Here is a 287,297-nt window from a genome sequence, read left to right on the forward strand (position 1 = left end):
CACTGGAATCTTATGGATTACTTTTATGCTGCCTTTATATGCTTTTTGGAGCTTTAAAGTAAATCTTTCATTGTATCTTTTTTTTCTTTTCTCTAGGCAATGACAGTGGATGATGATGGTGATACATTCTCTCTAATATGACAGAATTTTCATTTTTGAGTGAACTAACCCTTTAACCGTTCCTCTCAGTGGACATGTGGTGCTTATTGCTGCCACCTGGCTGAATTGAAAGAAGACTTCACAGCAAACAACAGATAATGAGATTTGGCAGCAGAGTGTGTTTTGCAAAATTAAAATGATATAAGAGTATAACAACACAACAGCAAGTCAGTGACGGAGAGAGAGAGAGAGAGAGAGAGAGAGAGAGGGACAACAGGTGCAGAGTTAAAATTGGCAATAAAAAACAGAATTCTTCACTCCAGGGCGTGGAGTGAGACAGGGCTGCAGTTTGAGTCCAACTCTGTTCAACTTTTACATTAAAGAGTTAGCAGTACTACTGGAACAATCGGCAATGCCCAGTCTTCCTCTAAAGTTATATTTAGAAATTACATTTCTTCTCTATGCAGATGATATGGTGCTGCTGCCAGCTACTGCATAAGGGCTACAGCAGCACCTGGACCTGCTGGAGAACTACTGTCAGAACTGGGCCCTGACAGTCAATTTGAAAAAAAATACTAAAATTATGATCTTCCAGAAAAAAGCCAGATTACAGGAAACCAGATACACATTCACTCTGGGAAACACTGCAATAGAACACACCCTACACTACGACTACCTTGGTCTAAAAATCAGTGCTTCGGGGGTTTTGGTCTGGCAGTGAATACACTAAAAGAGAAAGCTAGAAGAGCATTCTATGCTATTAAGGGCAAATTTACCCAAATAGGCATTCCTGTAACAATTTGGTGTAAAATCTTTGATAGTATTATTATGCCTAATGCTCTGTTGGATGTGAGGTTTGGGGTCCACACTGTCTGGCAGATTACTTTAGATGGGGCAAACAACCCATAGAATCCCTGCATGCAGAATTTTGTAGAAACATTCTAAGAGTTCAGAAAAACACCTACTAATGCATGCCGGGCCGAACTAGGCAGATACCCCTAATTATACATACTGAAAAATGATCCCTCAAATTTTGGACACATCTAAATTCAAGTTCCCCTAACATGCTGCAACATGAAGCCCTTAAAACCCAAGAATTGAGGCCTAAAACCAGTACCCTTTATCAGCTGGCTCTGAAACTCACAAACCCACTAACAACTAACAAACACCAGTTTCAGACCAGCACTGCTGAACAAAACCAAATCAGAACAAACCAAATCATAAAAGAAAGCAAAAATTAATATTTGGACCACTGGGAAAATGAAAGTAAAACCAAAGCAATTTGGAATGTTAAACAGAACGTATAATCTAGCAGAATATCTCCACACTGTTGGAGATCCAAAACAGAGACGGATCCTCACCAAATACAGGCTCAGCGATCACAGTCTGGACATAGAAAAAGGCAGACACAGACAAACATGGCTTCCAAAGGAAGAACGAGTCTGTGCTCACTGTGACACTGGTGAGGTCGAGACAGAGACACACTTTCTCCTTCAGTCTGAGAAATGTACAGAGGTGAGAGAGAAGTACCTGGACAAACTCTCAAACCTCATGCCACAGTTTTCCAGTTCAGCAGAAACAAATGCAGGTGTTACTGGGGGAGGACAGTCATGCATCAGTTGCAGCAAAATTAATTTTTGAAGTGCACACCCTCAGAAACCAATTATTTAATGTACTTGATTCACAGGAGTTTTTTTTTTTTTTTTTTTTTTTTATGTTCATAATGTCTTGTTAAATGCTTATTTTATTTTATATTGTATTGTGTATATTGTTATTATAGTTTTTATTTTATTTTATTCATTACCTGGCACCTTATTTTTAATTCTAGATGGGAGAAGAAACAAAATCACTAGAATCGTTTCACCATTACATGTGAAACATCAGACTCGCAATATGCTTAAAATATCAACAGTATTCTTTAATTGTATAACAATATATAATAATATGCCATTTCTGTACTTGAAACATGCTCTTATGAACTATCCGGACAGGCCTTTCCTTCTTACTTTCAAGAGTGCTATACTGTATCAAATAATATTTGAAGGCTAATTTAACAGTGATGATTATGTAGCACCACTAGATGGCAAAATTGGCCTGTTTGACTGTTGGGAAGACCTTGAGCTAGTGCTGCCTGTGGTTTTAACAAAGAAGCTTTTGAGGAGGTTTCTGAGCTTTTGGCAAACATTTCTGCGATCTAAAAAGTAATGTGATCAGCCTTTGCTGCTACTGTAGACTGTCAGGGATTTCTCATTAAGGAGGAGGGAGTGAAACAGAGACACGTTCCAAGGAATGAAGTAGGGAGCTCTGTAGAAAATTTGGATGAAATCCGCAAAGTACTTACTTTTTTAATCATATGTGTTCTGGATATGGCTGTTTGTCTGTTCAGTATGTTAACTGTATGTCTGTGCTAAAATACAATATGTCTTTGTGAGTGCTTGGCTTTCAGTCAGAAATAGTCTCTGATTAGAGTGACTGGGAGAGAGACCGCTCAGTTATCTCAGTTTCAGTCATCTCTCTGCTCCTGACCTCTTATATTCTCATCTTTCTCTCTCTGTAGTCCATTGCAGTGATCATTATTCTTCATCAACCTTTCTGTTCTTTTCTCTGACTTTCTGTTCCAGCCTTACAAAAGCAGAGTCCACAAATCTCATTCTTCACAGCCATGACTCTCAGTGCACAGAATGAGAGGCCCAGCTGGGCTTCACATTGAAATGTAATAAAAGTTGAGAACATTTGTAAGGTGCACCTTTGAGGGGTGCCTGGATCACTGCCTTTCTGTTTTCTTGCTCTCCCAGGAGAGTTACTCTATATTTTCATGTGGGAAGAGTACACCTGTTCAGGAATGTGGAGAAAGGGGGCCAGTATTAAAGGGTGTTGACAAGCTGGAAACTTCCAGCACTGTACGTAGCCAAGAGAAACACAGAAAGTCTATCTGTGTCTCAAACATCAGCCATTTCTCTGGCTCCATCTAACTTGTTTGCATTATCAAAACATTTAAACTCTATTTTTTTATTTTTTTTTATTTGTTTACCTAGTTTGATGCACAAAAGACTTGGTTGAAGTGTCAATATACTTCACATTTCTGACACTGGACAGCAAATATATGTTGGGATTATTCTTGAAAAGGTGAAAAGTTAAGAGGTAAGAGGTTGGGCTATGGTATAATAATATTTAAAGGAATGTTCTGGGTTCAATACAAGTTAGGCTTAATCAACAGCATTTTTGGCCTAATGTTTATTACGACAAAAAAAATTTGTTTATAAAAAAAGAAGAAGAAAAAGATGCATATCAAAAAGTGAATGGGGCCAAACCATAATCATCAAAATACACACTGTTTCAAAAGTATAGCCACAAGACATAAACAGTATACATGTAAACATGATTTTAGTGTGATAAAATCACTTACTAACCTTATTTGTGTAAAGTTATAGGTCTGTCTAATAAAAGGTAGACCTTTGTTGTCATGACGACATAATGCCGGTAAACGCTAGTAAATCCCCAATTTTATCATACTAAAATCATGTTAACAAATATAATGTTTACGATTTTTGGCTATATTTTTTAAATAGTGTGTATTTCAACGTTAATGGATTGGCCCCATTCACTTCCATTGTAAGTGTCTTTTTACTGTAACAATTTTTGCATTTTTTTTAATAAGCGAGAAACGAGTTGGCATTTCTTTTTGGTGATAATCAACATTATGCCTTAAATTCTGTCGATTGAGCTTAACTAATGACTAAGAAAGCTGGTACATGCCTTTAAATTAAGATACATGATCCATTGAACATCACTGTTGTATATTCCCAATATTGACACTTGTTAATATTCCTCCTAGTTTTGGATGGCCTGTACTAAAATGTAAACACAAAGCCTATGTTTGGGATTAATATAGAAAACAAAGACAAGGATTATAATATAAAATGCATAATTATACTGGCTAAATTTGTGAAGACCCAACCTTTTGTTTTCCAATATTTTTTGAATGAAGTAGCCTACATTTGTTTTTGTTTTTAGTTCAATTAGATGTATGAAGAAGAATGACATTTTTTTTTTTTTTTTTTTTTTTACTTTATTAGATATAGCCTTGGAATGACCTAACTTTGGTTTACAAAAATAATGTATTTTATTTTATTTATTTTTTCACTCTTTTTTCCCCCTTCTCTCTCTCTCTCTCTCTCTCTCTCTCTCTCTCTCTCTCTCATTATTTTGTCTCCATTACCATTATGCGGATGTCTGCTCAGCTTAATTGAGATGGTTATCGTAATGTTTTGGTGCCTTGTTTGTTTTATTTGACGCTTTTTCTTAATAATAATAATAATAATAATAATAATAATAAAAATCCTTCAAGTTAACTGGTTTTGTTAGGAATTGTTAGGCTGAGGTTTTTTTAATTTTTATTTTTTATTTATTTTTTGGCATTTCGATTCACGTTTAAAAGGAACGAGGAAAAAAAGACATAAAAATGTGACAGAAGAAAGTCACAGGCGGCACACGTTTAACTATCATTCTCTGCCATGTAAGTACCAGCAGCACATGCTTTTCAAAGAATGGAATGAAAACGGAAACTAGAATATAGAAGAAAAGAAAAGAAAACTCTCACTCGTCTTTCACTTTTTTCTTCACTTCCTTACTACTCCCCCCCCATTTATTTCGCAGAAAACATGAAGGAAAAGAGGAGCATATTCCAGTGGGGACCAAAGAAAAGTGAACGTTTCTCATGAGCTGGCATCATTACCGAGCGGATGGAAGGACAGGAAGGAAAATATCAATTCAACTCCATGCCTTGATAAACGCTTCGATGAATAAACAATAGCGAAAATCATAAACTACTACGCGCAGATCGACGTCGCGCGCTCGTGAATGTGTGACAGTCGGGTTCGCGTGCGTTGAGCCTGCCGGGACTCGAGGCTTTCGGTCGGGTTCTGGTTCTGTCTCATTTAGGGATCCACCGGCCACTGAAGGTCAGAGACTTGAAGCCGAGAAGTAGAGGCGTCGCCACCCGTCGATTCAGCAGTCATGGCCGGGGCGAAACCGGGAGTACACGCGCTACAACTCAAACCGGTGTCAGTCCATGAGGTGCTTAAAAAGGGGAGCAAGTTTGTCAAATGGGACGAGGTAAGAAAATACCATCCTTGCGTCTTTCTGGAACACTTGTTTGTGATGTTTATTTGGCATGATAAGTCGGCTTGTGTTACATGTTGAAGTGATTTACATAGTGACACCCGTAAGATTAGAGTTAAACACTTCGAGGAGATTTTGGAGGTTGCTGAGTTATTGTTTTGTAAATTCTTCAGTGTCCCATGTTTTGGTTTGCGTTTGTTTTCATCTTTGGTCTATTTCTTCTTAGTTCCGTTTTAATGATTCATCAAAATCGAAGAACTTTCAATTTGTTCTACTCTCAGCTTACACTCATATAAGTCATCGTTGTCTATCAAACACCTGCAACGTTGTCGACTCTGCAACGTTTATGAAAAACAATGAAAATATGACCAATATTTATTTTATGAAAAATAACTATACTAATAATGATAATGGAAAAAAAAATATATTATTGTGCAAAATAAAACATTTTGATAACGTTCTTTATACATTCTTTTTAGGTTGTCACACCTCCCTGCATTGTTCTGGGAAGGTTCATTTATATGGAGTTATATATATGCCACAATTTGTGCGCTCAAAATTTCATCTTGCACAGAAAAGTGATTTTGCACGTGCAAGATGATATTTTGAGTGCAAAAAAAAAATGTCTGCATGCACAGGATGATATTTTGAGCACACAGTTCTTTTGCACGCTGAACTCAGTTTTGTAAAGCAATGTATCTTCTTGCAAAGATAAATTGATTTTGAGCAAACGAAAATCAATTTTGCACTTGAATAAAGTTTATTTGAATGTGAATTTGCTCAGACTTCTTAAATTTTGCTTTCTCCTCCTACCCATTCAGCGTGCAAAATACTTTTTTGTGCGCTCCAAATATAATTTTGTGTGTGCAGAATTGTGGCACAAATATAACTCCATAAATGTATGTTTATGAACTATTATACCTAAAAATAACTTTCCTAGAACGTTTGGAGTTGGTTCCCTCCAAAAAATAACCAAATGGGAATCATGCACTGACATTAGGGGAACATTCTGTGTTGGCTGGGTAAGTAATCTACTTAAAACATTTTTTTGTTAAAAATTATATCTGCAAACTGTGTAACAAGTGTGTGTCCCATGTGATGTCCCAGTGTAATGCCAACATAAACCCACATGTTTACAAGAAACCAACATCTCCTGAATTCTGCCGTGGATCATGTTTCAGTGTTTCTCACATTAGATAGCAATTACAGTTGTAATTATGTTGAAGGATTGAGGGGGAGAACATTTTCACCTCTTTTCCATTATTTGCTCGAATCACAGGGCACTGCTTTAGCCGATCCCCACTGCTCTTAACTGGAGCTTAAAGAGTTAACAACTCCTGATAAGAGCAGGATTGACGTGGGGTTCACACTTCCACACTTGTTTTTCTTTAACAAGTTCATAATAAGCTGAGGTTATTGCTGCTTCAAGGACAACAGCGGGCAGTCACGTGCACTTCATCTTTATCAGCACACTTGCTAGTGATTGGTTAATGTTGTGTCTATACTGTACACCTACGTATATACACATAATGGCAAAAGGTCCCTGGCAGTTTATTAATTCTTTCCTTTAACAAGTTATTTTATTGAGTTTACTTGCATGCAGACATATAAATTGTAGTGTACTATAGGTTCGGTTTGAATAATTTAGCTTTTAGTCTTTTCTATAATTTTGTGATTTATTTTAATGTTGTACTGCACCCAGAACCGCTGAGCTCAGCTTGAGCCATGCGGCAAAAATAGGCTCAATGCCGAAACTGTCCGCTCACTGTCGCATCTGGGACACTTCTTTGTTGCGTCACCTCGCGACTCATGCTTGCAGCGGGAATGGTGTAATCTGTTAATATGGGTGCCAAAACGAAAACGCGCCGCTCACAAAGGATGTGTGAACCCGGAATGAGGAAGAAGAAAGTGGGCCTGTGTGACTTGACATTTTGAGAGTCATTAATAATTAACTTAAGCAGCCCATAAATGCTGAGTGGTTTTTGTCATTAGGTCTACGTAGACCTATACAAGATGTGTGTGTGTGTGTGTGAGAGAGGCTGTCACAAACCTTCAGTATTATAGAATGGCTTTTGATTGTTGTGCGTAGAAAACAGCATTTCATTTTGAGGGTGTGTATGCATTGGCTGTGCCTTTGTGTTCAGAGGCATCCATAAATAATGAACCAGCTGTATTTCTCATTAATGGGATCTATAAGTAACACCTACAGTTAAGTTAATAATAATAGCACATCAGCCTCCATCAAGAACTTGGAGAAAAGCAGTGTTATATATTACCTCTATACCTCCAAGATGAAAGATGTAAGTCACAAAGTGTTTCTGATGTCATAATGCTCCTTAACAAACAGACGTGGATAAAAGCTTTCGAGCTGTGCAAGCAAACTTACAATACATATAATTATGTAATGTCAGGGCTTGCCAGTGAACTAGCTGTGATGATTTTATGGCTTTCTTGTCTGGTGTTTTTAAGTCTCATGGTTTTAATGTTGTGAATATGCATTTGTGTCCCTGATGGCGTGTGCTGAGGAAATGAAACAGCAAAAAAGGCCACAGTTCTCATCCATATGCTGCTGAATGTCAGACATCAATGTGCAAGAGGTCGATTCAAGAGCCATTGGACTCCTCTCTCTTCATCTCCCTCTTTATCACCCTTCTGTTCATGTAGTGTTAATCTCTCCTCCTCTGTAAAGGAAACTTGTTTGTACAAAAATTGTGGCTACTGATGTGTTGCATGATCTATACCACATTATTGAATTCTCAGAATGAACCCTTGTGACCCATGTAATGACTGTTAAATATAATGCTCTAGTGCACCTTTGAACATGCATTTGGGCCAGTTTCCAAAACTCAGCTTGTCCGGGATCAAAAGCAGACTTGGTTAGAATCCCGACTGATCATGGAATGGACTGCTAAACTAAACTTAACCCCCTTACATCAAGACCGCTACCTCTCTGGCAAGTTACCTGCAGCAGCTATATACGATTGCCATTTGTAGCACGGAGGAGGGCAGGGCCAGGCCGGAATGATGCACGCCCATACCCCATTCAGGGGATAAAGGCGACCGGAGATAGCAGTTCGAGAGAGAGAGAGAGAGCTACAGGCAGCTGTCCTGCATGTTTGTTTGTTATTTGGCTTTTGCATTAAATTCACTATTAAATTATGAGTTACACCTTCAAGCCGGTTCTCGCCTCCTCCTTTCCCTTTTAACCCCTTTACATTGGTGCCGAACCCCGGGAGGGAGGAGGGACGCCCGTTGTAGAGTCCTTGACACTGCCATCCACCCAGGGCAGCACCGCTGCCATCCGCCGGGGGACGGAGTAGCCTGACTGCCCAGACGCAGGGAACGGCCGCCGTCCGCGAGGTGAGGAGGGACTGGACTCCCCGACCGCCTGGAGCGGTAGGGCCGCTGCCAGGGGTGGAGAAGTGACCCCACGGGCCGCCAGAAACGTGGAGGTGGCGTTCTGTCTGCTGGGGGTCGGAGGTTTGGCTCAAGTCTGCCCCGGGAGGACCACGTGATGGCGCATCAGAGAACCGGTGAGTGAGTTTCTTTTTCTCTCTCTCCTCTCTCTCTCTCTCGGGGTGGGGGGTGGGGTGAGCCCTTCCATCTCCGCCTCTTTGTACCTGGGAGGGTGACAAGGCGAGGGAAAAAACAACAACAAAAAAACGAGAGGGAAAGGCCAACACAGAGCGACAGCGGGAGAGAGAGAGAGGAGAGAGAGAGAAAAAAAACTTACTCGGCCACTCTTCCACCCTCTAGTGAACGACAGATGCACCTCCCCGGGTGGATCGGAGGCAGTCCTCCAGCCCCTGGCGGACGGAAAGCCCTGCCGTGTTTTCGGTGGACGGTAGGGGTCTCTCCCGCCCCTGGCAGCGGTTCTCCTGCTCCAAGTGGTCGGCCAGGAGCACCTCCCCGCTCGTGGTCGGCGGTCCTCTTTTGACCCTGTCGTGTTTTAGCGGCCGGTAGGGGATTCCTCCGCCCCTGGCAGCGGCCCTGACCGCTCTAGGCGGTCGGCTAGGAGCCCCCCCTCCCCTCGCATCAGTGGCCGTTCCTCCGCTCTCAGGCAGCCGGGCTCCTCCGTCCCCGGCAGATGGCCGCGGCTGCTCCATTGGGGTGGATGGAAGTGGCAAGATCTCTACTACAGTGCATCCCTCCTCCTTCTCAGGTTTCAGCACCAGCGTAACAAAGTTCAATGGAAAGGAGGAGGCGAGAACTGGCTTGACAATATAAATAATCTTTTAATAAAACAAAAAGACACAACATAAACACATGCAGGGCAGCTGCTCGTAACTCTCTCTCTCTTGAACTGCTGCCTCTGGTCGCCTTTTATCCTTCTTGAGTGCTTGATTAGCCTGATTAGGGGCCTGGCGTGCAGCATCATGACCCGGCCCCGCCCTCCTCCCTGCCACACCACTCCTGAGTGCTTAATCATGTTCTGTACACACAGAGTTCAATTATTTACAGAAGTGAAAACCATGTCATACAACCATATTCAATCCTAAAAAATTCAGGCATTTGACGGTAGTGTGTACAGAACTAAACTGAAGAACTAATTCTTAAAGGAATAGTTAACCCAAAAATGAAAATTCTTTTATCATTTACTCACCCTTATCCCATCCCAGATGTGTATGACTTTTTTTTTTTCTTCAGCAGAACACAAACAAAGATTTTTAGAAGAATTTTTCAGCTCTGTAGGTCCTGTAAAAGTAACCCATATGACTCCAGTGGTTTAATCGATGTCTTCTGAAGCGACCCAAACAGTTTTAGGTGAGAACAGACCAAAATGTAACTCCTCATGTTCACACATGACCTCTAACCTGAAAAATGCAGTACATTTTCTAGAAAAGGCTGTATGTGTGAAAGGGATCAATGGATCATGTAAAAGAACTGGTGAATATTTTTTTTTTTTTTTTTTTTTTTTTAAACGGTTGAACCGTTCGCAGAAAGAATCCGACTTCCCATCACTACTAAAGCTAGCGGCCACACATCTCAAGCATTTGAAATGTCACTTCTGTGAATGCTTCCGTGTTGTAAAAAAAAAGTATTTCATTTGGGACGATAATAATCTTTGGATATTCATACACCACATGGCTGAGAGTGAAAGTGAGCATATTTTGCGACCATTTTTCCTACCATTTGCGATTAAAGTTTGCAAGAGGTTGCACTGGTGCGACTACAAAATTGGCCAACTCTCTGATTATGCACTGTAGTTTGTCGTTGCATATGCGAAATATCAAACGGCAAACGTTCCAAAAGCAAAATGAAACCACTCTACCTGGATCTGTCACCGTGGCTCAGTGAACAGATCAGCACAGAGCACGTGTTTACAAGTAGACCGGTCTCGAGCTCTCAGACGCGCAGATCATCATAAACAGCGCTGCAAGAATCGTGGGCTGGGTCGTGGATTCGTCATTGATTATTTGTTACAAACCTCTATGAAAACCTCTAATGTGTCTGTGATTAAACAAGTTTATAAAAGGCTTTGTTTGTCTTCAGAAGACTGTATTTTAATCAATAAGTTCCTGATGAAAGGAAACAGTGAAAGAATGTCTAACTCATTCCCGCAGTCAGATCATTTTAATTTAGCCCAACAAAAAAGGTGTTAATTTTTACAGATTCCTTTTGTAATATCAGTTTACTGTCAAGTGGACATTTCAATGTGAGAAAATGTGCATTTCTATTGGAAATGTACTTATTTTTAATATTATTAATTCGTCCATCTAATTTTTGTTTTATAGATCCCCCTGCTGACTGTGATAGATTACCGCATACTGCTTGAATGTTCGTTCAGTTCACTGCTTAAGTGACCATTTGGTAGAGGCTTCTACTGGGTCTTACTGTCATCGTTTTATACAGTGCCTGGCCTACAACAAACAAGAAAGGAACTTAGAAATTTCTAGAAGTGAGGGGGACATGCCCCACCTTGTTATAATGGTTGCTCCACCCCTGGTTAAGGGAATTATTTGAGGCCATGGCAAGGATCATAGAATCATACCCAAGATGCAATTCACTGACAGATATTCAATGTGTGTGTGTGTGTGTGTGTGTGTGTGTGTGTGTGTGTGTGTGTGTGTGTGTAGAGAGAGAGAGAGAGAGAGAGAGGCTGTCTCTCTTGGATGACTGCTGTTCACATTGGAATATAAATGTTGTTCTCCAACCCCAGTAAAGACAGTTTAGAATGAACATGCCTGCTGTCTAAACAAACCCATCTGAAAGAGGATTCACTATAATATTAATCTCTTTCTCTCTCTGAGGGAATTCCAAAGCAAGTGTTAGGGTTGTGATTAACTGTGTGAACCACAAGAAACTATGCAAGTATTTCTCTCAATGGGGCAGAAAAACAGCAGCGATTTGGAAGAGCAGGTGACCGTGAGAGAAAGAGACTGGCTGGTGTAGGAGGATAATTTGAATTGGGAAACAGGGAGGGTGAACTGTGCATGAGCGGAGAGAGCTTTCACACATCGGGGCCAAACAAGGAGATAGCATGGAGGAAAGTACAGAAAAGTGATGCCAAGAACTCTGAAGCATAGAGAAATTAGCAACTACATAGACCGAGAGAAGAATGAGAGAAGAAGAAACCCCACTAGAAAGAAAACTGATGAACACCACAGTCTTCTTTGCTGATGGCCCACTTGCTGTTTTCTCTCTCATCTTTTTCCAATTTTGTCTTTCCTCCCTTGTCTCCTCTTTCATTTTGTTCTCATGCTAACCGCTCTGTTTACCAGACATGCAATGTGTGCGTGTTTGTGTGTGGTGTTGTAAATCTGGAATACTCAAAACTCTTATGGCCATGAGTAATGTGTCTCTGGGTTGGGGTTGCATGGTATATTGGTATAATCAAAATATTGCAATACCAAAAAATTTAAAACGGTTTAAAACTTGTTGTTCATTTCAGTACCATATTAAAGTATGCTGCCATTAGCAAAATGTAATATAATGTGAGAGTTTTGAAATGAAATCAATAGGGCTGCCCCCGATCAAAGATTTTTCTAGTCGACTAGTAGTCCTTCATTTAAGCCATTAGTCGACTAGTTGCACATTTATGATATTAATTTCATTACTTAAATATATACTGGGGGGGGGGGGCGGCATCGGAAAATGGTTTGAGTTCCAGGACTGAGAAAGAATATTATTTGTAACATTGCTAACATTTTTCTACATTACAGAGAAATACTAAACCATAATAATGAGCCTTTAAAATATAAATTAAGCGCTCAAGTGCACACATAAAGCTTGCCGAAGAATGCGATGAATGGACCAGCCGTGTTAACTATGTCCGTGACGGACTGACTTAGCCACTTCCTGTAGAGTTTTTTTTTTTTTTCTGCGACCAACCGACTAATTAAAATTTGGTTGACCAAGCCTCTTCTCATCGACTAACGTTTGGTCGACTGTTAGGGGGCATCCCTAGAAATCAAAGACCATTTGAAAATAATAATAAAAAAAAAGTCTCTATGGCAAGTGTAATCATTAAACAACAGAAGGATGTCATTTAATGAAATAATATACAGTCACATGTGCACCACAGAACGAATGAGAGGCTCCATCCTGCTCTGTCATCTCCTACACACACACACACACACACAAAAGCAGGCACGCACACAAATGCAACACACACTACTAATGCTTGAATTTCATGCAGTGTGTCCAATAGTATCCATCTGCAGAGCCGCAGAGCAGTGTGTTTAGTGTATAATTGGGTGTGAACTCTCAAATGACTTTTCACCATTGCAGCACGGAGATTTCAGCTTAATTATAACAAACCCTTCAAAAACAGTAAGAACTTCAAAGGATATTCAAAATAAAAGTCCAACTGAAATAAGAGCTCTATTCAACCGGATGCATGAAATTGAAGACATTACGGCAGAAAAATATTACTACTGTATAAAATTTAATATTCAAAGTAGTCGCAATAATAATCAATAATAATAATAATATAATATAAAATGGTGTTATTAGTAGTATTATTACCTGTAAGCAATATCACAAAAGCAAGTGTACTGATTAGTTTAGTTTATAGTTTATTTATAAACTATATATATAATGTATGTATATATCATTTGATTAGATGTCATTGATTAAACACAATTTGATCATAACATTTAATTAAAACATTTAACATGGAATTAAGAAAAATTAAAAAAGAAAAGGCATAATTTATCTATAAGACTTTATGTAGTTCTTTCAGTCAAGTAATTTTCTGTTTCATTTCATAAAAAATCTGAGTTTTTTTTTATTTGTTGCCTGAGTATCGAGTTAGTATTGATACCGAGGTACCAGGGCTGTATCGTACCGAAGCCAAAATTTTGGTCTCGGAGCAACCCTACTCAGGGTAAATATTATCGTTTGGACTATACTGAGTGGGAGAAAAGTGTGTTTTGCGTGTTTGTGTTTTAAGGATCTTCATTTGACTTCGAGGAAGGAGGGACTTGAGCTGGTTTAGTCATGTCTGGTGTGCATGTGTACATAAGAGCACAGCACATCCTGTTGAGCAAATTACACCACAATATAATATTAGTCTTGATTAGAGTGCTGTTTTTGTTTCTTAGATTGCCAAATCGAGCCAGTGTGTGTTTGTATAGAGGCTCATGCCCCATGATCACGCCTAGACAAAATCTTTGAAACCTTTATGAGTTTTCTATTGTTTTTTATTTTTTATTTTTTTAAATCTGTGGAATTCTGGGAATGTATTTAAATATGGCAAAATGTTAAACAGAGCTGAAAGTTTTGCATTCTTAAGGCTCTGATACACGCATCGTGAAGTTCTTCGTTCAGAGCTAGAAAAAAGGTTAAAACAGCTGAGCAGCAGTACAGCATGTCATTTTCAAACCACTGGGGCAGTAAAAGAAGCTATTTTAACCACTCAGTGCTAATTTAAAATAATGTATATATGCAGTAGATAATGTGTAATTTGTCATGTTTGCATTCTGAATTAATTATGCTAATGCTAACACTAACACATTATACATGGCCATATTATTCATCAGTTATAGACTTTTGTAGACTTAATCTAAAAAAAATCACATGACATGGACAGTGTCTTAACTACAGATGTAGTTAGATATGCACCAGCTTGCTACTTTAAAGCCGAAAGTATACTTTGGTTTTGGTGAGAACGCTAAGCGGCATCTTCGTACAGTCGAACATTAGCCTTTCAAAGTACAGTATGCACACTAAAACTGCTATGAGATGCTGGACTATTTCTCTTCAGGAGTTTAGACACAAAGATATCTTTATATTCCTTCAGACTTAAGTTATACAAATGCAGGTACCTCCTCAAACTTGTGCTCTAGATGTACACATCCAATGTTGTTGTTTCTACTTCCGTCTCCAGATGTTTAGTGGCAATTGCTGCATCTTCTAGCGCTTCTTCATGACAACAAACTGTGAGTGTTGCTGCCCTGTGGACCCACTGATTAGTGCAAATAATTCCAGGCGCATGCATATTCTGCACGTTCAGAGTACATGCAGTTAGAAAAATCAGGCCGCACGCGTTCAGTGCTCAAGCAATCTGCTGATGATGAAATTTGCTTCACGCGTCCTGTATACAGACGGCTAGCATTTGCATCTGACCAAAGTGTACTGTGGGCTTTAGGATTTCCAACTGGGACATCTTGTATTTTGGCCAAAAGTACACCAATTGTCCCAGATTTTAGCAGGAACATGCTTGAACTTGCCAAACATAGTGAGTAAAAAAAAAAAAAAAAAAACCTTGATGGTATTCAAAAAGTGGTAATCAACCTTACAACAATGCTAAATTTCACATTTCAGACATGTTTTTGACTAGTATTATTATTATAAAACAATTCTTTAGGCTCTTAATGGTTTAAGTCTTCTCTGTAGACAACATTTGAATATCTGAAAGCAAAGCCAGTTTGTTTTCTAATATCTAACGTCATTCGAATGGAATTTTATTAAGGGTGATGATGTGTAGTTCAAAAAATCAGCATGACAGATGACACATTGTTGGTGCATGACACGTTGTCTTAGCTGGTTTCCTTGTCAGTGTTGATTAGAATGTCAGGCTCGCTTCGTTTGAGATGTTTGATTTCCTCCATAGCGCTTTAAGGTAAAAAACTCGGTAGAATTTAAATGGGTCACGCAAGTTTTGAAGTTTGTGCCATGATAGAGAGAAACAGGGTTGAGTAGCGTAAGTGTCTGTGGAGCCCAATCTGGAAGTCTGCTAGACTCGTGCGCGCTTTCATGCTTCAGGGATAGCGCGCGCGCAAATCACGTGAAACACAGCTGCGTGTGTCTGATGAGAAGCATATTCAGAATGAAAGATTAATGTAATTGAATTTGCTTCGGTGGCCCATAATTTAGCTTGGGTGGCTGCTGAAAAATGGTCAGTACCTGAAAAACCCTGTTTCTTCAATTGTCTCAGTCTCACATAAAGCCGCTTTACCTTCCTCCTCCATTTCACAGACAAAATGTATATCATGTACGTGTTACGTGAATAGAGTGAAGTGCACATTTCATGGCCCTATGATTTCTGTGATGTGGAAAACACGGATGGAATCGCAGAATCCTGTCATAAAAACGGAATTGACTATTAAACGTGGAATGTCATGGAATTTGAAATATTTGGGATGAAATGAATGTATAAATGCACAATTAATCAAATTAAATGTGTGATATGTCCTAGTGTGAGGATTAAATCACAAAAAGCTGAGATTTAATTAAACATATAGCCTATACGTTCTTGCTGAGCTGAATGCTTCAACCCTAAGTTTATGTGTGAAGCAGCTGCTAATAGCCCACAATAACCGCATCATTAACATCATGCACGCTCTGTGTTTATTAATGACAAAGAGCAGATCATGTTATTCAATGTGAAGTGTAGCACATGCAAACTATACACCGATCAGCCACAACATTAAAACCACCTGCCTATTGTGTAGGTCCCCCTCGTGCTTCCAAAACAGTGCCAACCCACATCTCAGAATAGCATTCTGAGATGCTATTCTTCTCAATGCATTAATTGTACAGAGTGGTTATCTGAGTTACCTTAGACTTTGTTAGTTCGAACCAGTCTGGCCATTCTCTGTTGACCTCTCTCATCAAGGCGTTTCCATCCGCAGAACTGCCCCTCACTGGATGTTTTTTTGTTTTTGGCACTATTCTGAGTAAATTCTAGAGACTGTTGTGTGTGAAAATCCCAAGAAATCAGCAGTTACAAAAATATTTAAAACCAGCCCATTTGGCACCAACATGGAAATTGACATGGGACAGAAATGGATTACTTCTGTGTAGTAAAATGTAATATTCAATTTAGTAGTAGTAGTAGTAGTAATAATAATATTTACATTATATTTAAGCAGTGTCTCACAAGCAAGAGTTTCATTACTGCTTTCATAAAATCTGTGATGCTCTCTGTTCAGCACTATATTTGACCATGTTTTTGGGAAAAGAAAAAAAGACCAAAGTCCAATGTTTTGTTTTAGAATGTGCTTTGAGTATCTGTATAGAAGCTCTTCATTTGAAAAAAAAGAATGCAATGGTATGCTGAAAAGTAATTGTTCTGTTCCCATTTTATTAAAATTCAATTAATTAATTTAATTCATTTTTTTAAATGATAAAATGTAAACTTTAAAACCCAAAATTAAGGGAAAATAAAATAGAACTCATGGAATTTGGGAAAAAATAAATAGAGCCCTAACATTTCTTGCATGTGGTGGCTGTTTTGTGTAACCGTGATACAGAAGATAATCCAAAATGTATGCCGGTTACCAAAATTCAACCGGTTTATACCGGTATATTGCTCACCCCTAGCCTAGCCTAGTCACGATACCTCAAATCATGTAGCTTGTTGAGGAGAGGTGTGAGATCACCTTTCTAAGCGATCTGACCAGTGATTTTTCACCAGTCAGAAAAATCCCATAGACTTGCATTGAATGCCTGGGTAACACTCAAAACATCCTGGCATTATGGTGGTGTATTTTGCGTGAGCAAGCACCATTCTTATTTTCTACAGAAAATGTGCAAAAATAGTTTCATATTGGTTTTCACTTTCCCCGTTTTTCTCCTTATGTTTTCCATTCTGCTTTTTGTTTGTCCTCCCGCCAAACATTTCACATCACCTCTCCTTTATTTCTTCATTCCTCACTTCTATGCAATGCTTGTCACACAAAAGCCCACACACCCCGATCTCCATTACAACATATGTGCATATACACACAAATAGAATGGAAGGGCTTGATGTGGTTTGCAACATGCAAAACTCGACTTGCCACACATCAGTATGTCATTTTGGGATTTAGGAAACATACAGCAACAAAGCCATAATACAATAAAATACATGCATTTGTGAGCTTTTTGATTGTACATGCTGTCAAAATGAGAGCCATCTATGAAAGCTTTCCTGAAAAGGGTTGTGTGGGCAATGCTCATCCAGGTGGCCTCAAGCAGCTGTACTGTGCATTTGTTTACTCTTACTACACTGATAATGGAGTCTCACTTTTAGGGCTGCAACTAACGATTATTTTGATAATCGACTAATCTAATGATTATTAGAATGATTATTTGGCGATTATTGCAACGATTAATCATTAGCTCTTAACCAACTATTCAGCTTGTGCCCTGACTTAAAAGGTTGTATTAAACGTGCTTGCTAACAATAAAGAGGACAAAATCATCTTTTAAAAATACCTCTAAATGACATTCACTGAATTAAAGGGGGAAAAAAACTTTTTATTAAGTTTAATTCAGTAAAATATTCACTGCAAAAAATCTTATTGTTATCAAGTGTTTTTGTCTTGTTTTCTATTTAAATTGTCTAAAAATCCTTAAAACAAGATACATTTACTTGAAGCAACATATGAGAGATTTAGTCTTGCTTTAAGAGAATATTTCTTTAATATAAGTGGATTTTGTATATGTGTATTTTTTCACTTGGTTATACTTCTGCGAATGCAGTAAAGACAAAATACACTTGTATTCAAGATCTGTTCTCTAAAAACAAGTCTAAATATCTTATATGCTGTTTCTCAGGTGAATGCATCTTTTTTAAAGGATTTTTAGATATTTTAAAATATTGTGTATTTTTAATATTATATTCAGCATTCTCAGATTTTTTTCTTCTGCAGTATAGCTGCTAATGTAAATGTACGTTGTTTTAAAGGAGTTTTAGATATTTATATTGGAAAACAAGCCAAAAAACAAAACAAAAACAAAAACGTATTTTGTTGCCGTGTATGCGAAGACTGCCCTCTCTCACCTTTTTTTAACTTCAATCCATCTTTAACTCACAAAAAAAAAAAAAAAAAAAAAAAACCTCATTAATAAAGCTGCGTATTGCCAATTTTCTTCACGATCAGAAATGCTGCACAGCGACACATATATTACGCTTCAATAAGTCACGAGACATCACGTTATAATCTAGCTGCAGCAAGCTTGTGTGCTTGAGGGACGAGCGTCCCCGCAACACTTTGTGCAACTCATAAAAGAGGCGCTGACCGCACAGAGAAATGCCAGTTTTGGAGTTTGTAGTTATTTACATGACCTGCTTCCTTATTTGAACTTTGATAAAGCTATAGCGTATTAAATATAACTGCTAATGCTGGGTGTTCCTTTTAAAGATGCTCGACATGCAAGTTTTGCTTAAGGGCTTCGCTTATTCCACAACTAGAGTGCTTCTGTATTTACTTATTTGGTATTTTTGTAAAATTCCCTCATACCTTGCCATCTACACCTGAAGCTGTGAAAGTTAAGAGTGCATCTGGATTGTTAGCTGTGTAATTCTTCCTCTCCTCAGTTAGGCGCAAGTTGCAGTGCTGCTCTCACGCGTCATCATTAGAGTTTCATATGATCTCATGTTACGTTAAATGGGATCAAATGACTATTCGACAACGGAAATGTTTGTCGACAATTTTTTTTATTGTCGACGTTGTCGATAACGTTGACTAATCATTTCGGCCCTACTCACCTTGCTGAGAAACAAGCCTCGGCACACTTTCAGTGAGGGGAAGACAGAGAGATGAAGGAAAACATGAGGGACAGAAGCGTTATTGCACTTAAACAGAACATGTGTCATAGTCGATGACCTGCAGTTCACATATGGGTGTGTTTGACCTCTGCTTATCCCCTCTAGGCCTTCCTTTCTTTCTATTTGCTCTCTCATTCAGGAAGGAGACATTTGTGTGTGTGTTTGTGTAATTAAAATAATTTGCTCTTATGAAAGGTTGCTATAAATCAGTCTTACATTAATGGAGCATCAGAAAATATCTCTTTCCCTCCTTCCATCTTTAATTCTTTGCATCTTTGTTATTCACGACCAACTCTCAGTTGTTTCCACTTTTTCAGTAGTTCTGTTTATCCCTTTTTTTTTTTTACTTGTATGCATGTGTGTCCATGCTCTGCTCATATGGTGAATCCAAAGGTGCAGTTTGGATATAAAAAGCTGCATGTTGTCAAAGGGCCACGAATACTGTAAGGAATAGTTCAACCAAAAATAAAAATTATGTCATCATTTACTCAACTTCATGTTGTTCCGAACGCGCAAGGTCGAACACAAAAGGAGAATTTGCCATTGTCTTGACAGCTCTCTAGAGTTTTTAGTGACCACAGCTGTCAATCTCCAAAAAAAGACCACAATACTGACCAGAAATGTTCCAAAAATTATCACAAAAGTAGTTCAAATGACGCCTGTGCTATATTCCAAGTCTTCTGAAGTGTTTTTTTGGGGTTTTTTTTTTGTTTTTGTTTTGTTTTTGTTTGTAATTCTGGTATAGAATTCTGGTGTGAAGATTATCAGTGGATAATTACTTCAATTTGGGTCTTTTGCTCAGGCAAAGCTATAAGGACTAGTTTTATTATTTTTTCACTCCTTTTTAGAGCTTAACAGTTTCAGATGTGATCGTTGTATGGCAAAAACTGCATAACTATTCTTCAGAAATGTCTACTTTGTTGCTCCCCTGAAAAAATTAAATAAAAATAACAGTGCATGTGGAATAAGATGAGAGTGAGTTAATAATGACAGATTTTTCATTTTTGGATTAACCACTACCACTTTATTAATATGATTATCCAGATTTTTACTATAAAACCTTCATGTCCCTATGTCATTCTTCTTTCACATTTCTTGCATTCCTGGACTGTGGTGTTTAGGTCAGTTGTGTGTATGTGCATGTGTGTGTGTATTGTGTAAGTATAAAAGCATGTAAATACTGGAAGCCAAATACACCCAAGATCCAGGAGAGCTGGCTACTCACCCATTGAAATAGCTGACATTGTTGATGCATTAGCTGTTTGTGCCTCTGTCTGTGAGAATGCACACTCTGTAGTCTTGTGCTGGCCATTTGTGTGCTGGCCACAGGCTTCAGTTCACTTTAATGGTTTCCTTTAAAGGCCTCAATCATGCACAAATGTCAAACATGCACAGGGAGGACCAGAAATTTTTTAGCTTTTTTTGTAGCCAGTGAAGCTGTAATTTTGTTCCATAGTAATCTACCTGTGTGTCCATTTCCGAACATGAAGAGTGGAATGGAATCCAGAGTATTTTACATTTTGTGAGTGTGTTTTTACTTCGCTATACTTTGGGGACAAAATTGTTCCCAGAAATTGGCTAAATCTGGCAAAATCCTCCATTTGAGGACTTCCAGGGACATCCTCAATGGTAAAGATAAATCACAAAGTAAATAATTAGGACTGTTGATGTAATGCATTAATTAAGTATGATTAATTATTGAAAAATAACGCAATTGATGATGTCCCTGGACCGTAAAAAAGATTATTCCTACCATCTGAGCTATTTTCAGTGGTGGGCAGTAAGCGAAACTCCAGCTGTGTATAGACAATGCACCACTGTACAGACAACAAAACCATTCAGGCTTGCTTGACACTAGCGACGGCACAAGATGAGAATGCGTTCTTGCATTCAAATACAGCTGGATGGAGCACAATTCTGAATGCAAGGATATTGTGACGTGTTTTTCTGAGTTTCAGCCTATGTTTAACTTGACACAGCAACCTTAAAATGCTGTGGGATATTATGTGTTATGTGTTATGGCAGGATGCAACCAAAGTGAGACGCTCCTTAGAAAAGCCCTTATAATAAATCCATCTCGGACAAATTGACAAATTCAGTTGCAAAATGGATTGCTGTGGACTGTATAGGCCAATTATAAGCTTATGGAAATAAACAATAAATTGGCTTCTAAAGCCACTTTTTGAATTGTCTTATCAATGCTTTATTCATCTGCCACAGTAATGTAATGTATTTTAATTATCTGAATTATTATATTGATAATATATACACCGATCAGCCACAACATTAAAACCACCTGCCTAAAATTGTGTAGGTCCCCCTCGTGCCGCCAAAACAGCGCCAATCTGCATCTCAGAATAGCATTCTGAGATGATATTCTTCTCACCACAATTATACAGATCGGTTATCTGAGTTACCATAGACTTTGTCAGTTTGAACCAGTCTAGCCATTCTCTGTTGACCTCTCTCATCAACAAGGCATTTCCGTCCACAGAACTGCCCCTCAGTGGATGTTTTTGGCACCATTTGGAGTAAATTCTAAAGACTGTCGTGTGTGAAAATCCCAAGAGATCAGCAGTTACAGAAATACTCAAACAAGCCCATCTGGCACCAACAATCATGCCACAGTCCAAATCAATGAGATCAAATTTTTTCCCCATTCTGATGGTTGATGTGAACATTAACTGAAGCTGCTGACCCATATCTGCATGATTTTATACACTGCACTGCTGCCACACAATTGGCTGATTAGATAATCGCATGGATGATTGTTGGTGCTTGATGGGCTGGTTTGAGTATTTCTGTAACTGCTGATCTCCTGGGATTTTCACACACAACAGTCTCTAGAATTTACTCTGAATGGTGCCAAAAACAAAAAAGACCCAGTCAGCGGCAGTTCTGTGGATGGAAACGCCTTGTTGATGAGAGAGGTCAACAGAGAATGGCCAGACTGTTTTGAACTGAAAGTATTTTAATTTAAACAGTATAAGCGATTAATTCAATTAATTAATCAGCATATCATGTAATTAATTCAATTAAAAATGTTAATCAGTTGACAGCCCTGTGTGTGTGTGTATATGTGTGTGTGTGTGTGTGTGTGTGTGTGTGTGTGTGTGTGTGTGTGTGTGTGTGTGTGTATGTGTATATATATATATATATATATATATATATATATATATATATATATAATATATACACACACACACACACACAAACACAGTTGGAGTCAGAAATTTACATACACCTTAGCCAAATACATTTAAACTCACTTTTTCACAATTTCTGACATTTAATCGTTGAAAATATTCCCTGTCTTAGGTCAGTTAGGATCACTATTTTAAGAATGTGAAATGTCAGGATAATAGTAGAGAGAATGATTTATTTCAACTTTTATTTATTTCATCACATTCCCAGTGGGTAAGAAGTTTACATATACTTTGTTAGTATTTGGTATCATTGCCTTTAAATTGTTTAACTTGGTCAAATGTTTTGGGTAGCCTTCCAAAAGCTTCTCACAATAAGTTGCTGGAATTTTGGCCCATTCCTCCAGACAGAACTGGTGTAACTGAATCAGGTTTGTAGGCCTCCTTGCTTGCACATGCTTTTTCAGTTCTGCCCACAAATTTTCTATCGGATTGAGGTCAGGGCTTTGTGATGGCCACTCCAACACCTTGACTTTGTTGTCCTTAAGCCATTTGCCACAACTTTGGAGGTATGCTTTGGAGGGTCATTGTCCATTTGGAAGACCCATTTGCAACTGAGCTTTAACTTCCTGGCTGATGTCTTGATATGTTGCTTCAATATATCTACATCATTTTCCTTCCTCATGATGCCATATATTTTGTTAAGTGCACCAGTCCCTCATGCAGCAAAGCACCCCCACAACATGATGCTGCCACCCCCATACTTCACGGTTGGGATGGTGTTCTTTGGCTTGCATGCCTCACCCTTTTTCCTCCAAACATATCAATGGTCATTATGGCCAAACAGTTCACTATTTGTTTCATAAGACCAGAGGACATTTCTCCAAAAAGTAAGATCTTTGTCCCTATATGCACTTGCAAAGTGTAGTCTGGCTTTTTTACGGCGGTTTTGGAGCACCTTGCTGAGCAGCCTTTCAGGTTATGTCGATATAGGACTTGTTTTACTGTGGATATAGATACTTGTCTACCTGTTTCCTTCAGCATCTTCACAAGGTCCTTTGCTATTGTTCTGGGATTGATATACACTTTTCGCACCAAACTATGTTCATCTCTAGGAGACTATGTGCATCTCCTTCCTGAGCGGTATGATGGCTGCGTGGTCCCATGGTGTTTATATTTGCATACTATTGATTGTACAGATGAACGTGGTACCTTCAGGCATTTGGAAATTGCTCCCAAAGAAGGAACCAGATTGTGGAGGTCTGCAATTTTTTTTCTTGTGTTCTTGACTGATTTCTTTTGATTTTCCCATGATGTCAAGCAAAGAGGCATTGAGTTTGAAGGTAGGCCTTAAAATACATCCACAGGTACACCTCCAATTCAGTACACCTCCTATCAGAAGCTAATTGTCTAATTGTCTAAAGGCTTGACATTATTTTCTGGAATTTTCCAAGCTGCTTAAAGGCACAGTTAACTTAGTGTATGTAAAATTCTGACCCACTGGAATTGTGATAGTCAATTAAAAGTGAAACAATCTGTCTGTAAACAGCTGTTGGAAAAATACGTGTCATGCACAACCTAAGTGTATGTAAACTTATGACTTCAGCTGTGTGTGTGTGTGTGTGTATATATATATATATATATATATATATTTGTGCTCAAAAGTTTGCATACCCTGGCAGAAATTGTGAAATTTTGGCATTGATTTTGAAAATATGACTGTTCATGCAAAAAAACTGTCTTTTATTTAAGGATCGTGATCATATGAAGCCATTTATTATCACATAGTTCTTTGGCTCCTTTTTAAATCATAATGATAACAGAAATCACATAAAAATGGCCCTGATCAAAAGTTTACATACCCTTGAATGTTTGGCCTTGTTACAGACACACAAGGTGACACACGCAGGTTTAAATGGCAATTAAAGGTTAATTTCCCACACCTGTGGCTTTTTAAATTGCAATTAGTGTCTGTGTATAAATAGTCAGTGAGTTTGTTAGCTCTCACGTGGATGCACTGACAAGCTAGATACTGAGCCATGGGGAGCAGAAAAGAACTGTCAAAAGACTGAGTAACAAGGTAATGGAAATTTATAAAGATGGAAAAGGATATAAAAAGATATCCAAAGCCTTGAAAATGCCAGTCAGTACTGTTCAATCACTTATTAAGAAGTGGAAAATTCGGGGATCTCTTGATACCAAGCCAAAGTCAGGTAGACTGAGAAAGATTTCAGCCCCAACTGCCAGAAGAATTGTTCGGGATACAAAGAAAAACCCACAGGTAACCTCAGGAGAAATACAGGCTGCTCTGGAAAAAGACGGTGTGGTTGTTTCAAAGAGCACAATACGACGATACTTGAATAAAAAATTAGCTGCATGGTCGAGTTGCCAGAAAGAAGCCTTTACTGCGCCAGTGCCACAAAAAAGCCCGGTTACAATATGTCTGACAACACCTTGACACGCCTCACAGCTTCTGGCACACTGTAATTTGGAGTGACGAAACCAAAATAGAGCTTTATGGTCACAACCATAAGCGCTATGTTTGGAGAGGGGTCAACAAGGCCTATAGTGAAAAGAATACCATCCCCACTGTGAAGCATGGTGGTGGCTCACTGATGTTTTGGGGGTGTGTGAGCTCTAAAGGCACAGGGAATCTTGTGAAAATTGATGGCAAGATGAATGCAGCATGTTATCAGAAAAAACTGGCAGACAATTTGCATTCTTCTGCATGAAAGCTGCGCTTGGGACGCACTTGGACTTTCCAGCACGACAATGACCCTAAGCACAAGGCCAAGTTGACCCTCCAGTGGTTACAGCAGAAAAAGGTGAAGGTTCTGGTGTGGCCATCACAGTCTCCTGACCTTAATATCATCGAGCCACTCTGGGGAGATCTCAAACATGCGGTTCATGCAAGACGACCGAAGACTTTGCTTGACCTGGAGGCATTTTGCCAGAACAAATGGGCAGCTATACCACCTGCAAGAATTTGGGGCCGCATAGACAACTATTACAAAAGACTGCATGCTGTCATTGATGCTAAGGAATCAGAATCAGAATGAGCTTTATAGCCAAGTATGCTTACACATACAAGGAATTTGTCTTGGTGACAGGAGCTTCCAGTGTACAACAATACAAAAACAGACTGGAAAAAGATTACTAAACACAGGACAAACAAACAAAAACAACAAAAGAACTGAGGAGCTCAACACCGAGGCAGCCATCCATGGCGCCATCATGATGATCAATCAGGGGGCAATACACAATATTAAGAACTAAGGGTATGCAGACTTTTGAACAGGGGTCATTTCATTTTTTGTTTTATGATTGTGCCATTCTGTTATAACCTACAGTTGAATATGAATCCCATAAGAAATAAAAGAAATGTGTTTTGCCTGCTCACTCACGTTTTCTTTAAATATGGTACATATATTACCAATTCTCCAAGGATATGCAAACTTCTGAGCACAACTGTATACAATATATATATTGTCTATTGTGTATTCTTTATATGCTTTATTTTATTTTCAATATTTATTTATTTTTTATTACATTTTTAAATATTTTTTAAAAGTCTTGTTGCTGTTTTGTATTGTTGTGTACTGGAAGCTCCTGTCGCCAAGACAAATTCCTTGTATGTGTAAGCATACTTGGCAATAAAGCTCATTCTGATTCTGATTAATATGGTCCAGTTAGCTCCTGCTGGCAGATGCCGCGGCTACAGCATTGTGTGGGCAAAACACATCTTTCTCCATTGACAGCCATTCAAAAGTAGTATTTAGTATCTGTGTATTCTGACAAAAAAAAATAAATTATATTATAGAAGATGTTTTACGAGTGACAGGTTTTTTTTTGTGTTTTTTTTTTTTTTTTGTAAGACTTGTAAAAGCATGAAATTGACTTATTTTTCCTTCTCTGCTGCCTTTTACGTCACAGCTCATGTACTGGAAAGATTGTCGCTTGTCAAGGGCATGGGAGTAATTAGTCTCATAGCATTTACAGCTCAGGTAATTGGCTCAATAATACCTATGAGCAAAGATGGCAGCTAGTTGGTCATGTACTTCCACGGGGTTCTACGCCAGCCAAACAATTGCCATTGAAATAAATGAAACTGCTAACGAATAGCTACATCCAGGTATTATAGACCCCCTTAAGGCCCCATGCATACTTTCTACGAAATCACAGAACGAACTAGTATCACGTCATTTAGAACAAAATCTGGCCAAGGTGTTTTTGAGTTGGTTTCGTTGGTTGTTGCTCGCCAGGGCAAACTTTCAGGAAAACTTTGTACCGGCTGCTAAACACCTTCCTGCTGCAATTGGTCCACTTCATTGGTAGGTGTGACCTGGAGCTCCATCTACTTTGAGGTTGACAGCAAAGTCCCATTCAGTCAGTTAAGATCAGTCAACATGAACTAGGGCTGGGATGATTCATCGACGTAATCAATGCCATCGATTCCAGAAATACGTCGATTTGCATAACAAGCGTCGGCGCGTCGCAATGGAGTAATTAAAATGGCAGTGCCCGGTTTAAGCATGGATTCCCCCGAAGAACAAGCTGCAGCTAAAAAAACTCGCCCACGGTCATCTAAAGCATGGGAGTATTTTAGCCAGAGACCCAACAATGTGGTGCTGTGTAAGCTATGCAAATTGAAAATGGCTTATCACAGCAGTACAACCGCCATGAACGAACACTTGAAGCAAAAGCATCCCGGAGCACTTTGTCAAGACGGCAGCAAGGCAGCACCATAAGTCCTGTTTACTTTTTGTCCCCACCCAAGCATGACATATTAGTATTACAACACGTGTTTCTGATAGTAGTAGTCACTTAAAATTGATTTTCTACATGTTTCCTCATCGCCCCATGTTAAAAGTAATTTCTGCACTGCTGCTAATGTAGGGTGACGATACGTCCTCTTTTTCCCGGACATGTCCTCTCTTTCGGACCTTAAAGCATCCGGCCGGGATTTCAAAATTTGCGAAAATGTCCGGGATTCGGCTTTAGTTGCATTATGATGTGCATCTGGTCTAATACTTCATTGTGTGTGCACGCATATTTGCATCACTTTAACCCCTCTTTGTAAGTCCCGCCTTCTCGCACACCAATTGGTCAATTATAAGAGGCTTGCAGCAACTATTGGCCAAATTCCTGCCTGTCAATTTCTCCGCGAACGCGCAAAGCACTGTTGTGTTCGGCATCAAACAATTGCTTGACAGTAGCAGCAAATGCCAGCTAAGTGGAAACAATGCCTTAGTGCAAATTTACAGAAGATTTGCACAAAATTCCCATGCTTTCATCCAGGTCGAGATCCGTGGGAAGCAGAATGTATGACATGTAAAGCTGGCACTTATGTGTCAGTTGCTAATAAAGGTGCAAGTGATTTAGAAGCACACATTAGCTCTGCGAAGCAAAAGACGGACTACGGACTACTTTATGCGACCAGGTAATATTGTTATCACATTGTTCATTTTCCATGGCCACTCAAAATAATACTAATAGTTAATGAAGGTACACTTATGACATCAAATATTTTATTTTAGTACATGGACATTCAAAAGAATGTTGGAAATTTGTATTTATTTATATATATTTATGTTATGCTAATAGAGTGTCTTTTTCACTGTATTAAAGTTTGCATTCATAGTAACACTGTTTTGAACACTATTACCCCCCCTGGCGAAAAAAAAAAAAAAGGTGTCCTCTTTTTGGAAAACCAAAATCCTCTTTCCTCCTGAAACTGACTTGAATTTTACGTTTGTTTCATTTTTGTTGTTGGATTGCTAAATGTAGATTGCACTTTCCTTTTACTTGAATTGAACAAGTTCTTACTTTTATTTTGGAGAGATTTTATGTTGGACTGTAAAATGGAGATTACCAGTTAAGACAGGGCTATTTTTGTTGCAGAATAATGCCCTGCAGTGCACACTTTGTTTCTTGTACATTTGTTTGTGTTTAAGAGAAGATGATTTAATAAAATATTGAGACAAGTTTTTTATTTATTTTGGATTAATTGTTATATTAATCAAGTAATAATTATAAAAAATCTTTAGAATAATCTGCAAATTAGTTGTTAGATTAATCGACTAATCGGAAAAAACAATCGTTAGATTAATAGATAAAAAAATAATCGTTAGGTGCAGCCCTAACATGAACATACCAGCGTGTAGAGTTATTAGCGAGCTGGTGCAAATATACCATTTGATCGGCACGATTGTTCACTTAGAGAAATTTGCCAAGAACATGTCCTGCAGGTTTTTTTTTTTTTTTTTTATTAGTCTACAAAGGAATCAAATTTACTCATTCTCTTAAGTGCCCATTCACTCTTATTTTTTTAAAATTCTGCTTCACTCATGTGCCATCTGCAGCCGAAAGCCATTCACACATCTACCCAAAGAAAGATCCTTTTTGTCTGTATTCTGCCCATTAACACTGTTTTATACACCCATCTTTGCTGTAGTATCAGTGTCATTATAAATTAGTATAATCGGCACATATCATGGCCGAGGATAGCGTGTTAGCGCATTAGCGCCATGATTGCAAAAGGTAAACATTACAAATTACAAATTTTGTAGTGCATACATATACAGGTGCATCTCAATAAATTAGAATGTCGTGAAAAAGTTCATTTATTTCAATAATTCAACTCAAATTGTGAAACTCGTGTATTAAATAAATTCAATGCACACAGACTGAAGTAGTTTAAGTCTTTGGTTCTTTTAATTGTGATGATTTTGGCTCACATTTAACAAAAACCCACCAATTCACTATCTCAAAAAATTAGAATATGGTGACATGCCAATCAGCTAATCAACTCAAAACACCTGCAAAGGTTTCCTGAGCCTTCAAAATGGTCTCTCAGTTTGGTTCACTAGGCTACACAATCATGGGGAAGACTGCTGATCTGACAGTTGTCCAGAAGACAATCATTGACACCCTTCACAAGGAGGGTAAGCCACAAACATTCATTGCCAAAGAAGCTGGCTGTTCACAGAGTGCTGTATCCAAGCATGTTAACAGAAAGTTGAGTGGAAGGAAAAAGTGTGGAAGAAAAAGATGCACAACCAACCGAGAGAACCGCAGCCTTATGAGGATTGTCAAGCAAAATCGATTCAAGAGTTTGGGTGAACTTCACAAGGAATGGACTGAGGCTGGGGTCAAGGCATCAAGAGCCACCACACACAGACACGTCAAGGAATTTGGCTACAGTTGTCATATTCCTCTTGATAAGCCACTCCTGAACCACAGACAACGTCAGAGGCGTCTTACCTGGGCTAAGGAGAAGAAGAACTGGACTGTTGCCCAGTGGTCCAAAGTCCTCTTTTCAGATGAGAGCAAGTTTTGTATTTCATTTGGAAACCAAGGTCCTAGAGTCTGGAGGAAGGGTGGAGAAGCTCATAGCCCAAGTTGCTTGAAGTCCAGTGTTAAGTTTCCACAGTCTGTGATGATTTGGGGTGCAATGTCATCTGCTGGTGTTGGTCCATTGTGTTTTTTGAAAACCAAAGTCACTGCACCCGTTTACCAAGAAATTTTGGAGCACTTCAGGCTTCCTTCTGCTGACCAGCTTTTTAAAGATGCTGATTTCATTTTCCAGCAGGATTTGGCACCTGTCCACACTGCCAAAAGCACCAAAAGTTGGTTAAATGACCATGGTGTTGGTGTGCTTGACTGGCCAGCAAACTCACCAGACCTGAACCCCATAGAGAATCTGTGGGGTATTGTCAAGACGAAAATGAGAAACAAGAGACCAAAAAATGCAGATGAGCTGAAGGCCACTGTCAAAGAAACCTGGGCTTCCATACCACCTCAGCAGTGCCACAAACTGATCACCTCCATGCCACGCCAAATTGAGGCAGTAATTAAAGCAAAAGGAGCCCCTACCAAGTATTGAGTACATATACAGTAAATGAACATACTTTCCAGAAGGCTAACAATTCACTAAAAATGTTTTTTTTATTGGTCTTATGATGTATTCTAATTTTTTGAGATAGTGAATTGGTGGGTTTTTGTTAAATGTGAGCCAAAATCATCACAATTAAAAGAACCAAAGACTTAAACTACTTCAGTCTGTGTGCATTGAATTTATTTAATACACGAGTTTCACAATTTGAGTTGAATTACTGAAATAAATGAACTTTTCCACGACATTCTAATTTATTGAGATGCACCTGTATATTACTTTAAATCATCATTGAGTAGTTAATACAGCTTCTTTTACTGATCTTGTTTGAATTCTACTCGTAGAAAGAGGCATGAAGTCACTGATAACGCATTTTATTGTCATATATCTTGATGTTTTACATGCAGTCTTAAGCATCATTATTTATTTGCTCCTCTAAATGCCGCCTCAGCTGCAGGTGCCTGAATGTTTGCAAACAGTATGTCTCAGCTATTCTTTTTTATTATTATTATTATTTGTTTTGGATATTATCTCTTTTTCTCCCCAATTTTGGCATGCACAATTCCCAGTGTTCTCTAGTTCCTCGTGGAGGTGCAGTTACTTGTCTTAACCCGGGTGGCGTAGGACTAATCTCAGTTGTCTCCGCTTCTGAGACAGTCACTTAGCACGCATGGAGGCTCACGCTATTCACAGCGGCATCCACACACAACTCACCATGTGCCTCACCTATGATTCACCATATTGCGACCACGAGGAAAGTAATCCATGTGACTACCCACCCTAGCAACTGGGCCAATTAGTTGCTTAGGAAGCCTGGCTGGAGTCACTGAGCACACCCTGGGTTCCAACTCGTGACTCCAGGGGTAGTAGTCAGCATGCTTAGTTAATTCAAACATCTTTTTGGCTCTGAGCAAAGAAGCACTTCACCGTGATTGTGCCAGGGGTCTTTTATCCAGTTAACAAAACAAACAAACCAAAAATTCCCAGTGGATAAAAATAATAATAATAAAAAAAACTCAGGAAAATATGGTTTGTGAGAATTAGATGGCTCCTAGAATCTTATGTCAGCACAATTTATTAAATAGACTTTTTTTACTTTGTTTACATTCATGTCAAACTAAATATGATGTATACCCTGACTGAGGTCTATTACTCTTTCTTCCTTAGTCTCTCCCTCGCTCACTATCTCTTTGTTGTCCTTTCTGTTTTGTTTTTTTTCGACTTTTCCTTTTATAATGTAATCAGCCCACCTGAAGTCGTTGAGTAGTCTATGCACACAGAGGCTTTGCACAGGAAACAGTGCTTTAAATAGTTTATTTAGCAGCCGTAGCGCAACACTAAGATGTTTTGTTTATACAAACATTAAAAGCAGTCAGCATGCAAATGCATTTGATTGTGTTTGGAGACAATTGTTGTGTGTGTGTGTGTGTGTGTGTGTGTGTGTGTGCGCGTCTGTGTGTGTGTGTGTGTTTCCCAGCACTGGGTGGAGTTTTTCAGAGAAGTTATAAAGAAAATCTCTGCTCCCAGATTAATATAATCATATGCAAACACTCCAAAAGACTGTGTCTATAGATCATAGATCATTTCTCCACTGCTAAAACATACAGATGAGATTAAATCTTAACTGATTGTCCAAACATATCAGATTAAGTGCCCTGAAGTAGGTGAACATGAATTAGACCAGTGTGTGTTTGGAATATTGCGTTTCGAATATAAGCATGCTAAGCTGTTGTCACATAACCTCACTACGTTACATTCAGTGGTGATTGCTTTAAATTTTTTACATTTTATGAATTAAAATGACATTTTTATGAAATTGCATTTAATCTCTCTACAATTCAAATAATTACTGTCCCAGTTCAATATTTTATGTAACAAAAGTGTGAAATAGCATACAACACTTTTGCAATGTTCGTTCCGTTGATATTATCTGCATGACTATGTCCGTTGGAGTTAGCGGATGCATGGCCCATAGAACCGGCTTCAATGGGAGTCAAAGGCAGATACGCATTCCATTGAGTTCAGTTGAGCTAAACATCGATGTTCATTGGACAAGAGGCTCTAAACGCATCATTTTGGGTCCCAGAAAAAGATGAAGATGAAAAAGATGCGAGTACACTTTTTCGACCAACATATGTGCTTTCCCTCTTTTGAAAAGCACCAGCCACCACTGGTTACATTTTATATTTAATTCAGCAAGTGGCATCCAGTTGTCTTAGAAATAAATTGAGTTATGCATTTTTAGTCAAATTTTGTGTAAAGTCTTTCACTTTTGGCAGTTAGGTCAAATAATGATGATTCAAGATGATGTTAAAAATCACCAGCCCGTTAGCATGTACACCAATACGCTGACTACTCCCAAAAATCAGCTTTTTTTAAAAATCTAACAAAGCAAGAAATCTGAGTTGACATGAAATATAAAATAATTGTGTTCTTCGCTTATGATGTTGAAAACCGTAAAGAAGCATGTGCAGAAAACGTGCACACATTGGATAAGAAGATAAGATCGCACATTAAGGTGTTTACATGCATCACAAAATCGGTGTAATTGGCAAAAATCTACCTGTGTCGATTGGTTTATTCTTACGCCGTTTATGACCATACACCGATAAAGGAACAGCATTTAATGCATTTACATGAACGCGCGTGGTCAGTAGGGATGCACTGGTACCACTTTTTCTCTTCCGATACCGGTAATCTCAGTACCGGCTGATCCCGATCCGATACCAGTGTTGTTTTTTGCATAATCAGTTTGGAATATCTTTATTGTGTGGAACTAATTGGGTGTGCTCTTTAATATGTAAAGAAACACAAACCTCTAACTACACATTATTTCAGTATAAATGTATAGCTTATTAAGAAAAACTTTATTGTTAACTAGTATACTGGATAATGTAGCAGCAAAATTAACAGTAATTCCAGTATAAGTCATCAGTAGAAAAGAAGCCTTTTTAAAAATTTCAACTTGTATCTGACTTTAAAGGATTAAGATCTCTTTTTTTTGTTCAATTTAGTTGTAAGATAGCAGTCCACTTTTCATTCACACAGTTATTTTTTGGAACCCATTCAACTTAAATATTGTTATAATTTGTAAACAAATGATAATAATAATAATAATATATCTCAAACATGCACCTTCATCTTTAAAACTATGTGGCTTTTATTTTAACATTCTGAACTCTCCAGAAAGTCCTGTCTGTATCTGTTTGTAGGCAAGTTCACAGTAGTTTAATTCGCTTCTTATTCAATTTCTGGTAAAATGCTCCTCCGGTGCCATTCTAAATGAATATTATAAGTGAACCGAACTATTGAGCATCTACATCTGCGATGTTGTTCGTGAGTAGCGCTCAAATATTGCGCACCGCGTGAAGGCTAAAAATAGCTGTGAGTGCTAGCGGCTTGTGTGTGTGTGTGTGTGTGTGAGTGTGTGTCAACAGAGCAGCGCCATTCACTAACGCGCTGGCACTGCACGTGCATACTATATATTTACTTATTTTAAACAGCCTTTGGCGATTCACAGAGCTATCACATGTCTTCAAGTGGCTTTGAATAAAATGCAATTTAGTCATATGAACTACTTTAATGGTGTTTTTATGGTTCTTTTATGTCATTTTTGGAGCTTGACAGTAATGAACATGACTAACACACAGTATCAGATTTGGATCGGGCTTGTCGGTCCGATACCTGATCCATCTAAAACTTCAGTATCGGAGCCGATACCAATCCAGGTATCGGATTGGTGTATCCCTAGTTGTCAGCTTATTAAGCATAATCAGTGTAAGAATGTGCATGTAAACGTGCTACATCAAGTGCATTGCAGAATAGAGTATTGCATAGAGTATGCTCTGGTTGTGTACTGCACATTTTGGCAAAAGATGTTGGACATTCATGCATAAAGAACATGTGCATACTCTGCATAGTACGCATACTGTGTATTTCAAACATGGTACAAGTAGTATGCATGCCCAATCATATGCATCAAATCTTCCAGAAATCAAATCCTCACATCTTCTGTGGCTTATCTGCTGAGGACAAATGCATTATCCTCTCCTCTAATGTCGCTCGCTCTTTCTCTCTGTGGTTCTTGAGGTTTTAGTTCCAGTCATTACATTAATTTCTAAATTACACTGTTCCTCAGGTCCATCAACCCATTCTGAGCACTTCTCATTTTTCTGACTTTTTCAGATCCTTATGTCAAGGTTTTGTCTTACATTCTGCTTATTACTGGATTTGTGTTCATCATTGATGTCTTTAGTAGTGGCATGGCTTATGCTCTAACTTGGTTACCATGGTATCAGTGTAATTAAAGGGATAGTTCACCCAAAAATGAAAATTATCATTTACTCACCCTCATGATATCCCAGGTGTGTGTGACTTTCTTTCTTCAGCAGAACACATTTGAAGAAAAATTGAAAAATATCTTAGCTTTGTAGTTCCTAAAAATACAAGTGAATGGAGAGTTCTCTTTTGAAGCTCCAAAAATAACAGTCAGCATAAATCATCCATACGACACCAGCTGTTAAATGAATGTCTTCTAAAGCGACACGATCGCTTTTGGTGCAAAAAGATAAATATTTAAGTACTTTTTTTTTTTTTTAACTCTAAATCATGCTTCCGGTCAGAAGCAGTACGCATGTGACTTAATCACATTGGCATTTGAAATCGCGTGAGAACTGAGGCACGTGAGTCACAGACGGAAGAGCAGCTGTGTTTACAAGTGAGGAGGAACGACGTACAGTAGCTTGGTAGGTTTTGGTTTAGATCTATATTTATCCCTTTATTTACTCACAATGGTGTGTTTCTGTGCTCATCCTGGATGTCTCAACCGAGTGGAGCACGTGAGATTACGTCGGTATCATGGGAACGCGAATACGTCATACGAGAGACCACTTGGACTCCACCCGCTCGTGAAGCCTAACGGAACCGATGGTTTATAGTTAAAAAGTACATAATATTGATCTTTTTCACACCAAAAGTGATCATATCGCTTTAGAAGACATTAATTTAACTGCTGGAGTCGTATTGATGTTTATGCTGACTGTCTGTGATTTTTGGAGCTTCAAAAGAGAAATCTCCATTCACCTGAATTTTAAGGACCTACTGAGCTAAGATATTTTTCTATTTTTCTTCAAATGTGTTCTGGTGAAGAAAGAAAGTCAACATACCTGGGATATCATGAAAGTGGGTAAATAATGAATTTAAATTTTTGGGTGAACTATCCGTTTCACCTACATTCAAGTCAGTAGCAATTTATTGTAAGTAGTAAATTTTCCTCAAACAGTGTCATTGTTGCCCAATTAATACTCTTCAGTAACATTCATGTCAGTTGCAAATGTTATTCATTCATTCATATCATTAAGTGAATGACGTTCTTTTAAAACTCTTAACACTCTGCTTCCAAATCTTGTACAGATGTTGTTCATAAAACTGTGTGAAAGTCTTGAATGCACCCTGACTCTTCTTTATAATTTGTGTGTTTAGGAGCCCAATAGCACACCCAGCCTTGTCACCCTCAAGGTGGACCCATATGGATTCTTCCTCTATTGGTCTGGAGGGACCAACATGGTCAGTGCTCTATTTTTCTCTTACTTTGCAATGTCATTTCATTCCATTCCACATAGGAATAAAATCCCTTCAGATTAAAGATTGCACTGTTCATGGAAATCTCAAATTCAGCTTAATAGGGGGTCAGTGTACACAAATAAGATGTAGTGGCTGGTTAAGTGTTTAGTAAAGCGGTGGATTCATTGTGTCTCTTTGCCTCTCAGTCACACTCAAAAGAAAGACAAAAATAGACAAAAATTATTTTTACTTTTTTGATAACTTCTTTGTAGCTGCACTATCAATACTGTCTCTCTTTACTCCAGCCATAAGGGCCACTGGTTTATCATGTGAGTGCTCACGAATCAAATCAAATTTTAGCCAGTGAAATTCAATCAAGGCATCCTCCCAACCCCTCTCTCTCTCTCTCTCTCTCTCTCTCTCTCTCTCTCTCTCTCTCTCTCTCTCTCTCTCTCTAGTTATTAGATATGTTGTTTTCTCTCTTTTTTAATGTTCTCTGATCAGTGTGGTATGTGTGGTATGGGGACTCAGCTCAGGCTGGTTCCAGTAAATTTAGAAAAGGGGACTTTCTGTGTTTGGCACATACAGCTCTGTGTGTGTGAATCTCACATAAAAGTTGACAAGACGAATTGGTTATTTGTCTATCTGCACACTTCATTTCACAGTTTCGGCAAGTGCAAGGTGTGTTGACTTATCTAACATTGTTGTAATGAGTAATTTTTTATTTGGCATAATATTTGTTGGCATATTTGAGACGATAATGCTGTTACCTGTGCATGTGCATGGGAGTGTGTTGCGATACAGTATTAGGACACTAGGCCAGCCTTCGCCGGAGGACAGGCAGTAACCCTGTTTGGCGTAGGGAATATTGGCCCTAGGGAGCCCATCCTCTCCAGTTAATAGTAAAGAGGCCATCTCATCTCGTCTCTCCAGTAACTTGTGCATTCAGGCACATTTTATATTTAATGTGGCTATTATTATATTTAATGTTGCAATTATCAAACACACTCCATTTCTTCTCCTTCTAAGTACTGAAAGGTTGTTAAAAGTCAACCACACTTCCATGAATCCAGTTTATGTCATTCTGTTCCCTTTTTTGTGGGCAAGTTAGATAATGTAAGAGAACAGGCTTGCACGTGCATTTGCACATGCGCAGCTGAGCTTTATCGTTATTTTAACAGGCACAGAAAGAAGTGAAACTTTGGGTGGAATTTGCAGGGACATATTCACACTTGTGGTAGAACAGGTTTTGTGCTCAGGAAAACACACCCTTATATTATTCCCAAATGTGTTTTCTGCTTTAGTGGCTCAAATACACACACACACACACACACACACACACACACACACACACACACACACACACACACAAATGTATGTCCTTGTACTTCCCATTGAATAGGGCAGGTTTGCATTTGTGTTGGTCACAATCTTCTGTTATTCTGTATACCACACTATGTTTGTGTGTGTATCAGCATGTGTGGCCTATTTTCATAGCAAATAAAGTACCTGGTTATTAGATCCCACATATTGCCTTCAGCACTATCGCCGTGAAATGAATAGCAGTACACTTCTTGGCTTGGTGGCCATTTGTACATTCAACATCATTATGTGCCAAAGATCTTATTATTCTATTATCAAATTGTCTTGCTGTATACATTCAAAAACATCAAGCTTTTTTAGTGAAAGTCACACAGTTAGGAGAATTTACTAAATGAGTATATGTATAGCAGCATTAAACAGAGATGTGTAGTACATTATGTTGATTTAATTAAATCATGAAGGTTGAAAATGTCATATGGAAAGAGTTCATTAGGTCACTGTAATTCCTCCCCATGGCAAAGTCTTTTCACAGGATAAAAGGAAAAAGGAAAATCTGTTTCTGTGTAAAAGTGCCTGTTGTTTTTCCTTATATCTTACCTAACACATTGTAGTTGTGTGCTTGTGTGTATGTTTATGAGTATGCAAGTTGAAATACAGGTCTTCCGCAACAAAGAAGACATGTTGCAGTGTTTCTTCTATATAAAATGGAAATGTAATAGTTTACATCGATTTTCTTTTTAATCAAAACAGCTGAAATGAAAGTGCACAAGGTCAAAGTTAAAGACTCAACATTAATATAAAAGATAAGTAGTAGACATTCTAATACAAAACAAAAACAAAAGAAAGAACATTATTATAAACCAGTCAGATCTGTTTGCAAGTGTCCATTCTTGACCTTCGCTCCATTCACTCCCATTCAGATGCATTCAAAAGCGTGCGACCGAAAACGCATTCTGTTGTGGATGAGTTTGGTAGTTTGGTAAACTCTGACCTGTGAATCAAAATGACAAAAAAAAACCTGTGACCAATAGAAGATCGAAACGTCACACACTGACCACTTATCTCAGTACAAAAAATTCATATTTCAAAGCTGCGTGTTTTTATTGTAGAATGTATGGTATTTTTATTTATTTTTTTACATTTTTAATATAATATTATTTGCTATTTGTGATTAATTATTTGTTAAAACCAGAAGCCCTCGCATGTGACATCATATCCTGGCCATTGCAGTGTCCATATGCTCAAAACCTAGTGTGTCCGCGACTTAAAAATTAACAGCTGAGGAAGAGGACAAAGTTGGCTTTTGTCCAAGTTGCATCCTAGTTATGTGAGTTACTGTTCAGGTAAGAAGCACATGTAGTGCTGTATCACTGACCATTCTCTGGGCTAGTTTATGTGATACTATAGCCCCATTTACACTTTACATTAACATGTGTTTTTGGTGATCAGATCACTAATGGATAGCTCTTGATCACATTAAATGACAGGTTTAAATACACTCAAGATGCATTGAAACCACATTCGGATTTGGTCTGGGATGAATTCTGACCACATTCAGTAAAGTTGTTAATGCAAATGCGTTTTCGTTATCCAGATACAACTACGCATTGAATTGAAAAAAAGTGTCTCTTGCTTTCCTGGATTTTTGTCCCAACAAGTCACTAATTTTTATTTTTTTATTTTCTAGTTTCAGCTGTTAGGTTCACTGGCTTAAGAATTAAGTATTATTAGTGTCCTTTTAGCTGCTGTCTCTGGTATCCTTTGTAGTTCCCAGCTTGATTACATTGCAGAAAAGTAAAGGGTTTTTTTTTTTCTTCTTTTTTTTCTTTTTTTGCCATTGCAAGTTGATTTGCAGATGCTTCTATTGTAGAATATCTTTCAGGAAATCAGGTTACAGTGTATCTGGTTGCCAACAACTTCACACGCTTGCTGCTGCTCCCTGTCCTCTTCTCATTGCAAGCAGGTTCTCAAGGTAACTAGCTAGCCAAGCTGGATAAAATGTCCAAATGGAAATATGTTTTTAATGATTATACTATGTCTAAATTCACAAATAAACAATTCACACAGAAAAAGTGTTTGGTATTTATGTTATTTCCATTTAATTCTGCTCATAATTTAAGGAAAGACACTGAAAATCACTATTAACATGAATAGGAGAAATAAAAATAAATAAAAATACCTGTACCTGTTTTTGCCAACTTTATGATCTGGTCCCAGCCCACTTTTCATCATCATTTTTTGGAACCCAATAATAAGTTATTTCTTTATTAAAGGAATTATTATGGAATATATATATATATATATATATATTATAATATTAACAACAACTATTATTATTATAATTATTATTATAATATATAACAGCACCATTTTTATGTAATATTTTCTTAACCTAGTTGTGGCATAGCAATGTGAACCTTTATTTTGGCAAAAACTTTTATTTTGGCGGTAAACTTAAGGGAGACATTTCTATTTTGTAGTAGAGTTGACAATGGCCTTTTAATGCAGAGAAATGCTCACCAACTCTTCTGTCCACAAAAACCCGGTGTGATGAGGTTACTTTAAATTTGGATTGTATAGCGGCCAAGTGTATTTGAAGGTACACAAATGTGCAATTTGTGAATCTAGAGCACTGTAAATTTAACATTTACCTCAATAGCCTCATGTGTGCTTTGAGTATTTGTAACGCTACAGAGAACAGCGCTTCGCACATACAGAAAGCACAGCGAGCAGCACGTGCAGACTATTTATTTATTTAATTAAATCGCTGCTTTTGTGGTTTGATATTCGCACTATGTCATATCGCAGTTTTGATTTGATTTCTATCAGTAGTTCAGCCCTAGTTCCCAAGATGGCTGCCAAGTGGACTGACACAGAGATTTCTTAGCAGAGATGGGCCACTTGTATTAAAATGAAAGGGAGAAATTGGAATGCCCAGCCAAGGAGCTCGTGCCCAACTGTCAATGGATGTAGAAAGAATGTTCCACCTTACAGGTTAAAGAGCCAATCACTTTTTAGATACAGACATCGCCTGTCAATCAACTCGAGAATGCACATGCACATTAGCAAAAAAAAAAAAAACTGGTAAAATTGCTTTTTTCAGCGTAATCTGAGGTAAAGAAGCACAATTTATGATACCAGTGTCATTTGATTTTGACTGAGCTACCCAGGCCCCCATAACTGTGAATCTTTATTTTTGGTGTATTGCAATTTTAAACTGCGATTAATATATTGCCATTTCTTTTAAAAACATTTTTTATAATTGTTACTCATTCCTCTTCATAGGACTTCAGAGAACTGTTACCATAACACAAAATGCATTGTTAAATATAAATGTGATTTGAAATATTTTGAATGTGAACCATTTATTCGTGAACATAAGCAATACTGACCTTCAAAAATATATATATATATATATATACACACAGTATATATATATATATATATATATATATATATATATATATTTTTTTTTTTTTTTTTTTTTTTTTTACATTGTATGTGGACATTGAGTGTGGAATGGATTTTTTACTGGTAAGAACTTTGAATTTCTGTCCGTAGGTTAGTTCAAATTAGGTTTTCTATATATGCTTCTCAGTAGATTAAATGCTCCTCCAGTGCCATTCTCAATTGCATGTTTTAAGCACTGAACTATTAAGTATCTGCATCTGAGATGAAGTTCAGTGGAGCACTCAAATTGTGAATCACGAGCCGCGCCTGTGCTGTGTGCGTGTCAACAACAGAGCAGCGCTCATTCACTGAAGGGCACTGCGCATGCAGACTGTATATTTACTCATTAAACATGCTTTTGTGATTCACAAAACAATTGTATTGCTTCAAGAGACTTTGAATATACTGCACAAGTCATGTGGACTGCTTTAATGGTACTTTTATGCTTATTTAATGTCATATTGGAGCTTGACAGTAACGGCCTGTCCATGACACACAATAACGGAGCACTGGAAAATGCTATTTTTTTTCTTCTTTTTTTTTTGTGCCCTAATGACCAAAACAGCGATCAATTGAACTTTAATATCAGCATAAACAATGCTTTTTCTGGATGTTTGAGACCTATTTGGATATGCCAATTTGGACATGAAAATAACAAACCAAAATGCTGCTAAATTCTGGATTTGAAAGAGGATTGCATAGTCTCGAACGCACCCATGCTGCCAACAACTTTTCCATGTTGTGGGTTATGTCAAAGGAGTTCTGTCTCAGCGGTAAAGCATAATAACTGCACCATCTAAGAAACTGTAGTACTAGACCGATTTGGTTAATTGAAAGTTGTTGTTTTTTCCCCATGACCATAAAATGAATGTTAAAAAATGTAATGAACAATGTATCCTTTTTACTTGCCAACAAATATTGTGAAGAAAAATATCGCTATACTTTAACATATATAGATTTTTTCCCCCACCTCTATTTACAATAGTTATAGTTTTGAGTGGGTAGCCTTTAACATAATTACAGAATTAATTGAATTAGGACTAAAGTGAGGTGATTAAATCAGTGTATAGTCATGATAGATAAACATAATTAGTGTTAGTGTAGCAATTACATATTGACTTAATGACCTTACCTTACAAAATTGCCCCACAAAAGGAAGCTTTACATGAAGTGTGTAAAATAATGCCATTTTGAAGAATCAATGATAGATTAGGATTAGCATTGGAAAGCTTCATCAGTCGAGCATCTGGTCAGGCTTTTAGTAAATTTGTGATTCACTAAAGGATGTGGGTTTGTGTACATTGGTATTGCTGTCCCTAATGACAAATTGTGGTGTGTGTGATTGGATGGATAATGTCCCTCTTGCTTTTGCCATTCTTCAGTTAGCAAAATGTGTTTGTAATAATACAGGATGAGGGTTCCATCTGCACCAAAGCTAATGCATGATGATGGGACTTTGAGACTGCATTAGCCTCTTTGCTCTGGTTTATATTAGCCCACAGGCTCATTCTGGTTTCTGTCGCTCTTTTTCTCATGTGCCTGCTTTCACTCCTCATCCATCTTTCTCTTTGCCTCTCTTCCTCTTTCATAATCTTCTCCACTTTCTCTCTGCATTCCATTTTCTCTTTCCTCAGCGCTGTCATTCTCTGTCACGGACAGCTGGTTGTCATCACCAAGAAAAGAAAGGCGTCAGTACATCCATTAATTGCAAAATGGAGGGATGACACTAACTCTCTCTCTCAATAGTATCTCTCTTTTCACTTCTTCTTTCTCTCCCCCACTCACTTTCTGCAGGCGTGGGAAAGCAGACAGGAAATCGTTCAGACTGTGAGGGTAGTTTTGGAGCACATGCCCTGTACCCTCCATCAACAGCATGCCCTCCAAAAAATCTCTCTTTTGATTGCTAGCTTGATCGCTCTGTCCTGCTTTCACTCATTCGTTCTCTCTCTTCCTCTTCCTAGCTCTCTCACTCTCTCCTTCAGTGGTGAACAAATGGCTTGGAGTGATGATATGTCTATATAAACTTTCACAAAGAACTCTCTTTTTTTCACTCTTGTCCGTTTTGACCCCTTTATCAACTATCGCTCTCATTTTGTTTAGACGAGTAGTGGAAAGTCACAAATTGAAATAGACATAACTTACCTTGACAATTGGGTAGTTGATGGGAAATTTCAAGCACTTTCAAGCACTTTTCTCCTGCTGTGTAACATGCTGTAATTAATCTAAAACTAAAGTTTTTTACCAATTCTTTTAGATTAATTATGTTTGCAGTTTTTATGACCTCATATTAAGTGGGAGAATGCATGAAATATTCGTAAAAGGCAAAAGGGTGATGTGGTGATAAAAATTCTACCATCATTTACTCTTTCTCATGTTGATACAAACCAGTATGTCCTTCCTTTTTCCGTGGGACACAAAATGATATGTTAGGCAGAATGATAACCTCAGTCACCTTTCATTTTCCTTGTATAGAAAAGAAGATGCAATGAAAGTGATTGGTGACTAAGACTAACCCTCAGCTTAACATCTATTTTTGTGTTCCTCAGAAGAAAGAAAGTCGAACGGGTTTGGAACAGCATGAGGATGAGTGAAAGATTACAGAATTTTCATTTTTGGGTGAACTATTCCTTTAAAAGCAATGATGAACTTATGCATGTGTACATTTTAACTTTAAATCTTGATGTTGAGAAAAAAAAAAATCCATGAACATTTTGTCAACTCCCCACAAAATTTGAAATAGAAACAGGGACAGTGAAAGACAAATAGTCGAATAGAAAGACTAAAAGGATTGCTGTTATTTTAAAGCTCTGTGGTTCCAAACAACCCTGAGACACAGCATTAAAATATGACCTGTGGACAGAGTAAAGATAAAAACAAGTTTTTAAAATACCTCAGAAAAAATAAAGCCCATTTAATAAAAAACCAAACCACATGAAAAAGAGAGAGTAGGAGAGATAATGGAAGAATGATATCAGTCAGAGAGAGCACCTCAGGGCTGTACGGTCACGTTAGGTCTGTGCTAACTCTAATCTCTCCATTTCATTAAGTATTAATCTCCAGTTGCTCCCAGCCTGTGTTTATTATGACGTTCTGTCCATAGTTCAGTCATACGGTAGAGTGTTTGGTCAATATTGCTGATTATTAGCGTTTTTGTTGAAAAGTAACATGGCTTAAAGAGATTATCCAGATGATAAATAACTCATTCTGCTATTATACAGTTACCCCAAAAAGTATTTGCACATTAAGCCACACACAATATATGGATTTCAATGTATAGATAACACAGTATGCCAAGTGGCATCTGCAATCAAATGATGCAAGACAAACCTCATTTTCGAAGCCATTTCTGCCATGACTTGTAACCCACTGGTGTCAAGATAATTCTTAATGGATGTATGAAGTAATTTTCCTCAAGTTCACACAGGTGCCCTAGCACAATAACCACAGGTGTAGTTTGTCACATTAATATAGACAAGTTTGATAACTAGAAAGTTTCAAAATACTATCGTATTTTGTCTTAAACTTTTTTTTTTTTTTTTTTTTAAAAGCCTAACAAACTTTTTATTTGGTGTGTGAAATGTTTTGCTTGAAAAGTATGCTTGTGCTGTCTTTCTTTAAATTAAATGCCAATTGACCCTTCGCTAAGCCCTGCTTTAAAAGTGCTTCTGACCAATCCTGTTTTAGCAACTGTTGCCCTGCCGCCATTACTCTGACATGCGTTTGCTCTTTTCCAGTGTCAGCCTATGGGAGTAATGTGCGTTTGAGTACTTTTAAGCTGAATTTTATCAAAATAATCCAAAAAATTTAAAGAACATTGTTGCCGGGTCATTTGTAATAGTAGCACAAGTTACTCAGAGAGGATACATGCAGTGTTTGTTTTTTTAAATCTTGAAATAAATCTGGAGAAGAGCATGCTATGGATTAAACTGTGTCAGCCCTCATTCCCAAATGAACAAATAACATCTGCAACAACACCTACATTTACTCAAAGGTAAATTAAAGCTAATAACTGAATATTAATTAATTTATGTATTGAGAGTTCCCCAGCCACTGGGAGTTGCATCAGGAAGGGCATCCGGCGTAAAACCTGTTCCAAGTCAAAAAAGCTGATCACGGATGGTCCGCTGTGGTGACCTCTAACGGGAGCAGTCGAAAGAAGAATTAATTTGTTTTGATTCAAGTCATTGTAAAAGATATAGTAAATAAACAGTTCACAGCATCAAAATTAGTGTGTTACGAGATGTTATAAACAGCTCTGTTCACTCACGCTAATGTTATTAGAAGTTTTTATCTTTTCTAGTGACTGTATTAATCGTTTGCCTCAATTCTGATTCACAGACTCCACAGTTTTTAATTAAATTACTGTGTAATTTAACAATTTCTTTTACAAAAAAACTTCAGATAAATATGCATTACAATGTCACTCTTCATACCAGCCCACATAAAATATTAACCATTCTGTTTATGACCACGTTGTTCATGGCAGTCTCACATTAATTCCAATGTGGAGTTCTGCAGAACTTGTCAGAGCAAGCAGCTGTAACCAAGGGGGGGGCAGAGCTCAGCGAACGGTCAATTGGTTTGATGATTTTTATCTACAATCCCAATTCTGAAAAAGTTTGGACAGTATGAAAAATGCTAATAAATTATATTCACCCTTTGCTATATTGGAAGCAATACAGCTAAACAGTATATAATGTTTTACCTTGTGAATTAATTATTATTATTATTATATATATATTTTTTTATGTACAGTAATTTCAATTCAGATGATTGCAACATGCACCAAAAAAGTTGAGACAGGGGCAGTTTAAGACTAATAACAATTAGATGAGTTAAAATAACAAGACAATGTGAAACAGGAAATGTTAAACAGGTGAGGCAATAGTGTCATAGTATATAAGGAGCCTCCAGAAACTGCCTAGTCCTTCAAGAGCAAGGATCATTCGAGACTTGTCAATTTGCCAACAGATGCTTCAGCAAATAATCCAGCACTTTGAGAACAATGTTGACCAAAGACAAATTGGAAGGCTTTTAGCCATTTAACCCTTTACAGTGCACAATATTGTTCAAAGATTCAAGGAATCTGGTCAAATCTCGTGTGTAAAGGGCAAGACGATAACCACTTCTGAATGCGTGTGATATCTGATCCCTCAGACATCACTGTCTTAAAAAACGTCATTCATCTGTAATGGATATCATGAACATGGGCTTGGGATAACTTTAGTAAACCTTTGTTAGTCAACACCACTCACTGCTGTATCCACAGATGCAAGTTATGAAGCGCTGCCGACTTCTCTGGGCTCGGTCTCATCTTAGATGGAAAGTAGAACAGTGGAACCGTGTTTTTTGGTCCGATGAGTCCACATTTCAAATAGTTTTTGAAAAACAAAGCTGTCGTGTTCTCCAGGCCAAAGAGGAAAAGGACCATCCAAGCTGTTATCAGCATCAGGAAAAAAAAGCCGGTGTCTGTATGGGCCAGGGGTGTGTCAGTGCCCATGGCATGGGTAACTCGCACATCTGTGAGGGCACCATTAATGCAGACAGATATGTACAAATTTTGGCGCAGCATATACTGTCATCCAGCACCGTCTTTTCCAGGGACATCACAGAAATTTTCAGCAGGACAACTTCAAACCACATACTGGCCGAATAAGCAGAGAGTGCGGGTGCTTGATTAGCCTGCCTACAGTCCTGACCATCTCCAATTGAGAATGTGTGGCGCATTATTAAGCACACCATACGGCAACGAAGACCCCATACAGTTGTGTAGCTGAAGACCTGCATAATGGATGAACTGGGGAAAATTCCACTTTTTAAACTTAACAAACTTGTGTCTTCAGTGCCTAAATGCTTAATAAGTGTTATTAGAAGAAATGGTGATGTTTCACAGTGGTACACACTTGATTGTCCCAACTTTTTTGGAGCATGTTGCAATCATCTGATTTGATATGACTGTACATAAAAAATAAAATAAAAAATAAAAATAAACAAATGAAACTCACAAGATAAAACATCATATAATGTTTAGTTGTAGTGCTTTCAATATAGCAAAGGGTGAATATAATTTACAAATCAATAATTTTTGTTTTTATTAGCATTTTATTTCATACTGTCCCAACTTTTTTGGAATTGAGCTTGTAATGACATTCATACATTTTGTAAGTGTGGCTTAAAGCCCAAAAAATACTTTGTTTTTTGCGATACTGGACTATTTTTCTTCAGGCGTTTTGAGCCATTAAGATCTTTTATCTTTTATCAGACTCAAGTTATACAAATGCAGTTATCTCCTGACCTCCTCACACATGTGCTCTTGATGTGCACAATCCATTGTTGTAGTTTCTTCTATTATTCACTGGCGTTTACTTTGTCTTCTTGCTCTGCTTCATGAAAGCAGTGGCCCAACAGTGAGTGTTGCCACCTTCTGGACCCTCTAACTAGTGCAAACAATTCCAGGCACATGCGCAGACTATGCGTACAGAGTACTTGTGGTTAGAAAAATCGGGCTGCATGTGTACAGTGCACGAGCACTCTGCTGATAAGAACATTTACGACACTCGCCCTGTACTGTATGCATACACTTGTGTTCAATTAAAAACCAAAGTATACCTTGGGCTTAAGTGTCCATGTACTGTTTTTGGGCCAGAAATGAAACCAATCCCTCTGAAATCTACACACTTTGACAGGAAGTGTGTTTTCTGAGTTGATAACTTAACAGTTTCCTCTTAGTCTGCTCCACAAGTAGGCTGTTATTCATGACATGTCTAATTTTCCTTTAATAGATATCTCTGGACACATGCCTGAAACACAAGTCCATACAGATTCTGTTTTTAACGCTCTGTGGTCAGGTGTTCAGTAGCTCATGTTTTTGTGTCTTATTATGTATGTATATACTGTATTTACATGATATTAAACTAACTGTGCTGCTCTGCTGAAAGTCAATTATCACCCTTATGTGGCTAAGGAATGACAAGAATCACAAACTCTTGACCCAGACCAATTTGATTATCTGTATAGAAGAAAGCAAAATGGAGAGAAGAAAGAGGCGAGAGAAAGTGAGAGGGGAGGGGGAAGATAGCTGGGGAGACAGGCAGGCGACAAGGTTAACAAAGCCATCCTGTGTTGAAACGGTGCGGTGAGGGTGAGTGATGGAGAAAGGGTCAGAGGAGAGGGTGGAATAGAGTTCAGAAATACATGATCTCTCCTCATCTCACTAGACTCGTGACCTTTTTGTTACAATGTTTGATTTTTCTCTGTCACCTTTCAGGGTGTCTCTCTGCTTAGGTGCCTGATTCTCTGCAACCTCTAATCTACTCTCGCAGAGCCCGACTTTTGACTATCGGCATAAAGTCTGGTCCACTTTGGAGCAAATTCTGGCCAAGGATCCACCCACTTAGACAGGAAGTACAAGTTACTGTTGTACTGACATGTAAAGTAAAAAATATCAACTTTGATATCAGAATTTCCATCCAGAAGTAATGAGTACAGATTCTTTCAAAGACACAACACAAATAAAATGGAATAATCTACAGTTCTGCTTGTGGATATCTAGTCCACTTGTTACAAAGTGCCTCAAACAAAACATTTTTCAAAGATTTGATGCCACTAACTTGGGAAACTTTGGCAAATCTGGTGATTAGTTCTTCCACAATAAGCACTTAATGCATCAACCTGGGACCGGATAAAATGACTTAATTTCCTGGCAGGCAGGTGCACCTTAAATCTTTTCCATAAAGCCAGCCAATCAGATTGGAATTGCTGGAATTTTGAGCTAACTCTTGCCTGTTTTCAAGCCTGATCTCATGAAAATTACGTGAAGTGGCAACATTCTAGCCAATTGAAATGACATTGTTCATTACACATATTGTGGCAGTTTTGAGGTGAAATGCCCACAGTGGCGCTAAAAGCGAATTAAGTTTTCTCCCAAACAGGATTCTTTGGTTAATGCTGTATTAAATAAGTGAGTTTTAAATAAGCAGCGACGACGTCCCTACCCTAATCTCTACCCCTAAACCTAACCGATAGTGTCATAAAAGCAAATGTGAGATGAAAAGCGCAATTGGTGGTGCTTCTACGACACTTTCGGCTCACATGTTAACTTGCTTGTTTTGCTTGACATGTACCTGGGTCTTTTTCGCACTGCTACTATAAAGCTCAATCAGTAGAGTTACTGTGAAACCTAATCATGGTAAAATAAGCTCGTAAATGTAGTTCGTCATGTAATGTAAACTTTAAAATGTATCGTCTTTCAAATCATGCGCTATAGTAAAATTGTTTTTATGCCATAAGATTACATTGTGTGAGGAACAGAGTTAAAAATATGTGTTTATGAACTGTTAATCCGTTTTACTCTTGATTTGTGTACAAGTGAATCAAAATCATTGTTGTAGCACCTATAGTTTTCATTTCACCAGGAAACTGTTGCAATACGTAGAACTGGGCACATAAAACTGTTTTTGCTTATAGTAACGTGATTCAGTGAGACCACGTTGCTTTTTTCAGATTGTCTGTGAATGGATTTTGAGTGATCCGTGGTCATGCTGTCTTAGAATACCCCTAATCTGTATCCCTCTCTCTTACAGTACCTGTCATCCATTTTCCTTCGGTTTCTCTATATAATCCACCTGACAGCTCATATGCATATGTCAGCTCATGTTTGTGGATGTTTAAGTGTGTGCTGATTGGATTTAGTTTTATTGCTCATTGCTTTTTGTGGATTGGTTAAATTTATTGCCGGATTGTTTATTTCTGTAGGGGCACAAGTATTATCCCTCCCTGTATTACTGTTTACAAAAATACATATTTCTCACTTTGCACAGTCAGACACAGTCTCTTTCTCTCACTGTCTGTATGATTCATTTTCTCTCTTTCTCTCTCTCTCTATATCGTTTTTTTCCCTAAGTATTCTGGGATCAGCCCAAATATCAGTGACCTTGAGGGAGAGAGAATCAGACTGTAAGGAAGGAGGTGGGGAAAAAGAAAGAAAGAAGTGATTGGGTGTATGTGGAATAAGGTGTGTCGTTCTCATGAGTATCAGATATCAACAATGCAATTTTGATGTGATTTTTACCTTCCTTAAAGCTTTTGCACGTACTTTTCATTCACATACACATACGCAACACCCATATGCAAGCCGCATGGTGCCAGACACGACAGGAAATGACTGTTGCCAAGGCTACACATGGAAGTTACAGCATGATATGTTCACTGAAACTCACAGCATAGTGGTCACTGGCCCTACCACACAAAAAAGAACAAAACAAACAATGCATTTTATTTTTAGCTATGTATTTTAGTATTTATATGTTCCAGGATTAATATATTTCATTAAAAGTTAGTTTTCTTTACTAAAAACTAGCTGTGCGGTATAACAACGGCATGTAAACCATACAATTATAATTGGTTTGCAATTTTCAAACCATTCTTACTGATGCCTTTTAAATTTATGACAAGTTATTCTTGTACTTTTGACGAAACTCATCTGTTAGCTATCTAGATAATGTTACCTTGGTGATTAATTTAAATCAGCACAATTCACAACAACGTTCAATGCATCACAGAAATCCAAATGTTTACATTTGCAAAGCATAAAAACACACTTGAGTCAATGGGGCAAGTGGAAGTAAATAAATAACAAAGAATATTTTTAAAAGATCTTTTATTCCATTGTCTGTTATTTTATTAAGTAAATTGATTGGGTATTATAACACTTATTTAAAAAAAAAATTCCTTCCTTTTTGATGATGTGCAATGGTTAGCCACTTATCAGTACTGATGTATTTTATTTTATTGTAATAGTTCACGAAAGGTACATATTATGTATGTCTGTATGTTTAACTTTTCTTGTGTACTTGTCTTTGTGTGTTATTCTTGCTGGTTTGGGGCCAAAGACAAATTTCCATGAAAATGGACAATAAAGTTTAATTCAGTTCAACTCTATATATGCTTATATTAATTTATCAGCAATGGAACCTTTATTTCTTGCTTTGGACTCTCTGCTAGGTGATTAATTAGTGCCATAATTAAAGTTTGACTGCTCTTTTTGAAACACACAGCCCAGTCTTAAGGCCTCTCTGGGGTGCAGGGGCAGGAAACAGTCCCTGAGGTTTTGTGGCTGACTCAATATAGTGGGAGAGGCAGTATGCCATGAGACATGATATCTGTCATGCATATGGCCTCAGCAGTCACTCACTATCTCCCTTCTTGAATCACCATTTGACATATGAAAAAAAGCTTTTTATCTAACCTATAAACACACACAGGTAAGTAAAGACAGTAAATTGGGGTCAGGGTGTGGTGGCTCGCTATTATGTTCTACAGTTTTGCATTGTAATAGGTTGAATGACTTTACCCTGGAGGTTTATCATGTGAGTGCTCATGAATCAAATTTTAGCCAGTGAAATTCAATCAAGGCATCCTCCCAACCTTTCTCTCTCTCTCTCTCTCTCTCTCTCTCTCTCTCTCTCTCTCTCTCTCTCTCATCCTCTCTTTCTCTCTCGTCCTCTCTCTCTCTCTCTCATCCTCTCTTTCTCTCTCGTCCTCTCTCTCGCACTCTCTCACTTGCTCTCTCGCAATGCTCATTTTTAAAATGGCACCTCTCGTGAGCTGCTGTTGTTAGCATCATCCTAATTGTTTTAATATTTTGAAAGTTACTGGAATTATAGAAGACCATGCTGGCTCTTAAAATGATTCAGTACTTCCATCTAGATTCTACATACAGTAGCACATCTTTTTGTGTACACCTGAGATCTGCTTTTTTTATTATTATTATTTCACCCATTTTCAGTTCAGTGTTTTTTTGTTATGACTGTTTACACACAGTATTGCCAAAGCAATAAATACAAATAAAAATTATAAAAGTGGAAAAAGAGGTGGCTCTGTGACACTATCAATACATTTCTCTGTTTGTTTAAAGATGGAAAACAAGGGGGGTGTTTGGAAATGTTTGGAAAAATTTAGCCTGGTCTTTACATTACAACATTTTTGCAAAACTGAAATTACATGCTTCATTACACGTTTGGTTGTAGTTTTCAAGTGAAATGTCCAGCAGGGGGTGCCAAAACTGAGTGAAATTAGGTTGTAACCAGACAAGGTTTTTAAGGTGAATTTTAGATGGAGGTTTTAATAAGTCAAATATACAGGTGCATCTCAATAAATTAGAATGTCATGGAAAAGTTCATTTATTTCAGTAATTCAACTCAAATTGTGAAACTCGTGTATTAAATAAATTCAATACACACAGACTGAAGTAGTTTAAGTCTTTGGTTCTTTTAATTGTGATGATTTTGGCTCACATTTAACAAAAACCCACCAATTCACTATCTCAAAAAATTAGAATATGGTGACATGCCAATCAGCTAATCAACTCAAAACACCTGCAAAGGTTTCCTGAGCCTTCAAAATGGTCTCTCAGTTTGGTTCACTAGGCTACACAATCATGGGGAAGACTGACAGTTGTCCAGAAGACAATCATTGACACCCTTCACAAGGAGGGTAAGCCACAAACATTCATTGCCAAAGAAGCTGGCTGTTCACAGAGTGCTGTATCCAAGCATGTTAACAGAAAGTTGAGTGGAAGGAAAAAGTGTGGAAGAAAAAGATGCACAACCAACCGAGAGAACCGCAGCCTTATGATTGTCAAGCAAAATCGATTCAAGAATTTGGGTGAACTTCACAAGGAATGGACTGAGGCTGGGGTCAAGGCATCAAGAGCCACCACACACAGACGTGTCAAGGAATTTGGCTACAGTTGTCGTATTCCTCTTGTTAAGCCACTCCTGAACCACAGACAATGTCAAAGGCGTCTTACCTGGGCTAAGGAGAAGAAGAACTGGACTGTTGCCCAGTGGTCCAAAGTCCTCTTTTCAGATGAGAGCAAGTTTTGTATTTCATTTGGAAACCAAGGTCCTAGAGTCTGGAGGAAGGGTGGAGTAGCTCATAGCCCAAGTTGCTTGAAGTCCAGTGTTAAGTTTCCACAGTCTGTGATGATTTGGGGTGCAATGTCATCTGCTGGTGTTGGTCCATTGTGTTTTTTGAAAACCAAAGTCACTGCACCCGTTTACCAAGAAATTTTGGAGCACTTCATGCTTCCTTCTGCTGACCAACTTTTTAAAGATGCTGATTTCATTTTCCAGCAGGATTTGGCACCTGCCCACACTGCCAAAAGCACCAAAAGTTGGTTAAATGACCATGGTGTTGGTGTGTTTGACTGGCCTGCAAACTCACCAGACCTGAACCCCATAGAGAATCTATGGGGTATTGTCAAGAGGAAAATGAGAAACAAGAGACCAAAAAATGCAGATGAGCTGAAGGCCACTGTCAAAGAAACCTGGGCTTCCATACCACCTCAGCAGTGCCACAAACTGATCACCTCCATGCCACACCGAATTGAGGCAGTAATTAAAGCAAAAGGAGCCCCTACCAAGTATTGAGTACATATACAGTAAATGAACATACTTTCCAGAAGGCCAACAATTCACTAAAAATGTTTTTTTTATTGGTCTTATGATGTATTCTAGTTTTTTGAGGTAGTGAATTGGTGGGTTTTTGTTAAATGTGAGCCAAAATCATCACAATTAAAAGAACCAAAGACTTAAACTACTTCAGTCTGTGTGCATTGAATTTATTTAATACACGAGTTTCACAATTTGAGTTGAATTACTGAAATAAATGAACTTTTCCACGACATTCTAATTTATTGAGATGCACCTGTACCTCCCTAACCTAAAACTTTAGCCTTGACCTAACCAATAGTGTCTGAAAAGGTAAATGAGAGTTTAACAAAACAGACATCCTTACCCTTAACCAACACCTCACCCTAACCGATAGTGTTTTAAAATGCAAATAAAAAAAGAAAAAAAAGAAAACACACATTAACTGAAGCAACCACGTAATTTTGTGTCATTTCAATGCCACTTTAACTTTCGTGCATCTTTGGCTGGACTCGTACTGCGGTCATCGAGTCCAAAGTCCAACGCTTTAACAGGAGAGCTACAAGCAATCTAATAATATAGGAATAAGTGTGTATATGTAGGTGGGTCTGTAATACAAGTTTTAAAATGTTTCATGTTTCAAATCATGCGTTAAAGTAAACGTGTTAATTGTTATAAGTGTTATAAGATCAAAATCAGCAATTGTACTCGGGATTTGTGTGACAGTGATTAAACCACACTGTTGTTGTAGCGCCTCAAGTGTTAATTTCACCAGGAAACTGCAACAAAACGTAGAAATCGGCACATACAAGTCAGTTTGAAAAAAATTTCATTCTATGAGACCAGGTTGAAAAAAATCATTATTTTTGCAAATTCGTTTGGTGTTGTTATTGGCACGTGATTACACATGTCACTTTTAAGAACATTCTATTGTATAGATTTAGACTGAAAACTAATTAAGGTGATAAAAGCAGTGATTGATTTCTGAGTGGGTGCAGTTCATATTAGAGGTCGACCAATAGTGGATTTTGCAGATACCAATAACTAAGGTGGTGGAAAAGGCTGATAACCGATTAATCGGCCGATAGTTTTTAACTCTAACACTGTGTGTATCAAATATGATGCACAACGTTTGATGGCTTCTGTTTCACTCTCTGTTCAAGCTGAAAAGCCAAAAAATGTATGGTATGTAAATGCCACATGTTTATGGCACCATCTAGTAGTTATTTGTGAAGAAAAGTGGTTTCAGTGTTTATAACGATCCATTTAAAATGGCGGCGAACTTGCTTGAAAAGTGACTCTTATGTTGGGATAAATGTCAGCTTATTTAAATAAAGTAAAAGTAACAGTAATGATTATATTTTTACTGATATTTTAAAATGAATATTTGCTGAATATAAGCAACTTGTGCTTGGTTAAAATTTTGCATATTATTTTATTGAAAAAGGCAGTTGAAATTACATGAATCAAATATGATACAACAGGCTTTTGAGGTATATCTCTCAATCACCTTTACATTTTGACATTTTTTGACATTTTATTTATTTACTTCGGCGTTCATGCAACTCAAATTGTACATACAACAAAGAAACATTATCTTCATGCCATTAATGCCCACTATAAAAATAAAAAAATTACAGAGCTTTGAAATTCTGACATATACTTTTTATAAAATACTGTATATTTAAAGTGTGAACTAATATTTCTGTGTATTTTCATATATGCAGCCTGCTTTGTCATTATAAAGATCACATTATTTTTACATGACAGTTTACAAGAGTCCAAAATGACTGAAATCCCAGATGTAGGTTATTGTTCATCCTAAATCCCAATAAAAATCTGAATAAAATGGGAATTTTACCTATAAACAAGCCCAAAACACACTGGGGACTCTAAATTTCAAATCAAATCATATCAATTTATTGTCACTCATCCATATACACAAGTGCAACAGTGGGTGAAAGCCTTGGGTGCAGTTCCAAGCAACATAGCAGTATGACAATTACAATTAACATCTGATTTACACAACACAGTTTACACCTAATAATATACAATATACAGTATACACAAAATAAGAAGACTGTATACATGTAATCAGTGGAAATAAATATTAAGTGTTGTGTTGACATTCAGCTATCAGCAACTATCAGCATAGATTTTTGCCAATAATGGATAGTTTCAGAAAGTAACTACCGGCACCAATTATTGGAAAAAACGATACATCTTCTACCTCTAGTTCATATAAATTACTGTATATTATTATTGTCACCTGTTGTCTTGGTGATATAATTGACAAGGGCAATCCAAGTGTTTGGACTAAAGTCAGCTGTATGAGAGTGTAATGTACATAATCCAAACAGATTAAGTGAATTATTTAAGTGTTAGTTCTGCACTCTACGTCCGTGGGATTGCTGGGTAATGAATAGAGAGCACGGATGTTTAATTTGGAGTGAAGACGCTACCACCAATGCAAAAAACACTTACGTCTGTTTTTCTCTGTAAGAACTTTATAAATGACATAATAGTACATACAATGACAGTGTGGGCTAAATATTAAACTTTGGGTCAACAGTCTTTGCTCACCAGGAATGAGGGTAATGTATGTATTGTAGGAACAGTAATGCACACTTGCATACACCCTTGCGCTCTCATGCTTGCTTAATTTTTAGACAGATATTTCACAAGTCTGAGCCTGTAGCAGTTTGTCGCATGCAACCTATTGATACCATCAATGTTGACATACTTTGCAGTTGTTCTTTGGTAAAAAACTAAAAAAACAAAAGAACATTGTGCGTTCTTTTGAATGGGTATATGTCACAGGTTTTTTTTAATAATTATTTCATGGTGTTAACTTATGGTATGTGGGGATTCTGAGGTTTCTCTATATTTCTCATATTACTTGTATTGTATTATATTTAAAGTCACACCCACAGCATAGAAAAAGGGCTAAAACAAGGTTGACAGGTTTTCTTTTTTCACGCTTTTTTATATCATGTCAAGTCAAACAAAATAATTTTAACATGGATTTAATGAAATACTTTGGAGGATATGTTTAGTAGAGTGTCATCAGGAAGACTTTTAGAATATTTATCTTTTTTTCTGTATGTGTCATGCCCTCGTCAGCCTCTGCTCCTTCAAACTCCTCTCACTCTCAAACCATCACTCAGAACTAGGGATGTCCCGATACCACTTTTTCACTACCGATGCCGCAGCTTTGGCTATTTGCCGATACCGATATCAGTCCGATATTTTGTTTTATTCTTGAACTAATAATAATAATAATAAAAATAAAATATAAAGAAGAACTTTGCTCAATTAGCCACCTAAAAACATAACCATGAGGGGCAGATTCTTCTTTAGGAAGATTAGTTTTTCAGCGGTCTCCGACGTCAGCCTGATCCTTCTTTCATCAATAACATTTGAGGCTGTGCTAATGAGCCTCTCTTTCTCTACCCTTGTGCAGGGAGCACAGATAAACTTAGCTGCCATGGCTGCCAGGAAGGGCAATCGAGGTTGGTTTAATTTCCAGTAAAGCAAGGGATTGTCCGACCGTGGAATATTTGCCTCACTTAGGTAGGTCTCCACTTGAATTTGTGCACTTGTGGTTATCTTAGGAACAGGTAATACTTGGCTCTCCTCCAGGTTTTCATCAAAGATGCTGCCAAGGCTGCTGGTACTTGTGCCTAAAGCCTCCATCTGTGGAGTTTTGTCTGCTGGCTTGGAGGCTGTAGTTTCAGATGTAGTCTTCAACACTTCCTCCATCTTTCCTACCTCTGCCATTAATGCTTCTTTTCCAAGTCTCAAAGTGTCTGCATTTGTGAAGTACCTGGTATGATAAAATATATCAAATATTAATAGTCTAGTATTTCCTTAATATCAAGTTATTTGTCTGCTCGGAAGACTTATACTTGACGTGATTTGTGAAAATAATGAAATGGTAGTGCAAATTCCATACAGAGGTATGAGGGATTTGTTTCTCTCTCTCACACTCACACTCACACGCACACACAGTTGAATCAGATAGGGCTAAATAAAGTTAACAGAAATTCCCTTACCTGTCTTTGTAACGTGGATCCAGCAGAGTAGCAACCGAGTATAATGGCTCAGATTCCACGTCATTAAAACGTCTGTTGATTTCGTACTTTTCATTGTCTTAATCCTCTGATCAGCCTCATTTTCTCGACTGAGAACACGTTTCAGGATGGGGATGACATCAGCTACAGATGCGGAGGAGGCACTCACCTCCCTTGTCATTTCCTCAAAAGGGGCCAGAACCGTGGAAGCCTTCTCCAATAGCCCCCACTGGTTTGCTGTCAGTGTGGCTGGCAGGTCGTATTCAGCTGTATATGCAGATAGTGTCCGTTTTTGCGCAGTGAGTCTTCCAATCATGTACTGGGTGCTGTTCCATCTAGTTTGGACGTCCTGCTGCAGACGCATAGGCTGCATATTTAGCTCTACTTGGATGTCTTCTGACCGTGAATAGGCAAGGGGTGAGTGTTTATAGTGGCCTACAATTTTTCTCACATTGGCCAATGCGACACTTATACTGCACTGCGACAACAGTCCCTCTTGTACAATTACCTGCAGTGTGCGCGTGAAGCATCCCAAACTCACCACGCCAAGTTGATCCATGGCCTTCTTCGTGTTTTTTTGCATTGTCCCTTAAAACTACATGGACTTTGTTTTTATTAATCTTCCATTCACGCAGAATCTCCTCAATGGCTGCCGTAATAGAATCCCCTGTGTGCGAGCCACGAAACTCTCGGGCATGCAACACAGCTTTTTTCAAGGTTAAATCAGAGTCTATCCATTGCGCAGTCAGACTCAACAAGGACATTGGAATCACGTCTGAGCTCCAGATGTCTGTTGTGAGACTAACCGCACCTACATTCTCCAAGAGTTTGTAGAGGAAATCACAAACTTCGTTGTGCATATGAGGGATGACATTTTCCGTTATATAATGGCGACTGGGCAAAGTGTAGCGAGGCTCGAGATGCTCAATTAAGCATCGAAACCCCACATTTTCTACCACCGAAAGGGGTTGGTCGTCCAGGACAATAAACTGAACTAGTTTCTCCTTTATCAATTTCGCCTTGTTGCTGCATGGGGGGAGTTTCTCTCAGTTTTATTGATTCCAGCAATGTCTGCTGTTGGGGCGTTTTGCTCTTCTTTGCAGCCATTGCTTGCAGAAATTCCTGGAGTTGTCCGTGTGGTGTTTTTCCAAATGCTTAATTAAGTTTGTGGTGTTAAACCGACCAACAGCACTGCCACCCCTCAAAATGTTTGCATTGCAAATTTTGCATTCGACCCATGGACTTTTTTCCTCTTTAAGGTTAAAATACTTCCACACCGCTGACATGACTATTCTGTAAGTTAACTAACTATCATACTTGTGCGACTATAATTGGCTACTACTGTTATCATGTGATAACTGGATGTCGCAGCAGGGGAGATGCTAATATACAAGCATTTAGGTGATGGTTTAAGCTAGATTTTTCCATGGTTTGTGTTGGATAGGTATCAGATCATATTTTTTTCTCCCCTCCGATCTAGCGTTCTGGGCCAGTATCGGCCCGATACCGATGACATGGATCGGTTCGGAACATTCCTACTCAGAACACTATAAAGTCTCACCACTTTCCTTCAGTCCTTGTCTAGTCTCGTTTGGACTCACTTCTAGTGTGTTCAGCTCATCCTTGAATCCTCTGATCGTGAGTTATTTACCAGTTGGTTATCGATTATCTCTCTTCTTAGCATCCTGATTTTATCTGTGGTTTTCCCTTGTGTTTCTCTGTTTACTTCTGAGTTGTGCAATAAACTTCATCTGGGTTCTACACCTTGTCTCGGCTTCCTAACAGTATGAAGATTGTTTGTATTTGTTGATTTTTGTTTTTGTTTTGTTTTGTTTTTTTGTTTTTTATTCATTTTCTCTCTTTATTTGCATTTTTTAATTGATTGATTCCACCTTGTACTTGTCATGAAAAAAATCCTTTGGTACTTTAAATATGGCATTAAACAATATAAAACAATAACACAATTAGCATGGTTTAGTAAAAGAGTATTGTCTTTTTTTTTCTTAGAGGCAAAAAACTATATTTCCAATATTTAGAGGACTGAGAGAGGGTGCTATTCAATTCATAGGCACTCTGATTGGCTGAAACAAGTTCTGCTCAAGCTTTAATGGCTCAAGAGTTGGGAATGAAAAGCATGCATCTATCCCAGTATCCGAAAATGATTAGGGCATGGACACACTATTTATAACCTTTCAGACTTAATGACTCATCAAAACAAAGAATTACCACATCATATTTGGGCTCGCTATATATGTTACAGCACTAAAGATGGAGTTCAATATATGTGCAAGGTGCTTATCATGATCTGTTTGTTGTAGGTAGGAGAGATTGAGGTGGAATCACACCTGCATACAAGCTGATATAAGGACGGTCAATCTGTTTTGTTTTTTTTTGTGCTTATTTTGGTAATTTTATTTTAGTCATGTCATATAGATTTGTTTGCTTTTTTTGTTCCAAAGCAAAATAAAAAAAAAGCATAACCCCAAAAAAATAAAAAAAACAACCATAAACATAAAGTATCCCAGGATCTCCTCAGAGAGACAGTATTACATGATGACGAAATAGCTGTAGGGAGAAGACAATGTGTGTGTGGGTCTATCCTGCTGGGCCTGTTTGGACTGGAACCAGTTCCTAGCAGACTTCGACCAGCAACCCATTAACCTCGTACACTCTCTGGGGAACATTCAATTCAGCAACTTCATCTGCACTGTTACACACAGTGGTGGGGAGAAGAGGGGCAAGAGTACAGAACAGGAAAAGATGATAAAGAATGAGAGAGAGAGAGGAGAGAGCTTTTGGCTATAGAGCAAGTATTTACAGTCCTGATCTGCTGTGTTTATTGTTGAAGTTTGCAAGCACAGTTTGTTGTCCAACCACTGCCCTAGCTCATTTACTCAGCTATTCTCTTTACAAGCTCGTGATCACGTTTAACTCTCCTTTCTGAACACATGAAGCAGAAAATGTGAGAGATGTTTATCAGAAAAGTGATTCCTGGAGTCGTGGTCTTAGTTAGGCAAGTGTTGAGTGAATCCATCACAAAGTCGTAAAGTAAGAGCTTGCGCTATACTTATGGCTGTGACAGGATCCTTTACTTTGTCATTGTGTGTGTGTGTGTGTGTGTGTGTGTGTCAGAGATTCTCTGGATCTCTAAAGTGTTATTTCATCACAGATTCTCTTAAGTGAAAACAGGGACACATCCTGCTTTAAGTGATTTACTGACATTGTTCAAGTCTGATTTGCTGCATAATTTTAATAAGGAATTAGGGCTATATGATACTTTCTTTTCATCCTCCATGGAAAGACCTTTTATCTTTCAGCTATGTTCTTATTAGTGTAGTTTGCCAAATCAAACATCACTATTACTATTACTCATACGTAGGGTTATAGATTTGTAAGTATTAAAATTTGCCATGTAACTTGTCCTGCACTGTTTATGTTACAGACATGAATACATGAGGTTTGTTGAGGAGAGGCATGCTTTTTTTTTTTTTTTTTTTTTTTTTTTTAAGAAATTGGATTTAGAATTTCTTGGCCTAATCGATGATAAACGGGCAAAACAAAAAACTAAAAAAACCTAGTTGTGCATTGGAGAAACCTGGGCCATATCTAGTAGGGAGCAGAATATCAGACTTGGTCAGGCCAGTAAGCAACTAGTGCCCGACTGATATATCGGTCGGCTGATATTAGCCTTTCACCGATATATTGGTATCGGCGTATATGTTTACCGATATGTATAATATTGAAAGATATTATACATAAAACAATGCTTTAGAATTGGTGTCATAGCATAGTTTGTCCAGCAGAGCGCGCTCCGACTCCATTGTTTACAGAGCTGAACTGACAGTGGCTCTGCAGACAGGGCGAAGTTCAGAGGTGTCTTCACGGTAAGTTGTTAACTAGTTTGTGAAATACATACTGGAAACGTAATAAAAAATGACCCCATCATTTTCCCTTTTCAATATAACTAATATAACGTTAACCTTGTCCCTGACAACCATGTCACTCATGTCTGTTTGCTGTTAGCCAGCTATAGTTTGTCAGTAATGTAGCAGATTGAAAGGTAAACATCAGAGCATCTTTTTACTGCTCAGCAGACAATGGTGCGGTGGTGGACTGTGTCTGTTGAGTGTGGATTTCACGCTATGTTATTACATAGTTGGTGAGACACAATGCTGGAGAGTAAAATAAACAACATCGGTCTTTTACTCTCCGTGACAACAAGCTTATAGCTAACTAGCTAATCAGGCAGCTATTTTCATTGTTGTCAGCTGAGTGGAAGCTAATGTGTAAACATGTATTCACCTAAATGTTTTGTTCAGGATTCACAGTTTGGTACCCCCTTCAACCAAACAAATCCAGTTGTGTCATTTATAAAATGTCATATTTAAAAGTCTGGTTTTCCACCATTGAAAGTTTCCCCTGAACTTGCATAGCAGAATACGGTGTAACACTGCTGCCGCTGTTTATCTTGACTCGGCAGTATTAATATAGTCAGCATTTGACTGAATCTAAACAGTAATACTCATGTTTATTTAGCTATTTATTTTATTTGTATTTATTCTTTATTTTAATGGTCAGCATTTGACTGATATTAAACAGTACTGATGTTTATTTAGCTATTTTATTTTTATTTATTCTTTGTTTTATTGGTCAGCATTTGACTGACACTAAACAGTAATACTGATGTTTATTTAGCTATATATTTTATTTTTATTTATTCTTTATTTAAATGGTCAGCATTTGACTGGTACTAAGTACTGATGTTTATTTAGCTATTTGTTTTATTTTTATTCTTTTTTAATGGTCAGCAATTTAATTATACTAAACATACAGTACTGATGTTTATTTAGCTATTTATTATATTTGTATTTATTTATTTAAATGGTCAGCATTTGACTGGTACTAAACAGTACTGATGTTTATTTAGCTATTTATTTTATTTTGTCTATTCTTTATTTTAATGGTCAGCAATTGACTGCTTCTAAACACAGTACTGATGTTTATTTAGCTATTTATTGTATTTTTATTTATTCTTTATTTTCTCAGTGTTCATTTCTAGAATTTGTTGACAATGTATATTTGTTAAAATATAAAAATATTTAAGAAAGCAGCCTTCTGAGTACCTTTGCAAAGTCATATCGGTGCATAATCTGTGAACAATCAACATAGAAAATTTCTGTTTTCATTCCAGCTCAAAAATTGAATATATCGGCCACTATATCGGTAATCAGTGAATTTTCCCCCTCTAAAATCGGTATCGGTCTCAAAAATCCCATATTGGTCGGGCTCCATAAGCAACCTCCCAGAACACCCTAAAAACCACATAGCAACCTGTTAAAATGACTTGGCCTTGTATCACTCAAATATCGAGGCAGCAAGTTTTGTATGTGTGAGCAGCAGACATTTTACAAGTCTCTGATGCAAGTCAAAAGTCTTTCAAGGCCTAATCTAAGTCGACGAGTCTATGGACACCTCCAAGTCTATAAATTGATGTCCAAGTCAAGTATCAAGTCAGTTGTTTTCGAGTATAAGTTAAGTCTTAAGGCATTCTTTGTGCAACTTGAAAATTCTCTTATCATTTACTCACCCTCATGCCATTCCAGATGTGTATGACTTTTTCTTCTGCTGAACACAAACTTTTTAGATGAATATCTCAGCTCTGTAGGTCCATACAATGCAAGTGAAAGGTGACCAGAACTTTGAAGCACCAAAAAGGGCATAAAGGCAGCATGAAAGTAATCCAAACGACTCCAGTGGTTAAATCAATTTCTTCTGAAGCGATATGATATGGGTGAGAAACATATCAATATTTAAGTCCTTTTTGTACTGTAAATTATTCTCCTCTCTACCCAGTAGATTGCAATATGCACAAAGAATATGAATCGCCAAAAACAAATGACGAATTTGAAAGTAAAGGGGAGATGATAGTAAAAAAAGGATTTAATTTTTGATTTCACCCACACCTATTATATCACTTCTGAATACATGGATTTAACCAATTTTGTCATATGGATTACTTTTATGCTGCCTTTATATGCTTTTTGGACCTTCAAAGTTCTGGCCACCATTTACTTGTAATTTATGGACCTACAGAGCTGGAATATTCTTCTAAAAATCTTTGTGTTCTGCAGAAGAAAGAAAGTCATGCACATCTGGGATGTCATGAGGGTGAGTAAATGATGAGAGAATTTTCATTTTTCAGTGAACTATTCCTTTAAGGGTGACTTGATTCAGAGTCTCAGACTTGAGCTTCCATCTATTGCAAGCACCACTCACATTTTCTTCAGAAAATATACAAATCTGGTACTTCTGCATATTCTTTATCTTTATACATGCCACTTTTCATCTCTTTGCTTATTTTTTCTATTGAACAGGAAGTGGAAATCCTGGACATCAGCCATATCAGGGACACCAGGACAGGGAAGTTTGCCAAGATGCCTAAGGTACATTTTAACACTATTTTATAGTGTCCATGTTACACATGTTAATATTATTGATTACTGTAGTAATAATAACAATATTTAAGTACAAGCAGCTCTAGAAAATAATTACACAGCAAAAACATGTAGTTGATTAGTATTATTAATCAGTAATTACCTATGCAAATACACACCAGCATGAGCTCTAAAATAAAGTGTAACTAATTTCTGTGTGTGCGTCTTTGTAAGAGGGTGCCAGTTTGAAAGTTATGTTTGTATATATGACTGATCATATATCAGGATTATGTGTGTGGATGGTAAGGTTTTGGCTCTGTTTTGTAGGACCAGCGTATGCGAGATCTTTTGGGGTTGGGCAAAGGAGAAGGGAACGTGGAGTCCAAGCTGCTAACTGTCGTCTATGGCAACGACCTGGTCAACATCTCCTTCCTCAACTTCCAAGCTGTGCAGGATGGCTATGCCAAGGTAACCACGACGACCTGTCCCTGTCACCTAGAGACAGTGTCTGAGCTTTCTCTCTCTCTCTCTTTCTTTCTCATTCTCTCTGTCCTGCTTTTTCACTTTCAACCTTTTCAAGTGTCACTCTCAGTCATGTGTATAAGATAACTCTCTCTTTTTCTGTTTTTATATTCTCTCTTATTCAATAACTTTGCACAAATGAAGTTGATTTATTTAGTAGGTTTATCATATTTGCATAATATATGCATGAGTTCATTAATGCAAGGCTTGTTTTGTGTTATGTATGGGTTTCCAGGTATGGACTGATGAGGTGTTTAAACTTGCCACAAACATACTTTCCCAGAATTCTTCCCGCAACACCTTCTTATTCAAAGCGTGAGTACTTTGTGTGTGTGTGTGTGTGTGTGTGTGTGTTTCTGAAACTGTTGTGTGATGGAAAGTGACAGTGGTGTACAAAGCATAAACAAAGTTTCAGTCAACTTCATCTGTTACTTGACCTCTGCTTAATGGGACACATTTTCGAGCCAAGTCTGGACCAGTTTTTTATATATAACTTTGTGTTTGTATCATGTTAGGGTTTATAAATAAGGGTGAAAAAAAAAAAAAAAAAACTGTTTGGATCTGGTTTGGTCTTAAAGAATAGTTTAACCAAAAAGTAATATACTTACTAGTATTTACTCGCCTTCATATTGTTCCAAAACCACATGCTATTTTTTTCTCTTTCGTGGAACACTCAAGCACAACTTTTTGAGAACATTTATATAGCTTTTTCCATACAATGAAAGTGCATAGTGACCATGTCTGTCAAGCTCCAAAAAAGGACAGAGAAGCAGCAATAGTATTTTTGTGTAAGGAACAGACTGAAATTTATTATTCACTGACTACCTTCCTATCTAGCCCATGTTCACGTCCAGATTTAAAAATGTCGTGTCTATGTCAGTGATGCCAAAATGGCATTGGTTCTTGCGTGAGTAGTAACAGAACGTGCAATAAAAAAATTTGAGTTCTGGATAGGAACGTAGGCTAAACACGTGCTTTGGTGTACAAGAACATTATAAGTGAATAATGGCTTAAGTTTAAATAAGTCTGTTTTTCACACAGAAATATCCTATGGCTTCAGAAGACTTGGAATATGAATTGTATGGACTACTACTTTTATGATATTTTTATCATATGGTATTTTTGTGTTTTTGTCCTTTTTGAAGCTTGATGAACATGGTCGATTTGAAATCATTATACTGAAAAAGCTGTGTACGATTTTTCAAAAATAAACAGAAGGCTTGGAACAATACAAGGTTGAGTAAATGATTATAAAATGTTCCTTAAAAATTTGATTGTACCATTGTACATTGAACCAGACAGTGTTTAGTTGTCAACTTAAAGAAATAGTTCACCCCAAAAATGAAATAAATAATTTACTCACCCTCGTGCCATTCCAGATTTTTATGTTTCTTTCTTCTACAGAACAAAAACAAAGATTTGTAGAAAAATATCTCCGCTCTGTTGGTCCATTCAATGCAAGTGAATGGTGACCAAACCTTTGAAGCTACATAAAACCAATCCATAAGACTCCAGTTGTTTAAGATGTTTGGGTGAGAAAAGACCAAAATATAACTCCACACTGTAAACCTTAGCATCGTCAGTCTCATTGGCTATCATGATTTCAAGCTCTATTACACTTTCTTGCGCAATCTACAGTAGTGCTCTGCACATGCTTCAAGTGTATTGAAGCTTGAAATCATGCTCATGCCTAGAGACTGCAATGATGTACTGTGAAAAAGGAGTTACAATTTGATATGTTCTCACCCAAAACTGATTAGATCGCTTAAGAGAACATGGACTGAACCACTGAAGTCTTATGGATTACTTTTATTCTGCCTTTATGTGCTTTTTGGAGCTTCAAAGTTCTGGTCACAATTCTTGCATTGTATGGACCAACAGAGCTGAAATATTCTTCTCAAAATCTTCAGTTGTGTTCTGCAGATGAAAGAAAGTCATACACATCTGGGATGGCACGAGGGTGAATAATGAGATTTTTCTGGGGGGGTGGGTGAACTATACTTTTAATGACCTCTAAAATAAAACACTCCTTATTTGCTGATTCAGTGACGTATGGCAACTGTTGGAGAGTCATGTTAAAAGAATCTGTAGGTGCAGAAAATGTAATTGATAAAGTACAGTAAAATTCCATTACAGTTATCAGTGCAAATAATCAGAGCGGTGTAGAGTTATGAATGAAAGATTAGAGATAAACAAGAACAGTCTTGATACAGTGATCTTTCTCTCACTGTCTTTCCTGTCCTTTTTTATTCCAGTTACACAAAGCTGAATCTGCAGATAAATCAGGACGGGAAAATCCCTGTGAAGAAGTGAGTGTAAACAACCCGGCTCACTCAGACACAGTTATGTTTCCAGTTCTTCAGGGCTGTCACTGCTTATGTACCACTTATTCTTTCATCACTCCTTGTTATCACTTTTTCTCTGACTTTCTCTTTCACTTCTTGCAGTATCCTGAAAATGTTCTCGGATAAGAAGCGCGTGGAGACGGCACTGGAGCACTGTGGTCTCGTCAATAACAGGGTAATTATTCTTGCACCAATCACTCATTATTTCACGATAAACCATCACAGATTTACCCTTTACTCTCTGTCTGCAGAGCTTTCATGTGACAAATCTCTTTAAAAAAAAATAAAAAATACTTTGTTGTTGTCATCCAAGTAACCCACACTTCCTAAGAACTCATCCATTATCCTCAAATGTCTCTTTCTTTATCTCACTGGTCTTCTCTTTAATCCTATCTTTCTCTTGTTCCTTCTATTTTTGTCATCTCACGTGTCCTATGTTGTATAATCCTTTCTTTTTCTTTGCCACATTATGTTGATCTGTGATCAGTCACTTTTTTCCTTTTATGGTTCAGTTTAGAGTTCGTACACAGAGGAGCTGCTCTTAGATCAGCACTCTGAGATTGTGTCCGCTGGAACCTGTTCACTGTCATACACTGCCCTCTGCTGGTTGAATGATGAATTGAGACACTTCAATGAGCCGTGTTCTACACCAGGGTTGGGGAACTTTTTTTTAATTAAGTGCTATTCTATTCCCTTTCTTGTCAATCACTGTGCCAGATCAGTAACAAATGTTTTGAGAGCAAAAAGCAGACCAAACTGCATTAGTGTCTTGAGCATGTATAGCGCTGCGCTACCCAATTCAACCACATAGCACTGCCCACTACATAGGGCAGAATGAATCAGTTTGCTTGCGCAACCCCCCAGACTGGATCAGATTACAGTGCTGCCCAAATTCAGCTGTGCTACGATTTTAGATACTGTCCAGTGGCCACGTGGATATGGGTCCGCACAGCAGTTTCGTTCCTCTTTTGGAGCGTTGGGCTTCCCATACAACTCATAGGATTACTGCAAGATGTAGTTTGGGGCATTTCTAAAATAAGCAACTAAATAAAATTAAACACATAAAATATGAATCTTTCTAATATACTGTAAGTTACTGAATAGACGCTGATGTGTAAACGTGGGTGAACATGGTTCTGACTTTTGACATGTATACAGTGATGAGTTTTGAACATTTATTACTGAAGATTTTATAACCTGTTGCTTAGTTTCCATAAATGATCTGGATGGACTGGACAGGGAGCTTTGTGTTGTAAATCTACATTGTGCATTGAACTTTTTATTTCATAATAGCATGACATATCCTGGTTTCCATGATATATTCTCTTTGAAATGCCCTTCAGAATTTCACTAAGAATTATGAAATTTTCTTTGGCTTGTATTTGCCTTTATTTTCATGTAGTATTTAGTAACAACTACAAAATATTATTGTTATCAGTCACCTATGTAAGACCTAAAAGTCTAAAACTGAAAAATTTTATTAATTTATTCAGTGTTCCTGCTCATTTCATCTCTTGTAGCAGGCATTTGTGTTTTTTCTTTTCTTTTACCTTTTACCCCCAGTCTCCATCATTCTGACTTTTCCTCTTTGTCTGTCACTCTTACTGTCAGTCAATCTGGGATTCAGATTCTGATCTGAACCTGTTTTTCTTAACAATGTATTTTTATTCCACAGGCTGATGGTATAAAGCCAGATGACTTCACCTGGGACAGGTTTCAGAACTTCCTCAACAAGCTGAGTCCCAGACCAGAGGTGGAGCGCATTTTTGTGGAGCTGTGAGTGAACAGAGACCAAAAGCAACCCCACAGACATGTCTTAACCAATATTTATTTAAGAAATATGTTGGTGTTTTGCACAGTGCTGTTGACAATGTATGGTTCACTGTGTGTGTGTGGGTGTGTGTGTGTGTGTGTGTGTAGTGGCTCTAAAGGCAAGCCCTTCCTATCTCTGGATCAGTTGATGGACTTTATAAACCGCAGACAGAGAGATTCACGGCTAAACGAGGTACTTTACCCACCGCTCAAAAGAGAACAGGTTCGCCAACTCATGGAGAAATATGAGACCAATGCCAGCCAGCTTGAGAGAGGTACACACACAAACACATGTTTGCTCCAGCCTGATCTCATGAAATTTACGTGAGCATTGCAACGTTTTTGCAAAAAATAAATTATATGCTTCATTACACGTTTGGCTGCAGTTTCCCTGTGAAATGTCCATCGGGGGGCGCCAAAACCGAGCGAAATTAGGTTGTATTTAGACAAGGTTTTTAAGGTGTTTAGATGGAGGTTTTAACGAGTAAAACGTTCCTCCCTAACCTAAAATTTTACCAAAAACCTAACCAATAGTGTCCTAAAAGATAAATCAGAGTTTGACAAAACAGACATCGCTAAACCAATACCTAACGCTAACCGATAGTGCCCTAAAAGCAAATGCAAAATGAAAAGCACATTTTCTGAAGCAGCCATGCCATTTCGTGTCACTTCTTTGGCACTTTCACTTTTGTGCATCTTTGGCTGGACCCAAACTGCAGTCGATGAGTCCAAAGTCCAACACTCTATCAGGTGAGCTACCAAGGAAGCTATTCATATTGGAATTAGTTTGTAAATGTAGGTGGGTCTGCAATACAAGCATTAAAATGTATCGTTTTTCAAATCATGCGTTAGTGTAAAAGTGTTTCGATATCATAACCTAGCGGGGAGTGAGTAATAGAGCGAAAAAAAGTGTTTATAAAGTCAGAATCAGCAATTGTACTTGTGAATTGTGTGACGATGAATAAAGCGCACAGTTGTTGTAGCGCCTCCAGTATTCATTTGACCAGGAAACTGCAGTGAAATGTAGAAAGCGGCATGTAAAAGTCAGTTTGTAAAAATTTATATAGAGTGACATTCATTCTATGAGGCTAGGTTGCAGGCTGGTTTGCTCAGTTATCTAAATGGGGACATACCATAGACTTCTGTTCTTTTTATAAAAAACTAACTATAACTACTATAACCCACACCTTAAACCTAACCCTAACAGAACATTTTTATTAGAATTAAAAAATAAATAAATCATTATTTAATTGATGTATGGATCATTTTCCAAACGAGAACATCCCAAAAGGGAGGTTTTGTCCAATCTGGCTCACTTTTGAGTACAGAATTGTCCCCGGACTATAGCTATACACACACACAAACACACTGCATGACACAAAAACATGTCCAAAATTATGTGGATACCCCCTTCTGATTACTGGGTTTGACTATTTCAGTGACACCCATTACTAATCGGTGCTTAAAATCAAGCATACGGCCAAACAATGTGCTTTGACAAACATTTTTAGTAGAATGGGGCATTAAAATGCTACTGTGTACAAAGCAAGGGCCATAAAGAAATGATTTACTGAGTCTGGTGGGAAAGAACTTGTCTGACCTCCACAATGCCAAGACCGTAACCCAGTTGAACATCTTTGGGATGAATTGGAACACCAACTCTGAGCCAACCGCCAACATCAGATGCTTTTGTGCCTGAATGGGAGCAAATCACTGCCGCCATGCTCTAGTGGAAAGCCATCCCAGAAGAGTTGAAGCTGACATAGCAGCAAAGGAAGGACCAGCTCTCTATTAATGCCTGTGGTTTTGAAATTAAATGCTCAGCAAGCACATATGGGTGTGTTGTTTAGGTGTCCACATACTTTTGGCCTTGTAGTGTGTTTAAATTTATGATAATGATAGTGGTTTGTGTATGTGTCAATGTGTGAGCAGATCAGATCTCCCTGATGGGCTTCACAAAGTATCTTGGTGGAGAGGAGAACTCTGTGGTTCCTCCTGAGAGGTTGGACATCATCGATGACATGACTCAACCCCTGTCGCACTATTTCATAAACTCTTCACACAACACCTACCTCACAGGTATACACAAACGCACTCTCACGGACACAGATATGCTTATAAACACACAAACTTAAGTGTTTGTCTGATCTCTCCTCCTGCAGTGGGGCAGTTGACAGGTCTGTCGTCAGTAGAGATGTATCGGCAGGTGTTGCTGACAGGGTGCCGCTGTATAGAGCTGGACTGCTGGAAGGGCCGCCTACCTGAAGAAGAGCCTATCATCACGCACGGTTTCACCATGACAACTGAGATTCCATTCAAGGTGCTCTTATGGCTACCATTCCTCCACTGACCCATTGATTCTCTCTTTTTATCTATCTGTCAAATATACAGTGGGTTCAAAAGTTTAAGACAAACTTTAAATGCAGTTTGCATTTAAATACAATTTATAATGAAACAATTTGTATGAAATGAACAAATGGAAATAAACACATTTTTGCTAGTGGTGAGTGTGTGTACAATTTTTGTAGTATCAGTTTAAAATGTTTTCTATCTCTTTCTTTAGGAAGTGATTGAGGCCATTGCTGAAAGTGCATTCAAGACGTCTCCCTATCCCCTTATCCTGTCCTTTGAGAATCATGTGGACTCGTAAGTATTAGGCACAATCGTGTGCGTGTATGAAGCATACATCTGTCTGAGACTGCTGTCTGTATCTATATCTCTCTCTCCTGTGTCATTATGTTCTGCTCAGAGCAAAGCAGCAGGCTAAGATGGCAGAGTACTGCCGCTCTATGTTTGGGGACGCGCTGCTCATCGAACCCCTGGAGAAATATCCGGTGAGTCAGAGGTCATAAGTCTCGCATGTCATAACCAACCACTATGCAACAAGTAATTTGCCTGTCCATACTAGAAGCGAAAATGTCATGTGGCACCACACATTAGCAGCTAATCGGAGCATACTTGATATTTAATATACAGTTATATGAAGCAGGATTTTTGAGCAATAAGATTTCACTGCGGAGGTGCTAAACAGGAATGCTAGACATAGAAAACAGGCGACAGACAAAATGTCCTCCTTTTCATGGTCATGGAAGAGACAACTTTATCATTTGATGCTGTATTGTGTCATGCCTAGTTAAGACACGGTGTCCGCCGATCCTAGAACAGTGGTGACTGTTAATGTGTTTGGTTTTGATTCGTCATTTCTTTAAAACTGTTGGGATCAGATAGTAAACTTTAAAAGCATGTTGTTTTTACAGCTAGTTCCTGGTCAACAACTGCCAAGCCCCCAGGAGCTTTTGGGGAAGATCCTAATCAAGAACAAGAAGAAACATGAGCACAAGGCATCTAATGGAGGGAGCATCCGACGCAAAGATGGCACAGATGACCAGTCCTCGCCTTTGAATGGTGTGTGTTTATAAACACACACAGTCCCACCCATGTTCTGATCCAGTCTAGCAAAAAAAAAAAAAAGAATGTGAAAGAGTAAAATTGTTCACTCTGAACTTGAAAATTCTCAGGCTTTTTTCAAATCAAAGTCATCATATTCATTTCATTCAAAAATAATTTTTAGTTCATCATTTATAGAACTGTTCAGTCGTGACATCAACTTGTAGGCAAACACTGAAGGCTTATTATACATGTGTTCTCTCTGGAATTTCTTATGGATTTTTATAATGGAGTTTTTCAATTTATAAGTAAAATAAGATCTGTGGTTAACATTGTTTAAAAATGTTTTGTTCTACAACATAAATTACACACAGTCATACCTCAAATAAGAATTTTGAAGCCGTCGTATTTAAAAAAAATGTATATTGCTTACAAGATGCTAAATAAGGACTAGAACTTCCACAAGCATGTGAGTGCACGTACCTAAAGAATCGGAAAACGGTTGTAGTCCTAATTAGCACCTTGTTAGCAACATACTTTTTAAAATACACGCCGGCATCAAAATTAACTTTTGGGGTAGGAATTTTTGTAATTTATGTTTTAGAATAAAACGTCCAAGTTTCTTAAAGTAATTTTTACTGCAGACCTTATTTTACTCATAAAGCCAAAACTGCATTTATAAAAACTTCCAGAGAGAACCCATGGCTCGAAAATGCTAATTCTCTTCCAGGTTTTTGGACTACAACCTTGAACAGCTCTGTTCTCATGCCCCATTTTAACTCTCATATCTGCATATTTAGTTAAAAGTGCATTCAGTAATTTTTCGATTTTTGTAGTGCTGGCTGTTTTTTAGTGGTCTTACACTAAATTCTGACACCACCTGCTGTGGATGTAGAATCATGCAAGAACAAAACTTTTTGACACTGTAAGAATGCCCTATTCGCAGACAGTCATGATTAATTTATTTATTAGTGTGTCTGATTTTCAGTTGGATTTGTTTATCTGTAAAACCTTTTTAAACCTTAAATGCATGGGTACAGTATTTCACCAAACAGTATCACATACTCCGGTCTTTATATAGCCGACACGTATATCTATCACAAATGGTTCTACAAAATGCTTAGATAGTGTAACATTTTCAAAGCATTTTCAAGACAATTAGAAAATAATGGAATAGAATATATTCTGTTATAGTTTTACGTTTTAGTTGTCATTTATCAAAGAGATGATGTAACAAATCAGGACAAATCTAGAACAGGATTCTTTACTTTCACACTGAAATTTCATGAGTCGCAACTGGCTGTCAAATACATATTGAGCTACACGCAGGGGTTAAATTGGTATTTCGGAGGTTGAGGGACCCTTAAAACGGGTGATGTCATCTTATAGATTAGAACATGCTAAACTTGTATCTAACTATGTTACAATTTAAAAGTAAGTGCACGTTCTTAACAGGGGAATCAAACACCTTCTACACAACTACCTATTACTCAAATTGTTATTCTGATAATATTATTTGTAATGAAAACATTTGCATTAAATTATAAAAGAGTTTAGAAGCATTTCTACTAGTGAATCCCTCTGTATATTTTCTAGAAGAAAAAAACTCAAAACAAAACACATAATAACAATAAATGCTAAATCAACAAAAATGGAGTACACACATAAATATAGCCACAAATAACATTGAAACCTTTTACAGTGTGTTGGTTGTCAAGTAGTCTTTATTTTCCCTTTTTTTGAACAAGTATACTCACTAGTTAGAGACGGAATGTGTCAAATGGATCAAACAAAAATCACATCGGCGAAAACAACAAATGGAATGGATTGACAATCAAGCATTTTCTTATTCTTTTTGGAATTGAAGGTGCCGGGACACCCTTCCGGAACGTTCCGGCCCAATTTAACCCCTGGCAACACATAAAACATAACATACACAAGTATTTTCTCAGGCTCTAATCGAGTCTAAATAGAAACACAACTTGCATAATTTCAGTAGTACACCTGAAAGACAATAGCCATATCATACTGTTCATGTGTTAAACTTGCTATAGTTTACTTCGATGTTGTTTCTTCATCAAATAGCAATGTCAAATGCAAATCAAGTCAATCACTGAAACATCAGCACTACTTTGAGTAAGAAATTGCATGTATAATAAGTATGTGTACATGACACGCATATGGAAAACTGATAATTCACCATTACCACAGAAAATCAACATGATATAGCAGCCATTTGTATGAATGTAGTAGTCATTTGTCTTGTAATAATCAAAAAAATAGATATGCTGTTATAGTAAACATATCAATTTTAGCATTTTTTTTGTGGTACACTATTCACAAGAGAAAGGATGAGGAATATTAACAACATGATTACACGGGAAGTCGGCATGCTGTTTCCGAAAGTTCCGGTACCCTAGGATCGGCAACAGTATGCCGACTCACTGACATGCCCTATCACCCATCGGACATATTTGCAGCGGCTCCACAACAGTTAACTTTCCCTCGTGGCACAGCTGGTAGCGCATTGTATCAGTTACACGGGAGACCACAGTTCAATCCCCATTCAAATGAGGAGGTAATCACGTTTATATAAACAATCACAAGCGTGATAAGGAGGTTGGCATTTTTGTCCCTAACATTGCATTATGTCTCTACTAATGGTTAGGGTTAGATTTTGGTTTTGGTTGGGGGGTAGATTAAATAAAATAAGCATTTTTCTTCACTGTTTTACACCCTGTACAGCTGAAAACAGTTCTTTTAACAACTGGCTTCAGGCGACTTCTCCTGGATATACAGTAAATGGATGTCACACTTGTTTATATGCTCTAAAACACTTACCGCTTTAGCCTCTGGGGGCAGTGTTTTACAAATTCGGTCAGTGTGTAACGATTTTGGCTAAAGAAAAATCAGCACACACTTGCTGATTTTTTAGTGAGATCAGGCTGATACTAAAGAGGTGTGGGCATTACTCCAGGAAATCGATGAGGTACAGAGGGTGGAATGAGGTCCCGGATCACTAAAGATTTGAGATATGCGTTTAAGGGTTGAGGAAAAAAATACTGAGTGCACCTTTAACAAGGTAGATAATGTCTGTGTTAGCCTTCTGAATTTATTGAACAGCCCACGTCTAAGGCCTCGTCCACACTAACAGCTCTTCGTTTAAAAATGCATTGATTTTACTACATTTATGACACTTATTCACACTGGAGCTGCGTTTCCTTCCGCCAGAATAGAGACTTTCGAAAACGCTCTTCATAATCACATACTTTAAAAAACGATGACATTAGAAAACGAAAAACAGAGTTTTTAACTAAAACTGATTAATGTGGACATGCCTAAAACAACATATATCAAGTCAACTTTTAACTCCTTTTGTGGTTATGAATTAGTTTCATGTACACGCAATCCATTTTGTTTTGTTTTTTCATTTCATTTCATTGCATTGCTTATTTAATTTCACATTTAAACCCATTCATTATAAGATTTGTGTTTAGATTGTCCATTGTCTGATGGGGAGATGGGCCAGGTCATATCCAATGGGGGTGAGAAGTTTGCAGAGAGGATGGCCAAAGACCTTGATATCCGCAAATCTATTGGTGGGTTTGTGCCTAGTTGACACAAGGTCCAACCAATCAGGGTGAAGACTGATGTCAATTAGGTAGCAGTATGGAAGGTTATGGTGAATGCATTTACGGGATATATTTAATTGTGTGTGTCTTTCTGTGTGTGTTTTATTTTGTATTACTTTATAGATCGAGGAGATGGAGAGAGTGATGAAGAGGAGGAAGAGGAACCCATTCCAGATCCAAAGAAACACAACAACACTGATGAGGTAATTATTGTGATATGTCAATCTGTCCTTCCACAATCTCTCTCCCATCTAACCTGTCAGTTTAACCCTTAATGTCAAAGAGAGTGTACAGAATGGTCATGAAACACTAAATTACGACGCTAAAACTTTAACACAATATGTAAACAAATGCACGAAAAGATCCCTTTAGGAATGACTTCTCCGGATAGAGTAAGTCATTCATGAAAGCATTTGATGTGTCTCTTTCAGGGTACTGCGTACAGTGAGGTGAATGCCACAGAGGAGATGTCCACATTAGTCAACTACATAGAACCAGTCAAATTCAAATCCTTTGAGGTGGCATCCAGTGAGTATGATACTGTGATCGTGTGTGTGTGTGCGCACAAGTCATTAATTGCTTAATTAATGACTTAATTTAGGCTTCTTATGTGCATAATGGATTATATTAATGGCTTCTTTAGGCTTAAAGTGTAATTCTGCAATGCTAAAGATTGTTGTTCAGCACAGCGCGAAGTGCCTGCAATCCTTTCAGCCACTACTATATTTACAGTATAGCACAGCCTAAAATTCCTTATTGATTTTTTAAATTGGTTATAAATTACTATTTAATTATAATGTTAAGGATACATTATTTTATTGAGCAAATTCGTTTAGTGGCATCCTTCCATTGCAGTCACTGACATATAAACCTACTTAGTGCTAAGTTTGGCCTCTATAGATGCTGTGCAGTGATATACAAATTAGCTAGGTTAATAGATGTTTGGCGCCATGGCTGTTTGTATATCAACATAATATAAAGTGGATTCCTCTTTCTTTCTGTTTTCAGAGAGGAATAAATATTTTGAGATGTCATCTTTTGTGGAGACCAAGGGCATGGACACTTTAAAGAACTCTCCCAGCGAGTTTGTAGAGTATCCTTTACCAGTCTCAGTCTCAAAGATGTAGCCAAAATGTTATGTTTCAGATGTTTGTGTACTTGTGTGTGTGTGTTTATGTTGTTCTTCCTGAGCAAAATGTGTGCATTCAGATACAATAAAAAGCAGATGAGTCGTATCTACCCCAAAGGGACTCGTGTTGACTCTAGTAACTACATGCCACAACTCTTCTGGAACGTGGGCTGCCAGATGGTGGCGCTAAACTTCCAGACTCTTGGTCAGATATTGAGACACTTATTTCCATATATACAGTGGCCTTAAAAGGTATTTAGACATTGTTGGACACTTGGATACATTCAGACATTTTTAATCCACACTTAAATATGTCTTAAATAATATCAGTTGCACATTTCTGTGCTTTTACTAACTGGTCTCAAGGTGCTTTTTAGTGGATGTATGATGTCAGTTCTCCTCGAGTTCACATATGTGTCAGGTATAGTTCATAATATTAACTATGGACATATTCCACTAACTTTGACAACCAGAAATGTCCAAATGCTTAATTTTAAACAATAAAGTGAATACTGTTGTAAAATGTTTTACTTCAAAAGTGTGTATGTGTTGTCTTTCATTACAATAAATTCCACTCCCTTAGGTTTTTTCTTTTATAATGCACTGACGTTCATACAATTTTTAATTGTGACTTGAGTGTCCAAATACTTCTTGGGGCCAATGTGTTTAGGTGAAATATATTCTTCTTTTCCTCTTAAGTGTTTATATTCAAATAATTTTTTTTCTCAAAAGTCACCACTTTTAAAGCAGCCTTACACCGTTGTTTGTCTCTGTCTCATAGACTTGCCGATGCAGCTGAACATGGGCGTGTTTGAATATAATGGCCACTGTGGTTACCTGTTAAAGCCAGAGTTCATGAGACGCACTGACAAACACTTTGACCCCTTCACTATGAACATTGTGGATGGCATCGTAGCCAACACAGTCAAGATCAAGGTGTTACGTGGTTCCATGTAGCATACTGTTTGAAGTTATAATTATCTTTAGTTATTTTGCTTTGAAATTGCAAATGTAATACATAAGATCAGCTCACTTATGTACATCAATCTCACCTTTCCCTCGCATACACAGATCATCTCGGGTCAGTTTTTGAACGATAAGAAGGTCGGTGTTTATGTGGAGGTGGACATGTTTGGGCTTCCTGCAGACACTAAAAGGAAATATCGAACTAAAACCTCGAATAATAACTCTCTGGACCCAGTCTGGGATGAAGATAGCTTTGTGTTCAACAAGGTAACAAATGAAAGGAAAAGTACATTCACAAATTCATGTTTTTTCATCCTCACCCCCCATTTTGTCAACCAAACTGTAATGACTTTCTTCTTGGAACATAAAAAGAGAACTTAAGCAAAATGTGTACACTGTTTTTTTGTTTTTTTTTCATCCAGTGATAGTAAATGGAGACAGGGGCTTTCGAGTTGACAAAAAAGCACCTTATAAATGGACAGTGCGCTATTCCAAGTCTTCAAAAGCCATGTGATAGATTAGCTTTGTGGAAGGAACACACTAATATCTGAAACCATTGTTCGCTGAAAATATTCTGTTAATTACTATCTCCCAAGGTGGTGTTGCCTACCCTGGCATCTCTGAGAATAGCCGTCTATGAGGAAAACGGGAAGTTTATTGGACATCGCATCTTGCCAGTATCGGCATTGCGCCCAGGTTTGTACAAATGTGGTGGAGAACACAGTTCTTCTTGCTAGTCTGATATTGCACTGAAAATTTATTGGCTTACATTGTACTTTTTTTTATTTCAGGGTACCACTACATCAGTCTGAAAAATGAGCTGAATCAGCCACTCATGTTGTCCTCCCTGCTCGTGTACACTGAGGCGCAGGACTACATCCCCAACGAGCACCAAGGTAGGAGAGACATCTATGGGACTACACAAGCTATGATTACCAAGGAGAAACATGCTGTTATGTTTCTACCCTACTACATATTAGTAATTACTAACAGGAGGTTCTGTAGAGAGATGTTGGACATGAAGGCCACATACACACTTCACAGTTTTGTGAATGACAGTCACTTTTATTTGCAGGAGGGAAGCCCCTAAATTATTGTTCTGTGTGTATGAAATAAAGGAGTCACTCCTGAATCCACAGTGGTTGCTTTGGTCTATTTTTGGCATCTCTTGGCCATCAACTGTGGCATCTTGTTTTGTCTTGTCTAATAGTTAGTCACTGTGTTAAATTGTTAACTACTAATTATTCAGTTTGATTCTATAATCTGTAAATACTACATGAATTAAATGAAAGTTCAGCTGTCATTACGTGAATTGTTTGCTGCAGTGTGGCATTAGAGAAATCTTTTGTAAGAATGTAGCAGACAGTTTTATCAAAAAAGACTTGGAGTACAATTACACAGTACACAATCCCCCTGAAGCAACTTGCTCCAAGTGCACAATGGTGATGTCTCAGGGGTCACCCACACTACAAAAAATAGTTTTTTTTGTCTTGTTTTCCAGTAAAATATCTAAACATTCTTAAAACAAGATAAATTTACTTGAGAAGCAAAATGACATAAGAAATGTTTTCTTGTTTTCAGAAAAATCTAACAAAATTTAGTAACGTTTATGCTTAGAACAAAAAAAAGTACTGGGGTAAGGAAAACAAACAAACCTTTATTTAAAGGTAAAACAAGTTTATTTTTCGTACCCAACTGGAAAATAATTTTTACTTTCTTTTTTTAGCTTAAACCCCATAAAATGTTGTTACATTTCTCTGTTCTCTTTGTTGAAAGACTTAATATCTTATGTCATTCTACTTCTCAAGTAAATTTTTCTTGTTTTAAGGATATTTAGATATTTTTACTGGAAAATAAGACAATAAAACTAACCAAATAAATCAATTAAATCTGCAATGGAGTGCGAGATTTGAACCAACAACCTTTCAGTTACCAGCCCCAGATTTTTACCCACTACACCACAGCGTTTCAGTGCCACTCTTTGGAGCAGAGGCTTACTTGAATGTTGTTCTTTTCTTTTTCTCTTGTATGTCTTGTATTTGTGTAGAGTACGCTGAGGCTCTGACAAACCCCATCAAACATCTCTCTCTGCTGGCCCAGAGAGAAAGGCAACTTTTAGCACTTATGGAGGACCCCACAGAGGTGTGTGTGTGTGTGTGAAACTTTAGTATAGTTCTATTTAGCAAATCTAATGCAATTAAACATTATAATAGTTAATGTATACTGCATATAGTGACTGGAGTATGTCCCTGGCTCCTTTGGACTGAACCTGCAACTATATGGTCCAAATACTTAACCATTAACCCACCATCCCATGAAGTAAAATGTTGTTAAGTTAATATGAAAACTGAGCCTATTTACTTTTCTTAATACACATTCCTGGTCTTATTGTACCCTGGTGTTGATTGAACAGAAATTCTTGCCCCCAACTCGTGCCATTGGTTGAGTCAATGTTGTTTAGCTGGACGAACCGCTCAGAACAAACAGAGGAATATTGCAGCACCACAGAGACATGGTTTTGAGAAAATTAACATGCGTATAGCTTACTTATAGTTGTCTCTGCATATTAGGCTAGGATAGGAGAAAGTGTTGTAACACTGAAAAAGTTATACACTTCAGCTTTAATGCTGTATTTTAATGCCAGTTAACGTAAACGTAATAAACTGCAATAACAGCAAATAACTATAGAAAAAGCAGCCTTGAAATGTATATAATCATTCAGTATAATTTTTCACTTGGAAATAAGTCACATTATGGGGAAAAAACTGGGTTGAGGTTGCCATTTCAAATGGGCTTGAGAGCCTTTATTCGATTATATGACTACATACTACGAATGTTTGTATCTGCAGGGTGGCCCTTCAAAACAAGAGGAAGGAGACAAGATTGACTCTAGCTGCATGACCTCTGTTGACCCCATCTGCCCTATGCCTTCTCCAACACTTCCTCCGGTCGTCAATGAGGTCATGAGCACCCCTGCATCAGGTTCAGTGAAAACCCTATATACAAATATCTCAAAGAAATTGCCTGCTATTTATGTGCTGTCATCCTCTCTGTCTTTCTCTGTCTCTTTCTCCCATGTTCCAGCCATGTCAGTTCTGCATTGATGTCTATTCATGAATATGCATGTTCTCTCCATTAAGTGACCTGTATGTCCGTATGTAATATTTTAGGCCCTAAAGAAGATCTAGTCAACAATATTCTTAAAGGTAAGACCCACTAACCATCATCTAACCATCGTACCCTCATCTTTGTCCATCATGCTGTCCCAACATTGAGAGCTTAGAGGTGTTGTAGGTCATAAAAAAAACTGTGCGTGTTTTGCAGTAATTGAACCTCAGTCTATTGAAGAGCTTAAGCAGCACAATTCCTACCTGAAGCTGTTGAAGAAGCAATGCAAGGAACTCAAGGAGCTGCGAAAGAAACATCTCAAAAAGGTAAACTACATTTTATAGTGCAGCGTCACTGTATTTATGCAAGAGTTCACCCAAAAATGAAATTCTGTCATTATTTACTCATCCTTGTGTCATTCCAAACCAGAATGCTGTTAGTTTTTCTCGTAAAACATGAATTGTTTTTAAGATTTTTTTTTTCTGTGTAATGACCATTCTAAATGACCACAGGGTGTCAAGCTCCAAAAGGACAGAAAAGCACTATGAGAGCACCATGAAAGTACTCTATGCAATTTGTGCACTTTAAGACTTCTGAAGCCATGCGATAGCTTTGTGTGATGAGCAGACCGAAATTTAAGTTATTATTCACTGGTCACTAATCTTCACTCATCATCGATGTGATTTTAAAATGGTGTGTCAAGTTTCAAACAGGCCAACGAGTCTCAAGTCACATTCCATCGCACTTCGTCTAGCAGTTTTTGAATGCAGGAATGCCTCTTATGTAAACATGTAAATATCAATATCGATTCTTAAATCCCAAGATGTATCTTTTACTCTATGCGCAGCATTCTACAATGAGTAAATCACTTGCATATGAGACCAGATTTCGCGCTGTGCGACAAAAAATGTCTGTGATGTTAAGCCACTGGCCATTGAATTATGTCTCTTTTAACATCCTTTCTGTTCTTTACAACCAGTTGTAACAACAACAAAACATAAACATTTAATCTAATCACAAATAGCATGGATGAGGTAAAGAATCCATTCAAGTTCTCTTTCGTTAATATACACTCATTTACAGATGCTCTTTACATAACTTCCAGTTTTCTTAAAGAGACTGTACAGATTTTTAGCACATGTTCTACAAATCTCAAATAAATGTAAATACTTGTAAATAGTATAAATTATGCATTAAACAAACATGTAGCAAAATATAATATATGCAATATAATATTATGTTTATTTATTGAATACATGGATTTTTTTACATTTTTAAAAAGCTAAAATGTGACACAAATGATGATAAACAAAAAATATAATTTGTACAATTTATATTTTCCTATTGTACCTAGTTAGAAGGTCCCCTGTATAATTAGCAGCATTAAATGGGAGAGAATTTCTTTCATATGTAAGCAGTACAGGCATTATAACAGAAATATACCCAAATCAATCGGAATCGAATTGAAATCAAAATCGAATCAAATCAGGAAATCTGTATCAATACCCAGCCCTATTTGGAATAACATGAGGGTGGGTAAATAATGACAAAATGTTAATTTTGGCGTGAACTATTCCTTTAATAATGTGTTTACCAATGGTTAAATTATTTGTCTGTGGATGCGTATGTTTCAGGTGTGGGCACTCAGTAAAGACCAAAAGACTCGTTGTAATCAGCTGAACTCTGACCTCCAGAAAAGACGGTGTCAGCTGGAGAAACGGGTGCGCTCCAGTCTGAAGAAGAGGTGAGCAAATCTAGAGCCAGTGGACCTTAATGAACTGTGGCCAGGTTTACATTGTGCTAGAGTGCCAACTATTTGTTGTAATTCAGAGTAGAGTGAAAGAGGGCAATGGTCAGGAATGTTCAGTTATCATGCAAAACTTTATATTAAGGATTCAGACCCTCCAAGTGTCAGCAGGGGTCAGAAACCTTAGATAAGCCAATATTATCAGCCTGTATTATTAGCCTAAATTATCATTCTCTGTGGCTGAAAAGCTGATCAACACTTTTCTCACATTGATTATTGCAATGCACTCCTTGCTGCGGTCACTAAATCCACACTAAATAAATTGCAGTATGTGCAAAATTCATCCAGATCACATTACTCCTATCTTGGAATCCTTGCGCTGGTTCCCTGTCAGGTTTCGTGTTGATTTTAAAATTTTCAAGCTTACCTACAAGGCTTTGCATGGTTTGGCTTCTCAGTATTTGACTGAGCTTTTGACCCTTTGCACCCCTAAACGTGATCTCTGCTCCTTCAAATCTGGTCTTTTAGTTGTCCCTGTCCCAGACTTGTCTACGCTCTAAGGGTGACGGGGCATTTTCTTCTTATGCTCAAAATTTTAGAACTTGCTTCCACCTGAATTTAGAGAAGCTCATACTTTATATTTAAATCTTAAAACATATTTTATAATGACAGCTTTTACTTTTTTGTTTTGTTTTCTGTTTTGTTATTAACTGTGTTTTCATATGCATGTTTAAATATCTCTATTTTATTTTTTTATTTTTTTTTGTATTATATGCATGTCTTTTTTTTTTTATGTAAAGCACCTTGAGAAGCTACCTTTAAATGCACTAAATAAAAAACGTAGTTTATTATTATTAGTAGTAGTAGTTATAACCTCAAGGGAAAGCCAAACACTTTGTAGGGCTTAAAGGGAGCAACTAATGTGCTACCTACTTCCACAGCCCATTGATAAATTGAGTAATGGTGGATCAAAGAAATAAACAGTTCTGACTGTACTGTGGGAGGCGCTGTGCAGTTCAGTTGGGTTGCACAGTCCCAATTTAGGGCTCTTATAAAAGACCTTTAGTGTTGGGGCCTGGGTAGCTCAGTGGTAAAATACGCTGGCTACCACCCCTGGGGTTCGCTACTTCGCTAGTTTGAATCCCAGGGCGTGCTGAGTGACTCCAGCCAGGTCTCCTAAGCAACCAAATTGCTAGGGAGGGTAGAGTCACATGGGGTAACCTCCTCGTGGTCGCTATAATGTGGTTTGTTCTCGGTGGGGCGCATGGTGAATTGAGCGCGGATGCCGCGGTGGATGGCGCGAAGCCTCCACATGCGCTGTGTCTCTGTGGCAATGCGCTCAACAAGCCACGTGATAAGATGCGTGGGTTGACTGTCTCAGACGCGGAGGCAACTGGGATTCGTCCTCCGCCACCCAGACTGAGGCAAATCACTATGCGACCACGAGGACTTAGAGCGCATTGGGAATTGGGCATTCCAAATTGGGAGAAAAAGGGGAAAAATCCCCTCAAAAAAAAGACCTTTACTGTTTCTGTGATCCTTGAAAGTTGTGTATTGTCACTTTTAGTTACTATAAATGTTATGGATTACTTTTAAATGTATTTCGTTTAAACTAATTTTAAATTATGTCTTTTGCTGCCTCATGGCCAGTTCACTCTTGTAAAAGGAACTTTTAATCTCAACTGGTTTTAACTTGGTTAAATAAAGGTACAGTAAATACCTAATGAATTACAAACCAAATAGCTAACTAACAAATGGCACAGTGATTACCTAGACAAATTAGAAATGGCACTTCTTGTCAAAAAGGTTGCAGATCTCTGGTTTTAGGAACATTTACATTTATTCATCTGGCTGATGCTTTTATCCAAAGCAACTTACAAAAGAGGAATAATACATCATAAGGGATTCATCTTAAGGAGACAGCGGTACGAAAATTGCTGCATTACAAAGTTTCACTAGCATCAGAATTGTAACAAGGAACATTGTAGATTGATGATCACTTTACATAATTTCCATGGGATTTTTTTTCTTTTTTTTATTTGAGTGTTTGTGTGTGCAGTGGATCAGAAGAGCATGCACAGAGGGAACTGAATGAGCTGGATCAGGAACTACAGAAACACATGCAGAAGTTCAGACAAGAACAGATGCAAGAACTTCTCGATCTCAGACAGATACAACATCAGACAGAGACAGAGACTAAACACTGCCACCTTAAAGAGGTAATACACACGACAATAGCCCAAAGACACAACAATTACAGCTACACACATTTGTAAATGTTGTTTATTCTTAGTCACTCTGTTCTTCTGTCTCAGGCCAATCAGAAGCTGAGAGAAATCACCCAAGAATGCCAAGCAGCCCAGATCAAGAAACTCAAGGAAGTGTGTGAAAAGTAAGATATTACTGTTTTGTGCATGAATGTTTGTATTTTGTGTGCTCTGACACATGCTGAAATGCCACATTTCTATTTGCAGAGAGAAGAAAGAATTGCAGAAGATTCTGGAGAGGAAGAGGCTGAACAGCATTATCGAGGCCAAGAAAGCAGAAAAAGAAAAGTCAGAAACGTCAGTAATGCTTTACTCCCTCTTAAAACATCCTCAATTACTTTTGGTGTTTCTGTACTGGCATTGTCAATTTGTAGTTTAGTCTGCATGGTATGTTGATAGGAATTAATCACGACCTCAGTTCAAATAATCTGGCATCATTTTTCTAAAATGTCTTACTACCAAAGAGAAGAGAACCGTTGCATACACATCAGGGGCCTCAATTGTAAAATGTACGTACAATCAGATTTGATCCTAAATTCCATGGATTTTATCCTACGTCAAAAATATGGATCAAATCAGGATTTATAAATGCAGAAACTGACGTGAACGTGTTCTTATGCGTATGTCAACTAACAAGCAAGCGAACAAAAGTTTTTTGTGCTCATGCTCTGGTGTGCCAGTGCGCACTGACATTTTTTATTTTATTTTAGGTGATGCAAATACGTATGGTGGCGCAAAGCTGGCATGTACTTACAATTTTTGTAAAAACAACATCTTTTCTCGTAATAACGAGATATTGTGTCAAATAAAATTACATCTTTTCTCGTAATTACAGAATTAAGTTTTCTCTTATTACGATTATAAATGGCAGTTCATATGGTAATTTACCACATTGTGCACTTGTCTACAGTTACAGCTCTGCTCAGTAGACTATATATATATATATATATATATATATATATATATATATATATATATATATATATATATACATACACACACTGGCGGCCAAAAGTTTGGAATAATGTACAGATTTTGCTGTTTTGGAAGGGAATTGGTACTTTAATTCACCAAAGTGGCATTCAACTGATCACAAAGTATAGTCAGGACATTACTGATGTAAAAAAACAGCACCATCACTATTTGAAAAAAGTCATTTTTGATCAAATCTGAACAAGCCCCATTCCCAGCTGCCATCACTCCAACACCTTATCCTTGAGTAATCATGCTAAATTGCTAATTTGGTACTAGAAAATCACTTGCCATTAAATCAAACACAGTTGAAAGCTATTTGGTTTGTTAAATGAAGCTTAACATTGTCTTTGTGTTTGTTTTTGAGTTGCCACAGTATGCAATAGACTGGCATGTCTCAAGGTAAATATTAGGTCAAAAATGGCAAGATTTCATACAAAGGTGTACACTAAAGTCTTCAAAGACAAAGGACAACTGGCTCTAACAAGGGCAGAAAGAGATGTGGAAGGCCCAGATGTACAACTAAACAAGAGGATAAGTACATCAGAGTCTCTAGTTTGAGAAATAGATGCCTCACATGTCCACAGCTGACAGTTTCATTGAATTCTACCCGCTCAACACCAGTTTCATGTACAACAGTAAAGAGAAGTCTCAGGGGTCCAGGACTTATGGGAAGAATTGCAAAGAAAAAGCCACTTTTGAAACAGAAAAACAAAAAGAAAAGGTTAGAGTGGGTAAAGAAACACAGACATTGGACAACAGATAATTGGAAAAGTGTGTTATGGATCTTAACCCCATTGAGCTTTTGTGGGATCAGCTAGACTGTAAGGTGCATGAGAAGTGCCCGACAAGACAGTCACATCTATGGCAAGTGCAACAGGAAGTGTGGGGTGAAATGTCTCCTGAGTATCTGGACAAACTGACAGCTAGAATGCCAAGGATCTGCAAAGCTGTCATTGCTGCACATGGAGGATTTTTTGATGAGAACTCTTTGAAGTAGTAATTTTTTTCAAATTGTAATAGTATTTTTTCATGTTATTAATGTCCTGACTATACATTGTGATCAGTTGAATGCCACTTTGTTGAATAAAAGTACCAATTTCTTTCCTTAAGTGCAAAATCTGTACATTATTTCAAACTTTTAGCCACCAGTGTATATATAAATAATGATAAATAAATTCAGCATATGGTAACCATGGCACAGTTATTTGAAATGATTTATCTTTATTTTCTTTAAGCTATAAATCATTTTTTAATATGTGGAAGTAAACAATAACATAAAACAGAAATGGTATGACTGTGGCTTTTGTGAACTAGTTATTGTGCTGTAATTCTCGAAAAATTCTCACTCAAAAAAAATATTTTAAGATTTACGCATTTAAATGTTTATGACAAAATTCAATAAAATTGAATTAAGTAATCTTTAATAAATAAATAAATCTTAAAAATAGGCTAAAATATTTTTTAAGGGATGTAAGTTTATTTAGATTCAGCAAATCCATCGAAATATGATGTACATTAGATTTACTTAAACAGTTTTGAATGAAAGTTTTATTCATTATTCAAGTTGAAAATAAAATGTCAACCAAAAATGACATTTTATTTTATTATTACCATTACAATGCCTCTGTTTTGTCAGGCATTAAAACAAATAAAACTACAGAGGCATGTATAATTTTTATATTTGTTGTTTAAATAAAAAAAAATTACGTGTGGGATTTATTTACCGCTGTGTAGCCTACACTGTACTCTAAGCACAGGTGGGCTTGGACATAAAAAGTGCTATGTAGCCTAAGTTAATTGTCAGATGATCAAAACATTTGAAAGGAGATGATGTTTTTATGATATATCTCATTATTACAAGAAAAGATGTTGTTTTTACGCATAATTGAGTGAAAAAAATAAGTGCGTGGCAGCATTGCACCACTGTAAATACGAGTCGATAACTGACAGAATTAATTAATAAATGAGTGAGCAAGTTACATGAACAAGATTAGAAGAGTCTGATTGTGGTCATATTCAGACAATGTATGCGTAATGTAAATGCTTTATTTATACATCTGCTGTAACAGAATATTTATTCATAGCTCCATCTGCATGTTTCCATCTTAAGTCAATTTGGAGACCTGAGATAAGTCTAATATACAGTACAGTACGGTTTGTAATATGTTAAGCACATATTTTGTGCGTATGGACGTTTATAGATGTTCAGTGAAACATTTAGGAAAGTGTTGTACGTTCACATTTAAGATCATTCAACGAACGTCTTTATAAATGAGGCCAGTGGTTTGCTTCCCTAAACTGCTATTGCTCTGTCATGTAACAGATGCTAATTTAAAGCAACTTACAGTGATCTCATTTCAGGCACAGTCCCTGTAGCAGTCTGGGGTTAAGTGCCTTGCTCAAGTGCAATTGTTTAAGAGATCGCAGTACTTCTTTATTTCACATTTTGACACTCCATAAGATCAAACCTGCCACTCTTCTGTTACCAGTTCTTAACCATGTGGCTTCTACTACATTATCATCTGTTCAGGATAAGAGTGCAGCCTGTAAATAAATGTAAAGGCCAAGGCTTTTATGCGAAAATGCAAAAGAGCAGTTTACTGAACTTGGCTTTAGAGGCTAAATGGATTAGAACGAATGAGCGTTGCCTACCTTAAAGTTTTTGAATTCTGTTAAACTTTTAGGTTAGCCTAGAAATTATCTGCAATGTCTTTGTTTCTTTTTGTTCTGTTATTGAAATTGTGTCTAGTCAAACAGAAGGGTAGAGACGGAGATAAATGAGACTAATAATAAATGTGGAACTCAGGCTGATCATGCCATGAATGTCTGCACCTCATCTAACCTCGACAGTAATGTACCAGGAATTTAACCACCTCCTTTTTCTTTCAGGGAGCTGAATGAGATCAATAGAAAACATATCTATGAGTCTGTCAACTTAATCCGTCAGGTGAGTAGATTTGAAAACTACTGTACGTTAGAATTATTTAGCATCGTTTGGATTTATACCTGAATAGCTTTTATTATATGAGCTGCTCTGTGTTCAAGTCACAACAGTAAATAAAATGAATTAAGTCAGGCTTTACACCTTGCCCTGTCCATACATGACATGAAAGTAGCATCAGTAGATTTGTATTTGCTCACTGAAAGCGCATTACTGCTCAACGCTACAAAATCTTGTCCAATTAGAACTTTTTTGATGTTTAAAATACATTTACTGTATGTGGAGCATGGTTTTGGACCAGTTAGATTTCACTGTGGGAGGGCTACCCATTGCATCAAGTGCCTGACAAAATGTTGCTTGTTGCAGTCAAGGCTGGTTTGGACAAAAAGTCAGATTATCACTTGCTGCCTAAATGCGCCACATGTGGTTAGGACTTGGTGTTGCTTTGCCACATCTTTATCATACAAACTCCGTAGACATTCAAGGTTTCTTTTTTTTCTTCTTCTTGTGAACTCCATTGATTCATTCTGTCTCTTATGTAGCTGGAAGTGTCTCAGGGGAAACGTCAGGAGAAGTTGAAAGCCCTTCACAAGGACATCCTTCAGAAAATAGATGAGGAAGTTCCTCTGGTCAGTCATGCACACATCTATTCATCCTAAATTCTCACATGCTAGGCCCTGTTCACTTCACTTAACCTCTTTTCTTTCTCTAAGTGTTTAGAGGCAAATCAATAAGGTAATGACCCATTCAAAATTTTCCTCACAAAAATTGCTATTGTTCCTACAATAAAACCGTGGTAACATTGATATTGGCCACCACCACTTTCATCAAGAAAAAAGTTCAACAACATGACTGAAAGATTCTGAAAGGTTGATCCCGTGTAATATGCTAAAAATGAATCCCAATAATAGTAAAAATTTAAAAAGCTAGTATTTTAGAAGCAAGACATTTTTTGCATACATAGAAGAACTTAATTCTATTAATTGTGCAATAAATAACTGTTAAATTGTTATGTTATATGGCAAAATCATATGGAATTCAGTGTTTCGGGGAATCTATTTTTCCCGAAACACATGAGCCCTCCTTCATTTATAAGATTGAATGGGTTTTTTCACATTAATTTACAGCTCACTCTGCTGAATCATTCATTCTGAATGGTGCTCTGATTCATTGTGTCTCTGCAGAATCAGGCCCGCCTGACACGGGACTGTGAGGCGGAGCTAAAGCGCCTGCCAGATGAGATCTCTCAGTACCTGCAGGGGGAGCTAGAGAGCAAAGGCTCCCATAAAGACACCCTCATGGGTCCGGCCAATAACGACAGCTCTGGCTCCAGCCCACCTTCTAACTGCAGCACGCCCTCTTACTCCTCCCCCAATCACATCTGGAACAACCTCAGCAATAGCAACACCTCATTGCTGGACTCCCCCAGTTCAAACACTCCTGTCAAGTCAGAGACGGACACTACAGGAGTGTCCTAGTGATACTACAGTTTTGTTTGTTTGTTTTTCCTATCAGTCTCTCCGATCCATTTATTTCCTCAGTGGATTCTAAGAATAGATATAGTATTACTAAGATGTATGCATTTTTTGAGGGCAGTTTTTTTCTTGATTTTTTTATCCTGCATTCACTTCTCACTTTGTCTGAATTCAGATTTGACATCTTTTTACTTTCTTTTTTAACCAAAGTCCTGTTTTAATCCAGAAATACAGTGGATTTTTATCTTAGCTTTAAAAATGTGGGCTCTCTTACATACTTATGTCTGTACGTAAGACACCTGTGGAAAAGGGTGGGTGGGGTACAGCTTTTATTAGGTTCTCTATTTATTTTTGTTGTATATTGTGCACTGTGCAGTTTTATGTGTAGTACTGCGAGATGTCCCGAAGGTGGCAGTAGCGAATAGGTGAGTTCTGAGGCTGTGATGCCGAAGCTAGACTAATGCTTAATCTGAATGGTTCGTGTTTACATAATGTTGCACAGATGGACTTTTGCTTAGCCAATACCCAATAACACGATTTCAGTAGTAAACCAATTTCTTATAATGCACCTCCATAACAAGCAAAACACTGAGATGTTGCATGTTCCTGAAGAGAGTAAATCAATTATCTCATTTTGAGTGTGTTGTGTATAAATGTTTAAGTGCCTCACTTCTTGATTTACTTCACTTGAACTCTCTCTCCCAGATTATGCTTTCTAAAATCCTGTAATCCCACTCTCGCACTCTGCCTCCACTGTATCTGCCTCTGTGTTGTTTGGTTTAATCTGATCTGATCCAGACACAGAAATTCTGTGTAATTGGCAGTGATCCCACATGTCACACTCTCTCAAACCCACTGATATCCAGGAAACATTTCAGACACTTTTTTTTCTTTTTCCGCCCCATTTTTTTTTTTTTCAGATAAACCCCTTTGAATGCACTCGCATGGGTTTGGGTGCACCTTTCAGAGATCCTACAGCACAAACTGTGACTGAGATACTACAAACCCCCTCTGGCTTTATCAAGTCAGGTCTATTAAGAGTCATAACATGTTGCATAACGTACAGCCATGCTGAGCATATGAAATGGGGTTTTTTTTATGCGAGATTGAAACAAGACTTTCAAAGCTTAGCTCCGATCACCACAATCCAGGGCTTTTTTAATCCATTAGAATGGATGATGGTTGGATTTTGCTTTCTCATACTGTAATCTGGTCTGCTGTCTCTCTCCATTTCCTGTTTGGTTTAATACAGTTTTTCATTTATCTGTCATTGGCCTCCCATGTCCCTTCTCACCTTTTCCCCACCTTTCTCTCTTAAAGGGTTAGTTCACCAAGATATTAAAATTCTGTCAGTTACTCATAATAATAAAATTAGGAATATAAGCACATGACTGAGGCTAACATTCTGCCTTCCACCTTTTATTGTGTTCCATGGAAGAAAAGGTCTGATGGGGTTGGACTGAAATTCCAATAGGTTTGGAACAAAATGAGGGTGAGTAAATGATGATATAATTTTAATTTTTGGGTGAACTATCCCTTTTAAACACAGGTACACACTCTCAGGGCTTTGTGGGACAAAATGAAAAGTAGGACTTTGACACACATATGTGTAATACAGTGCTCTCTGTGCCAGCTGCGCTTTATGCCCTGACTTGCACACCAGAGCAACTCTCAGCTTGCTATCCTTGTCCCGCGTGCATCAATTGCACTATAATGACTATCAACCGATACATTTGCTGAGTGATTGGCTGCAGTATTGTCCTCTTAGACAAATATGCAACGTAGATGTGACTTTCACTCTCCCTGATTGGATGAAAGTAGAAAGGACTTTTCCTAGATGTATAATTTTACATAATTGCGAGAAACTGTGTGTGTGATCATATCCCTGGCTGTGTGAATGGATACTGCACATTAGAGTTTAGAATTCCAGAAGGGCACAAGCAAAAGAGCTGTATTGAGATGGAATACACTATCTTTCAAGGAGACAAGAGTTTGTGTGCAAGAGTGAATGTAAGTGATTTAACCCATATTCTTTATAATGTGTTTGCATTTTAAGTCAATAGTATTATATACCCATAAACAGGGATAAATGGTATGTGCATGTAAGCATATTCTCTCCGATTTCATTATATTTGGTGAGAGATTACCGTTGTACATAAGGACAAATATCAATCTACCAGGAAATATTAGTGTTTGTATTTCAGTATAAACCGCATAACAGTTCTTATGGATCATCATATAATTCATTACTCTTTAGAGATAAACGATGTCTGCTACTTGACTAAAGGAGAAGGGTGAAGTCTGTCTTTGTTTGCTTTTATATCAGTTTATAGAGGGGAACGTTATTAGACATTTACTATCAAGTGTCACTACAACATGCGCACACTACCAATCCTTTAGTCTGTCCTCTGCTGTCCATCATTTTATTTGTTGGTTAAATGAGGTGCAGGTGTTTTTATAGAGAAACACCCCAAAACTTATGGCCGGTAATTTTATTTAAGACACTATTTTTAAAATTAAACACAGTGTTGCATGATTATTGAGTGTGCCTATGTACAGGGTTGGGAGGGTTACTTTTGAAATGTATTCCACTACAGATTACAGAATACATGCTGTAAAATGTAATTTGTAACGTATTCCGTTAGATTACTCAATGTCAGTAATGTATTCTAAATACTTTGGATTACTTCTTCAGCACTGGTAGATTTTTTCACTTATTTTGACTATAAAAACTCTGCCAGTACATTAAGACAAAATACACGTTAAAAATACATTCTCTGAAAAACCTAAATATAATATGCAGTGTTGTTTCTAAAACAAGATAAATCAAATTGATCTTGTTTAAAGGATTTTTAGATATTTTTACAGGAAAACAATACAAAAATTATCAAGAATACAATTTTTGCCCTAATATCAAAGGTCTTACTAGAAAAAAAGAAATTATGATCCAACGTGAATTTTCTTCATAAAAAAATATGATCGTGCCTGGTAACGTGCATGTAAAAAGGCTAGAAATAGCATTTTAGCTTAGCGTAAAGTCTATTTCTTCTGCTCCAAACTTCAAACTTACTTCTCTGTCTGCTCGTATGAATGTAACACATCATAAGAAAGTGTTTCACCGCTGTTCAAATGCACTTTGGATCACATAATTTATATGTATAAATGTTTTCCATCTGAAAGGACTAAATATTAAATGAAACAAATGACAATAAAATGCAAAGTAATCTCTTCAGTAATCAAAATACTTTTTGAATGTAACTGTATTCTAATTACCAATGATTTAAATTGTAACTGCAGTGGAGTACAGTTACTTATATTTTGTATTTTAAATACGTATTCCCGTTACATGTATTCCGTTACTTCCCAACCCTGCCTGTGTAATATCATTTTTGTATTCTTAATAGGATACTGAAAGAAGGATGTTTTTTTTTTTTTTCTTGTTTTGTTTAAAATCTAAAGTGATGGTTTTGACCTTAATCTGACAAAAGACAAAACCATTTAAAACCCTAATTTCTTAGCATTCCTTCCTTGAAACCCACTTTATTTTTTTTTATTATTATTTTTTTTAATGGGACACAATTTAGATTGTTGCTTTGATTTTTCTGATATTTAGCACAAAGAAATGTAAGTCATGTCTTTTTAAATTCAGTTCTGCATGATTGGTAAAGTCTGGAGTTTTCTAAAGCAGACATTTGCATGTAAATTCCAATCTATAATCGGACATCCTCAGGGGAGATCAGGGCTGTGTGTATTAAATCACAGCACTTGAATCAGCTTTTGACTTGTTTATCCTAATGATAGTGATTTTATGAAGAGCAAGACTGGTCCATGATGCATATGGGGCCCAAAATCAATACCTAATTTAGTGATAATATGTAATGCTTGTGTTTATACCGAAACCTATGAGACTTTAAGGGAGAATACATGCTTACCCAAGGGCTAAATCTGCTCTGCCTCAGTTACAGCTTTAACCAAGTACATATCTCATAGTTTCATAATTTAATGTATTCTCTCTCTCACTCTTTGCATCTGTCTCTTTAGCACCTTCCTACTGAAACACTCTTGTTAACACTGTATGTAGATAATGTACTGATCTGCCTTGTTAAAGGGAAAATTATTACTCTGGATGTAATTTTTATTGCCTCTATAAATAATATAACTGTACATTCAATAAATATAGAACATTGTCAAAAATGCCTTGTTTATGCTTCCCTTTTTTCAGTTCTCCTTTTATACGTTTTTGGATTTCGAAATAGTTTTGCACTTTCTCTTAAGGACAGAATTATGTGACTGTACTGAGGGTTTTTGAGACGTGTACATTTTCAAATCATTTATGACAGACAACTCTAAGGCAACAATACATTTAAGGTTCTAAATCATTCAGAAAACTTGCTTCGGATGTGTTTTAAATTAGACCGCTGCAAACTGCATTCCTATATAAAAAAAATTCTAACAAATTATCAGACCAGTGGCCATATGTGTAAAATTTTTGTTGTGTGTCAAAATTCTGAGAATGACATTCTCAAGAATCTTTCACTCTTATTCCTAGACTTAAGAATAACTGTGATTCATAAAGTGATGTGGTTCATAAGTTTTAAGATTTGGTCTCGGCTCCTAAATTGTGCTGGAGAGGTCTCCTTACCTAGATAGGAGTAGCATGATGACTGTTCCGCAGAGACGACACACTCTACAACAAAGATACAGTGTGGTAGGCTTATGACAGTGGAAATTTGGCAAATATGTTTCGTAGTTAAGCAAAATGAAATCCATCAGAGTGTGTATGTGTGTGTATATACAGGTGCATCTCAATAAATTAGAATGTCGTGGAAAAGTTCATTTATTTCAGTAATTCAACTCAAATTGTGAAACTCGTGTATTAAATAAATTCAATGCACACAGACTGAAGTAGTTTAAGTCTTTGGTTCTTATAATTGTGATGATTTTGGCTCACATTTAACAAAAACCCACCAATTCACTGTCTCAAAAAATTAGAATACATCATAAGACCAATAAAAAAAACACTTTTAGTGAATTGTTGGCCTTCTGGAAAGTATGTTCATTTACTGTATATGTACTCAATACTTGGTAGGGGCTCCTTTTGCTTTAATTACTGCCTCAATTCAGCGTGGCATGGAGGTGATCAGTTTGTGGCACTGCTGAGGTGGTATGGAAGCCCAGGTTTCTTTGACAGTGGCCTTCAGCTCATCTGCATTTTTTGGTCTCTTGTTTCTCATTTTCCTCTTGACAATACCCCATAGATTCTCTATGGGGTTCAGGTCTGGTGAGTTTGCTGGCCAGTCAAGCACACCAACACCATGGTCATTTAACCAACTTTTGGTGCTTTTGGCAGTGTGGGCAGGTGCCAAATCCTGCTGGAAAATGAAATCAGCATCTTTAAAAAGCTGGTCAGCAGAAGGAAGCATGAAGTGCTCCAAAATCTCTTGGTAAACGGGTGCAGTGACTTTGGTTTTCAAACAACACAATGGACCAACACCAGCAGATGACATTGCACCCCAAATCATCACAGACTGTGGAAACTTAACACTGGACTTAAAGCAACTTGGGCTATGAGCTTCTCCACCCTTCCTCCAGACTCTAGGACCTTGGTTTCCAAATGAAATACAAAACTTGCTCTCATCTGAAAAGAGGACTTTGGACCACTGGGCAACAGTCCAGTTCTTCTTCTCCTTAGCCCAGGTAAGACGCCTCTGACGTTGTCTGTGGTTCAGGAGTGGCTTAACAAGAGGAATACAACAACTGTAGTGTCTGTGTGTGGTGGCTCTTGATGCCTTGACCCCAGCCTCAGTCCATTCCTTGTGAAGTTCACCCAAATTCTTGAATCGATTTTGCTTGACAATCATAAGGTTGAGGTTCTCTTGGTTGGTTGTGCATCTTTTTCTTCCACATTTTTTCCTTCCACTCAACTCTCTGTTAACATGCTTGGATACAGCACTCTGTGAACAGCCAGCTTCTTTGGCAATGAATGTTTGAGGCTTACCCTCCTTGTGAAGGGTGTCAATGATTGTCTTCTGGACAACTGTCAGATCAGCAGTCTTCCCCATGATTGTGTAGCCTAGTGAACCAAACTGAGAGACCATTTTGAAGGCTCAGGAAACCTTTGCAGGTGTTTTGAGTTGATTAGCTGATTGGCATGTCACCATATTCTAATTTTTTGAGATAGTGAATTGGTGGGTTTTTGTTAAATGTGAGCCAAAATCATCACAATTAAAAGAACCAAAGACTTAAACTACTTCAGTCTGTGTGCATTGAATTTATTTAATACACGAGTTTCACAATTTGAGTTGAATTACTGAAATAAATGAACTTTTCCACGACATTCTAATTTATTGAGATGCACCTGTATATATATATATATATATGTATGTGTGTATATATAAAATTTCAGCACATTTTTTCATTTATGAATACACTGAAACTAGTTGTGAATTAAGCATTTGAAAAATTTGATGGGTTAGTTGCGATACCTTTTTAAAATGTTTATGTCATAAAATGTTTAATGCATTGTTTTTAATGTGGATTGACGGCAGAAGGCATGCTGTGGATAATTTGTGGGTCATGCTTAAGGATTTAAGCTTTCGTGGGTTTAGGAACTACTTTTAGTGTTAAAATGCTTCATGAAATACTCTTAGATGAAAATGTTATGAGTCCTAAAATTAGGAGTGACATGCCCCTAATTTTTAGCCCATTGTATATAAAGGGGCCTACGTTTGTTCCTGGGAGGCAGCAGATGCCCTAACCCCGCCCCCACCCTAATCCTAACCAAATGGAGCCTGTACAGGTGCATCTCAATAAATTAGAATGTCGTGGAAAAGTTCATTTATTTCAGTAATTCAACTCAAATTGTGAAACTCGTGTATTAAATAAATTCAATGCACACAGACTGAAGTAGTTTAAGTCTTTGGTTCTTTTAATTGTGATGATTTTGGCTCACATTTAACAAAAACCCACCAATTCACTATCTCAAAAAATTAGAATATGGTGACATGCCAATCAGCTAATCACCTCAAAACACCTGCAAAGGTTTCCTGAGCCTTCAAAATGGTCTCTTAGTTTGGTTCACTAGGCTACACAATCATGGGGAAGACTGCTGATCTGACAGATCAATAATTGACACCCTTCACAAGGAGGGTAAGCCACAAACATTCATTGCCAAAGAAGCTGGCTGTTCACAGAGTGCTGTATCCAAGCATGTTAACAGAAAGTTGAGTGCAAGGAAAACGTGTGGAAGAAAAAGATGCACAACCAACCGAGCCTTATGAGGATTGTCAAACAAAATCGATTCAAGACTTTGGGTGAACTTCACAAGGAATGGACTGAGGCTGGGGTCAAGGCATCAAGAGCCACCACACACAGACGTGTCAAGGAATTTGGCTACAGTTGTTGTATTCCTCTTGTTAAGCCACTCCTGAACCACAGACAACGTCAGAGGCATCTTACCTGGGCTAAGGAGAAGAAGAACTGGACTGCTGCCCAGTGGTCCAAAGTCCTCTTTTCAGATGAGAGCAAGTTTTGTATTTCATTTGGAAACCAAGGTCCTAGAGTCTGGAGGAAGGGTGGAGAAGCTCATAGCCCAAGTTGCTTGAAGTCCAGTGTTAAGTTTCCACAGTCTGTGATGATTTGGGGTGCAATGTCATCTGCTGGTGTTGGTCCATTGTGTTTTTTGAAAACCAAAGTCACTGCACCCGTTTACCAAGAAATTTTGGAGCACTTCATGCTTCCTTCTGCTGACCAGCTTTTTAAAGATGCTGATTTCATTTTCCAGCAGGATTTGGCACCTGCCCACACTGCCAAAAGCACCAAAAGTTGGTTAAATGACCATGGTGTTGGTGTGCTTGACTGGCCAGCAAACTCACCAGACCTGAACCCCACAGAGAATCTATGGGGTATTGTCAAGAGGAAAATGAGAAACAAGAGACCAAAAAATGCAGATGAGCTGAAGGCCACTGTCAAAGAAACCTGGGCTTCCATACCACCTCGGCAGTGCCACAAACTGATCACCTCCATGCCACGCCGAATTGAGGCAGTAATTAAAGCAAAAGGAGCCCCTACCAAGTATTGAGTACATATACAGTAAATGAACATACTTTCCAGAAGGCCAACAATTCACTAAAAATGTTTTTTTTATTGGTCTTATGATGTATTCTAATTTTTTGAGATAGTGAATTGGTGGGTTTTTGTTAAATATGAGCCAAAATCATCACAATTAAAAGAACCAAAGACTTAAACTACTTCAGTCTGTGTGGATTGAATTTATTTAATACACGAGTTTCACAATTTGAGTTGAATTACTGAAATAAATGAACTTTTCCACGACATTCTAATTTATTGAGATGCACCTGTAAGGCTGAGAATCCACCCAGTAACAAACTGAAGCACTTTTCTCCCATCACATAATTTGTTGCTCCTATATTTCTGCATTAGGAGCTACTTTCAGCTTTAAGATTTTTTGTGGATACTCAGGTGTCCCATATGATTAGCTCACAATTCTGGTTTCATGTGTCAGTCTATTGCTCCAGGAACAGGACATCCTGCCAGGGGCATAGATTCCAGATGGGATGGGGGGGAGGTAACCTCCCCAATAATCAAAACAAGCAAGTACAACACAATTATAAATTGTCCATATATTAAGAGCAAAGCACCTGTATACAGAAAAAATCCTTCAGCTGTATGCATTTTGTTGTGTATGTGTATTATAAGCATGAGACATCCTTTAAAATTAACATTCAGCATTGCTTGAACAGTGATTACTTAAAAAAAAAAAAAAAAAAAAAAACAAGTATCTATTTATATAGCATTCCTTTGAAGAGCTCTGTTAGTTGTGTTCTAATATTTTCTTTCGAAAGGCATCTGTGAAATAAGAGTTTATGAAAAAGCTTTATTTCTAACTTTAGAATTGGTTAAGAAAACCTTCAAGCTTAAAAAAAATAAAAATAAATCACTGGTGTAAAAAATCCTCAACAATCTTGGTTAGTAGTCTATACATTTATTTGATTACATGTTAGTTGATGTAATGAAGTTCCTGCTGTTCTTCGTTGGGTTATTACTAAGTAGTATTACATGGAAATGTGAACAAATAAACATTTGACATCCATAAAAAATGGGATTTGAATAAAACCAAAAAGTAATACAATAGGACAAAGCAAATACATATGTTTAGTAATCTTCTATTTCCATTAGTTGACATTGTGATGCAACTATCCAACTCACTCCATATCTGAGGCATAAAAACTTGCAAACATGCATTCATGATATTTTCCGGGCTCTCAAGGGCCTTACCATCCTATCTTTAATTACATTTACAAGTAATTTCCCATTCATTCACTTTTCATTTCTGAACCATTTATTCTTTCTCTCTCTTATCTCCTTACTTTGTATTTCAAGCACAAAGCTTGCCTCCATCTTTCTGTCCCCAGTGAGCGTCTGCTTCCTCCTCTTACTTTCTGCTCTCGTTATGTCGAGGGAAGAGTTGGCGCCCGACTGTCATGCTTGACATCTATCAACTCCCTCAAGTGTACAGAGAAATATATACATCTTATTCTCTTGCTCACTTATAGCACCTTGTACATCCAATGTGCTCGTCTGTTATCAGACCTTTATTTAACCAGGAGGAAGTGGCACTGAGATTAAAATCTCTTTTACAGGTGTAGATAAGAAAGCAATTATTACAGATAAATAATTAAAAACGTTTACAAATGAAAAGATCTCCCATTCAGGAAGAACATACAGTATATCAATAGTAGCAAGTCTAGATACACAGAACATCAGAGGCAGCAGCATACCTAAAGGCTTGTTTCCCTAGTTCAATTTTGAGCCAGTGGAAAAAAATTAAAAATAATAATAATTCTGAGAACTGAGAGAATATATCCTAACTCTTTTCTGTTGAATGAAGTGGCAAAGGTATGACAGTAAAAGACCAAGGATTGATTTACAAATGATCAACTCCCAGTGCATAAGTCTACATGTAGACAGTGAGGGCCAGGCAACTCTATTATACAAAACACAATGATGAGTAGTGGTTTATAATTTGTTATAAATCTTAATGCATGGTAAACTGTCTAAAGAGGGTAAAAGATAGGATGGTGCAGAATAATATAAAACATCCCCATTGTCAAACACTGGCAGAAAAGTGGCAGAGACAAGCTTCTTTTTTGCTTTAAAAGAAAAACCAGATGTATTTCTAAAATAAAACCCTAATTTTACCTTACATTTTTTTTATCTGGTTAATATGAAAAGACAATGTTTCATCATGATTGATACCAAGATACTTATAATCTGATACAAACTCAACCATATCACCCTGCAGTGTTCGGAGTGGTGCAAGATTTATTGTTGATTTCTTAGAATAAGAGAATACCATAAGCATAATGGTCTAAAACTTGTTTTAAATGCTAACAAAACCAACCAACCCGATCTCGAACAAAATAGTTGAGCAGTGTTGAAAGCTGACTGTAAATGATGTTTAGGAGCACTACATAAGATCAAGGCAATTAATATGAATAGTAAATAGGAGTGGTCCCAGAACAGATCCCTGGGGAACAAGAGCTTTGAAAGAACACAAATTGGTCTATTGTTAGTATAGTGGGATCACCTCCATTCAGCATGGGAACAACAAAAGTTGATTTACAAATCTGAGGAATTTAATTTGTGCATTTGAAAGATTAAAAAGATAAATTATGGAGTGTGAAAAAAAACCTGCTGCTTATTTTAGAAATAAAGGTTCGTATGAACCTTAGAAATGGCAATCCTTCTCAAACAGTTATTATTTGAATGCTGATTTAAGGAGCTGTAAGCAACAAAGTGCTTATTAAAACAATCAAGCTTCTGAACCTTGAGGTTTTTTCTTTCTTTCTTTTTTTAATGCAGGGAGGGGGTCAGAGGTCTTTTTGTTACCAGATAAAGAATTCATATTTTCCCAAAATTGTATTGGATTGTTGAATTTTTTTGTTTGGTTTCAGTAATATAATAATATAATTATTGTGCACTTTCAGCATCTGGAATGAGAAAAATCTTTAAACAATGCATCACCCCAAACAGTATTTGGACACTTAAGACACACTTAAAGGAATATTTGGAGTTCAGTACAATTTAAACTCAATCGACAGCATTACATCATCATGGCAACAAAGTTGTACAATTGGATATAACTTTACACAGAAAAGTTTAGTAAGTGATTTGATCACACTAAAATCATGTTAACACACATTGTTTGTCTTGAGATTATACTTTTGAAACAGTGAGCATTTTAACATTTAAGTGCCTCACTATAACACAAATTTGAGCTTTTTCTTTTTTCTTTTTTTCTTTCTTTTTTAAGAAAAAGAGGGAGAAATCTAAACAATTTTTTTGTGATAATCAACATTATGCCACAAATGCTGTCAGCTGACCTTAACTTGTGTTGAACCTTTAATATTCCTTTAAAAATGCATAAATGCCAAAGAAGGATAGGACAAGTGCAAGCAAGCACAAGCAAAACAATAAAACATTTAGCTTGGTTTCGAATTATGCAAAATGTTCAAAATTAAGACAAATGTATTTGGACACTTTCTGGTTGTCAAATGTCAAGGGAACATGTTCATAGGTCATTACACCTGTTGGTACTCTGTGTGAACTTGAGGAGAATTGACTTTATCCACTCGCTAAGAATCACCTAGATACCAATTGGATGCAATAATGGCTCAGAAAAGTAAAGTCTGTGAAAATGTCTAGCATCATTTGTTAGCAGACAGAACTTTTTGACATATTAAAGTTTGACATATTGTTATCTAAAGCAATGACATTCAAACAAGTTTCCAAATACTTTTCTGGGCCAATGTTTAACAGGAAACGAAGCCTTTCCTGGCATTAAAAAGTTTTTTGACAGAAGTACATATGAAGTTTTTACACACATAAAATGGTCAAAGCAATATACTGTAGAAGACAAACCAATTCAAGTATGAAGTGTTTAATGGTAATAATAATAGAAAAAATTAATAAATATTAAAAATACATATTCCTGGACAATTTCTGTAACACTTTACAATAAGGTTCCATTCGTAGTGTTATTTAATGCATTAGGTATCATGAACTAACAATTAACAATACTTTTTTTTTTTTTTTTTTTTTACAGCATTTATAAATCTTTGTTGATGTTAGTTAATAAAAATACAATTGTTCATTGATAGTTCATGTTAGTTCATAGTGCATTAACTAATGTTAACAAATACTACTTTTGATTTTAAAAATGTATTAGTATATCTTTTAATTAACATTAACTAAGATTAATAAATGCTGTAAAAGTATTCTTCATTGTTAGTTCATGTTAACTAATGTTGAAAACTAATGTTAACAAATGGAACCTTATTGTAAAGTGTTACTACATTTTCTAAAAATGACATTTTAGCAAGGGTAAGATAATGTTTCATGCAAACATAATGTCACCAAATTAAAGAAAGACATGAACTGAAGTTAAAATAGTAGGAATCCAACTGAAAGCTGCCATATAACAGAATATGGAAAGCACTTGGTGATTCACTCATTGTGAAATACAAAGACAATTAACAATGAAACCATCAATCCATTGAATCCATGAAGAAACATTCCAAAGAGTGGATAATCTAAGTAGAGTACAGGGGTGAACACAAGGACTACACAGAACAGGGTCAAATCATGGTCGACAAATACCGATACAGGATGACATGGTGACCACTTCCTTTAGGGCACTTCATAATAACTCTTAGTATTTATGTTCTGTACACAGGAACAACAAAGGTTTACTAGCATAATGCATGCAAGTCCAAACAGACAAACACATGGAAACATTCTAGAAGCATCAATGTTATCATTGCCTAATTTCTTTCTCTAAAACACAGGGTCAGAAAATGGGTTAGCAGGCATATCGGAGAGAAGCATTGTTTCTGGTCAAAGGCTTGTCTGCACAACTATAAGGTTTTTGCTGTCAATATATATATAAATATACACACACTTAAGCCACACTTAAAACTGTGTGAATGTCATGGTGTTAGGTAACAACATATCAAACCGAGTGGCATCTGCAAGCATACTTTTTGGGGCCAGTGTACATATCAGTAGCCTGTTGTTCTTTGCATTGGTTAGTGACACTCCAACACAAAAACACAAAAAGTCAATGACACACACAATGGCGTTCAAATAATTCAATCTCAAGACCAGCAAAAAGAACAGTATACACACACAACACAAATTCACACAGCTTTTTTCTCTCTTTAACCTTAAAAATGCTATAAACCACATACAAATAACCTTTATTTGCAATTTCACCTATGAAGTATGTGTAAATGATTGTGTACTGTGTATTGGTACAACAGTCATGGTGGACGTGTTTACATTCCAAAGCTCTCGCTTGCTCTTTCTTTCTCTGGCCAGGCTGATTAATCCAATTATGCAAGTTTTTTTTTAGTGTGACATTCTGGGATTGCACTTCAATTCATTGAGCTTCAAGAGCAGTCAGCCACCGAGAGCAAAGCAGTGACCCTATAAACCGATTATGTGCACACTCAACTGTTCAGTTGTATTACAGTCTGATGTGGAATTCATTATTGATGATATTTATGTCTTGATTCATGACATCATGGGCTGGTTTGATTGTTAATTATCATTTCGAAATCAACAATATGACCATAACTGATATCAATATGATTCTTATCTTTATTGTAACCACTTAACAATGGAGTACAATCTGCTTTGGGCAATTCTTTTTAATTCACTGCACAAGCAAAACCTCCATCAAAGTTAGGTTAGTATAAGAGGTTGGTATAAGATGGATGTGCTGTTTAAAGCCTATAATAGACTTGCATGTGAGGATGTAACACACATACAGCAACACCCCCCCCACATACACACACACATATGTACCCGTCATCCTACCCAGACAACATAATGACTCTCTGGGTGGGTCACTTAGCATCAAGATAATAGTAAAAATGCTCTGGGTTCACATTTTCTTTTCAAGAATGGGGAGAGACTTCTGAGAGTTAAATATCTACACAGCTGCTAAATCTGTCTCAGTCATTCTTTTTCAGTGTCCTCCGTCATTCAGCATGCCAGAGCCGATGACTCCCACCCTCCCCCTGTCTTCCTGCATGTCTCACAGCATAATTACACTGCAGTCACAGACAGACGATAGGGAAAACTGAAAAAAAAAACAAAAAAAAAAAACACACACACACACACACACACACACACACATATATATATATATAATAACTGTGCATCTTTGTTTAACAAACAGACATCATCATAGAACAACAAATCTGATCAATAAAAATACATGGAATTTGTTTCTCCCTGCTGAAAACTGTAGATGAATTAGGCTGATTTGTCCTTTGATGTCAAGAAGTGTGACTTGTCAAATGACAATACAAATATATATACAGACAGCACTACAACACTGGTTTGTTATTTAAAGAGTACATTATTTAAAGAGTTTGTTATTTAAAGAGTACATTTATTCTTGGCTGAGTGGTCTCACACACATCATATGCACATTTAAAATGTAAGTTTGAAATAGTAATATTCAGCACCTTCACTGTTGTCATTATTATTATTTTACAGTTGTATGTCTGACTTCTCTGTGATAATTCCAGTCCTTTTTTTCCCCACACTTTTTAGAGTTTTTATTCCTGTTTTCTGTTTGACTTTCAAAAAACAGCTGTGTTCCTTCATTATAAATTATTAGTTATGAATTCGACATGCTTTTCAGAGCATCTGTCAGGTTCATTTTTAGTCCTGAAACATGCTTTTGTTTTTCCACAAGCAATAGTGAATCCATCCTGTTTCTATAGTCCGTGTTTGTTTGGTCATTCTGTTCAATTAAATATCGTTATAAATATTATCATTACACATACATGAGAGCAATAATGACACATAACATTTAAGTTCAAAAAAGTAAACCCCTTCATTCAGTAACCGAAGGCTCGGATTGGCTCAAACAGGAGTATGAAAAAGATGGGAGTCATTGGTTACTGGTCTGGATAAATTTAAGACACCACTGAGATACGGGTACAAGTGTAAGGCAAGAGGGACAAGAAATGACAAGATACTGCTTTGAAACTAATTTAAAAGGGAAAATTCCCCCAAAAATGACAATTCTGTCATATTTTACTCAACCTCATGTTGTTCCAAACTCGTATGACTTTTTTTTTTTCATCAAACAACAGGAGTAATTTAAATCATTATTAAAGTTCATGGGTAAAGTAGCCATCTTTTCAATTAATTGGTGGATCCAGTTCACAAAAAAATTGTCTGAATGATTAATTCACTAAATCTCGAGATAACAGCTCACTGGAACATTATCAGTGAATAAATACTTACATTTCACTCTGTTCCTTAAACAAAGCTATAGTATGGCTTCATATGAGTTTGAATATAGTGCACAAGTCATATGGACCACTTTAATTTTACTTTCCATGGACACTTTTCACGCGGAACGCGGAAGTAAACGATTGCAGGGTAAACCTTGATAGTGTGGAATGGTAGTGAATGGGGAGACCACGGCAAATGTAATTTTTGCTTATCTATTTGCTCCAACATCAAAAGAAAAATGGCACTATTGCATTTCCACAACTTTCCAAATGAAAAAAAAAAAAAAAAGAGAGCGATGGAAATTTTCTGTCGCTCTCTAAGCAGCTGTATTTGAATCCTTATCGCACCTGTGGTGACTCGCTTTTTAAAAACAAATTCCAGGGTAAAATTATACAAAGTACAATATTATAACAATGATATATTGCACTAAATTATTCAAAAGATTGATTGCTAGATTATGCCACTAAATAAGGCTGAAACACGTCATCACAGGTTTGTGAAAAGTGTCCATTGTACTTTTATGTGAATTAAGCTTGAGTTGCAATGTCATGGAAGAGAGTGACCAATGTCCTGTGTTCCAAGCAAGAAAAAAAGTCATACAGGTACAAGTTTGGAACAACAAGAGTGTAAGTAATTAATAAAAGAATCTTCATTTTTAAGTTAACTATCCCTAGAAGACAATGGAAAATTACAAAATCTAACTTGCGTATCTGACTTATTAAAAGGTAACAGGATAAATATCTAATAAATGCTATTAAAAATAGCTCCTTCACTGGCCACTTTCAAATTCCTCTAAGCTGAGATATTACGATGCCACTTTATTTATTCTGTTCTGTTTCTCAGAATCCAGTAATGTGGCAGTATGCTTCAAGTGAGGCCAGCAGGATGTAGATCAGCCATAGGGAAATAAAGAGTATGGATGTCAATATCTTGCAAGTCCGTGGACCGCCGAGTTCTCCTCCTGCGGCTGAGGGGCGCCGGCGATACAACAGCACGCTGACACACACCACAGCCAAGGCAGTGAAGAGTGTGACAGAGAAGGCCAGAGAGCCTGGATCAACACGGAACGGTTGGCCCTTAGTGCGCCAGTATACAGCAGCTATGGTCCACGCCACACCAATGCCCAGAAAAACATTAACAGCGTTGCTGCCCGTCACATTGCCAATGGAGGCATCAGCATATTGGTCTTGGATGGCAGCAACCTTACTGGCAAAAGTGTCTGTACAAAACAGAGAGACAGATATAAAATGTGGGAGAGAAAAGGCAGATGGTTTTAATAAAAACATTTACACCATTAAATTATGATTTTAATAATTACGTACATGAATGAAAACTCATGATCTGCAAGATCGAGTGATTATAACACAAACCAGAGAGTGACAGACAAAGAAATGGATAGATAGATAGATAGATAGATAGATATTGTAAACTGATTGAGAGGAGGTCAAGAAAAGGGAAAAGGGCAAACAAAAAACAAACATGTGAGAGGAACTGAGAGAAAAAGAAAGAGGAAAAGGAAGAGAAAGAAGGAAGAGAGAAAAATTAGGACAGGGTGCAGGTGAGTGCATGGAGAGAAAGGAAGAAAAAACATGAGTTACAAACATACAAACACTAATAAAACCAGCTGCATGGCCTGAAGATGAAATAATGTCCTTCTACTCTAATAAATACCAACCACACACAAACACACAAAGCCAATTTCATTCACCCCGTCTATAATGATGAAAAGTTTACAAGTTTAAACATTTTATTGATGCTGAGTGACATCAATATACACTGGCGGCCAAAAGTTTGGAATAATGTACAGATTAATAATGTACAGATTTTGCTGTTTCGGAAGGAAATTGGTACTTTAATTCACCAAAGTGGCATTCAACTGATCACAAAGTATAGTCAGGACATTACTGATGTAAAAAACACTATTTGAAAAAAAGTAATTTTTGTATCAAATCTAGACAGGCCCCATTTCCAGCAGCCATCACTCCAACACCTCCTTGAGTAATCATGCTAAATTGCTAATTTGGTACTAGAAAATCACTTGCCATTAAATCAAACACAGTTGAAAGCTATTTGGTTTGTTAAATGAAGCTTAACATTGTCTTTGTGTTTGTTTTTGAGTTGTCACAGTATGCAATAGACTGGCAAGTCTTAAGGTCAATATTAGGTCAAAAATGGCAAAAAAAGAAACAGATTTCTCTAGAAACTCATCAGTCAATCATTGTTTTGAGGAATGAAGGCTATACAATGCTTGAAATTGCCAAAAAACTGAAGATTTCAAACAAAGGTGTACACTACAGTCTTCAAAGACAAAGGACAGCTGGCTCTAACAAGGACAGAAAGAGATGTGGAAGGCCAGATGTACAACTAAACAAGAGGATACGTACATCAGAGTCTCTAGTTTGAGAAATAGACACCTCACATGCCCTCAGTTGACAGCTTCATTGAATTCTACTCGCTCAACACCAGTTTCACGAACAACAGTAAAGAGAAACCTCAGGGGTGCAGGCCTTATGAGAAAAATTGCAAAGAAAAAGACACTTTTGAAACAGAAAAACAAAAAGAAAATGTTAGAGTGGGCAAAGAAACACAGACATTGGACAACAGATAATTGATAAACCCCATTGAGCTTTTGTGGGATCAGCTAGACTGTAATGTACATAAGAAGTGCCCAACAAAACAGCCACATCTATGGCAAGTGCTACAGGAAGTGTGGGGTGAAATGTCACCTGAGTATCTGGACAAACTGACAGCTAGAATGCCAAGGATCTGCAAAGCTGTCATTGTTGCACATGGAGGATTTTTTGATGAGAACTCTTTGAAGTAGTATAAGAAGTTCTGAACATTTTTTTCAATTGTAATAGTAATTTTTCACATTATCAATGTCCTGACTATACATTGTGATCAGTTGAATGCCATTTTGGTGATTAAAAGTACCAATTTCTTTCCATAAGAGCAAAATCTGTACATTATTCCAAACTTTTGGCCGCCAGTGTACAAGCTTGACATGTAGAACATGTACAAATATTAAAACTCAAGTTCTGTTCAGTCATTTTTGACTGAGAAATAATAGTCTTTTAAAGCATCTTACTATATATCTAAATGCTTAACTTGTGATAATATCTAGAATGTAGGTTACAGCACTGAGTTTCAGAGACCAAGCATCAATACTGGTGTGACAAGTATCGCCTATAGGTGGCCTTAGTGTTCCCTATGAAATTAACCCTAATGCATGATACATATCAGCCTTTTCATAATAATAATAATAATAATAATAATAATATAGGTGTATTTTGAGCTCATTGAGGTCTAAATCCATAAAGATGCAAAAAAATTGTGATAGTAACTATTCAAGAAGTTAATTAAGAGGCATGACACAAAATGTGTCAAAAAATGTGTTATTATATTTATTGAAAAAAGGTGTTACACAAAGACGGTTCTGGTCATTACACTATTACACTTGTGCTCGTAACTGGTCCAGCATAATTTGTGCAATGGAAATGAATGATGGCTGTGTATAATTGTGGGGTCCATTCACATCAGTGATTCACCAACTCACTTGAGCCCCCGCACAACCATAAAAAGAGACTTTTTACCAGAAGTCAGTCTTCTAATTAATTACTGCTGTCTGTCGCTATATTTTGAGTTGGTTATATCAAATATGGTGTTTTCTTGTTTTATTAGTTTACAGTATATTTAGAATGTTCACTTTAAACAAGCAACACTCATTTCTTCAGAAAATTGAAAAATCTTTAATTTACTTTAATTGAGGCTTAATTTAATATTTCATAAATTCATTTAATTCATGAATTTATTAATTTGCTCTAAACTTTCTTTAAGTTTTCTAATGCCTTTAAGGATAGGACCAGTCAAGAATGACCGGAAAGCATTAGGGAAGGAGAGGGGGAGTGGGATCGGGACATGACAAAGGCTGTACCTGAACCGTGTCTCTGTGAGCCAACAGTTCTTTATGTGTCATTAGCATGTGTGCTACCCACTATGCCAGATCTCTGAGCCAGTTTATTTGAATTATCTGAAATCTGGTGACAAGCAATTGCATTTAGGCACATTTTTCTTTGACACTAACCTGGGACAGAAGTCCCCAAGGCAACAAACACCACAGCGGTGACTGAATCCTTCAGGCCAATAGTGCACCCAAAGTGACAAGCGAGATCGCCCGTGACCGCCGTCAACACACCAATCAGACAGATAGACACAATGAAGCAGGCCCATCCGTTCCAGTACTCTGTGGGTGGGACGAAGGCAAAAAGAACCTTCCAGAAGACTGTGAGGAAGTGCATAATGTAATCGAAGCAGGACGGAAGACGCTCCTCACCACTCTCCTCTTCGTCATCATCACCTGAGAGGTCAAAGATGAAGATAAGTTGTGACTTATAGAATGACAACTTGCTGATAATGCGGCTTAGCATACATGAGAACCCTTGAGATTAATATCCTTGAGTTTCAAATGAACATGGCAAAACACACTATATGGTATAGACTGCATGTTGTAGAAAGTGATAGATCAATTAATATAAAATCTATTTTGGCAGAAGCTAAAAAGCCATTAATGCATATCTGAGACAGAGCACACAAATTCATTTCAGAGCGCCAAAGTCAGGTTCTGGAAATAAAAATCTCATTCATTTTTTCATAAAAGAAATAGATTTTTAACAACATAGAAACGTTTCATGAAAGACCTACCGTGAGCTCTGAGGTTGTTACGCGATTATATACAGTATGCTTTTGTATAAGCCACAAATCAGTGTGATTTCAACTTACAACGAAGCTTCCAGTTTTTAACGATTGCTTACACACTACAATTAAAAATAACACAGTTAGTGAAACCTGCCACTCAAGTAGCAAAACCTCAGCCCAGATCTGCACAACTATAAGCACATTCTCAGCCTCACACTACTGTAGAGAAGTGTGTTTAGTGTTTTGCAAAACACTAAACACACTTCTCTACATTAGACACATAAATCTAACATGATGTCACTTCTTTGCCATTTCAAGGCACTAACTTTCAAAACACCACACCTATGAACCATTTGATCAAACATGGCCGTCAGGTGTACAGACACTTAGGTGCTTAATTGTAAACTCACCAATCAGGTGTAAGCACTATAAAAAGGCAACAGATGAGTTTACCTGTCTTCAACCAAATGGAAGGCAACATTGCAGTAAGAGGAAGAGGAAGAGGGAGAGGGAGAAACATCATTGGCCACAGAGCTATTTTGAATGTCCCGGGCCAAAGTGGTGGTAACATCACAATGTGTGCTGTGTGCAGTACTGGTCTTGTGTGCTGTGTTTGGTCAATACATTCATGTACTTTACTCTAACAATATCTCAAAAAATCAATCCCAGACTATATCATTAGAAAAGCAGAAATGTTAAAAGTGTTTTAGCACAGCAGTGTGAAACTGGTTCAAACAGAATCAGATCACATGAAAAATGTTTTTATAACTTTTTGTATAGTTTTGAATGAAGTGTTTCATTTTGCAAAAGATCTGAGGTGTTCTGCTACTTGTGTGTATGGTTGTGTGAATTAAGAGTAGTGTTTTGACAAAATGAGCCCTGTTTTAAAAACTGTAATAGCTAATTTCCAGTAAAGAACTATACTACCCATAATCCTGAAGACAGACAACAAATCAGATAAGTTGCTTTTACTATGGAAATGGAGGTAAGAGCAATCAGCAGTGATCGCCCACTCCCATGAAGCATTGCAAATAACGTAACTGAGTTCAGCTGTAAGTGATACAGTATATACAGTATATCCCAAGAAATTTGTTTGTGCTTCAATGGTGCTTGTTTAACAAAACCAGAGTAACTTATTTTTGCAGATAATGTTATTACTAGGGTTGTCAATTGATTACAATTTGTAATAAAATTATTTACATGATATGCCGATTAATTAATTGAATTAATCACAATTAATCGCATATTTAAATATTTGCTGTGAAAGACCATCAAATAACAATGATTCAATATGTAATTATTAAATTTATTTATATTTAAATAATTCCACATACATATTATAAATAGTATAATTAGCACATTAAATGGTTAAAAAAAATTCCATGATTGTAGCAGATGAGTAAAGCTACTGATATGACATTATAAAAATTGGCTCTAGAAGGCAATATATTGTTTAAATCCATATTATTGATCATATTATTTATTGGCCTACAGTCCATTTCATTTTGCAAATGAATTTGTCAATCTGTTACCAGTTTTATTATCAGGGCTTTTCTTAGGACGAGTCAATGTGCACATGCGTACATGCCATTTCACAAACACAGCATTTTTATGTCTATGTGTCAAGTTAACCAGAGTTTAACACTTAATAAAACACGTCCAGCTGTGTTTGAACACAAAAACACATCCTCAACTTGTGCTCTTGCTACTGTCAAGAAGCCTGCGTGTGGTTTATTCTCTGTACAGCTGCGCAACGTGTTGCCTGTACTGTACATCTGGAGTTTTGCTTACTGCCCCCTGCTGAAAACAGGTGGTACTTTAAGCTTGCATTGCTCAGATGGAAGGAATATTCCTTATTACGGTCCAGGGAAAAGATTAATTGCATACATTTTTTTTAACACGTTAATTTTCTATAATTAATCACACTGAATTAATGCGTTAAATCAACAGCCCTAGTTATTACATCATCACACTCTATATTTTGGACACTGGACAATGCCTATGTTGCCGGATGAAGTCTGCAATCTGTTCATACTACTCATCTGCATACCTAAAGAACATACTTTATTACTGGCGGATAAGTGCGTCCTTCATCAAATGCAATACATACTCTGACAGTACGTGATTTCGGATGCAGCAACAGTCTCATTTACCTTTGGTTTTTTGACGAATTTCCAATAATTTTTAGCTTCAAATCAAAGTTTGTAATGTTGGGATACTTCTGGGAGCTGGTTGGATTAGCTCAAGGCTTAAAACTCTTTATAGAAGAATATTTAGAATTTTAAGAAATGTAAAAAATAAATGAGAAAAATACTTCTGAAACCAAGGCCACTAAAAAAATGGGTGGTCAGTACTGTGCTCTATAATGGATATCGTTGTGGATAGGATGTAAAGTATGAACAAACAGGAAGTAGCATACCTGCGCTCACAGTAACAGCACTAACAAACTGCTCTCTCCAGCTACTGCTGCCCACAACCAGAGCCAGATTAGTCTTCTTAATGAGCTTATCCACAGTACTCTACACACATAGACAGACACAAAAACACATTTAACAAAGTTTTGTAATTATAATGCATAAAATCCATTATAATCAATATGTGATTATTTGTATGAACTTATCTTGTATTTAAGAAACAAGGTACATGAAACTGTGCTATATTCTCAATATAGTCACAGCTAAAGGGTGTTGTTAGGCACAACAAGCTGCACAGTGATATACATCACACCATAGCTGTCACTATATTGTATATTTTAGCATTGTATTAACTAATCAGCATCCAGGACTGGGATGTAATAGTTTCAAGATACTAAATTACAAAAGCAACCATAATAATTAAAAAATTATTTCTGACAGAATGGTGGACAGGATGGCATAGTGAAATTGCAGTAGGGAACATTGCTATAACTGAATGCACCTTAACAATGCACCTTAATACCATGAGACAGTAATAGCATGTTATTGTTTGTGACAGTTATCATACCAAGAAAATCTCATACCGTTAACCCCAACCAGGACTATCCATTTTATTAAGCCACACTGATAACTTGAGGTAAATAAGTTTTACCTTAAACTCATAGGACTCTTCAATCACCACCTCTAGCCTGGTATGTTCTCCCAGACTGGGACATCCCATCTTAGCCACTTCCTCTTCCTCAGCCCCAACCTCAGGTCTGTTCTCATTAGAGTCTCCTAAAGTACACAATGATACAGATGAACAGTGAGAGAAAAAAAATAGATTATTCAAAACATATTCATAAAAGTCCTAAAGTGTCCCAGAGTGAAAAAAAGAGTAACTAACGGTGACTGATGACTGCAAAAGAAATTGCTCAATGGAGAGATTCTAAAACTGACAAGCAGGAAATTCCATATATCTTATCAGTGTCATTGTGCTAATTAAATTGTAAAATTGCCGGAGGAGGCTGCATAAAAAATGTAGGGAATAATGATAGCCTCCAGTCACACTGCTAACAATTATTTTCTATTTTCAAACGTCACATGCTGCAGGTATTAGTGGCTAATAAATATATGTACCAAGGTGCACACTATCTACAAAGCCAGATAGATAGATAGATAAAATAATTTTCACTTCATTAAAATCATGTCTTTAAACGGAAAATAACATTTCATAATAATTGCTCAACCGAAACCCTCAGTTCATCCAGTTCTGTTTTTTTATTCTGCTTTTTCCTTTCTTTTATCGGTTACCATTCATCTTTCACCAGTTTGTTCATACCCTCCTCATTTAATGACCTCTACAGTTGCTTTATGTGTGGCTTCAGATGCACTGCTCATTTACAAGCTTTAATTTTTGTTTAATAACTGAGAATGTGCAGCCGAGTATGACACAAAAATACAGTTGCTGGTGTAAATATGAGGGGGACACAGAATTGCTTCCTTAGGTGCACTTCAGTGGCTAATTAGAAAACAGTTTCTTATTATTCTATGAATACAATAAGCAAAAGTGTGAATTCGTGAGAACACGTGACCTGTGAGCACGATTGTAGCTTTGTTCTGTAGCTCTGCTGACCCTACTCATATTCAACGAATTATCAATGTTAATTAAATAATTTTTGGGCATATCTTTAACTCTTCAGTATTTTGCAATTACATTATGGCTTCATGTCAAGGGAAATCCTCTGGCAGGCAGGCGCAACATGAACAAACACATGAAATGGACAAGATGGAGGAGTCTCTCACCGCCATGATTGCTTCAGCGATGGAGAAGCACAGTTTAAAACTTTGCAAGACAGATTAGACAACATTCAGATGGAGCTATCCGGCTGTTCAAATGCGATAAGAGAATTTTGTGACAGATATTCAATCCTGACCAGCCGAGTCAGTCAGACGGAGAAAAACAATGAAAAATGTTCTGTTTAACTTGCGGTCTACAAGGAGAAACTAGCTGATTTGGAAGACAAGAGCCGCAGGGATAATATTCGCATCATGAACCTACACGAAGGTGTTGAATCCTCTAATCTCTTGACCTACATCTCAATGTCTTTGCCACTATGGTTTCCTTCGTTGACTGACATAAACCCAGAGATTATGAGAGCTCCCCGCGTTGGACCTCCCAACAACACAGGCAGGCCTTGAACGGTCATCATGAAGATGCTGCGTTTTACTGACCGTGATCGAATTCTCAGGGCAGCTAGGAAATCTCCACTTAAGGTCAACGAGAAAGACATCAGATTTACCGCGGATTACAGTATCGTTACCATTAACCGTCGCCACGCCTTCATGGAGGTCACCAGCAAATCACAGAAAATGGGCTATAAGACCTTTTTGAACTACCCGGCACAACGTAAACTGACTCGAGGCAAACTAGCCTATCTGGCAAACTATTGCTGTATTTGTTATTAATAGATTATTTATGGCTGGGGCAAAGGTGGTTCTATCGTGTCTGACGACTTACTCGGGGCCAGGTTGTCCAACAGTTGGTTATTGGTTCACCCATGTGTTTTTTTTGGGGGGGGGATGTTCTTTTCGTCCATGTGTTTTCATATTTTTGTGGTTGGGTGTCCGTGGGGGTTGTGGCAACCATGGTGGGTGGGTATTTCTCCTTCTGTAACATTATGTGTCTTTTGAAGGTTCAGTTAATTGTTTTTTAGCTTTTTCGATGGTATGGACCCGTGTTGGTCAATAATTTTGGAGAAAGAATGGCAATGGAAACTCTTCATATTATAAGCTGGAATGTGAATGGACTGAATGGTCCCATTAAGCGTGCTGCCTGTGCCTACCTGGTACTTATTCAAGAGTCACATTTAAGGAACCAGACGTCCAGAGGTTCTCTAACAAATATTAATACATGGCTACATCAACTTCATTAGACAGTAAATCTCTGGGTTCACTTGTCGTGTTGAAACAAAGACTTTCTTTTAACATCTTGGAAAGGTATAACTCTGAGGAAGATAGAGTGTCATACATAACAGCATATATAGCGGGTCAGAATTTTGCTTTTATTTTGATTTACGCTCAGTCTCGGTTTGATCTCAGTTGAAAAATGTTCCTGCTTTAACAATAACTTTATTACGAATCCAAGATTGTTTCCTTATCATCGGTGCTGACATGAATGCTGTAGTTGATGTATCCCTCGATTGATCCTGTTTGAAAAACCATCCATCACAGTCTTTATCTACTACTGCTCTGTGTAAATTTATGTCTGATTTTAGCTTAATTGATGTATATCACATACCATCCTAATATGAGACAGTACACATTCTATTCCTACAGACATAAAAGTTATTCCAGACTGGATTATATTCTCATATCTTCTGCTTCATATTCAGAAATACACAGTGTTGAAATAATTCCATGTCCTCTATCTGATCACAGTGTAGACTCAGCTAAACTCTATCTTGTGTCTGCTCCAACTAAGGCTGCATGCTGGCATTTTAACAACACACTGTTACAAAATAAAGATTTTTGTGCAACGTTTAGAGAGAAATTAAGGTGGTTTATAGAGGTGAATGTCGGTTCGGTGGATGATCCTCATTTTCTCTGGGATGCTATAAAGGGTTTGTGGTGAGCAGGGCGGGGCTGAGCAGCTTCTGGGCAGAGCGAGGCCGGGAAGATAAGTGGTGAATGAGTTCCACCTGTGCGCCACACCGGTCTCGCGTTCCAGTGAGGGAGTAAACACGTAGACATTTATTGCTGCACTTCTCAGTTGCATACAAGAACACACTGCTTCATGCTGATATGTCAAACACACACACACAGCTCCGTTTGTCTCTCTCTCCCCATCTACTGCTGCCTCCTCTCCTTAAATACTCCCACCACCCCTCACTGGAATGCAAGACCTGTCCAACAAGAGTTAATACTGACATAAGCAGAACTCAATTTCTTGTTACGGCGTAGAGCAGAGTTTTTGATGCACAAAACTAGGAGAACTTATTATTTCAATTGGCTAAACCAAGTCATCTCCTAGCTCTTAGGTTGAAGAATAGTGAAAAATATTCAAATATTATGGCAATTCAAACTCCTGATGGCTTGATAAGTGAATCCAAGCATTAATAAAGAATTTAGGTCTTTTTATCAGAAATTATATAAATCAGATTTAGTCTTTAATGAGTAGGCATGTAATAACTTTCTTCAGGATCTCACTCTTCCATATTTCTCTGATGAAGAGGCAGCATCTCTGAATGCTCCAATTTCATTAGAGGAATTAAAGGTAGCTCTTATAGCCATGAAGAAGTGGAAGTCCCCGAGATGGGATGGAATTCTTCCAGAGCTATACCTTACTTTTTGGGAAGAACTGGGACAGCCGTTGTTAATATGATCAGTTACTCTATTTGTGAGGGTTCTTTTAATAATAATGCTAATATGGCCATTATTACCCTGCTACCTAAGCCTGACAAAGACTTAACTCATTGTGGGAATCATAGACCATTGTCTCTTTTAAATAGTGATGTCAAATTATATGCTAAAGTTCTAGCCTCCCATTTAGACATTTTTATGACTAAGCTGGTGCACAATGATCAGACCGGTTTTACTAAATCTTGCTTGGCAGCTGATAATGTACATCGGATACTACATATCATTCACGCTGTTAGTGGAAACGGTTCGCCGTGCGGTACATTGTCTTTAGATGCTGAAAAGGCCTTTGACAGGCTTGAGTGGTAATACCACTGGACAGTTTTGGAACGCTTTGGGCTAGGTAGAGAGTATATTAATATAATAAAAGTTTTATTTGCTAATCCTTCTGCAGTGGTCATGACAGGATGTACTTGCCCACCACAGTTTACAATTTCGCGTGGGACTCGTCAGGGGTGCCCTCTTTCTCCACTTTTGTTTGCCCTTTCCCTTGAGTTGCTTGATAAGAAAATCCGCCAACACACCATGGTGAGACCCACGACTTTTTGTAACACCTCACATCGGATATCTATATATATGCAAATTATATTATATGTCAGTGATACAGCTTATTCAATTCCACATGTTCTTTCAACATTTAATTAATTTAGTTCACTCTCTGGTTATAAGATTAACTGGACTAAATCGGTACTGATGCATTTAAATAACTCATCTTCTTAGTCTACTCTTCCTACATGCATTCTGATAGTATCTAGTTTTAGATATCTGGGAGTGGAGATTTTTCCATCACTACACACAATAGGTTTAAGACATTTTCAAAGAATATTTAATCGCGTAGATATGGATCTGACTCGTTGATCTGCACTACCATTATCCTTACAAGCCCGGATTTCTGTCATTAAAATGTATGTTTTACCTTGCATTAATTTTATCTCCTCTATGATACCACTTCTGTCACCCATGGATTACTGGACTAAATTTCAAGCATTGGCTTCTAAATTCATATGGAATGGCAAACCTCCTCGTGTAAAATCTACAACTATGCAGCGCAACAAAGATGCTGGTGGCCTCGCATTACCAAACTTTACATTTTATCATTGGCCGTTTATTTTGCAATCTCTCACAGTATGGTTCAATCCTGGATCTCTCGCTTCTTGGCAACCAGTTGAACTCAATCTGGCGCTACCTCATAGATTACAATATTTAATATACCATAATATTCCTTTAAAGAGTGCAAAGAGGCATTTGGGCCCAATAATATCATATCTTCTCATATCTGGTGCACTGCATCAAAGTTCTCTCACAATGATTTTAAATGGCATACTCACTCTCCATTATTCCACAATTATAGACTTCTCACGAATAACCAACCCTTTGTTTTTTCTGAGTAGATCGATAGAGGTATTCATGTTTTAGCTGACATATGGTGGAAGGATGGTTTACGGATGTTTAATGACTTGCGTACAGAATATGCCAGGGACCTCTTTTTTCTTTTATTTGCATTTGAGATCCGCCATGCGAGCTCAGTGGGGTACTACTATCCCTTCTCTCACATTGCACACAGTGCTAACAGAAAAAGGATGTACAAAGGGTATGGTATCATCTCTATATTTGTTGATTTTGGAAACCTCCTAAACAACTACCAATATTGGACATCTGGCATAGAGATATATGTGGTGCAAGCACAGAAGCCAATAATGGCGATAATTGCTGGGATGCAATATGGGTTAACCTTAGACATCTTTCAAAAAACCCTAACCTACAATGAATCCCTTACAAATTGGTTCACAGGATGTATCTCACCCCCAGGAAATGTTATTTAATGAAACTATCCCCTTCTCTTAATTGTAATTTATGTTCTGTGGGCTCCATAGACACTTATAAGCACATGTTCTGGGACTTGCCAAGTAAATAAGTTTTGGGTACAGGTATCTGCGACTTTAAAGGACATTTTTGAGACTGGTATACCATGCTGTCCTAAACTTTTGCTGCTAAATGACGATTCAACGTACAGTTTTTCATTGCTTCAGAAAAGACTGTTATTCTCTGGGTTGACTGCAGCTAAGAAAATGCTTGCCTTACACTGGCAACCTCCACACTCTCTCGCCTGGTCACATTGGATGTACTCCTTCTTAGACATTGTGAACATGGAATTATCAGTGGCCAGAATACATGGAGCTACTCTAAAAACTCTCTCAGCATGGTCAAGGGCAGATGTATATTATACATATTTTTTTTTTTTTTTTTGTTATTCAAAGTGTCATTCTATTGAATGGTCATGATACAGTTTTAATGTATGTATTATCAGTAACTGCACCAAAATGTGATATAGGGGGAGTCGGGGTGGGGGAGGCAACATGGTTGCCATGGGTGGGTGGGAAGTGATAAAAAATGGTAAGACTGTTCAGAGTGTTGTACTTGATATTTGTATATTTGTATATTTGTACACTAGCATTGTTATCTATTGTTATTAACATTGTTTGCAGTCTTGAATAAAAAATTCATCACAAAAAACAAACAAAAAACATGACTGATTCAATGTAAGGATACAATTTTGAGACTGTGTTTGGCAAATGAAATTTGTGTATTTAAACTGTTGATATTTTTCACTTTGTTAATGAATCTAAATATAATCTAAGAAGCCCACAGTTTACAGTATGCACATTTGTTGCAGTTTCTCTCCATTAGGTTCAATGGCTCAATGTTTTCACTTAGACATGGAAGAACATACATGCACACACAAATTTACACACTTTACCATGTTTCTGTCCGATCTCCAGTAACACTGGCTCTCCTAACTCAATGCTGAATGTCTTGTTCTTTTCATACTCTTCATCATCAATAATCTTCACCTCAATAGTCTTCCTGTAAAAGGAGAAGAATAAAAACAGATTGAGTGCAATTGAGAGAAAGAGAGTGGTTATATACTTCATTATCACTCATGTTTTTTTTTTGTTTGTTTTTGTTATTATTGTTTATTTGTGAAACCTTTTTTTAAACCTGTTATAATCCTGTTATACAAGCTATAATGACAGAGGGGAATTGTCATTCCTTTACACACAATTAAAACATTGTTTTCATTTCTCTAACACGTGCATGCACACGTTGCGATACTATCTCTCTGAATGCAGAGTAATTCACTTTAATGAACCCATGTGAGTTCATCTGTAATTTGCTCCAGGATTTGCATAACCCTGACATAAACAACCACACTCCCATAATGCATCATCATCCCATGCATTATTATGAAGTTTCGTAGTGCCAATCTAAATTACATTGAAGATGGAAACAATTAGTACAGGAAGAATTATTGTTTCATAATATACAAAGTGAGAATAAGGCTGGTATATAGATATATTTACAGCAGTACCCTTCTCACTTAAGAACTTTGAGCAATAAAACGAACTGCACAAAAGCTTAAACAAGTATATTTGAACTGTTCAGCCAACATCCTGCACTGAAATCAATGATATTCATCACTTACAGAAAGTTACCAAAGGTTATACAATCATTGTTTTAGACATGGTACTGTGATAATATCATGTATTATGTATTATTACATGTACTATGGTAATACCATGGTATTCTTTGAAATAACTTGAATTACCATGTAAATACCACTGTACGTGATTATGGCAATTATTCAGTACCATGGCCTGGGGTGAGGCCAATTAAGGGCCAGGGTGAAACTGGTCCACCCAGATTAATGGCTGGTCCACCTAATCATAGATGTAATTTTTTTTACGCATTCTGTGTATACAGTCCTCTATAAGAAAGACTAAACATTTGCACTTTTAATGCACACAATAACACACACACTGTATTTACTTGGAATAAAATGCTTTGAAACAAAAGGTTTATAAAAAGCATCTTATATTTAATCCTCCTCCTTTCCACATAGAGCAATTTCAGCACTTTTAGCAGCTTCTCACTCCTCGTTTCTCTCTTTCCATTTACTCAATGCCAGCTTGATCAATCAACATTTACCTCGGATTATTCATAAGATGAGATCAAAACTTCTCAGAGTGGAGAGAAAATACAGTTCTGCTCATCCTCTCACCTTCCCCTGCCCCTTTTGCTTTCAAAACTTCTGTTCTCCACTTAACTTTTGCACTAACTCACTCCTGCTTTCCCTCGCCATCATTCTCCTTCAACATTTCTTGTTCTGTCCTCCTACTAGTAAATTTCCCCATGCCAGCCATCCCATTCCCACTTCACTGCACTCTTATTTGGCCTTTTGAACTGAATCCAGCAGCTCAATTAAGATCTTGTCAGCTATGTGTTTTATTGCTTTCGGCTACTGCCTCTCCCTCACATTAACATTGCTCTTTAATATTGCAAAATAGTAAAGATAGAAAGGAGCTGGAGAGGAAGGGAAAGGAAAGAAAGTAAAGAGAGAAGGTTTTATTAACGTACTGTATATTACTGTATATTGAAGCATTAATGAGCCCCTTTCCTTAAGTGGAGGTCCTACAACATTTCACCTTTATTTCATTTCTAAAGTAGGCTTCTAAGAATGTTAAGATATTATATGTTGAGAGAAGCATTAAATTAAACAAAGAGAGGAGATTATTTGTAAATGATACAGAATCACAGCCAGTTTGTTTCAGAGTGCCAATATTGGCTTATTGAACTGATGGCAATGTGTACAAACTTTTCAGGAGAAGATGCAAAGACACCTGATCATCTCCTCCTTAATCACACATACACCCTAATCAGTGTCTAATCAACATTCTGCACTTAACGTCCTGTAGCTCTTGCTTATCATGATGATTAGCAGGGTGTGGATTGTGATAGTTAATAGGAGACAAGGACCAGCATGTTCAGTATGTTGAACTGTGTAAGTAATTTAATTAATGCAACTCACACACGAACAGAGGCTGATTAATAAAGATAAATATTACACATCAACCTATAATCACTAGAGGAAAGGATTGATGAATTTCATTATTATTCACATTTTATTATTTAAGATCCCATTAGGTATTGTAGTTCTTCATATACTCCTCCCGTATGAGTAAAGATCTTCATACTAAAGCACACACTTTTACATGCATATTGATGCATGTGGAATGATGAAAATGTAAGCATAGTTCTAGCAGGAAGATCTTGGGATTCAATCTATCAGGCATCCCATCCAATCACAATACAGCCTCTGCTTTCTAAGCCTGCCAGCTGCCTCTCATTGTTCGCATACTTCCGTGCTTTCACCCCCCTCCACCCCATCACCAACAGTTTAGGTCCTGTCCTGGGTGGGGTAAGCTCCGCTCCCCTGATGTCATTGCCTCTGGCAGGATCTGACTGTTCAAGCAAGCATCGGCGTGCTGAACCATAGGATGGGGCTTATGCCAAATGATGCAAGTATCTTTTCGTAATTATTAATTCTAATAATCTCGAGTCTTTGTGATAGAATGGCAGTTCAATGCTTAGTACAAATGTAGTAAAACTTTAACTTTTACTTGAGCTTTGCCCTCTTCAGTGACTAAGAATACATGCTTCTGGTCCAGTATTAAGCTCTTACACTTTACCAAGGTAAAAGTAAAAGGAAGACTGGTGATAAACTGTAGACAATCAACAGATAGCCAGGGAAAAAAATGGAATAATTAAAACAATAGGATTTTAAGTAGAATGCAAAATGGAAATCAGTGTTTTGAAGTTAAAGTCTGTTTAGTAATATTGCCACAATTCATTGAGGTTAACATCGAAGTGTGCAATTTCTGTGCCACTAGGAGCAATAAACAGGATCGCAATTTTTTTTTTCAAACAGGTTCACAAAGACTCCTACCGCTAATTTGCCATTGTTCAGGCAAACCAAAACCAAATGCATTGGTTTAGCCAGAAGTTGACATGTCAAACAAACAAATCCATTTTTGAAAGCATCACAGTATTTGCAATCTTCTGTAAATCAGCCAACAAATGACTTATTTATAGTTGTCTCTGCACATTAAGCTGCATTAATACGAGAAAGCATCTGAATATCAAAAGAACTACACACTTCACCTTTAAGGGTGACAAAGCTGAGGGCAGATGTGATGCATAGTGATAAGTACACCAATACCCATAACCTTCAGACACGCAGATGTGGCAGTCATGACACCGAACACACAAACAAATGCATGTAATTCCATACATAATCCATAAAGTTTGACAACCAGTTATGTAATGTTATATTTAAATGAACATCAAATAAAAAACATTTCTCTAATCAACTCTGAATGGTAATGCAATCTATATTACACAGGGACTGAATGCATTGAGATGGTTGCTTAAGCAGAGATGAGAGTGTTTCTATCTCATATTGTCTTAATTACTTCAATGCTTTATTACACAGCTCTCTGGAATACTTGATTCTGATTGGTCAGTCACAACATTCTGTGATAAAATATTTTTGTTTAATGACCATGAAACTGTATATTGTACTGTTCTCCCAAACAACCATTTGCCTACACAGTGCTAGTGTCATATTTCACGCAACATTCCAGAGTCCACTTCTTTTCACATACTAAAATAATTTCAACTTGTATCATCCTGAAGGGGTTTATTTTGTGTTATACCACTGGTCTGTTGAATGCTTGATACTGATTGGTTGACGGACGTTCTAAGGTGTGCAATTATTCTTCAAGTAAACGCACAACTATGAAGTAGTTCCAGGTCTTGACCGTATAACGGTTCCATAACACTTATCACATAAATTATTTCAGTTATTTCAAAGAGCCCTACAGGCTACCACAACAGAATAACCAACTAAAACAAAGAGATTGGTTAAGTACATTGGATAAGAATGACAAACAATGTCTATATCCTAATATCCTAAATGTATTTAAATTTCGATTGAAAAGCGTCCTTGGGCTCTCTCTCTCTCTCTCTCTCTCTCTCTCTCTCTCTCTCTCTCCTCTCTCTCTCTCTTTTGCTCTCGTCTCACCCACACACACACACACTGAGACTTGAGTCATGACCAACAAATAGAGCAGCACCCCCCGCGACTTGATCAATACAACAGTTTCTATTATCCAAAATAACTTTTAATATGTGAAACGTTTTATGTTTCATTGTATTTTGCATCAGCCTCACATAGCTATAGTGGAAAGCACTGCACTATCCCTCCCCCTCTCTTTCGCTCTCACACAAACTCTCTCGGGAACGCACCCCTGTGACTCACTGGGATTGTAAACAGTTGTTTAGCAATGGTAAAGCTGTACAAGAATGGCGACACTCACTGCTGAGACTTAAACTTACACTTTGGCAATTTTTCTTTTTTTTTCTCATGCACAAACACACACACACAAAACCTTGTTACTCCAATGCCGAAAAGCAGCGCATCCTTCGTTGCTAGTTCTAAAGTGACATTTTTGAACTAGCAACAAAGGCTTGAGCTGTATCAAAGCTAGATAATCTTGATCAATACAACAGTTTCTATATTATCTGAAATATCTGTGGGAAACACCCTCGTGCTCCCCCTCTCTTAAGCTTTCACACACACACGTGAACACACATATATATACGCATTACACACACACTTTCTCGTGAGCAAAAAACAGAGCTGTCATGTCAGCGCACACCTGAATCTCAGTTGGGTTGAAAACAGTTGTTAAGGTTTACATTGGAGAAGCTATATACAAAAATGCAGACATTCGCTGCTGCTAAAAAGTGCTTAAAATCTTGACGATTTTGAAGCAATGTTCCTTCTGATGAGAGCTGCAACAAAAAAGGTAATCCCAGAAGTGAACTCTCTCAGTTTATGAGTTTCTCTCTTTCGATCACTCAAAAACATACACACATACACACACACAAACGCACTACCTTATTACTCCGGTAAGTGCTCCAGTAAAGCAGCGCAAGCCTTGCTATCCTCTGTTGCTAGTTCTAAAGTGATGTTTTGGAACTAGCAATAAAGGCTTGGACTGTATCAACGCTGAATCCATGGCAGAAGAAAGTAGTTCCACTTTTAGGGATGAAAACCAGAAAATGTCTTGCATACACTGAAACCAGGGCAGAGCTGCTTGGGGCAGAACACACACACACACACACACACTCCTCCCTGGTGATAAATGGTGACACATGTTGGGTGGAGTTATTAATCTAATAAGGTCAGGCGCGAATATTTTGGTGGTTGTTTTCAGTCATAATTTTAAATTCCTAATTTTGTCTTTTGCTGGTGAGCACGTGTTTTTTGATCTGGCACTCCCTAGACAACAGCTTTCTAATAAAAGAACAATGACGAGTAGCTTATGGGTGGCACGGGATGTCTCTGTACATTGCGGTCATGTTAAGGATTAAGCAGTGCTGCTTTTGAGACAGATAGAGGAGTGCTTCTCAAACTTGCTGGTCAGAAAAATGTCTGCCACAAGCCACACTTTAAAAATATATATATATAAAATAAATGTATGAAGTAGATTTTTTAAAGAACTGTATTTTCTAACTTCATATTAGGCATGTGGATAGAAAGCATCATGATGTGTACTGCATTATTATATAGTGGAACCTAAAAATGGTGAATCTCAGTCCTGCACTCATGCACTCTATTTTTAGACAATAAAGCCCTGACTTGCAAATTTATGTAGCCTCAAATGGCGAAAAAACCCCGTTGCCTTCTTACAGCACAACACTCTATGTGCTCAATTCTACGGAAAACTCAAAGCTCAAATTAACAAAAAAAAAAAAAAAAAAGAAAAAAAATAAAGAAAAAAATACAAGAATATGACAACAGTTGCACAAATTAACCAGGGCTCTGGGCAAAAATGCCACCAAAAGTGAAAAAATGTCCCATATTTTTAAAATGTAGGGGCAAAAAAAAAAAAACATTCCCTGCACTGAATTCTTACATTTATTTTCTGTTACATGTATAAAAAGTTATATATTTATAGAATTCTATTCTAGGCTTTTCTGATTAGTTATGGGTTTAGACACCAAAGTGACCATTTCAAGTAATCAATATAATAGAAGTATCTGAAATAAAGAAAATAGACAACACTCTGTATGTTTTACAGTATGTTAGAAAAGGTTAACAAATGCCCTTAAAGATCAATTTTAGACCCCTTAATAAAAAAGTTAATTTCTGACACTGGTTGCATATGCATCAAAGTGCTAGTCTCATCAGAGCTAGTTTCTAAAGATGGGCCAATTTAATAGGCACAGCAAAAAATAATTGTGCAGGTTAGCAAGTGCAATAAATGAAAACAATTGTGGACCTTGCATAAGCAGAACCATGCCTAGAAATGCAGAAGCCATCATCAGCCAATCCAAATAACAGCACTGAAGGCCACCGTAGAGACAGTGGTGTAACATGGAAGAGTCTCAGAGGTTCAATATAAGTCAAGCAGCAGTTGAAGACAAGCAAATAAGGAGATTTGTGCAAGAGGCATGTTGGCCAGCATAAGTGAGTGGCATCTGTCTAGCTGCAGTGTCAAGAGTCTTTACTCTTGACCTAATTTACTTTACGTTATGAGAAATGAAGCAGTAGGTTTGAGCAGTGGCAACAATGTGGTGTACAAGGAAAGTAAGTCATCAAGGATGTCTCTAGGTACTAAATGCCGAGCAGTTTCAGTAGAGTTTGTTTGATGGGGCATTGAGAAAGGCAGATACTGTATTTGACAAAATAACTCAACATCTTATGCTTTTGCCAAGAAGAATTTCACTTGGCAGGGATGTGTTGGCTGGGAGGAATAAAGGAGAAGATCAGTAGAAATCCCTGAAACTGTAGGTAGTCACATGCAATGAGTTGCGGGTGATGTCCCTTTGTTTTTTGTTTTTGAGGTAAAAAGTTCTCAGAGCTGAGTGAGGATGGCAAGAAGGTAAGAAGGTAGAAAACAGTTTGGGCTGGTATGAAAGTGGTTGTTGGGTTTAAAATGAATGTCTTAAAATGTCTTGGCTGATTTAACATCAGAAGGGCCTGTTATGCATTTACTCTATATCCTCCTGAGACCTGAGTGCAACTACTGTGAGCATTTTCCATTTCCCTTTTTGATTTGTAACTATATGCACCTAATAAAAATAAAAAATAAAAATCTATATTTCTAATATAATCTATATCAATATTTTCCTAAAAATGAATGTCCACATATGTCAAATTTCAAATAATACCAAGTTATAGAAAGTCTGATTTTTTTTTTTTCCAGGTGTGTTGGTTATTCATGTTTTTGAGACGTTACAGACATTACAGCTGATTTTCTGTAAAGGATTTTATTTGGAAAAGCACAAATAAAAAACTATACAAATAAAAATTATTTGACTTGATTTGACTTTTATGTTACAATGTTTTTTTCTACTTTTGCAACAAAATCTCAATGTTCTCTCTTTGCACTGTCAAACAAACAAGTGATAGCCAGTGCTGAAGCATTTTACCAATCAGAAATTAGCATAAATAATTCTGATTCAGAGTAATGGCCAGCAACGTCCAATCACTGCCAACCATGTTAAAATAAAATTTTGCATTATAAAATTCTGAATCTACATACTGATAATCATTGTTCCATATCTGCAAAACATGATGAGTGGTCCAAACATCATCTGCAGCCTGAAACTGAACTTTTGGTCAGATGTTTGGAGTGAATGCACTACATGGGAAAGCTATAGGATGTCCATTTGCTCCCTTGCTCCCTTTTTAGTAAATGTTTGTCTGCACTGGTCTCAGAACAGTTCGAAATGACCGTATTTTCATCCTAACACCATACAAAGCATCTGAAAGCATAATTTTTTCAGCTTTTGATTCTCAATGTGATAATGCACAGTAAATATATATTTTCTAAGGAAAACCTGTGCTAAAGTACACATTAGTATACATTGTGTTCAGCAGCGTGGCGTTTCACAATAAATCACTCAAATTTTAAAAATGGCATCTCGAATGTAACTAGAGACTAGAGATCTTTTGACTCAAACAGGTTTGAGTCTAAAAACGTAATAAGGTTTCTTACAAGATGTAGTTTTGTTGGTGTTTCCCCCAAAGACAACTCCGCTGTGAACGGCGTTTTGTCACATGGCTCCGTACGTCGAAAGTTTAATCCTTTACTGACAGCTCAGGGTCATATGAACTGAGATCAGTCAGTTTAAATTAACTTAAATTATGCATTGCATATAGTGAAACCAAAATACAACATCCACTTATGTATACGCAGGGTCACACGAGGATATAGCCACAGACTGGTCACAGGGCAGCGGCCTTTGAAACTATAGGGCAGAAGACATCAGTGGTTAAGAGGGTGTAGCTCAGGCCTCTAATCAATAGATTGGAAATTTCAAAGACCTCCCAGAATTAAGAGATCCTTAGAAAAGCTATACGATAGATGAGATTCTGCAATTCTTTGGCATGGTTTGCTACATCTCCTGAAATTAGGTGTGCAACAGACAGGAATTAAAGACAAGAACATATTGTGTCTTGGCAGTGGGCAGAAGAGAGAGCATTACATAAATTGCTTTACAGGCATACAGTAAGTTAAGGGGAATAAAATGTACTTTTGCCCTCACACTCACTGGGCGCGTGCACATGTCCAACAAGGCTGATGAGGACAAGGTCGATGCAACAGCACAGCTGGACCAAGTAAATAATGCTGATGATTAATGGATGATTCGATAAAGGGTGTGGAGGAAGTGGGATTGCTGAAACAATTATTACAATAATACGCTCACACAATCTTATCCATTTACAAGCAAAGAGTTGAAATTAACACATTTATTTTGAGACAAAATACTTATTTATCATTTTCAGTTTTGTTTAAGGTCATTAAATCAAAATGTTTCAAAAAATGTCCAATAAGTGTAAGGATAACATTTGGGGTAAAAAGCCTCCCTGTTGCAGGGGCTAAAGTCCCCTATTAAACACATTGTTTTTCTTAAGTGGGGGGAATAGATTTGTATGAAAACTTTTCATAGTAGTTATTTTGAAGCCTCATTGTACCCTACTAATTAGACATTTAGCAGATGATTTTGTGCAGATTCACTGAAAAAATTACTTAATCTTTCATGTTATAACAACAATCTGTTTCCATCCATATAACATCTAAAAATTATTTCTGAGTTTTCTGAGTTTTTATGAGTTTTCAGAGTTTCAACTCGATTTTCTTCATTAATTAAATTGAGCAATTAAATACAAAGTGGTCAAAAAAAGCTACACTTTTACACCACTTGCACTTTTACCACTTTGGCAGCAATTAATTTTATTTTATTTATTTATTTATTTATTTTTTGCAGGTCACAGCAAACTAATTACAGGGACAGTGCTGCTGGAGCAATCTGGGGTTAAGCACCCAGCCCAGTTCTTTAAATACAATACTGCAATGAGCAGAAAACACTCAACATACACTCCTACAACCCATTCTTATTTATGTAACTGCAGCTGTAGGCTTTCACTAGATTCATCTCTCATCAGAGATTCCGCATCTATATTCACATCTACAACCTGTTTTGGGACCTGGTCCACTGGTTGAGAGGCAACAGCAGTGGCAGAATGCTTTAATGTTTCTTCAGTGTGAAGAATTGTTCAGTATTTTGACTATTGAATATGGTTAGGTATGTCAATAGATGTTCTAACATAAAACAATCTAACATATCTGGTTGAAATTTTGCTGCATCTGAGTGTTTTTGAAGAAAAATACAGATATAAGGCATCTCAGATATCTTTCCTTATGTAACAAGTTGCAGCAAAAACTGTGAATGCTCTCATTCTCACCTTCTCACTCGATGTTTTCTCAGATCTTCCTGTAATATCTAACCTGTGAAAACTATAACAGGTTTGATAATCTCATGATGACATCTGCAACTGTTTTTCTCTGACACACATGTGTGCACGCACACACACACACACACACATATACACACACACACACACACTAACAGATGGTCTAACTCTTTCATTATCTCAGTCATTGCAATGTGGAATTGAAAGAAACTAGCATTCCCTATCTGTCACTCATTCGACGTTGTATTGATGTAGTGACACTAGGAGTCACTCTTGGGAGCCCGAGACACCTCTGGTCTTTGATAAAAGGCCAATGAAAATTGGCGAGTGGTATTTGCATGCCACTCCCCCGGGCATACGTTATAAAAGGAGCTGGTATGCAACCACTCATTCAGATTTTCTCTTCAGAGCCGAACAGTCATGCTCACTGAGCTGAATTCCCACGACTGTTCATTCACCTCTGCTGGATCTGATGGCGCATTTCAGCGGCTTCTCCCTCCTCTGCACTGGTGCACTGCAGAGAATGCCCCTGGGCGCTTCGGCAGAAATAATATAGTATATTTCTCTAAAAGAGTATATTTCTCTAAAAGAGTGGCACACACGGAACGTCTTTTTAAAGATGCGTCTTTTTAAAGATGCCTTTACTTTGTGTGTTATTCCTGGTTGCGCTCGTTATCTCTCGCCTTCTGATGGTCACGATCACTGTCTTTCGTGCCTGGGCACTGCTCACGAGGAGACAGCGTTCGTGGATAGGTCATGTACTCATGTATGAGAACATGTCCATGGCAACGATGTGATCGCGGCTTACCTTCATAAGAAAGCAAGCCACCCCAGAGGCTCCCCACCTCGGTCCTTCTACCCACGGGTATGAGGCCAGCGCAGCTAGCACTGGGGGCGATTTGGGGACCCCAATGGGACCACCTCCGCTAGGTATCCCCCCACGGACCTCCCATTCCCCAGCACGCTCGTCTGCCCCGATCGGGCTTCCGGATGAGTCCGCCGGCTCATCTCACGGCGAGTTCGACCTGTTATTCGGAGCCCGCGAAAGTGATGAGGTCTCGAGCGCAGCATCGGAGAGCGGGCTCGTCCAGTCGGATGCGAAAGCCTCAGCTGAGCTCCTCCCTTCAGGTGCGGTCGCCCAGTCACAGGCTAATGCGGAGATGACGACATGCTTTCCCGGTCGGCCACGACCGTCGGGCTAGAGTGGAACCCTCCGCTCTCCCCTGAACCCTCGAGGCTCGATGATTGGTTCCTGGGCTCGCAGTGCTGCTCAAAGCCATGCCCCGCCCCCGTTCCTTTCTTCCCGGAAGTGCATGAAGAGATGACAAGGTCGTGGGAGGCACTTTTTACTGCCCGGTCCCAATCTTCCAGCTCCCCCGCCCTCACTACCCTCGATGGTGGGGCGGCCAAGGGCTATTCGGCAATCCCCCCAGTGGATAAAGGTGCTCGCGGCGCACCTATGCCCGCAGAGTGCCGCCACCTGGCGCGGGCACCCAAAGCTCCCTTCCAAGGCCTGTAGGTTTAAGTTGTCTCTAACGGCCAAGGCCTACAGTGCCGCTGGACAAGCCGCCTCCATCCTGCACGCCATGGCTCTCCTGCAAGTCCGCCAAGGCGCTAAAGGAACTGCACGAGGGTAGTTCCGCACCAGCATTGTTGCAGGAGCTGTGCTCGGTGACCGACCTCGCTCTCCGGGCGACTAAGGTCTCCAGCGGTGGTCTCCCCACCCCTGAGTGTCCAGCTGTGGCACAAATCCACCCCCGATGTGACAATCTCCACGGGTCATGAGGACAGGCCTCTTCCTGGTCACAAGGAGCCAGGTAAGTACTTTGATGTCCCTGAACTCAGCACGGCCACAACACAGTGTGGCACCTCAGGCTCCACCCCACCGCGAGGCCCCACCCACCGGTACGTCTGACGAGATTGTCCCTCCGGCCGAGATGATGAAGGGGTTTAACAGCAAAAAAGGCGGTGGGTTGCGGCCAATCTTGGACCTGCGAGTACTGAACCAGGCTAGGACTCCCATCCTAGATGCTGACACAAAGACGCACTCTAGCGAGCGTCCGGCATCAAGATTGGTTCATGGCGGTAGACCTGAAGAATGCATACTTCCACGTCTTGATTCTACCTCGACACACACCCTTCCTGTGGTTTGCATTCGAGGGTTGGGCATATCGGGTACAAGGTCCTCCCTTTCGGTCTGTCCTTGCTCCCTCGCGTCTTCACGAAGGTCGCAGAGGCAGCCCTTGCCCCGCTAAGGGAAGTGGGCATTCTCATCCTCAACTATCCCAATGGTTGGCTAATCCTAGCTTGCTCTCAGGATGTGTTGTGTGCACACAGGAACCTGGTGTTCTCACACCTCAGCCAACTAGGGCTTCGGGTCAACTGGGAAAAGAGCAAGCTCCTCCCAGTTCAGAGCATCTCTTTTCTCGGTTTGGAGTTGGACTCAGTATCATTGACGGCGCACCTCACGAACGAGTGTGAACAGTCGGTGCTGACCTGTTTGAAGGCGTTCAGACAGAAAACAGCGGTTCCACTGAAATTGTTTCAGAGGCTCCTGGGGCATATGGCATCCTCAGCAGTGGCCACCCCGCTCGGGTTGATGCATATGAGACCGCTTCAGCACTGGCTTCAGACTCGAGTCCCGAGATGGGCATGCGCCGCGGGACACATCGCGTGGTCATCACGCCGGTCTGTCACCGCCTCTTCAGCCCTTGAACCGACCTCATGTTTCTACGGGCAGGCGTTCCCCTATAGCACGTCTCCAGGTGCGTCGTTGCTGTTTGCAATGGGCATGCAGCCGCCAGCTTATGGACAGGCCCGTGGCTGCGTTGGCACATCAACTGCCTCAAGTTGCTGGCAATTCTGCTCGCCCTGTGGAGGTTCCGGCCATTGATCCAGGGCAAGCACGTGTTAGTTTGTACAGACAACACGGCAATGGTAGCATATGTCAACCACCAAGGTGGTCTGCGCTCTCATTGTATGTCACAACTCACCCACCGTCTCCTCCTCTGGAGTCAGCAGCACCTCAAGTCGCTGCAAGCCACTCACATCCCGGGCGACCTCAACACTGCAGTGAATGCGCTGTCATGGCAGATTACCCTCAGGGGAGAGTGGAGGCTCCACCCTCAGGTGGTCCAGCTGATCTGGAGTCGATTTGGACAAGCACAGATAGACCTGTTTGCCTCCCAAGAATCCTCCCACTGCCCACTCTGGTACGCCCTGACCGAGGCACCTCTCGGCATAGACGCGCTGGCACAAAGCTGGCCCCCTGGCCTGTGCAAATATGCGTTTCCCCCAGTGAGCCTACTTGCACATACTCTGTGCAAGGTCAGGGAGGACGAGGAGCAGGTCGTCCTGGTAGCACCCTACTGGCCCACCCAGATGTGGTTCTCGGACCTCACGCTCCTCGTGACAGCCCCCCCTGGCGAATTCCCCTGAGGAAGGACCTTCTTTCTCAGGGACGGGGCTCCATCTGGCACCCGCGACCAGACCTCTGGAGTCTCCATGTCTGGCCCCTAGACAGGATGTGGAAGACCTGCGGTGGTAGACACGATCACTTAGGCTAGGGCTCCCTCTACGAGGCGCCTGTATGCCTTTAAGTGGCATCTGTTCACTAAGTGGTGTTCTTCCCGACGGGAAGACCCCCAGAGATGCGCAGTCAGATCAGTGCTTTCCTTCATGCAGGAGAGGTTGGAAGGGCGGCTGTCTCCTTCCACCTTGAAGGTGTACGTTGCTGCTATAGCAGCACACCATGACACAGTGGACGGTAAGTCCTTAGGGAAGCACGACCTGATCATCAGGTACCTGAGAGGCACCAGGAGGCTGAACCCCTCCAGACAGCACCTCGTTCCCTCATGGGACCTCTCTGTAGTTCTTCAGGGTCTACAGAGAGCCCCCTTTGAACCTTTGCAGTCAGCTGAGCTTAAGGCATTCTCCTTGAAGACTGCTCTCCTGACTGCACTCAATTCCATCAAGAGGGTAGGAGACCTGCAAGCATTCTCTATCAGCGAAACTTGCCTGGAGTTCGGTCCGGGCTACTCTCGCGTGATCTTGAGACCCCGACCGGGCTATGTGCCCAAGGTTCCCACAACCCCTTTTAGGGACCAGATGGTGAACCTGTGAGCGCTGCCCCAGGAGGAGGCAGATCCAGCCCTGTCGTTGCTGTGTCAGGTGCGCGCTTTACTCATCTATTTGGATCGCACGCAGAGCTTTAGGATCTCTGAGCAGCTCTTTGTCTGCTTTTGTGCACAGCGGAAAGGAAGCGCTGTCTCCAAGCAGAGGATCGCCCACTGGCTCATTGATGCCATAGCTATGGCATATCACGCCCAGGACGTGCCACCCCCGGTAGGGCTACGAGCCCATTCTACCAAGGGTGTAGCGGCCTCCTGGGCCCTGGCCAGGGGTGCCTCTCTAACAGACATTTGCAGAGCAGCAGGCTGGGCAACACCCAACACCTTGCGAGGTTCTACAACCTCCGGGTGGAACCGGTTTCGTCCCGGGTAGTGGCATGCAATACAAACGGATAAGCCCGGGATAGCCGGCCAGCTTGCACATTGCACCTTTCACCTCCTCTGAGCTGAAGACGTGCACCATTAATTCCCAGTAGTGTTCACAAACTATGTTCCCTGGTTGACTTCCTCCGAGCCCTGTGGCAGTCAAGTTTTCGGAGAGAATCGCTGCTGGACCAGTACACGTGCTAACTAAGAGCCCTGTTCTGGGGTAGGTGCTCCGCATGTGGCGGTTCCCTGTAAGGTAACCCCATGCGATGTCTATCTTCCGCTAATTCGTTTCCCTGTTGGCAAACTGCGTCTTCCTTGGGCAGAGCCCCCTCTGCCACAGTCTCCATGTTTGTAGTAACTCCTCCCCCGTTGGGTAGGATCTACCATGAGACTTCTCCACATGATCGGCAAGACCATGTGACATATTTTCCACTTAATATCCCCCCCTCTCTCTGGGCGAGGTTTGGTCTCCGCGGTGTCCTCCCCTTGGGAGGGACACCCCCGAATAGTCCTGGTCGGCCCAGTTGGATAATCCCCATTTTTTTTTAGGGAGTGAAAAAAAGAAGGGGAAAAGAGGCCACGACTGGGCTAGCCTGTCTCTATCTTTTGGGTAGTCGACTTGTCCCCAAAGGGCCGTTCGACACTCATAACTATGTTGGGGGAGGTTACGTGTCGGCCTGGTGCGCTAGCTAAGAGGCACACAGTTGTCTGCCCGTCACACACCGCCAGTTCACGTAACACAGTTCAGCCAGTTGAGGCGTTTTGTATAGCGACCCCTATTGACACTACATCGACACAACATCGAGTGAGTGACAGATAGGGAACGTCATGGTTACTTGCGTAACCTCCGTTCCCTAATGGAGGGAACGAGATGTTGTGTTCCTCCTGCCACAACACTGAACTACCCGCTGAAATGGCCGGACCTTGTCTCGGCTCCTCAGCATAAAACCTGAATGAGTGGTTGCATACCAGCTCCTTTTATACCCGTATGTCCGGGGGAGTGGCATGCAAATACCACTCACCAATTTTCATTGGCCTTTTATCAAAGACCAGAGGTGTCTCGGGCTCCCAAGAATGACCCCTAGTGTCATTACATCGACACAACGTCTCGTTCCCTCCATCAGGGAACGGAGGTTACGCAAGTAACCATGATGTTTTCCAAACCCACAGAAAGTGAATAAAGTTGGTCTTAGCCCAGAGACATGCTTTACATGAATCCTTGGCAAAATGGACTGCAAGTGCATGATCCTGTTGAACATAATTAACGTGCACTCTTGCATTAACTCACTATTCTATCCCTTAAAAAACAGGGTGTTATTATTCAGGTAACTACCTAGCTATAACCAAATTGACTTTAACAATTTGCTCAGCAAGATTCTACTCAAACTGTTGCACCGCCATAGAAGACAGTTGACGCTAACGCCCACTATGGTGCCCTTTTGTTGCAACACTGATAATTCCACAAGTATCGGTACTTGCACTGCATAATAAATTGCTGTCTAACACATTTTGAGACACAACACCGCACAAAATTAAACTTGCGTAGCTAAAAGCAGTCGCATTTACACATTTTCGTAGGGTATGTTTCAGGCCTTAATATCACCACAGCACAGCCCCCTTCCTTCTTTTTCATTAAACATTAAATTTGGATTATTCATCCTTTTCATGTAAAAAATGTGTGTTCCACCTCCTCATTTGCCATCTATCATCTCCTGGTTCTTATTTTCTTTTTAACATCCTCACTCTATCTCTTTTTCTTTCATGTCTTCATTATCAATTTAGCTTATTTTGAATGTTAACCCACCACATGCCAAAAAGGTCCATCAGCACTTTTCAGAAGTTCAAGGTGAGTGTGTGATTGGCTGAGGCCGATGGGATGACATGCCAGTTGCTGCCAGTCTCTCAACATCTCCTAACATGCCAGCTCATGGAGCCAACAGTTGGCACAAGCATCTGTTTTCCTTAATATCTCTCTTTTCAATCTCACACCCAAATCTAAACCTTAAATCTCAATCACTTAGTAATAACAGTGTTTTCATTTTTGCATGAACTATTCCTTTTGAGTAACATTTACTCAGGAATTTCTCTTTCTGGATCGTCATCTTGAGCATGGTTTCAGGGTGACAAAAGAAAAAAGTGTTAAAATGTTGACATTATTTGAACTTATTAGCTTTGTATTCTCATTAGATTAATCATGATTATTTTATTGTATTGACAGCCACAGTTAGAAATAAAACAGAAATAAAAATAAATTGGCATATAATTTTATATATTATGAACAATTCTTATTTGTAAGAAATAAGGGCTGTAGTTCACTATTCTCTGTAAAGCTGCTTTGAAACAACATTTTTTTGTATACTTTTACAAATGTATTTTTATAGCCTTTCAAATTAAATATAAATATTTAAAATAAAATATTATTTTTATGATGTTATTTTTAAATGGATTTTAATTGAAAACATTTTGGGTTAATACATCTAACATTACTTATGCATGAGCAAGGTACAATGTCAACTTCATAAGAAGTAAATACATTATATTATATATTTTAAATAACTTCTTTTGCCTTTAGTAAAATTATAATATAAAAGTTAATTATTTAATTTAGCAAACAAGAAGTCTTTATAATATGATTATATTAACTATTTTTTACACATACAGGGGGGTACCTTGCAAGGGACTTATCAAACTTAGAAGTCCTTGGCATAAAATGTATGAAAACCCAGCTAGTTCTCATTAATATACATAGCTATTTGTACGTTAATATTTGTAACATTTAAATGAACATGTTTATACGCTTGGATAGATACTAAAACGTACAATGTGGAAGTTTGAAAGCATCTAAAATGTTAATATTTTTGCGTATTTACAGCTTTAGAAACGTAAAATATTGACAAATCCGTTACAATATATTTGAATACAGGAATCGATTATAAATATATTTGTATATTTTTATTGTTTTATATTTTATTTAATATTTTAGATCCCGTAACCCTACCCTAACCTCTAAACATAACCACAATATAAAAACATGTAACAAGTAGATAAATGTACAATAGCAATAATTTTTTATACAATATATTCATTTATATATATTTTACTGCCACTAATCCCACATCTACTCCTAAACTTTACCATAACCATTTATTAAGCATATAAAACATGTAACAGGCAGATTAATTTAGTCACAAAATGATGAGGTTTAGATGCTGTCTATTAGTCAGTATTATACATTTCAGTGTCTATGCAAACGTAAGAGAATGTACGTTTGCGTAAACCAAACTTTACGTAAGAATACATACGAAATCTTGGTAGACATTTGGTAGAATGTTGTTTATATAGCACATCTCTGCATTACAACCTCCCTCCAAGACTCTACCTCTTCCTTGACCAACTTGACTGGCACTTAGCATTCTAATAAATACACTTTAAATCCAGCAGACACTGTTTTCTTTTCTTTCACTTCTTGTTATCTCATTCTGTGCTCTCTCTCATTGTTTTAGCTTGTCTCTTGTCCACTGTCTCTTTCAGTCTGACATCTCCTTTAAACACAGAACAGCACACAATGTCATTTCAAGTTAATCATCCAGTGACTTGTTGTCTCTGCAGTGCTAATTAAGCCACTTCCAATTTAGGAGTGAAGGATTTAAATGACAAAAAGAAAAAAAAAGGGAAGGATGAACCAAAGTCAGTACTTTATCTAAACTTAAATGCAAAGTTAAATAGAGCGTAGAATCCAGTGTTTTATTTTATAATCACAAACTTACTATCAAAATCAGAAACAGCCTATAATAGATCAAAGCAAACTGAGAATAGAGAGTAATAAAAATGATACAAAATAAATAAATAAATAAATAAATAATAATAATAATAATAATAATAATAAAATTAATCCAGCTAACAAGGACCCAGATTAGAGATAATAAACACTCAGGAAGAAACTCTCAGGGGAGAGATTAGACTTCACAAAGAGCAAATACAAAAGAGGTCATTACATACATCTGAACTAAATGGGGTGTTAGACAAGAGCAGAGGTGTTAATGGAGCATTTCATGCCGGGTATTCTGGGAGGCAGAATAATGTTGCCGTATTGGCTGTATCTAAAGTGGTTGTGATATATGCACAGTGTTAATGGCTTTGTTGTAAGCATGCAATTAAATATTCCCCTGATAGCAGGCATTTTCAAATCTTAAAGTACAAGAATGTAGATTTACAATGTAAGAATGAGCAGACAAATGTGTGCGCAACAAAGAATGGAGAGAGAAAGAAAACTGATGGAGAAAAGAGAGGAGAGAGTAAAGAGCAGATGAGTTGCTTAGTACAGAATCATAGATCACTGACAGAGCTTTAGGGTAACTACTGCAGACCTGATTCGGCTTATAATTACAGAGAAAGATAGGGAAGCAGGGATTGAGTTACTGTATAATAAGACAGGGGTGTAATACATTTTAATCAAAGGAATAATTCACCCAAAAAAATGAAAATTCTGTCATTATTTACTGACCCCCATGCAGGGGCAGTTCTAGACCAGTTTGAATGTGGTGGCAACTGTATTATACCTTAAATGTCCCCCGTACACATATAAAACATAATTTGCTGTTTTAATATTTGCGGGCATGCAATTTTTTAAGACAACCAAAGATTCACCAGATTTGAGTAAATATTTAAAACTTTTAAAATGTATAAACAAACAGGCTTGTGACAAATGTTTCAATGAGTCAATACACCCTAATATTCTGGTTATACCCACAAACTTGAAGCCACGTTGTCATGCTGTTCTTTAGAGTGACTAATGCAGTAACATTCTTGGGTAAAATGAATGATAGGCTACATCAAATATGAGGTTAGAATTTAATCAGCAGGCTATAATCTGCATGTACAGGTCTTGTAAATGGTCACCATTTCCTTTAAGATTCTTTTAAGAATCTTTTTGCAGATTTTTAATTTCACTAGTTCATTTTAAATGGTCCAATGTAATAAGTGAATTTTTAAATGCATGTATCTATCTCAATTACCATGAGTTTAACAAAGTTGCATGCATTGTAATTATAAGTGACCAATAAGATGGCTTTAATGTTTGTTTGTTTTGTTTTTTAAATCATTATTATGTCTGTCAGTGGCTTTGCGCATTCCTTATTGAGTGCGCTTGGTGTGCACCCCTTATTAGAGAATGCGGTTGCTTATATTAAGGTAAATTCTCCTTTATTGAGCACACGTGTGCCTCTCCCTTGTGATTTGTGTGCCGCACATTAAGTATTTGTTTGATAAATGGTGTTCATATAGAGGACATTGTGTTTGTTATCTTCCCTGTAAACTATTTAGTGCTTCTCTTGCATTTCATTTGCAAGAGAAGCAGCAGGATCAACTCGGTAGCTTTGCTCTCTCTCTCCTGGTTAGTTGCGTGTTTGCTTTTTATTCTTGTAGCTGTACCCAACAGCACCAATATTAATCTGTAAATATTATTAGGTCGAAGTGCGCTGATGTGGTGAGCTTTTAATAAAGAGTATAAGAGCTTTTCTCACTGAAGGTAAGGCAATGATTTGGGCTTTAGTGTGGTGGTTTATAAAGGGTTCCAAATTATTTTATGTTTTTTAAGTGTATTCACAATAAATTTACCATTGCAGGTGTGGTGTGGCCCTGCATAATGCTAGCTGCTGTTTCTTCATACCTGTTTCTTTACATCTGTTCCTGCGTGCTGTTTCATCAGAGTTGCTTCATTGTTTGTTTTGCCAAACTTGCTGCACTACATTTTTCTTGTTTCTGCATTGTACAGTGATAACATTAAAGACAGTGGAAAAATACCTTATTATAAATAACATAAGTGTGTACTGTATGTTGTTCCAGAAATTAAAATCTGACAGATACACATACAAAAAAATATTTTATAATGAATGCTTGCCAAATAAGAGTGATCTCTAATGAGTTGCGCTCAGGTGCATTCAATAAGGCAGAAAATCAGATCCAGATCGGGTTTTGTGAAAATAACGTGGAAAATTGCGCTATAATAGTAACTTAACTTACACTTACATTTACACCAGCACGTATAATCCACATTTAGTAGAACTGAAACTGGAGCTGGCAGGTCCAAAGATGCTAAACTAATGCTGAACTTAACAACTTCTTACCCTCTGGCTCGTTATTCGTTTGACATTCGGTTTCTCCTGCCCGCACTCTCTAGTCATGTATATCCTCCCATTCTCTGGAGCCAACAATTTTACAAAGATATCATTAGCACAATAAGGTTAAAGAATACTATATATGGCTATATCATACAGGCATAAAAGATTGAACTCAAATGGTCAAAGCTTGTTGTAGCTGAAGAATTATGCCTAAATATGCTCCGATGGGCTTTCATTAACTAACGCTTGTATGGGACCGTATGCAAATTCCACCCACAGCACCAAAACATTGGAGGTGTCCAATTATTAATTAATTAATTAATTAAATTTAATTTAATTAAAGTGTAAGTTATGCATACAATTTACCGTCTTTAGAATGATTTTTTTAATAAGTGTTTAAGACAGAACAAGCAAGGCAGTTGCATTGAACACTTGGACACAGTGATGTTTTAGCACAGTGTGTGGATTTTCAGACGACTTCTTATGAACCGTAAGCAAATATTTAATAAATATTGAACTTAAATTAAACTTTACCCTGCTAAATATTATTATGCAGTCATAATGCATTGAAGTTTTGTTTAACTATAATAAGATTGGTCTATTTATTATGATGTGGGGTCACTGAACTCTCAGTGGGATGGAAAATGACCACTCTTACCATTACACTCTTACCATACAAAGTGCCATTAAAGTAATCCATACGACTTGTGCGCTATATTTCAAGTGTTCTGAAGCCATACAATATTTTTACATGAGGAAGACACCGAGTCCAGACTGATCTCACTGTAAATTTAGCGACAGTAGGTTGAAATTTATTTAGCTGAAACTCTCCCGAATGGCCAAAGCAGGAAAGGCTGTTAAACATATAGACACATGTGAACTTCAGTTTCTGGGTGAAATGTCCATAGTGGTGCCAAAAGTCAGTTGTAAAGCGAGTTGTTTTTAGGTTTAAATGATGTAATAAAGTCAACAGGAAGGCATATTTTAATAACCATATGCCTTAACCCAAACCCCAACCCTAAACCTTACCGTCAGTGGAGTGAAAATACAATCTTTGAGGGAAAATGCTACTTCTGAATTGCGCTCATCATTGATGATGTGAACGTGATTACTTTTTGATTTTCATGGGAACAGATCATGTGTCTCTGATGCAAAGATGTCTGTTGGGAGATGCCGCTTGTCAGTAACTCGGCAGAATGGGATTGATGTCATGGTACTGGAACATTCGGTAGCAACATGTCAAGTTCCTGTGTTATCATGTTGGAAAGTTCTTATTCACTAAAAATCATCCCCTTCAAACAAAGCTTGCGTCTATCCTGTTTACATCCAGTATATAAAAATTACGTGTTGCGTTTGGTTACTACACATGCAATGACGTCAAAAACACGGTTGCATGTTTAGTTATTACTAGTGCTGTCAGTCGATTAAAATATTTAATCGCGATTAATCGCATGTTTTCATAGTTAATCGCAGATTTCAAAGTACTTAAATTTGACTATGTATATACTTCTTTTCCTGTCAAAATGCCTTCAGTTCCTTCTTAGAACAGAAAAGAAAACAATATGCAACAATAATAATTTATTAACATTTTCCGAACAAAGTATTCCACAATATAAAGACAGAAATGCACTAATATAACACCAATTATAATAACATTAAACACTTTCCAAAGTCTAAGTGGGAGGTTGACTAATTAAAAAAAATTGGTGAAGTATTCTTTGCAATGAGCATAAAATCTCTTAAACTCTCATTATCCACAATATTAATCGTGGCGATCCACTTTGCTACAGCAATCATAAAGTCGCATTCACATGATTCTCTCCGTTTTGAACTCCAAATGGAAAGTGCTTGCAGAGAACATTTTGTTTTGCTTATAGCGCGGGCACTGCGCACGTAAGTAATGCTTTATTAAAATTGTCTGGTAAGACGGAAGCACAACACGGCGCAGAGGAGACACTAATGCTTCACTCCAGTGAGTCATGTGAATGCAGTTTTTCACAGGTTCCATCTGGGTTTGCTTTGTGCAGAAATTTTTGCTAAGAGGTCCTTTCTCCATCACTTGATCATTGACATGGAATCAATGTTGTTGTGTATGTTTATGGTGTGTGCATCAGTGTAATGATGCTGGGCGGACACATAGCAATGGTTCCGCCCTATTCCAACCAGTGTTCAGAACTCACACGGAAATGAATATGTCAAATCAGTAAATGCATTAATAGTGATTAAGAAAAGTTAATGCGTTAAACGTTTTAAATGCATGTGTTCACGCGTTACAGTTTTTCTCAATCGATTTTACACATTTCTCTAAACTCAGGTCACTGCTCTCAATACAATTAACACAGCCATCTGAAGCACTGCATTGAAAGAGTTGAGGAAAAACCAAATGGAGATGGTGTAATGATGGTGAGCAGGGAGAAAGAGGACAGCAGGGTGGAAGAGTAAAGAAGACACAGAAGAGGCTCAAATGATATGATAGTTCCTCTAATTTATCATATTATGAATCACGGTCTCTCTGAGACACACAAAGTGTTTGGCCTAATATGAGCAGATCTACAGTGACTTCAAACTCAAAAATAAATAAATAAATAAAAAGAGGGAGAAATGCCATTCCTCTGCATGCCAGTCAATCAATGTCCACAATTATACTGTACCATCTGTGCTTATAGTGCTGCCTTAAATCCATACAATTTAGCAAGACTGCAATTTTTTTTGTTTGTTTGTTGTTTTTGTTTTTTTTGTTGTTGTTGTTGTTGTTGTTGTTGTTTTTTTACAGTAAACTTCTTCATATCCGTCCAGAGGAATTTAGAGACATTTTATGAAAACAAATGGAAAAAGGTCTTTATTGTGCATTTTTATGATAAATTTGTTATTTCAAAATGTTATGAATTCAACAGAGAACACATCTATAGTTTTGATGTTAGTATTTAGTTTTAATAAATGCATTATCTGGAAAGAATATTTTGTTTCATTATTCGTGAAATTGAATTGTTCTGCAAACTTGAGTGTCTGTTTCGTCGGCTGTGTGAATTGTTTTGAAAGCACTAATTATAGTTTGGAGGAACTTATAAAATCGACTGAGAAAAACTGTAATTTCAACAGCTCTGGTTATTACACATGCAAAAACCAATGCAGTTTTTGGTCAATGGCATCAATAAAGTTGACATGCCATATCATAATTCTGGATGCAAACGCAGGCTAGAAACTGAGTTTATTCAAGAGGAAGATTATTGTGAATAACAACTTAATAACAACTTATAACAACTGAACTGTTTTCATCATCAGTGAACTATTCCTTTAAGTTAAATTTGTCTGATTTAATTGAGCAGATGAGACCCGTAAATACACACTTTTCTACTGCGCCACTGCTTCACAGTTTCACCTCTTAACTGATGCAAGAGAAAGACAAAGATAAGATAGAGAGAGAGAGAGAGAGAGAGAGAGAGAGAGAGACAGAGAGAGAGAGAGAGAGAGAGAGAGAGAGAGAGCTGCACTGACCGCATTCCTATTTATATTCAAAATAAAAACACTTTCCATTATTGGTCTACACATCTAATTCTATTTTCTCTATTTCCTTCTTGACAGAAACCAAATTATTCTTTACTTTCCTTAAACAAATTGGCACAAAACTCATCGCTATTCTAGTCTCCATTACTTAAAAGTACACTCCTCATACAATGGATCAAATCACTATGCACTTCAGTTTAGGTGCATTTTAATAGCAGCCGATCATGGCTTTGTGTTTTGCAGCTTGATCCATAAAGAGACACAAAAGGCTGAACTCAAAGCTAATTTTAGGGAGAAAGCCATGGCTTGGCTTTAAGCAGAGGCTCCTGGGGGCCAAGAGTGCAGTGAGCCAGCTTTGAAGGCTCTAATCATGGCCAGAGCTATTGGCCTGCAGTCTCCCTCTGCTTGGACATCTGCCCTCTAATTAAAGAACTCCATAGTGTGTGTATATGTGCAATGAGAATATGTGCAAGTATGCAGGTGTGTTTGCGCATGACGGCATTTAGCCTAGGATAACAACACAGGACATAAGGTAGAAACAAGCTTTGCATTTAAATGAAAGCCAAACAGAAAGAAAAGTTGTGAGGCCAAGACAGAAAAACTAATTTAAATATTTCAGATGCATGTGCCTCTATCTGCAGTACACAACTTATCTTACATTGCACCTTCTGGCTGAAGAATTACACTGCAAAATTCAAGTGGCTTATGACCTTTTGTTGTTTCTCTGGGCTTATCAATCATTCACACACTCTTGCTCACATATTATTATGCTATGCAGTCCTTTACAAGGCTTCTAAATTATAAACTAGTAATGTATTATTATTTTTTTCAAGTCAGTTACAGTTATTGCATCTACATCCCACCCTTAGAACTGTAGGAAATGTAGCAAACCTCTGTATTTTTTTATTCTGTGGTTTTACATGTAGATTGCTTATATGGTAGAATGAGGTTAGTGCAGTGAACGCCCATGGTAAAATGAGTAACATATCATACTAATGACAAGGCTCCGTCACAGTGTAAAAGAGAGAGATACCACAACATAAATGCTCACATACTAAGAGGTAGACGGCCATGTTGGCAATTGCCATGTTGGTGCGTTTATGCACGTCAGTGTTTTTTTTTTTTTTTTGGTAGAGTAGACAATTTTTGGTTGTTGATGTATTGGTTGGCAAAATGATATTGATACTATCAGTCATGTTCATATTTGTTGAATAATTACAATACCAAAGGTCACCTCTCTGTACACAAAAACAAATAAAAGCACAAACATAAATATTTTTTATGTAGTTACTAGTATAAATTACATAGTTCTCTGATGTCTTAACAGTTCCTCCCTTCCATAAAGCAGTCAAATAAAGTATGTTTATCTATGCTGTTTCTGTATTATTATTATTATTTCTAGTATTATTTAGAAATTATTTTCTGTATCTTATTGACATACTATATAGTACATATAGTATGTGAAGCCCTTCTTTCTTTGACTCACTCGCACACACACACTGATGCAGAGCTCCAGGGATACGTGACCTGAAACTAGAGACAGAAATTAAGAGAGAGCTGAGATGTTTTTCTCTTCTATCTTTCTCTGTTATTTACAAAAAGGTACGATCTAGATGCAGCTATGGCAATCCAAAGGCACCAACATCATCCATGCAAACCCCTGAGCATTCTGAAACATCACAGACAGAATAGACAACAGAATTAAAACATAAAAATTCAAAGAATTTTGAGAGTAGACATTAAAAACTGCTCTGAAAGTTTCACATGAACAAATGCACAAACACCTCAAAATTACAATTTGAAATCAAATTACATTTACTTGTTATTTCACCACATAATCAACATCTCTTATTTGCTACTTCTGTTCTGAGATCCTGAGTAGTTGGCATGAAATGCTTTTAGGAAGTTAACATGTCCTGCCGTGTAACATGCTGTATTCCAGTCTAGAATTTTAAACAGAATTTTGAAATTATTAAAAAATTATCATTATTTTACCACTTTTATGTGCTCATATTAATTGAGACATGGAATATTTGTACTTTTAAAAATCCATCTGTCACACTGTATGATAATTTAAAATAAAATCGTGAAGACAATATAGAGAAAATCTTTGAAAAACTTACAGAGTACTTTCCATTAAACACATGTAAATTTAAACCTAAAATCTTATTGTTGATTTAAAACAAAAGTCTCAACTACTCTGCAGCAGTTTAAAGTAAAGATTTTGACAGAAAATGTGAATAATGAGCAGGTTGTTGAGCAGTCTGGAACAGGAGGGTTTTGCCCATCAGTGACAGTACAGTGACACACATATAGAATTCACGCTGTGGTCCACTTGGAATGGATATCTAGTGCACAGCAGTTTCTGGGTCACCCTAAGGAAAAGTCTAATGCACAACCCCTTTCTTTCCACAGGAGAAAGAAAGAAAATGTGGTATGACAAGGCAAATAGAGGGGTTGAAAGAGTATGGAAAGTGAAATCCAGAGCATTTGACAAAGTCTAGGGACAGTTTTTGGAGCATCTCGAAATGCAGCTTCTTAACAGCTTCTTGATCGTGCCAAATATTCTTGCATTATGTGATCATAGACAATGTATAAATGTCCATACTATTTTTAGAGCAACAATAATTGGTAATACACTTTATTTTATTTTATTTTTTTATGTTTTTACTTTAATAATAATAAGTTATAATATTGACTATATTTATCATTTAATGTATTCATACATTTATAAATACTTTGAAAATATTATTATCATTATAAAGACTTATGACTTATACAGACAAAATGTTTTTGCTATTTTAAAATGTATAGTGTATTTACCCATATATACACAAGTATAAAGCACTCAAAGGTTACAAAATTTTAAAATATGTAAACATTTACAATTTGTCACTGTATTCCCTGCCTAAATACTGTTATGATTAATGTAGACTGCATGTCCTTCTACTGTTTTGTCCCCTTGTTCTGTTGCAGTTGTTTTTTGTTCTTTCTGTTGTGTTATGAGCAAAAGCACCAAAATAAACATAAAAATTGAAATGTCAAAGAGAGTTCAGCAAAGGAAACAAATCAAAAAAAAAAAAAAAAAAAGAAAAAAGGATATAGATACAGATACAGTCTTAAATACAGATTGTGTGTAACCACAGCACTAGGAAATCCTGTAAAAAAGACAGATAGAATGGAAAGTGATGGGAATACAAAGAGACAGCGTGGTGAGGCAGTTCATATGTGAGCAAGAGCATTTCACTTCATGAATCCTTTTTGAAATATAAGCAAGAAATCATGTGAAAACGATGGACCAACACCGAGGCACAGTCCTCAATATATCGCAAGCATTAAGGTAACAGGCAAAGGCACACTCAGACACACACAAACTAATCCTCCAGACCACCTTGTCTTTATCATCACCTCTGTGCCCTCAATGCCCACTGCTGACCCCCTCAGTAATTCATTCACTCTGTCTAGCCACCTCTTCACCCGTCCACTGGTCTTTATGCCTGTGTCAAGCCCAGGGCCCTGCAGAGCTCCACAGGAGCCGAATGAATATTAGCCCACCTGAAACCCTGTCTCTCACACAGTCCTGCACACACACACAAACACTTACACATTTATATTTTAAATTAGTCTGGAGTGTAGCAATATAAGATGTACTGCAATATAAGTATGAAAAGCTAAATATTTTAAGAAATTCATCAAATAAATGAATGATAATGGATGGATAGACATCTAGAAAATTATTAAAAAGGGAGACAGAATTGAGAAAGGGTAGTAAACAGGGAGATTAGGTTTAGATTGGATGAGAGTAGGCATAAGTGTTTTACTTTCAAAGAGCTCATTTGTTCACATAGATGTGGAGAAACAGAAGAAACAGGAAAAAAAAAGAGAAACCCTGCTGAAAAATCAAGCTAAAATCTGCTTTTAATGGTATAACATGGATTCTAACTGGTCCAAGCTGGTCATTAGCTGTTCTAAGCTGGTTCAGGTTAGTCTACATCAGGGGTTTTCAACCTCTTCAGATCCAGGGTCCCTCTGTATAAAAAAGATAGATTTTTTCGGTAACACTTTATAATAACTTTTATTAAGAACATTAACTAATATTAATGCATTATATAATGCAAAACATTAGTTAATTTAATTAGAATGGTCAAGTTTTTTTTTTTTTTTTTTTTTTTGTAAAGAACATTATCTTCTCTGTGGACCCAGTGCAGTACCTTCACAGACCCCTAGTTGAAAACTCTGGGTCTAGATAGTTACTCAGCTGGACATCCATCTGATAGACCTGGTAGACCTTATTGGCCAAACTGGTCAGAGCTGAAATCTCTACCTTGTACAAGCAAAAACAGCTAAAATGTTCCAAAAACCAGCTTGAACACCTTAACACCTGAACACACCTGTTTGTTACGCCAAGAAAAGAAAATGAGTATGTGAAAAGATGTGGGGAGTGAATTGAATATAGAGTAATATTGGAAAAGAAGATCATGGAATGAAAAGGAGAATGAAATGATTGAGACAGGTACTAGGAAAGAAGAGAGAGAGAGAGAGAGAGAGAGAGAGAGAGAGAGAGAGAGAGAGAGAGAGAGAGATAATGTGTATAATGGAAATATAGAATATAAATGGAAAGGATGTGTATAACCACAGATTTCCAAGATTACTAACTGCCTGAATATAACACTAACTGAATATTGGTTATTTCCAACCCAGGTGATAATGTGTGAGTGTGTCTTCCATTTCATTTTCATGCTGGTCTGTTAACTGCTTGCCCCCTGTTGTGCAGGTTTATTGGATAGTAAATCAACAGTGCCCAACTATAACAAAAATGAAATAAACCATAAAGATTTACTTTATTCTCTCTCCTCATGGCTGTTCTCTTTGCATTCTGACTATTTTCTCTTGTCCTTTCTGAACCCTCTTAAATGTGCACTCAGTACTTTAAACAAAAAAAAATTCAGTATTAAAAAAGTTTTACTCCTAAAGAGAAGATTAGTTATTTTGAAACGTATGTATAAAATCATGATGACTTATATGAGATGAAGATTCCAGTCATTTCAGTAATCTTATAAAAGCTGTTTTATTCTACACAGAGAGGGTCCCCTCATGGAGGCTGCCATGTTGAGGTCACATGACCAGCCAAATGCAACTCGCTCAATCTCAGTAACTTCCCTGTTGGTTAAATTAATCAATGCTGACAGTGAATAGGGAATTTCTGCAATTACGACAGTAATTGAAAACTATTGCATTTGAATAATGTTGCATCCTAACCGCTAGGTGTCAGTGGAATCCAAGACGACATAAACAAAAAATGACTGAGTTTACCTTTAAAGATAAAGTGAGTAAATTCTGTGCAATTTCTAGTGGCACCAACTGGAATTGCTAAAATAATGACCATGAGCTTTCTTAAAACACTCCCCCTGCCTGCCACTGGTTGGACATACAGGAAGTAATGCCCCAAACTCACACCACTGGTTGATCCAGTGTTTCTGTGATGAGCTGATAACTGATCCTCAAACAAAAGCTGCTTTTTCACCATCGGGCTGAGTGGTTCTAGTTGCAATACCATGATGTTCCGTGCTGATCTGGGTTTCTTTTTCCACTGTGGTGCTTGAATATACATAAGAAATACGTCAGTTGACAACGGCATGAGAAGTAAACATTAAAGCGAGTGCAATATTATTCCAGTTCCCTTTTGGAGAACTCGAGCTGCGTATGATCGCTGTGGTACACTGTCCAAGTGTCACATCGTCTGAAGCCCTTATTCTATCACAGCAATTTATTGGCTGATGCCGCTTAATTGACGCCCCATAGGGAGCTACGTCACGGGCTCCATGAAGGCGCTCGCTTTTGTGCCATCGAGTCAGATTTTCTTTAATTCAGTGCACCATCTCATCTGGCCCATGTTGTACCAGCGACTCACGTCGAAACGAGAATTATTATTTCTTCCTTTTGAGTGGCAACACAGGATGGATTTTAAGAAGTGCTTACATCCTTGCATGTGGTTCATCATCAGTGAGGATTCTCACAACACGTGTGTTTTTCCTGTCTGGGGTTTTGCCACAAAGAGGGTGGCGCCAAGGCTTGCCTCATTTGGAAGGGATTCAGTCAAGCCGCGTGCTGGCTGCGTGTCTGCCAGCAGCTTGTGCTGTTGGTCGCAAAATGGCGGTCCTCGTGGCAATGGAATGCCATCTGTTGCTTATGCTTACAGATATTTGTGACAAGGACAAGGCCTTCCTAATGAACGTCCCTGTGTCACAATCTGGGCTGTTCGGTGACGCAGTCCAGTCGGTGGTGTAAAAATTCCATGCTGTAAAACAGCAGACTGCCTCAATCCAGCAGATGCTTCCTTGCAGAGAGAGAGAAAAGCCCGCTGTAGCTCTGGTGCGCTCACATTCGACATCTTCTCAACGTCCCACCAAAGCGCTGCATAAGGCACAGGACACGAGTTTTGCACACCCTCAGAGGGATTGGGGTCCTCATACTTTTCCGCCATCATGGGCACATCCGTGTAGGCATTTGGATGTTGGCCCGGCCCCTTCGGACAGTATCAGGATGAGTTCGCCATTATACACGCCTGGTATGCCCGACAGCCAAAATATGGTTCATTTTCCCCCGTAACTTGCGCTGGGAAGCGAATATTTAAAAAATGCATCCCGAATTCAGCTTCTGTCTCCATGACCAAAGGTCTCGAGACATGCATAACAGAATTCGATGTTCATCAAGCACAAGTATACACAAACATAAACATAAACATAATGAACATAAACACCACACATTGTCCCCCCATAAAGAATGCTGGGGCTTTTGTGGAGAACCAGTTTTCTCAAATAAACATTCCCTTCAATTCCCTCCAAAGAGTTTACACACTCTTTCCCATTTAAAATACCAGGGGAAAGATTTATTCTGTCAGCGTCCCTGCTGTAAATACATTTCAGGGTGCTCATCATTTATGCCTGAATACAACAAAAGCAGAAACATTATTAAATCCCATTCAACCAGCCACAGTAGTAGAGGCACGAAGGCCCCCCCTCCACTGTGCCACTGGTTTTGGGGCAGTCACCAAAAGTAAGCCAAGCACGCCGTTACATGTCATGTTACAGTCAAAAGCCATGTATTAATTCCAGTGGCTTGGCAGCAGTTGCAAGGCATTTTGAAATGGGTACTTCAAATGATTGAGCATGGTTATGTCATTCAATTCAGGCGGGCTCCGCCAGTATTCAATGGGGTTGTTCCGACAGACGTTTCTGTTCAGGAAGCACCGTTTGTTAATCGGGAGATTCCTCCTTCTCAGAGAGAATGCGGCTTTTACAGACGTTATTTTCTGGTTCCGAAAGAAGACGGTGCCTTGCGTCCCATTCTGGATTTGAGACGTTTGAATTTCACCCTAATAAAATTCCAATTCAGAATGCTGACACAGAAACAAATAATGTCACAAGTACAGCTGGGGAACTGGTTTGTGACAACTGATTTGAAGGACGCTTATTTCCATATTCAGATTGTGCCAAAGCACAGCCGTTTTCTCAGTTTCGCTTTTGGGGGCAAAGCATACCAATTTTACATCCTTCCGTTTAGATTTGCACTGGCACCACGCACTTTCACAAAATGCATGGATGCAGCTCTGACGTCCTTGAGACTTAAAGGCATCCGTGTTTTGAATTATCTCGACGATTGTGTAGGAAATTAGTGACTTTGTGGCAGGTTATATTTACAACTGCCAGCATTCATCACCAATAATATGTAAGAATTGTATAATGGAACCCTGAATCAGAATCATAATGAGCTTTATTGCCAAGTATGCTTACACATACAAGGAATTTGTCTTGGTGACAGAAGCTTATAGTGCACAACCAATACAGCAACAAGATAATAATAATAAAATAAAAAAAAAAAAAATAGAATAAAAATAAAAAGTTAATAGAAAATAAAGTATTTATAGTAATACACAGTAGGACAATATATATATATATATATATATATATATATATATATATATATATATATATATATATATATATATATATATATACATATGTATGTACAATATACAAATCCAAATCTGTTATATACAGAAGCAAGGGAATATAATGACAGAAGAGGTATGTTATGTTGGACAAATATAAATAGATTAAGCTGTGTATTGCACATAATTATTGCTCAATGGGGCAGTTTTAACTGTTCATGAGATGGATAGCCTGAGGGAAAAAACTGTTCCTGTGCCTGACGGTTCTGGTGCTCAGTGCTCTGTAGCGCCTTCCAGATGGCAACAGTTCAAAAAGTTAGTGGGCTGGGTGAATAGGGTCCAGAGTGATTTTTCCAGCCCTTTTCCTCACTCTGGAAGTATATAGTTCTTGAAGGGAGGGCAGGGGGCAACCAATAATCCTCTCAGCAGTCCAAACTGTCCTTTATAGTCTTCTGATATCTGATTTCGTAGCTGCACCAAACCAGACAGTTACTGAAGTGCAGAGGACAGCCTCAATGACTGCTGAGTAGAAATGTATCAGCAGCGCCTGTGGCAGGTTGAACTTCCTCAACTGGCGAAGGAAGTACAACTTCTGCTGGGCCTTTTTCACTCAATTCAATGTGGGTCTCCCACTTCAGATCCTGTGAGATGGTAGTGCCCAGGAACCTGAATGACTCTACTGCCACCACAGTGCTGTTTAGAATGGTGAGGGGGGTCAATTTTTGGGTGTTCACAAGTTCACAATCATCTGCACCATTCTGAGCGTGTTCAGCTCTAGGTTGTTTTGACTACACCAGTGAGCCAGCCGCTCAACCTCCCTTCTGTATACAGACTCATCGTCATCTTGGATGAGGCCGATGACAGTAGTGTCATCTACAAACTTCAGGAGCTTGACAGAGTGGTCCTTGGCTTTGCAGTCTTTTGTATACAGGGAGAAGAGTAGTGGGGAGAGCACACATCCCTGGGGGGCACCAGTGCTGATTGTACATGTGCTGGAAGTGAATTTTCCCTGTCTCACTAGCTGCTGCCTGTACATCAGAAAGCTGGTGATCCACTAAAGTGACTACACATATTTTAAAGGCTACATCAGGCTATAATCATTTGTTTAATTGCAAATTGCAAATTGACAATAGTTAGATACCATGTTCTAAAGCTATTCCACCACCACTGTTGAGCATGGTTAGCTAACCTTGGTGAGAAATCTGTGCCGAGATCGGTTTGTATATCATGCCGTGCCGAACCGTGCACAATTGAAAATGCCATTGGACCGCTCCTCACCGTGCTCAGAACCATTCAGCCCGATGGTGGAAAGGTGGCTAAAGAGAGCAATGTGTGATAGCAACACAAAGCCACAGTGTTTACACTTCAGGAAGTCAGCCTATGAATAACATATTATTCATTCTGAATATTAACTGCAATTCAATGTTTAAAATTGATGGTTTGGAGTCAGGGTCAGGTGATGGAGGCAACCCTTATTTTGGACCATGCAATACTGCACAAGCCACCAGAATTTTGCAAACCCTTGTGGGACAGTACCATCCAACATGGCCAAAGACTGCTTTCAACATTCAAAACACTCTTTATATCATCAACCATACTGTATGTGTAAATGCTTGTTGCTATGATACTTCTCTCACTGTCAGAAAAAAAATTTGCAAAAACTTTACCTTTAGGGGTACAACAGCTCATCACTGGGGCAGTACCCTCAAAGGTACACCCATGTACCTTTTTTCACCATAAGGTACTCATATGAACCCTTTAGGGATAGATAAGACACTTAGGGCACTAATATGTACCCTTTCGAGACAGTTAAGGAACAAATACGTTCCGATTAACATATAAAGGGTACAGTGGGTGTACCTTTGAGGGTACTGCCCCAGTGACAATCTGTTGTACCCCTAAAGGTACAATTTTTAAAGGTAACATTTTTTAGTCAGGTTGTTGGTAATTGTTATGAGCAAACAGGCTCTGAATGCATTACTGCTGTCACCTGTGACTTGAATGAAGTAAAATGATATACTGTTACAGCTGAAAATGCATCACATATTACTCCAAGCTTTCTGTCTATGAGGCCAACCGCAATGCACAGCTTAAGCTTGATGTCATTACTATTAAATAAAATGTAGGACTCACAAACTGAAATAACTCACTTCACAAGAGTACCACTGTTGCTGTTGTAGACTTTCTTAACACTTACCTGGTCCTCACCTACTTTTATTTGTATTTTGTGTATTAAAAACACAAAAACAACAAAAAACAAAATTTTACTTCTTCAGTCTATGCTTTATGCTTATCCAAAACTTCTCCTCATGCACACACAAGCATACACAAGCTCATTACCGTCAGAAAATCAGCCTGTCTGATACCACCTGTCATCTTGGACAAACTACACACAGTGTTCCACGAGTACATATTGAAAAATAAAATTGGCTGCTATTAGCATGTTCCTTTGCCTATGTTTGAAAAAATAAAATACACATAATAACCTAATAACACTGTTTTAAAGGGATAGTTAAACAAAAAATGAAAATTCACTTTCATTGCATCTTCTATCCATACAATGGAAGTGAATGGTGACTGAGACTAATATTCTGCCTAACATCTCCATTAGTGTTCCACAGTGGAACGAAAGTCATACGGATCTGGAACAAAATGATGACAGAATTGTCATTTTTGGGTGAACTATCCCTTTTCAGACATTTCTGCAGGCCTAAAAGCAGTAATTCCAATAGTGAAGATTCAAAAAACGATACGAAACAGACTTACATAGTCTCGTCATTTTGGAACTCCAGTTTTCCAGACACTTCCTCATAGTCATCCCCTCCGCGAGCAGTTCCATCCACTGTGTGGTACGGTACTGCCACCAGGCCACGTGCTCCAGATGTCCTCTGGACCTTCACCTGCATGATCCCGATGCTTTCGCTAACCCGCATTGATTCACTCTCGAATGTGAAGATTCCTGCATGATCGTCATCGTAGATGGTCACAGTCGCTGTGTGAGCCTCACCGAGGGCTGCGGTGGGGGGAGGTGCTCCGGTTTCCAAAGCAATAGGATGTCCATCACCCCAACTGACGATGCGGGGATTGCTCAGGTGGACATAGAAGTATTCATCTTCCTCAAAGATGTCATCATCAATAATGCCGACGGTTACCTCTTTAAGGTTCTCGCCAGGTTTGAAGACCAATGTGCCCTCAGCAAATTCGTAGTCAGAGCCAGCATTAGCAGTGCCATCTTCTGTGTGGTAGTCAACCTAGATTGATACATCAATACAAATTTCTTAGTTTTCTTAGTTTTGTTTAGAAGTAAGTTACGGAATAACACTTCAAACTCACCTTGACAGTACATCCAGCATCTCCTCCATGCCTTTGCACAGTAAGTTTTAAAGACCCACAATTCTCAAAGCACTGGTAGAGGGCCGGTTCGAACTCAATTTGTGTAATGTGAGGTTCGTACTCCTGCTCTCGTGTTTCCCCACTGCTGACCACCTTACGGGCCTGATCTGCTGCATGCTTTTTTAAGATATTCCCAGCACCAGTCATCATTCTCGTAGCCTGAATGCGGTAGAAAGCTCTGCTCTTTTGCTGCTGTACCAAGACCTGCAAAGGTGAGGTGGAGGAACGTTAACTCAAAGTATTTTGTAACCTGCAGTTTAGATGCAAGCTGTAAAATAGTTATTTGAAATGAACTGGCTTGAAAATAATGGAACTACAAGCAATTTAAGGTTAAATCTACTGAGCAGATTTGAGTTGAATTGAGCTTTTAAACAAAGTTGCAACATCCTGGTAAAATCTACACCAAAAAACTTTTTACACCAGGGTTTTTCAAACTTTATGATGCCAAGGACCCGCAAACATGACCATCATTGTGCAAGGGACCCCCTTCCTAAAACGTAAAGGCAGCTATATTTTTACCCATCTATAATGTGAGAAAAATATTTTTTTCTGATAAAGACAATTGATCTGATAAAGACCATTGTCAAAGTTGTTTGCAAAATTATTGTATTTTATATTGTTATTGTACAAAATACAAAAAAATTATTATCTGTAAAATATTTTGTGTTAATTTGACAGCATTTTCCCCCGCCCACTATTGGAGTAATGTTAGATGTAATACTAGAAAAGATAGAAAACTGAAGAGAAACATTTTTCAGTTCAATTCAAATTTTATTGTGTTTTTCTCTGTAGAAAGATACAACACAAATACAAACTATTCTTGAAAGCATGTGCACTTCAATGAAGAAGAGATTCATACAAATTGTAATAATTGTAATCACAAAACTAAATAAAGATCTGTTTTTATTAATTACTGTTAAAAACTATGAATGTCAATAGAGTAAAAGAATTGCAATTAACTTCATGATTTCTTTAGAAAGCAGAATGAAACACTAATAATGTCTAATTCAATAAATGTTATCCTTTTTATAGTATTATTATTATTATTTATTTTTTTCAACTTTTTCTCTGAAATTGTTGCACAAATATATATATATATATATATATATATATATATATATATATATATATATATATATATATATATATTGTATATATTGTATATATATATATATATATATATATATATATATATATATATATATATATATGTATATATATGTTCTTCACCCAGCAAAGTTTCAGTGCTTCATAAACAGTAAGACAATGTTTTTTCCCTTGTGATCTGGTGTGCTAAGGGGTTGCCGTGCCTTCTTAAAACTGTGTATATTTACTGCTACTGTTATGAATGTTGCCTAAATGCTTAAATAAAATACAGCCTATTGCAACAAATGTAATTGCTTGGTGAAGAAATTATAAAGAGTGTTTCGGGTCAGGTTTGGGCTTAAAATTTGACGGTACCGGTTGGGTCGGGTCATGTTGCACAGTCTCAGGTGTGGGTTGGGTTCGACTTTAAATTAATGCTTGTGCAGACCTCTACCCTCTATAAGTCCCTGGACCTCAGTTTGAAAACCCCTGATCTACGCAATAATTATAACCCCAGTTTTACACAACTTTTAATCCTCCACATACCCACATCACAATTATCCCTATAATCTCATGTTGTTTTGTGAAATGTAAAACCATGTCTGTAGATCGTCTTTATGTACCTGATAATTGGCCATTTCTATGAGCTGCTCCATGTCCTTGTCAGGGTGTCTCTGCTTCAGTTCCTTCAGAGTTCTTGCCATTTCTCTCCTGGCCTCCTCTTCTTGGTCCCGTCCACCATGACCACCTTCCACGCCGTGCACTCCATCCAGATGTGTCAACATTCCATCAATTTCCAGCATGTCCATCTTCGTGAATCCCTCGTCTTTTCCAAGCTCCTCCCCGGCCTCGGAAACAATGATTCCACGACCCTTTTCAGCTCTGTAACGTTTGCGAACATACTTGTAAATTAGCAAACGACGGTCAGCTATCCAGGCCTGGACCACACAAAGAGGGAAGAAGAGGAACGTCAACACTGCCTCCCACACTTCCACCTCACCAGGCGAAAACACCGCGAGGATGAGATAGAGCCAGATGTAAGCGAATATGCTCCACGCCGCCGTCACGAAAAAAACTCGAAGATGCTTGACCTTGCGTGTTTCACCCTCAGGTACAACATAGACACAGATGCCAATGATAACGAACATGTTGAAGGCAGCACTGCCCACGATGGTACTGGGACCAAGAGATCCAGCTTCAAACTGATGTCCACAGACCTCTATGACTGAAAGCAAGATCTCAGGTGCAGAGGAACCCAAAGCCATGAGGGTTAGATTGGAGACGGTCTCGTTCCAAATACGCACTGTAGTTGTGAACGTTTCCCCATTGGGTCTCTTTGTAATGATTTCCTTTTCTTGAGAAGTTATAACTTCAATAGCAGTCATGAAGCGGTCGGCAATGATCGACATGCCTAAGAACATGTAGACAAGTGCCACCAGGTACACAATGGCACGGGCTACTTTGTCGCCAACTGAAGGATTCTGGGGATTCCAAACAGGCAAAAGTACCCCATCCGCACAAACTTCACTTTGGGAACAGTTGGAGGTGGTTTGGGGTGCATTATGGGAGTCAGCTTGAGAAGGGATGGAGAAAGAAAGGAGGAGGACAAGGGGGAGGAACAGGTGAATGAAGGAAAAGGGGGAAAGGTGGGATAGACTAAAGGATAAAGGCATGGCCGGTCTCTGATGATTTGTGCTAGACTTGTTGAACTACACACCACCTGAGGAGAAGCAGAGAGAGAAAAACTGAGTGAGAGAAGAAGAGAGAAATTTCTCAACTTTCCACTAGCTTGCATTTTATTTATATAAAGAGTCTGAAAATACAATGAGAAGGTTAAAGAGAAAAAGGCTAAAATAATATGCCTGATCCACTCTAGAAAACTCCTATGAAGTTATAAGTTGAGGATCTAACATTTGACCATTCTAAAAAGGTCTTTGGTGCAGTCTTAATCTCCTGTGTTAAAGTTTTTTTTGTTTTGTTTTTTATTATAATTTATTTTTTTTAGTCAACGACAATGAAAATGAGATGAAAAAGATGCATCATGACAATAATCAAATGGTTTTAATTCTTACTGTTGATGAAAATATGAAGAAAAATAATAGGCCTCCTACAAGATATTAACAATGCACTAGCACTTTTATTTATTTATTTTTGAAGAAAGAAAAAAAGAATTGACCCAAACAATCCAGTCACAGTATGTTGGGGATTTCCCGCTTGAGCAGCGTGAGCTGCAAGAGCCAAACCCCCATGCAATTAACTTTTCTGACGGGTTCTTTACCTCACACAAAACATCCTATATACAGTATGTGAGATGTAACATTTTTCATGTAATATTCGCCTTTTTTTGCCAATGTGTGAACGGCTTATAATGCAACTTAAAAAATGAGCCCTTCCCGGACTTCCTAGGTTGTCTATTAAAGCCTGTAGACTGATTTTCATGCAAAGGGAGCGGGTTGCTTTTGCAGGGAAAATCCAAAGGATGTGACGTTTATGCGTGCTCCCGAGAGCCTTGCCTCAGTGCTTCTCTTCCGCTATTTAACAGCATCAACAAACTACAACACTAGGTAACTTTATCTTAGAGATGGAATCCAGCAAACGTCCGGCTTCCAGCACAACACCGACTCCTTAACAAACTCTGAGTAAGCCAAAAAAATAAATGAAAAATTACTGAATCCCATTTGGCTAAGCGGGAACGTGATCGTGGTCGAGCGAAAACTGGAGTGAACATCGGCAGCACTTGATTTGGGGATCAAAACCGACCCTGAATTGGTGTTCTTCTTATTGGACAGGTAAGCTTACATAACTGCAAAGCATGTGAAATGTAGTGCCATAAGGATTGATCTGTGTCATTTTAGCTAACATGATCTTGCCTGCTAACGCTGATGAATTACAAGCTACCTTGCTTCGTAACTTTCAAATAATTTCAACGATCTTCTCTTTATTCTAAAAGTCAGGTATGCTGAGTCACAGTAACTGACATAATGTTAATCTGTAATTATTGAGCAAAGTAAACTACAAGAACACATGAAATGAATGCTAGACAATGTTCAAGATAATGCAAAAAGACCCATTCATTAGTGTATCATAACTTGGTTATACAGAAAATATATACATTCTGTTATTATAAAACAATAGAGCATTGATCTGACAGTTGTGATGGAATCACATCAATACTGAATTATGTCAACATATTTATAATGTGCAGTCTTTTTATAAACAGCTACTGTCATCATCCACCAAATTTAGCTAACAGCTATTGATAAAGCTGGTTAGCTAGCAAACGCCGACATAGGCTATCGTATAAATGCAGTCAATGTATCATGCAAAGAAAAGTGATTACTTCAAACTACAGTCTCGCATAGTCAGACCTATATCCACACTTTGTTTTAGCCCTGTTCCAGCACTGGAGAGTCAAATATAATATACAGTCTCAAAGTTTGTAGTAAAACAATCATAATTGTGTAATTTTAATTATGCAACCTCATCTGTCATCATGATGCCGGTGAATCACATTCAGTCTTGCTTCCCTATGGAGTCATGCTCGAGCACGATCACGAGCAACAGGCTGCAGTTCACTTAACGGCCACAGGTGTCATTAATAACAAGGGTTTCTGAATCTTACATACTGCACCTTTAAATAGCTATATCCACAACATAAATATTTACAACTTACATCTGCACTGACAATGAAGCGAATTAACAGGTGAACTTAATTTACATAAGCTATTTACATATCCTTAAATGTGTAAACACGAGGACTTCACAACAAAGTAACTTCTAAAAAGTAGCTAATATTTCAGCATATTTAATATATGTTATTATTTCAGGAGCTCAGGTTTTCAGGAAAGTTTTTTCATGTCTAATTTCACATTTTAAACTTTAATGTGTATCAATCCCTCTCTTTCTACTCTTCATCCACATTTTATCAGCTCCCTCTTTTCATATTTCCCCTTTTGCTAAATTGACTTGTTTCTTGCTCTAGTTTCTGAATCTTATTCCCCATTTAATTCTCTCTTTCATCAATTCACCACCTTTCCTTTCCTTGCCATTTTAACCCTCTCTTCATCACTCTAAACCCACCACTTCCTTTCGTCTTCACAAATATTTCTGATAGACCAAACTCTATCTGACCAGTCATGACGAAAGTCCACTTTACTGATCAGATTTCTACTCTCATTTACTACTATCTATTCGTGATAAGGGCCACAAAGACATGTCCTTCTAATATTCAGATTAGTGGTCAATCAATATAGGTTTTCCAATTATCAGTTCTTAAAGTTTTACATTTGGTCACCCCAATATTGAATTTTTAAAACATAATTTTCTTCAATATGCACTGGTAGAAAGAAATGTCATAACAGATATGACTTCACAAAACAACCATAATTTTAAATGGCATTAGTAGAGAATGTGCTATTTCGGGTGTGTATTTATAGTAATTATACAATGGCTTCGAACATGGCTCATTCAACCAGAATTCAGGTCAGAACTATCCATTTTACAATAGGAAATAAATTACGTCGTAAAATGCAAATAAAACTATGTGTGGATTATAAAACAATACTAGCATAATCAATTAATCTGTTCTATGAGATCTACACATCCACATCCACACATATACACAGACATGTGCTGCTAGATCAGCAATGATGTCATCAGTGCATTGTGATCACTGTGTTATTAATCTAATGGACTGGCTATTATGTTTGTGTGTGTGTGTAGAGGTGGAGATGTCTGATCAAGTTTATGGGCTTGTAGACTGAAGTCACACTATGTAGGTGTGAGCAAGAGACATGACTTGAGTGGAGAGCACTGCTTTTCCTGAGCATTCCAATGCTCAAAAGAGGTCTTGTTGGCTTTGTACATGGAAGTAAAGTAAATAGAGCCTTATAGATGATTAGTTTTCTGGTTCACCAAAAATTATTGATATAATTATGTTATTATTGATAACATCCAACCATGCTGTGCATGCAACTTTTGTTCTTCTCAGCATGAAGTCTTTTATTGATTCTACTTCTGTCATCAATAATCACCTACAGCACTGTAGTATATCCAGTACCACACGTTAGTTGTACCTAAATGAGCACAAACCACATAAATTCACTACTGTAGCTGCAATCAAACATCACTAACAGAACAAATGTGCTAAACTACAATTCTCTGACCTTAAAGAACAGATGTGATATAAATCATGTCATAATCTATTCAGTTTTGTCTGGGTCAAAAACATGCCTACCACTGATACTCCTGGAGTCTCTAAGCACCCAGGTTCAGAGTCTCCTTCAAAGTGTTTGATTTATTCCCTGTGTTTCCACCGTGGAGTCTCTTGTATGCTAACAATGACTTTACATTTAACATCACACATGGCCCTTGAAAGTACTGTGTACACAATATATGATGTAGGCTATTGAATATTCAGATTTGTGTATAAGGGTGTATGTAGCTAGAATTGCAAAAATGAATGTGTGCTTATGAGTTAATACAATGTGATGGACATTGTTACATGATATGACCATGTGTATCAGGTTGTATGTGTATGTCTGTAATAATGTTTCGCTCCCAGAATCAACTAGATGAAGTGTGTGTGGTCACGCTCAATGTGTGAGCAATTCATCATAACTCACTTGCACAGTGAACAGTCATAGCACTTTAAACTACATTTTTCCATTTTCTTCAGAAAATGGGAGAAGTACTTGCCAGTATAAAACTATAAAATGCTTTTTCTTTTTTCTTTATTTTTATTTATTTATTTATTTATTTATTTATTGGCCAGGCAAAAATCGCTAAGTCCAATCATTCAGAAAAGCAATAAAATGCCTCTCCACCAAAAAAGGCCACACACAATTTGGGGTATAATTCATCTTCATAGTGTAAACAGTGGAAGAGTTGTGCATTGAAGTTCAATACTTAGGTTAAGGGGATTGGAACAAACTTTTAAAATGAGTATGAGCAATAATAATATTAATACTTTATAATAGGGTAAAGAGGATCCTTGGGTCATTGTATGGTTTAGAAGTACTAAATGTGTAGCATCATCATTCTTTCTCACAAAACCAATGATTTTGACATTTGTCCAGATCAATCAAATTTTTTACAAAATGGTAAAAACTGCAGCAAAATTTATATCTTCTGTTTGTATGCAAATCCATTCATGTAATATTTGTTCCTGCAGTTTTGTGTGTACAGTATGTATGTGTGTTTGGATACACCATGCTTTTGTGCACTCACTATCAAAGGGTTGACATCTTCTTAAAGGTATGCCTCATTATCACCCACCACACCACATGTCTGCCCTTGACACACACACACACACACACACACACACACACACACACACACACACACACATATACACATGGCTGCTTGGGGGGCATGTACGCTGAATTACCTCTTTACTAGAAACATTAGGGAGTTGAACACACTTTTTCACACTTTTTTAATTTTTAAAAAAAAATTCTCTCTGTTCACAGACACAGTATGAAAATGCAGTCAGTGCTGACATATTTCTCTATTTTTCTAGAAAATGAAGTATATATTACAAGCTGCTGTGGGAGGAGGCCAAATATAGCACCGCGTTTTCAATGTTTCAATGAGTGTGGATTATAGTACAGAGTAAAGTAAAAGACTTGCCTGACCCTGCTGAAAAAAACAGCATAGCTAGTAACCATGTGTTGTGTTTTGATTGCTGGTCCACAACATGGGATGCTAGTGTGCTGGTGCTCCAACAAGGCTTTTTGACTAGCCAGACTTCCATATCCAGCATTAACTAAAGTATATACTGCAGTGCATTTCCCAAAAGCATAGTTGGAGTAATATGGTCGCTAGCTCCATCGTTACCAACATACTGTAGTTCAAAGATTTGGTGTTTCCTGAAACAGTAGTCCCAATGAATATTCGCAAACAGCATCGCAAAGTTATGTGGTTGAAACTACAGCTCTTTACCTGTGGTTAGAAGCATAGTTATGTACTTGTTAGTTTGCTGCATGTGGACATCATTTGTCTTCTCTGAAGCTTCTGTGTCTTTCATTCCATATTCTATATATCTTTCATTCTGTCAAGACCTTGACCACATTTACATGCACTTAAGAAAACAGCTAACTCTGGGGTTTTACTGAAAGCACCGTTCTGAAACCTCATGTAAATACAATTTAAGGGATTATTGGCTGTTCAATGAAAGTGCTTTAACACACTTATTTGTCTATGCAAATGCATAAGTGGCATTCTTATCACTCTGGACTCCACTCACCCAGCCCACTACCTTTTTGAACTGTTGCTTTCTGGCAGGCACTACAGAGCACTGAGAACCAGGACCGTCAGGCACAGGAACAGTTTTTTCCCTCAGGCTATCCTTCTCATGAATGGGTAAAACTGCCCCATTGAGCAATAATAATGTGCAATACACAGCTTAGTCTATTTATATTTATACAACAAACCACACCTCTTCTGCCATTACTTTCCCTTGCTTCTGTTTATACAGATTTGTATTTGTAAATTGTACAGACACACACACACACACACACACACACACACACACACACATATATATATATATATATATATATATATATATATATATATATATATATATATATATATATATATCAGGTGCATCTCAATAAATTAGAATGTCGTGGAAAAGTTCATTTATTTCAGTAATTCAACTCAAATTGTGAAACTCGTGTATTAAATAAATTCAACGCACACAGACTGAAGTAGTTTAAGTCTTTGGTTCTTTTAATTGTGATGATTTTGGCTCACATTTAACAAAAACCCACCAATTCACTATCTCAAAAAATAAGAATATTTTGACATGCCAATCAGCTAATCAACTCAAAACACCTGCAAAGGTTTCCTGAGCCTTCAAAATGGTCTCTCAGTTTGGTTCACTAGGCTACAAAATCATGGGGAAGACTGCTGATCTGACAGTTGTCCAGAAGACAATCATTGACACCCTTCACAAGGAGGGTAAGCCACAAACATTCATTGCCAAAGAAGCTGGCTGTTCACAGAGTGCTGTATCCAAGCATGTTAACAGAAAGTTGAGTGGAAGGAAAAAGTGTTGAAGAAAAAGATGCACAACCAACCGAGAGAACCGCAGCCTTATGATTGTCCAGCAAAATCGATTCAAGAATCTGGGTGAACTTCACAAGGAATGGACTGAGGCTGGGGTCAAGGCATCAAGAGCCACCACACACAGACATGTCAAGGAATTTGGCTACAGTTGTCGTATTCCTCTTGTTAAGCCACTCCTGAACCACAGACAACGTCAGAGGTGTCTTACCTGGGCTAAGGAGAAGAAGAACTGGACTGTTGCCCAGTGTTCCAAAGTCCTCTTTTCAGATGAGAGCAAGTTTTGTATTTCATTTGGAAACCAAGGTCCTAGAGTCTGGAGGAAGGGTGGAGTAGCTCATAGCCCAAGTTGCTTGAAGTCCAGTGTTAAGTTTCCACAGTCTGTGATGATTTGGGGTGCGATGTCATCTGCTGGTGTTGGTCCATTGTGTTTTTTGAAAACCAAAGTCACTGCACCCGTTACCAAGAAATTTTGGAGCACTTCATGCTTCCTTCTGCTGACCAGCTTTTTAAAGATGCTGATTTCATTTTCCAGCAGGATTTGGCACCTGCCCACACTGCCAAAAGCACCAAAAGTTGGTTAAATGACCATGGTGTTGGTGTGCTTGACTGGCCAGCAAACTCACCAGACCTGAAACCCATAGAGAGTCTATGGGGTATTGTCAAGAGGAAAATGAGAAACAAGAGACCAAAAAATGCAGATGAGCTGAAGGCCACTGTCAAAGAAACCTGGGCTTCCATACCACCTCAGCAGTGCCACAAACTAATCACCTCCATGCCACGCCGAATTGAGGCAGTAATTAAAGCAAAAGGAGCCCCTACCAAGTATTGAGTACATATACAGTAAATGAACATACTTTCCAGAAGGCCAACAATTCACTAAAAATGTTTTTTTTATTGGTCTTATGATGTATTCTAATTTTTTGAGATAGTGAATTGGTGGGTTTTTGTTAAATGTGAGCCAAAATCATCACAATTAAAAGAACCAAAGACTTAAACTACTTCAGTCTGTGTGCATTGAATTTATTTAATACACGAGTTTCACAATTTGAGTTGAATTACTGAAATAAGTGAACTTTTCCACGACATTCTAATTTATTGAGATGCACCTGTATATAAATGTATGTGTAAATGTACTATTATAATTTAATATCAAGGAGAAGTTATTACTCCACTGCTGTTTAAAGTCATTAACAACAGCTCTATCTTGTTGAACCAATGTGGTTCGAATGATGGATGTGCGACCTAATTACAATGGTTTTGGGAAACATTCGTGACTAGCTAGTTAATTTTCCAACAATGCTTCGTACTATGGTAATTAAGCAGTGAGTTATATCGTTATATCGACCAGCTCCACCTCAGCTGAGTTTTCTGGTGAACAACATGGCTGTGCTGGTCCACCAGCTATAGCAACACCAAAAAAAAAACACCACTAACCAGCCTAGACAATATAGGAACTGCATGCTGGTTAAGATGGTTTTTCAGCACACTAGATTCTATTTCATCTATTTTTTTTTTTTAGTTTATGAGGAAAATATGCACTCCTTGAGAGATCTGTTTGGTTCACTGCTAAATGCATTAAATAAGGTAACAAGGGTATGACAGTTACAGTGATTTGCCTGGTATTTACTGGAATTGAGAAACTAATAACATTAAAGGGCTTTTCATGACTTACTTTCTTCCCTGGAACACAGTAGGAGATTTTAATAGGCAGAATGTTAGTCTCAGTTATCATTCATTTTCATTGTAAGGGCAAATACAGATCCAATGACAGTGAAAAGTGACTAATATTCTGCCTAACATCTCCTTTTGCGTTTCATAAAGTCATACATATTTGAAACAACATAAGGGTGAGTAAATGATGACAGAATTTTCATTAGGGAACTATCCCTTTAAAACCACTTTTAACCCTGTGTCACTTGTTATTGTGAAAGCGGATACATTTGGAAACAACTTTTAAAGGGTTGTGAAATATAAGAAAAATAGAGAAAGCTGGATTATGGCAGTCAGAAGAAAGATGCCAAATTTACTGTCACTCCCTCAGCAGCTATAATTAAATATAAAAAGTTTGTTGATTTAAGTTTCTAAATGTGGCAGAAATGTATGATCACAGTCTGTGAACAGGGTCCATATAAAAGGCTGTTTTTCAGTCCTATATATTTGTCCTGCAGGAGACATTTTGGGTGAGATTGTCTTGTTTTCACCTTGTGATACACAATGATTGGTTTGCTTTAAAACTCCAAGTACAAGAGCAAGGAAATGTGACTGGTGAGAATTAATCTCAACAGACATCCGTAAAGATTTGTGAACATAAGGAGCATCTACATAGTATACACTTACTATCAACAGGTTGACTAGCATGAGTCACTGTTGTTTCTTCACTCAGAATATACAGATCATGAGTGCTCTGATTAGAGGAGTTCTTTTTTTTATTTTTTTTTTATTATTTATTTTTTTTTTTGTAAATCCATTAGTGGTATTCAATAGTGTTCCCACAAATAAGAGCAAGAAAGAGATAAGATGAAGAGAGGGCCTACTTGCTGATGTGTATCTAGTATCAGTTTCATTAGCAAATCATTTACTGGAGGTTTTTTAAAGGGCAGCCATCAAGACTGGCCTTGGAGAAGCAGCTAAAGGAGAGCACATGAGACCGAGAGAGTTTTGCTTTTACTCTCCACTCATCTGTTTTATTATTTTACCCATCATGTCTGCCCTCTGGGATCTCCTTTCTCCTCCACCTGCATTTCCTCCATTTTCCTCCTTAAAAGCCTGACAGCTGTCAGAGGCTGCAGAGGTCATACGTGTCCTACACCAGCACAGTTTGCGCTGAACCAGGAACAGCCTCTGAGAGTACACTCAGTTAAACCTGCCTCTCACCAGCTGGCTCACATTCATATCCAGGATCTGCCGGCTAGCCAGTGCACCTTTTCTAAACTGTCCAACTGGGCGTGAGACACTGAGAAACACTATGTAAAAATGTTAAAAATAAATATTGTGTACAAAAGGCAATTTTTTTTTTTTTTTTTGTGTTAATTGAAATGTATTGAGTTGTCAAGCTCACTACTGTAATATATTCATATTTGTTGACATTATTGGCATTATGTCTGCCAGGCAGTGCTGAAGTCTATTATTTCTATGAGCTGTTTATCATTTGGTTTAAAATATGATAAACAAAAAATAATTTACATTTGCTTTGCACAGTCTCTTCAGAGTGAGCATCGCTCAAATTCAAATCCCCAAGGGTTATCAGAAAAAATCAGCTATGTAAAATAACAAAGGGGCCAAACATTACTCAAATGTATACTGGTTTTCATTTGCAACTGAAAAGCATCAAAGACCAGCTTAGACAACCATGAATTTCTAAGCTGGTTCAAGCTGGTTAATGCTGGTTTAGTGCTGGTCTAGATGGTATATAAGCATAGTCATGTTATTCACCAGTGAAAAAGGCTGGTCAACCATCATGGTCTTTGTGAAGAAGCCGGTTGACACACGAAGGTTTACTGGCTTAAAGGTACACTCAGTAATATTTTGCTAATTGCTAAACTTTTAAAAAGAAAGAAATAGTAATAGTAGAATAGTATATTTTAAAAATTTGTTTATGTACATAAAATAATGTACACTCCTGAAATAAAGAATGTCGCTCGAATGTTGAGATCATGTGACCAGCTGAATATTACACACTTTATCTAAAAAATCCCAAAGTTTTCACTCGCAGAATAAATTAATCATAAGCATTTTTTACAATGCACTTTTTATAGTGACATCAGTATCTAAGAACCTGTTTTTTTGCCTGATGCTGCAACTATGTCACTAGGGTGTCAACACAAGCCTGGTGGGGACAAGAGGTGGGGATTTTGATGCATCCCAATGACTTGAGTCTTATGAATCTGTTCACCAAAAATATTAATTTAGATTTGTTCATTGATTCGTTCATTTACCATTTCTACAAATTATGTCTTTGCGGCAATAGATCACACCAAATGACAGTCTTTCACTTTTTGACCAGTAATTTTATTGAACCAAAAGAGTGATTCACAACTGGAACAAGTCCAATTATCCTTTTTTTTAATTTACATGTCTACAATTCTACTATGAGTAAAATGTGGTCATCACCACATATTTAATTCAGCCCCTTTTCTTGTTGAATGAGATTGACGAACTGAACATAAAAGTTGCCTCCTCCTCTCATTCAGCCAGTCAGCAGATCCTCGTTCATGAACGAGATGACTGAGGGATCCATTCATCTCATTTGCGAACAAGTGTACTAGTACATTCAGTTTGTTCATGAACGAGTGCTGCATCCAAATATCCATACTTTCCTTAATATATAATATGCCAAAAACAATATGCCAACGGAGTAGTGAGAATGAATCCACAGTATTCATGAAGCAGTAAGTGAGATGACCTACTATTTCGGGTGAGATTCTGAAGTGCGGATCAACTGGACACTTAATGATCCCATAATCCCTCGGGAGCTGAGGCGACATCATGTTCAAAATGCTGGATTTAAAAGAATGGCAGTGAATCGCGAGTCAGACAGCTCATCTCAATTGTACGTTTAGAATTCCAAGATAATTGTTCCTTGCGCTTAAATGGTGCTTGTTTAACAAAACCAGAGCAGACAGTTTTAGCGGTTGTTGTTCTTATGTCATATATTCGAAACACGAGACAATGCCCACATCCCAGGATGAAGTATGTCCGAAATTTATTCAGACTACTCGGATGCATACCTAAAAGAACATACTGTTTTGCCAGCAGATAAGTACGTACTTCATCAAATACAGTATATACTGTGACAGTACGTGGTTTCAGATGCAGGGGAGATGTCTTGTCTCATTCAGTGACCACCTAGTTCAGTGAAGGGGTGTATTCATTCAGTGGGTCGAACCAATGATATGCACCTTCACAGCCTGCTGTTAAATGCTATTGGCTCAGGCTAAATTTAGTCTTTAAAAGCAGAACAAAGCAACACAAATGGAATTTGTATGTCTACAAATGTACGAAAACACTATAACCATTTTCGCCACAAATAACAAGAAAGCAGGTCTTATTTTCATATATATTGTAAAATGCTAGGCTTCACTTTTATCAAGAAAAATTCAAGAAAAGCCTAAATATCTTACACTGTGCACCAAAGCACAACATTTCCATTAGTAATTTATGTTGTTTCAACTGTATGGTCTTCAGTCCTATTTACACACTCATAAATTGGGGATTATGTTTTGTGCATATCTATAAACTTGTCTTTGCATTTCAACACTCTCTCTCTTTGTTGAATGCGACATGTGCCGAACTGAATGAACGACATGCTTCCTCTCTTAAGTCAGTCAACAGATCTTCGTTCACAAACAAGATGAGTGATTCTTTCGTCTTGTTCGCTAATGATGAGTATACCTGTACATTCATTCTTTCATAAATGAGACGTCTCATCTTGCTCAGACTCAAATGACTGACTCGACTGGTTCAGTGAAGAGATGTATTCGTTTAGTGGGTCAAATCAATGATATTCTCCTTCACAGCCTGCACTCGAATGCTACTAGCTCGTGCTATTATCAGTCTTTACCACCAAAGCAGTCTCACGCTTCAAACTAGATCCCATTGGCTTCGAAAGGGAGAGATGTCAGTGAATGAGAAATATGAGTCAATGAGAACGATTTGTTCACTTAAAAGATTTGTTCAAAAAGACAACTAGTGATGTTCCATGAAAAAAACATCACTAGTGGGGACATTAGCACAACAGCATCCAAAACATGCTGGTGTCCAGCAAAAAAATTTTGTTCTCGAAAATTTTTTGCGGAGGCACAGGCTCATCCAGTTCCTGACTGTGATCCTTGCTGACGTCTAGACAATCTCAATGGGGCAGAGAGGAATACATCCATAATAGGGATTTATGGGAGACTGAGATCAAATGTAACCACTGTGTAGCTTTTAGTGTACCCCTCTAAAACTCCAGATGAAAGACTCACCCCATCAGTCACGCAGCCAGATGCACTGAGAGACACCAGGCTATTATATTTCATAATTACCTAATTGCATGCCTGGCAGTTAATGACGATGGCAAGTGGTTGTCTTGTGCTGGTGTTGTGGCCATGCATGTTAATTAGATGTAAATGCTTACTGTTAATTGTTATGGGAACTGCAACAAATACACTTAAGACTGGACAAGAGATAAATGCCGTCTTGGTCATGACTTTCATTCTCACTGTAAATGAGTGATAAAAATAGCTCTAACGGTGAATGGAACTGTGCACATATTTGTGTTTGTGTGCATACACCTGTGTGTGTTATGCTGACGAAGCCCTCAGAGCATGTCAGCTCATGGATGAAAGCACTGCAGTGCAAACTAGATCAACCTACACACAAATACACCGTGAGACAGAGAGAGAGAAAGACTGTGAAAAGGGCAGGAGAAGGAAAAAGGTCACCCTGGGACATGAAACAAGGTTGAAAAGTATATAGACTGACAGAGAACAAGAGCATGGAGAAAATTTTTTTTTGATGAAAATGAAAAACAGAAAGTGTGAATGAGAAGCAAGAGACAGATAGATCCGAAAATTAAAAGAAAGATACAATGATGAGCAATGATCGATTATAACAAAACAATAATTGATTGACTTAAAGACATTTCACACTGATTGAAATGCTGTAACAACAATACAAAAATAGATTTGTTTTTTAAATATCTCACCTCTGTTGGTCCTTACAATGCAAGTGAATGGTGAACAGTAATCCATACAACTCCAGTGGTTAAATCCATATCGTCTGAAGCGATATGATTGGTGTGGGAAAGAAACAGATCAATATTTAAGTCATTTTTTACTATAAATCTACACGTTCACTTTCACATTCAGCCACCTACTCCACCAAAGGTGGAGATTTATAGTAAAATAAGACTTAAATATTGAACTGTTTCTCACTCACACTTATCATATCTCTTCTGAAGTCATGGATTTATCCACTGGGGTCTTCTGGATTACTTTTATACTGCCTTTATGAGTTTAAGACCTTCTGAGTTCTGGTCGCCATTCACTTGCATTGTATGGACCTACAGAGCTGAGATATCCTTCTAAATATCTTTGTCCCACTTCTGGGATGGCATCAGGGTGAGAAAATGATGAGAGAATTCTTATAATTGGAACTATCACTTTAAGAAGACAGACTAAATTTTTTTCCTTTTTTGTTTCTCATATAAAAAAGTCAAACAGGTTTTAGAAAGAACTTTAGCATGAGTAAATGATGACAACATTTTAAATTTTAGGTGAACTATTCCTTTCAAAATGCAACACTCATGATGCGAGACCCTGAAAATGGTGACACATGATGCAATGGCCAAAGATTTCCGTCTGACACGTACATAGAAACCCAATAAAAAACTAGTGCAAAATTGATTTAGACAGCATACTGTGATTTGGATCTCCTGCACATTTCAGCAGTGAACATATCAGCGGTTGGAGTGGCTCAAGCTTTTTGACCTCTACCCAGACTTATGCAAGAGCAGTGAATACTGTGAATTTCACCATGGTGACCTTCGGCGGTAGCTGAATTGTAAGTCTGTTTGGACAGGAACAGCAAGTTCAGAACCAGGCAGCTCACTACTCACGAAACAAGCAGCTGGCAGCTCAGCAGGAGAGAGTATTTGTGTGGGTGAGAGCGAGTCAGCGTGTATGTGCCCTTGTCATTGGAAACCAATCCTTACATCAAAAACCTCAGTGTATGAGCTAATATTACATCAGCAGCCTTTCATCTGCAACTCAAAAACTTGCCTGAAAGTGAATTCACAATGCCTCAAACTGTCAACAAATTATAAAAAATATATACAGTATACATAATCCAGTCCACACTTTCTCACAAGATTTGTCGCACAGATTTTTTTCTGATTTGACAGAGTTTTTTTTTTTTGTTTTTTTTTCATCACTGGAATAAAAAAAAATAAATAAAAATAAAAATAAAAAAAACATATATACAAGTATATTCACAACCTTTATGAGCTCTGACTTTTTCGGGCCCACAGCATATCTTTATGATACTGGCCCTGATTTACTAAGATCCCAAATAGCGTGTTCTAATTCTGCTTTTGCAATCTATCAAACTTCATGTGCCCATTGTGGGTCTAATGCTACAATAGTTTTGCCACAAAAACAGCATGATGCACGGTGAAGTCAGATGTGTACCTGACTTTCATTTGTATTAATTTGCTCTTGCAGTATTTGTTTCTGAACAGATTTTCAGGCTTGATAAACAGAGCACTTAAATACTAAATCATATATCCTATAAGGAACATTGAATGTTACCCAGTTACAAAAGCAGTGTCAAATCCCTGCCAGGACTTTTTGCTAAACTTCTTTTGTGTTTCATATAAGAAAGAAAACCATGCCAGTTTAGAATGGCATAAGAGTGAGTAAATGAAGACAGAATTTTCATTTTTGGCTGAACTATTCCTTTAAAAGATGTTAAAGCTGCACTCAGTAATTTTTTCCCCATTAAATAAGTTTTACTCCTAAAAAAATTAATTGTAATTTTGAAACATATGTATAAAGTCATGAACACTCACATGAGATGAGGACTCTTGTCATATCAGTAACCTTATAAAGGATGTTTTATTCTACAAAAGGCAGGGGCGCCCTCATGGGGGCTACCATTTTAGAATCACACGACCAGCTGAATACTACTCACTTAATCTCATTAACCGTCTTGTTATTGGACACTTTCACTCTTGAATTAAATGAATCATGGCTGATTGTGTATAGTGAATTTCTATAATGGCATCTGTTACTAAAAACTATTGACTATGAATGATGCTGCATCTGCACCACTGAGCGTAACTGTAAGTCCAAAATGACACAAACAAAAAGATACTGAGTGCACCTTTAAACACAGAGTTCTCACACTACAGTGTTAAATTGATTTTACAGATTGCATTGGGACTAATCATCAAGCAAATGGTTCAGTCACTACTGCTGCAAGCTCATTATTCCTGCAGCAACCTGCACTATTCACGGCTGATAAGAGAATTTATCTGTCCCAGTCTTAAGGGTCCAGCTAATGGCAGGTGCAGCCCTGAAGGCATTTTACTTGATTGATTAACCATTGTGCTTGTAAATTTCAACATACAGCATCACTAATACAGAATTGCAGGCTTTGCGAATGGTGAGAAAGATATTATGATGATGATCTAAGAAAAGCGTCAAGAATTGCACTATGAGACAGGTAGAAAGAGGACGCCAGGAGCTAAGGGTGGTGAGATAACAGCGATAGTGTAAAAAGAAAAAGCGAGAGAGTGAGAGCTAAAAAAGAGACTTGGGGTGTAAAAATGAAAGCGATGGAGAGAATAGGTGCCAAATGTAGAGAAGATAAACCTGCCCAATCTCATTATAATTCATTACAACTCAAAGAGTTCAATTTTTCATCAAATCCTAAGTCAACAATACAGTTTCTACCTCCAGATCAGTGGTTCCCAACATTGTTTGTCAGTTGATCCTCTGTGATCTAAATTATTTATTATAAAATTATTTAATATTAAAAACAATATTTACTCCTAAATTATTTATAAGTACCCTCTGGGACTATATGTAATGTTCAAACCTTCAAATAAATATAATCAATTATATACTATTAGTTATTTTAGTTATATGTACATTCAATGACTCGTTTAAAGGGGTCATGTCATGAGGAATCAAATATTACTTGATATTTTGATATATAAGAGGTATTTCTTCTATAAAAACCTACTATAAATTTCAGAACTCAAAACTTAATCCCCAATGCAATAAAAGCATTTACTGTATTGAAATCAAGCGGCCAAAACGCCTCGTTCTCTACTTCCGTAATATTGTGATGTCACAAACAGTACTCACTAATTCATGACCGCCTCTACAGCAACAACATCAACACCTACTTTACATCATCGCACCCTTGGCCCTGCCCACTGGCCCTGCCCACTGCAATGGTTCTCGTGCCGAGCCTGTGCTCTGCTGGTTCACGGCCGGGGCAATCTGGAGCCTATCGTAAACAGGCCGTGCTTTTCCACTGACCTGAGAGCCAAACGGTGACGTAACAGTTTAATGTCTGCCTGGTAGTTTCACGTGACTACCTCAAACATAAACAAACATGGAGCATCACAGTGTGTTTGTATACAGCTTTTACTCTTGTTTTTGAGGACCTTTTTAAACATGCGGATTAATGCAATCCATCGTTATTACATTGCTCAACAAGATTGTCAGAGGCGACATCTACACTAAAGACGACAGGTAATGTAATTACATTACATTGTATGAACTATGGCTTAACTTGCTAAGTTCTGTAAACTGTTACAGTGGAATCATGATTAACATTGGTGTAGCAGATGGTTGTATTTGGATTTTTGCCATAGCATATAATATTACTGATTGAGAATCCCACCGTTTTACTTAACAGATAGCCATGATCTTCCAAACTTAGTGAGTAGCTGGTCAGAAATCCCCTTACGGAACAAAACAATGCACAAAATAAGATGACAACAGTAACAAAGTCGGCAAATATAACAATTTACTGAGATCAGCTGCAGAGGACACCTGCGATTCACTGTTTATCACAAGCGTTACTGTCTGAATTCAAGGCCCCGGTTAGTTAGCAGGCCGGTTGGTGTCCAAGTCCAAAATATTGTTGCTCCGTCCACTTGCCCTGCTTACTTCCTTCTTATGGTCCCTGTACTCCCTTAAGTGTTTTTCAGTTTGTTTGTGATTTGGTCAACTGTCCGATTGAAGGCGGCGTGCATCATTTCGTGCTGTATCTTCATTCTCGTAGAGTATTTTTTTTCTTTTGCGATCTCTCTAGTTTATCTCGGATCTTCGTAAATACCATATCACAAGTAGAGCGCTCGTTTCATCGTGTTACCTGAACACTTTTGATGTCTGATTATTTTGTGGGTTTTTTATTGTTGTTATAGAGCGAAGAAGAACTCCTTGCTGCAGATGGTAGCTACTGTTGTTGTTTGGGATAACTTTACCATGGTGATGAAACATTATCCCGCCCTCCGTCCCCTGACTTGATCAGTTCCTGCGTAGAGACCAGCAAGCTTTTGGGACCAGTGCGGAACCAGGTTTTCAGTCCCAGAACAGCCTTTTCTGTGGTGGAAATGCACGGAACAGTTCGAGAATTCGCACCGGCCCAGGAACCCACACCCGAACCATGTCGGTGGAAAAGGGCTAAGAGAGAGAGCAGGGCCAATAGTGTAGCCTAGTGTGGTCTAACTTATCCTAAACACCAAATGGGACCCATCTGGACTATTTTGAATTATTTTTGTATAAAAACATGGACTACACAGAAGTCTTTGACTGTTGTCATGTCTCTGGTACAGCTTTTAAAAGATGTGGTGTCAAATTACAACTCAGTTTTAATCCATTCGGTTACATTCAGTTGCTGCCACTTGTTGTTGTGTGTGCAAACTGCTCAACATACTGTTCTTTCACCCATCTGTGCTATTTTTAATTGTTGGTGTATTTACACACACTAAATGGACGTCTTTAACCGTTTCGATTCGTTTCTGACTATGTGCTTCCTACCGGAAACTGGATGTGTGCATCGTCAATGTGCTTTGGACTAAGAATGTGCATCATGTGGATGTGTCTTCAGTGTATTTCAGCATCAATAGCTTGTGAATCAGTCATAAAATGATTCAAGCTTAGCAAAGGAATTGTCATTGAAGGATATGGGGCAGTTAAAATGTCATGACTGTTTGATAGTTTATGGTGCTGAAAACTTCTCTAAACCTGGCGTGTCCGTTGACACAACAGCTAGAGGCTGTCTACAACGGGCTCATCGACACAAACTTTCTAAACCATTTATTTGTTTATGTGTGTAGGTTGATCTAGTTTGCACTGCAGTGCTTTCATCCATGAGCTGACATGCTCTGAGGGCTTCGTCAGCATAACACACACAGGTGTATGCACACAAACACAAATATGTGCACAGTTCCATTCAACGGGCTCATCGACACAAACTTTCTAAACCATTTATTTGTTTTATTGTTGGCAGTAGCTGCGCCAGCACGTGCAGTGCGAAATGGAATTGGAGATCTGTTTACAGCAACGGACGTGTCCATGGTAGACACCATCATTGATTATAATAGGTTTTATTGCTTTTGATGCGGTGCGCCTCTCGTGTCCGGTGTTGACAGTTTGTGAGTGTTAACAGTTGTGCTTGAGATGAACAGTTTAATATATTTGGATGCAATGTGTTTGATCTGTGTTATGTGTAAACCCTGACATGTAGTTTTATAATATTGTGGGGTTGTTCATTCTCTTCAGATTGAATTTCAAATATGGCTGTATTTGAGGGGCAGCATGGTGCTAGCCAATCAGAACAGTGGGCGTTTACGTTGACGTTTAAAGGAGGAGCTGAGGCCAAAACCAAGCGTTTAGACAGAGGACCAGAAACAGGGTGGAAAATTATCATAAATTATTAAATTATGACTGTTTTGGTGAAAAAAAAAAAACAACTTCACTAACAATATCACTGGACCTGAGGGAAGATAATATATATATATATATATATATATATATATATATATATATATATATATATATATATATATATATTTAAAGAGTATTTCATGACCCCTTTAAGATAAAACCAATGTTTTGATTTGATCTATGTAGATGATATATGAACTTTTTAATGTATTTAATTTGCATTAACACTACATTGTCTAAATACTGAAACCTGGTCTCAAAGTGAAAACGTGACTCTATATACATTTTAGTTTCCAGGTGAAATGAACACTAGAGGTGCTACAACAATTGTGTGTTTTATTCACTTTTACTCAAATTAAAACAGACAATGGCTGATTATGACTTCATAAATACTTATTTTTCTTTCTATTACTCAGAACCTGCTATTTTATGATGTCAACACACTTTTAATCAAACATATCTTTTGAAAAACAATACATTTTAATGCTTTTATTACAGACTCACCTACATATATACACTTATTCCATAATGGATAACTTCTGCGGTAGCTCACCTGATAAGGCATTGGTCTTTGAGTCGGAGGACCGTGGTTCTTTAGGCATTGATAAGGTAAGGATGTCTTTTTTAACTTCTCATATATATATATATATATATATATATAAATATATATATATATTAACACTAATAGTTAAGTTTAGGCTGTTATTTGGTAAAGATATCTTTTTTAAATGACTCATTTGTATTTTAAAACACTATTGGTTAGGTTCAGGCAAAAGATTTAGATTAGGGAGGTATGTTTAATTTATTTATTTTTTTTTTAGCTAAAATTCACCTTATAACCGGGTCTGAATACGACACCATTTTACTCGCTTTTGGCAACCCCAACTGGACATTTCATTGGAAACCTGCAGCCAAATGTGTTATTTAGTGCTGCATTCGAAATATGTTGGCTCACAGGAGATGTTTTGTCACTGATGAAACTTCCACACAGATACCATCTCATCAATTAACAGCAGGAGGGTGCCTGACAGCTCCAAGATGCCAGGGGTTAAAGCCTTTGCAGATTTCCCTGATTAATTTGCTATGGAAAGGCAAAGGTTAAGGCTGCACATTGCCCTTCAAATAAGCATATACTCTATAACTCTCTCTCCCTCTGTCCCAAAACACCGCTTCCCCATCCTCATCTAAATTTTTCTGCAAATGAACAGAAAGGGCAAGTTACCAAAAATTAAATGACTAGCTCAGTGACCTAAAATAGTAAATCATTCGCACAACAGCAATCACAAAACACAGCATGACCTGCTTTCATTCAATCATTATTTTAATACAAATCCCACTGACATTTTGAAAAGCTCCAGGGGAGTTAAAGGCAACAAGCTGTTACTCTGTTTCCACATAAGTATCTTTTGCCTCTGAGACAATTATCACATGAGTTCTTCAACTGATACTCCAGATTTGATTGATTTTAGCGTCAATATTTGATAGACTGAACTCCAACTTGTTCTAACATAACATTCATATGGTTGTTCATGTCATCGTCATTGCATCCTTTTATATTATTACCAGCATACCTGGGAAAACCCAAATACAGTAATTCTCTCTCTCTCTCTCTCTCTCTGTTTCTCTCTCACACACACACTATAGCTAACTAAAGCTAACTATAATTACTATAAACTAACCCTAACCCACACCCTAAACCTAACCCTAACAGAAAACCTTTTACATTTTTAGAACTTTTACATCATTATTTAATTTGTTTTTCCAAAAGAGGACATTCCAGAATGTCCCCAAAGGGAGATTTTGTCAAATTTTACTCACTTCTGAGTATCAATTTTCCCCAAACTATAGCTAAGTCTACACACACAAACACACATACTGTAAACATACACACAGCAAATGTATTTACCAAAATAATATAGATACAAATGAAGCACACAAACACTTTTACACTTTTTCTTCATAGATATGTAGAGAAGGGATCAAAAGTCGAAGACCACTTACTAAAATTTTTTTTTTTTTTTTTTTTATTACATATTATATTATCAGTAGAGTACAACGTGGCTAAAGGCTCCTTTAATTTTATTCTCTCCCAAAACACTAAATAGAATTAAATACTACCACAGTACTTTCCTAAACACCTGTTTGTCACTATGAACTGCAAAATTATCTTCTTCCATGAGATCATTGCATGTAATGTCTAAAGGTTGATTTTGAGGCAATTTAATCTACTATTTAATTTTTTTTTTAAATGTTGTACATTTATGTAGCTAATAAATATTGTGGAGATTATCACATTTATTTTTAAACAAAATGCTTATTTGTCATTTTCAATTTTGTTCAAGGTGATATATATATATATATATATATATATATATATATATATATATATATATATATATATATATATATATATATATATATATATATATAAATTCAATAACTGTCCAGTAAGTATAAGGATAGTATTTGGGGAAAAGCCTCCCTGTTGCAGGGGCTAAAGGCCCCTATTAAACACATTGTTTAACAGCATTATCTTAATTTGTTACAAAAAAAAAAAAAAAGCATCTTGCTGTCTCAAAATATTTCAATAAGTTGACAAATTGTGCCCTATAACTATTGCCCCGGTATCTACACTATATTAATATAACCCCCCGGGAGCCTTCTACCCCAAATGAGGGAGCCTTTTACCCCAGGTGTGGGGGAAAATGCTCCCTCGCCACCTTTAAAAAAAATACAAAATAATTATTCAAAACAACCTTCTGTTGTAATTTATTTTAACACAAATTATGTTGCTCCATCAATGTTCAGTAAAAATACTGTAAATGTATTTCTTGAATCTTGAGACACTTTGTTACCTGAAAAAAAAGCTAATTTTCCTTAAGGTGTGTGCCTTTAGCCCCATTGTACCCTACAACACTTTGAGTGAATAATATGCATACATTTCAGAATGCAGTATTTGTTATGTACCCATTTTGCTTTAATAACACAATATACACACAAGCTGGAATAGACAAATTTTTGGGATAATATGATGATCCATATTATCCCAGAATAATTTAAGGACGTTCAAAAGAGTACTTATGTGCTTCAATGGAAGCTAGGAAATCTGACTTTTCATATAAAGTTAACATGGTCAGTGTCACAAAGTGGTGTCACAATTATGTGATTAGCGACTTAGAAATAGCACAGAATTTTAAATCTTTCTAATTCAGTTTACATTGTACCATTACTTTGTTTTACATTAGACTTAATGTGGTGCTACACCTGCACAAGAGCAAATGGTCAACTACTACTCTATATATTAATACATCTTGGAGATGTAAGATTTGTGTGCTTAAAAATATTTATTAACACAGAAAAAGGTTGTGTAAAAAAATTCCTAATTAGGCATGCTTCTACCAAGTGAAAGATGAATTTGTGCCAAAATACCATAGTTTGATGCACAGCCTTTGAAGTCAAAAACAAAATATATGGGAAGCATTGTTTCTTACTTTCTAAAAGTTGATTATATTATTATTTATTTTCCTGTCCTAACTATGCAAGATTATATGGTATTAAGCATTTTATTATTTGCATTCAGCAATGTTATTCCCTGCATGCTGTCTGCAACCCTATCAGAACTGACATGCGACCCATTTTTGGCTTTTGACCTACCAGCTGTGAACAACTGGTTTATATTAATAAATAATGAGAATGTTTTCATGAAGCAAATGAGAGAGCTACTAATAAAATCTAAAAAAAAAAAATTCATGAGCTCATTCAGAAACCAGCAGGGAAGGAGATGGCAACTTCAGCTTCAAAACTCTGTCACTTCAGATAAACTTTTTTAAAACTTCTCCATGGCAGCGAGTTGTCTGTGTTCCTAAAAACCCATCAGAGCTCTCAGGGGCTTGAGAGTTCTGTAAGTATAATTGTTGGAACTGATGTCACTGCTAGTTGGTTCCTGGAAGGTTCCTGCAGCACTGATGCAGAGCAGCCCTGTGTCATGCTGAGCACTGTCAGCCACACAGTCTGCGTGACATTAGCAAACAGTAGTTGGGTATACATCACTCACACTAACACACATATACACATCCTCACACACATGGGTTGCAAAGTGGCATCTAGCCATAAGCAATTTACATCCATGCAGTCTCACATGGCTGTCTGCGTGCTGGGTCAGAAGCTGAGAGTCACAGCTTGCTAGTGTCAAATGAAAATGTCCTCAAGGGGACAGTGGCTACAAATTCTGAACCCATAAAAATGAAATACCTTTTTTAATATTTCTTTCACTAATCTCTCTCCCTCTGAATTTTATAAATTGAGAAGCTGTTTCTACCATATAGCATCTGGATTCACTTTGGCAAAGGCCCGTGAACATCTTGTTTCATTATGATAAATAAGAGGACATCTGGCAGTTAGGAAGGGCTGTTAAGATGGGTTTTTACAAAAGTAATGCAAAGTGGGAAATGGTAGGAATTACCTGAAAATATTCTAAAGCAATGTTCATTGAAATATTCTGAGCAAAAATCAACACAAACTGCAACACAAATAAAAATATGCAACAATCACCATTGGCGAATATTTGTGTTGGTAGTTTCATATGTCCAATTCACAAATTTACAAAAACTCACTATTTGATTAAAAAGTCTATCAACTGACTTACTTACTGAACCGCAAGTGCTTTTTGGTCATATCCAAAAGAAACAAAGAATCATTACTGTGATGTGTAGTTTAGGTTTGTGAGACATACATTGTGAGACATACATTCACTCTACTGTATAGTGATGCTTCACGTACAGTAAATTGGCTTTCAAGGATGTATACCTTGTCGTCATGATTAACACAGGCTAACGAGTGGGGTAACTTCTGTCATGTGTCAATATATTTTTGCATTAATGCCAATTTTCTCGATTTCCAAACAAGTTTTTCACGACATTTGAAGAATCAACATAGAGTTAAACTGAAAAATATTATGTTGACACTTTTGAAATTTTAGCGATACTTTGCATTTCCATCAGCTATATCGGTAAACATTTTGATGCGCTACACTTTTTGTCACAAAAAAAAACCCTTGGATGGAAACGTAGTTAGTGTGGTTGACTTTTCTTTAGCTAAAATTGCTCTGTTTACGGAAATATGACACACTGCCCCCAGTGGACAAAGCGGTATGTGTTGCTGGGCATATGGGCACATTTTCCAGGTGTATAGTCCATTGAGGGGTGCCAAAAGCGAGTTGTTAAGTGACTTGTTATTAGCTGTACAGGCTGTAATACAGTGAGCAGAAATGTAGTTCATTTTTTATAAACTGTAGTCCCCAATCCAAACATAAACCTAACCATCAGTGGGGGGAAAAAATAATAATATTAGAGGGAAAAATGAAACCTCTGGTTACTTACTGGTTTCAATGTGGGATCCAAACCCAGGTCTCCCACATTGCTTACACAATATGCTTCCAGTCACACCACAGGGGAGGATAAACACACTGGAGCCGAGGCAAAAATATATTTTAGGAGATGCCGGAAGTCGTGAGTCGGCATAATGTGGCCGATCATAGGATGTTGGAACTCTCGGAAACAACATGCCTACATCCCTTGTTGAACAGACTGCCCAGACTGTCAGTGAGATGTAGGTCCTCAATTCAAAAGATTTTCCCCTCAAGAGCGCCTGAGAGCGGTATCTAACATCAAGAGCCTGTGGGAGAAATCTGACCTAAAAAAAAAGCCCCCCTAAAAAAAGATGTTCCAAAAACATCCTCAAAAAAATTTCTTTATAACACCACACATTCTCAATCTTCTATGCTACTCTCGTGTTCTCGCAGTCTCTCCATCTTCCGGCAGATGTTTCTCTGCACTTATTTATCAGCTGACATATGAGAGATCTTCTCCCCTCATCACATAATGAAAGATCATCCCTCAATTCTTCTTGCACCCCTCCTCCCTCCATCGACACCTCTTTAATACCCCTCCACATGAGGCAGACATTAATGATCTAAAGAGACCACTGCACCCACCATCTATAATCAATAATGTCAAAGCATAATCTACTTTTAATTCCACAAAGGGAGGGTTGATTTCAGGGCTGGAGTATTAATTGGACAAGCAATAGTAATTCAGTGAGTGATTTAGTCCAGAATTAAGCCTAATCTACATTGCAAAGCTGTAACAAATACCTCTGAAAGGGTCTGTATATCATTATATCCCTTTGAATACTTTCAGATATCGATTTTACATGCATTCGAGCTAATGCAGCTCTGCTTTTCCTTGTTTATTTGTCTTGTTAGAATAATTGATTTGAACTATAAAGGAGGCCCCATTTAGATGCTTTTAAGATATGACATTTCCACCTAACAAGAGTCAGAGAGAGCTGAGCATTTTATAAAATTTGATCACCACCTTGAATAAACTTGAGAGATTCCTGTTGCTATTCTAAACATAAAATTCAACTGTTGCTATTCTAAACATAAAATTCAACAACACTGTTATCATTGCCAACACACATAACCTGCTGGTGGCTTTTCTCGCTTGAACAGGAATGACTAATGACAGCATCGGTTTTAACAAGTGATTCCATAACGTTAGCCTCTCTTAGCCAATCTCAATTTCCTCTACCCATCTATTTTAATTACCTCTTCTCCTTGCTCACTCCAACCACCAATCCCGCAGGTCAAATAAGACACATTTCCTGGCAAACTCACTCCCCGTATTAATAAAAAAATGCAACCAGGGCCATAAAAAGCTTGCCCACACTCAAATATATAGCAGAGTGGCTTGAGAAATTTTCAACCCTTGTTCATTTGGAAAATGTCATAGTAGATACATATAGGAAAAAGCCAGTCTTTACTTTTTTCCGAGTTCAAGTGTTATTGGGTTGAATTTAAATTGTTCAGTATTTGTTTACCACATGCATTAGTTAGATTAATGAACCCATGAAATGGTTTGCCAAGCACAGTTTTCTTTCCTGTGTTTACATATTTTCTATTGAAACAGGACATTAGGAGGGCTTGTCCCTTTTGTTAAATAGCCAATAGCCTACATTACACCCCAGCAAAAGCACACTTGACAGCTTGTATAATGGCCTAAAGATGCTTTCAATATGATTACATAGAGGAGGAAAAGATTTCAGAAAGCGTTTTGCCACACTGAATGTAACTTTGGGCTGTCAAGCTCCAAAAACGACAAAAAAAGCACAATAACAGTAAAAGTGGACTTGTTGAATATATATACCAAGTCTTCTGAGGCAGACATGGAGTAAAAGCCTCAAATTATGATAACTTTAATTATGATTTTGAGGGGTGTTTAAGACGGTATTGAATGACACTTGCATACATTCAAGCTTGTGAAATCACTAAAGGCTCCTTTAAGCCAAACAATAGTCAGAAAGGCATACAGCAGTATATAATTGCTCATCAAAACTCTCTGCCTGCTTGGGTGTGTTGGTAAATTTGTTTTTGTTAGTGATTGTTAATTATTGGCAGTGCACTGTACGGATATGTAAAAATATCTAGCATGACTGGAAAACTTTCTATGACTAACTACATTCCTGGGTGAAACACACACAAAAAGATGATGCAGAGCAATTATTCACTCAATAAGAGCAACAACAACACTTACAACAACATAAAATCAGATTGTAAAATCCAGAAGACAGGCATCACAAGCCGACAAATTTTTTTTTTTTTTTTTTTTTTTTTTTTTTACATTCCTCTATAATCTATGTCATTTAATTTCAGAGAGATTTGCTCCACACGAAACAAGCCCTGCTGACACACGCAGGTTGTGCGCGTCTAACTACATCATGTCCAGCGTTACCAATTGCCTAACGCAGGTTCAAATGCGACTTCAATTGTGCACTGGATTACAGGAGAATAATCTCAGCGAGAGAAATTGTAGTGCAGTGGGATTGAGGGAAGGAGCGATTGATATAGTCAGTGTCTACTTCAGTGATGCAGTCTTTTGCATTGTAAAGCACTACTAGATATCCAAAAGACCCAAGCGCTTCCATATCTAATGCGCCCAATGCGCAAAGCTGTCGCCTACAATGTTAAGCAAAATTCAAATAAATAAACCAGATGGAGACATAAGGCGTATATCTAGCTATAATGTTATCTTGTTTGTAATCTCTCAGTAAAGTGAAGCGTTGACCGGTTGGTCCGCGCGATTTTATTACTACACCGCTGGAAACAGGTGGTCGCTCGCAGGGATTGGTGCGGTTATCGGCAGGCGTATGATGTTGATGGTGTTAGTCGCTTATGTCTGGTATTTCCGTATGATGTTCCAGTCAAACAGCGAGCATTTCAGTATGATGTGAGCTGGTGATGTGCAGTTATCCCACTGAACCCAATGCAACGCAAATAAACAATTTAATCACCTTAATGTCTTGATAGATTCGAGACGTTTGTGTTGGGAAACGTTCAGACCGAAATCGCTTACAAAAAAAAGGCAAATATAACCGCAAGCAGGTGTCTCGAGACGCGTTTATAAAAGTTGACATTCTTATTAAAACGCGACGCTCCAAACGCGTCCGTCTAGGGAATGTTTACTCAGAAAAACAATAGAAAAACAGCGCGTTCGGTGTGAACGGCCCCTTTCGCGCATATACCTTAATGAATGAGGCACCACGCGCGCTTTACATACTCTCATCTTTCCATTTCGTTCACGTTCACACGTTCTTCAACCACATTTTAACTATTAAAACACCAGCATTTCATGACATTCGTTTTTGTCATCATGAATAACCTGCATTAAGCCGTTTCTTAGGGAAGGAGGTTTCACACGTCTCTGTGCAATGTCCCTAAAAAATAGGCTACCCTTTTAAAATGATCATAAATCAACATGAAACAGACTTACACAAGTGGCAACTAACCTTCCAATGGGTTGTCAGCTGAAATTCTCTCTCTTGTTGATGGTGACTGATGGACTTCCAAGTCTTGTAATAAAGACATTTATATCTAAATAAAATCGTCTTCAACCACCTCTTCACCCTCACCGATCGGTTTCCAACAGCTCGTCCCCTCTGGCACTGATTTGAGCTGGTAGAACTGTTAATGAATAGAAATCGCTCTCGCTTCCTCCGAAGACTCGAAACCTCTGGGATGCGTCCTGTAATCAAACTGATAATGTGCACGTCCCGTCTCCTCTGCTGATCACCGGCTTTTTACCAAATCCCTCTCGTGAGTGGTTTGTGGTCTTGTCATCTCGCCACTGACAACAACGAGACGAAATGTCACTTTGCTGTTTTAACGCGCTGAACAAAGTTCAACACGGAGAATAAAAAGAAGAGCGGATAACACTGTCGCCGTTCAGGATGTGAGAGTCAGAATGGAGAGTAGGCTTCTCGCATCAGCATCAACCCTGGTGGGTGTGTGTGTGTGTGTGTGTGTGTGAGAGAGGGTGGGGAGAGATAGTGCTACTACATGCATGACTCGGTCTATTGCATTCTCAAAGCAGGTTGGCCAAAGTCATGTGCGCTTCCAGAGCGTACATGGACCCGTGAAACAATTAAGGTGTTAATAACTTGTATAAGGGTGTGGGTTTATTTTTCTGTTGATAATCAAGACTCTCATCATATTGATTGGAGTGTAAGCTGTTAATTTGTTCTCTTTAGAAGTGAGCTGGTTTTATGGCATGCCGCTGCTCTTTATCGACATACACATTTAGCTTTGGCACACAGTAGGATGACACATACTGTGGCTCCATGGTGCAATCATATAAAGCTTCCATATACATATATAGCCTACGTTCATATGCCAACTGTAGTATAACAAATACAGCAACGCTTGCATATTAATGAAAAAAAAAAAAAAAAAAACATTTTAGGCCTACATATTTAAATTAAAAGAATAGTCCGGGTTCAATACAACTTAAGCTTAGTCAACAGCATTTGTGGCATAATGTTGCCCAATGCAAAAAACGGGTTACTTTGAGGCACTTGCAATGGAGGTGAATGGGGCCAATATTTTGGAGTTTAAAGGCAGAAATGTAAAGCTTACAATTTTATAAAAGCACTTACATTAATTCTTCTATTAAAACTCGTGCATTATTTGAGCTGTAATGTTGTTTATATCGTCAATATTTATGGTCGTTTTTAGCAGTGGTTCTCAACAAGGGGGTCGGGACCCACTAGGGAGCCTCTATGGCATCAAAATCCCGTCAAAAGTATTGCGGTCACGGATCCAAAAATAATATGTGTGAATCAAAATAATAAGCATGAATCAAAAAATAATAAGCGCAGATAAAAAATTATAAGCGCAAAAATAAATAAAAAGTGCGGATCAAAATAACAAGCATGAATCAAAAATCTATCAACACATTTAAAATATGCTGCAAAAAATAAATAAAAATTAAATTAAAGCAAAGTCATCAGAACTGCAAACAGTTTTCCTTGGTTATATTACTGTTTTTTGTGCTCTGACAATTTTGCTCATATTTTCATGTTTTAATTTTGTTTGTTTGTTTTGTACACTTACTCTGTATTATTCTTTGCTATTGTTTCCAAGTTCTGCGCTTGGTTTTCCAAAACTTGTGAGTAGATTTTTATGTAAATCAGGGGGCATTTTGTGTCCCTATTGGTCCACTAGTTCTTGATCAACAGCTCCTCCTCTAGCCAATCATTCGAAGAGGGGAGGTGACATCACTCCAATGCGACTCCGACAGCTGCATCGGTTTTCATCGACGATGAAGATGGCTAACCGTCTGTTGGCAAATCCTGGACAATCATAGGTAATTGAATATAACTATATTATTTGTGGCTGATAGATACGCTGCTTGTGTCTGTTTTGAGTATTTTCTGCCAGCTCTAGGAACAATGTGTTATCCGAGTAGGCCATTATCATAGTCCGTTAACACATGTATCGAGTCAGCTGAATTTAGTTTGTAGAGTCTTTAGTTATTATTTAAGACTCCCTTGTTTGTAGGTTATAGACTGCATATCTAAAAAACAAGGGTGGGTTGGTGTGGATGTTTGATGCATGTTTTTACTAGCTGTATCAATGTAGTCATGAGTTCAGAACCCAACTTAATCAGCTTTTCCATGTTGCTGAATGTGCCGTTATGTACTGATCCTACGTTGGCATCGTTGGCACAGCAAAATCAGAAACAGGTGACCAAGTGTCCCCACGTCAACAAATAATGCAATAAAGTTGGCTTGACATTGGACATTCTTTAATCACAAATAGTCACAAATTTAGGGACCGTCTCTAAAGATGCAGGCAACATTGGAGCATACATATCCAAAACATTTACATACATTTACATAACATAAAGTATACAACTTCAATAACATTTGAAGCAAATGACTTAGTCATACAACCAACTCCAAAGTGTGCATGTAAGTGTCCGCAATAAACACCTTTTAGATTTTTTATATAATTAAAAAAAAAATGTCCAATCATATGTAAGCATTTCTACATTCATCAGTATTGTAAAAGGCCTTGGTGTCATAATTATTATTTTAAGTCAGGAAATACTTGTTTGGATGTTGCTTTGCAGGCTCTTTGTGCCTCACCCAAACTAGAGTAGCCTATTAAATTTACACAAAGGTACATGAACTTTATATACTGTAAACACAGTTACTGAAGTACTGAAGGTTGGTATCTGGTGGCTAGCTGACAGAAATAAAATCCAGATCCCGACACCAAGGCCTATTACAATACTGATGAATGTAGAAATGCTTACATATAATTTGACTTTTTTTATTATTATTATTATTATATAAAAAATCTAAAAGGTGTGCGTTATTGCTGACACCTACATGCACACTTTGGAGTTGTTTGTATGACTGTAAGTCATTTGCTTCAAATGTTATTGAAGTTGTATACTCTATGTTATGGAAATGTTTGTAAATGTTTTGGATATGCATGCTCCAATGTTGCCTGTATCTTTAGAGACGGTCCCTAAATGTGTGACTATTTGTGATTAAAGAACGTCCAACGTCAAGCCAACTTTATTGCATTATTTATTGGTGTGGGGACGCTTGGTCACTTGTTTCTGATTTCGCTGCAGTATCATGGAAAAAGAAACTACATGTAGCTGTGCCAACAATGCCAACGCAGGATCAGTACATAACGGCACATTCAGCAACATGGAAAAGCAGATCAAGTTGGGTTCTGACCTCGCGACTACATTGGTACAGTTAGTAAAAAATATGCATGAAACATCCACACCAACCCAACCTTGTTTTTTTTTTTTTTTTTTTTTTTAGATCTGCAGCCAATAACCTACAAACAAGGAAGTCTTAAATAATAACTAAAGACTCTGCTAACTAAATTCAGCTGACTCGATATATGTGTTAACGGACTATGATAATGGCCTAATCGGATAACACATTGTTTCCTAGAGCTGGCAGAAAATACTCAAAACAGACACAAGCAGCATATCTATCAACCACAAATAATATAGTTATATTCAATTACCTGTGATTGTCCAGGATTTGCCAACAGACATTTAGCCATCTTCGTCTTCCATCGTACGATTGAGCAGCAGTTGTCGGAGTCGCATTGGAGTGATGTCACCTCCCCTCTTCGAATGATTGGCTAGAAGAGGAGCTGTCAATCAAGAACTAGTGGACCAATGGGGATGCAAAATGCCCCCTGATTTACATAAAACTCTACTCACAAGTTTTGGAAAACCAAGCACAGAACTTGGAAACAAGAGCAAAGAATAATACAGTGTAAGTGTACAAAAAAAAAAAAAAATTTAAATATGAGTAAAATTGTCAGAGCACAAAAAACTAATATAACCAAGGAAAACATGATTTTGCTTCCAATTCTGATGACTTTGCTTTATTTTTTCTGTTGGTTTTTTAAATGTTTTAAATGTGTTGATATATTTTTGATTCATGCTTATTATTTTTATCTGCACTTATTATTTTTTGATTCATGCTTATTATTCTGATTCACGCTTATTATTTTTGGATCCGTGACCAAAATACTTTTGACGGGATTTTGATCCCATAGGCCTCAGCACACTTCCAAGGGGGCCTCAAGTTGACTTAAAATTAATTAAAAATAAGAAATATTAAAATAATTCAACTTAATTAAAATGCTAAAAAATACTTTAAGATGTATGCCTATACATTATAAACAGACTCTTCCTGAAACTTCTAGAATTAAAAATGATCCATAATTAATTATTTTAATCAGACACATCTAGTTTCGGGCAAGGGGGCCTTCAAATATTGTCTTGGACAGTGGGGGGCCTTGGAGTCAAAAAGGTTGAGAATCACTGTTTTTTAGGGTTTATGGCATTACATTTTCATGGCAACAAATAGAGTTTATAAGAACTGAATTGTGTAATTTTTAACTAAATTAAATTAATAACTTAAAAATATTGTGGTTGTTTTTTTTTTTTTGTTTTTTTTTTTTAAAGATTACTCGATTCAATTTGATGGAATTTTGTTATAAAACTGAAATGCTTTATTTAATTATGTAAATAATAATTATTTAATAAATGATTTATTTGTTATAAATCTTAAAATTATTACTTTTTGTATATATCACTTTCTTCTGTGGAACATAAGATGAACCATTTTGAAGAATGTAGACAGAGCTTTTATTTTCCATTAAAATAAACTTGTATGTTCCATTAAAGAAAGAAATCATATGGGTTTTTACAACATGACGGTGAGTAAGTATAGTGATGACAGAAATTTAACAGTAATTTTTTTTCTTTTTTCCTTGCTAATTTTGACTGTTTCAGTTCAAGCTGTCTTGGCTTCATTTTTCACAGCTGACTTTGACATGATAACCACCCTTGGAAAATGGATCATCTTTGTCAAAACATATTTAAAATAGTGTTATCTAATATCCATTCCATCTCTCTTTTTCTTTCATTCCCTCTCACACATACAAACACACACATTGTGCGGTTGAAGGATTAATGACAAGTCCCAGAACAGATATTAGGACAAACACCCCAAAACTGAAAGCGAGACAGCATTGATTAGGCTGCGATGGATTGGCTTTTTAATTGGGGAGTGCAATGTTAATCTTCAGATCAATGGCTTGCCTAGTGCTACACATGCACAACATTTTTGGTGGCCATGGAATTGCCTTTGTATGTAATGTTAGGACACTATAGGAATTGGGAAATGTTTGAAAGGTAGACAGAAACCTACATTATGATACACACACACACACACATATAGTAAATTAAATATTTATAGCCCTCTCAACTGATTCGGTCCCATAATGCCAGATCTTGGATCCATATCCCTAGAATGCACTTTAAAGGGATAGTTCACCCAAAAATGAACATTCTGTCATCATTTACTCACTTCGTGCAAATCGCCTCCTACTGGGCAGAAAGGAGAATTTATTCAACAAAAAACAAATAAAAAAATAAATAAAAGGACTTTAATCTTTAATATTGATTTGTTTCTCACCCACACCTATCATATTGCTTCTGAAGACATGGACTTAACTGGAGTCTTATGCAATACTTTTATGCTGCCTTTATATGCTGTCTTAGCTTCAAAATTTTGGACCCTGTTGACTTGCATTGCATGGACCTGCAGAGATGATAAATTCTTCTAAAAATATTTGTTTGTGTTTAGATATAGAAAGAAATTCAAACACATCTGGGAAGGCATGAGGTTGAGTAAATGATGAGAACATTTTCATTTTCGGGTGAACAGTTCCTTTAAGTCAACATTCACTTTCATTGTATGCAAAAGAACAGCATCTGAACATTCTTCAGAATGTGTAGGTTTAGACAGATTTTTGACAGATTTTTCATTTTTTTGGAGCAACTAATGCTTTTATGTCTCTGCAGATGTATGAACTCAGTAACCATCCATCTCTCCAGGTCTTGTTTCACCTTTACATTCCAGATCCCAGTATTCATAGAGTGGAACTGTATTTTTAACCCATCCTTATCTCACCCATGCATAGCAGCATTTCTGAGATTTTCAGAATCATCTAATCCACATAATGCACCGAAGCTTGGTGGTCCATATAACAGATTGAAGAGGAGATGGGGAAAAGATTGCTGGTGCCAAAAGTCACTAATAACCCCCATTCATCACTGCTGTTTGCGATTAAAGCCTGAGCTCTATCACACAGAGGACACATATGGAGCGCCTTGAACACATTAAAGAGTGAAGAAGGAGAGATGGGGAGATTGAAAATAGAGGGCTGATAATGACAGAGGGATCGACAGAGAGTGAGAGCAGAGGCAGAAAGGGGGGTGCCTGAGATTTAGTTCAAATTGTAAAGGTTCTGTCTCTGGAGCAAGACAGGTGATGTCCTATGTTTTCCAGAGGTGCTACATTGTGGTTGCCCCTGTGATCCATCTCTCTTGTGTCTGACTGGAGCATGGAGCACTTCACATTATGCAGAATTTTCAGCTTGTGCAGTTGCACAAATGGGTGGTTTAACTGCCATAGATGCTAGAAATATCACAGTTAAAAGGTACCCTCCATAAGGGCGAGGCAGTGGTTATATATGAAAACATCTGATAATTACATGTGTCTAAAAACAGGGAGCCAGAGAGCTCCAAGTTCAACCACAAACTGCAGGAACATCACAGAGGGAAGCATACTCCACCCTCACCATCCAGAACCACTTGCAAACCATGACAGCCTAAGCCTGTAGTTACACTGGATAAAAAGAAATTACAAGCATACAGTTACAGACATCTTAAATATACATTGAGGCACCCAGTGCACAAACCAGGTCATGCTAAACATGGTGTATGTATGCATGTGAGTATCTATTTGTTTGGGTTCATTTGAAACACTCTGATGTATACAGTATCTTGACTGTTTGCAAAGCAGTACTTGTTTGTTTTAAAGGGATAGTTCACCCAAAAATGTGAAAATTCTCTCATTATTTACTCAACCTCATGCCATCTCAGATGTGTGTCTTTCTTCTGCTGAACACAAACGAAGATCTGTAGGTACACTCAATTCATGTGAATGTTTCCCAGAACTCTAAAGGTCCAAAAAGCACATAAAGGCAGCATAAAAGTAATCCATATGACTCCAGTGGTTATCTTCAGAAGCGATACGATAGGTGTGGGTGACAAACAGATCAATATTTATGTCCTATTTTCCTAAAAATGTTTCCTCCCTGCCAGTAGGTGGTAACATGCACAAAGAATGTGAATCACCAAAAACAAAAGAAGAAGAATCTGAAAGTGGAGATTTATAGTAAAAAAAAAAAAAACAACAACAAAAAAAAAAACAACCTATAATCTCACCCACACCTATATTATTTCTTGTGAAGATGTGGATTTAACCACTGGAGTCGTATGGATAACTTTTATGCTGCCTTTTTGTGCTTTTTGGACCTTTAGAGTTCTAGGCATCATTTACTTGAATTGTATGAACCAACAGATCTGATATTTTTTTCTAAAAAACTTTGTTTGTGTTCCACAGAAGAAAGAAAGTCGTACACATCAGGGATGACATGAGGGTGAGTAAATGATGAGAGAATTTTCATTTTTGGGTGAACTATCCCTTTAATTTGCCCTGCATCTTATTGTTCATCTGAAGGATAATCTCTCTGTGGTTCAGCCTAAAAATGATGTTAAGATTGTGAAAATAATAACAGCTTACATGAGAAGAATAAGAGACAAAGAAGGATGAAATGAGGGAGGTTCCAGAGAAAGATAGATCTATAACCTACTACAGTACAGGTTGTTCACCTCATCATTCACCAGTCACCACCAGTCTCACCAATCGAGATTTTATAGTGGGTTTTTAGAACTGTTATGGATAAATAGTTTAATTTGCTGTACTTTAAATCAGTTTGACATGACGTTTTAGTAAGATATAGTAAAGAAGTGTATGAAGCTGTGAAAAAAATCAACGTTTTTTTGAAAATGTACAAGAAAATTACAATAGTTTCACCATTTACAGGTACCTTCCACTTTACAATTATCTCTCAGGTGGCAAAACTAAATTTAACTTTCATATTGGATATTCCTCATTTTAATATGGCCTGTTCCTTTACATAAGGTGGCCTGCGGGGTTAGTTAACTTAGCTCACTTGTTTATTTGTTCACTTGTGGTTGTTTATTAGTCGTGCATGCAATTATTGTATACTGTATATATATATATATATATATATATATATACAGGGTTATAGAGTAATGAAATACATGTAACAGGAATACGTATTTAAAATACAAAATATAAGTAACTGTATTCCACTACAGTTACAATTTAAATAATTGGTAATTAGAATACAGTTACATTCAAAAAGTATTTTGATTACTGAAGAGATTACTTTGCATTTTATTGTCATTTGTTTAATTTAATATTTAATCCTTTCAGATGGAAAACATTTATACATATAAATGATAAGATCCAAATTGCATTTGAACAGCGGTGAAACACTTTCTTATGATGTGTTACATTCATACGAGCAGACAGAGAAGTAAGTTTGAAGTAAGTTTGGAGCAGAAGAAATAGAAATAAGCCTTGTGTAAATTGTCAGCTTTATGCTAAATTAAAATGCTATTTCTAGCCATTTTACATGCACATGTTACCAGGCAAGACCATATTTTTTATCAGGAAAATTCACGGTAGATCATAATTTCTTTTTTCTAGTAAGACCTTTGATATTAGGGCAAAAATCGTATTCTTGATAATTTTTGTATTGTTTTCCTGTAAAAATATCTAAAAATCCTTTAAACAAGATCAATTTGATTTATCTTAGAAACAACACTGCATAAGATATTTAGGTTTGTCAGAGAATGTATTTTTAACATGTGTATTTTGTCTTACTGTACTGGTAGAGTTTTCATAGTCAAAACAAGTGAAAAAATCTACCAGTGCTGAAGAAGTAATCCAAAGTATTTAGAATACGTTACTGACCTTGAGTAATCTAACGGAATATGTTACAAATTACATTTTACAGCATGTATTCTGTAATCTGAAGTGCAATACATTTAAAAAGTAACCCTTCCAACCCTGTGTGTATATATATATATATATATATATATATATATATATATATATATATATATATATATATATATATATATATATAAACACACACACACACATACACTACCGGTCAAAAGTTTTGAAACACTTGACTGAAATGTTTCTCATGATCTTAAAAATCTTTTGATCTAAATGTTTGAAATTATTTTTATAGACAAAAATATAATTGTGCCACCATATTAATTTATTTCATTATAAAATTAAAATGTAATAAAAAAATAAAAAAATAAAAAGTTTTTGAAATTGATGACTTGGACCAAATTATAAAGAAAAGCATCCAATAAGTGCCCAACATAGATTGGAACTCCTTCAATACTGTTTAAAAAGCATCCCAGGGTGATACCTCAAGAAGTTGGTTAAGAAAATGTCAAGAGTACATGTCTGCAAATTCTAGGCAAAGGGTGATTACTTTGAAGATGCTAAAATATAACACAGTTTTGATTTATTTTGGATTTTGTTTAGTCACAACATAATTCCCATAGTTCCATTTATGTTATTCCATAGTTTTGATGACTTTACTATTATTTTAAAATGTGAAGAAAAAAAAATATAATAAAGAATGAGTAAGTGTTTATATATATAGTTTATACTTTAAATAATCGATAACAGCTAATTAATAGCACGTCAAGGCAAAAGTTTACTTTTTTAAGTCATGAAATATATAATAAGAGCGCCCTCTACTGCCCATCGGTGTACAACAAAAGACACGTCTTGTGTTCTAGAGCGTTCCAGAGTCAGACGCTTTGTGTTGACGTCATCCCACCGGCACAGTCCTCCTCTATTCTGCAAACATGATGGTGAGTGTTGTTTCATGCCTGTTTTACCATCAAATCCATCGCCATCTGACGGTTTAACCTCGTTACTATTGCCGGGAGATAAACACTGAGAAAGAATAAAGCATAAACAATATAGCTGAGAGATTATTTCCCCCTTAAATGTCATAATCTTACAAACGTTTTAGTTTGATGCTAGTTAGCTTGGTGGCTAGCGATTCATTCTTCTCTATGAGATTGACGGGTAGCATTCAGAGATTAGCATTTCATAGCGACTTTGAATACGTCTGTACATATAGATATGATTTCACCAGGGTTTTGTTGTTCTGTTTGTTCAGAGTAGTTGTTGAAGTATGCTGAGGGTTTCAGTTTAGCATCTCTCATTACAGTTTAACGGTGGTTCTTAGCCGCCGGTTAACACCCTGTATTGCTCTTCATCTCCCCTGTCTATGTAATGCATGTTCCTGGATAAGTCCCCTTGTTTTCTAGAACAGAGAGCCTTAAGTGTTTTGTGGGTGACATTGTAAAGCGGGTGTAATATGTCTGTTGAATTGAAGTTACTAGAACAGGATCAGTCCTGTATATTGTGGTGTACATACACAGGCCCTTTGTTTGAATGAGCATATACTTATGCCGAACACTATCCATTCACCCTGCATGTTGAGAAATTGACAGCATGCATAACCTTTCCTTTATTCAAGTCATTTTTACAGTGATTATGATATCGATGCAAACAGCTCCATCTAATTCTTGACTCTCTCCCCTCAGCCCACTCCAGTCATCCTCCTGAAGGAGGGCACAGACTCCTCTCAGGGTGTCCCGCAGCTGATCAGCAACATCAATGCCTGCCAGGTCGTGGCAGAGGCAGTGCGGACCACCCTCGGCCCCCGCGGCATGGACAAGCTTGTGGTGGACAACAGAGGTAAGTCTGCATTGGGCACAATGACAGGTAGCTGATTTCACATTTCGTATAACCCTATGCTCCGCCCATCCTAAATGATGTGATTGAGTGTGATGTGTTCTTACAGGCAAAGCCACTATCTCTAATGATGGAGCCACCATTCTGAAACTTTTGGATGTTGTACACCCTGCAGCCAAGACTCTGGTGGACATTGCAAGGTCTCAAGATGCAGAGGTAATATGAATGCTAAATGAACGTTTTTCTGTCTGCACCCTCTTTTGTATATTTAGGGTTCCTGTAGCTCAGGGTTGTGGGTTTGATTCTCAGGGTAAACGTATACTGGCATAATATCTTAAATGCATTTTAAATGGATATGGATAAAATTTAACTGCATATAAAGATTATAAATGTAACAAGTGTATAAATGTGAACAAGCAATGGTCTTGAACTAAATGCGCTAGCAGTCATGAGAGTGGACCAGAATGTACTTCATTCTGTGTCTGCTTTGTTCAGGTTGGAGATGGCACCACCTCAGTGACTCTGCTTGCTGCTGAGTTTCTAAAGCAGTTGAAGACGTACGTGGAGGAGGGGCTTCACCCCCAGACCATCATCAGAGCGTTCCGCATGGCAACCCAGCTTGCTGTTAAAAAGATCAAAGAAATCGCTGTTACGATCAAGAAGGATGACAAGCAGTGAGTCTTGACCCCTTGTACTATTACACAATCATGCAGTAGTATCACTTAAATATCACAGATATAATCATTTGTCCTCTCTTCTCTCCCACCCCAGGGAACAGAGGACTCTGTTGGAGAAGTGTGCGGCAACAGCTCTGAACTCAAAGCTGATCGCGGGGCAGAAGGAGTTCTTCTCCAAGATGGTGGTGGATGCAGTGATGATGCTGGATGATCTGCTGCCTCTGAAGATGATTGGAGTGAAGAAGGTGCAGGGTGGAGCTCTGGAGGTAAGATGGAAAATTCAGAATTTCTTAATTCAAGGGCTTTGTGGCTTTCTAAGAGGAAATTTTAAGCCAAGTGCAAACACTACACGAGTTGCAGTCGGCGCCCTGCGACTCCGTCTTCCTTTCCATTGTGCTGGTGCACACACTACAGGACTGATTGCAGAGTGGGTTTATCAACTACATGACCATTCGTCCCTGACTGAGGCCCTGTGTATGCCTGGTATTAAGATGCATTTTGGATCACAAGTGTACAACAAGCAAGACACATCACCGTTACACCTGGCTGTCTGTCTTGACCACTTGTGTTGGGATTGCGAGGGGAGAGTCTGATTTCAAAACATAATTACGTCTGTGTATTACTGAATAATAATAAAGCGCAAAAAGAAAGTGCTAAAAACCAGCGCACAGTTTTCTAATTATACTTGCATTTAATAAAAGCGCAAACGTGACGTTAAGAGAAGAATTCAGAGTTATTTTAGTGGAATACATATTAACTAAGCTTCTAATATGCATGCTTCTCGTATACAGCTCTGAGAATTCCATTATCAAAATGGTATCTAATCAAATTAGTTCTTAAAACATTTAAACATTTTAATAAGTAAAAAATAAAACAATTACTTTTCAACACACCATTGCATTTTTTAGCAAACTTTTCAGAAAGCACTCTTTATTGAAAAATATTGTTTATTATTATTATTATTTACTCATCTCACGATTTGGTTAGGTTCACAATACTGAACTCCCGGTTCAGTTCACAATTCTTTAAGTCTGAATCAAGAAAAATTATGTTGGAAATGTTTTTTTTTTTTTGTTTGTTTGTTTTTATTTAAAGACATATGCAAAACAGTTCCTCTCCTTTTAAAATGTAGCTGAAAGTACTCCTCTTGAAAGTGCTAAATGATCCCTCAGAGATGAACTGGGGCATAAAATGAGCCCAGAAGAGGGCAATGGTGACACCAATGGGAAATATTAGCTAATAATTGTGCTTTGCTGAAAATACAGAATTATGTTAGATATGCTGCTTACACACTGTCACTGACATTTAAAATAAAATATATATTTTTCTAAAATAATGTTGTCTCTGATTATATCTAAATATTCTTTTCAAAAATACATTTCTAATGGAAGTGCATGCTTATTCAGTTAAATAATAATAATGAAATCAAATCAGACATGACATTTAACATTAGTATTATTTCTCCATAGCATTATGTATAATATTCAACATTATATGTAATAGTTTAATATGACATGATCATTAAACCGCTGTGAACTTAAATTTTCTCTCACGCAGTCAAAGTGGATCACTCTTGCGCGTAAAACGAACATTCAGTACATCATGCTGAAAAGGCACATGGGTGAAGCAGCATATCAAACAACAGAGTGAATGGGCACCGTTGGCTACCGTTGATCACTCTGACAAGCTTTATTGAACTTTCCATAGGATTGAATGGGAGATTGTTGTGAATGCAGTGGTTTTTGGCAAAAAATTCTCAAAAGGAATTGATAATATTCGTACAGGGGCTGTAATGAAGAGTGACATTTTAAAGCATATTTATCTGATGTTTTTTGTAAAAGAAATTCTTAAATTACACAGTAATTTGATTTAAAACTGTGGAGACAGTGAATCAGAATTGAGGCAAACGATGCCTCGATGTGACTTGAAAAGAGAAAAGTGTTGGTTGATGGCAATTACACACTTGATAACATTAGTATAAGTGAACAGAACTGCTCATAACATCTCATAATGCATTCATTATGATGCTGTGAACTAGGGATGCACCGAAATTCCGCCCGCCTGAAATTTTCTGCCGAAAATGCTATTTTTGGTTTTCGTTCAAAAGCGGAAATGCCAAAAATCTTGGCCAGAAATTTAAACAAATCTTGTATTTTAAAATCAAGTAGTGGAGACACTGACATGAAGAAAATGCAGCATTTTATGTGAAAATATGTAAACAGCAGCTAATGTTTAAATAAATATTGATGGCAACAATATTGTGCTTATAATTGAGATGCGCATCTGTGCAGTATGTGTGTCCATGAACGAGCGCAACAACGCAAAAACACTCAATGGAGTTTATGGAAGCACACTGGTGAAATTTAAATTGCAAATGCACATTCTGTTAGTATTTGCATTACCTAGTTTCCTATTAAAGTATACATTCCCCAAAATAATGGAGTGATCACTCTCATATAATAATTATATAATTTTCTTTATTTATCACACATTATACATTTCAATAATTAATTAATTCTTTATTTATCACACATTATACATTTGCACATATACAGTGAAATTCTTCTTTTTCACATATCCCAGCTAGGCTGATATTCAGAGGGGTCTCTTGAATATCAGCACATTAAAGGGGTCATGTCATAAGGAATAACATTTTCCTTGATATTTTGACATGAGGTCTTTCTACTATAAAAACTTATGGTATATTTCAGTACTCAAAACTTAATCCCCAATGCAATAAAAGCATTTATTGAAACCTAGCTGCAGGATTCCTACAGTCATGGAAAACTTGGAAATATCAGGGAATTTTAAAATTGTGATTTCCAGACCTGGAAAAGTCATGGAAATTAATAAAATCTTAAGTATTGTGAAGAGCATTGATTAATGTGCAAAAGTGACTGATATTTATAAACGTTAAGGGTCTTTCACATGACTCGCATCAGCGCTGCAGAATACATTGAAGTCTATGAAGTGACGTCACTTTACACCAAAGTGTTTTTCACACACACGTTTTTGCTTCACCAGTAATGTCTTTGAGAGTACTAAGCAACAAGAAATATTTAAAAACTGTCCAAATTTGTGAAGGGATGTTGAATGTCTCATAATTTCTTTTAAATATTACCTTATCGTTTATGAATATCAGAGACCCCAGTTATTGAATTAAGTTAAATTCACCAAGAAAACGCTTAGACCAAAACATAAACGAGTCCTTTTATTACTTTCTGCTATCAAAGAAACTGCAAACTTTTTTTCTCTCTTCCAAATACACGTTTTCAATGTTTATTGTGCACACCTCTTGCTTTTTTACGTGGCAAACTCGTAAAATCGCCCCTCTGTGATGCTTTCTGCAACTCTTGTCATGTGGAGGGCAATGCAGCATTTGATGCTGGCATTGAATGGAGCGTTGACGCCTCGACTCGACTTCTGAAATGCGCTTTACAATGACGAAAGAACATTATTGAAACTCAAAATTATTATTATTTGTCTATTATTGTGGTCTTTTCTGATAAAAGCCATGCTCAGCAGTTTAAATAGGCTACTGTAGGAAAATGATACCGTAAATGTGCTTTGTTTATAATTCTTATGCTGAAGTCAGTAGATTTGTAGCCATGCAAGTTTTAATAAAGGAGAAGGTAAGGACATTATTGAAACTCACAATTATTGTTGTCTTTTTGGATGAAAAATAATGCTCAGGCTGAAGGAGGACTATAGATCTATTTTGTTCTTTTAATGCTTAAACACTATAAAGTCTCTTGGTAGATTTCAGTCATGAACGACTCAAAATGATTCACTGACTCACTCATAGCACATAAGATGCCCATTTGTCGCCACCTAGGGACATTTCCAGAAGGGGTCACTGAACTAATCAGTTAATAAAATTGAAAAAATTTGTGAAACAGAAGCAAGCCTCACCAAAAACGCTTTTTAATTTGCAGCTAATTCTGCACAGTTGTAAACTTGAATAAGCTTGAATCACTAAAATAACTGGAATTTGTGCTTTTAGTGTATTCTTTAAAAAAAAATATCTCCAGAAAAAATGTTCGTGGACCAGTGATTGTCACCTTTTTCGCCCCTCATGAGTTTGCATCCCTGTAATTTGTTGTGGCATTGCAAGCACAAATCTACAAATTAGAAAAGAAGCAAATTTGTTGTTTTTTCATTACCCATTTAGCGCTCTTGCCACCTGTGACCTCACACAACGTAGCCTACCTGTGTGACTTTTTTTTTTTTGTTGTTGTTGTTTTTTTGTTTTTTTTGCATAGCCGAGTTTCAAACATTACAAGTAAACACACTACTAAAATGGACAGAAAACATGGACAAGTTCTTGGAAAAGGAAAAATATTGCCGATGGTTAGCCTATGTGGGATAGTGGTGTGCCGTAGAATGTTTTAGTCGTAAAAAGTGTGCTTTGGCAGAAAAAAGGTTGGGAAACACTGGTTTAAGGCGTACTTTCAAACTCAGTGCCTCTTTGCTTGACATCATGGGAAAATCAAAAGAAATCAGCCAAGACCTCAGAAAAAAAAAAAGTCTGGTTCATCCTTGGGAGCAATTTCCAAACACCTGAAGGTACCACATTCATCTGTACAAACAATAGTACGCAATTATAAACACCATGGGACCACGCAGCCATCATACCACTCAGGAAGGTGATGCATTCTGTCTCCTAGATATGAACGTTGTTTGGTGTGAAACTGTCAGAATTTTGTGTTAACCTTACCTCTGAACAACTTCACTCACTCAAACTTAACAGCTGCTTCTGGATCATGCACTCACACTAAGTGCGTGAGACGGAGGCTCCTGATTTTCGCCGTCAGGACTTCATTTAAGAGGTTTATTTTAATTCATCAAGAAAAATAAAATGGTCTGATATAAAACTACTTTGAATCGTTGTCACAGTTGCTGGCAGGTTAAAGCTATTGTTAAGCTGCAATTACCATTACTGATGTGATATTTGCAATGAAATCGTGACATTTATGTTAAGTACTCATTGCCAGTACATCGAACTGCTTGTATGTATAATCATAAAACCCAGCAGATACAGTGCAGACATTAGAAAATGTTCATTTTAGAGAAGATTTTCCCCCGTTTAGTTTGAGAAATGATCTTGGATTATGAATGTAGTAAAAATTGAGTTTTTGGCAGACCGCTCTCTGTGAAAACTTGGTTAATATAATTGCACAATGCAAAAATAATACTAGCCACACACTGAAGAGGTGTCGGCACTCACAAGAACATGTAATATTAAATTTTTATTCATTGTCATTTTCACATTGTGTAAAAGCCAGCACTTACAGTTAGCACATGTTGAGGGGAAAACCCATCCAAAACTCTTAAAAACTGCAAACGTTCACCTGAGACATTGGTAAGATATCCCTTAATGCAGCATTATGGAATTAAGATTGAAATCGCGATGCAGCCTTGCATGCCATATCTGCGTTTAAAACTAGAGCCCAGCCGATACCGATTTTAGAGGGGGGAAATTCACCGATTACCGATATGGTGGCTGACATATTTAATTTTTGAGTTGGAATTAAAAGACATTTTCTATGTGGATTTTGCACTGATATGACTATGCAAAGGTACTCAGAAGGCTGCTTTCTTACATATTTTTTTTATCAAAGAACATTTGACATTATTATACATTGTCAACAAATTCTAGAAATGAACAATGAGAAAATAAAGAATAAATAAAAATACAATAAATAGCTTACAAAAACATCAGTACTGTTAGTGTAAGTCGATTGCTGACCATTTAAATAAAGAATAAATAAAATAAAAATCAGTACTGTATGTTTAGTATAAGTCAATTGCTGGCCATTTAAATAAAGAATAAAAATACAATAAATAGCTAAATAAACATCAGTACTGTTTAGTATCTGTCAGATGCTGACAGTTTAAATAATACATTAAAATAAAAAGCTAAATGAACATCAGGGGCCGATTGTACCAGCTATACATACGTTACAATTTAGCCTAGATGTGGCATAAATGGGCACTAAGTCACAATTTACGCTCTACTAAATATTTGAGCGTTGCACCATTCAATTTATGTAGGACGTAACCCTATGTATGAACTAAATATATACGGCAGCCTCCGACCAGGAGTAACTGATGGAATAAAAAAGCAGACTCACTTAATGACATCAATGAGCTCATGTTTTGGTTGACAGGCATCAGTCCTTTTGACATATATGATGGTGTTGGCATTTACACCCTAACCCATTTACGAGAGAGAGAAAAAAATTAAGCGGCTCTTCAGCATGAAACCGATCTAATGGTGCAGTTTTTAGGGTGCATCACCCGGTGTCAAGTTTCAGCACATTCAAAATATATATATATATATATATATATTAAAGTGAATGTCTATTTTTCCAGCCTGTTGTATTAGTATTTATCACCCCTCATTTATTTTAGATACAGTTCCTATATATTATTATTTACACAGGGCAAATATACTGTTTATTAAATCTACTTTTATTACGTATCCTGTTTTAATGTCTGGAAAATCAGACTTCTAAAATTACATTTTATAAATGCAACGACTGGAATTGTTTGGTTGAAGGGGGTACCAAACTGTGAATCCTGAACAAAACATTTAGGTGAATACATGTTTACACATTAGCTTCCACTCAGCTGACAACAATGAAAGTAGCTACGTGGTAAGCTAGTTAGCTATAAGTTCGTTGTCACAGAGAATAAAAGATGGACATTATTTTCCAGCATTGTGTCTCACCAACTAGGCAACAGCAAAGTGTGAAATCAACACTCACCACATACAATCCACCACTGCACCGTTGTCTGCTGAGCTGCAAAAAGATGTTCTGATGTTTATATTTCAATCTGCTTCATTACTGACTGCACTGACAAACTATAGCTGGCTAACAGCAAACAGATGTGATCAACATGAGTGACATGGTTGTCAGGGACAGGGTTAATGTTATATTAGTTATATAAAATGATGGGGTAATTTTTTATTAACTTTCCAGTATGTATTTCACAAACTAGTTAGCAATTTAATGAGAAGAGATCGCTCAAATCCACACCATTTAACTCCGCCCTGTCTGCAGAGCCACCGTCAGCTCAGAGTCAGCTCTGTAAACAATGGTGTCGGAGCACGCTCTGCTGGACAAACTACGCTATGACACCAATCCTAAAGTATTGTTTTCTGCATTATATGTTCTGAAAAAAAGTTTTAATATTGGCACATATCGGTAAAATATACACCGATATATCGGTCGGGCACTATTTAAAACAATCTGTGTTGACAGCTTTAGTTGGTAATGCACGAGCTAATGCCACAATCTAGTGTCCGTGTGTGGGAAAACACTGAGATGACAGCATCAATATGAGATGAACCGATGTTTATCACACTGTTCGCTGTCCCCCAATTTGCTTGGTACATTTTCCTGCTTTTTTGTGCTTAGCCGATCACATGCCTGTTCAGTATATACATGTTAGACAGATGGATAGATAATTATTCCAAGGTCTAATAAAAATTTGTATATATTAAAAAAAAAAGCATTTTCGGTTTTTGGCCCAGTGTCTCCAGAAGTTTCGTTTTGGCCAAAAAATTTCATTTTGGTGCATCACTACTGTGAAATGAATTTACTATCACCTTTACTAAGATCTGAATCAATACGTAAATGAATTAATGTTATCAGCTTTAATTTACCTTGAAGCAAATGTAGGTGTCCTTGCTGATGTTTTACGTTCATTTGAGAATGATGGCTGACACAGTTTAATCTTTTGCATGCTTTTCTCAAGATTTATTTAATGATTTAAAAAAAATGAAAGAAAAAACTGTGTATCCTCTCTAAATACCTGGTGTCACTATTACAAGTGACCCAGCAACAACGTTTTTTTACATTTGTGGATTATTTCTTTAAAATTCTGCTTAAAACTACTCAAACACACTAGGGCTGGACGATATGTAAAAAATATTTTAGCGATAATTGCCTTAAAAAAATATAGCGATATCCAATTGCATCGTCAGTTTTTTTGCTTCATTGATTTTGCTTTAAAAATGTAATTAATTTATTGAAACAGGAAAAACAAACAAAATACATTTCTAAATTCAAATTGCACTTTAAACGAAAAAAGCAATAAAATAATTAAGTGATCAAAAAATCGTATTTAACCACCTCCCCAAATCCAAACATTTACCGTCTCCAACGGCTCCATTTGCATTAGGAATCCGTCAACAACAGAGAGAAAATTACTAATAGCCTACTTATTAAAAACTAAAGACAATTATAAATGTAAAGACAATAATAATCATAATAAATAAACCTAATAAAATCCCTTGTGTTCCTAAAATAATGCTGCCAGATGTGTTCTTATCGAATTTGCATTTGTATTACATTTTGGTGATGCAGTTAATACTGCCTAAAAAAAAAAAAAAAGAACTCAATTTTAGGTTCGAGGTGAACGTGTCTTGTATTACTTTATGATTGTGGCAGGGCGGAGGGCAGGGCCGTGATTCCGCACACCCGGCCCCTAATTAGGCTGTTTAAGCCCGAGAGGGATAAAGGCGACCGGAGATGGCAGTGCGACAGAGAGAGAGTGTTACGGGCAGCTGCCCAGCATGTGTTTGTCTTTTCATTTAAGTTTGTTATTAAACTATTATTTATATTGTCAAGCCGGTTCTCACCGCCTCCTTTCCATTGAACTGTGTTACAATAATTTAATTACTTTCATCTTTGTTTCTTTAATACAAAGATATATATTACTGAACCTGCAGAGTTGAGTTCACAATGCATGCTAACCACGTGGAAATAAATCTAACTAAACTCAAAGCACCTCCCGAGATGACCGGAGATAATTTGAAGCATTCTCATAGACGACATTATACTTGCAATCAGTTTTCAGACAAATGAAACATAGAAAAAAAGAGTGAAAACTCTTTACATGCACTTGTTCCACGAGACAAACAGTGAATCAGACACTAGCATTGACAGCTTTTCTTTTGTCTGTTCTTAAAAATATAATAAAGTGTGTTTCTTCAAGCGCATGTCTTTGTGACTAACAGCATTTCTTGTCGTGTCACTCCGAGACGTCTTGCAGGTCGCCCGTCCGCCCGCGGGTATATAAGCAAAATTACCCACGCATGAAATACATGTGGACGGGGAGCTTGCGAACTGGATTCAGCCTCGTCTCATATTGCGGGTGGTGGATGCTAGTTTCACACCCTGGCCGCTGTTTGATATTTTGCGACTTCCCAGATCCATGGTTTTGCCATTTCCTGATATTGTCGATCATCATCTGTTTGGCATCGGGATCTTTTTAAGACATCGTCGATATCCGATTACATCGTCATATCGCCCAGCTCTAAAACACACATTACTCCCAAAGACTCTCAATGCTTTTAAGAGAAGTGGTGCGTGGTAACATTTGCTAAGATAGGATTGGTCCGAAATGCTTTTAAGGCAGGGCTTATCGCAGGTTCAATTAAACAAAAACAAAAAAAGCACATGACATGTTCTTGAAAAATGTCTAACGCAAACGATCGGAAAGATGTAGGTAAATTTGCACCAGATTGCAAGAAACTGCATGTTGATTGATCTTAACTGTCTGAATGGGAATTAGCTGTCGGCTTCAAAAGTAGGTGAAGCTCCAGGTAGCAGCCGTTAAGAAGTTTTCCGGAAAGTTGGCCATGGTGAGCTGTTATGAACCACCGAAACAAACTCAAAAACACCTTTTGTTGTGGCCAGATTTAATTTGAAATGGCCTCACATCCATTCATTCTTCCATTTCAAATTATGTGTGCACAGGCCTTGATGCTGTCATTTGAGAACGTAATGTATTTTCAAGACTGCATCAATTGTAGATTTTGTCCTTATCTTATTTGTACTACAGGAATCTCAGCTGGTGGCTGGTGTGGCTTTTAAGAAGACCTTCTCCTATGCTGGCTTTGAGATGCAGCCCAAGCGCTACATGAACCCAAAGATTGCTCTGCTCAATATTGAGCTGGAGTTGAAGGCAGAGAAGGACAATGCAGAGGTCCGCGTCAATTCTGTGGAGGTCAGTACTGCTCTTCACAGTCACAAGTTATCAAGCTCAGTAATCCTGCCCATAATCCTGAAAGACCCCATGATATTTCTTGATGAGTGCAAGTTTTCTTTATTGGTTTGATGTATTTCTTTTTGAAACAGGAATTTGACGTGGAAATGTTTTTTATTTTTTTTCTCTCTCAATACTAACTTTGATTTGTTAGTTGCTATTGCTAGTCAGAACCAGGTCGTATTAGGGGGAGGAACATTTCTCAGTCTAGAGGGCATTTTATTGACAAAAATTTGTATATGGCCCTGAGTAAAAGTTAAATCATCAGTATTTTTTATTTTTATGTTTTCCAGGTGGAGAAAGACTAATTTTTAGATCCATGTATCTTGTAGAAATAAATGTGGTCAACTTGTATAAGTGCACTAGCATAAAGATGGCCTCAAAGCTAACACTAAAGGACTAAAAGCCACAAACCCCAATTTTGATCCCTTGGGGTCCTGAAGTCATTCCTGTAGACTTAAATGGCCAAATGATGAAAGATATTGTAATTTCTGTTACTTTAACATTTTGGCAAGACGTTTTGTCTGTGCTGTAGGATGAATATAATTTGCTCTAGATATGTAAGGGTCTGTTGTATATCAGATGTCTGATTTTAATGATAGGATTTTTGTATTTAATTTACAGAGTGTAATTGAGTTAAAGGTGCACGCAGTAATTTTTTCCCCATTAAAAAAGTTTTACTCACATGGGATAAGGACTCTAGTCATATCAGTTACTTTATAAAAGCTGTTTTATTCTACATGGGGCAGGGGCGCTCTCATGGGGGCTGCCATTTTAGAATCACATGACCAGCTGAACATAACTCGTTTAATCTCAGTAATCGTGTTGTTATTGGACACTTTCATTTTTGGATTAATCACAGCTGATTGTGAATCGTGAATTTTTGTACAATGGCATCTGTAACTAAAAACGATTGATTTAGAATTATGCTGCATCCACAATACTAGGTGTCACTGTAAGTCCAAGATGACATGATAAAAAGTTTACAGAGTGTACCTTTATGTTAATTTGGTATCATCTAATTTATGTAGTCTCTGCAACCTATCCAGTGGAACTGATCAGAACAAGTTATTTTTGTGATCTTTCAATGAATCTTTAATGAATGGACACTTACGTTTTCAGTAACAGATACAGTTACTGTGTTAGTTAACTGAAGTGTTTTCTTTCTTATGTCTCGTGTTTGCCTGTAGGACTATCAAGCCATTGTGGATGCTGAATGGAATATCCTTTACGATAAGCTGGAGAAGATCTACAAATCTGGGGCTAAAGTAGTGCTGTCCAAGCTGCCCATCGGAGATGTGGCCACGCAATACTTTGCAGACAGAGATCTGTTCTGTGCCGGTCGTGTTGTAGAGGAAGATCTCAAGAGAACTATGATGGTATGACAGCCTGTTATTCTTTGGTTTGCCTTGTCATTAGCTTTGACTGTGTATTAATACTTCTACTTCTCATAGTTCAGTACTTAAATCAGGGCTACTCAACTTAGGAAAGGTCAAGGGCCTTCATGCCATCCCAGATGTGTATAACTTTCTTCTGCTGAATACAAATGATTTTTTTTAGAAAAAAAATATCAGCTCTGTGGATGAGACCGATCAATATTTAAGTCCTTGGCTTTTGTACTATAAATCTCCACGTTCACTTTCAGATGTGAAAGTGAAACTAAACAGGCACCAAAAGTGACTTACAGATGTGAGTCAAAGTGGAGATTTAAAGTTCTGGCCAACATTCACATGCACTGTATGGACCAACTAAAAATCTTTTGTGTTCAGCAGAAGTAAGTAAGTCACATATATCTGGGATGGCATGAGGGTGAGTAAATGAGAGAATTTTCATTTTTGGGTGGACTATCCCTTTTAGTAATTATTTTAAACATAAGGGGTGTAACAGTTTGATTTTCTGATATAGATCAGTTCTGTCGTCACTGTGATCGTCAACTAACAAACACCATAGTGTTCAACATCACATACACCAGAGATGTGATCATAAACAGGTGATATATCCAATTTTAGCACCAAAATTCAAGAGTTTGCACAGATTTGCGCCATGTTGAGTGACTCAAGTGAGTTTGCGAGCATGCATGTTTGATTGACCGACCGCGCCTGAGCGCACATATACTGTGTATGAACGTTAGCACTGACCGAACGCCGCTCTCATGACATCAGCCATGCTCCGATATTATTTGTTTTATTTATTTGTAACATCCTCTTGCAGTTGAATTCTCTCTCTAACGTGATTCAGCAATGTAGAGAACTAGCTTAAATCCTCATGAAAATGATCACCTCATAATTCATACAGATTTGATAGGCTGCAGATAAATATATTTCTAATGATGATATCATAGCATGGGCCGCAAAAGATCGCTCGGGCCGCATGTGGCCCGCGGTCCACATGTTGAGGAGTGCTGACTTAAATGTTATTCAGGTGTTATTACTTAAAGGTTATTCAGGGAAACATTTAGTTAATTCTGCATTATTTGTAGTGCTTTGAATAATGCATGTTAATGCCTTGTATTTGTTACATCATGCCCATGCCTGTAATATTTCTTTTAATAATGTCTTGAGTGATTTGAATATTTGAATACATGAAGTGTTCTAAGCAGCTGTAATGTGTCCTTCAGGCCTGTGGTGGCTCTATTCAGACCAGTGTTGGTGCCCTGACTGATGATGTGCTTGGACAGTGTGAGCTGTTTGAAGAAGTGCAGGTTGGAGGAGAGAGGTAAGACTTTACTACTCAGGATGTAATTGTGCCCATAAAACATACAGTTTTTAGTCTGTTTAAACATTGTGTATGTGTTCTCTACATAGATACAACTTCTTTAAAGGCTGCCCAAAGGCAAAGACCTGCACCATCATACTAAGAGGCGGTGCCGAGCAGTTCATGGAGGAGACAGAGCGCTCGTTGCATGATGGCATCATGATTGTACGCAGGGCTATCAAGGTGGGTTACATTTCCTCTTACTGTGTTACAGTATACTATTTATTGTTTGCATTTAGTTGTTTCACAAGGTATTGAGTTAAACAGGTCATATATTTCTTGCACATTCTGGAATTAACTTATTTTTCTCCATCACAGAATGACTCCATTGTTGCTGGAGGTGGAGCTATAGAGATGGAGCTGTCAAAATATCTGAGGGATTACTCTAGAACAATTCCAGGGAAGCAGCAGTTACTGATTGGAGCCTATGCCAAAGCCCTGGAGATCATTCCCAGACAGCTGTGCGACAACGCAGGCTTTGATGCTACCAATATCCTAAACAAACTAAGGGCCAAGCATGCACAGGTAGATGTACACACACAATACACATGACACATTTGATCTTGGCTGTGGAAGGCTGTAAAGAATGTTTTGATACTTTTTGTATTTAATCATTAAATCATGCTTATTCCTATTTTATCACTGCTTTAAATAAAAATATAATTGTGTTTTAAGGAGGCAGTGTGCATAATATCACACTCTTTTCCCCTCTTAGGGTGGTATGTGGTATGGTGTAGACGTGAATAATGAAGACATAGCAGACAACTTTCAGGCGTGTGTATGGGAGCCCTCTGTTGTGCGCATCAATGCCCTGACCGCTGCCTCTGAGGCTGCATGCCTCATCCTGTCAGTGGATGAGACCATCAAGAACCCTCGCTCCAGTGCTGACGCTCCAGCGGCACCTGCAGGCAGAGGCAGAGGTCGTGGTAGACCACATGCCCACTAAACAACATCTTCAACAGGGTCTTGGGCAGAGCCTCTGGACTTTCAGGAGGTCAAAGCAAATGCTGGCTCTTTAGGGCCTTGACTTGCCTCCTTGACCTGTTTTGTTACTCCATGGTCCCACTAATTCCAAGCAATTGTGTGTGTTTGTAAAGGCTAAAGCAGAATAAAATGTCATTTTTGTTTTGTTTAATTATGCCAGATCAATGGAGATTGAAGGATCTGTTGGATATTGAATATTGTTTTGTGATAGTCTGAAAACACACACAAACATTTACAAAGAATGATGATGGGTTTGTAGATCTGTATTAGCACTGATATGCAAGCACTCTGTTGAGATACGTTCCTGTGTTGTTCATTCGTGGAACTATTTATTGGACCATTAAAATCAGTACTTTTGCTCTTCAATTCTGTGTGCAGTATTGTTTTCTGTTCAACATTGTAATTTCACATTTCGTTAGTCTCGAGAGGCTCTTGGCTGCATATGGGAGGTAAGGGCTATGAGGATTAGTATACATGTACAAATATTTTCTGGGTATGCAAGTATTACAGTAAGAATTGTAGGAGTAAAATCCTCCAACATTGTGAAAGTTCAGGGCCTACCATAATTCCAAGATTATCATGTAATTTACCCCTATCTTGCTTCACAAATGTCAGAATGAACATCCTTGAAGTAATTCCTTTGGTTTTCTTAACTCCTCGATAGGTGGGAATCCAACAACAGCTACAGTTGCAATCAAAATTATTCAACCCCCCCTGACCAGCAATACATTCTGGTGATGTGAATGAAAACACAACTAAAACCTCAGTAAACAAAGTAAGTTTTTAATACACATTTGTGTAATTTTGAGAACAAAGAGTTCAGTTTACCCAAATTTTAAAATAACTCATTCTCTACACAAATGTCATGTCAAAAATATTCAACCCCCAAAGTCAATCATTTGTGGAGCATCCTTTATCCTTAATAACAGCAAATAAATGTTTCAGGTAAGTGTTCTCAGGCTTCGGACACCTCTCTATTCGAATTTTTACCCATTTCTCATGAGCAAAATTTTCCAGCTCATTGACATTCTTTGGTTTCTGTGCTGCCACTGCTTCCTTGAAATCCCAACAAAGGTTTGCAATGGGATTTTAATGATGGACTGAAAGGGCCATTTAAGGACATTCCATGACCTATCCCTGAACCAGATATTGGACAACTTGGATGTATCCTTGGTGTTATTGTCTTGCTGGAAAGTCCAGTGATCACCGAGCTTCAATTTACACACTGAAGGCATCACATTTTTCATGCTAAAATGGCCTGATACCTGAAAGAATCCATGGTGCCAGTCACATAGTCAAGATAGCCATTTCCTGCAGCTGCAAAACATCCCCATAACAGGACTGACCCACCTCCATGCTTGACTGTGGGGATGGTGTCGTTCTTGTTATCACCTTGTCATCTTACTGCAGATGTACTGCTGACCCATGGGTTCAGTTTAGTGTCATACATCTATAAAACCTTCCAGGACTCCACAGGTCTTTCCTAATTACTTCTTGAATATTCAAGTCAACTGGAGTCAACGTTTCCCTTGGTGAAGTTTTGCTTTCTTCCACACCCCAAGAAGGTTGCTGTTGTACCATATTTAAAAAATGTATGAATGGTGCTGCCAGTTTTGTCTATTGGAAATTGAAGTGCCTTGGAAATGTACTTTTGGCCATGACCTTTCTTGTGTAATGAAATCTCCTCTATTAGCTTTTGAGACAGCTTATTTTTAATTGCATTTTTTGCATAGAAATACATTTTTGCTTACAACACTAAATTTAAATTTTAAGACTTAAGTGCCATTGCAGATTGGTGACTTAATTTTGTTTTAAAACAATTACTTGTGTAGCCTTACATATTTAAGAAACAGCTACATGCAATAGGGGTTGAATAATTATGACATGACTGTATTTGTAAAAAATCCTGCTATTTAGAAATATTAGGTTATATATTCACACTATGACTCTGAATGTGTCACTCAACTGATATAGATGTAAAGTGTAAAAATTCTGGATCATCAGAAAAGCTTTGTAAATCCTTACTGTCTTGGTGGGTTGAATAATTCCGATTGCAACTGTAAAAGGCTGTTTTTGGTCAAATGTGAATTGTCAGTGGTATACATTTTCAGTTAATATAGATGATCATAAACTCAGACATGTATCCAGAAAAGAACCCTGTGGACAGACTTGTTGCCAAATGTGTAAAGGTGAATAATTTAAACTTGCAGTGCTGTGAAAAGTATTTTCCCTTTCCTGATTTGTTCTATTTTTGTGTATTTTTCATACTAAATTGTTTTAGTTCTTCAAACGAGATATAACAAAGGCAACCTGAGTAAACACAAAATACAGTTTTCAATTTTTTTTATTTCAATTGAAGCAAAAAAAGTTATCCAACACCTATATCACCCATGTGAAAAACTAACTGCCCCCTTAAACCTAATAGCTGGTTGTGCCACCTTTAGCAATTGCAACCAAATGCTTCTGTTAACAAGATCAGTCTTTCACAAGCTGTGGTGGAATTTTGGCCCACTCCTGTTTGCAGAACTGCTTTAGTTGAGCCACATTGGAGGGTTTGAGCATGAACTGCCCATTTAAGGTCATGCCACAGCATATCAATCGGGTTCAAGTCAGGACTTTGACTAGGCAACTCCAAAACTTTCATGATGCCTCTTTTGAGCCATTCAGAGGTGGACTTACTCCTATGCTTCGGATCATGGTCTTGGTGCATAAACCAGTTACGCTTGAGCTTCAACTCGTGGACTGATGACCGGATGTTCTCCTTTAGGATTTTCTGGTAGAGAGCAGAATTCATGTTTCCCACAATATTTGCCCCCCAGTCAACAACTTTTATACAATCGCCATCCCCCGTCAACAACTTTGGGGGCGTGTTGAAGTGGGTTTCCCCCAGGGCGCCATACAAGCTAGAACCGCCACTGCTGGGAAGGTTCACTACTGTGCCAAGCTTTCTCCATTTGGAGATAATGGCTCTCACCCTTCCCAGACTGATGCATTTCAGTCACCTTTTTCCTCATCATTTCTGGAATTTATTTCAACCTTGGCATTGTGCGCTACTGGGTGAGATCTTTTAGCCAGCTTCATGCTGCTGAAAAAGTTGTATTTAGGTGTTGATTTGATTGAACAGGGCTGGCAGTAATCAGGCCTGTGTGTGTCTAGTCCAGCTGAACCCCATTATGAATGCAGTTTCATAGATTTCAGGATTTAGTAACTAGGGGCAAATATTTTTTCACACAGGCCCAGTTGGTATTAGATAACTTTTTTACTTCAATAAGTAATATTATCATTTAAAAACTGTATTTTATGTTTACTCAGATTGCCTTTGTTTTATGTTAGATTTTGTTTGAATTTTTGAAACAATTTAGTGTGAGATATACACAAAAACAGAAGAAATCAGGACGGGGACAAATACTTAATACTACACAGCACTGTAGATCTTGAGAGGTAGTGTTTCATAAACTCTAGCCATTTTAAATGCACTTTAAAACTTTAAAACAAACATGCTCAAATGTCTAGAACAGGTTTCTCATAGGACAAGTAAAACTGCGATTAAAAACAGGTAGACAAATGATTACAAAATGCATTTAAGAATGTAACTACTTGTACCTATGAATGAAATCAGAAAATTAACCTCCCTAACTGCATTCTAAATAATCACCTCCTCATCTTACACCACTATGTGGCACTAACATAATTTAGTAAAAAGAAAAAAATATATTGAAATTTTAAATGACAAATCCTTAGTGATAGAGTATGTGTGCAAAAATAAAACAAATGGCTTTTTCTGATAAATTAATTTAAATACCTAGTGTCTGGAAACTTAAAAAGGAATATTCTGGGTTATGTCAACCTGATGTCTATTTACTGCATGTTTGGAATGATGTTGTTCACCACAGAAGGTTATTAAATCTCACTGTGTGTATAAATGAATGGGAAAAGTATACAGTAAATACATTTAAAATAGCAGCATAGCAGGCAAGCCAACCTGAGAGTTTAAAACTAAAAATGAAGCTTAAAAAAGTTACTTAAAGGAATATTCCAGGTTCAATACAAGTTAAGCTCAATCGATGGCATTTGTGGCATAATACTGATTACGACAAAAATTAATTTAGCCTCCTTTTCTTTAAAAAAAAGCAAAAATCGAGTTTACAGTGAGGCACTTAAAATGGAAGTGAATGGGAGCAAATTTTTTATTTTAGGTCAAAATACTCACTGTTTCAAAAGTAAAGCCACAAGACATAAACAATATGTGTGTAAACATGACTTTAGTGTGATAAAATCACTTACTAACTTTTCTGTGTAAAGTTATAGCCAATTTTACAACAAACACTAAAACATTTGTAAAAATGACAACTTTACAGCTGAAATAATACATGAGTTTTAACAGAAGTAATGTTAGTGCTTTTATAAAATAAGCTTCACATTTCACCATTAAACCACATTGGCCACATTCACTTCCATTGTAAGTGCCTCACTGTACCCTCAAGTTTTTTTTTTGTTTTTTTTTTTTAAGAATTTTTATTTTTTTATTTTTTTGTGGTAATCAACAATATGCCACAAATGCTGTTGGTTGAGCTTAACTTGTATTAAACCCAGAATATTCCTTTAATGTTCCTTCCATGTTTCTTCCTGGTAATACCTAAGGCAGGGTCAGCAACCTTTTTGACATGGAGTGCCATTTTTTATTTTCCTGGTCAATGGCTGGTGTAACCCTTCCTCATGATCATGCAGCATGTTTTCAACAGCTGGGAGGCTAAACAATATTAAAGTGTGACGAGACTTGCGCTGCACATGCAAGCCATTCGTGCATCACAAGTCGATCAGCTATTCAGCCCTTTTCGGTGAATCGCACCTGCAAAATCCTAAAACTTTATTATTATTTTTTTATTTTGAATAGACTCAGATTTTTGAACCCCATAATGTGGGTTAATGTTTACTCTTTTAATCATTTAATGTAATTTTGTATGTGACTATGGTTTAAGGAGGATGTACCTGTATTCTGGGTTGGAAATCTCACGGATTAATAGTGGTGTTTTCCTCATTACATTGCGTGTTGTTCTGAAAGCAAAAAGAAACAAATGAAACACGGAATGTTGGCTGTCATCCGCGCAGCCTGACCGAAGCAAAGCAGGCGCGTTTACTTGTGCGATTAACAGAAAGTGAAGCTCTGCTGGCTCGTGATGCACGAATGGCTTGCACAGTGATTACCCCATTGGCACGCGTGCCATAGGCTGCCGACCCTGACCTAGGGAAATCATGGCATGAGGTGAAAGATTAGATATAGCTTTGCAAAATTAGTAAGCGGTTCAGTGACACCATTGCAAACACATGTATTTTTTTTTTTTTATTTTTTTACTGTAAGTGTTCAGTTATGCTTTTTAATTTTAATAACATATTTAAAATTATAGCATATTTTTTTATATATTTAATTTGTGGTGTTTGCCTGACTGCTAAACTTCCATTACAAGTGCATGTAAACACATTTCCCATTCTTTCACACTGAGGGATGAATCAAAATTAATTGAATGTCTATGGTAGTTGACAGCATGCCATAGATACAGCAGAGATGTTTGTCTGAAAAGAACTTTGAATATTTCTTCAGGGTTTACTACCTATAATATGCACATGTATGGATGTCACAATTGGGATTTTTGTATCTAGTAATTTAGACTCTTATCCATTGCAACCTACAGTACACTAAATACAGAGACAGGCCTCATGGAGCAAGCTGGTGCCTAGCACAATAATGATAGGGAATCCCAGTTATTTTCCAGCTTATGAATCAGTCCTCCAGTTTTAATAATTGCAATCCTTGGGTTATTAATCCAGATGCTTAACTTAAAGCTACCATTAAGCTATCCATTGACTAGATTGGTTGGCATTAAATATCTCAACACATTTCAGTTCTCTCCAGAAACCGCAGGTTCAATTGGACAGGAAGTCAACTGACGCCTGCACTAGTCGGCCAGTCGCTACATCAACAGCTGTTACTTTGATCTCAGTGTCTCCAAACTGCATGGCAGTGCGAATCTCCCTGCGTTCAAATGCCGAGCCTTTACCATTATCACCAGCACTATCTGCTACTTCCCCTGACTCTAGCAGGTCTAAGGTAATGGCACCACACTTCCTTACGCCAGAGTCGGTAATGTAGGTAATGTCATCTGAATCGCTGCAGTAGATGTTGATGATAATCTTCCTTTGTCCCACTCTTGCTGGAGTGTAGCTCCTCCTCACCACCTCACCCAAAGCCACCGACTGATCAACGCTTACAAAGCGGTCAAGGATGTCAGTGCACCACTCTCGCCCATCTTTAATGAGCAGCTTATCACGAGGGTGCCGGCCTTCCACAAATCGGTTCAAAACCCCAACGCCATAGGTTAACGGACAACGGCGTACACGGACTACAGTGGGGTCAAGACCGAACAAGACTGCACCCTTCAGGATGGTAAGACCTACGTCGTGTGGAATTATGATGCGGCAGTTCCGCCCTAGCGCATTCTGGGCAGCTCGCTGGAGCATGGGCGACTCTGCGAATCCACCGACCAGGAAGAGGAAACGCACACCTTTTATTTCTTCCTTCTGCATCAGTTTCTCTGGTAGTAAGAAAAACTGACATCAGAGAACCATCCAAAAATCCCTGGCTTTGTATTTATGTTAGAGAGGATATGCGTCTTACCAATATGTTTGATGATATTGTTGATGGTGGGCTGAAAGAGTTCATTCATTGCCTCTGCTGAGAGTCTCAGCATTCCTTGAGATGACCATTTTATAAAGTTCATGCTGACAGAGAGATAATACAAAGTCAGACATATACTCATGCTTTTAAAGGCATAATTTAGAATCATCCAAATAAAGCCTGAAAAAATCAGCCATACTTGCTCTTGCGCAAGGCAGTTTCCACACTCTGCCCTCGGTGTCGCTTGTAGAAGTCAATGAAGGAGAAGGGCAGTGAGATGTTTAAGGAGTTGGCCCGGCCAGGAGCCACCGTGCGTTTGCGGGCTTCAAATGCAATGGTTAGGTCCACCCAAGCTGCTGGACGTTTTGCTTTAAAAGTCTCGATGAAGTCTGCTCCAAAGATCTGGCATAACATAGCCTCAAATGCAAGGTCCACGCCAACTGCTCCATATGGACCCCCTGAATGAGATAAACATGTATACCTGCTTATCTTTAAGCATGTTTAGATTACATTCCATTCTATTTACACCTCAGTTTGCCTCTGCTCCAAAATTAAACCTGTGACCATGATTTTGCCAATTAGGGCGTACTCCTGGATATTGTGTTGGTCCTGGAAGAACATTCCTGTCGAACAAACATTGTCCTTACCCTATATTCCTAACCCCAATCCCAACACTAACCATTAACTACGCCTAAAATTAGAGGGAATTAATAGGTTGATAAAAATGTTGTTTCAAACCCCAACCATGCATCCTTAAAAATAAAGGTTCATAAATGGTTCTTTGTTGGAATGAATGGTTTCATGAAGGACCATGAAAGCTTCCCATTGCACGAAAGGTTCTTTGTAGTGGATAAAGACTATAACAGTTTCTTCACACTCAATTATCTCATGTAATGTAAATATTTTTCAAACTGGTGGAAAGTGAGCTCATTGCAAATTTGTGTTGTTCGGCTCGTTTTTTGAAACGGTTCTTTTCAGTTAAAGGGTTAAAATGGTTCACTAAATCGGACTAAATCAGCTCAAGTCAACACAAATAATGGCAACCAAAAGTTCGTAAATTGTACTGAATGATTCGTTCACACAATCAGTCTCAACTGGTCTGAGCAGTTCTTGAGTTAATGAACGGAGAACCGTGTCTAGCGGACATGCCCATAAGCAGAGAACTGATGAGTGAGCCAAGAGGTGTAAATAAATATGATTTTTTTTTTATTAATTTAACTTGTAAAATATTAGAGGTTCTTTAAAGAACCTTTGGGAAGAGTTCTTTGCAGTAAGGTTCTTTATCAGAATCAGAATCAGAATGAGCTTTATTGCCAAGTATGCTTACACATACAAGGAATTTGTCTTGGTGACAGAAGCTTCCAGTACACAATAATACAAAACAGCATATATATATATATATATATATATAGCTATATACACACGCATATATACATACATACACATACGTAGTGCAAATCTAAATACAAATCAGTTATATACAGTGCAAGGGAATGTAATGGCAGAAGAGGTAAGATGTGTTGGATAAATATAAAAAGACTAAGCTGTGTATTGCACATTAATTATTGCTCAGTGGGGCAGTTTTAATTGTTCGTGAGATGGATAGCCTGAGGGAAAAAACTGTTCCTGTGCCTGATGGTTCTAGTGCTCAGAGCTCTGAAGCGTCGGCCAGAAGGCAACAGTTCAAAAAGGTAGTGGGCAGTGTGAGTGGGGTCCAAAGTGATTTTTCCAGCCTTTTTCCTCACTCTGGAAGTGTATAGTTCTTGAAGGGAGGGCAGGGGGGCAACCAATAATCCTTATGGCACTAAGGCTACGTCCACGCTTATCTGGGCCATGTTTCCCGAAAGCATCATAAGCTTAGATCGTAGAAACCATTGGTGCCAATAGTCTCTATGATCAACTTAAGCTTGCGATGCTTTTGGGAAACACAGACCTGTTTAAGTTTGAAACTGCCGTTTTCAGTTTCTTATTGTCACAGATTATTTTTTTTTTTTTCAAAGTGTACAGTAATGGAGAGTGTTTTCAAAGGTCTTTGAAAACACTGTTCTAGTGTGGATGCAAGGTGTACACTTAGTGAAAATGTAATAGTGTGGACATGGCCTATAAAAATTATTTTAACTTTCACTGAGAGAGTCTTTTGGGAACCAAAAATGGTTCTTCTATGGCAGTTCCTTTTTGGTCCTTCATGGCACCTTTATTTTAAAGATGAACCTTAAGCCTACCCTTAAACCCAACCCCAAAATGTAGTTGGTTTCTCCTTTTTTAAGAATAACATTTACTTCTTCACCTAAAATGTAACTGGTTTATTGGAATGTTGTTCCAGGGCCAACAAAAGATCAGGATAAGGAACACAAGCTACTTGGCAAAATCATGGTCACCACCAAGGATGTAGCCAAATTTGCAAGATAAGGGGGACTAAATGTAAAAGTTAAGAATCAGTCATTGTAAACCCCATATTTATCGACCACTATTCTGAATATTGTGGAGGATGTGTCTCCCTCAATATCTATGGTGGTTACGGCTCTGTTCACCATTAATTGGAAGTGAAACTAGTCAGTCATGATTGTTCACTTCAATCATGCTCTTTCATTTGACTCCATTCCTGAAGAAGATCTGTGAGGCCAAAGGTCATTCAGGTTGTATGTGTGATGAAGGTGAGTTAGCTTTGGTTTTCAACTCACCTGAGGCTTTGTAAAGCTCCTTTAGAGTGCCCTGAGGCTGCTCAATCTGATGCACAGTCAGATCCACAGTCCCGCCACCACAGTCTGCCACGATGTACCGATCACCTTTAAGAACACACGCACAGTTGTTTAATCTTTACCTTAGATGGTCTCTTGTTATTTTCTAGGTAATTGTAACAAGATTTTTAAAACAATGGAACTTGTTTAAATAACACCCCCATCCCTCTCTCTCTCTCTGAATTGTTGTGGTCAGGAAGATTGAGTTTTACCAAACAGCCCTAAGACATTTACAATCCATTTTGAGATAAGAGTGGCTTAGCTTGGCAGGGCAACTGACTTTACTAAACGACTTAGGAGAGGAAAGTATGTCTTGTTTGTTTACAGTGGTGGAATATCTCAGTTTCACAGGAAATGTCCTCCTCTTTGTGTGTGTATATGTATTTGCACATGGGCGCTGACTTTCTTCTGTAGAATACAAAAGGAGCTGTTATGCAGAATGTTAGTCCCAATCACCATTCACTTTTATTGTATGGAAAAAAAGATGCAATAAAAGCAAATGGTGACTGAGGCTGTCAGTCCCTAACATTATGCTTAACATGACCTTTTGTGTTCCACAGAAGAAAGTCATTCAGGTTTGGAACAACATAACTGTGAGTAAATGATGACAGAATTTTACATTTTGGGTGAACTATCTTTAAGAACCGCAAGAGACTTTGAGAGAGGAGATCTGTATTTTGAGAATTGTGTGAATTAGATCCCAATAAACTCTCTACCTCTCAATCCCTTTCTCTATAATGCTTCTCTCTCGCTCTCTCTCCAGGAAACATCTGGAGCAAAAGATCTGATTATTTTGACCCTGCACCTTGTCATCGTGCCAGTCATGCAGAGTGCACTGCACGCACACATGCTGTAACCATGCACTCAGCCTTTGCAGGCAGTAATAATAATATACCAGTGATTGCTCCATAATGAGGGTCTCTTGCTCATCATGCAAGCACAGCAATTAGAGTCATATAATCAATAATATGCACAAAAGGAATAAGAGAGAGAGGCAGCAGGAAATCTTGATTCGAGCGTATGCCTTGAAGCGTTTACCTTACTGAGACAATAAAAGGCAAGTATTATAACACACTGCAAATGAGTTTGTGTGTATGAGTGTGTTTGGTTGGTTGGACATGATGGTAATGACTGGATTATGATTTTTGGCTTTTGCTTGCATGTGTGAAATCTTGTTACATTGTTTGTTGGTCTGTGTGTAGTTACTTGTATTAATATCACAAAATCACAATTGTCATTTGATCTTTCAGTTTTACACTGCTCTACATTTGGCCTGCAACTTTTGCTAACTTTGGCAAAACTTCCTCTGAGGAAATCCTCTAGGGTATAAATGATAGATAAATAAAGTAAATAATGTTGTTTTTTTTTTGTTTTTTTTTTTTTTGCAAATGCAAAGAAAAGTTTTAGGGATATGGTTAGGTTTTTTAGGGTTAGTTTGTGGGAATAGTATTTTTCTGTATATAAAACAATTGTGAATATGTCCTCGTTTAGCCATGTAAATGTGTGTTTCCATCTCTTACCTGTCTGCATCTCTGACCACAGTTCTCCAGTACCACTTTCCACCAGAAAGGTTCTGCTATGCCTGGCTCTGCGGAGCTGCTCACGGGCTAAAACATACACATTGAATCCCTTTAATCTGACAATCACTACCACATGAGTTGCTTTCATCAAAACCCCCACCACATCAGAAAAAGAGGGGGAGGGAGTAATTGCAGATACCTGGAACAATAACAAAGTAGTTTGCTAAACATACCCTGATTAAATGAACTTAAGCCTGTGTTTGTAAAACATGATCTTCTGGATGCAGGCATGCTTTACTTTAAGTCTTGCTTAAACCTAATAAAACAATCTTGTTACAAGGCTGTAGTTTTATAGAGGGTGTATTTTAGTGAATGATGATCTGTTAGACTAAGAATGATCTCTGCTTTATTTTTTGGGGTTACTACGGTTATACTGGATGTCATATTTCCCGAGAAACACTATTTTATGGTCTGGATTACACTTAAAATATTCCTTTTAGGTACAGTCTGTCTGAACAGAGAAGTTTTGGTCAGATGCAAACATGCTGCTGTAAATTCCTTGCAACAAACACTAAGAAAGGAGAAACTTATACTGCGATTTAGGGACAGTCTGGAACCCATTGCACTATGAGAAACAGAGAGCGAATACAACGAGAATAGGAAAAAAGTAAAAACACTGATTTTACCTTTAATTACTTTCAATCCCATGTGGTTTGATGAATAGACACAGTGATGAAGAATGTGTCCATTGTCTTAAGATAGATGAGAGGATAGACAAAATGACTCGATGTACAGTATGTATGCTGCTCTGTTTCTGTGCGTACAAGAACTGCATGCCTGCAAACACTGTCCAATTGTCAAACATGTTTTGTGTGCTGAAACACATCTCACATACACTTTAGAAAAAAAAACAACAACAAACAAACAAAACAAACAAGAACCAAAAAATAACAAAATAAAACAGATAAATAAAACAAATATAAAAAAGAGAAGGATGGAAATAAAGAGTAAAAAAGAAAGACAAATCATTAGAAAACAAACAAAATCATTAGGAAACAAACAAAAACAGAAAAAAGCAAACATGTAAAAGAAAGAAAAACAAAATAAGCAAACAAATATAAAAGAATGAAAGATACAAAACGAAACACAAAACAAAAGCAGAAAATCGCAAACAAATATATAAAATGAAAAATAATAAAACAAACAAAAACAGAAAGAAAGAACTAAACAAAAGCAGAAAAACACAAACAAATATGGAAAGAAAGAAAACAGAAAAAGTAAGCAAATATAAAAGAAAAGTTTAAAGAAAAACACAAAGAAACAAATAAACAAAAACAAAAAAGCAACCAAATCTAAAAGAAAGCAGGAAAAAAAAAAAGAAAAGGAAAACAAACAAATAAAAAAAAGCAAATAAATATATAAAAAATAAAAGAAAGGAGGAAAGAAAGAAAACAAAACACAAAATAAAAGCAGACAAACGCAAACAAATACAGTACATAAAAAAGAAAAATGAAGAAACAAACTGAAACAGAAAAAAGAAAACATATAAAAGAGAACAGAAACAGTAAGCAGATATGAAAGAAAGAAAGAAAGAAATCATCCAGGGAAACTAGTGTAAACAGTCCAAAGGAGGGTGAGATCATGGTCCACCAGCACCTTGTTTCAATTATAATGTGAAATGTGTGTAAGAGTGTGAGGAAGTATATTTTGTTTGAGTGAAAAACGAGAATGAATAATGAGCGCCTATAGACCTCCTATTTTAGTTGAATAAATGTGAAGCGAGAGTGTTTGAAAATGAGCCACATTTTATCTTTTGTTAAGCATCAAGAGCAAACACACTGTCAATCCTTTAAAGAGGGTTTTTCAGCTTTGTGACCTCAGGGGACACCCTAACTTTCAACAAATGTTATCTCTCTCTCTCTTTCTGTCTTACCAAAACCACATGCTTTCGTCCTCACTAAAACCCACTTGGTTCTGTGTCTCAAAGCTCAATCTGAGCCTGATCTAACCATCATTCGCATATAAATCCACAGATACCCACACAAAACAAAAACAGCATTCCAATTTCAAGGTATGAAAGCCTATCCTTTATTCCCCATGCTTTAAACATGGTTGCCATTTTTTGTTTTTTGTTTTCTCCCCTTTTCTCCCCATTTTGGAATGCCCAATTCCCAATGCGCTCTAAGTCCTTGTGGTGGTGTAGTGACTCGCTTCAATCTGGGTGACAGAGGACAAATCTCATTTGCCTTCGCATCTGAGACCGTCAATCCGTGCATCTTATCACGTGGCTCGTTGAGCGTGTTACCGCAGAGACATGGCGCGTGTAAAGGTTTCACGCGATTCTCCACGGCATCCACGCACAACTCACCACTCGCCCCACCGAGAGTGAGAACCACATTATAGCGACCATGAGGAGGTTACCCCATGTGACTCTACCCTCCCTAGCAACCGGGCCAATTTGGTTGCTTAGGAGACCTGGCCGGAGTCACTCAGCACGCCCTGAATTCGAACTCGCGACTCCAAGGGTGGTAGTCAGTGTCTTTGTTCGCTGAGCTACGCAGGCCCCCTCAAGGCAGGACATTTAGGTTCATTCCTAGGATCAATCTGTGAGAGAGTGATCTTGTATAATGCTAATAGGTTTGAGAAAACAAAACAAAAAACATGAAAAAAAAAGTTATCTTACCTTGCCTGAAACTGGAATCGAAGGGACGGGACCCGTCCACATCTAGGCCATTGGTCATTGGTTTTTGGCTGAGATCAATGACCTGGTGTAAACGAAGCTTCCTGCAGTAGATGGAGGCCGCCTCTGGTTCAAGAGCTATGAGGAGCTGTTCAGGACTCTCTGAAGTGACTAGACCTGCCTACAGGTCAGAGAAACAGAGAAACAGAGAAACAGTATGAGCATTAATCATGGGGGTTCAAGGGGGTTTTCGAAGATCCTCTATGGTACAACCTACTCATTGGACCCTTGGGAGAGGGGGCCCAACCACAAAAATTTTGTCCCGGACCGGTCTCCATAAATTTTAGTGCCGGCCCTGACCTGAAGTATTCAACTTTGGTGCTACAGACATAAATGATACATCAAATTGTGCAGCTTGTTGAAGAGAGGTGTTCTATTTCTTTTCTAAGCAACCAGGCTTACAACAAAACAAAAAACATAGGACCCAAGGCATATAGGGATCAGAATATCAAAATCACTTGGGGGTGGGATCTTTTGACTTGGGCCAGTAATCTAACACCCTAACAACTGCATAGTAACTTAAAAACACTGAGAACATCTTAGCAACTACTTAGCAACACTCTCGAACCTACCCGCATCACCCTGGCATCATGTTGGCGACTTTTGTACGGGCAAGCACCACTCACGTTTTCATTAGAATGTAAACATATAGTTTTGAGCACAATGTTGCACCACATCATCCTCACACGATATCACTACAAAATATAAACAGCATGTGCACTGTACAATAAGCACAACTGGTTTAAAGCACCAAGGTAATCAAAGTAACAGGACAAAAGGTTTCAGGACATTGTGGAAAGTAACAGTAAACTGCCTGAAATGGTCTGATAGAGTTATGGAGGGAGATGGTGGGGGACTGCCTCATTCCCCCTCTCTTACTTGGCTGGGACAGGCGTGGTTTCCTGTGTTTGTGTGCTGGTCTCTTGCATAGTTTAACCTCTGTGACATTGCAAAGAGGAAATTAACCTCAACCTGCCTCACCTCTAGTGAGAGAGGTAGTGAAATTTGGGGCTACTAGTACAAATACAGTTTTTAATCTGACCTGGTTTTTAATCTGGAGAGGCAATTGGTAGGCTGCATGGTCTGGGTCAAAAAATTGGTTTTTCAGTGGTTTTAGAGTCTGAGCAGACTGCAGTTGGTGGTGATCCAACTGAAAGAACATATTCTCTAAGACATGTCCTTGATTTGTGGATTTAGGACCATAACCACCAGAACACGTTCTCCACAATTTTCAGATTAGTGGTCAATCAATGTTTTTCAATGAGTGATTCTTTAACTTGTACATTCATTTAGTTTCCTCAATCGTGAATGTTTAGGTTGCATCCTTGTGTGGATTGTTGTATGCCATGTACTAAAATGGATGCCATAATGTATGCCAAAATGATCTAGAGTTAATTTTTGAGTGTTTTGCTCAAGTTTTTATGGTCAGTTGCTATAGTTGATTTTTCCAATGTTCATAGTGCTCATAGGAAAGATAAACATTGTTCAATATGTCTTTGTATGACAAAATAATCTATTGTTTATTTATTTTTTTTAAGTGTTTTGTTTAAGTTTCTATTGTCAATTGCAATGGTTGACAATGAGGATTACAAATCTTTAATGCAGCTTTTTATTCCAAAATAATTTATGGTTTAATTATTATTATATTATTTTGCTCAATTTTCCATGTTTGATTGCTAAAGCTGAGTTTTTGTGTGTGTGTGTGTGTGTGTGTGTGTGTGTTTGTAGTGCTCATAGGGTGGATTAAAACTGTCAAATGTATCTTTATATGCCAAAATAGTCTACGGCAGGGGTCGGCAACCTTTTTGACATGGAGTGCCATTTTTTATTTTCCTGGTCAATGGCTGATGTAACCCTTCCTCTTGATCACGCAGCATGATTTCAACAGCTGAATGGGAGGCTAAACACTATTAAAGCGTGATGAGACTTGCGCTGCATGTGCAAGCCATTCGCGCATCACAAGCCGATCAACTATTTAGCCCATTTTGGTGAATCGCACCTGCAAAATCCTAAAACTTTATTTCCAGGTTTAATTTATATTTTGATTAGACTCAGATTTTGAACCCCATGATGTGGGTTAATGTTTACTCTTTTAATCATTTAATGTAATTTTGTGTGTGACTATGGTTTAAGGAGGGTGTACCTGCATACTAGGTTGGAAATCTCAAGGATTAATAGTGGGGTTTTCCTTATTATATCACGTGTTGTTCTAAAAACAAAAAGAAACAAATGAAACATGGAATGTTGGCTGTCATCCGCGCAGCCTGACCGAAGCAAAGTGGGTGCATTTACTCGCGCGATTAACCAAAAATGAAGCGCTGCCGGATCGTGTTTGGGTATACTGCAGTCTCATCACATTTTAACTTTTTGTTTAGCCTCCCATTCAGCTCAAAATATGCTGCGTGATCAAGAGGAAGGATTACATCAAGATGTAGTTTGGAATGCAGGTGCGGAATTCATAAATTAAATACTCTACTTCTCTCTCGCCATTGCTGGCGTGCCACTGATTACCCCTCCGTGTGCCAATGCTGGCATGTGTGCCATAGGTTGCCGACCCCTGGTCTGTGGTTTATTTTGTGAGTTTCTTTCTAAGTTTCTATGGTTGATTGCTATGGCGGATTTTTTCATTATTTATAGTGCTCATAGGAAAGATTAAAGCTGTTCAGTAGGACTTTATACCGATGTAAACACACACTCACACATAAATACACAATATATTTATCATGAATATCAGGTTATCTTCACTTCTTTGGCACACTATCCACACATACACATTGACTAGACTTTTACATTCCTTTTCATAGACTCACATTTCCTGAACTGCACTGGGGGGCTGCAGGCCATTACATCCACTATAGGGGAGCACATTTGTGTATGTATATGTGAACTGCATAAAAGGAATAAAGATAGATAGATAGATAGATAGATAGATAGATAGATAGATAGATAGATGTGAACATGTGTGTGAGTAGAGTTCAGGTTTATTATGTTTGCACTCTCTGTGTTAATGAGTTTTGTTAAGCAGTTTATCAAACTGTGCTGTGTCATTTTTGGTTCATGCAGTGAAAACTGATTTCAGGTCAGTTATTTTACATTACCAAATATGCAGCTTCTCGCATGAACTGCTTGGCCGGCTGCCTCCACACTGCAGGAACAGTGATGACCCATCGGACTTCATTACCTTCCAGCACTGAGGAGGACTGGTCCTTCACCTCCTGAAGAACACACACACATACTTTTCTACTTTTCCTGCCCTTATCTACACAGCATTCCACAGATAACATTTGTATGTGTGTATTAGTTATTCACATCCTTTCATGCATTTCTTGCACATTTTGTCCTCCAAAATGTCCCACCAGAATGAAATGTCCCTAACTGTGTGTGAAGTGCCGAACCAATGACCCTCAGGATGCATTGCAGGTGGTCTGGGAGAAATATCCATATAAGTGTTTTCCCACAAGCCTTCAGGGGCTCCTGGAAGCAGGAGGAAGAGGCTATGGCTCTGGCCAAGACTGACTAAAGACTGGCCCAGAACCTCCACCACCCCCACCCCTTTCTCACAGAGAGTGCATGTGTTCTTGTTCGAGTGTAGGAAAAGAGTTTGGACTAAAGCCACAGCACACTACTATATCTTCACTTTGTTTGTCTGTTCCAGACTTCACTGAGGGGTTCATGTTCATTTCATCCCTGGAGGAAATTTGTTCCTCAAAAAACAAATGCCTATGTAATTAAAAGAATAACCAAGAAAATAAGACAGCTGAAACATTTTGTTTCATGAGTTTTCATGTTCATACAATTCATGAAGGATTAAGTAATACCACACAAACAAGTTGTGATTCAACCGTAGGCTGCAGGAGACTTGGAGGACCAGAACTAATTGTTGTATAAGAGTAAACAGATTTTTCATTCTGTCTTTGGTTAAAGGTTCAAGCAAATTGAGTATTAAATTCCTCTTGGAATATAATGTATTATTTAATATATAACAAAAATAATAGAAATAGTCCTCTCTTTAAACATACCGTCCAACCCAGTTTTAACAAACATGTAATTGGCAGAGAGACAGATTATTTCTGATTGGCTAAGTTTACTAATTGGCTAAAAATGGGCTTTATTCTTTTATGCTGTTCACAGAGTGTGTGATTTCTATAGACATTTATTACAGAGATATCTGTAAGGCATTTTATGTGTGGAATTCCAAAACCAAATTTATGACAGTACCTTGTAAAGCTTGAAGGGTACAATTTCTGTGCCACCAAACGAAATTGCAAAAATAAACATTTGTTTTCAAACATCTTTCTGAATATGCCATTCTCTCATCATTTACCCACCCTCATGCCATCCCAGATGTGTATGACTTTCTCTCTTCTGCAAAACACAAATTAAGATTTTTAGAAGAAGATCTCAGCTCTGTAGGTCCATACAATGCAAGTGGATGGTGATCAGCACTTTAAAGCTCCAAAAAGCACAGACAATCATAGTAAAAGTAATCCATGCTACTCCAGTGGTTAAATTAATGTCTTCTGAAGTGACATGATCTCTTTGGGTGAGAAACAAGTCAATATAGACCTTTTCACGCTAGTGCCATCTTTGATTTTTAATGGGAATGAAAATGAAGCTGAGAGGGATAGACTTACAGTCTCTTTAATGGGCTTTACTGCAGTTTAAAATGTTTTTGAGTCGTTCCATGGACAAAACATTGAGAAATATCTGTCCAAGAACATTCAGTATACAAAGAACTCTGGACAACATGAGTTGTGGAAAATCAGATGTGATCTAGGAGCTTTAAACAGCTTAATACCATTCGTGCCACTGAAGAGACTGTAAGTCTATCCCTAACAGCCTCATTGTCATTCCCATTAAAAATCAAAGATGGTGCTAGTGTGAACAAGGTCTATTTAAGTCCTTTTCACTACAATTGTTTACTTCAGTTCACTCTCCAATGCGTGAACATGAGGGGAATCAGTTCACACTGCCTCTCGCATAATGTAAGCGCGTTGGCATGTTCACGCAAAAACTGACGTGGTTCAACCGGAAGTGCAGCTCGATTTGTTTACAAGAGAATGCTGTTCACAAGCTTCTTTGGTTTGCTTTCATTTGAACACACCAGCACATTTACTTCATGTGAGAGGCAGCATCAACTGAATCCCCTCATGGACGCATATTGGACAGCGACCAGAAGTCAACAATTATAGTGACATAAATATTGATCTGTTTTTCACCCAAAGCGATCGTATCACTTTATAAGACATTCATTTAACCACTAGAGTTGAATGGATTACTTTTATTATGATTGTCTGTGCTTTTTGGAGCTTGAAAATGCTGATCACCATCAACTTGCATTGTATGGACCTACAGAGCTGAGATATTCCTCTAAAAATTTTCATTTGTTTTCTGCTGAAGAAAGAAAGTCATACAGATCTGGGATGGCATGAGAGTGAGTAAATGATGAGAGAATTTTCATTTTTGGAAACTTTAACATAAAAAAAAGCTACACACTTCAGCTTTGACTGTCTTTGTACTTATCTACTTCTGTTTTGTGTGTACAGTATATCGTGTTTACCTTTAAAGCATGTTCTCTGAAGAACCTCAAGGCATGAGCAAACACCTCAATGGCCCGAACCCTTCTCCTATTCACAGACTCCAGCTCTGTCTCCATTGTGAGATCCTGAAGAAAACCAAGAGAATCTGCTGCAAAATGCTCACAGATGTGACATAAATAATACCCTCCCCTAATGTACCACTTTTACCAGAAAGTACAGATCTGACTTTTCTAGCCTGCAATTGACCCCCATAATTTGAACACGTACTCTCTCCAAACAAAAATTGAATTCCAAAAGTAAAACTCAGCATTCAATAATCAAAACAAAGTAATGCCATTATGGGTTCTCTATTTACACTGGTGCTGTGGATTTTCATTTTGAATTTGTCAAAGTAAAGCCAATGTCTGGCTTCATCGGGGTCAAGGTCATGGTAGCTGTCTCGAGCTGCAAAGCCAAAACTGTGGAACCGCAGGTCAGGAGTCAACAGCAGACAGGTTGGACTCTTTTGATTGGCTACGCCAGGATCTCCCCCCTCCCATCGTCTGTTGGTAGAAATAAGGAGAGAAATCTTTATATGAGTTTGCATAGAGGGGGATGAAATAACTTCAAGGTAAAGTCAGTTGTTGTGTTTACATCATAAATACCTCATCATGTGAATGGTTTCAGGATCTTCTGTGAAACTGAAGGCGTAGCCACTGGAGGTAGTCCCAAAATCTATAGCAACCACCACAGAGAATGGACAAGCCACACAAGGTCTCACCTCAGTCCTCTACATAGAGAGGAATTAAAAAAGGGAGACAGACAGAAAATAAATCCGAAATCCGAAAAAGCTTTCTTGGCCACATGTGCTCCACACACACACACACACACACACACACACACACACACACACACACACACACACACACCAGGAATTTGTTTTGGTAAAAGAGCTCTTATATATAATATGTGCAATCAGATAACAAGAATAAAATCTATTAAAAAATAAAATAAAACTTATACAGTTGTTTGCAAGTAGCTGTGTGCAAAATAAAGCTGTTTTCAACTCATTCACTCATTTCATTCATTTCCTGATCACTTTTTCAGAGGGATGGCTTTACAAAATGTTCCACCTGGTACAGAGAGTAACTGACTCCTCCTTCCTTCTCTTTTCTATTTTTTCTTATCTCTTGATCCTTTCCCTGACCTTGAGTATTACATCGACCAAATACCTCGAAAGGGAGTGTCTCCTTTAAAAAACTTAAATACTTTAAGTATTAGTTCAAACAAAAATACCCATAAAAGTAATCCATATGACTCCAGTGGTTAAATCTGTCTTTAGAAGTGAAATGATAGGTTTGGGTGAGAAACAGATCAATATTTAAGTCCTTTTTAATATAAATTCTCTTCTCTGCCCAGTAGGTGGCGATATGCACGAAGAATGCAAATCACAAAAAACAGCAGAAGAAGAATATGAAAGTATGTGGAGATTGATAGTGAAAATGGACATACATATTGATCAGTAACACTTTACAATAAGGTTCCATTTGTTAACATAAATTTTTACCATGGGCCTGTTTAACAAACGGACATTCTAAGGCAGGGGTCCTCAAACTACGGCCTGCCTTAATGTTTTGTCCGAAATGTTTTGTCCGGCCTGCGGAACCATGCCTGTCACACGTTTTGATCGGCCCGAACTGGAAGCGTGAGACTGCTTTAGCGTGAGCCAACAGCATTCGAGTGCAGGCTTTGAAGGAGCATATCATTTGGTTTCACCGATGAACGAATACGCCCCTTCAGTGAAGCTCGAGTCGGTCGTTTGAGTGTGAATGAGGAATGACGTCTCATTCATGAAGGAACTGAACGCATTGGTACACTTGTTTGCGAACGAAATGCATGAATCAGTCATCTTTAACGAGGATCTTCTGAACAACTAAACGAGAGGATGAGGGGCAAGTCGTTTGCTCAATTTGTTTGTTCAAATCTCATTCAGCAAGAAAATGGGCCTGATGAATTATGAATAAAATGGAGTGATAAACAACTTATGCCAATGGCATACAGACTTTATTGAAACTCATTATTTTTTAGGCTGATATTGTCTGTTTTTGTAGAGCTTAATAAAAAGTCATGCTCAGCAATTCACAATACGATAGAAGTGCTTTGTTGTCATTTGTGGGGAAATGCTTCTGATGCTTAAACACTCTGCAGTGCTGAAGTTTCTTAGCAGAATTGTTGAGAAGCAAATTTTACTAAATGATAATTAGACTTTTTCTGATCATGAATAACTGAATATTCTGCTTTTTCCTCGTTCAAAGGGTAAAAGACGGTCATTTGGGCCATCTACAGGTGAAAAAGCGTAATTTGCATAAGTGGACAATGAACAAATCAATGAACTAATCTGAACAAATCTTTTTGGTGAACAGATTAAAAGACTAAAATCAAAGTTCTTTAAGCCAATGGATGAATCCACTGATGTAAGATGAATTAGGCTAAAATTTAACATTTCACACAGATTGTAAGTTTTTTGTTTTGTTTTGTTTGCTTACAATAGAAAAACATCTGTTGAAATGAGAACAAATTATGCCTACCTTAAAACAATTTGGTAAGAAATATATACATACAATAAAGTTAGCAATATTTTGTATTTTATTTTATTTTTTTATTTTCTCCCAATTTAGAATGCCCAATTCCCACTACTTAGTAGGTCCTCGTGATGGTGCAGTTACTCACCTCAATCCGGGTGGTGGAGGACAAGTCTTAGTTGCTCCACTTCTGAGACAGTCAATCCGCACATCTTATCATGTGTCTCGTTGTGCATGACACCACGGAGACTCACAGATCGGGAGGCTCATGTTACTCTCCGCGATCCACGCACAACTTATCACGCGCCATATTGAGAGCGAGAACCACTAAATGCGACCATGAGGAGGTTACCCCATGTGACTCTACTCTCTCGAGCAACCGGGCCAATTTGGTTGCTTAGGAGACCTGGCTGAAGTCACTCAGCACACCCTGGATTCGAACTCACGACTCCAGGGGTGGTAGTCAGCGTCAATATTCGCTGAGCTACCCAGGCTCCAAAGTTAGCAATATTAAAATCATGTTATGTGAATGGATTTTAATTGTAAAATTAATCAATGTAATAAAAGCAGAAGATTAATCTCTGTGACAAAAATATCGTAGGCTCACTCTGGCCCCCCTTGAAAAAACATAGCAAAGTTACCTGGCCCTGGCAGCAAAAAATTTGGGGACCCCTGTTCTAAGGCATGCAATTATTTTCCAGTAAATGCACGGCTGTAAAGTAGTTCCAGGTCTTGACCACATTACGGTTTCATATCACTTTCCCAAAACATTTCAGTAATTTCAAAGAGCGTGCAGGCTACCACATCAAAATAACCAATTAAAACAAAGACACTGCCAAAGTACATCGGATAAGAACGACAAACAATGTCTATAATATCCTACATTTATTTCAATTTCTGTTGAAATGCACCCTTGCACATACACATTCTGACAAGAAACAAACAGAGCCTTTATATCAGAGCATTGATGTGATTCAGTGGGGTTGTAAACAATTGTTTAGCAACGGAAAAGCTATATACAAAAATTGCGACACAACCACGCTGTTTCTGAGAAGTATACTTAAACTTAAATCTTGGCTATTTGAAGCAATGTTACTGCTGACGAAAGCCACTGCAAACAGAGGTAATCCAACACGCAACCTCTTTCGGTTTATTTCTTTCACTCGCTCACTCACACACACACACACACCACACACTACATTGTTACTCCAGTAAGTGATCCAGTAAATCAGCGCAATTCTCCATTACTAGTTCTAAAGTGACGTTTTATGGAACTAGCAACGAAGGCTCAGGCTGTATCAAAGCAAGACACTAAATCCGTGGCGGAAGAAATTAGTTCCACTCACAAGAGCGTTTTAGGGATGAAAACCAGAAAATGTCTTGAGATAAAACCCTGAACAATGTCTTAAGGTGGTAACCTTGATATAAGTGAAATAATTGACTCCTGCCCGTTGAATTATTGAAAAATAATGCACACCCAAGGTCTAACCTCTGCTGCGTGTCATGATTGTATTACCACCTCTGGGTGTGTAATATTTTCCAATAATTCTACAGTCCGTTGTCAATTATTCCTTACCTAACGAATGGATCCTTATTGCAAAGTGTTACCTATTGATCTGTTTCTTATCCACACTTATCATATCGCTTCTGAAGATTTGGATTTAACCAGTCGCATGGATTACTTTTATGCTGACATTTTTTGGAGCATCAAAATTTTGCTACCCATTCACTTGCGTTGTATGAACCTAAAGAGCTGATATTCTTCTAAAAATATTTGCTTGTATTCTACAGAAGAAAGAAAGTCATACACATCTGGGATGGCATGAAGTTGAGTAAATGGTGAGAGAATTTTCATTTTTGGGTGAACTATCCCTTTAAAGTAAGCCATTCGTATGTTGACTTCCCAAATTAAATGTGCTTTGTGGTGCTTTCAGCATTCCTGTATTTGTTTAAGCAGTCTGACATGTGAAGATTGGCTCAATCAATGGCATTAGTTTGGTGCAGGACTTTCTGTTTATCTGACAAAATTAAGGTTGGGGGAGTGTTCAGGAAACCTGTTTAAAAACAGTCATCATTTTTGCTGTTACATTTGGTGACGCCGGTGGTACTGAAATTACACACTTTTAGTAATACAGGAGCAAGTCGGCTTTCGAACAAAACATGTTTGGCTTGCCACAGATTGCAGTGTGTATGTTGACAAGAGGATTGGCTAATGATAGTTCTATTTTAAACCATCTGGCTGAGTGCTAAGTAAAGAAGCATAATTGTACACGTCTGGTGGTACCACATCCTCTTTCGCCATTACTGCAGTTTGAAGCATCTGATTTTGTCATATAATCCAGGTCTGAGGACAGTCTGAATTCTGCTTTTGCAGTGGGGGATCCCCCAAATATACAGTTTTGGTTATTTTTTTTTTAAATAAAAATGATTAAAATACTTTTCTTTATTATTACAATCTACTGTATTGCAAGTCTGTGTCTTCAATTACACATGATCGTATGTGAAAAGTATTACTGATTTGAGTTTCACAAACCTTACACAAAACTGTTCTTGCTTCATTTTGAGTCAGAGCACAGTGAGTCAGATGCTGATTTACTAACTGCTCTGACAGATTCAGCAAATTCATTCAGTGAAGGATTTGTAATCCTAAACCCTTTGTCCGATGAATCCTGATACAAAGTGATAACTCGTAAGTTAGTGAGTTGTTTGGAGAGATTCATTAAAAGAACCGGCTCAGAAGAGTCACTTATCTGGGATTCGTACGGGATTAGTCAAGCCATATGTTTCTGAGTTCGCAAATGCAAACACATCGCTATAGAAAGACAAGTAGTTTTGGCGTTATTTTGAGATACATGCTCTTTTTATCTCATTACATTGAATTCAGACTGTAAGCAACTCGGGTGAAATATTGAGATTCAGTGACCCCAGGAAACAGTATCACTGGACTACAGAGGGTGTGTGGGTACAGCATTTTATTCCAGCAGTCTCTCTGATAATCTTACCAGAGAGGGGGAGGGAGTGAGAGGTGTGATACTGCACTCATTTCTGGAAGGAGAGGGAGAACCAGATGGAGATGTGGAGGCTGATCTATCCTCACCTGAAAAAGACAGGATGAAAGAGAGGGAGTAATGGAAGGAGCACAAAAAAACAAAAAAACAAATGGAAATGGCAACTCCTTTTCTTCTTTATTCTCAGTGATGGCATATTTACAGTCTGATGGTCTGTCAGCATCATACGACTGTCAGAGTTATTATGTTCCTAGAACAGCTTTGGCTATACTAAACTAGTACGAAACTAGTACTAAACTAATAAACTAGTTACCGCACATAACACAACTGCTGTGTGTACATTAATAACACCGTAAAGAATCATTCTTAATAAAAGTAGAATGAATACAGCAGAACACTGCTGTCTGACCATTTCAAACCAATTTTGCCAGATATAGTGTTGTATCCTCTTGTATATATTATCAATATACATAATTCATAATTTTTTGGCTGTGGGGCCAGTTTGCAGATGATAATCTATATACAGTATATTTATGTAGCCATTCCAAGGTACAGTTAAATAGATCGCTTTCGGCTTGATTTTAGAGATAACTTGGTGGCTATGACTAGATCTAGGGGGTCTCGGCCTTCTCTTAGCACCCTTAAGTTGAACACTGAAGACATGGATAATTCATTCCAGGCCTACAAATCATCTGATGGAACTACCATAAGAGATTAAATGACCACTCAGTGTTCTCCTCAACACTATCATCATGTGTCCTACAAAGAATTAACACCTCGATTATTGGTGTCTCGTATCTGTAATCACAATGGCAAGGAATTTCAGGAGCAGAATTCCAAGAATTCCTTCATTCCTATCAGGGTAAAATGGTATGACATTTTCCAGGACAAAATTAATACCATGGCATGTAATGACCCTCTCCAGCAAGGTTGTCTTCAAACAAACTCCATCATGGATAGAATTCACTCAAGGGTATGACAGGAATGTTATCAAAGTGTACAGATATTCTCAAGATTACAGAGTATAGATAAGAGAGGGTCACACCCCTGTCCAGTATTGTTGATGGAATAGACAGGAATTACAGCAAAATTCCTGCTCACCACTGCTCCAGCATGGATGACAATTTCTATTTACCTATTCAAAATGTTGATTCCAGCAAAAGCTTGCTTTTGGATTCTTTGCTCTCTTGGGTCTCATTTTAACTCATAATGAAATATTACACTTAACAAGGTTGCTTATACGTATACATTTAGGAATTTCTCATTCTTGAAGTTTTAAATCCCAAATGATATGTTAAACAAAACGTTACCTGGGACTTGTAGACTGTTTGCACTGCGATGTAGGAGAGCGTCCATAGTGGAGGTGACAGGGCTTTTGCAGCCTAAGTGGTAAAAAATGAAATTGACTTTAAACAGCATATGGGTTAATAGAAGAATGAAATTAAACACAGAATATTTGATCAAATCTCATTAGGACATCCCAGCTGCAACAACAAAGACATGACATAAGTGATGAAATTTTTTTAGTGGGTGTGTACTAGACACATTGTCTAAATTTCCCAAAGCTGATATTAGGCTCTATTTTCTGTACCAAATTATCTGAAACTGAATACAGACACAGTAAACAAATACATTACTGGAATATTCCATTTGTAGCACTGATTACCACAAAAAAATATTTAGACTTTTTAAAAAAAGCAAAAATTGAGGTTACAGTGAGCAGGGTTGGGAGGGTTAGTTTTGAAATGTATTCCACTACAGATTACAGAATACATGCTGTAAAATGTAATTTGTAACATATTCCGTTAGATTACTCAAGGTCAGTAACATATTCTAAATACTTTGGATTACTTCTTCAGCACTGGTAGATTTTTTCACTTGTTTTGACTGTAAAAACTCTGCCAGTACAGTGACAAAGTACACATGTTAAAAATACATTCTCTGAAAAACCTAAATATCTTATGCAGTGTTGTTTCTTTTTTTAAGGAATTTTAGATCTTTTTTCAGGAAAACAATACAAAAATTATTATCAAGAATAAGATTTTTGCCCTAATATCAAAGGTCTTACTAGAAAAAAAAAGAAATTATGATCCAACATGAATTTTCTTGATAAAAAAATATGATCGTGCCTGGTAACGTGCATGTAAAATGGCTAGAAATAGCATTTTATCTTAGCGTAAAGCTGACAGGTTTATTTCTATTTCTTCTGCTCCAAATGTACTTCTCTGTCTGCTCGTATGAATGTAACACATCATAAGAAAGTGTTTCACCGCTGTTCAAATGCACTTTGGATCGCATCATTTATATGTATAAATGTTTTCCATCTGAAAGGACTAAATATTAAATGAAACAAATGACAATAAAATACAAAGTAATCTCTTCAGTAATCCAAATACTTTTTGAATGTAACTGTATTCTAATTACCAATGATTTAAATAGTAACTGCAGTGGAATACAGTTACTTATATGTTGTATTTTAAATACGTAATTCTGTTACATTTATTCCATTACTCCATAACCCTGATAGTGAGGCACTTACAGTGGAAGTGAATGGCGCCAATTTTCAGATGGTTTAAAAGCAGTAATGTGAAGCTTTGTCCCCTCAGAGTTTTCTAGGAAAATGTTCATTTCAACCTAACTTTAAATCTATCTAAAAACCAAATATCTAAAATAACAAAACCTATTTGTGACACATACACAGTAACATTTTCAGAAGCTTAAGTCAAGCAAGTTTTAATACTGACCCCTTCCAACTAGGCCTGTAGCGATTTTGAAATAACCATCTGATCGCAGTTATTTGATCTAACTGCGGTTATTTGAGATAACTGCGATTATTGGGTATTCTAATTCCAGTCACATTTTAATGCCCAAATAAGGGAATTTTAAGTGAATATACTGTATAAATGCCATGAACGGAGCATTTTTGTGTCATTCAGTTGAACTCGGAGTCCGAGCGTCACTGAGCCACCACTGAGGTCAACCAGCTCCTGTCCGGAAGAGCACACGAAGCGCTCTGATGCGCACGCTGTCAGCAGACGCTCGTGCCAAACTCTCGCGAAAATATAAACAAACAAGTATAAACTGTGATAGCTACACACTCTCACGGCAAAATTGTAAGGATTCATACGACTTTTCTAAATTTGTATGTTATCGTACGACTGCACTCGTATGAATCTGTACAACTTTCACTACAGCCAATGACGTTGCTAGACATCGTTTCCATCTAATACGCGACAATTACTTGCTTCTGTCACACACAACAGCTTCCTATCATGTATACACACTCTACTGATCAGTTAGGTTTAGATAAGGAGTTTGGGTAAGGGCATAATATTAATAAAGCATGTCCTTAATGCCTCGTGCGCCAAACTCGCGCTTACTTCCGCATTAGACATCCGGGCATTTGAACATGATGAATGCGTACAAATTTATACAAACATATATATATATAAAATACACACTACCGGTCAAAAGTTTTGAAACACTTGACTGAAATGTGTCTCATGATCTTAAAAATCTTTTGATCTGAAGCCGTATGCTTAAATGTTTGAAATTAGTTTTGTAGACAAAAATATAATTGTGCCACCATATTAATTTATTTAATTACAAAACTTAAATTTAATAAAAAAAGAAAAAGTTTTTGAAATTGATGACTTGGACCAAATAATAAAGAAAAGCAGCCAATAAATGCCCAACATAGATGGGAACTGTTTAAAAAGCATCCCAGGGTGATACCTCAAGAAGTTGGTTGAGAAAATGTCAAGAGTACATTTCTGCAAAATCTAGTCAAAGGGCGACTACTCTGAAGATGCTCAAATATAACACAGTTTTGATTTATTTTGGATTTTGTTTAGTCACAACATAATTCCCATAGTTCCATTTATGTTATTCCATAGTTTTGATGACTTTACTATTATTCTAAAATGTGAAGAAAAAAATGTATAATAAAGAATAAGTGTTTCAAAACTTTTGACCGGTAGTGTATATGAGTTCAAAAAACAACAATGTAAATGTAAAATTGACAAAAACTAAAGTTGACCAAAAAGAGAAACATATTTTAAGTATTTAGAAATATTTTGATATTTAAAATATTATTTCATAATGTGAAATAATAATATTATTATAAATATTATGTAATTCATACATTTTTAAAGCCTTAAAAGGAAATCACATATCTCTATTTTATTATTTGATTTATATATTTCAAGTTAAATATGTAAAAATGACTTCTTAAAGTGTATGAAGCACACATTCAAAAAGCATACCTTAAGAAATATGACAATTTATATGACAATGTGGTGACGGGGGTGTGGTCGAGCATTCGTCCAGAGAGAAAGCAGTAAGGGTGCACACACCTGAGTGCTATAATGTCTAACACCTGTTTCTGATTGCAGTAAGCACTGGGGAGAGCGATAAAAAGGGACTACGCCAGAGACGATGAAGAGAGAGCTACCCGTCTGAAAAAGACTATCTTGAGTTTAAGCAAAAGAGTGTTCTGTGAAAAGCCCCTTTGAGTTGTTTATTAAAGTTATACCTTTGAGTTGAAGCCCAAGTTTCATGTGTCCTCCTTTTCCTCCCTTCCTTAAACGTTACAGACAATTAATCGTGAAAGCCCTAAAACAGACAATTAATCGTCATAATCGCAATTATTTTTTTGACAATTAATCGTCAGCCAAATTTCATGATTGTGACAGCCCTGCTTCCGACTACATTCTAACTACAGTCATTTTAAAGGATGGGTAGAGCCATATTGCAGTTTTCATTATATAATCAGTACTAAATTAATTTACAGAGTTAGACTTATGTCAAGTGAAGCCCCATCCAATGGCCTCAAAAAGTATTTGGAGCCACACTTAAAATGTATGAATATTTTGCATGATAAAACAACATATCAAACCAATTGGCATTTATATAAAGAAAGACAGCACAATACACTTTACAAAAATATGTTTGTTAGGTCTCAAATTAAAAAACAATAGATACAAATCTTTTTTTATTTTTTTTCTGATACCACTTGGTTTGATATTTTATATCTAATGCAATAATATTTAGACATATTTAAGTGTGACTTGAGTGTTCAAAAGTGTCCAAATACTTTTTGGGGCCATTGTTAAGTATTTTATGTCATACTAGAACATCCTTCAAGACACCTGTTTTCCCATCTCTCTGGCAAGCCCCCATCAATCCTACCGCTGTTAATCATAATGGCACCGGACACATCCCTTTAAACACTTTGCATTAGTTTTAGATTTGTAACATGGTAACTCACCCTTTTGTTTAATATTCTAGTGCCCCCTTTCAAGGCTTGATTAGTAACTGATAAACTCCAAAATCCCAAAAGGAAAACAGTTTGGATGTTTCAGTATAGCTAGAGTCTTTTTGATGATGCTGTTTCCCAACAGAAGTTTCAGTGGCTGAAACAAAAAGTATTGAATGTTTGATCCTAAGACGAAGAGGAGAAGAGATGCTGAAAAATGTTGTAGAAAGTGCTCAGATCCAAAGGATATTCCTAAAATTTTCTGTATCCAAACATTCAATCCCTCATCTGCTGTGGAATGTCAGGGAGGACTGGTTGAGAGAGGCAGCCACACACACGTACATGGGCTGAATATGAACACTGCTGTAGTACAGAGGGAAAGGGAGGGGGAACTGACTTCACGCTAAAACAGATTCAATGACTGTGTATCGCTGTGAGTTTGTTTGAGAAAGAGAGAGAGCGAGACAGAGGGTGGAGAGTATTTGGAGTGGCAGTATGCATTGATTAAGTAATTCGACCTCCCCCCCCCCCCACCCCCCTTCTCCTATTCCCACTCTTTTCCTCCTGCCCACCCCCTGCATTCAAGTTTTTCTTCCCTCTTGGCTTGTCTTCCAGCTCAATCTTTTTTCTTTCCTTCCTGTCTTCTCTGCACTCTTCTTTTTTCTTTCTTCTTTTTTTATCCCCTTTCCTCCCAATTTGGAATGCCCAATTCCCATTACTTAGTAGGTCCTCGTGGTAGCGCGGTTACTCACCTCAATCCGGGTGGCGGAGGTCAAGTCTCAGTTGCCTCCGCTTCTGAGACATCTGCGCATCTTATCACGTGGCTCGTTGTGCATGACACCACGGAGACTCACAGCATGCATAGACTCATGCTACTCTCCGCGATCCAAGCACAACTTACCACGTGCCCCATTGAGAGCAAGAACCACTAATCGAGACCACGAGGAGGTTACCCCATGTGACTCTACCCTCCCGGGCAACTGGGCCAATTTGGTTGCTTAGGAGACCTGGCTGGATTCACTCAGCACACCCTGGATTTGCACTCGCAACTCCAGGGGTGGTAGTCAGCATCAGTACTCGCTGAGATACCAGGCTCCCCTCTTCACTCTACTTTTCATTTGTTGCCTCACTTTCCCTTCCCATTGTAACAAAACTCTCATAAACTTAGATGCAGATTTAGGCATGGGTGACATAGCCAGCCACCCAGGGTGGCATCTTGCCGAGGGTGGCACGGGGGGTGTGGCTAAAGCAATCTCAGCAAGTTTAATCAAAACTATACATGCATACAATCAAATGCATATGAGTCCAACTCATCTGTGTTGCATTAGGGTAATCTGCTTCTTATATTATTTGTCATAGGTTTTTATCAGAGAATGCTCTTGAACAAGGCCACTTTTTATACAAGAAAACAAATAGCTCTACCATAGATTTTTAGATCTACCCTAGAGGTGCTTGCCCATACAAAAGTTGCTGCCACAATGCTAGAGTGTTGTGGGTGGTTTCAAGGGCGTTACAATGGGGGTTGCTAAAGTGTTCTGGGTGTTGTTTAGCACGTTGCTATACGGTTGCTAAGGTGTTGCTAAACTTTTGGCCCAAGTCAAAAGAACCCCTGGTGTCTCATTTATAATACGTATGTACGATCAGATTTGATCCAAAATTCCATGGATTTCATCCTATGTCAAAAGTGAGGAACAAATCAGGATTTATAAAGGCAGAAACTGACGTGAAAATGTTCTAATGTGTACATCAACTTACAAGTATGCGTACAAAATAATGTTGTGCTTGCTCTCCGATATGCCAGTGCACACTGACTTGATTTTTTTTTTTTTTTAGTGATGCAAATATGAATCAGTGACTGAATCTATTAGTAAATGTTTACATGTTCAAGAATATTCTGAAATGAGTCAGAATGTGGTCTTCCAGATTATGTGTAATGTAAATATTTTATTTTGGAAATCCACTGTAACAGACTATTTCTTTAGCCCTATCTGCACGTTTCCATAATAAATTAATTTTGAGACCTACGAGATAACAGACAGGTGTAATATACGGTATGTAATATTTTCAGCACATTTTGGAGCAAGGAGGAGGAGAGATAGTTAAACATACCTAAATAAATTTACAGATTTAAAAAGCACAGCAACAGTCTCATATAAAACATAAAACTCGCCTACATTTTTTTTTCTAAACTATGCATATTTCATCATATGTAAACGAGCATGTAAACCTCTTTTTGAAATAAAGGTTTAGCAAGAACATGAACATTGGTTGAAGAATGATGTGGATTTACAGTTAACACAGTCAATGAAAGTATTTATTATTGATAATGAACATGAATAACTGATGATGAGTTGTTGAATATGCTGCATTATATGGGCAAACACCAATGCACTCACTTTTTAATAAAATCTTAGCCAACTGCACAAGAACATTCCATATGAATGAATGAATAAATGAATGAACGAATGAATAACTTGCATTTTTATTGTATTCTGTCTCACCATATTAGGATATTTGTGGGCGTTCTGTAGGTGGAGTCCATGTGCTCATTCACAGATGCATGTTTTTAAGTTGAATTGCGATTTATAAAGTGGGATGCATTTAGGAACATTTCTTCGTGCGTATGGACATTTTATAAATCATTCGTAGGAACATTTAGGAAATTATTGTACGTTCACATTTAGACCTCATTCATGCTAGCGAACTTTTGTTAAATTGTTTCTATCAGTTGACAATTGCAAGCCAATTGCTTAGAAAAGTATTAGCACACCTCTCCTAAACAAGCTGCACGATTTCAAGTGATTATTCATATCTGGAGCACAAATAATGAGTTAAGGGGCGGTCACACTGGGCTTTGAGCATGCAAAATAATTTTGGACAGCGCAAAGGTCCTGGATATGATGTCATGGGCTTCTGGTTTTCATAAATAAATAAATACAAAATACAAAATAACTAATATTATTCAAAATGTTATTTTCATATTATTATTATTATAATTAAAATGTTAAAATGTAACATCTACTTACTTTCCTGCAAAAACAAACAAACAAACAAAAACAAAAAACATGCAGATTTGAAATTTGAATTCATGTGTTCAGTGTGTGATGTTTAGATTTTCTAGGGGTCACATTTCTTTTCATTAACCAGATTCACAGTTCAGAGTACACTGGAGAATAAAATAAGTGTATTTTGTTCTTGGCTGTAGTTCTTTATTATATGTTTATGGAGATTTCCTAAACAGACCTCTTAAAGTCATACAAAGTGCAAAGTGCACACTTAAAGCAAGACACACAGTCCATGCTGCTGATATTGACTAAGGGTGCTTTCACACTGGCAGATTAGTTCGAAACAGAGCACAGTTCGCATGAAAAATTGGTAATGTGAAAGCTGTCATGCGGACCGGGGAGCGCACCACGGTACCGAACCCGAGACTACCTGTAGGAGGTGGTCTGGGTTCGGTTGCAATGGAACTGTAGCGCGATTCGTGTGAATGTGAAAGCAACTCGGACTCGAGTGCATAATGGCACCAAAATAACAAAAAAACAAAAAGTATGATGAGTCGCGTTGTGTTCTCCAGGCGTGTTTGTGATGACTTAAGATGAACGCAAATGGACCGGGGGTTCGATAGAATCAAGTGAGCGTGAAACCAGACCAACGCTGTGGGGGGCACCGGGAACAATCGCACTCAGAATCGAAATGCAGAAAACGTGCCCAGTGTGAAAGCCCCCAGAGGCGAGCAACCCCTGAGGACTACAAAAATGCACTCACAAATACTCTACCTCTTTTTCTTGAACAAAGAAGCTCTCCATGGATCCATATATTTTCAGTGTTGTCAATTTCATTTGACTGTGTCTGGAACATATTTACAATGGCATTTACCTCCCTGAGCCTCCAGGTCTAATATAAAAAAAGTAATTAAAAGAGCCAACACTTTACAACTAATTTCCTCTCCCTTTCTTTTGTTCTCTCTCAGTCAGATACACATACTCTACTCCATATTTCAATGTGAGTTTGAAGGAGTACCCATTCATAAATATCAACACCCACAGAATCACTCACGCATATTCAGACTACTATGTGTATGAACCCACCAGACCACACATTGCTGTCTTGGACAGACAGGAAGTAACCAAGTGAGCTGACAGGAAGTGAACAACCCCCCGACTAAGCTACTCGTGCTGCACACTGAACCAGGAAGTGCTTTGGCTCTGATCACGAACACACCCTAAAACTTCCTCTTGTGTACACCACCCTTCCGCTTTTAAAAGAGCTGCCCATTACCATGCTAAGCATCAGCCATTCTTTAGTAATGAGAATGGCAGGTGATCATTTTTTAAAACTTAAATCACCAGAATACCTCTGTTACTGACAGACTTTTTTATTTATTTATTTTATTTATTTATTTTTCTCCCCTTTTTCCTCCCCAATGTGGAATGCCCAATTCACAATGCACACTAAGTCCTCCTGGTGGCGTAGTGACTCGCCTCAATCTGGGTGGCGTCAATCCGCGCATCTTATCACGTGGCTTGTTGAGTGCGTTACCACAGAGACGTAGCGCGTGTGGAGGCTTCATGCTATTCTCCGCGGCATCCATGCACAACTCACCACGTGCCCCACTGAGAGTGAACCACATTATAGCGACCATGAGGAGGTTACTCCATGCGACTCTACCCTCCCTAGCAACCGGGCCAATTTGATTGCTTAGGAGACCTGGCTGGAGTCACTCAGCATGCTCTGGATTCAAACTCGCAACTCCAGGGGTTTATTTATTCATAATGGAAAGCTTTGCTGGGAACTGGAGTGTGGCTTCTTTTCACAGTATTATTAGACACAGATCGCACACCTTGCTGAATAATGCACACACATGACAGAAACACAGGAAATAAGATATGAAAAATATTGCTTTGTGGCTATTTGAGATTTTGAGGCTTACTTGTGTAAAGGATAGCAGAAACAGTGCTTGACAAATCATTAGGGCTTTTCACGTTTTCTCAAGAATAATCTGCTGGGGAAGGAATTCAGACACTGCCGATATAAAGACACAAAAACTCAAATAGAGTGAACATATGAGCAATTAATCTGGAAAATTACCAAACTATCTGCAAATATCTATGCTCTCAAATAGGTATGTGTTTATTTTTTACATTTGTTTACAAATATATATTTTGAGGTGTTGTGTTTATAGGCCCTATTTAAAATATGTAATTTTATTTATACATACTGTTACCCAGTAATTATCATACTTGCAGTTTCCATGACCTCATATTAATTGAGACACTAGTTTATTTGTACTTCTGGAAAAAGGTGAAAGGTGATCAAAATAAGGTGATAAAAAACGTGTCACGGCACCTAAAATACACATATTCCGTTATGCATGCATGTACATTTTAACCTAACATCTTCATGTTGGGAAAAAAGCTATTGGACATGTTATTACTGAGCTATACAGTATAGTGCTTCTTTTTTAGTGCTTTCTATTTAAAAAATCTGCTCATCATGTTTGCAGTGGTTCTATGTTGTTTTAAAGTTATGACAATTTTAACAAAGGGGGGCCCATTTTCATAATTTCGCCTAGGGCCCCCACAAACCCACGGGCCGGCCCTGTGTGCCAAGCATGTAAGTGTGTAAGTACTACATGGGAGTATATGCCTTCCACCCTTGCTTTCCTGTGACTATTGTCTGTACTTGAGGAAAAGGTGGGACCCACTTCTCTGAGCTCTATCACATGCACACATATTTATGTTTTCATTGAGACCCACTTTATCTCTGTTGTGACACCAGAAAACTGGATGTTGACTACAGCCACATCAGGTCTGAATCCACCCACTACTGTTCTATATGAGACTGTAGGCAAGACTGAAATGGAAACTTGGTTGAACTGAATGACTTTGGGACACCAAAACTCTATGTTAAAGGGGTTTTCATTCACTAGTTCTGCCATACCATTATGAAAAAATGGCACAAACTTTGGAGCTTCTTTGGAGGCCCTGAGAGAAGCAGCATTTGGTGTATATTACTTATGGGGATGGTGAGAGTTCTGTACAACCCAAAAAAGGTGTTTGTGTGATGAGAAGTTTGCCCGACATGAGAGACTGGTGTGTAGTGTGCAGGGAGACATTCACTCAATAAACCACAAACTCCACAAAATGACTATATGTAAACTTTATGGCCAGCTGCATCTGAAAACATCAGTCTTTCAACAGATCAAAGTTTCACTGTTTTTTTTAAGTCCCTACAGTGCAAGCTGACACTAAACAGTGTCCTGAGACATTTAGGTAATCAAACAGGTCCAACAGTCTCAGTACTAAAGGAATTGTGAAAATGCAGGTGCTGCTGAAGATGTCTGTCAGTAGCATCAAAAACTTTTGGTAACAATTCAAATGATTAAGCCCCCCTTCTAATTGTCACGTCTAGATGTGTTCATGTTTTGTGTTTATGTCTTTCATTTTGAAAAGTAGTTTCATGTCATGTTTTTTCCTGTTTCTATGTCAAGTCATGTGCTTTATCCTGTTTCCCACATGTTCATGTGTCTTGTTCCTATTGGTTCATAGTCTTGTTATTAGTTCTGTTATGTCATTGGTTCATGATCATTGTCTTGATATATTGTTTATAGTCCTGTCTGTTCATTGGTTGATGTTTCCCATGTCTATGTATTTAAGTCTCATGTTTTCTTTGTATCAGGGTCAGGTATTGAATGTTGGTGTAACGTTATCAAGTCGAGAGTCGAGAGTCGAGAGTCGAGAGTTGAGTCCCGAGTCCCAAGTCCCAAGTCCCAAGTCCCAAGTCCCAAGTCCCAAGTCCCGAGTCGAGTCAAGTCTCTCCAGGTTTTGTTCACGTTTATGAATAAACTGCACTTGGGTTCTACACTTCATCATCTGCTTGCCAGCTAACCTTACACTAAAATCCACCACAAACAAAGAGCATATTTGTACCTACTATTTAGGTGTCTCAGGTAAACAATAAGAACTGCTCAGCATTGCGAGTGATTTGGCGTAGCAAGTAGGGTACAACACACGGAAAAGTTAACATTTACAATTCTGCAAATGAATTAAGCTAATGAGACTCCTTAAAACTATCACATTTATTTTGAGAAAATGTACTTGTTATTTTCAATTTTGTTCAAGGCGATTAAATGAAAAGTTTTTTAATAACTGGTCAATAAGTGAAAGGATAGTATTAGAGGTAAAAAGCCCCCTTGTTACAGGGGCAAAAGGCACACATAAACATTGTTTTTCTGAAGTGGGGCGAATAGATTTGCTGTGAATGTTTTAAAGTGGGCTCACATTGACCGATCCAATGGACCCTTTTTACAAACCATTGATGACACGTTTCCTCCTTATTTAGCGACGTAAATCTAGCAAATTGTTTATATTTGCAATTTTTTTATTATTTAGTGTAAATTTATAACATTATACTTTGTATTATATTACCCTGGAATTAAGTTAATACAGGTGCGATGAGGTTTCTAATACAGCTGCTGAGTGAGTGACAATACATTTGCCATCTCTCTTCTGATGGTCATAATCAATTGCTTTCTAATTTTTTCTTCACTGGGAAAGTAGAAATGCAATAGTGCCATTTTTGTTTTGATGTTGGAGCAAATGGGTTAGCAAAAATTCTATTTGCCGTGGTCTCCCATTCACCGCAATCGAAGTTTACCCTGCAATCGTTTACTTCCGTGTTCCAAAACCCGGCAGTGTGAAAAGGGTCCATCACAATGGAGATTAATTTGTTTGTAGAATACATGAGATGTTATGAAATGCCAAATGTGTTTGAACTAAACAATAAATGGTTCATCCTTTACTGAAGTGGTTATTTTGAATTAGCATTATTTTAATTTGTTATGCAAAAAAATAACAAATAAATAAAAAAGCATAGGTTGACAAACTTTGCCCTACAACTATTGTTCCTATGTCTACACTATATCACAATAACAACCCCCGGCGCTTTTAACTCAAGCTCTACCTTTTTTCCTTTTTTCCTTTTTTTTTTTTTTAGCAAAATGACCCTCCTTGATTATTTCTTTTCACATGTTGCTCCAATATGTAATAAGGAGAATTTTATTTTTTTTCTTCCATCTTGATACACTTTGTGACCAGAAAAAAAGCATATTTTCCTTAAAGGGATAGTTCACCAAAAAATGAAAATTCATTCATTATTTACTATGACTTTGGCTGCCTCAGCCTCCATTACTCCATTACTCTCATTTTGATTTCCGAGTACTCTGGTTCAAACAAAGAAGGGTGAAATGCATCTATTCTTCAACTTCTAACTCTTCAGACATGTTTTGTAAGTTTGGTTCTCTGGTTTGTGTGCAGTCGTGTTGTTTTTTTGTTGTCACTTTTGCAGTGGCGGACCTATTTTAGATCAACAAAGCAAGTTTTCGCTTGAAGCCCCATCTTGTGAGAAAGGGGTGGGTAACTGCTGCTCTTGTGCATGCCTCATGAACGTGCACAGGAGAGCAACGGTCATCAAGATTTTCACTAAATAATAAATTAGATTTCAGTTTGTTTCTCACCAAATCTATGCCTTCCGAACAAGGCATGATTCACACTGAATCATTTATTAGACTTCTGAATTATACTTCAGCATCCAGGGCCATTTCTGACCATTTTTCCACCCTAGGCGAGATCTCTATCGGTGCCCCCGTGGGGGGCATGTTGGGGTGAGGGGGCATGGCGGCAGCCCCCCAGCTGGTGGCACCCTAGGCAACCACCTAGTTCGCCTATGCCTAGAAAGGCCCCGTTTGCGTCCTTTTGAAGCTTGAACCGGTGGTCATCATAAACTGCCATTGTATGACGTCACTGAGAAGAAGTTTTTTTTTCGTTCTTTTTTCTAAATTCCTCACTCTGTGTACCGAAAAAGAAAGAAATTCATATTGGTTTGCAACAACACAAGGGTGAGTAAATAATACATCAGTTTCCATTTTTTGTGTGAAATACCCATTTAAGGGATGCCTTTAGCCCCGTTTTATCCCTTTTAAGTGTTGCATTACAAAAGCACATTGTGTTTTTGGATGGAAATGATGAAAGTGACTTTTCACCAGAAAACTGTGCAGGTCTGATTATATGTTTGCTGCTATAAACAAATAAATGTCTCCAGTGTGTTATAACTACTGCAATTTTTTTCCTCTCTAACTGGTATGTTTTATAGCGCCGTGAATAATGGTTTATTTCAGGACAGCTTTATTACGCCACCTGCAGGACACAAATGATACACACACACTTCACTAGAGGACAATGAAATCTTGGCAATCTTGCACGTTTCACACGCATTACACACTCAGACCAAGAGTGACAAACTTGCCAAATATTCTACAAAAATAATAATAATAATAATAATAATAAATAATAAAAATAAAAATAAAATAACGTGTAAACATTTAAGGTAAATAAATGGTATAAATGAAAATCAACTGAATCCACTCATAAACATCCGGAACTCAAGCAGAACAATGAGAATCTGATAAATGGAGCCCGACCATAATTAGCATGCTGAATGTTACAAAGTGTCGCAAACAACAGAACTTTATGAAATGCAACAACCGAACACAAACATCCTCAATCAATAAAGTGCGAGTGTGATCAGCTGTTGTCACGTGACGAGCACATTGACAATATCAAGACAAAGTGACACAGGCTGTCTATGAGGACTTTTTTTTTTTTTTTTGGAGTGTGTGCGCTCATTTTTTTTTTTTTTTAAGTCGATATTCGATAAGAGACTGTGCTTGACAGACTTTCTGTCTACATATTCTCTTTGTTTGAGGTAGTTATTAGTCTCGGTCACCTGAGGAATTTACTGCAAGTAAGTGCCGAATAATGACAGCTATTTTCACATAATCGCATACATTTGGCCGTAGAAATAACATGTTTTGAGTTATATTGCATCGTTTTATTAGAACTGACACACATGTAAGATTACAATGCTTTTTGTTTACTGAAAATTGATAATGCCTTCTATCCCCTTTAAACTTCTGATTAACATGTTTAAATCAAGTGATGAATCAGTGTTACAGGCTGTGGCTTGCACTGGTATTTTTGTTTGCATGCACCTTTGAGAACTTAGAAGAAAACAAGCATAATTCAGTAAAAGTATAAGTTTCAGAAAACGTGCACATTTGCCTAAATATGACAAGCTGATCGAATCGAACGATACAATGTAGTTGTTGCTTTCATAAGCATGTGTTTGTATTTGATAGAGAGAGAGAGAGAGAGAGAGAGAGACACACGCTGAGGGAGGAGGGTTGATACTTGTTTAAGCAGGAACCACATGACCATCTTGCTCGTAATGTGTTTCTCTAATGGCAGTCAGCCATCTCATGTCATCTCAACCACCTTGCAAATTAAGGATTAATCATTGCTCACAGCGTTAACTCAAGCTTTCCACGAGATCTGACGGACATTATAAGCGCCAGCGATGCCAGGTACGATGTTTGAATTGTTTTCTGTGTGTCCATGGCCTGCACTGTCTTCATGTTGTTGTTGTTGTGTGTGTGTGTGTGTGTTTGCACGCCTCGACTTTACTGCTGTCTCGGTGTCATTCACTCGATACAGTCTTGCTGTCCGAAAAGCGGTGAAGACCACAAATATGGCCGTGCAAACGGAGTCTTTGCTTGGTTTTTACGTCGATTTCAAGTGCTTTACGTTTACATGTTTAACACAGTCCTTATTTTGATCAAAGCTGTCACTGCATTTCTCAACACGACCTTTCTGTCAGTGTCTGTCCCCCAATAATTGGTTTGAGAGTGTTTATAAAGCTCGTGTAAGAAACGTTGTAACGCAGATAATCAGTCTTAAGTGGTTATGATCGGACATGTCTTCTCTCTGCATTCGTGTGTAAACTAGGTTGTTAACCCTAAAATGCATGGGGATTTAACCTAACATTACCTACTCGGTTTTTAGAGACAGGGGAAGTATTTCTATCACAAATGGACTACAACATGCAAAGATAGTGTAAAAATGCCAAAGCATGTTCAAGGCAATTAGAAAATAATAGAATAGAATGTAGTTTGATGTTTTATTTTCATATATCAAAGAGATGATGCAACATACCTGGACAAATCTAGAATAGGATTCTTTACACCCAAATAAGGATAACACCCAAATAAGGATAGCCATATCATACTGTTCATGTGTTAAACTTACTATAGTTTACTGACACGGTGTTCCTTCATCAAATAGCAATGTCAAATGTAAATCAAATCACTGAAACAACAGCGCCACACTGAGTAACACATAACATGTAAAGTATGTTTACATGCATATGGGATACTGATATTTCACCATTGTTGCACAGAAAATCGACATGATATAGTAATTTGTATGAATATAGTACTCATTTGTCTTATAATAAACAAAGAAATAGATATCCTGTGACAGTAAACTTCTATAGATATGAAATAATCATAAAAATATGATACGGAAGCGCAAAAAGCAACACGTTACATACCTATGGTCCCTAATGACCATATACACTTTTGGTACTTAAGCAATTTTATATATATATATATATGGCTTTGTTGCACAATTTATAAGAGAAAAGTTGAGGAATACTGCGAAATAATCATAAAAATATGATTTATGGACATGCAAAATAGCAACACTGTTACATACCTAGAGTCTCATAGGGACCATTTGCACTTTTGGTTCTTAAAGCTGCACTACGTAACTGTGCTCTCTAGCAACATCTGTGGTTGAAATTTAAAATTTCAAGCAATTTGCGGGAAAATACATTACGTCAGTCGTGTTCTGGCACTGCTCTTCTGGCGGATGAATTTGTGATTTGAGCTTACCTCATGTTGATCTGTTATACGATTTAAAATTTGAAACGGAACCATTACTTGCTTTGAAGATAAACAACACTCTTTTATTTACATTAAATCTCTTTTGTGTCACTACACTGAACACACTTAAATAGAGAACAGGGGAGTCTCCTCAGCACCAGTATATCTTAATATGATTATTCACGTGTTTTATCTACTATTAATGTTTGAATTGTACTACAATTTTCAATATAAGAGGTTAAACTCATGATATGGCTGATACAAGTTCAATAGAAGACTTTCTTATTTTTATACTATATTGTCTGGCCTCAGTTACTACAATACAATACAATAGGGTGTTTGTGCAATTAAACATGTCACAGTAACTTCTGACAATGTAGATGCATCGCGATTGGTTAACACATGAGTAATGTTCAATTCATAAAAGCATGACAAGCAATATAAGCGTCAACAACCCTACCAGAAAACATATCCAAGCATCATAGCAGGTAAACAACTTCGGCAAACGAAAACCAGATAAACATCCATCTAGACTGCAATGATGCTGTCCTGAACAGTGTGAGTGTTACTGAACTGAGCTGAACAGCGTAGTTAGTTTCTCCAACCGGAACATGAGACAGCCGGCATTTCTTTCCTGTGCGGACATGACATAATGGCACAAGGATGAATGTCATAAAACAGCGATTTCGCGCCAAATCGAACCTGACAGCTCAAAATACAAATCATTTTTATAAGCTTACAGTAGTGAATTCGGGTAAGGATATTGTTTTGAGCACTGATTGTTTATGTACTCAATCAACAATGGCAATTTGTTCAAAAAATCTTACATAGTGCAGCTTTAAGCAGTTATATTAAAAAAAATCATCTATATATTTTGTGCAATTTCGGCTTTTTTTATGTTACACTATATATAAGAGAAAGGTTGAGGAATACTAAAGAGGTGTGGGCATAACTCCCCAAAATGGATGAGGTTTAGGGGGTGGAATGAGATCCCGGGTCACTAAAGACCCGAGGTATGCATTTAAGGGTTAAGTTGTCATTTGGAATAGTGGAAAAGATGCAATGGATTTGTTTACAAAATGAAATTCGTATCAGAGTACTTGTCTGTTTTGTTGCCTGAAATACACACAATGAAAGGTTAACTGTATTTAGTCTTTTGTTTTCATATTTTTTGGCAGTGGTGTCTGTGTAAACACGCATGCAGTGAAGAAGTCGAATGGGTTTGTGTTGTTGCAGATGTAGTCAGATGCGTTCGTGTTGTTGCATAAGCTTGGAGTTTTCCTGCACTCAGTCTGACATGCTGCAGATTGAGTAATGTAACTTTTAAAACCACTGCCATTGTTATTTGCTCCTTACACAGACCAGTTTTAAGACTTTTAATTCTTTATTCTTTTTTTGTCTTGAGTCTGTGACTGTAGAGTAAACATGGACATCTGCATTTATTTTCTTTGATGGGTTTACAAAAAAAACATGCTAAATGTTTACAGAATCCCTAAACTGTCTGCTCTGGTGTTATTTTGTTGACCTAATATCTCTTCTGTCTATTGCATTGGTTCTATAAAAAGCCATAAAACCATAGTAGGACAGTGTTGTTTTAATGAACTGATGTTTATGACTGTGGACTATGAAACACACACTCTCATATGCTTGGGATTATAGGCCTTGTCCCATATTTTAAAAAGAGGGCATATAAATATCAGAGAGAGTTAAATTTTTTACTGCAGTTTGGCAACTTCAAAGTGAAGGAAAGGGAACTCGTCAGTATGATCATAAATACTCTGTTGCTGGATTACATGTGGTCTATGTGTTTGAATGTACAGTTGAAGTCAGAAGTTTACATACTCCTTAGCCAAATACATTTAAAATAATTTTTTCACAATTCCTGACATTTAATCGTAAAAAAACATTCCCTGTCTTGGGTCAGTTAGGATCATTGCTTTATTTTAAGAATGTGAAATGTCAGAATAATAGTAGAGAGAATGATTTATTTCAGCTTTTATTACTTACATTCCCAGTGGGTAAGAAGTTTACGTACACTTTGTTAGTATTTGGTAGCATTCTTTAAATTGTTTAACTTGGGTCAAATGTTTTGGGTAGCCTTGGGTAGGAGTTTTGGCCCATTCCTCCAGACAGAACTGGTGTAACTGAGTCAGGTTTGTAGGCCTCCTTGCTCACACACACTTTTTCAGTTCTGCCCACAAATTTTCTATTGTATTGAGGGCTTAGTGATGGCCACTCCAATACCTTGACTTTGTTGTCCTTAAGCCATTTTGCCACAACTTTGGAGGTATGCTAGGGGTCATTGTCCATTTGGAAGACCCATTTGTGACCGGGCTTTAACTTCCTGGCTGATGTCTTGAGATGTTGCTTCAATATATCCACATATTTCCTCATGATGCCATCTATTTTGTGAAGTACACCAGACCCTCCTGCAGAAAAGCACCCCCACAACATAACTCTGCCACCCCTATGCTTCACGGTTGGGATGGTGTTCTTCGACTTGCAAGCCTCACCCTTTTTCCTCCAAACATAACAATGGTAATTATGGCCAAACAGTTAAATTTTTGTTTCATCAGACCAGAGGACATTTCTCCAAAAAGTAAGATCTTTGTCCCCATGTGCACTTGCAAACTGTAGTCTGGCTTTTTTATGGCGGTTTTGGAGCAGTGGCTTCTTGCTGAGCAGCCTTTCAGGTTATGTCTGTTATATAGGACTTGTTTTACTGTGGATATAGATACTTGTCTACCTGTTTCCTCCAGCATTTTCACAAGGTCCTTTGCTGTTGTTCTGAGATTGATTTGTACTTTTCGCACCAAACTACGTTCATCTCTAGGAGACAGAATGCGTCTCCTTCCTGAGCGATATGATGGCTGCGTGGTCCCATGGTGTTTATACTTAGTGTTTGTACAGCTGAACGTGGTAACTTCAGGCATTTGGAAATTTGCTCCCAAGGATGACCCAGACTTATGGAGGTCCACAATGTTTTTCTGAGGTCTTGGCTGATTTCTTTTGATTTCACCATGAAGGTAGGCCTTAAAATACATCCACAGGTACACCTCCAATTGACTCCAATTAGCCTATCAGAAGCTAAATTAGGCTTGACATAATTTTCTGGATTTTTCCAAGCTGCTTAAAGGCACAGTTAACTTAGTGTAAGTAAACTTCTGACCCACTGGAATAGTGATATAGTCAATTAAAAGTGAAACAATCTGTCTGTAAACAATTGTTGGAAAAATTACTTGTCATGCACAAAGTAGATGTCCTAAATGACTTGCCAAATCTATAGTTTGCTAATATGAAATCTGTGGAGTGGTTAAAAAAATGTGTTTTAATGACTTCAACTTAAGTGTAGGCCTATATGTTTGTATATTTGTTTAAATTTATGGCCACCAGGATATGGGCTCCCTCAGATGAGCCCTGGTTCCTTTAGGGAGTATTTCCTTGGGTGTATGAGGCATTATTTGTTAAGTTGCATTGGATCTATATGCATTGTTAAAAGCACTGCACATTTGAATTGAAATACAGTTTGCAGATGTTCGTCTGACCACTCGCTTCCCTCCCAAGCCAAATGTCACCTTTGTACCTCTCTGGAGCCAGACTCAGAGCAGGGTGTAGCCAATGTCTTGTTTGATGTCCAAAAGTTTATCTGTTCATTGCAGAGGCTTGCCATGTTATATTAAATGGGTCATGATGCATCCAATTTTCCTTTATCTTTTGACATATAGGAGGTCATTGTACTATAAAAAACATACTGTAAGTTTCAGAACTGAAAACTTCTTCCTTTTAATAAAAAAAGATAAATTTATTTAAACCAGGCTGTAGAAACAGGCCGTCTGGAATTTGTGGAACTTGTAATGTCACAAGGACCAAATACATCTGCATATGACTGCCTCCAACAAGACATCAACATTTTGTTTTGAGACCATTTTTGCACCCATGTGTCCCATTTTTAGTTGTTAATCTTTGGTACACATGAACTATATGGATGTCTTCAATCGTTTTGATGCATTTCCAGCGATTATGCGGCGCGTTTTAAGAGCAGTACAAGCACAACTTTTAGAAACATGTCTCATTCTGCTGCCGTCAATGACGGTGTAAACAAACACAGAAAATGTGAGATGTGAAAACCAGCGTCTGTTTTGGCCCGTTGCCTGTTGAAGCACCAAACTTCACCACGGGCTGTATTACATTTAAGTATTCAAAACATTTCAGCGTGCATTGTATGTGTTTACGGCTCATATCAGAGCAGATTGCATGTGAACCAGTCACAATATAATTCGAGCTTGGCAAAGGAACTGTTATTGAAGGATGGGGCAGTTAAACACTACCAGACCCATGAGTAAACGGTTACATTCACAAATGTTTCAAATGTCATGACTGTTTGGTATTTGCTGTGCTTTAAGGAACATTTTTATACATTCAAAAATGTGTTGGGTGTACGTTGTGTTGACCCTGAAATGTAGTTTTATAAATTATAATGTGAAGTTTGTTCATTTTCTTTCGATTGAGTTTCAAATATGTCTGTTTATGGGTCTGCACGAAGTTTGCCAATCAGAACAGTGAGCATTCTTAAAGGGCCAGATAGCTTTAAACCGAGCTTTTAGACAGAGGGCTAGTCACAGGGTGGAAAATGATCATATATTATTAAATTATGACTGTTTTGGTAAAAAAAAAAAAAAAAAAAACTTTACTGATATTATAAGTAGACAATACTATAGATAATAAGATAATACAATTACTATTAAGTGTCCTCATTTTCTCCATATCCTGCCTCTGTCTCTTTCTGGAGCTTCTCCGAGCTATTTTAAACAGAATGGGTTAAAGTGTAGTAGTGCCGTGTTCAAATGATTGAGACAACGATACATCATCATGTTTTCCTTGCCTATGCGCATATCGATGTTATGTAGCCCACGGAAAGTTTGAGTGTAGCCTTACTCGTGACGCAAGTTGGCTGTTTCAATCACCTGAGCAGTTGTAGAACACCACATTTAAATTTGATGAGACTCTTGCTTGTGTGTGAGTATTTGGGAGCACTGTCAGTCAGTGTGCGGGTATCGAATTGAGTCGGTGCTCGGTACTGCAGAAACACTGGTATCGTGACATCTTTTTTTATTTTAGTACAGACTTGGTACTAACTACTTGGTACTTGAAGTAATGGTACTTTTGACATCACTAGTTGGTGATGATGCCCAGTCCTAAAGTGTGGAGTGATTTGTGCAATTTTCAGAATTTTCACAGGTCAAACTAGCCTGTGCAGTTCTGTGCTGACCAGCAATCAGATCATCACGTTCTGTTTGTGGGGTTTAGTTATGTTTTTTCACACTGGTCATGACCCTGATCTAACTTTAAGCACACACACATACACACACACACACATATATATATATCACTTGATTGATAAACCTAGACCTAGAGACTTTGATTTCCTCTTCTTGTCTTCTGGTAGAAATTGCACAATTACCAAATGTGACTCAGAACTTATGTTTAAAAACTTTTTGCCTTTTTAATTGGTTGCATGAATTGGCTATGACTGGACTTGGACTTGTTGGTACATGTATAAAACATTTGTTGGTTTTTGTTCAAGCAACAGAGATTTCAACATTGATTTGTGTAGCCCTGACAATGAAGCAGTGCATGTTTTTTTTTTTTTTTACTGCCTACTCTTTAGCATTTTTGAATGCATGAAGAGCACTGAACAATCAAGATATGATCACTAGCCCTGCCTTTGAAGTGAAGGCATGTTTGGCTGAACCAGACGTCTATGTGCCACATCGTATGATGAAGCTGAATTGGTGTGCTTGGGGAAAAAAAAACCTTGCCTATTACATTTTCAGTCTCTAGTTAAGATGTTTAAAAAGTGGAGTACTGCTTAGATGGGTAAGAACTGTCCTTGCTTCGAGCGTATGTCTATGCCATCTAATGTGTAATGTTTTAGAACTTTTACCCCCAAGTGTCTCATCCAGTTGTTCTGTGTAATCTGCAAAACAGAACTTATTGTCACTGCTATTTAAGCCTCAAGTCTCTCTCTTGTACATAAACCTACACACACAAGATAACTAGGGATGCACCGATACCACTTTCTCTTCTGATTCCGATACTGGAAATCTCAGTATTGGCCGATTCCGATCCGATACCAGTGATTGATTTTTTTTTTTTTTTTTTTTTTTTTGCATAATCAGTTTAGAATATCTTTATTGTGTGGAACTAATTGGGTGTGCTCTTTAATATGTAAAGAAACACAAACCTCTAACTACACATTATTTCAATATAAATGTATAGCTTATTAAGAAACACTTTATTATTAACTAGTATACTGGATAATGTAGCAGCAAAATGAACAGTAATTCCAGTATAAGTCATCGGTAGAAAAAAAAGCCTTTTTATTTATTTATTTTGTATTAAATTTTTTTTGCAAATTTTTTTCAACTTGTATCTGGACTTTAAAGGATTCAGATCTCTTTTTTGTTCAATTTAGTTGTAAGATAGCAGTCCACTTTTCATTCACACAGTTATTTTTTGGAACCTATTCAACTTAAATATTGTTATAAATTGTAAACAAATAATAATAATAATAATAATAATTCTGAATCGTGCACCTTCATCTTTAAAACCATCTGGCTTTTTATTTTAACATTCTGAAGTCAGGAAGTCCTGTCTGTATCTGTTTGTAGGCAAGTTCACAGTAGTTTAATTCGCTTCTTATTCAATTTCTGGTAAAATGCTCCTCCGGTGCCATTCTAAATGAATATTATAAGTGAACCGAACTATTGAGCATCTACATCTGAGATGTCGTTCGTGAGTAGTGCTCAAATATTGCGCACGGCGTGAAGGCTAAAAATAGCCGCGAGCGTGTGTAAACAAAGCAGCGCCATTCACTGACGCGCTGGAGCTGTGCGTGCATTTTATATATTTACTTATAAAACACAGCCTTTTGTGATTCACAGAGCTATCACACGTCTTCAAGTGGCTTTGAGTCATATGAACTAGTTTACTTTAATGGTGTTTTTATGGTTCTTATGTCTTTTTTGAGCTTGATAGTAACGAACATGACTAACACACAATATCAGATTGGGATCGGGCTCGTTGGGCCGATACCCGATCTGTTTAAAAACGTCAGTATCGAAGCCGATACCGATCCAGGTATCAAATCGGTGCATCCCTATAGATAACCTCACAAATGTTAACTGGCCCTCTTCCCTTCTATAAGTGTATGTGTCCAATCATGCACTGATCAAGAAGGACACAAAAGTTTAAATTTCAAAGTCGAATGACTTGTTAGCTTTATTAGGTGATCTGTGTGAGTTTGACTTGCAGATGTCTACTGTTTTATGCAGTTAAAAGATGAAAAACTGCTGCAACAGGTTGGACAGTGGGATTAAATCACCTATACTTGTTATATATATTAACACATTTTCAGTGCGTTGTAAAATTAATGGTTTTGAGTTTTTTTTAACAAATCCTTGTGTCCTGGTGTATTACGTTTCTTGACCCTCTAGTGTTTAGAGTAGGTATTACTGTTGAAATTTGCAGCTGGGAAGGAAAATTTATATTTTAAGTTACTTATTTGTGTTTGTGTTTCACTGTTGATTACAGTGCATTATTTAAAACATCCAAAAATGCATAATTTGTTTATTGCAACAATCTGTCTCACAAAAAGACTGAAAAATATTTTAATTTATTGAGTTGGGGGGGGGTTGGGTTTTTAAGTATATTGTTATGTTACATGTTACATATTGCCGACGTTAAAGGAATTGTTCAGCAAAAATAAAAAATAAATATCTCATCATTTACTTACCCTCATGCCATCCCAGATGTGTATGACTTTCTTTCTTCTGCTGAACACAAACAGATTTTTAGAAGAATATCTCAGCTCTGTAGATTCATTCAATGCAAGTGAATGGTGGCCAGAACTTTGAAGGTCCAAAATGCATATAAAAGCAGCATAAAAGTAATCCATACAATTCCAGTGGTTAAATCCATATCTAAAGATGCAATTTGATAGTTGTGGGTGAGAAAATGATCAACATTTAAGTCCTTACTATAAATCTTAGGGATCCAACAATCCGATAACTGGATCAGTATTGGCTCCAATACTGACGTTTTTAGATTGATCAGTCCGACGAGCCTGATCCAAATCCGATACTGTGTGTTAGTCTTGTTTGATACTGTCAAGTAGTGCCAGACCGATATATAGGTCGGCCAATATTAGCCTTTCACCGATATATCGGTATCGGCGTGTATTGCGCCGATATGAAAACTTTTTTCAGAACATAATGCAGAAAACAATGCTTTAGAATTGGTGTCCTAGCATAGTTTGTCCAGCAGAGCGCGCTCCGACTCCATTGATTACAGAGCTGACACTGAACTGACGGTGGCTCTGCAGACAGGGCGGAGTTAAATGGTGCGGATTTCAGTTGTCTCTTCTCGTTAAATTGCTAACTAGTTTGTGAAATACATACTGGAAAGTTAATAAAAAATCACCCCATAATTTTATATAACTAATAACGTTAACCCTTTGCTGTTAGCTATAGTTTGTCAGTAATGTAGCAGATTGAAAGATAAACATCAGAGCATCTTTTTGCAGCTCAGCAGACAATGGTGCGGTGGTGGATTGTGTGTGGTGAGTGTTGATTTCACGCTTCGCTGTTGCCTAGTTGGTGAGACACAATGCTTGAAAGTAAATAAAGTCCATCTTTGACTCTCCGTGACAACGAGCTTATAGCTAACTAGCTAACCACGTAGCTACTTTCATTGCTTGTCAGCTGAGTGGAAGCTAATGTGTAAACATGTATTCACCAAACTGTTCTCGTAAATGTAAACGAGTGTAAATGCCAACACCATCATATATGTCGAAAGGACTGATGCTTGTCAACCAAAACATGAGCTCATTGATGTCATTAAGTGAGTCTGCTTTTTTATTCCATCAGTTACTCCTGGTTGGAGGCTGCCATATATATTTAGTTCATACGTAGGGTTACGTTCTACCTAAATTTAATGGTGCAACGTTCACTTATTTAGTAGAGCATAAATTGTGACTTAGTGCCCATTTACGCCACAACTAGGCTAAGTTGTAATGTATGTATAGCTGGCGCAACTGATGTTTATTTAGCTATTTATTTTTATTTATTCTTTATTTAAATGGTCAGCAATTGACTTATACTAAACAGTAATACTGATGTTTATTTAGCTATTTATTGTATTTCTATTTATTTATTTTCTCAGTGTTCATTTCTAGAATTTGTTGACAATGTATAATAATAATGTCAAATATTCTTTGATACAAATATTTGTTTAAGAAAGCAGCCTTCTGAGTACCTTTGCATAATCATATCGGTGCAAAATCTGTGAAAAATCCACATAGAAAAGGTCTGTTTTCATTCCATCTCAAAAATCCCATATCGGTCGGTCTCTACTGTCAAGCTCCAAAAATGACATAAAAGAATAATAACAGCACCATTTAAGTAGTCCATATGACTTGAGCATTTTTATTCAAAGCCACTTGATGACATGCAATAGCTTTGTGTATCGCAAATTGTGTTTAATAAGTAAACGTATGCACGAGCAGCGCGTTAGTGAATGGCATGGCTTTGTTGACACACATACATAACACGTGCCAGCTGGTGATGTGCTCGAGGTCTTGGAGCAGCATGCAGTATGTGAGCGCCACACACAAACAAAATCTCAGATGTAGAAGCTCAGTAGTGAGATTCGTTTATAACATCCATTTAGAATGAGACGTGTCACATGGTGTCAGGTCAGTTTAAGGGAATGAGGAAGCGGGAACCAGCTAACACACTTTAGGGTGATTTTATTCAGTGTCGCTTTTCAGCTTAAACACAAACGTTATCTTCTTAACAAAAACAAAGTCACACTGCAGACCGCACCTTTGTAAGACTCCGGTCTCTCTCTATCCCCAACTGCTGCTCTGGCTGTTCTTTATCTCACTCCAGCTCTTCATTGTAATACGAAACAGATGTTAGAGATAATTTTCCCCAGGTGTCAGTCCTTACTGTTCTTCCTCTCCCTGGCTCTCCACAGATGTTGCTTGGCCATGCCTACATCACCAAACACCGGAGAGCTTGTTTCAAAATTACAACAATTTTTAAGTTGATTGGGTTCCAAAAAATTATTGAATGAAAAGTGGACTGTTATCTCGCAACTAAAGTGAACAAAAAAGAGATCCGAATCCTTTAAAGTCCAGATACAAATTGAAAAAATTTTGCAAAGAATACTGGCTTTCACTAGAATTACTGTTAATTTTGCTGCTGCATTATCCAGTAGAAGTTTTTCATAATAGGCTGCAAGTTTATATTGAAATGTGTAGTTAGAGGATTGTGTTTCTCTTCAGATAAAATGGTACCCCCAATTAGTGTCACTCAGAGGAGTAAAGATATTCTAAACTGATCATGAAAAAAACTTCACTGGTCTTGGATCGGGAACGGTATCAGTATCGGACGATACGGAGATTTTGGGTATTGGATCAGAAGAGAAAAAGTGGTATCTGTGCACTCCTAATAAATGTCCACTTTCACATTGTTCTTTTGTTTTTGGTGATTTGCATTCTTGGACCTATTGGACAGGGAGGAGAATTCATAGTAAAAAAGGACTGAAATATTTATCTGTTTCTCATCCACAACTATCAGATTTCTTCAGAAGGCATGGATTAAACCACCAGAGTTGTATGCAAGGCCATGGGAAGTAGGGAAGTGGGAAGAAGCTGCAGCACCTCCTGGTGTCGAGATGATGGATGTTCTTTTTGTCAGTTGTTATTTTTTTAATTTTTTATAAACACATTAAAACATTTGGGATATGTTTTCCTAAAAACAGTTGTCAGTACCTTTTAACATTGCACTGATAGGCTATACACTTGCTGCAAAAAATGTAATTGGATATGTTCTTGTGTGCTGTGTAGTTTGGGTATTTGAACTTAAAATGTGGATATGTTCTTGTCTGGTTTGCGCAATGGGACCTGGTAGTTACAAGACTGGCATACATTTGATTGATATTGTAGCGTGTTTAAAGATGATGTGCTTTGTTATGAATGCACTGATAATATAATGCACTTAAGTTCAATAGTGCTTTCTTGTTGGATGTTAATGGGAAAGCTGAACCTTCCGGGGGGTTCGGTGTTTGCACGTGCACGGCATGCAGGGGTGTGTGAGAGAAGTGTTGCCTCTTAGCTGTTTTACGGCCAAGAATAAATCTCAGAAAAGTAGAACGAATGAACTTGTTCATTAACAGTGATTGTTACAATAATATAGTAGCCTGTGTTATATTACAAGGTGACATTATGCATGTAATCAAAGAAAAAAAAAAAGAAAAAACATTCACTGAGACCTGCTCAAACCCGTAAAAAAAAGGATTTTCAGAACGCACACTGTGTATTCAGTATATTTCCAATACATTTCTTCTAATAATCCCATTATGCACAAGTTTAATATTTTCTCCATAATTAATCAGCACAGCTAAATACATATCCTCAAAGATCAATAACGTGAAACGGCAGTGTAAAAGCAGTATACACCTATAGAAATCGCTTAATCCCATGCGAATTGACGAAAAGAGACATCCGCTGTATAATCTAAACTAATAATTTTAGCCATAGTTAAATATAATATTATACATCTTTAATTGATTTCTTTAAGTTTGTAATTTGTACTTTTTTTTTTTTTTCAATATTTTGTTTATTTTGTCATGGTCATCTGGTTACCCAACATGTACGTGCAAAAATCATCTTTCCACGGCCCTGGTAGTATGGATTACTTTTGCTGTTTTTTTGTCCTTTTTTGGAGCTTCAAAGTTCTAGTCACCATTCCCTTGCACTGAATGCAGGGCTCGACATTAACTTTTGTCTGGGACAAGTGGATTTTCGAAGGGACAAATAAAAGAATTTTACTTGCCTGACCGGACCAGCAGAGTGATTAAATGTCAATACCACAAAAATTTTGATAGCCTAGGCCTGTGTCGCTTATTAGAAAGTTTATATTCTTATTCTGCTGATGAAAGCAATCAAGAGCACGTAATTTTATAATTCGCTAGTGATCTAGTAACAGGTGCGCCGTTTGATTGACAGCAGGCGTATGTGTGTGTGTGCTGAACATGCACGTGTTCCAAAAATGTTTGCGCTAATGCGCACCTGAACGCTCAAATACATTTTAAAAATTCCACCAAAATGCCAGTATTGGTGAGGTATTCATGTAAACACCGAGAGTGATGTCTAAAGTGAATGTAAACGGCGGAGAAAAAAGCGGATTTGTATTAAACGAGAAAACACTTACTGCTCTTGACTGAATAACTATAGTAGCTTGTTGTGGTTTTGAAGTTGGTATTTAGAAACGTCAAATTTCACGACCGACTACTGAAATTTTGGTATTGTGATAATGTATACACTTGTACATGGTGATCTTGCTGCAATAACATGATGAAAAAGTAGATCTCATTCCATAGAACTATGAGTATCCCTGCTGTTTATTTGACTACCATATGTAACATAAAATAATTATCCTGTCACAATAGCCTCCTCCCCTTACCCAGTGCAGTTTACATTTCTGTTGCAGAGAATTGAGTTGATTGCATAGGTACACTATAAGGTTGGGATCGGTCATCATTTTAGAAAAATATACAACATAAACTTTGACATGTTACTTGAGCATGTAACTTAAATGTAACTTAAATGTCCTTTTTTCTCTCCGGACAAGTAACTTTTTTTTTACTCTGACAAGTGATTGATCAATTTACTTGTCCGGAGGACAAGCACATGACAATGCTTAATGTCGAGCCCTGGAATGGATCAACAGAGCTGAGATATTCTTCTAAAAGTCTTATTTGTGTTTAGCAGAAGAAAATCTGGGATGGTATGAGGGTGAGTAAATGATGAGAGAATTTTCATTTTTGGGTGAACTATCACTTTAAGTTATGCAGTGTTGTGCCATTTAAAGATCAGCTAGGTTGCATCATTATGCAATGTGATCCTTCACATGTATACATTCAAAAGTAGACAAGCATGTACACAATGACTAGGTGTGGTTGTTTCAGCAGTAGGCCTTATAGGATACAGTATATAATATATAGGTATACAGTATAAACAGCTGCTCACCTGACTCGTTTCAGCAGCCCTGCTCCACCACTTTTTGCTTTTATTTTTTCCTCGTGTTCATGTGTCAGCTCAATTCTCTTTATTCGCCATCATGAGGACCTACAGCACATTGGGAATTGGGCATGCCATATTTGGGAGAAATGGGGTGAAAAAAAAAAAAGATATGAAGTATAAGAGACCATTTTGTTATTTGCAAATATGAGTGTTTTTATTATCATCGGCATTGGTCTTATTATCCTAATATTACAGTAGGTCAAATCAGTTATAATTTTTACAATTGAAATGTAATTTTTTTTTTTTCCCCTCACTATATTTCAAAAGTACTCAACAGTTATCAATTTTATTTACTATACATGTATTGCTTCGATGCCCGATGTCAGTTGCAAAATGTTAAATTCCAGAATTATGCATTAAGAAATCAGGAAAGTATAGATTTATAATATCATATCAGTTAACAATCATAAAAAATAAAGAAATCAGTTGGCCATCGGTATTGGACAGATTTCTATATTGGTTAATCATAAATATATGTGTACTGTATATCTCTTTCAGAGCCAGCAGAAATGAGCGGACCTGACGTAGCAAATATGCCGGGGGGCGGTGCTCCAGGGAATGAGGGAAAAAACCCAGTAGCCAATGGGCATGCAGAGAATGATTCCAACCCCTTTGCAGAGTACATGTGGATGGAGAACGAGGAGGAGTACAATCGGCAGGTCTGTACATGCACTCACCCACGTAAATCCCATTTTTGAGTAAAAATATCAGGCACCACACCATAAAAACAAACACAAAAACTCGACTGTTGATCAAATTGGGTTTCATACATTTGGCGAAGGTGTGTGTTAGTGTGGCTTATGTACCTCATAGTTTGAAGGATTGTTCTTGGGTAGCGCTCTCTGACTCTGTAACATATTGAATTGCAGATTGTAAGGATTGACACATCTTTTAATCACCCTCCTCAACTTGGAAACCCCTAGAAGTGAACTCTCATACCTTACTGCCAATCCTCTTTATCTCCCAGGTGGAGGAGGAATTGCTTGAGCAGGAGTTTTTGGAGCGCTGTTTCCAAGAGATGTTAGATGAGGAGGATCAGGATTGGTTCATCCCTGAGAGGGACCTCCCCTCAGTGGGACAGATTCAACAACAGCTCAACGGACTTTCTGTCAGTGATGGAAATGTAGAAGAAATCTTGGTAAACCTTAAATCCTCTTGAACATTCAGTGCATAGAAGAGTAATATGAACTAAAATGAATTAAAGACCCAATGACATTAAAATTGATGTACTCCTAAATATCAGATATACTGTACACAAAATTTACAGTGATTTAAAAATCGTAAGCGAATAATTGAACAGCTTACCATTCGGACATATTGGCCTGACTGTGGGCTGCTTCATCAGAACCATTACCATCATGTGGTCTTTAATCTAGAATGTTTGCAGCTTTCTCCTTCATTGTCTTAGTTGTCAACTAATTGGCTAAACATCTGTTCCATATCCTGAAACTCAAACCTGGCAAAGTAAAAAACACAAATGTTTGGAGTTGCATGATGTCAAATTGTTGTCCTCTCTCTTTCTCCCCAGCGGAAGAGCATCTTAAATCCTGAGGCCAAGGAGTTTGTGCCAGGGGTAAAATACTAGAGATCGTCCTCGCCCTCTGGAGATGTCCTTTCTCGCACACGCATACGTTGATCATATACTCAAGAGACTGTTGTGGCCGTTTTAGAATGGTCACGTAATAAAATGCACTCTTCCACATACACATTTTCAAAAGGGAGGGAATACAGTGTCAGTTGACATTTTTTGAGGGGGGTGGGGGTGATTGTCTAAAAGATTTATATTTCTGTTATATGTTAAACCAAGGGTATTATGTTCAAACACGGCCTCTAGGAGGTGCTGAGACAAGCTAATATCATACTCCTTAGCTGTTTTATTTTCCTCTACCCTTAATGAAAAGGCTGTTCTTGTCAGCATTCATTGTTTCACAGTTTGTGCCTGATCAGGTTTTTGCTTTCCCTCCCATGTATTTTTTGTTTTTTGTTTTTTTGTTAATTATATTTTGTAGAGGGAGGTTTTGATGTATCGGTGTTCACGTTCCTTAGTCTTTAGGGGTGTGGCCATAATTGATTGGGGTGTGGCTGGCTGTGGGCGGGACCTGTTGGGATGGGTTGGAGACTGAGGAAAGTATGTTTGGGAATTCACTTCAATTTTTGATTTTGAATTGAAATTGTTACAAGCAGGAGTGAATTACATTTAAAAAATGGAAGGAAAAAAAAAGGCAAATAAAGATGTTTAGGAAAGTTCATACCCAGTTGCACCATCTCTTGTGTTTGAGTAAAATGTTTACTTAATCTTCGTTTCAATTATTCAGGTATGATTAACATTACTGTTAAAATTAATTAACGTAACGTATGCATGAATCAATTAACACATGCATGTTTATATCCGGATAAGAACTGAACTACTCTAATAAGGCCATTTCAGTAATCAGCTAGTGATTTAACATGATCCATTATTCATTTTAAGGTTCCCAAGTAGAATGGCTTGGAAACATCTGGTTTCTCAATAGCAGAACTGTGATATAACTGCTATAGAGAGTGCTAATTGTTATAAGGTGATTCTGCTTTTTATGTAGTATGTCTAGGCACTACCAGCATGGACCTCACTGGATTAATTTGCACCAATTCTAGTCTGTTCCACCATCTGAAATTTTGTAGCTTTCACCTTTTGTCTGATTTCTTTCTAGCCTGGATCTCACATTCAGACTGTAATGTCCTGTGAATCCTGGAAGCACTTAATGGAATAGTTCACCAATCATTTACATACCATCATGTTGTCTCAAACTTGTACATCTTTCTTCTAAAGAAAAAAAAAGTAGATGTTAGGCAGCATGTTAGCCTCAAGTCAGTGTTCACTTTCATTGTGTAATTTGCTCATGCAATGAAAGTGAATGGTGACGTCATAAGTATTTAAAACAAGATGAGAGTAAGTAAATAATTCCAGAATTGCCACTTTTGGGGTGAACTATCCCTTTTACAGTTATGTTTGAAAAAGCAGTAGACTTATTAAGGTTTTCAAATTGTGAACAAGGGTTTCCATTCTTGGGCAGTCAAGGTCCCAAACAGAAAGATTATCTTGTTCCCGACCCTATTGATTATATAAACACTGCTCAGATAACAGGTTTTTGATTGGCCATGTGCACTAGATAGAGGCTGGGCACCTTCATCCAGCAGAGGGTCTGTTAGTTGCACACAACTGTGCAACTTGCGTGTATGTGTGGGGAAGACACTACAGATGGAGCAGAGTTGTCAGACTTCAGCTGAACGAAAGCAAAAGTTGCTGCTGTAAGGAGCACACCACCTTTGTTTGTATCCTGTGTGAGCAGCACACAAACTACAAGTTGTCTGGCTTTGCCAAATATACAATACTCAATACAAATAAATACCTCTTGCCATGTCAAAGTACACTTTAGATCAAAACCAGGTAAGAATATTTTACTTTTACACATCTATGGCATTATTGAACTACTTTCAGAGAGGTTGCTGAACTTTATCCCTGTCTTTTTTTTCTCTGCATCTCAGTGACAGTAAGTTAGGTAAATACAGGGTTTCCACTCTTTTCAAGGCACAATTTTCCAGGACATTTTATGTACCAAATACACAAATTTAATTTAATTTCATCTTTAAAATGATGTCTAATTAAAGTAATTTGTTTAAAACTTTAATGAAATGAAATATGATTATTTTAATTACATTTTTCAGCATAACAATGCATTATTTATCAAATGAAGAGCCTTTTTTATTTTTTTAAAAGAAGTGCTGCACAACGGAACATATGAGATATTGCTTTAATACATCATCATTATTATTATTTAATTGCATTAAACATCATTTCTCATTTCACACATTCATTTAAAACAAGCTTTTATTTTGGCGTTTCTGTGTGTTTTTGACGGTAGTTTCGCACCTCCAGATAAGCAGTTTGCTACACGACCCACTGTGATTATTAAAAGCTATAACTTCATTAAAATAAATATATAGTCTGTATGTGATACACTCTTCAGAGCGCTCTGCTTACTGTCATCAACTATTCACATACTCGCACCCAGAGCATACCTGATGATCAAGATCAGCATGAGCGGCTGGCTTAACACATTCATTCTGAAGCATGCAGCCCATGCAGATTATTTTTATTTCTATTAATTGTGCATTCAAACATTCATTTTCATCCCAAATATGTCAAATTCCATGACACTGCATTTTATAGATAATGCAATTTAACGACTTTTTTTTTCTGCATCGCGGAAATCACAGGGCCCTACTTTTGTGGTAATGGTGGTATAGGAAGACCGAGGTGTAAAGGCCTCATCAACGCTACCACCTCAGGGTATGAGTTCTGACGATGTCATCCAATCTTACTTCATCACGTGATGGCATCAATTAATTCCTGACGTCAGACTGTCATCATTATCTAAAGTTTACAACTCAAATGGTTTTAACACAGTGATTTTAGAAGCAGTGTTGGAACGAAAAAGAAATTGCACTATATCAACACTTATATATCACAAAAACCTTGTCAGCGACACAATCAAACGGTTTCATTATACTGAAGTATTTTCCAGGACAAATAACTGTTTTCCAGGTCATTCAGGTATTTCTCTCATTTTCCATGACTGGAAAACTGTATTGCAAAATTCCAGGATTTCCAGGACACGTTGGAACCCTGACATAGTAGGCACACCACAGTGTTCTGGCATTTTCAAAATGAAAATCTGGGATCAGGACACATTTTTAAATTTGCATCATATGTGAGCTAACATGCTCAAAATATATATATATATTTTTTAAAGCGGTTCATTGAAACGAACCGTCCAAAAGAACGGGTTCGCAGAAAGAATCGGACTTCCCATCACTACTAAAGCTAGCGGCCACACATCTCAAGCATTTGAAACGTCACTTCTGTCAGCTGTCAATCAGTGAATGCTTCCGTGTTGTAAAAAAAAAAAAGTCTTTTATTTGGGACCATACTACGCTTTGAATGTTCATACATGGCTGAGCTAATAGTGTATATTGTAAGTGCATAGTGTATAGTGTGTCATTTGGGACACAGCTTCTGTGTTCCTCTTGATGGAGGCCTTAGGTGTCAGTAGTGAAAGTGAGCATATGGGGTTGTGGTTATGTGCAGGGGCGTAGAACCCATCTGAAAAGTGGGGTGGGGTGCAAACTAAAAACGTTTAGATTTTTCTTAAGTTTGTGTAAATGTACTTGGGGTTGGATGTATTTTTCTTTTTCACAATAATTTCACACGTCTATTACACATACGTGGTCTTGTTTCATGAATACAGCGTATACTTTTTTTCGCAATCTACCTCGAAAAAAGAAAGTGAAATGTTACAAAGTGCCCCATAGGCGGGGCACGTTGTAACAGGTGAGGGGCACATATAACAGCTTAAAATCCCCCTCTAACAACTGTATCTGATCTAATTAATAAGCCTAGAAGATTAACTGCATTTTCATGTCAATAAAAGCCATTTATTAACTTTGTCAGATATAATATAGCAATAATTTTGACACTTGACAATAAATACACAACAAAGCCAAAGCACTGACCGAAATAATGCATGGATTGATGACAAAACATACACACATTCGCATTAAGGGGAATTATGTAAATTACATGTCAGACTGCATGGAAATGCATATAGTTTTTTTGTAATTGTAACGCAGTGTTACAAAGTTCCCCGTCAGTGCAACTGGGATTTAAACCTGTCTTGGTCACTTCTGCTGGCTATCTGAGAATTAAAAGACTATGCAAGATGCTAGCTAAAAGATTGGAGATTAAAATGATACCAAGTTTGCTTGATTTTAAATCAACGGTAAAAACAGAGATGAAAATGTACTTTCATTTTTACTTTTGCTACTTTAAAATGAACTTTTGGCGATATCTTCCAAACTTTTTTTTTATTTTCCCACAATTTTTTTTTTATCTGCACAGTGTTGATATGGCATCAAGTAAACAAATGAAGTTTCGTCTTACCAGCGTGTGTGGAAACATTTAAACCACGTGTGTTACAACTAGCCCCGCGTTAGTTTTTGCCCCGCGCTCCCCTATATATATATATTATCAGTTTGGATCATGAATTATAAATGGGTGATGTAACTTTACAATAACGTATACTGTCATATACTGTATAAATGCATGTGTCATTTTGTGAAATACTGTAATACTGAGTACAATTTATTGTTTGTAATTTACTGTTGTTGGCTAGCTGTTTTAATTTATTGCTATGCAGATATAACTTTCTTTCATATTGCTGACTTTGCTTGGATATACTGTATGTTAAATGTTGCCTTGTAGGTTGCACTGGTGCGACTGCAAAGTTGGCCAACTCTCTGATTATGCACTGTCATTTGAGAAATGAGAAATATCAAACAGTATAGTACATTTTTATATATTATAGTATATTTTCATATATCAGACATAGAAAAAGTACTTATATAGAATAGTTTGAGCATTAATTTAATCCAGGAAAACAAAGATGAGACGGTAAGGACTTCATGACCTCGCTGAGAGAGATCTGGGCACGCCATGACAGAAAAGTACTCTTCAAAGCACTGAATGGCATACGCTAATAGCCAAGTTATCTTATTAGACTGTTATATTCTATTTGCTTAGAATGTATACTTTCATAATACAGTATATATATATATTCCACCCTGCTAATCATTGTGTCACTTCCCCATCTTTATTTTATGGGCACTAAATGAATGCTAAAAAAACCAAAACTGAATGGTACCTGGTGCACGACTTAAGGATCATTGAATTAATCCAGCTTGTCTAAAATATTTGGAGATAAAAATATAGGGAATTTGTTGTTTTATGTCTCTCCTAGATAGAGTTTAAACAGATAAGCAAATGTTGTGATGCATTACTGATGATAGTTTTGATATGGGTGGATTTGCAAAGTTACAGTATATTAAAATATTTTGTCTGTAGTGTTGCATAGGTTTTGGATGCTCTTCATAAGCTCTCTCAACTTAATAATTTTGGTTGAGCTAGTATTTTTTGCAATAAGCAGAGATACAAGCAGGGTTTCCACTCTTTTCAACCAATGAATTTTCATGACTTGAAAGCTAAATTCCATGCCCAAACAGTTAGTATTTCGTTCTGAAAATGGCACCGAAATTGCATAACCGCAAATTTTAGTGTCCAAAGTACTTCGGCAGTGAGCACATAATTTTTCACAATTATATCTGCAACAGGCTTTTGTGTCTTTACTGCAGGGTTAGAGAATTTTTCTGCAGTTGAGGTTTCCTCTGTACCGCCCGTGCTACAATAATAAATAATCATAAATTGAAGATATGGTAGATTGAGCAGTTCCTGCACATTGGTGTTTTTTGCTCCTCATATGTCTGCTCAAAGACACCTCCCCCATATTGGAAAGACCTAAAGATTTGCAACATCATTTGCACACTGCCCGTCCCGATCCTTTGCAAGCCATTTTTAATATCTGGCCATGCTGAGCTAGGCATTGTAAAAGGTGCACTTTCCTGGCTTGCTAAACTTAGCTATAAAATCAAAATTTTACAAGCTAAAGTAGCTTACGTGAAAATGAGAAAAGAGAGACACACTTCACTGAAATAAGCAGGTAAATGACAATTATCCTGAAAAGTGAATCCTAAAATGGGCGTGGATTAGAGGCATGTTGTTGTCTCTAATTGGTCAGGTATTCTAAATAACATATTTTAAACACTTCACTGTGTGATTTTAATCCAGTGCAACGTAACACCCGATTAAATATTTTAGGACAGAGCATAATAAATACAAATATATTAACTATGAAAAAAAATCCATGACTTTGAAGACTTTATTAAGTTCCATTACTTTTCCAGGCCTGGAAATCAAAAAATTTTAATTCCCTGATATTTCCAGGTTTTAAATGACCTTGGGAACCCTGTACAAGGGCTTTTACCTTTCCATGTAGGTAGTCTGTTTTTACTTCAGCCGAATGACTAAGGTCTGTCAACACAGAAACTATGCAATGTCATATAGTATAAAGTGTTAAACCAAATAAAAACAAATTCTAATCATTCATCTTTATGAAAAGTCATGATAAGCAAAGATACCAATACCAACCATTTTGCAAATGTTTATTAGCAAAACCGTTTCATGATAATATAAAAAAATTTCATAATTGCCATGTTTCAAAAGTGTAGAAATTCCTTTTGTAATACAAAACGTAATTTCACATAACTGCATTTAATGCTATGTTTTCATGCCTTTTGCAATGTATTCATATAGAAAATTGATTGATAAGGTATGATGTGCAATTTGAGAAACTACAATAAGAAAAAGAATATTGTGGTGTATCTGGTCTCACCCCGGTCATTGATTGTTGAAGGTGTGGCTGAAAAACATACTGGCATTGGCAGAGTTTTCCAGAGCGAGAGTGGCACCTGCGTTCTGTGCCCTCAGTTTGGTGCCACCCAAAGCAGAGGACTGACATATTGTGAGCAGGCTGTACTTAAGGATGTGGCTGTAACCATTAGCTTGATCCTGTGAGATGACTCCAGTGAAACCTGCAGTACAGGAAGACCACATGCACACCACAAACTATAGTTAACTAAATGTGGCTTTAACAAGTTTCTCTTTCATGTTCCTAATAATGAGTAATGTTAATGGGTACACAAGTTGCCCAGATGTCAAAATATGAGTAATATAGAAACAAACATAAATAGACCTTGATGAGGAGGTCTAACATACATTTCTTACATACAAATGGATAATATCTATTTGAACAATTGATGCACAATATATTAGTAACCATATTGGCATAAACAATTTTATCTTTTATTATTATTATTATTGGTATCAGTCTGATTTGGCCAATATTGGAAGCAGAGAATAACAATAGTTATTTTTTTCTATGCCAGGTTTCAAAGGTATTAAACAGTTATCCATCTTTTCTCTTGTACATTAAAACGTTTTGATGCCTGATTTTTTCTAAAGCATTGTAAAATTCTATTTTGAAATAATTCGACTAAAGCTGTCTAATGAACATTTTATGTAATGTTACCAAAGTAGTACATATTACTTACTAATCACTACTAATATCTACAATCATGTTGGTTATCAGCTATACTAAATAATTTTTTTTATTATTTATTACACTGCGCTATCTAGCAGTCTGATATTTCTCTGTAACAACTGCTCATCCATGTTACAATACAAGACGGCTCATCTAGGTATTGCGAGCAATCATTCTTGCTTCTCAGATCACTGTGCATTCTCTACAAGTAGGCTAATAAAATCATTTAAACTCAAATCAATATTTCATGTGCATTTATTTATTTATTTGGCAAGAAGTCTTGTAATAAGATGCATAATAAGCAATCAGACATTCATTAATTACAAAATAAACACCAACAGAACTCAGACGCAAACCGGAGGTTGATTTCAGCTGTTCAGCGATTTCTTTCTTTTTACATCATTACATAATTCATTACAAACCGGAGGTGTTCAGTGATTGATTTCTTCTTACATAATTTCAATGCAAATCAATATTTTATTAGGGGCCGTGTAATAAGCGGGACAATGTACAATCAGTCAGTTGTTATTGCAAAATAGTTCCTGATCACCCTGTCTAGGTTTATTTTTCGATAACAAATGGCTGACTGTACATTATCCCTTACTTAAAAGCCAAAAAGTATATACTTCCTTAGCTTGAAAAAAAGAATGTGAGATTAATTATGTAACTACAGGGAAGCTGAAAAAGCTACAAAAGACTTCATAATGACGTTACGCACCAGACATCATCAGCTCCCAGCTGCGCCATACAGAACAAACACACAGAAAAGGCAATCCAAGCTCACCAGAAAAAAGATCCTGGATGAACAAAGAGTTGACAGAGATAGAAATGATAATAAATTGGGAATAAGAGCTAGAAAGCGAGTGTGTTCCTGTCAGTGTGATTATTGTACCTGGTGCACTTTGGGCAAGACAGCTACAATGTGCTGTGCAAGGGCTCTTCCAGCCTCTGTAAACATATTTTGGCACAACGCATCACCAGCATTGGCACCTGGCATATACACAAACACACAGTCACAATGTGTGGCATAACGTACACACAACCTCACTGCTTCCATAAGCGATCAGCAACACACCATCAGCCAATTTCCTACAGAAGCTGGCAAAGTGAGATTTCTGAAAGTTTCTGTACAAATGAGAAAGCATCCCCACCAAATCAGACACCTGGGGATAAACACATTGAGAATAAAACATTACAAATCAAGTAACAAATAAAGCACAAGATTAAACTGAAGTTACTGAACAAACAAATAAACTGAAAAAAGTGAATCACATCCTGGAAATATTCGCATGGCCTTCTTAACATAGGTGACATCATGAGGGGGTGTGACAAGGTTATCTCTGTCATCAAAAACTTGTTATCTCTGTCAACTTAAACTTGTTTTAACAGCCAAGTGAGGGATCCCATATGCTAGAAAATAAAGACAAACAGGGAGAAAAATGCTTAAGCCTCTTTTACACCTGGTATGAACATCCATCTCGGATGTTTAGAACACAAGTGGCCAGAGAGATTGCCATTTACACCCATTGCACTCCTGTGTCAACTTGTGATCGGTTTTCCATTGGAGGGTCTCTAATTTTGTAACAACATCCATAGTATATCAGATTGTGTCATTAAAAAGGAATAGTGAAAATGTTCTGTGATGTCTTGTGCATGCATTTGTGTGAGCTTTTCCAAATTTCTCGATCAGGCATTGTTTTCTATTGGAGTCACATCGAGCCAGCAAAGTTTAAAAACCTTTATTTTGGCACAATGCTTACTAGTTATGAACCCTCATCTCCCATCATGTGACCCCAGCCCCTGCAGCCAACCTGCATGCCATTCACCAGCTTACAGTTTGAACCAGTGCCTGATATCACCACTATACCTCCTATAGAGAGAAAGAAAATAAATCATCAAGTATTCTACAATGATATTATGTTCTCTCATCCATTACTATTGCTTCTTATGACTCAATACTATGATCACTGGCAGTTACCACAGCACCAATGGCATCAGTGGTAATAAAATAACTCTAGGCTCAATTTGGGATCTTTCCTTCACATCATTAATCAGCTTCTGAACAGCAGCCTTCTGCTCTCCACCACTCAAAGACATGCCCTGTGGACACACACATATAAAGTAAACAATGTCAAAACACATGCAACTTCATGATGGTTGAATGGAATATGTATGATTGACAGATGTATCACCTCACCAATGAACAAACTGGTGTGTCTGGGTCTGGCCCTGCCTCATATCATTGATACCATTGATACAGTTATCAATGCCAGCCAACCACAATGAAAAAGTAATGCATCAGAGACAGAAGGACACATCTTATAACAAACTTGCTCACGTCCACACTAGCTGAGAGGTTCAGTTCTTGAAGGATGCTCATCTCACCCAGTGGTTAGTGCATGGTCCACCTGTCTCAGCAAGGATGTGTACATCAGCGGAAACCAGAACTGCTTTGGAGTGTGTTCCACCACTGTGAATCAAAGTCAAGTAAAGTCTCACATAGGGCTGCACGATTATTGCCCTTGATATTGAAATCGTGATTATTAATGACGATTATTTAATGAAATGACTGTGACGTCACTAAGCAGGTAACCACTTCCGGGTAAATAAAACAGCGCGTGACATGCAACGAATTGAAAATCATTCAAAATTGCACACCTTTGTTCTACAGCTTCTTTTCGAGTGACAGGTAATGTTAATTTAGCACTAATTTTTGTGTGCTATCGCAAACAGAGATTAAGCATTCTGTAAGCAAGCATCTGGACGTCAGACTATTTAAAACTTGAGCATAAAGATTGGTTGTCATGACTGATTGGACTGTAGACTCACTGCGTCTGATTGGCCATTGTCGTTTCATTGCTCAAGGCACACGTCTGGGATTGGTTTGAAACTCAACCGCTGTAAAAACACTTTCTAAATAGAAACGATTAACGTGACAGAGTAGACTTAAATTGAATAATCGTCAGTTTTCACGATTACATAATCGTGGCAGCCGTAATCATAATCGCCATTAGTTTTTTCGATTAATTGTTCAGCCCTAGTCTCACAGTTTATTATTCACAGCTGCTCGACTCTCTATGTCGGATTCATTCGTAAAACAATCCATTTTAAACAAACAGTTGCCCAACCTCAAGAGAGGAAGCGGGGCCCCTCACCATAATCAGATTAATTCACCCTTTCCTTCAATATCACCTACAAGTGCTATTGCCCCTGCCATTTGCTAATCAATCTTCCATCAAAACAATTTTTTTTCCCGGCTTTCTATATATATATATATATATATATATATATATATATATATATGAATTTTACACACGGATAAAACTTGTTAATTACAATGTTTTACAACAAGTTAGTTGTTCAAGTTAGGATTCAATGCATCATGTGAAGAAGTTAAATAAAGCATTTTACCTTTAAAAATGTCCTTTTCTCTTAGCATTTTTCTCGCAAACTCCTTCACAATGTCTGTTATGTCCATCTGACGTGTGCACTTGCTTTCAATGCTGAGAATTGCAAGTCCGGAGAGTCTGTCCTGGCTCATTTTTCTTCTCAAGCAGGTTTTTATTTGTTTTAGTTTAGAAAAAGACCTCTCGGCACTTGCCACCATGACAGGGATAGTTAGAAAAAGCTTCAGAGCAGTAGCCACATCTGTGACACTTGGAAGAATAGATGCATGCTTCAGGAGCAGCTCGGTCAGATCTTTAATTGACCCCGTTTCAATTGCTTTTATTTCTGAGCGCAGGGCACTTCGAAACGAAAGCAATCTGAGAAAATGTCATCGTTGTAGGACATTGCAAGTGTTTCAGCAAATGCATGCAACACATAATTTGTGCAGTTTACTCTGACGTAAAATGTGGAATCATCTGGCTATTGTCTCCAAACCTTTGAAACACCGTTTCAGCTGAGAAACAGCTGTATCAACGCAGGCATAAAAGCACCAACTTTGAAATTGTTCTCGGGGTCTATGAGACGCCGATCCTTGCTGAGTTAATCAAAGTGGCGCTTTATAAGTCATGCGCGTTGAGCGAAATGACAGCTGATATCCCAGGATGCACCAAGGCTTTGTGTGGTGCTTTTGATGTCCTCAAACTGATCCCTTAGCAGTGATAATTTGTTGCAAGTATTTTCCAGTAAGGTTGCTGCTTGAAGAAGGTCCACATCTTTGTTCTGCAATATATGCAAAACTACATTGACAGACTCCAAAATTTACTCCTGAATCACAGTCAACATTGCGAACTCGAATGTTTGCAGTGCTTTGACAAGCCCAGTCGCCTCTGTACGTTGTCAAGATGTAAGATGTCAGCATAACGAAAACGTAGTGTGTGGAGAGCATCGCGCACTGAAAGTCTTTTCAGTGTTGGCTTTGAAAGCTGGTTTTCCAACATTTCCCACTTTTTCTTTCTCCCCAATTTTTGGCATGCCCAATTCCCAATGCGCTATAAATCCTCATAGTGGCGTAGTGACTCGCCTCAATCTGGGTGGTGGACGACGAATCTCAGATGCCTCCGCTTCTGAGACAGTTATTCCGTGCGTCTTATCATGTGACTTGTTGAGCATGTTACCACGGAGACCTAGCATGTGTGGAGGCTCACACTATTCTCTGGGGCATCCACACACAACTCACCACGCGCTCCACCGACAGTGAGAACCACATTATAGCAACCATGAGGAGGTTAACCCAATGTGTCTACCCACCCTAGCAATCGGTTCAATTGGTTGCTTAGGAAGCCTGACTGGAGTCACTCAGCATGCCTTGGATTTAAACTTTCGACTCCAGGTGTGATAGTCAGTGTCTTTACTTGCTGAGCTACCCAGGCCCCCCACATTTCCCACCATTTGATGTTTTGGCTGAAGAAAACATAAAGTCTCTGAACCAGGTCATAGAACTCTTTGATGGCTGTTATATGTTGACAAGCATCATTCAACACCAAATTCAAATTATGTGCTGCACAATGTAAGTACACAGCATTGGGCTCCAGGTTTTGGATACGTTTCTGCACCCCAGAATAAATCCCACTCATGGCACTCGCCCCGTCATATCCTTGGCCTCTGCAGTTTTTAAGTGACAGTCCCTTAAGGATTTTTGTTTGGAGACCCTCTGCAGTTTGATCAGTTATATTCTGGAATCCGAGAAAACTCTCACAGACATCAATGCCAACTGGATTATAATTTTCGTTTTTGCAAATGGTAACATATCTGAAAACTTGACTGAGTTGATCAATTTTACTGACATCCTGAGTAGTGTCCATTATGATTGAATACATTTCAGCTTCCTTTATCTCAGACACAGTTTGGTCATGCAACCTCTGAGGTGCAGTTCTGAATTGCTGGACTTAAATAATTGACGTGACTTTTTTATCCAGTAACTCTCGCGACACCAGATCAGACCAGGCTAACAGCTCAATTACTGGCAAAAAGTTCCCGTTGTTTGGGTCACCCAGTTTTTCATTATGCCTCTGAATGCTAGATTACATGAGGCTAATGTCAGAGTGATGTCAGTGATTCTTGTGAGTCCAAAAATTAACCTGACACAGTATTCACTGTCAAGTAGAACATCAACTGTTGGGTTGTTTTTCCATGTATCATACGTTACGCAAGCTGCTAGATGAGCATGTGAAGATTTGTGTTTCTTTATTTTGCCCGAAATGCCCTGCCAATCATTAATTCCTACAGTCCAGGATGGATGGTGGGACGGACTTAGAAGAATATATATAGGAGGTCACAGGCCCGTTGGGCGGTAACTTAATAATATGTCTTCAAATGTGTATGAAAAATAAATAACCCCACATGCTATGAGTATGTATATGAATAATAAAATACACACAGGATAATTAACCCTTCGTACCCAGAGGTAGGGAGGGGGGTTTATTTTCATTGGAAGTGCTTGTGATGTCTAGTGGGAGTAAATTAGATAGCGGCCTATACAGGTGACTGCATAAATTATAACAGGTAGCCCGCCTGTAATAAGGAGCTCGTCTTTACCCACTAGGAGTTGGAATAGTAAGCTTTCTAGACAGAGAGGACTCGTGAAGTGATGGACACCACATCTAGGTTATAAACCCTCATGAACGTGTTCTGCGAAAAACATCCTGCTGCGGGATACACCATTTGTCCATGCCGACAAAGAAACCATGCCTCTAGCTGAATGCGCCTTCACACCAATAGGGCATCGCACGCCCTGTGATAAGCTAGGGCGATCGCATCAACGATCCAGTGAGATAGCCTTTGTTTGGAGTCGGACATGCCCTTTGTGCGTCCTCCATAACAAACAAAAAGCTGATCTGACAATCTAAATGGGTGAATAAGCTCCACATATGTGTGCAATGCCTGCACGGGGCATAATAAATGTGCTAACTGCTCCTCATCTGAATTAGACAGTGGAGAAGAGAAAGATTGCAGGAGCACTATCTGAGCCCTGAAGAGCGTGGAAAGCACCTTAGGCACATAGCCTTTTTTTGGTTTGATGGTAGCTTTTGAAAGCCCCGGACCGAATTCCAGACATGAACTGTCAATCGACAGCGCCTGTATATCACCAACCCGTTTGACTGAGGCCAGAGCCAACAGCAGTGCCGTCTTTAAGGAGAGCACATGTAACTCAACAGATTCCAATGGTTCGAACGGGGGGCTTGTGAGTGCCCTCAGCACCAGGGGCCAGTTGCATAAACATAGTTTAATACATATAGCCATTAACTTAAGACTGTGTCTAACAATTAGTTTGACTAGCTAAAGATGCCATAGAAAGCCTGTTGTATAAAACAAGCTCACAGTTGTCTTTAGTAAGACAGTATAATCCACATTACATTGTGGTAAATGTAAGACACTGAACAGCTTTAAAATGTCCGACAGTGGATGCTCAATACAGTTATAATTAGCTGAAAATATCAGCTTATTAGAGGACTACTGTGTTTCAAAATTGATTCTAATAAACAAATTTAGTTATTTTAAACCAACTAATAAAAAACACACGACATTTTGTTACCATCGTTGAAGTCAAAGTCTTCAACAAAGTCTCAACTCAAGCCCCTTTCAGCCCTCAACTGAAGCCCCCACTGGCTCAGCTGACAGTTATTATCCATGGCAACATGGAATGTAAACAGAAGTTAGCCTAGGGGTCTGCTGTCTTACATTTTGGTCTTAAATTAGGTTTTTAATCTAAGTTTTTATGCAACTGACTGAAAAACTTAAGACCAACATTTTACACAACTGACTAGTAAGACTAGTCTAAAACAGTTTTATGCAACTGGCCCCTGATTTAGGTCCCATGTTGGAACCGTAGCAGGGTGAGGGCAATTCAAGCACCTCTCTCCTCTAAGGAACTCTATGATCAGATCATGTCAGCCTGTAGAGGAGTCAGCCTCTGGGGTGTGAAATGGTTGCTACATAGACCATAAGCGTTGATGGAGTGAGGCTTGCGTCCAGTCGCTCTTGAAGGAATGTAAGAATCTCAATTATGGAGCAATTAACTGGGTCTTTGCTTTGTGAAAAGCGTCAATCCACAAACACACGCCATTTTAGTGCATAGAGGCGTCTCGTAGATGGCGCTCTATCCTACAAAATGGTGTTCATTACAGACTGAGCCTCGACTTTGCTGATGACAGAGTGGAGGAGGCGTACCGGGGGGAAATGCATGTTTGCATTTCATCAGCCAGTTGTGGGCTAAGGTGTCCACTCCCAGCGGGGCTTGGGACATGGAGTACCAAAGAGGGCAGTGGGCTGTCTCTGCTGAGGCAAATACATCGACTTCCGCTTCGCTGAACATTTCCCAAATCCTCAGAACCGTCTGAGGATGAAGACTCCATTCTCCAGCTATCGGTCCCTGGCGTGACAGCATGTCCACTCCGCAGTTCAGATGGCCCGGAACATATGACGCGCACAGGGAGAGGACATAGCGTGTGATGCGTTGCGTGAGGCTCATCATTTTTAGCGATTGAGTGCCGCCTTGGCGATTTATGTGCGCAACCGCTGACATGTCTGACCGAATCAGAACGTCATGATTCACTATGTCAGAATGGAAAGCTTTCACCTATAAGAATACGACATTTCCAAGCAATTGATGTGCCATGCCCGTTTCGTGTCCGTCCAGATGCAGAAAGCTAGACTGTCCATCGCACAGCATGCCCCAACCCATGTTGGACGCATCTGTGGTCACCACTTTTAGTCTGAAAACCTGACCCAGCATCACACCCTGCTGATAAAGGTTTGGAGCTGTTCATGGTGCTAGAGCAGCCAGGCAGCGTCGTGTTATGGTGACGCGCACATGCCCCCAATGCCAAGAGTGACTAAGTATGTGGTGTTTAAGCCAGTACTGGAGATCATGTGTAAAAGACCTAGCAGTACGATGGCGGATGCTGCCGCCATAAAACCCAGCATTTTCTGAAAAGACTTCAGTGGAAATGCTTTCCCCAGTTTGAACTGAGACAGACACTGGCAAATGGTCTGGATGTGCTCGCTCATGTGGTGCGCGCACATGCTCATCGAGTCGAACCCACAAAAAGGAGATTTGCTGGCTGGGAGAAAGTATGCTTTTTGCCGAGTTGACATTGAGACCCAGGCTGTTTAAGTCAGAATCTGAATCAGAATGAGCTTTATTGCTTAGTGTTCTCACGTACACAAGGAATTTAGGAGAAACAAGTGCACACAGAACATTACAGTGAGACACAGAATATAAAACAAGGTAAGAGTAAAAATAGACATACAAATAATAGGACATATAACAGAATAGCATGTGTACATGTGCAAGTGGTAATGGATGTGCAAGGTAGGGTATGAACGGCTATTAAATTAAATATGTGAATTTACATATGTACATGAGATATGTATTTACATTTTTGGGAGTCCTGAGGCAGTTTAATTGTTTATGAGGAAAATGGCCTGAGGGTAAAAACTGTTCTTGTGCCTGGATGTCCTGGTGCTCAGTGCTCTGTAGCGCCAGTCAGAGGGCAACAGTTCAAAGAGGGAGTGGGCAGGGTGTGTGGGGTCCAGAGTGATTCTACCTGTACGTTTCCTCACTCTGGAGACGTACAGGTCTTGGAGGGTGGGCAGGGAGGCACCAATAATCCTCTCAGCAGTCCTGACTGTCCTGATCTGTCTGATTTGATGGCTGAACCAAACCAGAGAGTTATAGATGTACACAGGACAGACTTAATGATGGCCGAGTAGAACTGTCAGCAGCGCCTGTGACAGAGGTTGTACTTCCTTCACCAGCTGAGGAAGTTCAACCTCTGCTGAGCCTTCTTCACAATGGAGCCTATGTGGGTGTCCCACTTCAGGTACTGAGAGATGGTAGAGCCCAGGTACCAGAATGACTCCACTGTTGCCATAGTGCTGTTCAGGATGGTGAGGGGCGGGGGATTTCTTCTGAAGTCCACTATCATCTCCACTGTTTTGAGCGTGTTCAGCTCAAAGTTGTTGTGACTGCACCAGACAGTCAGCTGATCAACCTCCCTTCTGTATGCAGACTCATCACTGTCGCGGATGAGGCCAATGACCATGGTGTCATCTGCAAACTTCAGGAGCTTGACAGTGGGGTCTTTTGCAGTGCAGTCATTCGTGTATAGGGAGAAGAGCAGAGGAGAGAGAATGCATCCCTGAGGAGCACCAGTGCTAATAGTGAGGGTCCCAAATGTGAGTTTCCCCAGTCTCACTAGCTGCTGCCTATCTGTCAGAAAGTTGGTGATCAGTCAACAGAATGGGGTGGGCATGAAGAGCTGGGTCAGTTTGGTTGAGAAGATCAGGCATTATGGTATTGAAGGCTGAACTGAAGTTCACGAATAGGATCCTTGCATAAGTCCCAGGTCTGTCGAGGTGTTGCAGGATATAATGCAGTCCCATATTGACAGCATCATCCACAGACCTGTTTGCTTGATAAGCAAACTGAAGGGGGTCCAGCAGGGGTCCAGTGATGTCCTTCAGGTAGATCAAAACCAGTCTCTCAAATGACTTAATGACCACAGACGTGAGAGCGACAGGTCTGTAGTCATTAAGTCCTATGATTTCGGGGTTTTTGGGAACCGGAATGATGGTGGAGCATTTGAAGAAGCAGGGAACTTCACACTGCTCCAGTGATCTATTGAAGATCTGTGTGAAGATGGGGGCCAGACGGTCAGCACAGACTTTCAGACAGGCAGGTGAAACACCGTCTGGGCCTGAAGCTTTCCTAGACTTTTGTTTCTGAAAGACCAAGCACATATCCTCCTCACAGAACAAGTGCAGATTGAGTAGCAGGAGGGGGTTGGAGGGGGGTTCCATGAGGTGTTGGTGTGTGAAGTGAAGATCAGAGTGGGAAGGGGTGTGAGACTGGGATTTTCAAACCTGCAGTAAAACACATTCAGTTCATCAGCCAATAGTTGACTCTCTACAGAGCGAGGAGGATGTGTCTTGTACTTGGTGATGATTATTAGGCCTTTCCACACAGATGCAGGATCGTTGCCTGAAAACTGTTTTTTCAACTTTTCAGAGTAGCTTCTTTTAGTCACTCTGATTTCCTTAGTAAGTGTGTTCCTGACCTGGTTGTACAATGTTTTATCCCCACTTCTGTAAGCATCCTCTTTGGCATGACGAAGCTGTCTGAGTTTTCCTGTAAACCATGGTTTATCGTTACTGAATGATAAAAATGTCCTAGTAGGAATGCACATATCCTCACAGAAACTGATATATGATATCACAGTATCTGTGAGCTTGTCCAGGTCTGTGGCTGCAGCCTCAAAAACACTCCAATCAGTGCAGTCAAAGCAGGCTTGTAGTTCCAGCTCTGCTTCACTGGTCCATCTCTTTACAGTCCTTACTACAGGCTTAGCTGATTTTAGTTTCTGCATGTAGGTCGGGAGAAGATGAACCAGACAGTGATCAGAGAGTTCTAAAGCTGCACATGGGGCAGAGCGATATGCATCCTTTACAATGGTGTAGCAGTGGTCCAATATATTTCTTTCTCTGGTGGGGCATGTGATGTGTTGTTTGTATTTTGGCAGTTCACGGGTTAGGTTAGCTTTATTAAAATCTCCCAGAATAATTATAAGTGAGTCCGGATGTTGTTCCTCTGTGTCTGTGATGTGATCAGCTTGCTGTTGCAATGCTGCGTTCACACGTGCTTGTGGCGGGATACAAACACTCACCAGAATAAATGAGGGAAACTCCCGTGGTGAGCAGAAAGGCTTACAGTTGAAGAAGAGCGCCTCTAAATTAGGACAGCACATCTTCTTCAACGCTTTTACATCTGTAAACCAACATTTGTTGATGTAAAAGCATGTTCCACCACCTCTTGTTTTCCCTGATAACTCCGCGATGCAGTCCACTCTGAACAGCTGAAAGCCCAGCAGATATAAAACACTGTCCGGGATGGCTTCACTCATCCAGGTTTCCGTGAAACACAGAGCAGCGGAGTTAGAAAAGTCCTTATTTGTTACAAGCACGCTAGCTTCCTTCCCTCGTGTGCGTCTTTTGGATCGCTTGTAGAGCACCGCTGTGTCTATGAAGACTTCATCATCTTGCAATTTGGAGAAGTATTAAGTTCCTGTGCTCGCATAGCAGAGCCTCTGATCGGGTCAGTAATAGCCAATCGTTGAGGTAATTCAGAATGCGCTATGTGCGATAAGATCTGTTTCTGAGTGAACATTTTGAATAGTTTTTTGCAAGCGCACGATTCAAGTGTCTCAGATCTAAAATCTGCTGAAGCCCACCGTCTTTTTTCGGAATGAGAAAATAGCATCTGTAAAACCCTTCGCAGGCTTTGCAGTCTGGAACAATCTCTATTGCGTCTTTCGCAAATAGATCGTGAATTTCTGCACATAACAGCAGCGTGTCTCGTGACGGGACCGTGGACGGTATACTGCCATTGAATCGAGGTGGCCGGTGCGCAAATTGGAGCATATAACCATGCTCAATTGTTTTTTGCACCCAGTCTGACACATCCGTGAGAGCTCACCACACATCTGCGTGGTGAGACAGTGAGTGCATCAGTTCGCTCTTTATAAGAGATAGAGCACCACTCACCATAGGGAAGCAGTTGAGCATAATGTGTGGGGTGTGAGAAACGTGAAGAGAAATTAAGCCCTTTTTTTGAGAATGTGTGAGCGTCTAGTGCGATCCCAACAAGCGCTTTTCTTTTTTAATTTACATTCTTTATTTGCCAACAACACACATGAACAACATTTTGCATAACACTCCGGTCCCAGTGAACTGCAGGAAGTGGAACAGCATACTGTATATGTCGAGCTGGGCTTTCTTTGAATCTGGGCCAGGAAGAACTGCGGGCTCCAGACTCCTCTTCATGGCGTTGCGCCGGTCAGGAATGTGCCTGCTGCCTGGGAGGGGGTTTCCTCCGGCGTGGGGTTCACACTGATGTTGGTGAGGCTTCCGTTTGGGCCACAGTTTACGTGGTCTCACCGATGGCTCAGCAGCAGCTCTTGGTGGCACTGAGGCGGCGGGAGTGGGGTGTTAAAAAATATGCCTACACACAAGCGACTCTTTTATTGGTGTTTTACGTCATTTAGACGGAGTTATATATATATATATATATATATATATATATATATATAGGATACAGCTCCTGCCTGGATGCTGTGGAAAGTGGGTAGATGTCTCGCTGAACGAAGGACCCGCTCTGGAAGCGAGGCGAAGAGACTTCTTCGCCGGAACACCAGAGGGGGCGGGTGAATCTTCCGCTGCAGGCACTGAGAATCATGCGAAGAACGTCCTGATGCGTCTGCAGGAAATCCCATCCGCTGATGGGTGTCCGTCGATGACGAAGAGCGGGCTGATCAAGATGAGATAATCTGTCATAGTCAAGATGAGCTGTTA

At 37.9% G+C, this 287,297-nt stretch overlaps 5 protein-coding genes and 1 pseudogene across 10 annotated transcripts; 3 read left to right on the forward strand and 3 right to left on the reverse strand.

Annotated features, from left to right (window-relative positions):
• The first annotated feature begins 4,338 nt into the window (after positions 1–4,338).
• LOC127441036 (1-phosphatidylinositol 4,5-bisphosphate phosphodiesterase beta-3-like) lies at positions 4,339–94,013 on the forward strand. Of its 2 annotated transcripts, XM_051698174.1 has the most exons (35): positions 4,339–4,615; positions 4,756–5,214; positions 35,720–35,803; positions 63,452–63,520; positions 63,839–63,979; positions 64,269–64,348; positions 66,289–66,342; positions 66,481–66,553; positions 68,054–68,154; positions 68,299–68,465; positions 70,123–70,269; positions 70,353–70,510; positions 70,754–70,836; positions 70,940–71,024; positions 71,448–71,595; positions 75,075–75,176; positions 75,333–75,412; positions 75,641–75,737; positions 76,218–76,302; positions 76,419–76,543; positions 77,120–77,274; positions 77,410–77,571; positions 77,901–78,000; positions 78,096–78,200; positions 79,352–79,446; positions 80,154–80,286; positions 80,475–80,510; positions 80,629–80,738; positions 82,047–82,156; positions 84,219–84,378; positions 84,475–84,551; positions 84,634–84,723; positions 88,291–88,348; positions 88,885–88,971; positions 89,527–94,013. In XM_051698174.1, the coding sequence occupies exons 2-35, from the start codon at positions 5,116–5,118 to the stop codon at positions 89,818–89,820; spliced, it is 3,750 nt and encodes a 1,249-aa protein (XP_051554134.1). In that variant the 5' UTR covers positions 4,339–4,615; positions 4,756–5,115; the 3' UTR covers positions 89,821–94,013. The 2 variants fall into 2 exon arrangements, with proteins under 2 accessions (XP_051554134.1, XP_051554144.1); XM_051698184.1 differs by lacking the exons at positions 4,339–4,615; positions 4,756–5,214; positions 35,720–35,803; ... (3 more) ...; positions 66,289–66,342; positions 66,481–66,553 and adding an exon at positions 66,985–67,032.
• Positions 94,014–101,769: 7,756 nt separating this feature from the next.
• LOC127441066 (sodium/calcium exchanger 1-like) lies at positions 101,770–186,887 on the reverse strand. 3 transcript variants are annotated; one of them, XM_051698242.1, is made up of 9 exons: positions 186,852–186,887; positions 156,509–157,605; positions 154,740–155,003; positions 154,173–154,657; positions 119,422–119,528; positions 112,918–113,042; positions 112,271–112,370; positions 109,241–109,513; positions 101,770–106,375 (listed from the first exon to the last, which is right to left on the reverse strand). In XM_051698242.1, exons 2-9 carry the CDS (start codon positions 157,556–157,558, stop codon positions 105,996–105,998), a joined length of 2,784 nt encoding a protein of 927 aa, XP_051554202.1. In that variant the 5' UTR covers positions 157,559–157,605; positions 186,852–186,887; the 3' UTR covers positions 101,770–105,995. The 3 variants fall into 3 exon arrangements, with proteins under 3 accessions (XP_051554202.1, XP_051554196.1, XP_051554211.1); XM_051698236.1 differs by lacking the exon at positions 186,852–186,887 and adding an exon at positions 185,249–185,742; XM_051698251.1 differs by lacking the exons at positions 154,173–154,657; positions 154,740–155,003; positions 156,509–157,605; positions 186,852–186,887 and adding an exon at positions 124,464–124,602.
• An 8,170-nt stretch (positions 186,888–195,057) lies between these two features.
• LOC127441184 (T-complex protein 1 subunit eta) lies at positions 195,058–210,867 on the forward strand. Its single transcript, XM_051698379.1, has 11 exons — positions 195,058–195,132; positions 195,877–196,030; positions 196,137–196,243; positions 196,523–196,701; positions 196,799–196,970; positions 206,560–206,724; positions 207,954–208,142; positions 209,381–209,478; positions 209,568–209,700; positions 209,836–210,042; positions 210,233–210,867. The coding sequence occupies exons 1-11, from the start codon at positions 195,127–195,129 to the stop codon at positions 210,461–210,463; spliced, it is 1,641 nt and encodes a 546-aa protein (XP_051554339.1). The 5' UTR covers positions 195,058–195,126; the 3' UTR covers positions 210,464–210,867.
• Positions 210,868–215,129: 4,262 nt separating this feature from the next.
• On the reverse strand, positions 215,130–240,945 carry LOC127441113 (heat shock 70 kDa protein 12B-like). 2 transcript variants are annotated; one of them, XM_051698321.1, is made up of 14 exons: positions 240,551–240,945; positions 239,816–239,895; positions 236,592–236,663; positions 235,276–235,370; positions 230,357–230,481; positions 230,068–230,254; positions 229,733–229,837; positions 227,271–227,387; positions 224,116–224,293; positions 221,433–221,519; positions 219,856–219,960; positions 217,374–217,632; positions 217,175–217,278; positions 215,130–217,091 (listed from the first exon to the last, which is right to left on the reverse strand). In XM_051698321.1, the coding sequence occupies exons 2-14, from the start codon at positions 239,838–239,840 to the stop codon at positions 216,424–216,426; spliced, it is 2,127 nt and encodes a 708-aa protein (XP_051554281.1). In that variant the 5' UTR covers positions 239,841–239,895; positions 240,551–240,945; the 3' UTR covers positions 215,130–216,423. The 2 variants fall into 2 exon arrangements, with proteins under 2 accessions (XP_051554281.1, XP_051554287.1); XM_051698327.1 differs by lacking the exon at positions 239,816–239,895.
• A 9,295-nt stretch (positions 240,946–250,240) lies between these two features.
• On the forward strand, positions 250,241–267,719 carry LOC127441244 (polyadenylate-binding protein-interacting protein 2B-like). Of its 2 annotated transcripts, none has more exons than XM_051698430.1 (4): positions 250,241–250,342; positions 265,969–266,129; positions 266,438–266,608; positions 266,999–267,719. In XM_051698430.1, exons 2-4 carry the CDS (start codon positions 265,980–265,982, stop codon positions 267,053–267,055), a joined length of 378 nt encoding a protein of 125 aa, XP_051554390.1. In that variant the 5' UTR covers positions 250,241–250,342; positions 265,969–265,979; the 3' UTR covers positions 267,056–267,719. The 2 variants fall into 2 exon arrangements, with proteins under 2 accessions (XP_051554390.1, XP_051554382.1); XM_051698422.1 differs by lacking the exon at positions 250,241–250,342 and adding an exon at positions 250,787–250,961.
• A 6,080-nt stretch (positions 267,720–273,799) lies between these two features.
• LOC127440110 (N-acetyl-D-glucosamine kinase-like) lies at positions 273,800–277,348 on the reverse strand (annotated as a pseudogene).
• Between the last annotated feature and the right edge of the window lie 9,949 nt (positions 277,349–287,297).

This window comes from Myxocyprinus asiaticus, chromosome 1 (assembly GCF_019703515.2).
Source record: "Myxocyprinus asiaticus isolate MX2 ecotype Aquarium Trade chromosome 1, UBuf_Myxa_2, whole genome shotgun sequence".
Classification (NCBI taxonomy): Eukaryota; Metazoa; Chordata; class Actinopteri; order Cypriniformes; family Catostomidae; genus Myxocyprinus; species Myxocyprinus asiaticus.

What these genes read in the sequence shown, in the direction of transcription:
- LOC127441113 (XM_051698321.1), bottom strand. Translation starts at nt 239,840, where the DNA reads ATGAAACTTGGGCTTCAACTCAAAG. An exon ending in TGAAAATCCACAGCACCAGT is followed by an intron (nt 229,838 to 230,067) that starts GTAAATAGAGAA and finishes GGTTTTCTTCAG; the next exon opens with GATCTCACAATGGAGACAGA. An exon ending in GTGGTCAGAGATGCAGACAG is followed by an intron (nt 219,961 to 221,432) that starts GTAAGAGATGGA and finishes GTGTTCTTAAAG; the next exon opens with GTGATCGGTACATCGTGGCA.
- LOC127441066 (XM_051698242.1), bottom strand. Translation starts at nt 157,558, where the DNA reads ATGCCTTTATCCTTTAGTCTATCCCACCTTTCCCCCTTTTCCTTCATT. An exon ending in TAGAAATGGCCAATTATCAG is followed by an intron (nt 155,004 to 156,508) that starts GTACATAAAGAC and finishes TCACCTTTGCAG; the next exon opens with GTCTTGGTACAGCAGCAAAA. An exon ending in GGAGATCGGACAGAAACATG is followed by an intron (nt 113,043 to 119,421) that starts GTAAAGTGTGTA and finishes TGTGTACTTTAG; the next exon opens with GAGACTCTAATGAGAACAGA.
- LOC127441036 (XM_051698174.1), top strand. Translation starts at nt 5,116, where the DNA reads ATGGCCGGGGCGAAACCGGGAGTACACGCGCTACAACTCAAACCGGTG. An exon ending in GAGCGCATTTTTGTGGAGCT is followed by an intron (nt 68,155 to 68,298) that starts GTGAGTGAACAG and finishes GTGTGTGTGTAG; the next exon opens with TGGCTCTAAAGGCAAGCCCT. An exon ending in TAGATGAGGAAGTTCCTCTG is followed by an intron (nt 88,972 to 89,526) that starts GTCAGTCATGCA and finishes GTGTCTCTGCAG; the next exon opens with AATCAGGCCCGCCTGACACG.
- LOC127441184 (XM_051698379.1), top strand. An exon ending in ATCAAGAAGGATGACAAGCA is followed by an intron (nt 196,702 to 196,798) that starts GTGAGTCTTGAC and finishes CTCCCACCCCAG; the next exon opens with GGAACAGAGGACTCTGTTGG. An exon ending in TCCGCGTCAATTCTGTGGAG is followed by an intron (nt 206,725 to 207,953) that starts GTCAGTACTGCT and finishes GTTTGCCTGTAG; the next exon opens with GACTATCAAGCCATTGTGGA.
- LOC127441244 (XM_051698422.1), top strand. An exon ending in AGGAGGAGTACAATCGGCAG is followed by an intron (nt 266,130 to 266,437) that starts GTCTGTACATGC and finishes TTTATCTCCCAG; the next exon opens with GTGGAGGAGGAATTGCTTGA. An exon ending in GAAATGTAGAAGAAATCTTG is followed by an intron (nt 266,609 to 266,998) that starts GTAAACCTTAAA and finishes CTTTCTCCCCAG; the next exon opens with CGGAAGAGCATCTTAAATCC.